The 288,358-nt window shown below is 37.3% G+C and overlaps 2 protein-coding genes across 13 annotated transcripts; both read left to right on the forward strand.

Moving 5' to 3' along the window:
* The first annotated feature begins 43,317 nt into the window (after nucleotides 1-43,317).
* On the forward strand, nucleotides 43,318-196,202 carry ABCC9 (ATP binding cassette subfamily C member 9). Of its 12 annotated transcripts, none has more exons than XM_072798735.1 (42): nucleotides 43,318-43,557; nucleotides 44,708-44,822; nucleotides 47,412-47,472; nucleotides 48,784-48,945; nucleotides 51,735-51,876; nucleotides 57,749-57,870; nucleotides 66,684-66,850; nucleotides 67,863-68,105; nucleotides 69,962-70,156; nucleotides 72,483-72,635; nucleotides 73,268-73,423; nucleotides 76,974-77,108; nucleotides 78,900-79,062; nucleotides 83,046-83,086; nucleotides 83,969-84,111; nucleotides 99,827-99,935; nucleotides 104,558-104,665; nucleotides 111,155-111,227; nucleotides 112,126-112,231; nucleotides 120,918-120,956; nucleotides 122,226-122,327; nucleotides 124,121-124,205; nucleotides 125,829-125,909; nucleotides 139,873-140,010; nucleotides 140,155-140,280; nucleotides 143,679-143,775; nucleotides 146,080-146,309; nucleotides 146,954-147,102; nucleotides 147,319-147,388; nucleotides 149,835-149,992; nucleotides 161,810-161,902; nucleotides 166,529-166,631; nucleotides 176,577-176,678; nucleotides 177,270-177,390; nucleotides 178,936-179,066; nucleotides 179,782-179,860; nucleotides 182,545-182,653; nucleotides 184,223-184,326; nucleotides 187,038-187,171; nucleotides 188,713-188,775; nucleotides 189,475-189,650; nucleotides 193,329-196,202. In XM_072798735.1, the coding sequence occupies exons 4-41, from the start codon at nucleotides 48,804-48,806 to the stop codon at nucleotides 189,610-189,612; spliced, it is 4,650 nt and encodes a 1,549-aa protein (XP_072654836.1). In that variant the 5' UTR covers nucleotides 43,318-43,557; nucleotides 44,708-44,822; nucleotides 47,412-47,472; nucleotides 48,784-48,803; the 3' UTR covers nucleotides 189,613-189,650; nucleotides 193,329-196,202. The 12 variants fall into 12 exon arrangements, with proteins under 12 accessions (XP_072654836.1, XP_072654829.1, XP_072654839.1 ...); XM_072798739.1 differs by lacking the exon at nucleotides 189,475-189,650 and adding an exon at nucleotides 56,842-57,109 and having other exon boundaries at nucleotides 43,324-43,557; XM_072798728.1 differs by lacking the exon at nucleotides 189,475-189,650.
* Nucleotides 196,203-212,148: 15,946 nt separating this feature from the next.
* Nucleotides 212,149-219,301, forward strand: KCNJ8 (potassium inwardly rectifying channel subfamily J member 8). The gene is made up of 3 exons (XM_072798740.1): nucleotides 212,149-212,501; nucleotides 213,345-213,786; nucleotides 217,655-219,301. The coding sequence occupies exons 2-3, from the start codon at nucleotides 213,413-213,415 to the stop codon at nucleotides 218,553-218,555; spliced, it is 1,275 nt and encodes a 424-aa protein (XP_072654841.1). The 5' UTR covers nucleotides 212,149-212,501; nucleotides 213,345-213,412; the 3' UTR covers nucleotides 218,556-219,301.
* Nucleotides 219,302-288,358: the final 69,057 nt, after the last annotated feature.

Genomic DNA, 288,358 nt, shown 5'->3' on the forward strand with positions numbered 1-288,358 from the left:
AGGAAAAAAAGAAAATTCTTCTAAATCTATTTCTACCACATGTAGTGTGGGCCATCGCTTTTCATATGCTTCTAAGGAGCCATCTTAGGTGTTTGCACCATCTCCTTCACTCTTGGGCAGGCTTTTAAGTCATGTGTCTCAGGGATGTATTCTCTCTTATTCAAATGTTTATGCCACCCCTTTCAATCCACTCTCAGATTTCAGCTCCATGTGGATTCATCCAGATTCTGCTAGTACATGTCGGCTGGATCCCACAGCTCTTTGGGGTAGAGTCCCCTTTCTCCATTATCAAGCCAATATATCCTGGCAGAGTTATTGCTGTCCTAGAAGCTGGAAGGGCAAGTGGGGGTAGATCCTGATTGTAGCTCATACTGTGCTGCAGGAGGACCTCTGTATAATCTTCAAGGAAGGGGGCAGTTCAGACCCTTAGTGTAGGAAGTAGTACTAGAGGAGGAAGCTACTTCGGAGGCTCACAAGGCAGAGGAATCTGAGGACTCGTGGATTTCAGATGGCCCCATCCATATGTCAGGATCTCATTCTTTCGTCTACAAATGATAAGATGACTAACTTCAAAAAAGTTCAAGGATTCAACAGCGAAACTACTAGAACAACAACAAAAGCTCAGTAAGTTCTCCAGTTTCATTACAAACAAACAAAGCCATTGGTTTCCCAAATTTAAAAATCAGAAGTTATAAAATACAACTTTAAGATGTTCTATTCATACCAGTATATTAATTGTGTATTGCATTTTGTTGCTAACAATGGAGCTTGTTAAGATGTCTAGTTTTTAAATAATAAACGAATTTTCCTATGGACAAATTACGAGCTATTAAAATACAACTTTAAAGCCTTCCATTTACAATAGTGTATCAGTTATGAGATGCATTTTGCTACTAGTAACAGAGACTGAAAATAGAAGCTGCATCAATAAGCCAAGAGTCTCTTTATCTTTCACTAAAAAGAAGCCTAGAGATAGGCAGCCCAGAGCTGCTATGGTTCTATAATTGTTAGGCTTATCTCTTTCTGCTCTGTCATTCTTAGAGAATGGCTTTTCTCTTCCATTTCTCAGCATCAAGTTTATTCCATGGTTCTATAGCTGCTGGGGCTCCAGCCATCACATCTGTAGTCCCAAAAGCAGAAAAGTGAAGGTCAAGTGGTTGCATGTACCCTAGCTGTATGTCCCCACTTTAACAAACATTTTCAGAGGTGTCATCTAACAACTCTTAATTATGTCCCACTAGCCAGAAATTAGCCACTGGCCATACCTCATGAGATGGGAGACTAGGAAATGTGGTCTTTTAACTGAGGACTTTGCCACCTTGAATCAAACTAATATTATTTTATTTAAGGACAAAAGGAGAATGAACATTAGTGTTGGCAACTAGCAATTGCTGCTATAAATAGCATTTAGAACTGCATAATATGATAACTACTGATTGTTTGTTCATGGGCACATAAAATTAGATTTGCATGAAGGTGAAAAATATCTCTAAATGTAATTAGAAGTGCAATTAGAACTCAAAGTGGCTTTGAGTGGGAAAAATCTAAGGAGGGAATGGATTGTGGTCAAGGTACTAGCTTTTGTTTGGGTGATAGTTTGCAAGTGCTAACTTCATTGTTAAAAATTAGTTAAAGCTAACTAAATGCACAGAAGCAGATCACGCACAAACAATAAGAGTGTGTCATGAGCCAAGATTTGTTATTAATCCATTTCAAAAAAGAAAGTGCAATTTTGAAATCCTACTTTTAAATTTAAAAATGACTCGAAGATGCAGATGGAAGTATAAATGGGTGGGAAAGCCAAAAAAGAAAACAAAGAGAGAGGAGAGGAGAATAAAAAAAAAAAAAAAAAAGTGCACTGTCAGATTTTTAAAATTCCTGACACATCATTCTATTTTTTAAAAATATTTTTTTAAATTTTTATTTATGATAGTCACACAGATTGAGAGAGAGAGAGGCAGAGACACAGGCAGAGGGAGAAGCAGGCTCCATGCTCTGGGAGCCCGACGTGGGATTCGATCCCGGGTCTCCAGGATCGCGCCCTGGGCCAAAGGCAGGCGCCAAACCGCTGTGCCACCCAGGGATCCCCCTGACACATCATTCTAATTAAACACTTTGCCTCTTGCAAGGAGGAACCAGATCCTGGTCACTAACCCATGCTGTCATTGATTCATGGGTGACATCCTTTGCATATTTTATCAGGAGCAATGGAAAGGGATTCATTGTTCACCCTTCTACACTAAAGAGATGTGATTATTGCTGTGCTTATTTTACTATATTTTCCCGTGACCCATCAGTGGATTTTGAGGTGCCTTTTTTACCACTGTGCCATTACTGCTTTCTGCTGCAGAGACTGCTGGTTGCTTAGTCCGATACCTATTCTCTTTGTTCCTACCTTGATCTCATTCAGAACCATCAATAATGTGAAAGTGGAAATGTGCAACTACCAGACAATTTTCTTAAAAGACAGATGGTGTGCACCCTTTGACCTTTCTGCCATTTCTCCTTCCTGCTGCCTAGGAGGCAGAGGTAATGCATTTGAGAGCATGAAGGATGGGAGAGCTCAGTGCTGCTCTGGGGTGCCCGTGACTCCATGGAGCCACTGTTTCACGTCTGGGTTGTGCTCTCTGATCTTCATTAAACATAGAGGAGCACAAACTTGTGCTTTTCAGCTTCTCTAATAGGGTCTCGGTTATATACAACACTGACACACTTTCCTTCTCTTGGTTATATGCCAAACTATTTTAAGAATCAGAAGCCACGGGAAGCCAGCCCACATTCTGGAGCGGGATCTTGAAGATGGTGAAGATTCTTTCTACTGTGCATTGGAACAGATTCTCTCATACACATATTCACCATATTTTACTGTTGTGTCTTACAAGTAGGAAAATTACCTCTTCCAAAGCAGTCTCCTCCATCCTGAAAAAGTGTGGGAGCTTGTTATTCTAGCACTACATAAAAAATTGTATTTAAAATATGAAGTGAAGCATTAGTACAACAAAATTATCTGGGGCTGTTTAATTTGATAGTTGCAGAAAGCATGTTTGATGAAGTGTAAACTGTCTATATAATATCCAGACACAGAGAAGTATGCCATTCCTTTTTTTTTTTTTTTTTTTTTTTTTATTTATTTATGATAGTCACAGAGAGAGAGAGAGAGAGGCAGAGACATAGACAGAGGGAGAAGCAGGCTCTATGCACCGGGAGCCCGACGTGGGATTCGATCCCGGATCTCCAGGATCGCGCCCTGGGCCAAAGGCAGGCGCCAAACCGCTGCGCCACCCAGGGATCCCCAGACACAGAGAAGTATGCCATTCCTAAATGTTTGCACCTCAGTAATATTTTTGAAATGTTGTATTATTCAACACAAGAAATAAGGTTGACCTTTGAACAACATGGGTTTGAACTGTGTAGATCCACTTGCGTGTGGCTTTTCTTGCATAAACACATTACAGTACTGTAAATGTGTTTTCTCTTCCTTACACTCTCTTAATAACATTATCTTTTCTCTAGCTTACTTTACTGTAAGAATGCATGCAATGTAAGAAGCATGCAATACATATACAAAATATGTATTAATCAACTGTATTTGCTATCAGTAAGGCTTCCAGTCAACAATAGGCTACTAGTGGTTATGCTTTGGGGGGGTCAAAGTTATAAACTAATTTTTGACTTAGGGGGGTAATTAGCGCTCCTACCCCCTGAGTTGTTCATGGGCCAACTGTATATCTTTTACCTCAAATGGAAAGTCCTTGCTCCAAACCTGAAGTGGGAGTTGTGATCTCAGCTATCAACCTGCAAGTCAAAGACTGAAGTTTGGTCAACCAGAGGATGAAGCCACATAGATTTAGGGAAGTTGGGGGGGAAAGTTGAAAAGTAAAGACTGGAAACAAATGGCAGACTGTTGAGAGAGCTCAGGAGAGCTCTTTGTTGAGTAGGTCTCTGGGTAAAGTAAGCTTTGCTAGAAGCTATCACCAGTCCTAAAGCATCATGAGATTCACGACCACTCAGTAGCTCTAGGCTGGGACATGTATATGAATTCCTCAAAAGTCTACAGACACAAGGTCCAACCATCAGAGTCCTTTCACTGCTAAGTTGGAAGCTGCTAAGTTGTTCTTTCCAAGTATATTTTAATCATGTACCTCATTCTTTAAAAAGTGTGGAGAAAAAAATGGAAAGAATTAATTACTCAATGTTTTCATAGCTAGTGAAATGCTGTCTTATGATAAGACGCTTCCAAAAATTTAGGTGCCACTATACAAGGCACATTTTAAATTTAGAAATTGAAGATAGAGCCAGTTTTAATTTATTTCCCCCATGCTATGTATTCTCTTGGCAGTTTGGCTCAAAGGACATTTGTTAGGTGTCAATGCTGCACTTGCTGCTGGATATGTGGTGATGATGAGGACCCCAGTCCTGACTTGCTGCTAAAGTACTTTTACTGTGCCCATGCTATAATTCTCTCTGCAGTTACCTTTTCCATTAAATTCGCAAAATGCTTACATTATCTCCCGAATACTCAGTCTCTTGACTGGACGCTAGGGGGAGCGACACTGCAGAAGAAAAGCTGAGAAAATTTGAGCTTCCGGATCAATACAGGAATAGTCAAAATTACAAAATTTCAGAAATGAATGGCTGAGAAGTGGTAGGATGTTCTAACAGTCTGTGATAGTGAGCAACTTCCATGACCTTTCAAGAAAGCACTTTCTAAGTGAGGTCAGACAGTGGAAGCTGGGGATGCTGCTCTGGACCACTGAACTCTTTTTAGGAGTTTTTCCAAGACTGGAACTTTTTGAGTTTGTACATTAAACAGTATCCAGGAAACTAAAACACATAACTTTTAAAGACTTTGCTGCCACTTTCTGCTAATTAGCAGGAATAAGGCAAGGATAAGTAGGTAGAACAGTTTTTGGCCAAGAACAATACAATTCTGACCTGCTTTTATTAAGGAGACCCCTGAAAACAAAGGGCTTTTAGAATTGGATAATTTTATAACGCAGAGAACATGCTATGTTATGTCCTGGTAAGAACATTTTTTTTTAAATCAAGAAATTTTTAAAATTTAAAAAAAAAATTTATTTAACTGGTTGTGGAACCCAGTGTGGGACTTGAACTATGACCCTGAGTTCAAGACCTGGGCTGAGATCAGGAGTCAGATGCTTAACGGATTGAGCCACCCAGACACTCCATTAAAAAAACATTTTAGAAAGAAATTTTGAATCAAAGACAAAGAATTATGAGGAAAAAAAGATTGCTGTACTAAGAATAGAAAAATAGTGAACATGTATGAGGTGTCTGTCCTTATGCTTTATATATATTGTCATTTAGGCCTCCCTAGGATGGTAATGAGATTGATGATGCCAACCATATTTTCAAATTAGAAAATAGGCTCACTACAAGCCAAGCATTATGCTAATAATTATTTGTTCTTCACACTATATTTTATAATAAATGTGATCAGAATCTATACAAAACATGGTTAACTTTATTTTATTTTTTGCCTTAACAAATAGCTTTAGAAGATGAAGACTTCATTAAAATATAATAGAAAGACATGGTTAACTTTATTTTAAAATTGAATGCAAACAATGAAAGCACATATGTCTGAGAAACCCTTGTAATATTTGGCATTTGACACTTGAGAGAAAAATGAATTCTTGAAAAGTAAACTATGTATCTTATTACCAAAACAGAAAGCTCAGCTTGTATTGCTCTTGACATTTATTTATTTTATTATTTATTTATTTATTTATTATTTATTTATTTTTAAATATTTTATTTATTTATTCATGAGAGACACAGAATGAGAGAGAGAGAGAGGCAGAGACACAGACAGAGGGAGAAGCAGGCTCTTCGCCGGGGGAGCCTGATGTGGGACTTGACCCCGGATTCTGGGATCACCACCTGAGTCCAAGGCAGCCGCCCAACCGCTGAGCCACCCAGGTGTCCCTACTCTTGACTTTTAAAAGTGCTGGTTTGGGGGCACCTGGATGGCTCAGTCAGTTAACCATCTGCCTTTGGCTTAGGTCATGATCTTAGTGTCCTGGGATCAACCCCTGGTGGGTTCCCTGTTCTGCGAGGAGTCTGCTTCTCTCCCCTTCTGCTGCTCCCACTGCTTGTGCTCTCTTTCTCCCAAATAAATAAATAAAATCTTAAAAAAAGAGAAAAATAATTATTACTTATTTGAGCTAAGTATATAAACAGAATATGTTTACTATCAGGAGTCACTAATACCCTATAAAGTCCTTCTAATTCCTTATGCTGATTCACTGTCAGCATAAGGTGGTATTGATGTCACTGTCTCTGGTGGGTTCATAACATGAATGTGTTGATGTGGACATGAGAATTTGGTGTACCAACTCAGAGCTTTTCTAGTAATCCCCTGGTGTTAGAGACTGGTGAGTAGGACTTGTTAAACTCCTAGCTGAGAAAAAAGACACTGAGTTTACCTCTTAAATACAAAGAATGTCCCTTGCTCCCTACTCCTAAATTATTAAACCCAATAGGACAGCCTCCTGTTGGGTTTGAAAAGCGGTGGGTTCCCACAAAACCTTGGGGGGAAAGCGAAAAATAGTCATCTTCTTGCAAGAATAGTCACTGAAATGTTTAACTAGCCCTTAATCCTTAAATTGGAGGAGGCACTAGACTTGCATATACTGAAATTTGGGTTCTAAAAATTGGGGAATGCCATTGGTTTTTCATTTGGAGATTTCTGAAGACAGGAAGCCCTCTGGTGAGTGGGTTCACAGAAACAGGAGACTAGCAGGGCATGAGTATCGTAGGGTGCCTCTGAAGAGGAGGCTTTGAGGGCCACCATCCATAGCCCCACTCCTAGAGGGCTTGGGAGGTAGCGTTCAAGATTCTGCCTGAGAGAACCAAATTTGAGCAGGAAGATAGGAGGCACTTTAGATTGTTGTTCAGCAGATGTATACCCAGGAGGGTGTATGCACCACTGGTCAAGGTTTGGGGGAGATGTACGTTGGCTAAGAAAAGCCCAGATGCCATCTACATGGAGATTCCCACATCTCCGGAATCAATTGACATCACACCAAATCTGATAGTGGATGGGACCTCCTCTCATGACTGTGACTTTGTCTTTGACCAGTGCCAGACCAGAGGGTGACATTGGTGGCAGAAACTTCTGAAGAGGAACGGATAGGAGATGGGCAGAGAAAATCAGGGAGGTGGAGAAGGATGTCATGAGAAGACTTAAAACTGGACAGAATATGTTTTCAAGAAAAGATTAAGGGACAAATTTCAGTGGGCAGGATTGAATTCATCAGGAAGGCCTGAATCAGCATGAGTAGTGGTTTACAGGCTTTGAGCCAAACTACCACATTTGAATCCTGGCTCTTCTGTTCACTAGCTGTGTGATCCAGAGCAATTAATTGTCCCTGTAACAAAATTTTTTAAAAAAATCAAATGGACTAGAACAGTGTCTTTGACATAAGAAACACTCACTGAATGTTAGATACAGTAACAATGATGATGATGACAAATTCACCACCAGGCACCAGTGGGCTCATAAACCTGACACCAGTTAGGGAAAAACACATCCTAATTTTGTACATAACTAAGTTCCAATGCTCGACTTACACATAAATTATACACGGTTTATGTTTATATGAAGCATGATACAAAGTTAATTATTAATAAAATATCCTTTTGCCAATTATATAGTGTCTACAGTTAAAATTGAGTACATAAAAATAAATAATTATATGGAAATTGATTGTTTTATTCAAACAAAATAAAAATATTCTTGACTTTTTTATTTTTCCTTTCCCATTTTTATTTTTTATTCTTATATATTTTTATTTTTGTATATTTTTTATTGGAGTTTTATATGCCAACATATAGCATAACACCAAGTGCTCATCCCGTCAAGTGCCCCCCTCAGTGCCCATCACCCGGTCACCCAGGCCCCTGCCCACCTCCCCTTCCACTACCGCTTGTTCGTTTCCCAGAGTTAGGAGTTTCTCATGTTTTGTCAACCTTTCTGATTTTTCTCACTCATTTTCTCTCCTTTCCCCTTTATTCCCTTTCACTAATTTTTATATTCCCCAAATGAATGAGACCATATAATGTTTGTCCTTCTCCAATTGACTTACTTCACTCAGCATAATACCCCCCCCAGTTCCATCCATGTTGAAGCAAATGGTGGGTATTCATGGTTTCTAATGGCTGAGTAATATTCCATTGTATATACAGATCGCATCTTCTTTATCTTCTTTATCCATTCATCCTTTGATACACACTGAGGATCCTTCCACAGTTTGGCTATTGTGGCCATTGCTGCTATAGACATTGGGGTGCAGGTGTCTTGGTTTTTCACTGCATCTGTATCTTTTGGGTAAATCCCCAGCAGTGCAATTGCTGGGTCGTAGGGCAGGTCTATTTCTAACTCTTTGAGGAACCTCCACACAGTTTTCCAGAGTGGCTGCACCAGTTCACATTCCCACCAACAGTGCAAGAGGGTTCCCCTTTCTCCGCATCCTCTCCAACATTTGTGGCTTCCTGCCTTGTTAATTTGCCCCATTCTCACTGGTGTGAGGTGCTATCTCATTGTGGTTTTGATTTGTATTTCCCTGATGGCAAGTGATGCGGAGCATTTTCTCATGTGCATGTTGGCCATGTCTATGTCTTCCTCTGTGAGATTTCTCTTCATGTCTTTTGCCCATTTCATGATTGGATTGTTTGTTTCTTGGGTGTTGAGTTTAATAAGTTCTTTACAGATCTTGGATACTAGACCTTTATCTGATACGTCATTTGCAAATATCTTCTCCCATTCTGTAGGTTGTGTTTTAGTTTTGTTGACTGTTTATTTTGCTGTGCAGAAGCTTTTGATCTTGATGAAGTCCCAATAGCTCATTTTGCTTTTGTTTCCCTTGCCTTTATAGATGTATCTTGCAAGAGGTTGCTGTGGCCAAGTTCAAAAAGGGTGTTGCCTGTGTTCTCCTCTAGGATTTTGATAGATTCTTGTCTCACATTTAGATCTTTCATCCATTTTGAGTTTATCTCTGTGTATGGTGTAAGAGAGTGGTCTAGTTTCATTCTTCTGCACGTAGCTGTCAAATTTTCTCAGCAGCATTTATTGAAGAGACTGTCCTTTTTCCATTGGATAGTCTTTCCTACTTTGTCAAATATTAGTTGACCATAGAGTTGAGGGCCCATTTCTGGGTTCTCTATTCTGTTATTGATCTATGTGTCTGTTTTTGTGCCAGTACCACACTATCTTAATGATCACAGTTTTGTAGTACAACCTGAAATCCGGCATTGTGATGCCCCCGGCTCTGGTTTTCTTTTTTAGTATTCCCCTGGCTATTCGGGATCTTTTCTGATTCCATACAAATCTTAAGATTATTTATTCCAACTCTCTGAAGAAAGTCCAAGGTATTTTGATAGGGATTGCATTAAATGTGTAAATTTCCCTGGGGAGCATTGACATTTTCACAATATTAATTCTTCCAATCCATGAGCATGGAATATTTTTTCCATCTCTTTGTGTCTTCCTCAATTTCTTTCGGAAGTGCTCTATGGTTTTTAGGGTATAGACCCTTTACATCTTTGGTTAGGTTTATTCCTAGGTATCTTATGCTTTTGGGTGCAATTGTAAATGGGATTGACTCCTTAATTTCTCTCTCTCTTTTTTTTTAATTTATGATAGTCACAGAGAGAGAGAGAGAGAGAGAGAGGTAGAGACACAGGCAGAGGGAAAAGCAGGCTCCATGCACCGGGAGCCCGATGTGGGATTCGATCCCGGGTCTCCAGGATCGCGCCCTGGGCCAAAGGCAGGCGCCAAACCGCTGCGCCACCCAGGGATCCCTGACTCCTTAATTTCTCTTTCTACAGTCTCATTGTTAGAGTATAGAAATGCCACTGACTTCTGGGCATTGATTTTGTATCCTGCCACACTGCCAAATTGCTGTATGAGTTCTAGCAATCTTGGGGTGGAATCTTTTGGATTTTCTATGTACAGTATCATGTCATCTGCAAAGAGGGAGAGTTTGACTTCCTTTTTGCCAATTTGAATGCCTTTTATTTCTTTTAGTTGTCTGATTGCTGACTATGTTGAATAGCAGTGGTGAGAGTGGACATCCCTGTCTTGTTCCTGATCTTAGGGGAAAGGCTCCCAGTGCTTCCCCATTGAGAATGATATTTGCTGTGGGCTTTTCCTAGATGGCTTTTAAGATGTTGAGGAATGTTCCCTCTATCCCTACACTCTGAAGAGTTTTGATCAGGAATGGATGCTGTAATTTGTCAAATGCTTTCTCTGCATCTATTGAGAGGATCATATGGTTCTTGTTTTTTCTCTTGTTGATATGATCTATGACATTGATTGCTTTATGAGTGTTGAACCAGCTTTGCATCCCAAGGATAAATCCCACTTGGTCATGATGAAGAATCATCTTAATGTATTGTTGGATCCTATTGCCTAGTATCTTGTTGAGAATTTTTGCATCTGTGTTCATCAGGGATATTGGTCTGTAATTCTCCTTTTTGGTGGGGTCTTTTTCTGCTTTTGGAATTAAGGTGATGCTGGCCTCATAGAACAAGTTTGGAAGTATTCCATTCCTTTCTATATTTTGGAACAGGTTTAGTAGAATAGGTATTTTTTCTTCTTTAAACGTTTGATAGAATTCCCCTGGGAAGCCAGCTGGCCTGGACTTTTGTGTCTTGGGAGGTTTTTGATGACTGCTTCAATTTCCTCCCTGGTTATCGGCCTGTTCAGGTTTTCTACTTCTTCCTCTTCCAGTTTTGGTAGTTTGTGGTTTTCCAGAAATGCGTCCATTTCTTCCAGATTGCCTAATTTATTGGCGTATAGCTGCTCATAATATGTTTTTAAAATCGTTTGTATTCCTTTGGTATTGGTTGTGATCTCTCCTTTTTCATTTGTGATTTTATTAATTAGAGTCTTTTCTCTTTTGTTTTTAATAAGGCTGGCTAATGATTTATCTATCTTATTAATTCTTTCAAAGAACCAACTTCTGGTTTTGTTGACCTGTTCTACAATTCTTTTAGTCTCTATTTCATTGAGTTCTGCTCGAATCTTTATTAACTCTCTTCTTTGGCTTGGTGTAGCTATTTTTTTTAAAGATTTTATTTATTTATTCATGACAGACACAGAAAGAGAGAGAGGTAGAGACACAGGCAGAGGGAGAAGCAGGCTCCACGCAGGGAGCCAAATGTGGGACTCAATCCCATGTTTCCAGGATCATACCCCAGGCTGAAGATGGCACTAAACCGCTGGGCTACCGGGGCTGCCCTTGGTGTAGGTTTTTTTTTTTTTTTTTTTTTTTGTGTGTGTGTGTGTGTGTGTAGGTTTTATTTGCTGTTCTTTCTCCAATTCATTTAGGTGCAAGGTTAGCTTGTATATTTGAGTTTTTTTCCAATTTTTTGAGGGATGCTTGTATTGTGATGTATTTCCCTCTCAGGACTGCTTTTGCTGTATCCCAAAGATTTTGAACAGTTGTATCTTCGTTCTCCTTAATTCCTATGAATCTTTTTAATTCTTCTCTAATTTCCTTGTTGACTCTTTTATCTTTTAGCAGGATGGTCCTTAACCTCCACGTGTTTGAGTTTCTTCCAAATTTCTGCTTGTGATTGAGTTCAACTTTAAAGCATTATGGTCTGTAAATATGCAGGGGACAATCCCAATCTTTTGGTATCGGTTGAGACCTGATTTGTGACCCAGAATGTGGTCTATTCTGGAGAAAGTTCTATGTGCAGTTGAGAAGAATGTGTATTCTGTTGCATTTGGATGTAAAACTCTGTAAATATCTGTGAAATCCATCTGGTCCAGTATATCCTTTAAAGAAAGCGTTGTGTTGAAATCTCCCAGTATTAGTGTATTATTATCTAAGTATGTCTTTACTTTGGTTATTAATTGATTGATATGCTGGGAAGCTCCCACATTAGGGGCATAAATATTTATGATTGTTAGGTCCTCTTGTTGGATAGATTCTTTAAGTATGATATAGTGTCCCTCTTCATCTCTCACTACAGTCTTTGGGGTAAACTTTAATTTATCTGATATGAGGATGGCTACCCCAGCTTTCTTTTGAGGACCATTTGAATGATAAATGGTTCTCCAACCTTTCATTTTTAGGCTGGAGGTGTCCTGAGGTCTATAATGAGTCTCTTGTAGACAGCAAATAGATGGGTCCTGCTTTTATCCAGTCTGAAACCCTGCATCTTTTGATGGGATCATTAAGCCCATTCAAGTTCAGAGTTACTATTGAGAGATATGAGTTTAGTATCATCATAATACCTATTCAGTCCCTGTTTTTGTGGATTATTTCTTTGGGCTTCCTCTTTCTTTTACAGAGTTCCCCTTAACATTTCTTGCAGATTTGGTTTGGTGGTCACATATTCTTTCAGTTTCTGCCTATCTTGGAAGCTCTTTATCTCACCTTCTATTCTGAATGAGAGCCTTGCTGGATAGAGTATTCTTGGCTGCATGTTCTTCTCATTTAGACCCTGAACATATCCTGCCAGCCCTTTCTGGCCTGCCAGGTCTCTGTGGAGAGGTCTGCTGTTACCCTAATACTTCTCCCCATAAAGTTTAGGGATTTCATCTCTTGCTACTTTAAGGATCTTCTCTTTATCTTTGGAATTTGCAAGTTTCACTATTAGATGTGAAGTGTTGAATGGTTTTTATTGATTTTAGGGGGGATCTCTCTATCTCCTGGATCTGAATGGCTGTTTCCCTCCAGAAAATTAGGGAAAGTTCTCAGCTATGCTTTGTTCAAATATGCTTTCTGTCCTCTGTCCCTTTTGGTGCCCTCTGGAACCCTAATTAAAAGTAGAGTTTTCCTTCTGAGGCTGTCATTTATTTCCCTTAACCTTTACTCATGGTCTTTCATTGTTTTTCTCTTTTTTCCTCAGCTTCCTTCCTTGCCATGAACTTGTCTTCTATGTCACTCTTTCTTCTACCTCATTAACCCTTGTTGTTAGGACATCCAGTTTGGATTGCATCTCATTTAATTGATTTTTAATTTCGGCCTGATTAGATCTAAATTTTGCAGTCATGCAGTCTCTTGAATCCTTTATGCTTTTATCCAGAGCCTCCAGTAGCTTTATAATAGTGCTTCTGAATTGGCTTTCTGACATCGAATCGTAATCCAAATTCTGTAACTCTGGCAGAGAGTACTGTTTCTGAGTCTTTCTTTTGTGTTGAGTTCTTCTTTCTAGTCTTTTTGCTCAGTGCAGAGTGGCTAAAAATGAGTTGTACTAGAAAAAAGGAAGAAAAAGGAAAAAAAAGAAAAAACAAAAACAAAAACAAGGAGGGGTACCCTCTGGTTCTATATACTGTAAATCCCTCGACTTCCCCTGGAGTTTTCCAGTGCTGCTGGGTCTAGAACTTGCTCTTCCCCTGTCCTTCCAGCTGGTCTTCTGAGATGAGGGGCCTGCTGTGTTGATTCTCAGGTGTGTGTACCTGGGGGCATTGCCTCGCCCCCTGCCAGGTGCACAGCTCAGTGGGAGCTGTTTATCCTGTGAGGCCCCTGTTCTCTGGCGGCCTGCTCTGTCCCAGGCACAGGGTGACACAAGGAGGAACAGCCACACTGGCGGCGGCCAGCTCTCCAGCCCTGGAGTCATCTCCAGCAGTAACTACCACAGTCTCCCAGTCTGCACTGGCCTCGATGCTCCAGGGGTGGGGGGCGCTGACCTGCACAGCTTGGGGGTGCCCGGCGACAGGAGCATCCTCACTGTCCTGGGCTCTCCCTGCCTCTGCCTGTTCCGGGGGGAGCGCAGGATCCTGGGCTGTGTCCCCCAGCGCCCTGGGCTCCAGGGCCTGCGCTGCTGGAATCGCGCTCCCTGGGCTGCAGCTCCCGAAGGCAGCAGGGCGCAGCCCCCTCCGCGGAGCCCCAGCCTGACCTACCGGCTTCTCCCCAGGCCCCACCGGGTGAGCTCCAGCCCTTTACCGCGCTGGGCCCACAGTCTGTGGTGCACTCTCCCCCGGGACGCACTTCCCTATTAGTGACCCCAGGAGACTGGAGGCTCCACGGCCCCTCCTGCGGTTCTGCCGGATTCCCTGCTGAGCGCCTTTCAGTCCAAGAAGATTGGTGAAGCTCCTGCTTCTCCCGGCCTGGGCTTTGCTGTCCTGGAGACTCCCCCGCCCCTGCCCCCGCCCCCGCCTTAGCCCGGCTCCTCGTGGGGCCCCTCCCCCACTGGATTCTCCCCCCCCCCCCCACACCGCCTTCCTTCCTTGTTAGAAGTGAAAACCCTTCTCTCTGTAGCGTTCCAGCTGTTCTCTTTAAATCTCAGGTCAAATTCGTAGGTTTTCAGGATGTTTTGAGAGTTATCCAGGTAAATTGGTGGGGCCAGGTGACTTGGGGACCCTATTCCTCTGCCATCTTACCCGGTCCCTATTCTTTACTTTTTAAATCAAAACTCAAAACAAAACAAAACAAAACAAAAAAAACCTCAAAACATGGATTTGGGGAACATAAATTCCTACCTTGTGTTGAGATAAATGGCCATCATACACACAGTTTTTTGTAGGACTAAATGTTAATTCCTTTGTTCAGCACAAAGACTTCAGATCTGGTCCCTGTCTGCCCATCTAACCTCTTATTCTTCAGTCATGATATTCATTCTCTTGCCTTTATACAGGGTCTTTTTTCTGCTTGTAGACACACACACACACACACACACACACACGCTTCTGCTGTAGGCAGCTTCTTTTGTTTTCCTCAAATATAACTGCAACCCTTTTCTCTTCTGAAACACCTTCCATGAATTCATTCTTTCAACATTCACTTGCATTCATTTTAATCTTCATTCCTTCAACAAATATTTCCTGAACATGTAATTTTTTTAGGCATCATTCCATGCTCTTGGAGTACAGTGCTGAGCATAGATTAACAAGGTCCCTCATCTCAAAGAAGTAGCATGCTAGTGGGAAGAGACAGATAAATAGGAAGATAAAAAAAATGAATAGCAGTGACATTTTAGGTCAGAAAGAAGACCTTCTAAATGATAAAACTGCTAGGACATAAACTCGATAGTAGCAGAGACTTTCATATCCAGGGCCTAGGACAGTGCTGGGAATATAACTGATCTCAACATTTTTTTTTTTTTTGATACAACTGTGAATGCATACTTTTGGAATGCAAGGGCAGACTGTTCCAGGCAGAGGAAAGAGCAAGTGCAAAGGTCTTACAAGAAGAAGGAGTTTGGCATGTTTGAGGAGTGCAAAGTAGGCCAAGGAGCCAAAGGAAGAGCAGTAGGAAGTAGGGTCAGACAGGAAGACAGGACTTTGTAGATTCTGGTCTAGGATACAGTAGGAAGCCATTGAAGGCAGGTGGAAACTTGCACATACTTCCATGATATATTATCATCATGTTTTTTAAATTTCTTGATCCACCCTATTAGGCATATTTTTTTCACTTTGTCATTGCTTTCTACTCCTTTCTTTATTATTCCCTTTATTTTATTTACTTTGGGTTTATTCTTTTTTTTTCTTTTTTTTACTTTTTTTTACTTCTTGATTTTGATGCTTAGTTTACTCATTTTTTTTTTTTTTACAAATTTTACTAGTTTAACTAATACATGAGTATAACACTATAAAATTTATCTGAGTATTGCTTTAACTTTATTCTATAAGTTTTGATAAGCAGTGTTTTTTTATAACACATAACCTCTTCTAACTCCATTTGGATTTTTTTCTTTGACAATTTAATTATTAAGAAGTTGTGTTTTTAAATTCCCGTATGTATGGGCTGTTGTTATCTTATTTTTAATTTTGTTATGTTAAGAAAACATGGGCCAATATAGACATGGGTCACAGGAGAGATTCACTTTGTAGCCTAATATGAGGTCAAATTTTGTAAATGTTCCATGTGCGTTTCAAAATAGTTTTTTTGGTAATTATTAGGTGCAAGTCTCACTATATGTATATTAATCATGCATGTTAATTGTGTTGTTCAAATCACCTATATTTTCAGTAAATTTCCATCTCTTTATCCCATCATTTACTGAAAGAGCAGTTCTAAAGTTTACGATCACATTTGTAAGCCTGTCACCTCCTGGTAATTTTGTCAGTTTTTGTTTTTCATATAATCATGATTCATATATGTTGTTAGGTGCATGTACAGGTTCAAAATAGATATGTATTTTTAATGAATTGCTTCTTTTATACAACCCTTTAAAAATATAACAATGCTTTTGTCCCACTCAAATCTCTATTTCATCTGATAGCGATATGGCCATATTAGCTGGCCATATTACCACCATTTCTTTCTACTTCCCACATTTCACTTTGTGTCCTTCTTTCTCTCCTATTGGATACATCATGGTTTTTCAAAATTTCCTTATATTCTCCTTTTATTATTGTATGGCAAAAATGTATTCACTTTCTATCCCTTAAGTAGATAAATTCACAGTGTTCATATATGGCAGAGAAAGTGTAAAGATGACCAGTATTTTACTCTCCTCTCTGATTATATAAATTGGTAGAATGCATTAACTTTAATCTCCTCTGAACTCTACTCACATATTATTGTTTCTGAAATTCATCTTGCTTCTAAGCCCTCACCTTCCCAAAGTGAGAAGTTTTGTTTTGGGGATGGTAGCTTTCAAACTCTATGCCAATTTAGTTGAACCCATATCCTGTTACCTACTTCCTTTTTCTGTTCTGCATTGTTTTGTGCATCTCAGACCTTTCTCCTAGGGTCAGTCACTTTCTTTAGTGAAAATCTATTAATTAAATTATAAAATCTCCCATTGTCTGAAGGTTGTGTTGTTGTTGTTTTTTATGTAATCTTTACACCCAGGGTGGGGTTCAAACTCACAACCTTGAGGTCAAGAGTCACATGCTCTATCAACTGAGCCAGCCAGGCACCCATCACAGTTACTCTCTGAAAATGGTTTTATTTTCACCATCATTAGTGATATGTTAGTTTGGTTTAGTTTATATTGACAGTCATTTTCCACTTTGAAGATAATATTTTGTTGTCTTCTGGACTCTTTTCTTGCTGTCCTGGTAGTCTAACTATTGTTATTCCTGGTTAGCCCAGTTATTGTTTCTTCATGGTTAATCTGCCTTTCCTATCTGGTTGCTTTTAAGATGTTCTCTCTGCTTTTGTGTTGTGCAAGGTCTCTTTCAGATGAATTTACCCCTCTTTTTTTTTTTTTTTTTGTCCTCTATAGGAATTGTGTTGTATCCTCTCTTTCATGACTCCTGTAAATGGCTCAGACATTATTACTTTAGATGTTTCCTCTGCATGTTCTTTTTATTCTCTTCTTGGGAATTATTATTAGACTTATGGCTAACCTTCTGATTGTTTCCCTGTCTCTCTTCAACTCTCTGTCATACTTTCCATTTTTAGTTCTCTTTATCTGTATATTGGATAATTTATATATTCTGTCAAATGGTTTCTCTATTATGCTAAATCCTTAGTACTGCTAAATACTTCTGTTGTTGTTTCTGAAGATTCTGTCTCAGATGGATTTTTTTCCCTTGTATTTTGTCTTTTTTTTTTTCTAGACAATTTAGTTTGTTTTTAGAGGTGCTTGTTTATTTGCCTGAGAGAATCCCATGGGAGTATGTTGGGTCACATTCCTTAGAATCAGACACTTGACATGAGGGTTCAGTGGCAATGCTTATTAAGGGAGTATTCCAGGCAAACTGACAAGGACTGGAGGAAAAAAAGAGAAGAGGAAAAATTGGAACAAGGGTGTGATTTCAGACAAAGCCCCACAGAAAATGATCTCAGGCTAATTCTGGAGTGTAAGTGATGCCACAGAGTTGTTGCAACTGAGACTAGAAAGCTATGAAAAATGGATGGGGGCAGCTCAGGTAGCTCAGCAGTTTAGCACCTGCCTTCAGCCCAGGTCCTGGTCCTGGAGACCCAGGATCGAGTCCCATGTCAGGCTCCCTGCATGGAGCCTGCTTCTCCCTCTGCCTGTGTCTTTGCCTCTCTCTCTCTTTCTCTCTCTGTGTGTCTCTCATGAATAAATAAAATAAAAAATCTTTTTTAAAAAATGGATGGGAGTGTGTCTTGGCGGTTAAGAGTCTCCAGTGGTGCTGGATAGGAAAGCACCTAAGAGGGAGTCTCTGTCTCAAGAAACAGTAAAAATGGGTCCAGGGGATCTGAAGCACAGATATTGATATTATCCACTAAGATGTTTCTGCAGGAAGATTTTATATTTGATTCTGCTGAGCACTTAAGAATGTGATTGGCTGAGGACCAATATTTATGTTTGCTTCTCAGTTTGAGGATTCTCTGATACCATGTGGGTTTCTATTCTGAAAAGTACAGGCCAAAGGAACTGATTTCTCATTTAAGACTTGTTTTCTCCTAAAGTGCAAGCCAAGACAAGCTGGCATGTCAGTTGCTTGGCTGCTAAGCCACTTTTTTCCTTCCCAGATTCTCTACGTTAAGGGCACAGCTTCTCCAGGAAAGACTTTTCAGCAAGGTTTCAACCTTAATCATGCTCTATATAGGCATTAAAATCCAATCCAGGTATTAGCTGGTCTAATTAGCCTTCCACATCTCCCCTATCACTTCTGAGGGCTGCATACATGTTTGCACGCTGGTCTGCTTAGAGATTTGGGACTGTGTTTGTAAAGGGTCTTACTCTTCTTTCATTTTTTTCCTAAATTTTTTCTTTTTTCTTTTTCTTTTTCTTTTTTTTTGCTTAATCAACATGCATCTTCATCTTCTATCTCTTCTCTCTTGCAGATGAGTTTTGTGTAGGAACAACTTCAAATTCAAACTGTAAGTAAGATTCTTGTCCTTCCCGTCTTGGTTTGGACCCCAGTAGTCTTAGGTCCTCCCAGTAGGGGTCCTAAGCTGTCTTTAATTGTTAAGATCAGTGATGGAAAAAAGTTGAAGAGAGGATACCGAGAAAGCTGTGAGATCAAAGAGTTCCAGAAGCGAAAGTGTGGAAAACTTGATATCCTCAAGAAGGATAAACAGGAAGGACATGTCACCACTATAACCAGAAGAGGAGGTAAACACAGTTGTGTGATCTATGGCCTGCAGATGTATTTTATTTCTGTAGCCTGAAAAGAATTGGTAGGAAATTCTCTCTTTTACAGTATTTTTCCTAGAAAATAATACAAGGTTTCTGACATAGCTGGAGAAACAACTGAAATGCTACTTTCCTTAGTTTTCCTTTTATCCCAAGGAAACTGAAAAATCTTCATATGCTGAGTGTATGACAAGAAATGAGCTTAATGTCTTGAACTCTGGTAGTTTTCTTCAGTACTTTCCCAAAACTACTGACACAATATTGCAGTATTACTTACAAGGTAGCAATCCTTAAACAGTAGCAATCCAAGTAAAGGTGTACAAGAAGCACTTAGGCTTCCAGAAAGGAAAACTTTTAACAAATGGTTCAAATGTAGATTGTAGGACTGATACTGAACTTCAAGTTTAGTTCCAAAGTGTTAAGCATTATCTTGACTTCCTTAAATGCGAATAGCTGGACTGAAAACATTCTAGGTTGGTATCAGTGTAACGCATGGAAAAATCAAATAGAAGATTTAAGACTATGAGGAGTGTCAATCTGCCCAATGTGGCCAACAGACTTGTAGTGATTATGGTCATATGGGGTCTGCTATTCTGTTAGGAAGAATTTTTTAACCCTCTCTCTTTTTTAAAGATTTTATTTATTTGAGAGAGAGCATGAGTGGGGGGAGGGGTAGAGGGAGAGGGAGAAGACTCCTCGCTGAGCAGGGAGCCTGATGTGCATGTGCGACTTGATCCCAGGACCCTGGGATCATGACCTGAACCAAAGGTAGACACTTGGCCGACAGCCACCCAGGTGCCATCTTTAACTTTTTATAAAGACAGGAAAAAGATTTGTTGAGAAAAACTATGTTTACACTGTAGATGATAATTATATTGTTTCTTACATAGATCATGCTGTAAAAATTATCAGCTACTCTGTTCCTTTCTAATATTGGCTTCCTATTGCCTAAGAACTAGAGAAAACTCTTAAGCAAATATAGCAGTTATCTCAGCCTGTGTTCTTGGATATAAAAATATCTACTAAGTCTGGAAGACTGGGAGTGGGCAACACGCAAGAGTCTGTTTTCCTACCAAGAAAAACTCCTCAGGTAAGAGAAAGTAGAAGTATAGAAGTTTGGTCAAGTCCAATATATTATTGTTAGAAGGGGTTAGATTTACATTAGTTACTTAGATTATCAATCAGCCCAGTCATCCTCAGCCTGAGAGCGAGGGAAAAAGCATGTAATATCTCAAAAAGCTGTTGCTCTACAGCCTTCTTGAGACATCGACTTTTCTGGAGATGGTGGCATTGGAGACAGAAGGACAGAATATTAGCTGCATTGGTGGTGTGGATAATAATAAAATACTGGTTTCAACACCTTTTATTCTCTGGAGTGGAACCCCTGACTAGATATCAAGTCTTGGGCTACAATAGCATCACCAGTGGTACTTCCTTTGGGAGTGTCCAGACAGTGATACTGTCGATGAGTAACAGTAGCATAGCTGCTATTTTTAACTTCGGCACAGTTAGATACATTATCTCAGTGATCTGGACCAGAATATAAGAAAAACAGTAGGTTCCCCCCAGGTTGTGAACAGATGCCATTAAGATTCACGTGAGATGCCCACTGGATACTCTTAAATTTATGTGGAAAGTTCTGGAGGTTATATTTTTTGAGGAGTAAGATTATAGATAGCTTTTTAATTTTTTTAATTTTTATTTATTTTTTATTTATTTTTAATTTTTTTATTGGAGTTCAATTCGCTAAGTATAGCATAACATCTAGTGCTCATCCCGCCAAGTGCCCCCTTCAGTGCCCATCACCCAGTCACCCCAATGCCCCCGCCCACCTCCCCTTCCACTACCCCTTGTTCATTTCCCAGTTAGGTGTCTCTTATGTTTTGTCACCATTACTGATATTTTCACTCATTTTCTCTCCTTTCCCTTTATTCCCTTTCACTAATATTTATATTCCCCAAATGAATGAGACCATATAATGTTTGTCCTTTTCCGATTGACTTACTTCACTCAGCATAATACCCTCCAGGTCCCTCCAGGTCGAAGCAAATGGTGGGTATTTGTCGTCTCTAATGGCTGAGGAATATTCCATTGTATACATAAACCACATCTTCTTTATCCATTCATCTTTCTTTTTTATTTTTATTTTTATTTATTTATTTTTTTTAATTTTTATTTATTTATGATAGGCACACAGTGAGAGAGAGAGAGGCAGAGACACAGGCAGAGGGAGAAGCAGGCTCCATGCACCGGGAGCCTGACGTGGGATTCGATCCCGGATCTCCAGGATCGCGCCCTGGGCCAAAGGCAGGCACTAAACCGCTGCGCCACCCAGGGATCCCTCCATTCATCTTTCGATGGACACCGAGGCTCCTTCCACAGTTTGGCTATCGTGGCCATTGCTGCTATAAACATCGGGGTGCAGGTGTCCCGGAGTTTCACTGCATCTGTATCTTTGGGGTAATCCCTAACAGTGCAATTGCTGGGTCATAGGGCAGGTCTATTTGTAACTCTTTGAGGAACCTCCACACAGTTTTCCTCCACCAGTTCACATTCCCACCAACAGTGCAAGAGGGTTCCCCTTTCTCCACATCCTCTCCAACATTTGTGGTTTCCTGTCTTGGTAATTTTCACCATTGTCACTGGTGTGAGGTGGTATAGATGGCTTTTTTTTTTTAAAAAAAACAGTTCTTTTGTCGTCTTGTTCTTATTCTTTTTTAAGAGATTTTATTTATTTACTTGACAGAGAGAGAGCACAAACAGGGAGAGGGGCAGGCAGAGGAGAGGGAGAAGCAGGCTCCCCGCTGAGCAGGGAGCCTGATGTGGGCTCTATCCCAGGACTCTGGGATCATGACCTGAGCCAAAGACAGAGGCTTAACCAACTGAGCCACCCAGGCGCCCCTTTCATCTTGTTCTTAAATTCAAGTTATTATGACTCAGAAAACATAGGTGACATATGTACGGTCAGAAGAATGATCTCCATTCTGCCTTCTCTTTCTGAATCGTCCAAACTCTGATCATCTTCTGTGTATCTGTGGCAGACACTGAGGTGTGCCATTCAGATCCCCTCCTGCTACCCAGCCACCAGGAGAGGAGGGTGGGAGCTGATAGTCTCCGCAATTGGCTTTCCTAGCATCTGCCTCAGCTCTCCAGCAGAGGTCAAGTTCTTCTCAGGGTGCTCTCCAGCCAGTGACTGAGCTGACCGAGCAAAGTGGTGCTACAAGGGGCTACAAGGGCTTGGCTTGGCTCAGACGAGTCCCGATTCCCACCAGGTGGGCAGAGCTTTCGTCAGGTGTGTGGCATGGTCTGACAGCTCCCCTTGTCCAATCCTACTTCTTTCCCTTTTCTTTCAAGTTGTTATATTTTCCAATCACTCCTAACTCATCTTGGTATTTGCTTTCTAGAGAGTCCAAAAAGAAGGGTATCCCACACTGTCCTCATTCCACATAGCTCTATGTTAGGATATTCTGTGCAGCACACAAAAAAAATCCTTCTGTTCAAAAAAAAAATCCTTCTGTTCGAGTGCCTTCATTCTTGATTTTTCCTTATACAGACAGTTAAGTTGGTACTGTTACAAGAGACCCGATTTTGGATTCAGACTTGTTTTGGGTTTGAATCTCACCTTTGCCTTATACATAGCAATATGAATTCAATCAAGTTGTTAGTTTCTATAGCTCTTCTTTCTTTCATCCTTCCAGCCTGGGACTTAGCTGGAAGCAGATCCTACATTGGATGGAAACATGAATGAATATAACTGATGTGCAAAACAATTAGGCATCTTACTAACAGTTCCAAAGATAGAGATCTCATTTCATTCTCACTGTGGACAGCATGGATTTAGTTATATTTATGTTAAAATTTTGTTTTCTTTTATAAGAATTTACCACTAACATGTATAAAATGGATGGAACGTTATTTTTTCTTCTTGCTATTAAAAAGAAATCCTGCACTGTAAAATTTGCTTGTTGGGGTGCCTGGGTGGCCCAGTCAGTTAAGCGCCTGCCCTGGGCTCAGGTCATGATCCCGCTGTTCTTGGATGAGTCCCAAGTTGGGCTCCCTGCTCAGCGAGGAGCCTACCTCTACTTCTCCCCTTCCCTCTGCTCCTCCCCTGCCCTGTGCTTTCTCTCAAATAAATAAAATCTTTAAAAAAATAAATAAAATTTGCTTGCTTTCCACCTTTCTCCTCAGAATTTCTGGTTTTAATCATATCTTATCTTTTGCCTCTCTTGAAGTAAGTCTTTTCTTCCTCAAAGTTTGGTATATTTTCCTATCCATTAACTAAGTTCTATTATTATTTTCCTATGGCAAGAGATATTAGCTCTTGGTTTTTACAATTATTAATTCAGTGTTTGGATAAGAATTATGTCCATTGTGTTATTTACTGTATTTTGAAAGAGAAGTTTCACTGCATTTAACTTCCTCTTTGTTTTTTTTTTTTTAATAACTACTTAAAATATTTCCCTTGTGTTTTTCCATAGAAACAAAAATATTGGGAGAAGGATGGAAAGAGAAGGGGAGTTATGGAAAATGTTTTAAGTTAGTTTTAATTTTTTCTTCTTTTCACTTTCCTAGCCAAGTTTAAACCCACGAAGTCTTGACTAGGTACTAAATACAGAAAGGACCCAAACAAGCTGAACTTGCTTTAAGTATGGTTATATATCCCTAAATTATATTTTGATAAGGGATCTTTTTAGTGTAGCAAGTATTTATAATAAATAGGCACTAAATAATACTAACATCTTAATCATTTTATGGTATTTTGCAGTTTGCCAAGGGCTTTCACTTTATCTTATTTTAATCGTATATAAAAATACCCCAAAAGCTCAACTGTTCCTTTTGGACTTTTCAAAATCCTGTTTATATGGTACTAAGGAGACTGAGACAATGTGTAATAGAATGTTAAAATGGAAGTCTTGTTTGAGATCTAAATACAACAAAGCCCAGAGACTCCAGATACACGTGGGACGGTCCTCCCCCACTTTCTGGGAAGCCAAGAGAATTGAGAGCAGTCACAAATCACAGCCGAGCAAGCATAACTGATAGGAGTGTAGTTCTACAATGTCTCAAACTTTACCTCTCTCTTCAGCCTTTCCCCTTTTAGAATTACAGGGGATGATGCAGATTCTGTTCACTTTATCCCTCAAAACACAGGAGGCACATGTTAAGTTCATCAACTGGTCTCCTTAAATCCTCTCTCCCTTGACTTAGGGTTAGGAGGAAGCTTCTGACTCTTTCTCCTTAGGGGGGCTCTTTTAAAAGACCTTTCTCAAAGTCCCCTTAAGAAATCACCTTCTATGTGCTAACTCCTGACTCCTGTGGGCAAGGAGCCTTTAAGAATTATCTAACTGGTTTTGGCCAGCTAGTTTTTGCAAGTCCTGCAGGGTGTTCTTCCTTATTTTGGTATCTGAAATCTGTTGGCTGCAGCCCAAACTTCTATTTTGAGAGCTAACTACAAATAAAATTTTGAAAAATAGTAAATATACATGTGCAGCTTGCACAGAGAAACGTAGGCCATGAGAGCTTGTCCTCTATCAAAACCAATGACTCTGACTTCAGAATTCATTTCCGATAGTAAATAAATGGGTTCATATCTCATGAGATCATCACTAAAGATTTTTGCGTATCTACTTAAAAATCAATGAATACAATAAAACTCAGCAAATATTCACTTATGATTTTCTAGATGCCAAACCCAGAAAAAAAAAAAAAAAAACCGAAAAGTATTTGAAATTATTTCAGATATGTGGGAGTGGGGGATGAAAATCAAATTCGACCGTAATTTAAAAAATGGGACTTAATGCAATAGCAACACTTGAGTGTGGGGTACTCAGATCAGATGGGGGGAGGGCACTGAATGTCAGGGGTCCCAATTTGGTGGGAACTGGCAGCATGGGTGGTGAAATTCATCCATGGCAGAACAGAAGAGATAGAAGTTTATTGAATGAACTCAAAGGAGCATTGGCAGGACAGCAAAGGAGAGACTGTGAGGAGGTGGTGGTGAAGGGCCACAGTTACGGGGCAGAGAGTATGGGGATATTTGGATTTTCCTTTTTTGCTGACCTTAGGAACTATGCCTGGCTATAATTGGTCATTAGGGCCTATGGCTATTTTGAGGTGGGTCACTTAATAAGCCTGTTTGCATTCAGCTTGGTGGTCCCTGTGGGCCCTTAGGCCTTGCTCAAGTTTCCATTTCTCAAGCCTGTTGCCTAAAAGCAGCCTCTACAATGAGGTATTTTTTATACTCATTCTGTAACAAAGACTATGGACTGTTGCTTTCTCAGGCACATAGGGAGATTGTTTTTCCCATCCTTATTTATGTTAATGCACGACTGTGTGCCTTGCTTTAACCAACGGAATATGTATCACTTCTGACATGACACTTTTAGGGAGCATGGGTGCCTTTTCCATACTTTCTTTTTCCATCACTAGTTGAATGCCTTGCCCTCCAGATGTTCTGATTTGATTTATATGGGGAAAGATTAGAGAGGAAGACACACCATGACAGATTCCTAATTCTGGGAAACAAACAAAGGGTTGCAGAAGGGGAGGGGGGGTGAGGAGTTAGGGTGACTGGGTGATGGGCATTGAGGAGGGCATGTGATGGGATGAACATTGGGTGTTATACTATATGTTGGCAAATTGATTTTAAATAAAATATCAAAAAATAATTTATATGGGGTACAACCTTGGCATCAGGATTCAGAAAAGCTCTCAGGTAATTCTAATGTGCAGCAAAGCTTGGAAACCATTATCCTAGGGGACAGCACAGCAAGCAGTTGGAAGAAACTGAGATCTGGAGTCACCACATGGAGGAAAGCCATCTATTCCTCAGGAACATAAGGTTTGAACTATCATATAAATAAGGAAGAAGATTTTGGGGTCTCTTTGATAGAGCAGCTAGCATAACCTTAGTTAATATAGTAAATAAATTAACAAAATGTACAAAAGAAAAATCATAATGCTGAAGGTTTGCAGTGGTAGTAATTTGCTCATGGGTATATTGCTTTTGCAAAGATATATATATATATACATACATACATATATAATATTAATATATAATATGAGAAATGAGGATATTTCTATCACTCAAACCATTAAGTCGATTCTTAGAAGTATATTAAAAATCATTCAGCCAGTGCCATATTTGTGCTTCAAAGGCATACAGCCCCTTCTACTGCAGGGCCTTTGCACACATTCTCTTGTCTTCCCTAACTTCTCTTTATCTTTCACCTGGCTTACTCTTTCTTACCCTCCAAGCTACAGCTTAAATGTCATTTCCATAGGGAAACTTCCTGGATGAGGTGTGGTCTGGCAATAGCACACTGTGTACTTTCCCCTTGCAATACCACAATTTTATTTTTTTAAGATTTTATTTACTTATTCATGAGAGACACAGAGAGTGAGGCAGAGACATAGGCAGAAGGAGAAACAGGCTCCCTGCAGGGGAAGCCCGATGCAGGACTCGATCCCAGGACCCCAGGAACACAACCTGAGCCAAAGGCAAATGCTCAAACACTGAGGCACCCAGGCAACCACCACAATTTTATTTTAAAAAGTGTTTCTTATTTATTTAATAGTTTCCTTCCTTGCTAGACTTAGTTCTAGAAAGACAGAAGGTATGTCTATTTGTATAGTGTTACTTTCTCCAACCATGTATAACCAGACACATAGTAGACACTCAATAAATATTTGTCGGAAGGACATGTTAATCTAAGTCTTAATACCCTTCGTTACAAGAAACAAGTGCTGGGTGGGGCTGGTGGAAGCAAGAACATCAAGCTGTCGGTTTTCAGGACTCCATTTTCACCAATGACTAAGAATTGTACTTTCTCTGGCTTCAGACATATACCTCCTTTTCCCAAATGAATCATTAAAAAAGGAAATGCACTCTTCAAAAGGCTCACGTTTGCAAGAGGATAAACAATTGTTATTACGTGACTGGGCCAATGTAATGGTTAGGGCTTATCTCAGTTTATTAAATGCCCTCAGGATCTGTTTCCCAGATTAGCCTCTGTGATCTGCTGTTCCAGGAACAACATCATATGTTGTTGATTTTTTTTTTAATTTTGACTCTAACCTTATATCCTTTTATAGCATTTCCTAAGGAAGTTTGTCTGTATTCACATCCTCAATAAGAGCTATCAAATATTCTGCATCAAATGCAAGTGTATGAGTCTGTGCTTCCAGATTTATAGGATGCATAGTAATATAAATCTAGATCTTACTTATGCTTTTTGTTTTGTATAACCTTATGAGTATCCTTCACTCCTATAAACCATCCTCAGAGAAACTGCTCTCTGGTTTCTCCTGCTTGACTCACGTAACTATAGCATGATTTGAAACAAAATTCATTGCTTTAAAAACAAAATACTTGACTCAAAATCTATTTGGCTCACACCTACAAGTGTTCTCACTGAAGTCTCTCCAAGAACACAGCTTATTGCTCTTAACTTCTGCAATTATCTCCACATGAATCTCTGCTCTCATTTTCAAAAGACCTAAGGTAGAAAAATACCCAGGTGTCTGTGTAGGTTGCTATGAACTAGTGGGAGCAAAGGCATGATTTAAAAAATCGAAGACTACTTGCTTGACTAGAGTTCACTGACCTTTTCTTTGTCCTCTGGGTAATCTATGTTTTGTACTTGATGGGTGAAGAGAAGGAATAGCAGCCACTGAGACTGTTGCCTTCTAGGTTACCTTGATTTAGGGAGGCAGTGGCTGGCTGGAACTGGAGTGTGGGCCACATGGGGAAATCAATGCAAATGCCACCCTGAAGGGGAGCGCTATGACTGCAATTACAGAAAGAAATGGCTGTAGCAATCAGTTTTGGATCTTCCATGTGGCAAAAACATTACTAGATCCACAGTTGGGTGATGACTATTTGGGGAGGGTATTGAAGCAGGACAGGATTCAGAGAGGGAAAAGCATTTAAGAGATCATTTGGGCAACTGGATGAGCAAAAGCAAGGGTATTGAGATGGTTTATAGTTAGCAGAGTGGGTGTACCAGAGTTATAAGTAGCACAGTGTGGTTGAAATCTAAGGGGTCAGTGAGGATGAGGCAAACTTTATAAGTACCTTATATGACAAAGGATTCATGGAAGATGCGTGAGTGTGATGGTGATGTCTTTGGAGATGAATTTGAAGAAGATGAATATATTCTGTGTGAATAGAATGGTTTAGGTGGAGAGAAACCAATTAAGAGGTTGATACAATAACTAATGGGACTCTAAGAGATACAGGAAGCAGAGAGAAAGGAAAAAGGTGGATGGAAGTCATTGCTTAGTCATTGCTAAGTGTAACATAAATGATTTAATGACTGTGAGGATGGAGAAGGACGAATAAAAGAAAGTGGGCAGTGAATTCATGATTACTCCAAGGCTTTAAATCTAAGTTACCAGTGCAATTAAAAGAGAATTGTAGGTGGGGCTAGGTTGAGGAGGAGGGAAAGAGACACAGGGAAAGAGAAGTATACTATATTGTACTAATATGATATCCTAAATTACTATAGATGTTTCAATTTTTATTTGTGTACAGGGTTCTAATGATATATAATTTTTTTCAGAAGAGCAAGTTTAGATTTTACTGAAGACCTGAAGAGATGAAAAATGTTTCCTGACTAATATTGATATTCTGAGTTTTCTCCACTGTTCTCCAAAACTATGTCTAACCCTAGTGTAATTGTGAAGCAAACATATTGCAATTGCTTGTTTACTTATCTCTACTCTGCAGTGTTCACCAGGTTGATGGTGACAGTGGTAAGAAATGCAATTATTAAAAAAAAAAAAAGAAATGCAATTATTATTTTTTCCATTAGTTTCTTTACCAACATAAAAGGATCATCAAATACTTAACTGAAAGAATAATAGTGAGATTAAGTAAGATGCTTAGCCAAGTGCCTGGCACATGGAAATGGCTCAAATTGTCTCTCATGATTGTTGCTTTTCACGAATAGAGAAGTGCATTCCAAGAAGGCTCATAATGATAAGATAAGATAAGAAGGTTTTCCACTTTCCCATTCTGGCTCCTTCTCTAGCCAAATCACCTTTGTAATTGTGCTATTTCCCAATACTTTGTTATCACTTAAGTTATGAGGATGACTGCTTCAGCTTTCTACTTCACAGTCTGGACAAAGAGCAAGCTGACACAATCTGCAGAAAGAAGAGAGGCCCTAACCTCCTATGCGACAGACAGTTTGGGTTTGACTGTCTAACGTGGTAATTTAATTAGCCCATGGCTAACTGAATGAGGAAATAAAAAAACTGTGATTACCTTAGACCATATCTGTATTTGACACTATGACTCAGCATCATTATCTGTATGTAAAAATATTTCTGAAGTTATCCTGGTAAACAATCACTTGTGAAGCCACTATCATGTTTCTCAAACTGGAATATGTGCATTGGACTCTTGATACAACAGAGTAATCATGGAGCATATTCCTAGTATATTGATTTTACTTCAAGTTTTGGGAAGATACACTTTTTTTCATTGAAGTTAACTTGCATATATTCTTTGGTCATTCAACAAGTATTTATTGCATTCAGTCAGAATATCAGATGTTGGAAAATACTCATAGAAAATGGATTTGGGGGCTATGTGGCTGGGTTATTTGGTTAAGCATCTGCCTTTGGCTCAGGCCATGATCCCAGAAGCCTGAGATTAAGCTCCATGTCTGGCTTCCTGCTTAGTGGGGAGTCTGCTTGTCCCTCTTCCTCTGCCCCTCCCCCACTAGTGCTCATGCACTCTATCTCAAATAAATAAATAAATAAATAAATAAATAAATAAATAAATATTTTTTTAAAAAAGAAAGAGGAACACTTGGGTGGCTTGTGGTTGGGTGGCTCAGTGGTGGAGCATCTGCCTTTGGCTCAGGTTGTGATCCCGGGGTCCTGGGATCAAGACCTGCATCTCCCTCTGCCTGTGTCTCTGCCTTTCTCTGTGTTTCTCATGAATAAATAAATAAAATCTTTTAAAAAACAGGGATTTGGTAGTAGTATTGGATTCATAAGGTGAAGTGCAAAATTCACGTTCATTTTTAAGTTGAAACATAAGACAACAAGAAATTTTGATGTTGACTTAGATTCCTTTGGGTTAAACTGCCATGAAGGAACACACGTTTACACTTCTCAAGTGCTTAGGGTGACTCTTGGGAAGGGCTGGTGAGGTAAGTGTGGAAAGCTGTAGACTTGTAAGAGCAACATGCCCTGAAGTGCTTCATTGAGCAAACTCAGCAATCTAGCATTACTACTGTGCCTGTGGGCTGCCATACTTGTGAAAGATTGGTAGCCTTTAGGAGGTAGGTATTGTATTCATTGAAACTAGATTCAGTTCCTGGCCCAAAGAACCCTCTTTGCTTGTGGCCTTTGAATACTAACGGTATTCAAAAATGATTTCTCTTTGTCACGAGTTCAAGTACAAAGTCAGAAAGGGCTGGAGAAACATCTTTTTACACTTTTGCACCCTATACCCTGAAAAGAATGCCTTGTAAGGTATACTGAAGAATACCAATAGTTTTAAAACACCGTTTATTTGACTTTGGAAACTCCATGTAATATATATGGAATAGATAGGCACATGTACACAAAATACACATCTGGGGTTTTATGGCTACCCAAATTAATCCAGAAAAGTATTCCGATTAGACATATTTAAATATGCTCCTTAAGATTTAATCAGACATACCATACAACATCAATGAGAAATTACTTCTAGAATTCTGCCTACTAAATTCTTAAACATTTAAACATATTAAAGAGGTCAGTTTTAATAAAAAAAAAACCAATTACAGAATTCACAAAGGGAAAGCAATGACGTGAGTTTTAATATGAATTAATTTAGTATAACATCTCTGGTTGTCTATTTAAAGGATTATACAGGAAATGCATATAACTAGCATATCAGATATTAATAGATTTCTTTTAAAATATGTAATTAATATCCTTGAGATATTTATAATATTAATCTGATGAGCTATTTACATTTACTCCAAATGTAAATAATACAATTAAAATTGTTATAATATTCAAATTAGCAAGATCTAAATTTATTTATTTTTATTATGTGTTAGAAGCAAAAATAGTTTTACTATTTTCAGTTTGAGTAAATAAAAATGTATGGTTTCCTTAAGTATTTAACTAATGGCAAAAGTATGAATCACTAATTGTGGAGAGACTTAGATTTATTAGCAGGTCTGTCTTCACTACATTTGAACAATGTTGGAGCCAGCCTAGTCCCTTTTATGTTATAAATAAAGACTTGAAGTCCTGTCTCATTCTCTATCTACATTATTTTTATTTTAATTATTTTTTAAAATTTTATTTATTTATTCATGACAGACACACAGAGAGAGAGGCAGAGACACAGGCAGAGGGAGAAGCAGGCTCCATGCAGGGAGCCTGACGTGGGACTCAATCCAGGATCACACCCCAGGCCGAAGGTGGCACTAAACCACTGGGCCACTGGGCTGCCCTCTATCTACGTTATTTTTAATACTTGATATCATTTACATAATTTTTGTTTGTTTGTTTCACCAAGTCAATGTTGAATTTGCAGCAAGACATAAGCAGTATATTTAGATTTTCTTCCCCAAACCAAAAAACCCAATGCTATGAGGTTAATATTACTGAGCTTCACTACCAAGTCAATGAAAAGACAGTGCATGGATATGCTCTAGATAAGAATCCTAGTAAGGGGCAGCCCCGGTGGCGCAGAGGTTTGGCTCCGCCTGCAGCCTGGGGTGTGATCCCGGAGACCCGGGATCGAGTCCCACATCGGGCTCCCTGCGTGGAGCCTGCTTCTCCCTCTCCTTCTGCCTGTGTCTCTGCCTCTCTCTGTGTCTATGAATAAATAAATAAAATCTTTAAAAAAAAAAAAAGAATCCTAGTAAGAAAGTAGATGCTCCTGCTTCCTGATGCCTCTTTGATTATTTATAGACATGTACCTGAACTTTGATGGTCACTATGACCCACCTAGAATGAGGAACCCTCCAATCTAGAGGAGTCTTAGACTCTAAGATTTATAGGCTATTGGGCCCAGCAAGGCAGTTCCTTGTTGTTCCTCAGGGACATACATTCTATTCTCTTCCACTGCACTTGTTCTATAGTAGCACCTAGTACAATGAAGAGTAAAAAAAATTCAGATTTCATTCAACACATAGTCATTGATTGTTTGCTGGATAATACAATAGATATTGAAGCTGCAGGGCTGAAGAAGACACAGTTCAAACTTAGAAAAATTTAAGAATCTCATGGGAGGAGAGACACATAAGTATAATGTGAATGTAGCTCAATAAAAGATATCAGCATACCAGATATACTAGCAATCATGGAGCATAAAGACTATAATTAATAAATCATGTTCAATAGCTGGACAAAGAAGAGAAGAGAATTTAAGACAAGTAGAGCTAAAGCATGGGGAAAAATTCAGAAGACATTAAAAAATAATTTATTTGTGGATAGTGGGTATATAGTGTTCCTAGACCATGAGGGGTTTGGATGATATTGAAAATGTAACTGGAAAAATTATTAGAGTGAAAACTAAAGCATTGGGCTTTAATTGAGTGGGTCCTTCTTTCTTAAAAATGTATAGTGCAAATAATCACTTATAATGCTTGTAAAAACATATTGATTTCTTGCTGAAGTTCTCTTTCTTCTGATTCAGCAGGTCTGGACAAAGTTGGGCCCAGGAATCTTCACTTTTAAGAAACTGTTAAGAAACAGCAGATTCTGGTGCAAGTCATTGGCAGACTGCACTCTGAGGGATGGAGAAGGAGCAGAGGGTTGGATCTGTGTCTACAAAGAAAAGTATGCAAATCGTGGAAGGTAAATGGAGGAAGGTAGTTTAGCCACAGAAACACCAGTTTGGAAGTGTCATAATAGTCTTAGGGAGAGACAACAAAAGCATGAATTAAGGTTGTCCCAGTGGGATAGGAGTGGAGAAGAGAGAAGTGATAGGTAACTTACAAGGTAAGTCTGATAGACATTCATGATCGATAGAGTATGTGTATTGGAAAGCTAATTCAGGAGTGTCCAAGTTGTAAGAGTATAGGGCAAGTGCTAGTGTGGGCAGAGATAAGAAATCAGAGGAATGTGGGTGGTGGGAACAGTAAGTTCAATTATAGACAGAGGGAGTTTGAGGTGCATTGTTAGGACTTTTTTTCTCCCATCACAGACAGCAGAATCCCTCTCTAGTTAGCTTACACAAAATGAAGAATTCACAGGGACCGTGGGACAATTTAAGGAATCTGAAAAAAGATATGCCGTTGACTTAGATTAAGTGACCCAAATGCTGTCCAGACTCTTTTCTGTTTCTAGTCTTTGCTCTGTGAAGATCTTTTCCCCTTCTTTCTTTATTTATATCAGAGTCAGTCACCCAGGGAAAAACTGAGCTCTTTTTTCTTTTTCTTTTCAGTTCTACTTTCAAAATATTTGGGAAAGATGCTGATTGGTCTAGTATTGGCCACATAGTGATTACATGTCAAATGAGCTGTGGTTAGGAGGCTGGGGTCTCTTAACATTGCAACTCCTACAGTAACCAGGTAGACCAAGAGAGGGCAAATTACTAGGACAAAGATGCTGGACGTATAGTATTCACCAAGGTGCCTGTAGGAATCTATTTAGAGAAGTCAAACTTGAAAGACTAATAGAATTTGTTGAATGCCTTCTACATTGCCTACATTTTGCTCAGTACATATCTCATGAAATCATCCCAATAATCTGCAGTGCTAGAAATGACATCATCATGCCCATTTTCTGCCAAAGAAATTGAGTTTCAGAGAAGTAGGTTATCTTTGCCTGAGGTTACCCAGCAGGTGACAAAACTTTCAGGGACTATATTTTTAACTGCTACAACCATATTAGTTAAAGCCATGAGCTAAAGCTAAGATCTCTCCTGGGGAGCATAGAAAATGATAAGCAATGGGAGCTAAGAGTGGAACCCACATTTAAGAAGTAAGCAATGAATGAAGAGTCATTGAAGGAGACCAAGGAAAGGCAAATTATTAAGAGGAAGAAGAGTTTGATGTCTTAAATGTATTAAAACTAAAGCTTTCCAAAAAAAAAAAAAAATACTTAGTGAAGCCAAACAGGAAAAAGGTAAAAAACATTAAAAAAAAAAAAAAAAAGGCCTGCAGTATTTAGCAATTAAGAAACTTCCAGGTACAGTTAAACTTTGTGAGAATATTCTGTTGCATTGTGACTGGGATAGGCCCTCACCATCCATCAGCTGGACTGTAAAATCCTCCTGTTTTCCATCCCTGTGTCCATGCTCATCCCCACCAATGTATCTTTGACATTGCCTACAGAGAAATCTTTTAAAAGCAAGGATTATCAGGAGCATCTGGCTGGCTCAGTCGGTGGCATGTGCAACTGTTGATCTTGGCATTGTGAGTTTGAGCCCCATATTGAGCGTAGAGATTACTTAAAAATGAAATCATAAATAATATATACATTATATATACACATACATACATATGCATGTATGTATGTGTGTGTGGGGGTATATATATGTATATATATATGTATATACACACATGGATCCTAGCATCTTATGCTTACTTAGAAAACCTGGGAAGAAGCTCCATACTGTTTACTTTGAAATATATCCCAATCATGAACCAGTTTCTAGCAATCCTTCCAGGTCACTGTATTTTTATTTATGCTACATTAAGTTACTTAGAATTCAAGCATGCAAGATTTTATTAGCTTCTGGGGTGCCTGGGTGCTTCAGCTGGTTAAGAGTCTGGCTCTTAATTTCAGCTCAGCTTATGATCTCAGGATCTTGAGATCAAGCTCCATGTCAGGTTCCCTGTTCAGTGGGGAGTCTTCTGGAGATTCTCTCTCTCCCTCTGCCCCTCCACCTGCTCTCTGTCTCTCTCTCTAAAATAAATAAATAAATCTTTCTTAAAAAAAAGATTTTATCAGCTTCTATTAGTCCACACATACTTCTTGGAAGACTTTCTGAGTCTTCTCTGTCCCCATCTCCAGCTGGTGATGGAAAGATTCTATATCTTGGCTGCCGCTAGTCACATGGCAGTATACATATTGTCAAAATTCATAGAACTGTAAGCCAAAAAAGGTTACATTTTACTGTATTTAAATTTTACCTAACTAAACCTTACTTTAAAAAGTCTGAATAACCTCCATATGCTTGGCAATTAGGACATTTTTCTTTTTTTTTTTTTTAGATTTTATTTTTTTATTTGATATATAGAGAGACAGGCAGAGAGTACAAGCAGGGGCAGGCAGCAGGCAGACAGAGGGAGAGAAGCAGGCCCCCCACAAAACAGGGAGCCTAATGCTGGCACAACCCCAAGGACTGTGACCTGAGCAGAAGGCAGACACTTAATCAACTGAGCCACCCAGGTGCCCAAGCAACTAAGACATTTATTTTTTTTTCTTTAAAGATTTTATTTATTTATTCTTGAGAGAGAGAGAGAGAAAGAAAGAGAGAGAGAGAGATAGAGTCAGAGACACAGGCAGAGGGAGAAGCAGGCTTCATGCAGGGAGCTCAACGTGGGACTCGATCCCGGGTCTCCAGGATCACACCCTGGGCTGAAGGTGGCACTAAACCGCTGAGCCACCCAGGCTGACCCCAACTAAGACATATCTAAACAACTAATGAGTCAAAGAAGAGGTTTCAAGAAAATTAGAAAATACAAAGTCAATGTCACCAAAATTATTTTTAAACTAAATAAAATAGACAAATATCTGGCTAAACTGATCAATGAGAAGTAAGAGAGAAAATGTAAAAGACCATTATTAGGAATGAATAGAGAGGATATCAGTAAAGATCCTATTGGCATCAAGAAGATACTAAGGAAATATTATGAACAACTATTCTATTGTGTAAACTGACACAATAGAATATCTGAGTACCACCATATCTAGTAAAGAAATTAAGTTCTTAAATAAAAGTCATTCTACAAGGAAAACTACAGGCTAATGTGGCTTTTACTTTAAATCTATCAAAAATTTGAGAAACAAGTAATGATCTTACAAAATCCTTTCAGAAAACAGAAGGAAATACTTCCAAATTCATTTTATGAGACCAGTAAAATCTTGATATCAAAATATTGCCAAAACAGACAAATAAAACTCCCCCAAGACTCAAAAAGCAAAATCAAAGAAAGGAAAACTATAGACTAATGTCCCTCATTGAAATATATGTAAAATTTCTAAGTAAGATATCACTGCATTGAATTCAGGAATATATAAAAAAGTAGGGACACTGGGTGGCTTAGCGAGGGAGCCTACCTTTCCCTCTACCTGTGTCTCTGCCTCTCACTCTGTATTTTTCATGAATAAATAAATAAAATATTTTTGAAAAAGTAATATATAAAAAGGAAATTATATCATAACCAGGAAGAATTTATCACTGGATGCAAGGTTGGTTTAATACTCAAAAATCAATTCATTTTGGTGTGTTAACAGAATAAAGGGGGGAAAGCATACGATTAGAACAGTAGATACACAAGAAACACCTGACAAACTTCAACATCTATTCATGATTAAACTCCTTCAAGAAATTGTGAATAGCAGGAAATGTCCCTGACCTAATAAAGAGGATCTATAGAAAACTTGCAGGTAAAAAAAAAAAAAAAGAAAAAAAGAAAAAAAAGAAAACTTGCAGGTAACATCATACTTAATAGTGAAAAATTGAATCCTTTTTCAGATTAAGAACAAGCCGAATATATCCATTCTCATTATTTCTATTCAACATCATACAGGAACTGGTGCAATAAGTTAAGAAAAAAGAAACAGGAGACTGATGGGAAAAAGGTTAAACTTTATCAGTAGATGATATGATCATGAATGTAGAAAATTTTGAGGAATCTACAGAAACACTAGAATTCATAAGTGAATTTAGCAATGTTGCAGGGTACAAAGTCATTTCTATATTCTAGTAATGAACAATTAAAACATGATATTTAAATAATGTCATTTATTTTTTAATTTTTAATTTTTTAAATATTTATTTATTTGAGAGAGCAAGAGAGAGAGTGTGAAAGAGTGCAGGGGTAGGAGCAGAGGGAGAGGGACAAGCAGACTGTTTGCTGAGTGCAAAGCCTGATGCAGGGCTTGATCTCAGGACCCTGAGATCATGACCTGAGCTGACACCAAGAGTTGGAAGCCCAATCAACTGCACCACCCTGATGCCCTTAAATAATGTCATTTAGAATAGCATTAAAATGATAAAATAAAATTTTGGGGTAGATTCAATGAACCATGTGCAAGACATACACAGTAAAGCTAAAAATATGTCTGAGAAGTAGAAGACTTAGATAAATAGATATATTGTGTTCCTGGGTTGAAAGACTCACTGTTGTTAAGACACAAATTCTCTCCAAACCTATCTATAGGTTCAACACAACTAAAATAAAATTCTCATCAGAATTTTATAGAGATTTTCAAGCTAATTTTAAAATTCATATAGAAAGAAAAATAAAAAGAAACAAAAATTAACAAAAATAATCAAACTTGAAAATGAAGAACAAATTTAGAGAACTTATCATGCCTGATTTCAAGATGTTCTATAAAGCTACAGTATAAAACAGAGTAGTAATGGCAAAAGGATACACATATGGGGCAATGGAACAGAACAGAAAGTCTGAGAGGAAATGTCTATTTGTTCAAATGATTTTAGACAAAGGTGACAAAGTAATTCAGTGGAAGAAAAGAACTATTTTTTTTTAGCAACTTACTTTATACATAAAAAAATGAACTTCAACTTCTATCTCAAACCATACACAAAAAGAAACCCCAAATAGACCATAGACCCAAACACAAAAGCTAATTCTATTTTGTATTTCTAGAAGAGGATGTAAGAGAAAATATTTATGACTTCAAAGTAGATAAAGATTTCTTAGAGAAGAAAGTCAAAGCACTATTAAATAAATAAAAATTGATAACTAGACTTGATCAAAATTAAAACATTTAAAAAATACCATTAAGAAAATGCAAAGGTAAAAAAAAAAAAAAGAAAATGCAAAGGTAAGCCAAAAAATATTGACACATATAGCTGACAAATGACATATTTAGAATATACAGGTAGTCCCTGACTTACAATGCTTTGACTTATGATTTTTTAATTTTATGATGGTGCAAAAGGGATATGCATTCAGTAGAAACTGAACTTTGAATTTTAAATTTTGATCTCCTGGGTTAGCAATATGCTGTATGATACTCTCTTGGGATGCTGGGCATTGGGAACAAGGCATAGTTCCCAGTCAGCCATAAACCATGAACATAAACAACCAATCCAGTTAAAACCATTCTGTACCCATCCAACCATTCTGTTTTTCACTTTCAGTACAATATTCAATAAATTACATAAGATATTCAACACTTTATTATAAAAGGGGTTTTTGTGCTAGATGACTTGCCCAGTTGTAGGCTAACGTAAGGGTTCTGATCATGTTTAAAGCAGGATAGGCTGGCTATGATGCTTGGTAGGTTAGGCGTAATAAATACATTTTTAACTTATGATATTTTCAGTTTACAATGGGCTTATCAGGCCATAATTCCAGTGTAAGCTAAGGCAGGTCTGTAGGTGAATTGTAACTACAATTCAATAAGAAGTTAAACAATCTAATTAAAAGTTTGAACACACTTCATAAAAGAAGTGCACTGGTTTTCTATGTGGCATAACATATTTCTACAAATGTAAGAGGCTTATAACAATACCTATTTATTGTCTCATATTTCTATAGAGCAGAAGTCCAGGTGGGCTCAATAGGGAGCTTTGCTTTGGTTCTCTCAAGCCAGATAAAAATGTTGGCCTAACTGGGCACTTATTTGGAGACTCAGGAGGAATTCACTTCTGAGCTCAGTCAGGCTGTTTGGCAGAATTTAGTTTCTCATGGTTGTAGAAATGAAATCCCTGTTTTCTTGCTGTTTGTTGGCTGGGAGACTGTGCTCATTTTCTAGAGGCCACTCTCAGGTTCTCGCCTTATGGTTATTTTACCTGACCAAGGAGAACCTCCAACACACCAATCCTTCTCATTCTTCAGATCTATCTAACTTTCTCTTCTACCACTAGCCTGAGAAAACTTTCTGCTTTAAAGAGCTCAGGTGATTAAATTAGGGTCTCCTGTATTATCTGTCTACTTTAAAGTCAACTGATTATTGACCCTAATTACATCTGCAAAATCCCTCTTGCCAAGTAACATAACATAATCACGAGTGTAACACCAGGAGCAAAGGTCATCAAAGCTATTTTAGAATTATGTCCACCACATAAAGATGTGTGAATCAACAGGCCCATGAAGATATATGCCCCAAATCATTAGTCACAAGAGAGAGACAAATTAAAACCACAATCAGGAAACTGTCCGTACCCAGTAGAAGAATTAAAATTAAGTACTGGCAAGACAGTGGAAGAACTGAAACTCTCATACTTTTCTGAAAGGCATGAAGGTTTCAATTTCTTTGGAGAACATTTTGGCAATTTCTGTAAAGTTATACATGTAATTACCATATGACCCAGCAAATTCACCACTTGTTACAGGTATGAAAACCATATTTATAAAACTTTCATTGAAGATTTATACATCATTATCAAAAACTGGAAATAACGCAAATATATATATAATCCAATATATATACATACATCCAACATGGATAAATCTCAAAAATATTATGCTTAACCAAAAAAGTCAGACACAAGAGAATATATACTGTATGACATTTATATGACATTTCTGAATAGGCAAAATGAATCTGTAGTGATGGACCTCAGATCAGTGATTACGGTAGGTGAGTGATGGTAAGATTGGTCATAGGCACAAGAAAACTTCCTGGGAGATACAAATATCCTATTATCTTTTAGAGGTCATGGTTATATCAAAATATTTAAAAGGTTACATGTATAGTGGATTGTTTTTATTTTATGAAAATTATACGTAAAGTTGATTTAAAAATATAATGACCTATTTCTAATGAAAACAATGATGTTGACTTCTTTTATTATTTAATATCATTCTGGATTTGGAGTTGATAAAGTTAGAATACAAATAAGCTAGAAGTATTTGCAAGCGGGAAGTAAGTTGTCTTAGTTTGGTTTGCTGTAACAAATTATCTGGGCAGTAATTTGTTGACTGAGTGGCTTTAACAACAAGCATTTATCTGTCACAGTTCTGGAGGCTGGGAAGTCTAACATCAAGGTACCAACGAATTTGGATGTTGGTGAGGGCCTCTGTCTGGTTTACAGATATCTATCTTCTCCCTGTCCTCACTGCAGAGAACAGAGAGAGCAAACTCTAGTCTCTTTCCCTTCATATAAGGACACTAATCCCATCATGACCTCATCTAACTATAATTACCTCCCAAAGGCCCTACCATTGCACTTGTGGTTAGTTTTAACATGTGAGGTTTGAGGGGAACACAAACATGCACTCTATAATATAAATGTAACACTATTTGCAGATAAAATTATATTTTTTGGACAGTCAGGGTAACATGGTAAAACAATTTTGAAATTGTTGAGAAAGCTTAGGAAAATGGCTATATATAAGGTAAATACATAATCAGAAAATGTAAATACCTAGTATATTCTTAACAGTAGTACAAAATACGAAAACAAAAATATAGAATTTGTATGATTGATCACAATAAGAAATGTACAGACCTATATAAATTTGATAGTAAGATAAAAAGAAGGCTTAAGTAAATGGGAAACCATGTTTCAGGGCAGAAAGAACACTAAAAATATTACTTCTTTGTAAATTACTTCTAAATTTAATGAGATGCCAATAAAATGCCCAACAGAGAATAGCTAAGAGAATTCTGAAAAGAGTAAAAAGGAGACTAGCCTTCCTAGAGTTAAAATATACTTTAAAGCTATAATAATCAAATTTAACTGATTATAGTAATATAGTAAAAAAAAATAACTGTACAAAAGATCCATTAAATGGGGTGCCTGAAAAGCTCAGTTGGTTAAGCATCCAACTCTTGATTTTAGCTCAGGTCATGATCTCAGGGTCCTGAGATGGACCATGAGATGGACCCCACAATGGGCTCTGCACTGAGCATAAAGCCTGCCTAAGATTCTCTCTTCCTCTCTCTCTACCCCCCTCCCTTCACTTCCCCCCACTCTCTCTTCCTCTCTCTCCTCTTAAAAAAAAAAAAAATCCATTAAACAGAATAGGTAGTCCAGAAACAAATCTTATTATAAAATAATAAGTATACCACATAGATTGTATTACACATGAGGGCAGAAGAAAAAGATTATTCAGTACATGGTGTTGGTGTAACAAAATATTAACTTCTCATCCCGTAGCATATGCCAAAATAAATTCTAGAACAGAATAAAAAATAAAAAACCCTATAAACAAATACACATAAAGGTTAGTATTTATTAACCAAAGCGTTAGAATACAATGCTCTAGTCAAAGACACCAAATTTGCCTAAGTAAATTTTCTTTTGGAAGAAAGCACTAGGAGGGCAGAGACCCTAGAGGTGTGACTCATCACTAACCTCTGTGACCTAGAAGATCTAGCACTATGTGTGGTCTAATTATTCTTTATAGGATGTTTTTATTTTTATTTTTTTGTAAAAGCAGCACCACTGTCGTTTTCTTAAATGACAAACTAGAAAAATATTTGTCATGTATATGTAAAGATTCATATCCTCTTATTAAAAGTTCATGCAAACTACAAGAAACTTCGTTAAGACCCATTAGGTGGATGCAGATATGGACAAAATATTCACAAAAAGATAAATGAACATATGAAAAAATAATATGAATAACAAAGGATTGCTTGTTATCTGTCAAATTATAGGATTTTTAAAAAATAAATATGAATATTCAATGCTGGTTTGGGTGTAAGTGTAATAGGTCATCTCATTCAGTTTGGGAGAAGTTAACAGAAACTTTTTAGAGAAGTAATTTTGCATTCTATATCCACAGCCCTAAAGATACTACTTTTGACCCTGTACTTATTTTTTCAGAAAATGTACCTTAAGTAAGTTATCTGCTGCAAAGAAAGAAGAAACTTTATTTTAAAAGTTCATCATAGGATTAAATATGGTAGTGAAAAATCAGCAGCTATAGATCCAACAGTAGGAAAATGGATTTTAAATGATGATGGCCACACAATGCATTATGTAGCCAATTAAATGACTTCTATAAAGATCTTAAAATCCCATCAGAAGATAATTGTTTTTAAAAGATACTGTGAGGAGACAAATTATTTTGTGATTGCCAACAGTATTAAATATACATAGAAAAAATAGTAATGATGGCATACATACTAGCTTTTATGGAAAGGGTAGGCATTCAGCATTTTAAAGGGATTATTTCATTAGCCCTCACATCAAGACTATGAAGCCATATCTATCTATCTATCATCATATTATTTTTCCCACTGAACAGGTGAGGAAATTAATACATGGAGAGATTAAGTAAATCTGCCCAAGTGTTTGAGCTAAGTGAGGTAGCAGAGCTTGATAGCCGGTTAGCTCTTGCATCCTTGCTTTTTTACTACCGTTAAAACGTAACGAAATGTTTCCAGTTCTGCAAGTGTGGAGGCCCACTGGTCTCCCTCATACTTTTCAATAATTTCCAAAGTTTCTACAGTAAGCATGACTTTTAATCACTATAAAAATCATCTAAATAATAGGAATATATATATATATATATTTTGTAATTTTAACTTTTTATTTTTTTAAGATTTATTTATTTATGATATATATAGAGAGAAACAGAGAGTGGAGGAGGGAGTAGCAGGCTCCATGCCGGGAGCCCAACGCGGAGCCCAACGCGGAGCCCAACGCGGAGCCCAACGCAGAGCCCAACGCAGAGCCCAACGCGGGACTCGATCCCGGGACTCCAGGATCCCGCCCTGGGCCAAAGGCAGGCGCTAAACCGCTGGGCCACCCAGGGATCCCCTATTTTTTTTTTTTTTTTCAATGCTAAAGTCAACCTGATTTTCTGTCGCGACACTCAGGTGTGTGTCCGGGGATTGCCTGCACCCCCTGCGTCCAGGTGTCTCTCCGCGGCCCCGCGGGGGAGCCCAGGACCCCCTTCCGGGGGATCACGGGGTCTCCCCGGGTTCCACCCCGGTACCCGGACCCGGTTCTCGAAGCCCGCTTTCTGTGTGCGCCTGCGTCGTGACAAACAGCTCCGGGGGGCAGCTGGCGAGCTTTGAAGCGCCGCGGGACGGGAGGCTCCGGGACCCTCCCAGACGTCGCCCCGCCAGGCCCCGCCGACCTCTAGCGGCCGCGGGTCCCAGCTTCGGTCGCGGGCGGAGGCCCGGCGCTCCCGCGGGAAATCCCCGGGGCGCGCGGGGCGGGGCGGGGCGGGGCGGGGGGGTCGGCCTCAGCCCCCCCAGGTCGCCGAGGCCGGGAGGCCGCGGGGCCCCGGGGCGCAGGTCCGGGGACCGGCTCCGCGTCCCCGCCCTGGGCGGTCGCGCGGACCCGGGAGGCAGCAGCCCGCCTGCCCACCTTCCTGGAGCCGAGCGGGACCGATGCTGAAAGCCAGGATCGTTCCAAGCTGAGCGAGCCCGGCCCCTGAGAAAATCGAGTGTTAATTCAAGAAAGGGTTGCCTGGGGCCAAAGTTTACGGCTTGGGTGCTGGGGTGAGTGTGCTTTAAACACGTTATGCCCTTGAGAAAGAATTCTCTCCGGTGGGGAGCGAGCGTGGGTGGGGGTGGGGTGGGGGCCGGAGCCCCACTCCCCACTCTCGGGGAGCGAGGGCAAGCGCGGCCACCGGCCGGAGGAGCCCCCGAGGTTTCGGGGCTGCTGGGGCGAGTGCTCGACGGGAGCCCGCCTCGCGCCCCGTGCAGCCTGCCCGCGGGGTGCTCTGCCTGGAGGCAGCCCTATACATTTCCCAGGTCCGCTTGGTGGGGTGGGGTGGGGGTAGGGGTGGGGGTGGGGGTGGGGGTGGGGGGGCGACGACCTCCCCAGGTCCGCTTCCTTTTGTGGTTGGTAAAAGGGCGCCTATAGACCCTGGGGGGGGGGGAGTTTTTACAAGTGCAAGTGAGTGGGTACCTTGCGTGTTTTGACGTCTGAAAACCTGACTCCAGAGCAGCATTATATGCATTGCAAGTTTCGGTGTCGGATGAAGTTTGGGGGACGCGTATTCCCTCGGGTTTGCAAAAGCTTTGCATCGCGCGCCCCAGGACGGAGAGCGGGGCCGAGCGGGGGTGGGGAGGGTCCGGGTCCCGGTCCCAGTCCCAGGCGCTGCGGCGCTCGGGGCTCGTGCCCAGTTTCCTGCCTCGGAGTTCTCGGGTCCGCCCCGGCTCACAGCAGCTTGTGCAATTTAGAAACCCGATAGGAGGCAGCAGCTGATCTCCCACCACCCTAAAAATAATCCGCTCCGGCGCCCTGCGTGCTTCGGCTAGGGGAGGAAAACTGCCTTCGGAGTAAGTGAGTCCGTCTTTTTTTTTTTTTTTTTTTTTTAACATAAATAGGATTTAAACATCACTAAGAGTTCCTGTAAAGTGTGCATTTCGGTAACCAAGAGGCGCCCGCGCAGTCTCGCAGCGCTGCCTTCGGGGTCGCTATTTCTAGGATGAAGGCTCCGGGGCCCCAGCCCGAGGAGAGAGGGCGTGGGGATCAGGTTTCCAGCTTTACTTAGCGGAACTCAGCCGGCTCTTGCTTTTAAAACCGGCCGGGAATCGTGCAAGGAGTGAAATTACTGATTTTTTTTTTCTCTTAAACGGGCTCCTGTACTGTTCATGAAGTCGTTTTCTATCTGCTTGATTTTTGTGACTCTTGACTTTTTAGGAGTTCTGCGTCTGAGTTGGAAATTTACACTTAAGACAGTGTAGTAAGCCGGTGTTTTGAAGGTAGTGCAAGTGCACGAGTAGGGGTCTGAAGCAGCATCATACGACCGCCCAAGGTATTTATTTTTTGCTTGTTTGTTCAATTTACGATTAAAAACAATATCCCACTGTCGTGTCTGAATCTTATCTGTTGAGTGCCTTGTCCTTGAGTGTGCGATAGAACTTCAACCGGTGCTTTGAGATCAGGCGCTAAATCAGAAGTCAGTGGTCAGTTTTGCTAGTGACTTTCCTACTTGGATCTGTCATTCAGAGAGAGACAGACAGACAGGTAGACAGACATCTTTTGTTTCATATTTTGGGAGTCATAGGCTGAATGAAAGATTTCAAAGAAGTTACTCCATTTGTTTCTTAAGTGACCGATTCCTGAAAATGCCCTAGATCATGGTAATGCCCTAAATTCTTTACAATGTCATGTTTCCCTCTCACATGTAGTTAATCTGCAAATAACTAAAGAGTGAGTTACTTTGTCTGGAAGCATGAAAGGTTTTTTCTTTTTTTATTGCTTTTAGCATGTTTTCCTCAGGTGCTTCCAGCATGTTAAAGTTCTCTGTGGTAGCTACTCTGTTAGAACTGACACTTTCTTCTGGATGAGCAGGAAAGAGTGTTCGTTTTTAACTTTAGTCATCAACTAAATCTAAATTTTATGATGCCTAAGGGTGTGGAACTTCACATCATGCATTTCGAAGAGTGAGAATACTGAGGATGCGATTCTTGCCAGGAAATCATAGGTCTGGTCATCAAGGAGTTTTTTCCTTCTATGTTTTCTGCTTTGCAGACCATCCCTGTAATCAGAGTTTCGCTTTTGACATTTGTCTTTAAGTTTCATTCAGTCAAGTTCTTCAACTCTGTCTGCTGTTATAAACACTTGAACATCTTTCAGTAGGTTTATGTTTGTGGGGAGAAAAATGTCATGTCTTCCCATCTGGCCTCTTTTCTCTCTCCTCCGTCTTCCTGGATACTCAGGGCCTCTGTCAGTGCTTAGATGAACTAGACAGCTCCAGAAGAGGCAGGGGTGTCACGTGACAGAGTGACGTGACAGAGTTTAGCCAGCAAGAGCAGTGAGCAGTACTGTTCCCAAAACGTCCCTAACTTAATCATAGTTCAGAGAGGGAAACCCTGAATGACAACAGATTTAAAAATTAATTCAAGGTCCTGATTGAATAAAATGCCTTTCGTTAACATGATAACCATCAACATATCTACAAGTTCACTCCTTCCCTCTTTTTGCCCACTGTTGTAAGATGGGCTGACTGTTAGAATGTGCCACATGTGTACTGGATGTTGGAGAAAGAAGCTAAGGGTCAGAGGGAAAAGGATGGAGGTTGGGGAGACAGAGACAAAAATAGAAGGAGAGAGGTGGTGAGAGGTAGTGAATAGGTTGGGAGCCCCAGGGCATATCTTAGAGATAGTGGTAGAAGGAAGAAATTCTGAAGCTTTCACTTTATTCATCTGAAGTGTATACCTTAGTGTGATTATATCATTTATATTTCCCTGTCTAGTAGATCATAACCTTTACATTATACCAAAACTATTGGAATTAGTGTAGTCCGATTTATGCGGCCTAAGACCACAGCTACTATTGGTCACGTACATTCTTAGATTCCTAGTGCCTAGCACATGGTCAGCATCAACAAGTATTTTTAGAGTTAACGAATGGCCTAGAATCCCAGATATCAGGTACATGGCTAGAAATGTTCTTTGACTTTCTCAGGTTGCTGTAGTCCTCTGCTATTTTCTTTCCACCACTATATGCGTTTATCCAACATTTACTTGATTGGTAGGTTTGAGGATTGCTTAAATATACCAGGTAGGCAATGCTTATTATAGCTAATGAAGTATATGTTTTACAAATTCAGATATTACTTTAGTATTTGGCTCAATGACAGTGACTAAATATCAGTATTTATAAATGTGGCCAATTGAAATATTATAATTTTGGATAAAATTATAAAACTGGCAAAAGTAAAAATTATTTTCTGGTCCATTCTAGGAAACGGTTTACACATGTCTTTCAATAAGTGTGGACTCAAGTTTCTTTTAGTCATTTCTTCTTAATAAAAGAGATAGTCTAAAAAAGTAAAAGAAAAGAAATAGTCTTCGAAGTTTCATTACTAGCTATTATTTTTCAGCTTCTGGGGTTCCCCCCCATTTGTTTTCCTGATGTACATTTCTGTACAAGATTAAGGTGTACAGCATGATGGTTTAATTTAGTATTGTGAAATGATTACCACTGTAGGTTTAGTTAAGATCTATCACTGTAGCTACAGTATATAATACAAAATTCCACTTTACTGTTATTTTAAAAATCTCAAGCCCTTTTAAATTATTTTATGAGGCTGGGAGGCTTAATAGCTGCTAAGAATTTGCCAAGCATATACCCTCATCTTGAGTTTTTTTAATATAATTTTTTAAATTAGAAAAGGTCTCAACTAGAGATCATATCAATGATGTTCAATAAAAGGGCTTACCAGAAACAATATGTGAAAGGAATTCAAAATAAGAATTTATATACTGTAAACACAGGCTTTTAAACTAGTTCTATTCATAGAATGCTTTATAAAACTTCTGCTTGAAATTTGGTTTCTCCGATAGCTTACCTACTGTTGCCAATCTTTTCTGTGTAACACTCTTTGGTTTCTTCCTAGGGAACAATATTGTTCATGACCATTGCTAAATCATTTCTCAATGAAAGGGAAGAGAGAAAAGGTACTACTTTACTTATTTATACCTTTGCCAACCTTTCATAATCCAATTCAGAATCCAGTGTGACATAAATGTGGAAAAGAAACAAAGTCCAATGAGGTTAAAAATCTTAACCTGCTACTTCTTTTAATGACAATAGATGAGATGTTATTTAAAAATAGGTTGGAGGCTGCATGATGCAGTGGGAGAAACAGTTTAAGTCAGACACATGCGTGTAGATCACCGCTACTCTACTGGTTGGCAAGTTACTGAGGCTCTTCTGTAAAACACAAATAACTAACATTGCATGGTTGTCCTAAAGACAAAGTGCCCAGAATTTGGGAGGTGGTAAATAAATAGGAGGAATTATAAAAGAATTTTTCAGAAGGCTTAAAACTCTTCAGAATTTCACAGTGGTATTTTGATGGAGCAGATTCCTTGCTCCTGTATCACCTGTTTTGGTGCAGCAACAGGAGGAATTCATTTAAAATGTGAGTAGCAGTGTGTCATTCCTCTGATCAAATCACCCCTCAAAGAGTCCACTTCATTGAGTAGAAGCCCAAGTCACAACAATGGCTAGCAAAACCCTGGGATACCTTGTCCTCAGTTTCCTCTCTAAATTTGTCTACTTCTCCTCTACTATAATATTGGTTTCCAGTTAAAAGACTTTTTTCTTGCTTCAAAACTTGATTAGAGTACATTTCATGTAAGAATGTTCTCTGATTGTGGGACGTGATTTCATTAATTGAGTTATTTTTCTCAAGCACTTGATTTTATATCTGAAGCACTTGATTTTAATATTCTTCAGAGAAAGGCTGACTTCTGTTTGCTGCCACATTGGTTTCATATATTAGTATTCCTTTGTATAGTTAATGAAAAGTGGTGGTAAATTTTGTCCAGTTTAAGCAGTTTACTAATTCATTTTCAGTGAGAAAAGATGAGCAAGGATTTGATATTACACTATTTTGTGGTATCAGTTAGTGGTTTCACTTATTCTTTCTTTTTCTTGATATATCACCGTTTTTGTTCTGTGAAATCATTTGAGTCACACACACACTTCTTTAAGGTACCATCATTGGTAGATATTAATAATTATATATTTTCCAAATTAAAATAAAATATTTTTCTCTGAAAAAAAAAGATTGAAAGGAAGTGATTTATAGAATGTATAAGGGCTTTATAAGAAACTCTCAAATGACTTTGGCATACAGTTTCCCATTTCCTCAATTGCAGAAATAAAAGGGGTTAATTTTATAATAACACCTCCTTCTTAGGGCTATGATTTTATGAAAGGGAATTTAATGAGAGGCTCTTTCTTTTTTCTCTTCCTTTTAGAGTAAGCCATATAAGAAGAAATGAGCCTTTCATTCTGTGGTAACAACATTTCTTCATATGATATCTTTGATGGTGTGTTACAAAATCCCTGCTTTGTGGATGCCCTCAACCTGGTCCCTCATGTCTTCCTGTTGTTTATTACTTTTCCAATATTGTTTATTGGTAAGTAATCTATTCTCCTATATATCCTCACCTAATATTTCTTTTAATATTCTTATTAAAAGAATAGTTCCTTTAATATTCTTATTATTTCTTAAGAAATAATGTTCTTTTACCAATTACATGAAAACTGATATGTAAATCTGTGAGAAAAGAACAAGCCAGTTTTCTGTGCTTCTCAATTATTTATGTTCTTGGCATATGACATTCTGTAGATAAAATAGAAGTCATATGTCTTCTTAGAAGTGGACTCCAAGTAGCAGCAGCAGTTTTTTGGAAGGAGGGAAAGAGAGTTATGTGGGATAGACTGAAGTCTTTGTTGAGATTGCTTTGTGTTAGTGAAGAGAATGAAAAATGAGTAAAACACAGTATTGCCTGGGATATTCACGGGAACTATCCAGTGAAACAGATGTATCAAACTCAAGAGAAAAATGACTATCCCGCATTGTAAGCTCATTTGCAGGTACATCTTGAGCATTAACTTGCTAGAACAACTAATTCTTCGGGCCAGTGGGAAAGATTGCATGGAAAGTGACATTTTGGGGGAGCTGAGGACATAGAGCGTGTGAGTAGAAGTAGGAGTAGTAAGGGTGCATTCCAGTTTGAAAGAATACTTATGCAAACTATTTGGAAAAGAGCTAAAAAAATACAATTTTCCTTATTATTTTACAGTTTACAAATCCAGTTATTTAGATTATTGATATATAACTTATTAGCTTCCCTGAAACAATCAAAATAGACCTCTTAACTTAGAAATTTTTTAAAAATAGAAGTGCCTGGGTGGCTCAGTCGGTTAAACAACTGCCTTTGGCTCAAGTCATGATCTCAGGGGCCTGGAATAGAGTACCTTCTCAGGCTCCCTGCTCAGCAAGGGAGTCTCCTTCTTCCTCTCCCCCTGCTCCTCCTCTTGTTCATGTGTGCATGCTTTCTCTCTCAAATAAATAAAATCTTTAAAAAATTTTAAAAATACGTTTCACATGTGAAAATGACAGACTAATCTAAACATCTATTGAGCCTATCACCACTCATCTTAAGGAATCTAATGGTAAGAATATGAGTGAATCCCTCTGTGTACTATTTCCTGAGCCCGTTACTCTTCCAATATCCTGTTACTATCTCTTCAAAAAAAGGTAACCATCATATGAATTTGGTGTTTAATTTTGCTTATAAAAATAAATTTGCTCATAAAAGTGAATGAGAAAGCTATCAGATTAATTTTCTTAAGAAAACTAGCATATTTTAATGATCTGCTTTGAAAGAAGGTTTGAAGTTTTTAAAAATTATTTGAGAGAGAGAGAAAGAGTGAGAGAGAGAGAGAGAGAGAGAGAGAGCATAAGCAGGGAGGAGGGGTACAGAGAGAAGTAGACTCCCTCCTGAGCAGAGAGCCCAATGTGGGACTCGATTCCAGGATCCTGGGATCATGACTCAAGCTGAAGTCAGACGCTTAATGGTCTGAGCCACCGAGGTGCCCTGAAAGGTTTAAAAATAATTTGTATGCTTTTATTTCTTCATGTAATAAATATTAATCGAGAGACTGCTATGTACCTGGCATTATAACAGTCAAAAATTTTCTGTTATATGATATATCATATCATGTAGAGGCCAATGAAACTCTTAGCACATAGTTTTTCATTTTAAATATATAGACGTTAAATATAACTGTACCAGAGTGGCCATGTATAGAAACATGAGTTGTTGTTTATGTGGTTGATATTATTTGTAGGATATTAACAATGCCCTTTGGCCAAAAGGAGACCATACTTTTTTATTGCAGTTTGACAGTTAATAATTCATTTTGACATTCATCTAACTTCTTGAGGGCAATTACTGTGATAGTTTGTTTGTATCACTAGCATCGAACACAGGCTGACAAAAGGGTATTTGAATCAAGTGGAATTGGTGTGAACATTGCAAAGGGGAATGGTGGAGAAAAATGCAGACTGTTATCTATAACATTGGCTACTTAAATTAGCGAGATTGTGATTAAATCTCAAAGAAGTATCAGGTATAAGGAAAGTTTGCCTGAAAGAGTTTACAGCATAAATTCTAGTACAATAGGTTAAATGTAGCTATTCTTTCCACAATGAAATTCATTTTGGAACAACTGAGACATGAATCAATTTTCTTTTCAAAAAATGCTTCAGGGTCCCATCAGTCCTTACAGAAATTCCTTCCTGTGATATTTCCAGCACAAACCCAGATTCGTTCTTGAAGTATGTGAGGCTTCTCTACAATTAAAAAAAAACAAAAACATTTCTTTGAGAAAATATCATTACCACTATTGAATAGTGTTGGCCTCATCATAAGTTCAAATTTTTCTCATATGATATGCATATGATTGAGTTGACTCAACTGATGAGTTCTACATTTCATTACAAAATATGTTTTTTTTTGTTAGTCCCCCCCCACAGATCCCATGTTTTGAAAGATTTTAGACACCAAATTGCTTTTATTAACATCATTTAATTTCCTCTTAATGAATCAGGGACCTATCAGTAAGAGCTGTGATCAGCATGAGAAAATCATGTTGTCACCCAGTGTTGGCGTTGTTCTTGAGCAGTGCAACAAATGTCAGTGTGTTAACCTAGGCAGTCTTGTAAAAATTCATTGAAATTGAATGGTTACTTTTTTAACACAATGAAAATAGACTGGGATTTTCATTGCTACCGTAGAAAGCACCTCTCGATCCTGTTTCAGGAATTTCTCATCCCCCAAATGATATTACAGTGTGAATTAGTTCCATGATTATAATTAATCCTTTTATTTCTTCTCTCTCTCTTTTTTTTTTCCAGGGTGGGGAAGTCAAAGCTCAAAGGTACAAATTCATCACAACACATGGCTTCATTTTCCTGGACATAACCTGAGATGGATTCTTACATTTGCTCTTCTATTTGTGCATGTTTGTGAAATAGCAGAAGGCATTGTTTCTGATTCGTAAGTGATTCGACATAGTTATAATGATTAAATTATGCTAGTGGGTATATTGATGTGGATGGTAGTGAAGAGCATACCAAGTCAGGCTTAACTTTTTAGTTATAATTTATTAGGAACAGCATTTGTCACGCATTTAATAGCAGTCCTGCTAATCTGTGATTTCATTTACCCACGATCAACTGACGTCTGGAAATAGATGATCCTCTTTCTGATGATGAGTAGTCAGAAGGTCAGTAGTAGACTAACACTGCATCACAATGCTTATGCCATTCACCTCCCTTCATCTCATCATGCAGATATCATATCATCTAGACATCATCACAAGAAGAAAGGTGAATACGGTACAATAAATATCTTGAGAGAGAGGGAGACCACATTCACATAACTTTCACAACAGTATATTGTTATAATTATTCTATTTTATAATTATTAATTGTTGATCTCTTACAATGCCTACTCTATACATTAATCTGTATCATAGGTGTATGTATGTGTAAGAAGAACATGGTATAGATAGGACTCAGTACTATCTGTGATTTCAGGCATCCACTGAGGTCTTGGAACATATCCCCCACAGGTAAAAGGGGGACTGCTGCATTTGATAATAATGTGTTTTGTCTGTATTCTTGTGTTGATACATAATTTCTCTGATAACAGAAATTCAGGTCTCTGTGACTTGTACTTATTCATGTGCTATTTATTCCTTCATCTATGTAGCTCTTAAAGAAAGTTCTCTTTTTAAACACTTTGATGTTTACCTTATCTATCAACATAGGTGTACAGAGAAAGATTATCTATATGGACATAAAGCTCTAATAGCTATATATTTACATATAAATATATAACCAGTCCTCAGATATTTCCATTTTTTAATAAAGAAGCAGAGATAGATGAATGGGCATTAAAGAAGTGTGAGAACCATTGGGGATATAGCCACAAATTGAAGCAAAACACAAAACTATTTTAAAAATCAAGATTTGTCATAAAACCCATATTTTTGAAGGAATTTTGCCATTCTTATAAAGGAAGTTTGCATTAGGCAGTTAGAATATAGTGAATTCTACTTATAAACTGGAACATAATGTGGGGAAATATTTTTATCACATACTAACAAAAAACAGGAAAAATTTTGATAAGCCACATCAAATAGGATAATTTTGATTATGAAATTTTGCTAAATGGTACACCATTAATTAAATAATTGATATGAAAGTTCTTAAAGGTTTTTAAAAAGAGGGGCGCCTGAGTAGCTCAGTGGTTGAGCATCTGCCTTTGGCTTAGGGTGTGATCCTGGGTCCTGGGATTGAGTCTGACATCAGGTCCCCTGCAGGGAGCCTGGTTCTCCCTCTGCCTATGTTTCTGCCTCTTTCTTTGTGTCTTTCATGAATAAATAAATAAAATCTCTAAAAAAAAAGTTTTTAAAAAGAAAGCTCAAAAATCATTTTCTTTTTATCTAATAAGGACCTTCCCTGACATCTGTTTATGTTTTTCTATCGCAATTAACAAGGAATGAAACTTCTCAGCTTTTGTTACAGAGCCAACTATTTTGTAATGTTTTATGACAGTTCTTTGCATGGATGTGCATGTCTTAGTTTCTGATAAAAGGAAAAATCAAAGACTCTGAAGATACTGCATGCCTTCAAGCATTTGGACACTTACTTGACTATTATCTTACTGATTATTGTTTAAAACCTGTCAGTGTATTTGTATCCTATTGTATTAGCATAACCAATTTTAGTCTTCATTTTTTAACATATTGGCTGACTCTCTGTGTTTCTGTGTGTATGTATAAAGTGGAAGATAGAGCAGTCCAATATTTCCTAAAAACTTGACACCATGTAGGCAAGGATGCCTCCTTTTTTCTAGCCTTGTGATTAGTGTAGAAATTCAGTTAGAGAGTTAGAGGCTGTGCTAACAATGGTGAAGACACATGCTTATGGCAGAAACTTGTGTTGTGGCAGTAGTGATTTAAAAGGGCCATCCTGAAATCAAGCAGAAATGCAGTCTTGATTCTTTAGCTGTGGACTGCTTCCTCTTAACCTTTTTATTCAAGCTTCTCAAAAATCATTTTCCAGTGATTCCTGAACTCCAAAATTTAGTTTGCTTTCTTGCTTGCCTTATTTTGTTCTGGAAACTGCTTGCACAAGAATGCCAGTGAACATTAAAGACACCTTTATGTACACTTTTCTTCCTTATCATACCCAGTACATTGGACATTGCTGATCATTATTTCCTTACTTCTTTTTCTGTAACAAAATATTATGAACTATTCTTTACTTAAAATGTAACAGATGCTCATTATAATTAGTGAAATAATGCAAAGATTTTCCTAATTGACCATTTGATTTTTTTAATAATATAAATATTAAAGCTATTCATTTTTCTTTCAAAACTTCCTTATCTGTTTTGCACATATTTTTGTAAGAAATGTCCCCTTTTTTATTTCTATCCAACTAGTTTATGGTTCTGATTTAGATACTCGCCTAGGTCTAGGAATTATTTTTAGTTGCTTTTTAGCCTAATATGATTGATTTATTAGTAGAGCATGTAATTTGTTAAACAAATATCTTTTGGGACTTTGTAACATTTCCATTATAGTTAAATATTTGATTACTTTATACATTTTCTTTTACTTTTTTTTTTAATTTATACATTTTTAGTGAGAATTAGAAAATAATGTATTTTCTTTGTTGGAGACAAAATTTTCTTTATTGATTAGATTACTCAAGTCCTGTGTGTTGATTATTTTTATACTATTTAAAAAAATATTTTATTTATTTACTTGAGAGAGAGAGCATGAGAGGGAGAGAGAGGCAGAGGGAAAGGGAGAAGCAGACTCCCTGCTGAACAGGGATCCCAACTCAGGGCTGGATCCCAGGACTTCAGAATCATGACCCAAGTCAGAGGCATATGCTTAACGGACTGAGCCACCAGGTGCCCCCTATTTTTATACTATTTAATTCATCAAATTCTAAAAATGTTTATTAAAGTCTTCACTATTATTGTGTTTTCATTTAAGCTTTTATTTTTATTATTTTGTCTTTTTTGAAAATATCTTTGTCCTCCATGATGAATGCATTTTGATTTTCTTCTTTACTTTCTGAGTAAAGATTTTCTGCTATAATGGGATGTGTGTGCTTCTACCAGAACCTTGAAGTCTGCAAGTCATACTCTAAAAATAACAGAGCTTAAGGGAAAGAATAGGGTTGAGACACCACTCAAAACTTGTGCAGCTTTGTAAGTAGACAATTAACAGTATAATAGCAATTCCAATAAAAAGGTTAGCATGGTTAAAAGACACATTGAATCCCTAACAAAGAAATTCCGCAATAAATATAAAACCTTATTGTAGTCGTTGCTTTTTTCATCTACTATATTGTCTTCCTTATTTATTGTCTTCCTTGACGAAGAATGTTATGTCATTCTTTTTCTAACTTCTTGAATTGACCACATAATTTATTTTTTATAATGTTTTCTTTGAATGTGTGTAAGGTTATAAACTTTCTTCTGGGTTTGGTTTTGACCACGTTTGTTTATAAACCTTGATAGGTAGTATGTTTGTTTTAAAATGTCCTGAATATTAACTCAGTGATTTTTAAATTCTTTCCTTGTTTTAATAGTAAAATAATATTGGAAGGATTTCTTAATTTCCATACTGATGAAATATTTATTTCCTGCTTTTTCTTTTTGACTATTTTGAACTGTTTTTTGGGGGGCAAGTGGGTCCTTTTAAGACCAGCTTTTATGCTATCTTGGTACTTACACATTTTCGTTCCCATGTCCATATTAACATTCCAAGTATATCACTGGTCATGTTCCAAATCTCTACATGCAGTTGGCTTATTAGACAACTCCCTTTGCATACTTAACAGACACCTTCATGGTTTGCATGGCCTTGCTGGAACTTACTAGCTTTCTTTTTCCAATCTGCTTGTCCTCTTAATGTCTTATGTGGTTACCCAACATCCACCCAGGCCCCTTGGGAATTATTCTCTATCATTAACTATCACCCTAAGACCCTAGCACTATTAAAGTCCTGTCCATTTTAACAATCAATATTTTCCAGATGTTATATTTTGTCTATGTTTCTGCTGCGAAAGCTTAATTCAGGGTCTGTCATCTCCTGCCTGGCCTATACTCATAGTTGGCCAATTGCTTTTCTTCCTTCTGTCTCTTTCCTCTCCTCAGAGGCACACACTACCTATCAACTCCATCATCCATGCTATTACCAGACTGATTTGCCTAAAGACCCCCAAAATCTGACCATACCACTTACCTATTAAAGTAAGATTAGATTCCAGCTCCTTACCATGACATACAGAGCCTTTCACCATATATCCTATCTCAAACTTTCCATTTGGGACTATTAAACTACTTGAAATTTTGAACATATTACACAGTTTTGTGCTTCTATGTATTTACACATATTATTCTCTTTTTTTAAAGTGCTCTTTTACCATGTTGCTGACTCATGAATTCCCTTTCATATTTCAGTTTCCACTGTCAACCATACCTCTTGTGAAGTGTCTTTTCCAAATGCTCCTCTTTTCCCCACTAGCAAACTAGTTACTTTCCTTTTTTTTTTAAAAGATTGTATTTATTCATTTGATACACAGAGCAAGAGCTCAAGCAGGGGCAGCAGCAGGCAGAGGAATAGGGAGAAGCAGATTCCCCACTGAGCAGGGAGCCTGATCCTAGGACCCTGGGATCATGACCTGAACTTAAGGCAGACACTTAACCAACTGAACCACCCAGGGACCCCAAACTAGTTATATTCTATACCATTTATGTATGAATGTATTTAAGTAATTTGAGAAATTTAAATGTTTTGTTAGGTGACATTATTAATGTAAATGGAGTTGAGGGTTATCTACTATGTAAATCTGGTTCTGTCATATTTCCAACCCACGTGAAGCTCTCTGTTGCTCTCAGAGTGAAATCTAGTCTCTTTTCAATCATACTCAGTTGCTTGTGTTACCCGGAAACATGTCTGGATCCTCTGCTTGGAACAGTTTTCCACCTTCCTCTTCTGAGCAGCAGTTCTTCATTCTTGGGGCCTCACTTCAGAAGTCGGTTCCTGGGGCACCTGGGTGGCTCAGTGGTTGAGCGTCTGCCTTTGGCTCAGGTCATGATCCCGGAGTCCTGGGATCTAGTCCCCCACTGAGCTTCCTACGAGGAGTCTGCTTCTCCCTCTGCCTATGTCTCTGCCTCTCTCTCTGTGTGTCTCTAATGAGTAAGTAAGTAAATAAATAAAAGAAATTGGCTCCTTCACAAAACCTTCTCTTCTCAGACACTGGCTCCGCATGCACCCACAGTCCCTTCCCCTGAGTGATAATTTCCTATTTCCTATTGCTATCCCAATTGGCTTTGTGACCACAGATGCTGTATCTTCTGTTCACTTTTGCATCCCAACATCTACTAGTGCCTGGACACTGCAAAAACACGTGTATTGAATGAATCAGTGCCAATGGAGAAATCACTTAGGGCCATAAAACTTAGGAAAACTATGAAACTAATAAATGTAGTTTTCATATACATTAGAGTTCACTCATCCATTTGGTTGTTTTTACTTACTTTAGGTGTTATTTTAGCAGTTCTGCCCTTTAGTATAGGAGTGGTTACATGTGTGCTCTTGTGAGTATTTAAGATCTTGTTTAGCTGTGGTGCTTGCTCCTCTGTGTTGGGATAAATCCTTTTGGCAGAATCATGTATCCCAACGTAGTCTTCCTTTGCATGTTAGCAACTATTACTGCATTCTGTATTTTAAATATTTTATTACTGATAGAAAGTTTTAAAACAAATTAGAAACAAAATGAGAAACTATCTGGACCTCCCAGCTCTAGACACTGATACTCTCTACCGCTCTCCACAGACGGCGGGAGTCGCGGCATCTCCACCTCTTCATGCCAGCTGTGATGGGATTTGTCGCCACTACAACATCAATAGTATATTATCATAATATTGAAACATCAAATTTTCCTAAATTACTTTTAGGTAAGTATGATCAAATGTCTCCTCCTTCCCCAGAACTGTTTTTCTTTCTCCTTCTAGTAAACCCTCACTGGGGGTTGGGACTGGGAAGCATGGGAAAACTGCAATAGTTAATTCTTCTCCTGGTGAATGGAGAGATGAAGATAAATTGAGTTCTCTGGGCTGTGAGCACTCTCTTCCCCCAGGATATCTGTTCTCCACTAAATGCCCCTTATGATATATCGGTGTGTGGCAGGAGGACTGTGGAGGGTGTGCTAGCCCTCTGGCTGACAGAGGGTGTTGTTCTCTTAAAAATCGAGCCCTTACCCTGTTCTGTGGAACCCTAGGTCCATGTGTTTCTGCCTTTGGCTTGGGATCCTGAGGCATTTTTTGAAGGCCCCAGCTTTTCACTGATGGGGTGGCAATGTCAGATTCTTCATAGCATTGCTGCCAACGTTTGAGGGGACTCATGCAGCAGAGTATGCTTCACAGCATGCTGGAAACTGTACTGTCCTGAGAAGCAGTTGTCTTCAAAGCACAACCCCTCACATTTGCTTCATGCTTAACCTTTTCTTTTTCAGCCTCTCTTGCCAATAAGAGGCTATCTCAAATGTTCTAACTTTATTTTTGCCTTATGCTGAAATAATGTCGCTTATCCCAGTTAGTTATATTTAATACTCTGACCAATCCTTGCATTCCTTGGTGTATACCTTCATAAAGGAAGCTAAAATGAAAGTGTAGAAAATGAATCATGGCTGGGGTTCAAGGGCCTGTAAATATCCTAAAATTGCAGGTAGAGTGGTGGTGTTTGTATGAATGAACAGCTTACAATTTTACAAGGTTCAGAGAGTTCACTTGATTGTTTTTTTTTAATAAATTTATTTTTTATTGGTGTTCAATTTACCAACATACAGAATAACACCCAGTGCTCATCCCGTCAAGTGCCCCCCTCAGTGCCCGTCAGCCATTCACCCCCACCCCCCGCCCTCCTCCCCTTCCACCACCCCTAGTTTGTTTCCCAGAGTTAAGAGTCTTTATGTTCTGTCTCCCTTTCTGATATTTCCCACACATTTCTTCTCCCTTCCCTTATATTTCCTTTCACTATTATTTATATTCCCCAAATAAATGAGACCATATAATGTTTGTCCTTCTCCGATTGACTTACTTCACTCAGCATAATACCCTCCAGTTCCATCCAGGTCGAAGCAAATGGTGGGTATTTGTCGTTTCTAATGGCTGAGGAATATTCCATTGTATACATAGACCACATCTTCTTTATCCATTCATCTTTCGATGGACACCGAGGCTCCTTCCACAGTTTGGCTATTGTGGACATTGCTGCTATAAACATCGGGGTGCAGGTGTCCCGGCTTTTCATTGCATCTGTATCTTTGGGGTAAATCCCCAACTCACTTGATTGTTAAATGATGAGAGTGATGTTGATTACTGATACAGAAATTTGGAAAAGTAATAATTAAATCACACAAATATTTTATTTGCTCATCCAGAAGACATTGAAATTTCAAATGAATTAGTGGAAAATACTGATTATTTAATTCTTTGTTGCACTGCATTATATGATTGGGCAAAGGCAATCCAATACAAACAAGTAGACTGGGTGAAATATTAATTTAAAAGGCTTATCAAAGTCTGAATTATCTTAATAGCTGTTTAGTACAACATGAAAGGCAGGCAGATGTTATCACAAAAATCTTTTTCTGAAGATGCCAAGAAAAAAGAGTGAAATTTTTAGCAGGCAACAGCAAAAAAATATATACCATCAGGAATCCAATATGTTAGACATTTAAGTTTCTGAAAAACTGATGATGAATAAGATACAAGAGTTGTAGGGTGAAAATGGAAGGGAAATGTGCATTTTGATAATATTTTGAAGGAGACATGATCAGAGTCTGGCTGGCTAATATTTAGATTCTTCAATTTACATTTTATTCTATTTGATCACATTTCTGCCTCTTTCCATCCTTCTATCTGTCCATCGGACTGTCTTATTTTTTGATACATCTTAAAGTAAATTTTAGACATTAATATGCTTCACCTCCTAATTATTTCAGCATGCATATCATTAATCGGAGTTAAATTTTTCTACAGTTCTTTTTGTGAGATAAAATTTACATGCTGTTGGCAAATTGAATTTAAATAAAATATTTTTAAAAATCTACATGCTGAAGTACAGAAATCTTCATTTGCTTAATGTACACACCTTTATAACCCTATCATTTCATAGAACAGTACCATAACCCATGAAAGTTTTCTTGTGTCAACCCTCATTTTATTTTCATCTCCACAGAAAGCAAAAATCTAATCTGATTTTTTCCTCACCATAGATAAGATTTGCCTGTTCTAGAACTTCACATAAATTGAATCATACAGTATAAATTCTTTGTGTAACACTTCTTTCTCTCCGCATGATTTTTTTGGAGGCTCATCCATAATGTAGTATAAATCAGTATTTTGTTCTTCTAATTGTTGGGTATTATTCCACTGTATAAAGATCCCACAGTTTCCCATTCTCTTGACAATGAGTACCTGGACTGTTTCCAGGTTTTGGTTATTATGAAGAGAAAGCTGGTATAAACATTCATGTGCAGGTCTTTCTGTGGATATATGTTTTTTGTTTGCCTTGAGTAAAATATGTAGAAGTGGAATTGCTGGGTCATAAGGTATGTAGGTAAATGTTAATGTTTTGTTTAAGAACCCACAAAATCTTTTCCCAAAGTGGTTTGCTTTACATTCCCAAAGTGATTTAATTTACATACTCACTAATAATGTGCTGGGAGCTCCAGTTTTTCCACATGCTCACCAGCATTTGATGATTTGATCTTTCTAATTTAGCCATGCTGGTGAGTGTGTACTGATAATTCATTGTGGTTTTAATTTGCATTTCCCTGACTGATGATGTTGAACACTTTTTCATAAGTTTATTTAGCCATTTGTTATCTTTGTAAAGTGGCTATATTATATCCTTTGCCCATTTTTTATTGGGTTGTATATTCATTATTCGGTTGCAGGAGTACTTTTTTGTGTATAGTAGATACTAGTATGGCATCAGATATATGCTTTGGGAATATTTTCCTTCCAGTCAAGGGCATGCATATTCATTTACATGAATGATGTATTTACCTTCATCACATGAATAATATATTTACCTTCATTAACAAGGTCTTTTGGTGAGCAGAAGAGTTTAATTTTGATGTAGCATAATTTATCATTTTTCATGTATAATTATTGTTTTCTGTGCCTTAAGAAGTTTTGCCTCTTCTCAAATTATGTTTCCCTCATATTTTCCTGTTTTTTGTTTTTTTTTTTTTTAGCAACTTTATAGTTTTAGTTTTTATTTTCAGGACTGTGACCCGTTTAAAATTAATTGCGTATATGATGTGAGGTTAGTGCCAAGGCTTTTTCCCGAATGGATGTCCATGTGTTTCAGCACCATTTGCGGAATAAACTTTACATTTCTCGTTAGATTGCTTTAGGACCTTTGTAAAATATTTGAATCAAATTACCATTTAAGTATGATCTATTTCTACAGTTTCTATTCCGCTGATCTATTTGTGAGTTTTATGAGATTACCATTCTGTTTTGATTACTATTGTTTTGGAGTTCTTGAAATCATATAGTGTACCCACACAACTTGTTTTCTTTGCTTTTCTCCCAAAATTGCCTTCAATATTCTAGTTCTTTTGTTGTATATAGTTAGAATCAGGTTGTTAATTTCTTCCAAAAAAATCTAGTAGGATTATGATAGGGATTGCACTGAATATCTAGAACAATTTGGAGGAGAATTGACCTCTTAATACTATTGAAATCCACAATCTGTTTGTTCTTCATCTTTTTTAGGTATTCTTTCATTTCCCCAAGCAATGTTTTATAATTTCAGTGTAGAGGTCTTCTATGTCTTGTTAAATTTATTACTAGCTTTTTTTGTTTTCCCACTGCTATTATAAATAGACTTGTATTTTGAATTTCATTTTCCAGCTGCTTCTGTCATATATATAAAATACAGTTGATTTTGCCTATTGACTTTATATTTTAAAACCTTGGAAATTTATTTATTACTTCTAATTATTGCTTTGTATATTTCTTGGGATTTTTCTATATATATACAAACATATCTGAAAATAGAGACAGTTATATTTATTTTTTTAACCTTTATGCTTTTTTTCCACCATATTGCAAATAACTAGGGCTCCAGTAAAATGCAGAATAGATGTAGGGAGAGTGAAATCTTTGTCTAATGCCTGATTTTAGGGGAAATAGTCAATATTTCATAATTAATTTTAAAGTTAATTATAGGCTTTTCATAGACATCTTTTATCAAGTAAGTAAATTTTCTTCTATTCAAAGCTTTCTCAGAGTATTTTTTTAAAATTTAAAATAATTTTTTTGTGTGTTTTGTGTTTTTAAAATCACGAATACATGTTGAATTCTATTAAAGGTTTTTTTCTGCATCCACTAGGATGGCTATATTTTCATTAATGTGCTAAATTAATTGATTGATTTTTCAAATGATAAAGTAACCATGAATTCCTGGGCTATGTTACACGTGATCATTATATATTATCCATGCTATATATTGCTAGATTTTGTTTGCTAAATCTTTTTTAGATCTGTGTTGTGAAGGATATTGGTATGTTATTTTCTTATATATATATTTTTAAAGATTTTATTTATTTAGTCATGAGAGACACACACACAGAGACAGAGATGTAGGCAGAGGGAGAAGCAGGCTCCCTGCAGGGAACCTGATACAGGACTCATCCCAGGATTCCGGGACACACCCTGAGCTGAAGGCAGATGCTCAACCACTGAGCCACCCAGACGTCCCTTCTTATAATATCTTTGTCACGTTTTCATATGCTGGCTTATACTGGCTTCTTAAAATGAGTTGGAAAGTGTTCTCTATCTCTCTGTTTTCTGAAAGACATTGTGTATGACTAATATTATTTCTTCCTTAAATGTTGAATTCATCAGTAAAGTCATCTAGGCCTGGAGTTTTAACTTAGGATTTTAAATTATAAACATATTTCATTATTAAATATAGACTCTTCAGGGACGCCTGGGTGGCTCAGGGGTTTAGCGCCGCCTTCGGCCCAGGACGTGATCCCAGGGTCCTGGGATCGAGTCCCACGTCGGGCTCCCTGCATGGAGCCTGCTTCTCCCTCTGCCTGTGTCTCTGCCTCTCTCTCTCTCTCTCTGTCTCTCATGAATAAATAAATAAAATCTTTATTTAAAAAAAAAAGATATAGACTCTTCAGAGTATTTATTATTATGTCAGTTTTGATATACAGGTCCCTTTCATCTAAGTTTTTAAATTTATTGTCATAAAGTTATTCAAGGTATTAGCCAATTATCTTTTTTAAGGATGCAGGATATGCTTGGATAATTCTTTCATTCCTGATACTGGTAATTTATGATTTCCTTCTTTTCTTGATTTGTTTAGCTGAAGACTTGACAATTTCCTTAATCTTTTTTTTTTAAACCAACTTTTTTGTTAGGTTTGTTAATTTTCAATTATTCTTTTCTGTTTCACTGCTTTCTTCTTTTATCGCTATCATTTAAAAATTTTTGTTCATTGTTCTTACCCTCACTTTTAAGATAGAAACTTAAATCATTGATTTTGGATCTTTTTTCCTAAAATAGATATTTAAAGCCATAAAATTTCTTTTAAGTATTGTTTTAGTTGCAATCCTTAAATTTTTAACATATAGTATTTTTATTGTAATTTAGTTCAAATACTTTCTAATTTCCCTAGTGATATCTTTTTTAACATGAGATTAATTAGAACTGTGTTATTTAACTTCCAAATATTTGGAGACTTCTAGATATCTAATTGTATGGAAAGTCTCAAAGTTTACTTTCACAGTCTCTGCCCCTGGTGTTCACACCCTGTATAATCCTCTACTCTTGAATGTGAGTGGGTCATGGGACTTGTTTCTAGCCAATAGAGTATGACAAAAATGAAGACACCAAATCAGTTGAGCTTGCAGCCTGGTGAGACCCTGAAGCAGAGAACCTAAGTGACCCACACCCAGACTCTTGACTTACGGAAACTGTGAGATAATAAACGTGTGTTGGTAGAAGCTGCTAAACCTTCTATTGCTGCTAATTTGTTTAGCAGCAATAGAAAATCAATAAACTTACTGTTCTTGATTTTTAATTTACTTTCGTTGTGAACAGAGAACATACTTCATGTGATTTCTGTTATTTTAAATTTATATTTTCTTGTTTTCTAAGGATATAGCCTATGCCAGGACCATGTGCACTTAACAAGAGTATATATTCTGAAGGCGTTTGGATGTATTCTTACAGTATTAAATATTATATGGCCTAATAAATATCAAACAGTTCAAAGTGGTTATAGCATTCAGATCTTCTAAATATTTATTAAGTACATGTGTATTTTTAAAATTGTTATGTCTATAAAAAATGACTTTCTGTCATTATTAAAAGTTTTCAAAGTTTCTGATAATACTCTGTCATTTTTTTCAAGTTTTTATTTGAATTCCCGTTGGTTAACATGCAGTGTAATATTAATTTCAGGTGTACAATTTAGTGATTCAACACTTATATCCATACCTGCTACACATCACAAGCACACTCCTTAATCTCCATCACCCTCCTCCCCTCTGGTAACTATCAGTTTGTTCTCTATAGTTAAAAGTCTGTTTCTTGGTTTCTCTCTCTCTCTCTCTCTCTCTCTCTCTCTCTCCCCCTCTCCCCACCGCTCTCTCCCTCTCCCTTTTCCCTTTGCTCATTTGTTTTGTTTCTTAAATTCCACGTATGAATGAAATCATATGGTATTTGTCTTTCTCTGACTGACCTATTTCACGTAGCATAATACTCTCTAGCTCTGTCCATGTCATTGCAAATGGCAAGATTTCATTCTTTTTTGTAACTAATAGTCCATTATATATATTATTATATGTATAATATAATAATATGTTATAATATAAAGTTATAATATCTTAATATAATATATAATATATTAAATATAATATATATTCCATTATATATATAATATATATAATACATAATTGTATATATATACATATACATACCACATATTCTTTATCCATTCATCAGTTGGTGGACACTTGGGTTGTTTCCATAATTTGGCTGCTGTAGATAATGCTACTATAAACATCGGGCTCAGTGTGTCCCTTTGGATTAGTATTTTTGATGATAAAACTCTTTGTTTTGAAGTCTATTTTATCTTATACTAATATAGCCACTCTAGATTTCTTGTTTTTACTGTTTTCATTGTGTATCTTTCTCCATCTACTAACTTTCAATCTGTTTCTTTATATTTGAGACAAATCTCTTTTTTTAAAGATTTTATTTATTTACTTGAGATAGATAGATAGAGAGAGAGAGAGAGAGAGAGAGAGAGAGAATGTGAGCAGGATGAGGAGCAGAGGGGAAAGGGAGAGAGAGAGAATCCCAAGCAGACTCTGTGCTGAGCAAAACGCCTGATGCGGGGTTCAGTCACAGGACCCAGAGATCACGATGTGAGCTAAAATCAATAGTCAGATGCTTACCAGCTAAGCCACCCAGGCACCCCAAGACAAATCTCTTTAGGTAGCATGTAGTTGCATGTAGTTTGCTCTTTTTTTCCCCTCTAAATCTATTCTGACATTTCCTGTTTTATGCTAGAACAAGATAGATGATGAGCTTATACGTCAGTGTTCAGTTCTTTTTCACTAAGGAAGCTGTGACCACCTTTAAACTTCAGTAACTGTGATGTCTTGTACAATGGATTGTCTGATATATGTTCCAGGTTTCTTCTTTCTCATCCCATATTCATTTGTACTACCTTTATTTAAAGTTTGAAGTATATTGGACCTTTGATTTCTAGGAAAGTGCCTTTCTCATAACTCCTGTAAAACGCTGGCTGTAGTTATGAAATGGTATAGATGCTTACCTTTCTCATCCCACTACTTAAGGTCTGGCTTTATTCTTTTTTTTTTTAATTTTTATTTATTTATGATAGTCACAGAGAGAGAGAGAGGCAGAGACATAGGCAGAGGGAGAAGCAGGCTCCATGCACCGGGAGCCCGACGTGGGATTCGATCCCGGGTCTCCAGGATCGCGCCCTGGGCCAAAGGCAGGCGCCAAACCACTGCGCCACCCAGGGATCCCGGTCTGGCTTTATTCTGTAGGATCATTGTTCTTCACTTTGTGGAGGCATGTAGTATTTTAAACCATTTGGGTGAGAAGAGTTACTTACTACATGAATGCTGATCTGTATAGCAGAAACCCCATTATATAGCTAATATGCACTCCATAATAATTCGAGGGTAATACCATTAGACATATCCCTGGAACCTGCAGCACACTAACCCATTGGATAGGTGATGCAGATAACAACTTGTGAATTCTTCATATAATATAATCACGACTTCTTCTTCTTCTTCTTCTTCTTCTTCTTCTTCTTCTTCTTCTTTTCTTCTTCTTCTTTTATTTTTTAAATAATCGGGGCTTCTTAAAGAAAAATACCAGGAGACAGAGTCTACAGAATTATATATGAGTCCTGGAGTGTAGGTTATTCCTATTTAGATGTCTTTTTACATCTGTCGATCTATTACAGAGTGGAAGCACTAGCATTTTAAAGTCATTACCACATCTTCAGTTTAAAACTCCAAAAGTGCATGAAGCATATATGTTGTTTTCTTAAAAAATAAAATAATGTGGAAATAAAATATTTAAAATTAACTTTGTTTTTAAAAAGCATTATATTTATGTTGAAATTTCAGTGAAGTTAGAAGAAATATGAGGAAAAGATTGCATCTTTTTCCTTTTCCTTTTTATTTTTCCAGCCCTATTTCTGTATTGGGTAATGGCCTTTATTACAAAAACCATAAAATTGGTCAAGTACTGGCAGTCCGGTTGGGGAGTATCAGACTTGCGTTTCTGCATTACTGGCATGATGGTCATCTTGAATGGACTCCTCATGGCTGTGGAGATCAATGTAATTCGGGTCAGAGTAGGTATCTAATCATTTTTATTTAATTAATGGAATTCAAAACCCCAATAATTCAAGATTATAGTCATCCAGAAATCAGTATTCAAGAGGATGAGCAAATATATATCATCTATGTGTATAAAAGTTGAACTAATCACTAAGTTTCAGGCCATTAGTGTTCCAGAAATCTTGATATAACCCTAGAATCTATTTATTCATCTGTAAATATTGACTGATTGTTATGTGCCAAATATTATGCTCAGTTCATATTATAGATGTAATTGTTTTTATCAGGAAATTCCATCATCCATGATTTGTACCAAGCACACCTATATTAGGCAAACTACTGTATTCCTAGAAATTTCAAAATGAAAAGAAGATAATACCTTTGCTCCTTTCACTTATGAAGAAACTTCTAGAGATAACTAGCTATATCCAGAGTCACATGGTCAAGACTCGTGCCTGGTCTGTGATTATAAACCTGTTGTGTTTTGCATCACATAATGCTGTTATGTTGTATGACATATTTGTGAATGATTTTTCAGTATTAATTTTCTAATAGAGCACTTTGTTTGCTCTTAATGGCAAGTTACAAGCTGCAAGGAATAGTGGAGAACAGTTAGTGAACATTAGCCAAACCACAAATTATCAGGGAGTGACTCAATAATAGAGTCAACACATTTAAAAAATCTAAATAGTGTAAAAATCTTTATTTAGTTGATCCTATCACAGGATACCATGAAAGACTGGTTCCTAGTAATAACTGTCTTTTAAAGACATAATCTGTTTTTTAGAATTGTCCCTACGTGGATTAAACATGAAATTCTGGCATTTACTAATTAACATTCAGACACAACTGAAGGGAAATATTTCAAAAAAATTTTTGAATATAATAAATTAAAAATTTAAAATAAATGTAAAATAAACATTCTGTCCTCCTGAAATGAAAATGTAGAAAAAGTTAAAATTTTATTTTAATATGTGGAAAAAGAATTGGGTTAATTATTATTCTGTGGAATTTTTCTTGCCACAGAGATATGTATTCTTCATGAATCCTCAGAAAGTAAAGCCTCCTGAAGACCTCCAGGATCTGGGTGTGAGATTTCTCCAGCCATTTGTGAATTTATTGTCAAAAGCAACATACTGGTGGATGAACACACTTATCATATCTGCTCATAAAAAGCCTATTGATTTGAAAGCAATTGGAAAATTACCAATAGCAATGAGGGCAGTAACAAATTATGTTTGCCTGAAAGATGCATATGAAGAGCAAAAGGTAATTTAGTATCAGTTTTTCATGTCCATAATTGTAGAAAATGGGTCGATTAAATATAAAGACAGTAAGCTTAAGTATCTTTGGTTAAGGAAGAGCAGATTTTCTTCGTATGACTTTCCCAGTAATTTTGAGTCATATGAATTGTTCCACTGTACATGTATCAGAAGAGCCAATGAAATAAAGTTATATTGTGTTAATTGCCCAATTCATACATGAGGAGGGATAGGAGGAACACTAATTTTTTTCTGGAACCTACTAGAAAGTAAAAATTAAACTCAATGATCAAGTATATCTAATCCTTGTTACCATATAATGTTAACAGCTCATGAAATTGTTTTTTTCAAGTATCTTTTCAATCATTTTGTTATATAAAAGTAAAATAGATATCATTAATAACCACATTTAAGAAACTAAAATCCTTAAATTAGTTATTGATGAAAATTTGGAGTCCATATTCCAAACTTGAGAAACTGAATTAAATAAAGCTATGTATCATATATCATATATCATCCTATATGTCTGCCAAAATTGATTTCTTCTGGTATTTTGAGCATTTATAATTGATCTTAAAACTCTTAAATATGAGAGTCTTTGGATATTTTGAATTTGTCTTGTTATCATTCTGTATAGTCCTAAGTGCTATCCACAGTGGTAGATATAATTTATATGGCAGTCATCTACATATATTGTAATTGAAATTATTAGTATTAACAACTTTGGAAAAGGGTAGGGTATGGTGAATCAGAGTTTTTGTCTGTTCTAAATCAAGACAACAATGCATTTATGGTAAATGATGAAAATGAGCTCTGTTTTGTGTCAAAATAATGTGTGTTATGAAATTAATATTGCAGGAAATGTTACTGCAAATGAACCTGAGTCATCTCTTTGGTTTCACCTCTGGGAAAAGTATTGCATAATATTTTTAAAACATCTTTGCTAAAGTAAAGATTAACAGTATAGACTAAACATTGTTCAAGTGCTCTGAGTACTCTTTATAACACAATTCAGCTTGAACTTAGTGCATTAATATCTTGTATTAATATACTTTTTAAAATAATCAAATTATTCATCTAATAGGGAATCAAATATGAAACACAAATTCTATTCCATTGAGTTGGCTTCTTTGCCACAATGAAAAACTTTATCCACCTCTCTAGACTTAATTATGATTATTTGTTCAGGTCTTAAAATCCTTTCAAACACAACTACAGATGTGTGAAAGCATGAGTTGGCTTAAGCGCATATGCCATTCTTCATTTTTGCATTTCTTTATCAAATAACTAGAAAACATAAGTCTAAAAAAAAAAGAAAACATAAGTCTAACACAACTTTAAAATGTGCTGATTACTACTATTGAGATGGGAAATACTTGGAAGAGAAACAATTTGAAGTTGGGGTTATCTGTTTTGTTTAGCTCGTAGTAAATATCTTATGATCTAGTAACTCCAGAAATCTTGACTAGTCTTTCACATACGACTGTAACCTTGAATTTTGTACTTTACTATCTTTTCCATCCAATGGTATTTGGTAATATTAATGACGTATACACATTTTCCAAACTAAAAATAATTAAAATTAATTTTAATTTGATCTTAAGAATTTTGGGTTATCCTTTGGCAGCTAAAAATAATGCAAAGTGCTTGAAAATCTGGCCTATTTACTCCTCATTCTATTCTATTAAAAGACATTCAGTAGCTACTCTTTGCATGGAATGCAAGGATATAGTTTATGCATACTGTACTTAACACTTAGAAACTTAAAATATCATCAGAAATATCAGAATAATTGCCATAGTTGCTGAGATTAATTGCTGTGCTAGTAGTTTTATTTTGGTTCATTTGTTTTTCTTCTTTCAGAAAAAAGTAGCAGATCATCCAAACCGGACTCCATCTATCTGGCTAGCAATGTATAGAGCTTTTGGGCGACCAATTCTACTTAGTAGCACATTCCGATATCTTGCAGACTTACTGGGTTTTGCTGGACCTCTCTGTATTTCTGGAATAGTTCAGCGTGTGAATGAAACTCAGAATGGGACAAATAACACAACAGGAGTAAGTTTGTGGTTGTTTTTGAAAGGAAATACATTATTGGCAGATTTCATGTAATTGTTACTTTCTATTACTATTAATGTGGTTCTTTGAAGAGTTCAAACAGGCTTATTTACAGAGAATTGAATGTATTTAAAGCAAAGAAAACAATAATTTTCCTTGTAGAGAAAATCATGTGTTTAGGTATTCATTGAATGGATCTGTTCAACAAAATTATTTCTCAGATTCAGAGCCTATAAATATTTAATAATTACTATGCGCCAGAAGCCAGGTTCAGAAATTTCACATTGATTTTCTTTGATCTTTTTAGCAACCCTTCGAAGAATCTTCATGCATAAGTACATGAGGGTTGGCTGAGTCACGTTTTTTTTTAGAAGCCTGTGACCAGTTACATTAGCAATGTGACTTGTAACATGTACATTTTTCTTTTCTTGTATGATAAAAGCCATCACTTTGTTTCATATATATATATATATATTCCTTCTCAGAATATATATATATTCTGATTCTGAGGCTCAGGTTACACAGACCTCTGCCACAGAGAGGCACAGCTAGAAAGAGATAACCAAGTTCCAGATACAGGTCTTTTAATTGCTCTTGCTGCACTGGCTGAGTGTACCTTTTCAGATCCCAGCCATCCCTCTCTGTAACCACTGCTTTCAGGCAGAAGTCATGCCATTTCAGTTCCATTTCATCTAGCTACAGCTAGCTGTCATTTCCTTTTTAAAGAACTTCAAGCTCTTTTCTAGAATATGTCTAATGGAGATTAAATAGATGACATTTAAGCTAAAGTTTGGGCTTGTTTAGAATGTAATGCTTTCGTCTATATGCTAACCCATGATCCCTTCTTGTCAAGGAGGTATCTTAGAATAAAGTGCATGCCTTTGAAAGTGTGTATATATATATATACATATATATATATGTATATATATATATAATCTATTTGCTGTTATTAAGAAAGTCTCAAGTCTTATCATGAACCTCCTAGTTTCTAAGAGCTGATTTCCTTAGGTTCACAGATAGAAACTCTAATCTAGAAGCATCAGTTTTCCTTTCTATTCTCTCAATCTGATTTCCTATCCTTTTTTCCTCCACCTATTACAATTTCATGCATTCTCAAGGCCTACATTAAATGCCACCTCCTCAGTGAAGCTTTTCTGATTGCTCTGGCTGGAATTTGACTCTCCTTTGTACTCTCCAACATGTTGTTTATTTCACCTTGGCACTAGCTATAAATGTTCCTTATAATGAAGCATGTTATTTATGGCCATGCTTATCTTTCTAGGTGGTAAGCTCTTTCAACAGAAGAACTGTGAACTGTTCATATCTGTGTTCACAATGTATAGCTCAGTCACTTGCACATATTGGTGCTCAATTATTATTGAAGTGAACCAGATATTTTCACCATTGAATGCATTTTTGTGATGTTTTGTCCCTACTAGCCTGATTACATTCCATTAATTCCACATAGAATTTTTCTGTCATCCCTCTCCCTTTCACATATTAACCACACGCTTTTCTGAGAAGGAGCAGAACTTACACATTTCTGTGTATCCCCATGAAAGAAGAGGAAGGGACCTGAAATAGAATTTAATGGATCTAAACCTTAAAAATGAAGATTGTCCAGATTGACACAATATACTTATTTAAGTGTTACTTTTCCCTCACTTCTAACCAAGATACCACATACTATTGGTACAAACAAAAAGCAATCAGTTTTGTATTTCCCTATGATGACTTCACTCATATTCCTGCTGAAATGATTTCATAAGTTATGTTTTGTTACTGGAAGTGTCAACGTGGGTGAAATTAATAGCCACATTACATATTTTATAATTTATTTTGTTAATATAAATTAAGATACATGAGAATTAGAGTAAGTCAACTATGTAGAATTATTTTAAATTTGTAAAGCTATAGAAATTGTATTTTTGTTTCATTGGTCTTGCTGACCATCAATGTTGTGGTTTCTACTTCTAAATTACAGTCTAAATTAACTTTAATCTTCAGTTACTGCTTCTCAATTTATCTTTGCAGAAAATATACTCAAATTTTTAAAAATTAAAATGTACCTTTTTTCCCTAATCAGGCATTTCCAGCAATCTAAATGATCAGTTTGGGATTTTATGCATTAAACTAGTTTGAATTTGTATCTGTGGACATAATGAAGAAAAGCCAAAATTGCCTTGCTATGGCTCATTCCACTGCTGTATTATAAAGACATTGAGTTTTTATATTTAAAAATCATATGTCATTTAATAAATGTGAACTGTACACCTGGCATATGAAAAGACCAGGTATAATTTATGTCTTTTTCTTTTGGGACAAGATTTCAGAAACCCTTTCATCAAAGGAATTTCTTGAAAATGCTTATGTACTAGCAGTTCTTCTTTTCCTGGCCCTTATCCTGCAAAGGACATTTTTACAGGCTTCCTACTATGTAACCATAGAGACTGGCATTAACCTCCGTGGAGCTCTGCTGGTATGTAAAAGCTTTGAATGATCTTTGTTTTTTGAAAATACAATATGCCATCCAATGAGAGGAGGATAGTGGAGTCAATTTTGTTTTTCATTCTGTTTTTACTTTCGTACTTCAACACTTCTAGAAGCTACTTAATAAAATAAACAGAGCTAATTAGTAAACCCACTGAATTTTTAAAAGCTTTTGTAGTAATTAGAAAACTTTTGGGGCACCTAGGTGGCTCAGTCGGTTAAGCTTCTGACTCTGCATCTCAGCTCAAGTCTTGATATAAGGGTTGTGTGTTCAAACCTTGGGTTGAGCTCCACACTGGGTGTGTAGCCTACTTAAAAAAAAAAGAAAGAAAACTTTTGAGAATTTACATTATTTATCTTTGTTTCAGTTTGTTCTAGAGGTTATGTTTAAAACTGAATATTCATTTTGATTGTATCACCAGAAAATTAAATTTGTATATAGTTGAGGACTGAAAGTAACTATGCTAAAATGAAGATAGTGGTTGACTTAAGGAGATAGTATTCTGGTTTTTTTTCCTTTGTTCTCCAGAAAAATTTAAAGTGTCATCTTTTCAATAAAAGTGAATAGAGTGTTGATTAAGTTTAGAGCTTCAAGTACTTTTTTGTTTGTTTGTTTTGCAGGCCATGATATACAATAAAATCCTTAGGCTGTCTACATCTAATTTATCCATGGGAGAGATGACCCTGGGACAGATTAATAACTTGGTTGCCATTGAAACCAATCAGCTTATGTGGTTCTTGTTCCTGTGTCCCAATCTATGGGCAATGCCTGTTCAGGTAAATCAATATATAAAATATTCTCATTTGCAGAGGAAACAAAACAAAAGGAGTATGAGATATTTAGCTCAATAAAGGGTAAACTTTTTGAATATGCTAGCTTATTATACCCTTTTTAAAGAAGAGAAAGCTGAAACTCAGAAATACTCTGATATAGGTTAAGAAAGGGGTTTGGAATTCTACCTCTTAGGTTCAAGTATTTGCTCTACCGGTTTGTGTTGTGCCCCAGATTGCGAATCTGAGAAAACCACCAAGGAGCCGACACCGATGCAAACACTCGAGGGTTTATTTACAAGCTCGAGCTTGAGTCCAAGTATACCCGACACAGTGGAGCAGGGACTTGGACCCTGAAGGGGGTTACAGCTGGGTTTTTATGGGCTGTTTTAGGGAATTTTCAGAAGGGGTGGAGGAATTTCTTAAGCTCTGTTTTCATTCCAATATGGGACTTTCTGTCTCTGTCAAGGGCATTCTGAGCTCTGTTTTCATTCTGATATGGGACTCTCTGTCAAGGGTGTTCTGCAGTTTTTCCTGTAAAGTTCAGCTCTTATTCACAGGGGCCTGAGATGGCTATACTTGTGCTAACGCTAAACTTGAGGTGGAATGGCCTTAATTTTCTCGGCCTCCACATTTCCCCCTCTCAGAGGAACCTAAGGAAGGACCCAATCATGGGTCCATGCTGGTCTCAGTAACAAGGTCCACTGGTTGGTATTGCTGTCTGAGTACCATGACCTGAACTGCATTGACTCTGTCTTTGACAGAAGCAACTAATTTAGCAGGGTACATGAGAACGACGCAGTCTTAGCTTTAGGGGATTGTCCATGTCTGGTTGGCCTTTCCATTCTGGAACAAAGTCCTTGAGAATGGCGTGTGGGTCAGCTGGCTGGACATGGGTGTAGTGGACCCAGGGAGTAATCCCATTGACCTTGAGAGCGTGGGAGTGGTCAGGATCACAATGTAGGGTCCCTTCCAGCGAGGTTGAAGTGTCTGGTATTGGTATCTCCGGACCCACCCAGTCACCTGGTCGATATCGATGGGGGTCAGGGGTGGCCCGGTTTTGTAGAGGGCTTTCAGCTTAGGCCATACCTGTTCATGGGCTCTTTGTAACATTTGGAGGGAGAAAAGAAATTGGTTATCATCAAACTCAGCAAGCACCTCAGGTTTTAAATTGGGGATAATAGGTGGAGGAAGACTGAACATGATTTTGTAGGGGATAAGTCCCATCTTATATGGGGAGTTCCGCACCCTATATAGGGCAAAGGGGAGGAAAGTCACCCAGTCAGTCTCCAGGGCTAATTTAGTTAAGGTCTCTTTTAATGTTCCGTTTATCTTCTCTACCTGTCCTGAGCTTTGGGGCCTATAAGCACAATGTAATTTCCAATCTGCCCCAAATACTAGTGCCACTCCCTGTTTTATCTTAGAGATGAATCCTGGTCTGTTGTCTGATCCAATTCTAACAGGAAAACCATACCTTGGTAAGATGTCTTCCAGCAGTTTCTTGGTCATGATCTGTGCTGTTTCATGTTTGGTGGGAAATGCCTCTGTTCATCCTGAAAAAGTATCTATAAACACTAGTAAATACCGGTATCTGAATTTTCCAGGTTTTCCCTCAGTGAAGTCCACTTCCCAGTAGGCTCCTGGGCAGTCCCCCCAGAACCAGGTGCCTGGGTTAGATCCATGGGTGGTGGCATTAGTTAACTAGTTAACAAGTCCCTGCTTCGCTGTGTTGGGTATACTTGGACCCAAGCTCGAGCTTGTAAATAAACCCTCGTGTGTTTGCATTGGTGTCGGCTCCTTGGTGGTTTTCTCAGATTTGCAATCTTGGGCACAACAGTTTGCACATGTGTTTAAATCCTCAAAGCATCAGCTTCCTTAACTTTAAAATGGGAGTGATAATAGTATCTGCCTTGTAGAATTGTTGGAATTGGCAGGACTAAATAAGTTAATATGTGTAGCACGTTCAGTGTAGTGCCTGGCATTTCACGGGCATTCAGTAGTTGTTAGTTTTTATCATTATTGACCAAATTCAGGCAAGTCACAGAGCCAAGGCTTGCCCCCTTTCATTTTGACAGACTCTCTTATGGCATTTCTGAAGTAGAGCAATTTTTGTATTCCATCCCATAATTTCAATAGCTGACGTATTCTAAAATGTCACACTTTATTAGGTGATAGGAACACTAACAAGCTGGAGGGCAGTTTCGCTATTTTTTATGGAAAATAGTATTTTAGAAAAGATGTGGGTTTTCCCCCCTAATTGGGTAAAATCACAAAAGAAGTATTTTCAGCCCTTTTCTCTATGTGATGCTGAATATTTTTAGTTATCTCAAGTTTTGCATCCTGTAGAGTTTAAACTGTAGATCTTACTAAATCCACTTGATCACCTATGTCCCTCTGTACCAAGTGGTATTGAAATGCATACAATAGTAAATAAGATATAGTAGTTTGAAAATTTATTTGTCTTTTTAGTTTTAAATGGAAATCCAAGTCAAATAAAAGTGTATATCATGCACAGTGCATGACACAAAGTAAAACTTAAAATATGCTTGGTTTCTTTTTATCAATATGTACTTATATACAGGTCAAGGCTGCCTACATGATATAATTTAAAATGCACCAAAAATCCCAGGCTGCTTCTGGTTGACTGTATCATGAGTGTCGTTAAAGAAGCTTTCATTTTAATTGGAATCCCTAAAAAGCCCAATTGGTCAGGCAGTAAATATGTGCACTTGCCTCTAAAAGGCCACTGTTAGTTGTTATCATTGGCATACACACAAGGGTTAAATGCTTTTACTGCATGGGTGTAGTTAATTAGTTGTCATTTTTAGCCATGATAAACTGAGCTACTGGAGGAAAAAAGTGGGGAAAGAAGATTGCAGGTCAAATCTTTTAAGTTTTTAAAGGAAGAAGAAGAAAGTGACAAACCAGAGATGGTTGGTTTACATGATTCAGCTCTAGATTTTGGGAAATAAATTTAAAAAAGAAAGTGAGGTATGAAATACCACCAACTTTAGCTTCTTCACAATTTTAATGAAGCTTAGCCTCTTGTCATCAAGTGACTTCTGGGGACATTGAGGACGTGAGGAGCTCGGATTATGCCTTTAACCTACAACAACCATCCAGTGCTCACTTACATTATGATGCTGCCTCCTGCTTTCTATCCTTCCTGCCTGGAAAAGCTAGTACAATTCCATGACAATATGGAATGTCAGTTACAGCGGGTGATAACATTGTCAAGAAAAATTTCCTGTCTTTTTAAAAATGTGAAGACTATGTTAGAAGGTCAGAAGCATCAGGGGACCAGTCTGAAGCATCATGCAGTAAATTGGTTTGACACCAGTTGTACAGATCATCAGACTAAAAATAAATTCCTACTACTTAGCATTCCTCAAATAAAACATAGTAAAATCCAACAGTTCTTAGTTGAGTTGACTTCCAAATAAATATACTTATTAATTAATAATTAAGAACTACTACATTTTCACCATATTTCCTTTCATGCAGTGGTCCCCACACTCCTATTCATTTTCCCTTTTCCATATGTTTTCCTTTATAGATCATAATGGGAGTGATTCTGCTCTATAATTTACTTGGATCGAGCGCATTGGTTGGCGCAGCTGTCATTGTGCTCCTCGCGCCAATTCAGTACTTCATCGCTACAAAGTTGGCAGAGGCTCAGAAAAGCACTCTTGTAAGTTAACATCCTTCGGAAACTTGATTAGGAAAATCTAGTAAGCTTTTTTATTTTTAAAATAATAGGAAATTAATACATGCCACTCAGAATCATTTGGAAATTATCATATTTCCTTTCAACTCTTAGGTAGCAAATGTGTATTTTCTGTGTTGCAAAAACACTTTTTAAAAGTGGACTTGAAATGAATGACTTGATGATCTTAGACTCAAAACACCAGAGTCACAAATCCTAATGTTTTTAAGTGCCATGAGGGATGAGATGTTGGATCTTCTTGTAGATCACTTGTCTAGAGAATACACCTAAGTGTGTTTTGAGCCCATTGGATGCTAATTATTGACATAGGATAAATGTATCAAAGAACAAATAAAGCATTGGGTTTGCTGCTTCTGAAGTTAAATTTCCCTAAAATTGAATCAAACCATGTGATGATCTATGAAATTACACAGAAATATTTCAGTGGCAGCTGCTCTGGCTATGTTTATGGTCCACTTGGCAAACAAGAAAAAGCCCAATTATTGATCCTTTCTGGCTTCAGTGTGCCATGAAATCATTTTATTGGACCCAAGAATTAGCTTCTTTTAAGGAAATATTGACAAATAATAAAATTGTTGGCAGCATGTTTAGAAATACAGTTTGATTAAATATGAGCAAGGCTGTCTGTAAATCAGGCGTGACATGTAGGGATGCTGCCCCTGACAGAATTGTTTTCCAAGTTGGTTTCTTCTGTGAAAAGCAAGTTGCATGTGCAGGTGGTTTTTATCACTTGTTTTTCTGCTGCTCCCGGTGAGGTTACTCATTATTTCTGTCTGAGCCATCTCCCTATCTTTACTTCAGGACGTGAATAGAGAGGTGAGGAAGAGGGCCACAGAGTGCAGACATGACAATCCTCAGACATCTGTCTCTCATTTAGCTCGTCATACAGTATTCATTGACTCATGTAACAATCATCTGATAGGCACTCAAGACCCTGTAGAGACCAAAAGATGAACAAAAACTGAGCCATTTGCTACTTTTGCTTCCTCCTACCTGTCTTTTGGCCAGTTGTGCTGCTCCTTTTGATAGTTCATGGGTCATAATGTACCTTACTGATAATTCTTATACGTGGTAGTAGTGGAAGTTGCAACAGTTGAGTAAAATCTCTTTTCAGTTGATCCAAATTCTTAGCAATTAGTACATCTAATTTAGGTCTTAGACCAGAGCTTATGAAGAAGTATGTAGAAATCTCTTGAAGTTAAAGGTAATAGCCTTGGTTTCAATAAGTATATTATGAAGATGCAATGTGAACACATACAGTGGGAACATACACAACCCTAACTTTTTTTTTACATTCATTGTTTTCTAAGTGTGAGTGATAGTGCTGAGGAGAGAATAAAATGAGTTAGATGTTAGAAGGAGCCACTGGAAGTTTCTGTATCATTTCCCTAAATGTCTGTATATACAGTCTGTAGACATTATTCAAGGAAATCATGTGAAACTTTAAGAAACTGCTTTTATTTAACCCAAAGTGACAGAAACGTAAGAATTTTTAGGTGGAAAGAGATCTGAGGCCATTTCATTCAACTCTTCATTTTAGAGTTGGAAGGAGAAAACACAGAAAGTTTGCCTCCTTCCTTCCACGGGATCTCACAGCCACAACCAGTGGCAGAGCCAGGCAGAAATCAAGATCTGTTTCATTCCTGTGTGATATACGTATATGTGTATATATGTATATACATTTATATATATAGTCCAGCCTCTTTGATTCACTTGTATGTGGCGTGCACTTTAAAAAAATTCTTTGTTTTATAGGATTATTCTACTGAGAGACTGAAGAAAACAAATGAAATATTGAAAGGCATCAAACTTCTAAAGTTGTATGCCTGGGAGCACATCTTTTGCAAAAGTGTAGAAGAAACAAGAATGAAAGAACTATCCAGTCTCAAAACCTTTGCACTTTATACATCACTCTCCAGTAAGTTGCCATTGCTCTAAGGACCACCAAAAACCATGTGATGTGGCCTATTCAGTTTAGGTTGTGCCCCCTGAGACATTCTACTTATCCTAGGAAGCCCATTTGCTTTCTACATAGGTGAGGTGTTATCCAATAGCCATTAGCCACATGAGCCTATATTTAAATTTAAAGTGCAGGGTTGGCATAGGCTTAGAGTCAGGTAAATCCGAATTTGTTTCCTTATAAAATGAGTGCTTTTGAAGAAAAAAAAAAGATGTGTACTTTTGTCATGTTACTTTGCATCTGAAATCCTTGGTTTCTTCATCTGTAAAATGGGGATGGAGATGAGCATAGTACCTGTAATTGAGACTGTCACATCAGTTACCATTGGGATGAATAGTGGGTTTTCAGTAAAAATTTGTTAAGTTGATTTAGCTATATTACTATTGAGTTCTTATCCTCAAAGATCTTCCAAAATAATCTGTAGTTGTCTTACCTATCTATCTGGGAGTTTATAATATTACATTTTCTTGAAGATTATACTTAAAATGCTAATTTTGAAAATTGAGAAGAAATGTCAATAATTCCAAGTGAAAGAAGTTTCAAGAACTTTTAAATACGGAGCACTTTTATCTTCAGCTATAATTTTTATAAAGTAATTGTTTTAAAAACTGTTTTTTCCCCTCAGAGTGACACTGAGTACTCTCAAGAATAATTAAGTTTATGTTAGTACAATTCTTACAAACTTAGCCAAACTACTCCCACTAACATTTGATTTGGTTTGTGTGTCAGTTTTACTTATCTTTATTGTTCCCAAGACTTTGAACAAACTAAAATTTTGGAGGTTTATATATTGTTTCCTCTCGAATTCTAAACTACTTTAGTTCTTAGAGATTATAAATACTTCTTTTGTAAAATAGATTTGGAGAAAGTATTTCGTTTGTATAGCTCATTTATTCTAGTCCTAAGGTCTGATGCATTAGAAATGAAATGGGAGGAAGATTTTTCTTCCATCTCGGCACCACTGCTAATATGGTATCCAAATGCTAGAAGATGGAAAGATTGGTATCCATTTGTTTATATAGTAGTACAGTAAGCTGGTGACCCTGACAGAGGAATGCATATTTCTCTGTGCAGTGGGCTAAAATACTCATAAGAAGGATGGGTGCAGCCAGAAATAATGACAATAAAAATATATTGAGATACTCAGCCAATTATTGCCATAAGTGGCTTTACACATACCATCTCATTTAACCCTCCCAACATCCAATGATTTAGATTCTACTATTAATTCCATTTTAGATATTAAAAGACTGAGGTGGAGAGAGCTTAAGGAACTTGAATTTCCCTTAAATCATTCCTAATAAATCACAGAAATGGATTGTGAATCCAGTTTGTCTGTCTCCAGACGTGAGATTTAGTTGGTTTTTGAAAGTTGGATATAAAATGAGAGAAAACAGAGGAGGCCATAATGGGGGAGAAAAACAAATCATGAAGGTAAAAATACAGAGTACATGTATTTATGATAGGCAGCAAGAATTCTTGAGTCAATTGTGTAAAACTCCAGTTGGACCACTTGTAAGATTTATGATCTGATTAAGTACAGTGTTCTTGGTGATTCAGAGCATGAACTATGGGAGTTGCATAGATCTGGCTATAAATCCCAGCTCTGCCTCTTCTTGGCACTGTGGCCTTGACCAAGTCATTTATATCCTCCAAACCTCCATATCTTAGTCTGTAACATGAGGTGATAATAATGTCTACCATGTAGGACTATAGGGAAGATTAAAATAATAAATGATACAAATGCTGATAAAGTTGTTGATTCTATTCTATCCACTATGTCAAATGCTTCAGAACCCATTATCTCATATAAAGCACCTGGCAAATGGTCTAGTGCTCACTAACCTCTGTCAGTTTCCTCATCTAAAATTGGTGTAATAATAATAAATCATTACCACAGGTGTATTGTGAGAATCAAATGAGGCAATGAATGTGACACTGTTTAGTAACTGTTAAAAGTATTCTATAAATAGAAGTGCTTGGATGGCTCAGTCAGTTAAGCATCTGACCCTTGATCTCAGCTCAGGTCTTGATCTCAGGATCCTGAGTTCAAGTCCTGCACTGGGCTCCACACTGGGCTCCACACTGGGCATGGAGCCTACCTAAAAACAAACAAACAAACAAATAAATAAATAAATCATATATATATACATATATATTATAAACATATATGCATCTTATAAATGGTATTTGTAGAGCACCACAAGAAGATAAAAATAATGAAAGAAAAAAATCAACATTTATAACAATAACAGAGTGGTTACTGTTGAGGCTTAGAGGGCAAGCTGACCTGAAATGAAGTCCTGCCTCAGTAACTTGTCAGCTCTCCAGCCTTGGTCAGTATTTGCGGGGAGTCTCCATTTTCTCATCAGGAAGCTGGGAAGTATTAAGAGTATCTTGGGGAATTAAATAAGATAATGTGTGCAAAGTGTTTAGAAAAGTACCTGAAACATAAAAGTGCTCAATAAGTGATAATCTGAAAATATTGTAAAACAAAGTTAAACAGGACACTTACTAGTAGAATTGAAGATCCATCTTTACATTTATGAATCAGTGTTCTTGCCAGTTGAGATAATATCTGGGTGGGGGCAGGGGGAAGAGAAATTCTGTAATTTCCTAGCTTCCATTGCCAAATCGTCATGTACTATTTATGGATTTAATCCACTGGTAAGAGGCAAAAAGACAGTATCATATTTTTTTTGTCTTCACTTTGATGGAATTTTATATGGAGAAGTGAAAAGAACATACAGCTTTGAGACCAGAAAGTTCTGGGTTTAAATCCAAGCTCTATCACCTCTTAGTTTGGAATCTTGCATGCTACTCACCCTTCATAAGCTGCTTCCTCATTATTGTGTAGAATAGTTGTGGTCATTAAATATGAGAATGTATGGAAAGTATTCTTATTATATCTCAATTATTGTGGTGTGTTAGTGCAGAGCAAGGTGGTGGTGAGCAGTCCGAGAGGCCTGACTACATTGGTTTGAATCCCAGCTGTGTGAACGGAAGCTTCTTGTTCGCACCTTTATAATGGGATTAGGAAGAGTACCCGCTATAATACTTGGTGCAGATTGCTATATAAATGGTTTTCAGCCAAATAGCAGTTGCTCTTGTTCCTCTTCATCAAGGGGAGATTACCTATTCAAAGACGTTGATTATAAAATTAAGTATAAATAATAATGAGGGGAAAAGAAAGAAATACACTTAAAGAATGGAGTAACAATAGCCACAGAAAAGAGGTGGCAGCAGAAACATAGCTCCTCATCTGTGCTGTTAGGAAGCTCAGGGCAGTGTTCGGATTCCCAGTATTGTATAAGAATTCGGATTTGATAACCAAGCCATACCTGGACCTGCAAAGGCACAATCTGATTCTGCATATAATGGTCAGGGTAATTCATGAGAATAGATCATGAGGACTGATGATGATTTTTGGATGGATTCTCTCCTGCATGTCAAGTAAACAAGGTTCCAGCTTCCACTCTGTTAACAATTCACTTAGTCGTTTACTCCTCAGTCCCTAGAATTCTATGGTTTATGAAAAATTTAACTACAAATCATGAACTTCGCTTTTTAATTTTACTGTGACCTCTAAATGCTAGTGTTTTCCTTGCTTCTCCTTCTGCCCCTCACCCTGCTTGTGTTCTCTCTTTCTCTCTCTCTCTCTCAAATAAATAAATAAAATCTTTAAAAAAATCTGTTTAAAAAAAAGAAAAAATATTTTCTGATTCAGACTAATATGGGGGAACTCATAAGACTGTGAACAAGGAAATACCAACTGGGCAATGTATGTGGACTCCAGACAAAATGTTATTTAATGCACTTGTTCCTCTCTATCTTCAAGGGAAGATAGAGATTATTATTAAAGTAATAATCGATGATTAACTAAAGTTACTTAAAATGTTTCACAGTTCAATGAACCTAATGTATTTGATTTCTTTCCACAGTCTTCATGAACGCAGCAATTCCCATAGCAGCTGTTCTCGCTGTAAGAAACTTTCTCTTGCTTTTAGAAATGGAACTAAGTCAGTGTTTAGAAATAATTTATGATCAAGAACGTGTGGTTGGTAATATATATTACTTTACCTCTGCCAGTTTTCTCTTGCAATCCCCATTGTAATCATTCTAATCCAGGGTTTCTCAAAGGTGACACCATAGACTTTTTGGCCTAGATAATTCTGTGTTGGGAGGGGCCATTCCTCTGCACGAGGATGTGTAGCAGCATCCCTGGCTTCTTCCTATTGGATGCTGTTAGCGCTCCCCAGACATTGCCAAGTGTGCCCTGGGGTGCAAAAATTAATAGTAGTTGGGGACTAACTGTTGTAATCTTCATGACCTGTTTCCCAGACATTCTTGTATCAGGATAGTGGTAAATCAACAACCAGAAAATTACATTATAATTCAGGCTAAAATGACAAACTAGGACTACATTTAGAAACATAAATAACTCTACATTGAACACTAATGTTGGCAAATTTAGTAAAGATCCATAATAGGGACCCTAAAACAATGGAATACCTTCTTTTTCTCTTAGAAAATTTAGTATTATTTGAAAAGGACCCACCTGGTTGTTAAGAATTCTAGGTTCACTTCTCTGTTACCCTCCCCTACTCAGCAATTTGACAGAAATCGATTTCCTAATCTAAATAGAATCTGTTCTGCTCTTCTCACAAGTTTACTGCGGGGATGCCATGTAAACCATTAAGTACTCTACCAATGACAAGTATTTTGTTAGGGATGTAATTTGGATGAAGTAATTGTTCTCAGAGTCAGGATTGGTGTAGCAGAATATGATAGGTTTATAAAATTGAATGTAAGCATTTGTGAAAGTTTCTCCAGCTTTCTCTAAAGAACTTCTCTCTTTGCACAGACATTCGTGACCCATGCCTATGCTAGTGGGAACAATCTAAAACCTGCAGAGGCCTTTGCTTCCCTGTCTCTCTTTCATATCCTGGTCACGCCGCTGTTCCTGCTTTCTACAGTGGTCAGATTTGCAGTCAAAGCCATCATAAGGTATGCCCTGGAATGTCTGAAATTCTTTGCTTGATTATAGAAATGAATATATGCTCGTGGTAGTCAATTTGAAAAAGTATAAAAAAGAACATTAAAATCACTGCCCAGAGATAACCATGTTAAAATTTGAATATGCTACTTTTCAGGCTTTTACAATTGTTTTTAATTAATTAATTAATTAATTAATCAATTAATTTTAAAAGACAACACTTGTTTGTCACCACTGGGAGCACCTGGCCTCCCTACAATTGTTTTTAAATGAAAATAATTATTCCGAAATAAAAAATTTGAGTTTATATAGCTTTTTTTGAAAACGATTTTATTTATTTATTCATGACACACACACACACACACACACACACACACACACAGAGGGGCAGAGACACAGGCAGAGGGAGAAGCAGGCTCCATGCAGGGACTAACTTGGGACTCGATCCCGGGTCTCCAGGATCAGGCCCTGGGCTGAAGGCAATGCTAAACTGCTGAGCAACCCGGGCTGCCTAAGTTTATGTAGCTTTTGACTCCTTATTTCACATATTGTTTATTTTTCCCCTCATTAAGATCATGATATTTATTCGATATGCTATAGTCCATTATTTCAAAGTACTGTTCTCTAACTTATTTGCTGATTACCTCCTTATTGGGCTTTAGAGTGTTTCTGCTTTCTACCTAACATAAGTAACATCGAAATCAACATCTTTTTATATATTTAAACTTTTCTCTGATTATTTTCTTTACACAGATTTCTAGAAGTAGGGATGGGATACTTCTAACAGTATCTGTATTTTTAAAAATTTTATTAATTTTTTTATTTTAAACTCCAGTATAGTTAACATACAGTGTTATGTTAGTTTCAGGTGTACAATATAGTGACTCAGCGCTTCCATGTATTACTCAGTGCTCATCAAGATAATTGTACTCTTAACCCCCTTCACTATTTCACCCATCCCCGCATCCACCTCCCTTCTGGTAACCATCAGTTAGTTTTCTATAGTTTTTTTTTTCATTTGTTTTTATTGAAGTTCGATTTACAACATATAGTATAACACCCAGTGCTCATCGCATCAAGTGCCCCCCTCAGTGCCCGTCACACAGTTATGCCATTCCCCACCCACCTCCCCTTCTGCAACCCTTTGTTTCCCAGAGTTAGGAGTCTTTTATGGTTTGTCTCCCTTTCTAATTTTTCCCACTCAGTTCCCCTCCTTTCCCTTATAATACCTTTCATTATGTCTTATATTCCTCATATGAGTGAAACCATAGGATGATTGTCTTTCTCCGATTCACTTTCTTCACTCAGCATAATACCCTCCAGTTCCATCTATGTGGAATGCAAATGGTGGGCATTCGTCCTTTCTGATGGCTGAGCAATATTCCATTGTGTGTGTGTGTGTGTGTGTGTGTGTGTGTATATAATATCTTCTTTATTCATCTGTCAAAGGACATTGTGGCTCCTTCCACAATTGGCTATTGTGGACTTTGCTGCTATGAACATTGTGGTGCAGGTGTCTCGGTCTTTCACTACATCTGTATCTTTGGGGTAAATACCCAGTAGTGCAATTGCTGGGTCGTAGGGTGGCTCTCTTTTTAACTTTTTTTAAAAAGATTTTATTTACTTATTCATGAGAGACACACAGAGAGAGAGAGAGGCACAGACACAGGCAGAGGGAGAAGCAGGCTCCATGCAGGGAGCCTGACATGGGACTCGATCCCGGGTCTCCAGGATCAGGCCCTGGGCCAAAGGCGGTGCTAAACCACTGAGCCACCCAGGATGCCCTATTTTTAACTTTTTGAGGAGCCTCCATACAGTTTTCCAGAGTGGCTGCACCGGTTTGCATTCCCATCAACAGTGCAAGAGGGTTCCCCTTTCACCACATCCTCTCCCATTTGTTGTTTCCTGTCTTATTAATTTCACACATTCTCACTGGTGTGAGGTGGTCTCTCATTGTGGTTTTGATTTGTATTTCCCTGATGGCAAGTGATGTGGAGCACTTTCTCATGTGCTTGTTGGCCATGTGTATGTCTTCTATGGTGAAATTTCTGTCCATTTTATCTGCCCATTTCATGATTGGATTGTTTGTTTCTTGGGTGTTGAGCTTAATAAGTTCTTTACAGATCTTGGAAACTAGATATCTGATATATCATTTGCAAATATCTTCTCCAATTCTGTAGGTTGTATTTTAGTTTTGTTGACTGTTTCTTTTGCTGTGCAGAAGCTTTTTATCCTGATGAAGTCCCAGTAATCCATTTTTGCTTTTGTTTCTCTTGCCCTCATGGATGTATCTTGCAAGAAGTTACTGTGGCCAAGTTCAAAAAGGGTGCTGCCTGTGTTCTCCTCTAGGATTTTGATAGATTCTTGTCTCACATTTAGATCTTTCATCCATTTTGAGTTTTATCTTTGTATCTGGTGTAAGGGAATGGTCTAGTTTCATTCTTCTGCATGTGGCTTTCCAATTTTCCCAACACTATTTATTGAAAAGACTCTCCTTTTTCCGGTGGATATTCTTTCCTGCTTTGTACAATATTAGTTAACCATAGAGTTGAGGGCCTATTTCTGGGTTTTCTATTCCGTTATTGATCTATGTGTCTGGTTTTGTGCCAGTATCATAAGGTCTTGATGATCATGGCTTTGTAATACAGCTTGAAATCTGGCATTGTGATGCCCCCGGCTCTGGTTTTCTTTTTCAGTATTCCCCTGGCTATTCGGGGTCTTTTCTGATTCCATACAAATCTTAAGATGATTTCATCCAACTCTGTGAAGAAAGTCCATGGTATTTTGATAAAGATTGCATTGAACGTGTAGATTGCCCTGGGTAACATAGCCATTTTCACAATATTAATTCTTCCGATCCGTGAGCATGGAACATTTTTCCATCTCTTTGTGTCTTCCTCAATTTCTATCAGAAGTGTTCTGTAGTTTTTAGGGTATAGATCCTTTACCTCTTTGGTTAGGTTTATTCCTGGGTATCTTATGGTTTTGGATGCAATTGTAAGTGGGATTTATTCCTTAATTTCTCTTTCTTCAGTCTCATTGTTAGTGTATAGAAATGCCACTGATATTGGGGCATTGATTTTGTATCCTCCACATTGCCGAATTGCTGTATGAGTTCTAGCAATCTTGGGGTGGAGTCTTTTGGGTTTTCTATATATAGTATCATCTTACCTGCGAAGAAGGAGAGTTTGACTTCTTTGCCAATTTGAATGCCTTTTATTTCTTTTTGTTGCCTGATTGCTGAGGCTAGGACTTCTAGTACTATGTTGAATAGCAGTGGTGAGAGTGGACATCCCTGTCATGTTCCTGATCTTAGGGGAAAGGCTCCCAGTGTTTCCCTATTGAGAATTATATTTGCTGTGGGTTTTTCATACATGGCTTTTAAGATGCTGAGGAATGTTCCTTCTATCCCTACACTTTGAAGAGTTTTGATCGGGAATGGATGCTATATTTTGTCAAATGTTGTCTCTGCATCTATTGAGAGGATCATATGGTTCCTGGTTTTTCTCTTGTTGATACGATCTATCCCGCTGATTGTTTTACGAGTGTTGAACCACACTTACTTCCCGGGGGCGGAGGGGTAAATCCCACTTGGTCATGGTGAATAATCTTAATGTACTGTTGGATCCTATTGGCTAGTACCTTGTTGAGAATTTTTGCATCTGTGTTCATCAGGGATATTGCTCTATAATTCTCTTTTTTGGTGGGGTCTTTTCCTGGTTTTGGAATCAAGGTAATGCTAGCCTCATAAAACTACTTTGAAAGAATTCCCTCCCTTTCTATCCATTGAAACAGCTTTAGTAGAATAGGTATTATTTCTTCTTTAAACATTTGATAGAATTCCCCTGAGAAGCCATCTGGTCCTGGACTTTTGTGTCTTGGGAGGTTTTTGATGACTGCTTCAATTTCCTGCCTTGTTATTGGCCTGTTCTGGCTTTCTGTTTCTTCCTGTTCTAGCTTTGGTAATCTTGGTTTTCCAGAAATGCATCCATTTCTTCTAGATTGCCTAATTTGTTGGCATATAGCTGTTCATAATACGTTTTTAAAATCGTTTGTGTTTCCTTGGTATTGGTTGTGATCGCTCCTCTTTCATTTGTGATTTTATTGGAGTCTTTTCCCTTTTCTTTTTAATAAGGCTGGCTAGGGATTTATCTATCTTATTAATTCTTTCAAAGAACCAACTACTGATTTTGTTGATCTGTTCTACAGTTCTTCTAGTCTCTATTTCATTGACTTGTACTCAAATCTTTATTATCTCTCTTCTTCTTGGTGTAGGTTTTACTTGCCATTCTTTCTCCAGTTCCTTTAGGTGCGAGGTTAGCTTGTGTATTCGAGTTTTTTCCAGTTTTTTTGAGGGAGGCTTGTATTGTGATGTATTTCTCTCTTAGGACCATTTTTGCTGTATCCCAGAGATTTTGAATGGTTCTATCTTCATTTTCATTAGTTTCCATGAATTTTTTTTAATTCTTCTCTAATTTCCTGGTTGACTCATTCATCTGTTAGTTGGATGCTATTTAACCCTCATGTGTTTGAGTTTCTTCCAAATTTTTTCTTGTGATTGAGTTCTAGTTTCAAAGCATTGTGGTCTGAAAATAAGCAGGGGACAATCCCAATATTTTGGTATTGTCCTGATTTGTGACCCAGTATGTAGTCTATTCTGGAGAAAGTTCCGTATGCACCTGAGAAGAATGTGTATTGAGTTGTGTTCAGATGTAAAGTTCTGTATATATCTGTGAGATCCATCTGGTCCAGTGTATCATTTAAAGCTCCTGTTTCTTTGGAGATGTTGTGCTTAGAAAATCTGTCATTTGCTGAAAGTGCCGTGTTGAAGTTTCCTATTATTAGTGTATTATTATCTAAATATCTCTTTGGTTATTAATTGATTGATAAGCTTTGCAGCTCCCACATTAGGGGCATAAATATTCATGATTTTTAGGTCTTTTTGTTGGATAGACCCTTTAAGTATGATATAGTGTCCCTCTTTATCTCTTACTGCAGTCTTTGGTATAAACTTTAATTTATCTGATATGAGTATTGCTACCCCAGCTTTCTTTTAAGGACCATTTGAATGGTAAATGGTTCTCCATCCCTTCATTTTTAAGCTGGAGGTGTCCTTAGGTCTAAAATGAGTCTCTTGTCGACAGCATATAGATGGGTCTTGCTTTTTTATCCAGTCCGATGCCTTGCGTCTTTTGATGGATTCATTTAGCCCACTCATGTTCAGAGTAACAATAGAAAGAGATGAATATATTGTCATCATATTACCTACTCAGTCCCTGTTTTTGTGGATTGTTTCTTTGGGTTCCCTCTTTCTTTTACAAGGTCCCCCTTCATATTTTTTGCAGAGCTTGTTTGGTGGTCACATATTCTTTCAGTTTCTGCCTATCCTAGAAGCTCTTTATCTCTCCTATTCTGAATGAGAGCCTTGCTGGATAAAGTATTCTTGGCTGCCTGTTCTTCTCATTTAGGACCCTGTATATATCCTGCCAGCCCATTTCTGACCTGCCAGGTCTCTGCGGAGAGGTCTGCTGTTAATCTGATATTTCTCCCCATATAAGTTAAGAATCTCTTGTCTAGTGCTGCTTTAAGAATTTTCTCTTTATCTTTGAGATTTGCAAGTTTCACTTAAATGTCGAGGTATTGAATGGTTTTTTATTGATTTTTTGGGGTGTCCTCTCTATCTCTTGGATCTGAATGCCTGTTTCCTTACCCAGATTTGGGGAGTTCTCAGCTATGATTTGTTCAAATATATTTTGTGGTCCTCTGTCTCTCTCAGCCTCTTCTGGAATCCCAATTAGATGTATATTCTTCCTTTTCAAGCTGATTTATTTCCCTGAGCCTTTCCTCATGGACTGTTAATTGTTTTCCTCTTTTTCCCTCAGCTTCCTTCCTTACCATCAAGTTGTCTTCTCTGTCACTCACTCTCTCTTCCACCTCATTAACCTTAGCAGTTAGAACATCCAGTTTGGATTGCATCTCATTTAATATATTTTTAATTTTGGCCTGATTAGATCTCAATTCTGCAGTAACAAAGTCTCTAGAGTCCTTTATGCTTTTTTTTCCCAGAGCCACCAGTAGCTTTATAATTGTACCTCTGAATTCAATTTCAACATTGTATTGAAATCCAAATTCTGTAACTCTGTGGCAGAGAATACTGTTTCCAGTTCTTTCTTTTGTGGTGAATTTTTCCTTGTAGTCATTTTGTCCAGTGCAGAGTGGCTGTATAAGCGGGCTGAGTCAAAAATATCAACTACGACCTGAGTAAAATACACTGTAGATAATTCCAAAGAGGTCAGAGACCAGAAAATAAAAGAAAAAGAAGAACAGAACAAAATAAAACAAAAGGACCACTAAAGTGAAAAACAAAATTTAACACAAAATAAAAAGCCAAAAAATAAAAGCAAAGAAGAAGAAAAAAGAAAAATGAAAGAAAGTAAAGAGGAAAAAGAGAAAAAAAAGGGGGGGGGATGATGGTGGTGAGGAAGTGATAGTGGAGAGAAAATATAGTCTACCTGAGGGATCCTAGAGGGTGATCCTCTTGTTTCTGAGAGTATTTTGTTATTTTGTTCCTTATGTTATAAGATGCTCAATCCCAAATTTATATAAACCAGTAATACTTCTAGAAAGCCCCAACATTGACCACCAAAACATAAACAAGATAAAAAAAAGGGGGCAGAATGGGAAGGAAGAGAGAATATCATCTTCCAGAATGAACCAACATGGTGTTCCACTTGGTTCTGGGTGTATGTTAGTCATGTTTCAGAAGGTATAACTTCCACCATTGTAAAACAAAATGAGGCAGAAGAAAACAAAAACAAAAAACAAAATCCATATCTCGTATATTTACCAAAATTAAATGAAATATGCTGAAGGGAATCCAGAAGTGAAAAATATATCTAAGACATGTAATTGTAGAAATATGAGTCAAAAAGGAAAAAACTTAAAAATGAGGAGCTGGTAAAATATTGTAGTTAAGGTGGGAAAAAAGAAAAAGCATTGGAAGTTTTTAGTGTCTTATAAAAACAAGTCATAATGGGGGAGAAAAAAAGGAGCCTCTAGTTCTATACACTATTTTCCCTCAGTCCTGGAACTTTCCAGTACTGCTTGGTCAGTAAACTTGCTCTTCCCTTGTTCTTCCAGCTGGTCTTCTGGGGGAGAGGCCTGCTGTGCTGATTCTCAGGTGTGTGTACCTGGGAGAGATACCCCACCCCCTGCCAGGTGCTGGGCTCAGTGTGAGCTGTTTATCCTGTGAAGCCTTTGTTCTCTGGAGGCCCTGCCTCTCCCAGCACAAGATGAAACAAAGAGGAAAAACAACAATGGTGGCAGCCAGATTTCCAGCTTTGGAGTCAGCTCCCTGCAGTAACTAACTGCAGTCTCCCAGTCAGCCTAGATGCTCCTGGGGGCAGACATGGGTGCACTGATCTGCATAGCTTGTGGGGCGCCCAGCTATAGGTGTGTTCTTGCTTTCCTGTGTGCTCCCCTCTTCTGCCTGTCCCAGGGGGAACACAGGATCACCAGCTTTGTCCACTTGGGCACCCTGGAATCTGGGGCCCTGTGCTGCTGGACCCGTGCTCCCGGGAACTACCTCTCCCAAAAGGAGCTGGTCCGCCTAACCAACTGGCTTCTCCCAAATACCCCGGAGGGCTGTGGTGCTCCAGCTCTTTAGCACAGTTTGTGGTGAGCTTTCCCCCAGGCGCCCCTTCTCTTATAATGACTCCAGGAATCTTGAGGCTTCACTGCCTCTCTTATGATTCTGCCCAATTTCCCTGCTAAGCATTTTTCCATCAGGGAAAACTCCAGCACAGATTTTTAAAGTTCCTGCTTCTCCAAGGCTGGGCTTTCTTGCCCCAGAGGCTTTCTTGACTCTGCTTTAGCCTGGCTTCTCATGGTTCCCCTCCCCCACTTTATTCTTTTTTTTTTTCACCTTCCTACCTTGTTAGAAGTGAAAACTTTTCTCTCTGTAGCATTCCAGCTGTTCTCTCTTTAAATCTCAGTTCAAATTCATAGGTGTTCAGTATGTTTTGAAAGTTATCTAGGTAAGTTGGTGGAACCAGGTGAGTTGAGGACCCCTACTCTTCTGCCATCTTGCCCCTTGTTCTCTATATTTAAGAGTCTGTCTCTTGGTTTGTCTCTTTTTTTCCCTTTGTTCATTTGTTTTGTTTCTCAAATTCCACATATGAATGAAATTATATAGGATTCATCTTTCTCTGACTGACTTATTTCATTTAGCATTATATTCTCTAGCTCCAACCATGTTGTTGCAGATGGCAAGATTTCATTCTTTTCTGTGACTGAGTACTACTCTATTGTGTGTATATGTATATATGTTTATATATGTATATACATATATATGGCACATATTTTTAATCCATTCATCTATTGTTGAATACTTGGGCTGTTTCCATCATTTTGTTATTGTAAATAATGCCGCAGTAAACATAGGGGCTCATATATCCTTTTGAATAAGTGTTTTTGCATTCTATGCATAAATACCCAGTAGTGGTATTACTGGATTGTAGGGTAGTTCTATTTTTAATTTTTTGGGGGAACCTCCATACTGTCTTCCACAGTTGCTACATCAGATTGCATTCCCACTAGCCATGTATAAAGATTCCTTTTTCTCCACTTCCTTGCCAATGCTTGTTGTTTCTTGTGTTTTTGATTTTAGCCATTTTGATAGTGTGAGGTGATATTGCATTATAGTTTTGATTTGCATTTCCTTGATGATGAATGATGTTGAGCATCTTTTCATGTGTTTGTTAGCCATCTGTAGGTCCTCTTTGGTGAAATGTCTATTCATGTCTTCTTCCTATTTGTAATTAGATTATTTGGGGGTTTTTGGTGTTCAGTGGTGTGAACAGTATGCACATTTTTAAGGTCCTTAATGAATATTGCTGTGTTGCTTTTCATGAGTGGTAGGTCAAAAAGTGTAGACATTTGTAAGATGTTTAAAAATTTCTTATTTATTTGAGAGAGAGAGAAAGTAAGCAGGAAGGAGAGGGAGAGAGAATCTGAAACAGACTCTGCACTGAGCACAGAGCTGTATGCAGAGCTCAATCCCATGATGGCAAGATCACAGCCTGAGCCAAAACCAAAAGTTGGACACTTAACTGACTGAGCCAACAGGCACCGCCATTTTTAAGATCTTTAAAGTGAAAATGGCCATAGTATCTTCCAGTAAAATTGTGTCCATTTATATTTGCAGTTACAGTGATGGACAGTGTTCCCATCAACAAATTTTCACTGTTTTAATTTTAATTTAATCTGGAAAAAACCTAAGTAAGTCTCATGGTTTCTTCTAATTGGAAAGGCTGTGCAAAACCCCTCCACACTTTGCTCATTTTAAATATGCTTCTCTCATTTTTTTAAACCAGTGTATACTTTGTCTCAAACTTAGTTTCCTACAATGCACAATAATAAAAATAGATATATAATAATGACCATTTTCCCACCATTTTCTTGTGCTATATAAATAAGTAGGCTACCAAACTTGGTTATACTATATTATATAATGCTGTACACACCACAGTCTACTGTGTCTGATACTTGGTTATAAACAAGGAAGTCTTCAAGTAGTATTTTGCTTATGGTAGAAGATCTGATAAACTTCATAAGATCTCAGCATGTTTCATAAACAGTCATTATCACACTTGGCCTTTGAAAGAAATGTCAAGATGTTAACAATACTAAGGAAAATTGGAAAACAGAGGCCTTAAGTATATGAAGCCTGGCATTGCCACTGATAGCAATATTTCCCATTTCTTGTAAAGGCTTTTTTTTTTTAAACTAATTGATTTTTTTTTCTTGTAAAGTCTTTTAAAATGAGACAATTTTCCCAATGGTGACATATTACAAAGAAAGCTAGTATGTGGCAGTTAAAATACCAGAATCTTCAGTTCGGGAGAGTAATTTATATTGGTTTAATGATGGTTCAAACCCAGATGACAGTAAGATGCACATGCATTGTCTTATTATAAACTGAAGTTCTGATGGGTCACAATAGTATCATAAAATTATTTCAGTGCCGTTTTGCCTCTGAAACAGTTGTACAGAACACTGACTGATTTTCGTAGCACCATTTCCAAATTAGGCAGTGCTCTGGAAGGGAAGCTATTTCAAACAATAAAATTGATGAATGGCCAAAGTTTGCTATTTTGGTCCTTAGTTTCATTTTCTCCATTTAATAGCTGTATCTTCCATGGTTTCATTTTTAATTGGAATTTGACTTTGTACCACAAGAGGGGATAAAAAAGTTGTTAAGTTATAACAGGTAACTTCTCTGAAATCAGGAGGTTACCAAGCATCAAAAGGACTTAAAGAGTTTATTTGGGGGGGAAAAATAAAAAAAAACACCAAAAAACCTAGGAGTGCCCTCCCACTCCATAGTATACACTCCTGCTGCAGTAAATGCCGGTAAAATTGAGAGTGGGCAGTATTCACTGTATATTTATGCATAGCACTCCTTCTTCCTTATGTCCCAGGGAAAGGCGTTTGCCAGTTTGATAAAGACCAGTCTGTTTTCAGGGCTCAGTTCCAGATTTCCCAAGCCATATGCCTAATACAATTAGCTTATAAAAACTTACTTCTCTAAAATGAGTCTCAGTAGTTGATTTGTGGGTCCTACAGAGATGGCCAATCAACAGAGGAGCCAGGCCTTTCTCCCACTGTGTGCTGGTTCTGGGAACCCAAATGAGCTTTTTCCCAGTATTGACTGGGTTTGGCATTCTTTTCTGTGCCTGGGAACCCGTGACCAGTCTTTGATGCCAATTGGCCCATGACAAGCTGAGCAGCCTGTTTATAATCGGAGACTTTGGTGAGCTGATTTTGAAACCTTTTCTTCAGGACCGTGGAAGTATAAATTCTTTGCCTCACTCTCCAATGCATCAGAGATTTGGTGGGTTAGAAGGCGGTGCAACATACTCCCAAACCTATGTTATACATACCTGGAAGAACTTACAAACTCCTCTACTGTAGTAAAATTCCGTGCTGTGTAAAATTCTTTCCTATGTGAAAATTCTCTACGTTCTTTTAAAAATGTTTAGTTTGCTAGCCAAAGTGGTCTTCAGGGTGCTCAATGGGCAGGACCTCATGAAAAAGTAATAAAATAGAAGAAGGGGGCAGATACAATTCAGGTTTTCTCTTTACAACCTCACACCCTACTCTGGTTGAGTTTTCTGGACACTTTATGATATTGTATTCTAGTCTATATTCGCAAAAACAGAGTCACGAAATGAAGAAAAGCAGGAAAAGTCACTAGTTTGTAAAATATTAAAATTCTTAAAAAAGAGTGATTTTGGGGGGATGCTTGCCTCCCTTTTCCACTTCGCTTTATTTGGAAGGAAATAATTTATGCATTTTTGCTTTTCTGGAGGAGAATATAATTTGATATGCTGTGTCCTTTATAAATAATTTCAGCTAAGGTTGCTGGGATTTGATGTATAATACAATATCTATGTCCAAAGATATTACTTGCCAAGAGAAAAATGTGTAAAACCAATCCCTTGCTTTATTGGAAAATAACTTTGTATCCTTTTCTCATGTACCTCCCAAAGGAATGTATGCTTGGCTAGTCCACTACAGTTACCTTTGATCAAATAAATTGTTACTGATATTTATCATAGAGCCTGCATACTTCAGCCTGGTCCCTGATTACAAAGATGTTATAGTTCCTACAAGAAAAGAACATAATTGCCAGCAACAAAGTCACTTATTCCTGATTAATGTAATAGCACCTGTCCAAGGTACTCAAACTTTATCTAAATACCCAAAGTGAAACTTGAAAGGTGAAAAAATAACGTGTGTAGCTAAAACCTTAAATACTGGTATGAATTATTTAAACACATGAGAAATTGGTAAAATACTGACCTAGAAGTATGGTGGAGGCAGGCTTAGGAGTTGGTATTCAATGCACCTGCTGTCAAATCCTAGTACCGCCACAGAGTACTCATTGTTCAACCTCAAGCACTTCATTTTGTGTCTCTATAGCTTGGGTTCTTCACTTAAGTGAGCACAGTAGTCCCTGCTTATGGCGATTGAGACAATTAAATGAGATAGTATAGAACAGTGCCTAGCACATTGCCTAAATGTTTTAGGTACTTTACCAATTTCCATTTTATTATTGTACCTCCATTTTATTAATCTACCTTCTGTGCTTCAGAGAGATATCTTCTGTGGGTCTGCATGCACTTGTTAATACTTTAGGTACATTACTAGGTATTAGGAATTGCAGAGATGAAAGATAGAGTGAAGTATGCAGGGAACCTACAATCTAGTTGGCGAGACCAGGAAGGGAAACTAAGTACAATATGGTGTGTTATGCTATTTAAGCTCTACACAGAATGCCAGGGCCCATCTATGAGGGTCACTGAAGTTCACCGAGTGAGAAGGCAGACAGTCTGGTCAGTGAAGATTTAAAAGACTTAGTGGCTCCTTCATAAGATCTTAAGAAATGGTAGGACTCAGTTGAAGAAAAAGGGAAAACATGTTCAAGCTGAGAGAGCAATGTTTTCGGGGTGGGGGGAATGAGTAAGTAGGTGAGAGATCTTGGTATTTTTAGGGGACTCAACGTAGTTGAGTGTAATTGGTGACAGGTTCTGATGTGGAAAGTGGAAGAGGATGAAGCTAGAGAGTAAAATCCTGAGCAGTCTGGAAATGATGCTAAGGATGCCGGAGGCAAAGGGGTGCCATTTGTTATTTTAAGGAGAGGAATGCTGCATAAACAGATTTGGATTTTAAATATATAACCCTGGCAGCATGGTAGAAATTACTTCACCCTTGGTCAGGATTCATGCATTTTCCATAATTGCTTTGCCTCAGTGATTTCTGAAAGGACCTCATATGCATAGGAAATGCTTTTTGTATTACCCATTTATTCATTCACCAGACATTTCTTGAGAAATTACTATGTTGTATTTTTGGCATTGGGCTAGATTCTGAAGATGAAAATCTTTGCTCTTAAGGAATTCATTGTGTAATGGGAGAGATGGAGGTATCAAAAATGACAAGATAGCAGTTCCAGGGACCCTCAGTCAGAAAGCCTAGAATGATGAGGACAGGGGAGGGGAAAGGAGGAGGAGGTTCAGAGAAGTCTTCATCTTAGGGTCCTCCGATATTTCTTGTAATTAGAGAGTTCCAGAGTGGAATGTTATAGAGAGGAAAGAAAGTTCTCTCTATGCCCCAGTTACACTCAGAGACCGTTACTTCCTGATGCTTAGTAAGAATGGGACTCATTAATTCCATAAAAGCTTCAGTAAGATTTGTGTGTGTACTAGAAAAGTGAAATGGAGAATTGAATCAACTGACTTTACTTAAATGTCTGAGTCATTGGTTTATTCCTTCTTTGATTTATTCAGCAAACATTCATTGAGTAATATGTGCCAGGAGCAGCTAGACATAGAGTTACAAGGGCAAATGAGTCTGACCCCTGGATTTCCCTTTGTGTGCAAAGACCTAGTATGAGATTGTTTAAAAGGTATTTTTTGGAACGGCAAAGCTGTGCTCCTTAAAATCCACTCTTCAAAATAATAAGAACAGAATGACAACTAAAATTTATAAAGGTAAAAAAGATCTTTTACTACTACTTTTGAGGTAGATCTTATACATTCTTAACACAAGAAAAAAACGGTAGCTATGTATGACGACAATGTTAACTAGACTTATTGTGCCAATCAGATTGCAATTTATACAAATATTGAATCATTATGTTGTACACCTGAAACAAATACATGTCAATTATACCTCAATTTACAAAGCAAAGAAGAGATAACTGTCATTTAAGAGAAATAAACTCGCATTTCATAAGGCATTTCTAATACTGGCTTTCCAATTCATATGGCCAATATTTGCTGACCAAGACTCAAAAAGAGTACACAAACTGAAGCTCATCTTTTTGTTTTTGTTGAGGTATCTGAAATTCTTTTTTAAATAGTAAAATATACATAACATAAAATTTACCATTTAAACCATTTTATGTGTATAGTTTGGTCACGTTAAGTACGTACACATTGCTTTGCAGCCATCACCACAATCCATTCTGGAACTTCTTCATCTCCCCAAATTAGAATCTGTTTTCATGAAACAGTAACAATACTTGCCTCTTCTCCCAGCCCCTGGAAACCACCAATGACTTTCAAATTTTTATGAATTTGACTATTCTAGGTACCTCATATAGGTAGAATCAGACACTATTTGTAGGGATTTATTTTATTTTATTGTGCCTGGCTTATTAGCATTATGTATAATAATGCCGTGAAGAATTTATTCACCTTTATGTTTCCAGTGAAAAGAAGCAGTTTCTATGGCATGTGAGGCCACCGGCCTTAAAGATGGTAGGCAAAAGACAGTTAAATTTACTTTTCTCTATTTTATTAGTCTGCCACATACATATACACAGAGACAACAAGCTTTGCAGACCTATTTGGAAGCACTTAACTTGACTGCAAGCTCAAGTGAAAAAATATAATAATTTTTTTGTTTCAAATCTTTATTTTCCAGTTTCCTACCAAAGGCAATATTTCCCCTGTGGTTGATACTGCATATGCCAAATTAGTTTGTTCACTTTCAGCATCCTAGCACACTAAAAGGAGCATTTCTTTTACAACTTCGCAGAACTTTCTTTAGCATATTATTTTATTTATAGGAGCATGTTTTCAAATCATGTTGTTGTTTCTTTGGTTCTTTCTTTTTGCTCCTGATTCTATAACACTAGCTTGAAAAAGTAAGAAGGGGAGGCGTAGTTAGAACAAGGAGTCTTGTACCCTGCCCAAGGAGACCATAATAAAGAATGTTTGTAAACCACTGTTCTAGAGCCGGGCTTCTCAAACTGTGATGTGCTTATGAAGCATTTCTGGATCTTGTGAAAATCAGTATTTTGATTTAGTAGCTTTTGGGTGGGGCCTGAGAGTCTCTGGTAAGCTCTTAGAGATGCTGATGCTATTGGTCCTTGGCCAACACTGAGCAGAGGCCTGTCTTCTTTCTAGGTTCAGAAAATATGTGTAGTGTATAGTGCTTAAGCAAGATAACAGAATGGTCATGGGCCCCAGATCTGTGTTATATGCTAAATGCTTTTTTTTTAAGTTTGACTTTTCTTTTTTTTTTTTTAGAGAGAGATTTTATTTATTTATTCATGAGAGACACAGAGAGAGGCAGAAACATAGGCAGAGGGAAAAGCAGGCTCCCTAGCGGGACTCTATCCCAGAACCCCGGGATCACGCCTTGAGCCAAAGGCAGACGCTCAACCACTGAACCACCCAGAAGCCTCTATATGCTAAATGATTTTAAGCAGGCTATTAGGTTCTCTATAACTTGTTTCCCCTTGTTTGTAAAATTAGAATAATTGGCATTATTATTTTAGACCATTCTGTTTTAAGTTCCTCAACTCTGTCTTTGACAAGAAACATATCTGTTAAAAAAAATAAGTGCAAAAAAAATTTGGCTGCATTCAAAGGGTGACAAATTGTTTCTGGTTTTCATGAGACTTTTCTACTTTTAGAACTGAAGGTCCCAGGTCCTGGGAGCCCATAATTTTTGGGCAATTTAGTTAGGATGCTTGTTACTCCGAACTGAAGCTGAATTCCCAGTTGGTCTTCAGAAAGGAAGGCCACTTGGAGGTGGCTTGCTCAACATGGTAATGAGTGAGGGAAATGCTTGTTTATTTTGGTAGAGCTTCATTGTTGGTGGTTTTATTTTTAACCCCTTTTTTTGTGTTTGTTTGGCTGGTTTTTTCAGTGTACAAAAGTTAAATGAGTTTCTCTTGAGTGATGAGATTGGTGAGGATAGCTGGCGAACTGGTGAAGGTTCTCTTCCTTTTGAGTCCTGTAAGAAACACACTGGAGTGGTAAGTGCTTTTTCTTATTATTGAAGCTGTGATTAGGCAACAGTCCCAAAATTGGATGATTTTATATGAGGGCCATTAGAAGAAATTATAAGCTTTACTTTTAACCTATATCAAGAAAAATTGCCACCTGTTTCTACAACAAACTTCAATAGTCTAAAATTTATCAACAAATGTATAAGGCTTGTCATTAGAAATCATCAAAGAATTATCCCAATTCTTTGAGCACATGTTCAATTGAAAAAATAATTAAAAGATTGTCTTCCCCAAACTTTATATAAAAATACTACTAAATAAAAGCTTAATAATTCCCACATCATATTCTTTCAATACTTTTTAGCTATATTATACTTTTTAGTTTAAAAAGTGCTTTTAAAGCATTACATCTTTTGACTCACTTAGTATTACCTTATCTTTATCTTCCAACTGAATATTGAGTTTCTGTATTGTGTGGCTTGAATAAAGTCAAAATTAGTAAGCAGCAGAGCCAGAATTAAAACCCGAGTCTTGTTAACTCCTGAACCAATTTATTCATCCATTACATAAATATTTACTCAGTATCTACATACAGCCTGGAAACATGTTCAATATTACTTGGTCTTATGTGTAATATGACATGTACCATATATTTGCCTATGTTTCTAGACTTATTGGCTACCCTGTACCTTAGAGACATAGCTATAAAGAAGGAAAATAAGCTCCTTTTGTCACAGTTAGCTTTCTTAAAGGAAGAAGTCAGATGATAAAAAAGTTTAAAAAGTGAGATAATTTAACTTTGGGAAAAAAATAATATAGGGTCTGAGAGAGTGACTGAGATGCTGGAAGCCAGGTGATCATTTCTCAGAAAGGCCCCCTCTGAAGAGCTGTCATTTGGGCTGAGACCTGAATGAAGAGTACATACTTGCTTGGTATATTTAGCAAAGATCTGGGGAAGAAAACATTTCAGGCAGAGAGCCAGTTGATGCAAAGACTTTGAGGTGGGAATGAATTTGGTGTGTTCAAGGAACAGAGAGACACTTTGGTTGAAGCCTGGTGAGAAATGGAGAGATAAGATAAGAACAAGGATGGAGGGTCTGGATTGTATTCACATGCAATAGAAAACCATAGGAGGGCTTTAAACCCTGATATATATGTATACATACATATATATAATATATATATATAAAAACCTTTATATATATAAATGGTTTATATATATATATTTATGGTTTTTATATATTTATGGTTTACTTATATAAATATATATTTAATATATATTAATATATATAAAGGTTATATATATATATATATATATATATATATATATATATAAAGGTTTTAAAAGGTCAGTGATTGGGGCATATGGGTGGCTCAGTCGGTTGAGCCTCTGCCTTTGCCTCAGGTTGTGATCCTGGGGCCTGGATTGAACCTCGAGTTGGGCTTCCTGCTTAGTGGGAAGTCTGCTTCTCCCTCTCCCTTTACCCCTCCCCGCCCTGCTCATGCTCTCTCTGTCCTCTATTCTTTCTGTCTCTCTCAAATGGATGAATAAAATCTTTTGAAAAAATAAAAGATCAGTGAATTAAAATATGTATCAGTGATTTAAAAGATCACTTTGTCTACTGGGTTGCCAGTAATCAGTGGGAACAAGAGTAGAACAGATAGATCTGTAAGAAAATTATTACAATAACATAGGCAAGAAATGATGATGGTTAGAATTAGGGTTTTTTTTGTGGCAGTTGCAGTGGACATTGTGAGAAAGTGATCAAATTCAGCGTATTTTTTTTTAAGGTTGAGTTGATAAAGACCTGATAGGATGGATAGGGAGGCTGAGAAGTGAGTAGATTGGTGTTGAGGTGGGATCAAGAGGATTATCTGCACATGATAATTTTGAGATATTCATTGACATCTAAGAGAAGTCAGCATTGGAGATGTAAATTGTAAGAGTCATTAGCCATTAGATATTTAAATCAATGAGACTGGTTCACATCACTTTCTTGAAAGATGTGTCTGAAAAATTCTGAAGAAAGTCTTTAAAATTAATATGTACATTTCATAACAATAAAATAGAAAGATGTTATTCTAAAATGAGTCATGTTAAAATTGATATTAGTGATTCATGTTACTATTAGACAAAAATATGAATATATTTACTATTTTTGTAACCAAACAAAATTACACATGCAATCTTCTGGCTGGAATTAATTGAGGCTTGGAAAGTCTTTTTACCAGAAAGTCAATCTATATTAAATTTTTCTTTACATCATGTTTAAAACTGCTAAAAATAGTTGAGATGAGCACTCATCTATATTTAGACTTGCTGTCTTCTACTGCTTTTCTGGAGTTTTACTTTACTCTCTGTTATTTTATTGAGCAAGTGTGATTTTGTCTGAGAATGAACTACCACCTAGTCCTGTATACACTGGGGTAACCATGCCTCAGAATGCTTGTTTGCTATTGTGTGGACATAGACAGCAAGACAGAACACATTATAGAGTGTCTACACTTTGAGGCAGCAGGAAAGTCAAGTTGCTTAGAACCACTGTTGTCATCCTTTGGATTATAGGAGATTACCAAAGAACTTATTAGATCATCTTTCAGAGATGTGGGGATGAGCAGAGTGGATGACCTCATGAATGAGGATGTAGGAGGTCAAGTTTATGGAGTTAGGGAAATTTAAATAACTTTTTGTATGAGATGAGGGATAGAAGAAAAATTGAACTGAGAAAAGGTTTTTGGAAGGAAAAAAGAATCCCCTTCAAATGTATTCAATATCTTCAGGGTTATTGAAACCAGACTGGACTTCTGATGTCTTTCAGGGTCATTCATCACTGCTGATGGGCCAAACCACAAACGACAAACTTTTTAAAATGGAGTGAAAAAAGCTGTGTGTTTGAAAATAACACTAATGGAAACTTCTTCTTGAGAGCTTAAGATGCTATGTATTCTGTAAAAGCTTAGAGTTAAGTGGTTTTGGCTGTAGAATCTCCATGGAGAATTAGTGACATTCTAGAGCCAAAGTCTCTTCAAATTACATCTGTGGAACTCCGACTCAAATCTCTGTCAACACATCTCCTCCTCCCACCCTCTCCTTAGTTTTGTGAAGAACATGACGTCATTCCTTTTGGACCTCTGGGGCAATACTACTATAGAACTAAAGACTCTAGAAGAAGTCGATTTACGTAAAGGCATAGACCTGTCTCCTGAGAAAGATACTGGCTTTTTACATCTCACGCAACATACTTCCGGGGTCATCTGTGAGATTGTGAAAAGAATAACAGAACTAAAATAAAATTTCAAGAACAATCTATTTTTTTTAAGTTAGAATGAATTTGGTATTTTCTACGTGACAGAAGCACTGTTAGTTTTTCTCAGTACCTTTTTAATCTGTATTTATTTGCACGTAGCCTAGCAATGTACTATTTGATCATTTGATGTTCTGTTGATATGACAGTTGATGGAAATTGGAAAAGCCAGTATCTTGTTTGGATTAAGTTACGCATTATTTGAGGACATCTCTAATTCCCATAGTAGAATTCAGTGGATTTTTCAAAAAGCTAAACCTGCAATTCCAGGCCAAAAAAGAAAGTTTCACAATTCTAGAATACTTTGCTTTTATAGGTAATTTAACAGTTTTAAAGTATATTATTATTTAGCCTTCATAAAACTTTTAAGGTATTTAGTAAGATAGATAATTATTTTTGTTGAAATACGTGTTCACTAGACTCCTGGCACAAATTTTGAGCTTATAAGTTTTTCTAAGTTAGAGGTTTCCAGAGCTGAATTTTCTACCTTCTCTTTAGTCATTTGTCTCTATCTACATGACATTGAAGTTAAATTTAGATAATAACAAATTTCTATTTCTTTTCTTTCTATTTCTAAGTTCCTTTTAAGATGGGAAAACTGTCTAACCTCAGCTGGCATCCTCTTTATAATGAATGCTTTAGTCCTTTGACCAGGAACAATGCTATAACATTTGAGAAAGACTGGATCATTCTATTATACTTACTTACATCAGCATTATATAATGTTTATATACTTATGAAACAATATACAAACATATTTGGGCCAAAAAAATCTGAGATAATTATGCCTTTTTTTTTTCACTCCGCAGTGGATGCTTGGGTGATGTGTATGTAGCTCGATGTGAATTATGAGTGTATGAGATTCAAAATCCTCATGATTCAAAGGGTGATCAAAAATGTACTGTTGGAGCATTTACAAGCCCAGATGGCCTCACAAGTAGATTCTAGTTTCACCTGAGTCCGTCTGCTTGCCTTTTGACACATGCAGTATTTTACTGCCTGAGTGTATTCATCTGTAGAGCTGGAGAAGGAGTATCCAAAACCCAGTTTGGGACTCGCACTTTAAATTCCATCTGTTGCAAGTATCACATCTTTGTATTTTCATTTTTATGAAAAACCTTGTGAATTAGGTTTAAAACGATAGCTTAATGCTTTTTGTTATTGTTTGCCCTTTTTTTTTGGAGAGGCCATTGAAAGAATTAAAATATCACATTCACTTTACTTCTTTCTTTTTCTTGGAATTCAAAAGGAGAAGTAGCAATATGAGTTAATGTTCAGTAAAATGTCCTTTTTTTTTTTTAAATATAAAGTTTCAACTTGTGTTTTTTTCCATTTGGAATGCAGCAGCCGAAAACTATAAACAGGAAGCAGCCTGGAAGATATCACCTGGACAGCTATGAGCAATCAACACGGCGTCTACGTCCCATAGAGACAGAGGACATTGCAATAAAGGTTATTTTACTTCCTGGATTGTTGCCTGAATAGAAACATTTATGTTACTCTTTTATGGTAAAGTTCTGTAAAAGTGTCCTAAAATTGAGTCTTTAGAGTCTCCTTACAGTGTTCACCAGTCCTCATAGCATTTCCAAAAGTGTTCCGATGAGTTTAATTGCCAGTTCTGCGTGGCCTCCCGACCACGTTTCTTGCTCCAGCAGCTCTGCTTTAATAACTGGAGTATGAGACTTTCTTCTGAATCTGCGTTAGCAGCTAGTCTCCAGCGTATTTCCGTTCATACTCTTATGTTCCTCTACCCAGCAAATTGATTTATAGAGAACACTGATATTATAAATCCAGGTTTTAAGGAAATAAATTAGGTAGTAGTTGTCTTTGACCAAGGGATGCTTAGGCCAGTGTTGCACGCGTTCCCCTCGCTTCCCAGGAGTGCCTTTGATCTCATTTCAAACAGCTTTTTGTGCTCTCCCAAGGCAAGTGTGCTTAGGTAGAACAGGCCACCAGGGGATAACCAGCTGACGATTGATCGTGGGTCCAAAGAGGGGTCAGTGCTATGCAGGAACAGATGCCTTGAGCAGTCAAGGGCTTTTGGACATTGGTGTGGCCAGAGTCCTGGAAATTAGCCCTTTTAGAAAAGTGTGTTGCCTGCTGGGCTTGTCCAACTCCCTGTGCTGCCTAGGCCCGTCAGAGAGTGAGGGAGCCTCATCTCTCAGAGTAGAATATTGCCGAGGGCTACATTTAAATCTCTGTCTGTACTGCTTGACACAGTTCTTGTCTTATGATAGGCACTTAGCAGTTGGAACAAATGTTGTGTTATTGGATGGGATAAGCAAATGCTAGCCCAACCTCTACCATCGATTTGATATGTGACTTTTGGGCAAATTACTTTGCCTCTCTGAGCTGTGGTTTGCCCAGCTTGTGGTGGGGATGCCATTTTAGTATGGTTATTTCAAAGCTAATATATGTCACCTGTGAATGAAAAGAAAAAATATATATAGAGAGAGCGACGGAGTGGGTGGACGAAGAGAGAGAGACCTGGGCATCATTGAAAAAAAAAATAGTTCTAGTAGTTCCTTAACAATGTGTGGGTAGGGTGTGAGGACTAGGCTATGACAAAGTACGAGACAAAAGACTAGGAAGGGCCCTCTGTGCTTCTTATTTTTATGCCCAGGTAATAAGTAATATATGCATGACTAAAGAAACAGGATCAGTTTCTTTATTGACATTTTCTATTCAATATAGTAAGAGTCTAAAAATACATCTTTTCCATGTGCCTTACTAAATTTGTTTTTATTTTGAATGTAAAAAAAAAAATGGAGCTATCATTTGTTTTTCTAAAGTTGACCTTTCATGCACCAAAAAAAACTCCGCCAAAAACAAAAAAAAAAACAAAACAAAAAAACCCCCCAAAAATCCCACAAAACTGCTTAGCAATGGGCACTTAGCAATTGAGCACAGTGTCACGCCCACCATCAAGTTTTTAAGTTTTTATTTGTGGTGGAAATTTTCAAGTTGGTAATAACTCATTTGTCTTTTTTAAATCTTTCTTTTTATTGTGAAATAGAACATGCCTCCAGAGAAGTACATAAAATGTATATGCACCAGTTAATGAAAAAGTGAACCCCTGTGCAACCAGCAAGAAAAAAAAATCACTGGTTCCTTCTTTTTTTTTTTCACTAGTTCCTTCTGAAGGCCTTCCCAACACGCATATTTTCTGTTCTCTCTCATAGCTCTCCAAGAACCAGTTGCCACCCTGACTTTTATAGTCATCATTTCCTCTTGACCCCTGCTATGCTTTCTTCCCTTAAAACATATTTGAGTTGTTTGAAGTTTAAATATGTGTGTGTGTGTGTGTGTGCATTTGCTTCTTTTGCTCATTACGTATGTATAGTTCATTCCAGATTGTCACGTGAAGCCACACTGCCTTCATCCTCATTGCTGTGTAGCATTTCAATGTATGAATGTGCCGAAATTTCTTTGTCTGGTCTACTCTTGATGGGCTTTTGATTATTTTTCAATCTGGGGCTATTGTGAATAATTGCCAAGTCACAGGGTCTGTGGATCATCAACTTTCCAAGTTCATGGAGAACTGTTTCCCAAGGCAGTTGTGCCAGTTTACACTTCCACCAACAGAGGTTGAGAGTTCCAGTTGCTCCGCATTTTCACCAGTGCTTCCAGTATTTTGCCAAAGTGTATAATGTGAGGAGGTGCAATTGTATTTTGTGGTTTTTATTTGCACTTTTCTGATTCCTAATGAGGTTGTGGATCTTTTCATGTATACCTTGGCCATGTGGGTTTTGGTTTCCCCTTTTGTGACTTGCCAGCTTATTCCCTCCCCCTTTAAAAAACTGTGGGTGCTACTTCTTTATACTTTAACTGTTTGGGCAGTTATATGTTACAGAACTCTTCTTCCATTTACAGCTTGGCTTTATCTTATCAAAAGTTGTTAATTTAGGGTAGTCTGGTTTATACAACTTTTCCTTATGGCTGATGCTTTTTTTGTCTCCTTTAAGAAAACTTTTCCTACCAGAGGTCATGAAGATGATTTATATCAGCTCCTAAAATCTTTGAAGCTACATCTTTCACTTTTAGTTCTTGAATCGAACTCTGATCCATTTTTGTGTCTGGTACGAAGTAGGGATATGATGTAGCATGGAAATCAGTAACAAATAGTTTTGGTTGAAATTTACCAGTAGTAAATTTAGTGGTAGTAATTTTATTACATTTAGTTGTGAGTCAGTAAGGTCTGATTTAATTTTTTATGTGACATTTGGTTGTCCTCATCCCACATACCAAATTACCGTCCCCTCTGACATTCGGTGTAGCTTTATAAACACATCAGGGATCTTTATATGTCTGAACTGATTGCTGGCCTTTATTTATTTTTCTGTTTCTGTGTCCCAAATCCCATTGTTATGATCATTATAACTTTCTAATAAGCATTAATATATTTTAGGACAAGTTTTTGTATGTTATTGGTTTTTTTTTTTTCCTAAAATATCTTAGCTATTCTTATCCCCTTTGTGAGAAAGAGGCTTAGGTACTTCAGGGCTTACAGCTTTGAATTTGTCTTTTTCTTTATACTTGGACTGGTATTTCCTTACTCCTTGCTTTAATGAACTTCTTTACAAACTACATTTTATTCAGCATTTTTACTTTTTTTTTTTTTTTTTTTTTTTTGCTTATTTTCAGCAGGAGGAAATGGACAATGGTCTGTGTAAGTTCCTTCCTCTAAATTTTCAAAAATTATTTAATTGGGGTAAAATTGACATAGCATAAAATTCACTATTTTAAAGTGAACAATTCAGCGGCATTTAGTACATTCACAATATTGTGCAACAATTGCCTCTCTCCCATTCCAAAATATTTTCATTACCCCAAAAGGAAATCCCATACCCATAAAGCAGTCACTCCCCATTTACCCTTCTGCCTTGCCTCTGGCAACCACTGATCTGCTTTCTGTCTTTATGGATTTATCTGTTCTGGATATTTTATATAAATGGATCATGCAGTAGGTTAACTTGCATCTGTCCATTTCCTTCCTTTACTTTTAATACATTCTTCATTCTTTCCTCCTATCCCCAATCCTCACTCTTGTGCCGCTCCCCACCACCTCCTCCCCCACCATTATAGTACCAGCTCTAATGTGTTCAAGATATGTGCCTAAGCATACTCATATTCTTATAAAATAGATAATAAGAATCTACGTGCTCTCAGTCTCCTGAAATGTTTTTAGGATGGTTTGCTCTTTCTTACAACATTCTTGTATTCTGTAGTATGCATCACTGCATTTTCCTTATCCCCTAGAGATGGACGCTGGCTTTGCCTCCATCATCCCTCTATCACAGACCATGCCATGAGGATCATTTTTGTACTCACACTTTTATGAATCTTTGCAAAGAATTGTATGTTAACTGATTTTCCAAGGTCAAACAACTAGTTAGGAAAGCCTAAGATTTTAACCCTGGAGGAGACATGAGATTGTTTTGTAAAAGGCAGGAGAGAGTGGAAGTGCAGACTGCAGCAGGAGAGATTAACTTTAACCCTCTTCTATCATCCCCCTTGAGTGGAGATTATTCCCTCTTTTGTTTCTCTGTAGGGACACTGCACTCTTCTGGCTCCTCCCTGCCGCTCTCAGACCATATCTTTTCCACTCTCATGCCCTGTGAGGTTTTGGCTTTGTCGACCTTTCTCACATCTCTTGTCAAAGGACCTCACGATCACTCTGCACCATTGCTGAAGATTTTGGGTGCCCATTTCCCTGTCCATCTCTCTAGCTTACTTGTTGCCATGCACGGATGTGGTTTAAACTTCCAAGTGCACAGCTCTCTAGTATCCCAGCCCAGAAACTTCTTACTCTGCTCTCACTCCATTTCTACAACCTGGCCTGTGTCACACCTGGCACCACCTGACACTGCTGCTCCTCCAAAATCTTAAACACTACCTATTTGGTCAGTCACTGACCCCAAAGCCTTAGCTCCAGCTTTCTTGGGCCTCACCTTTGCTAACATTGCTTTACTTTGTTTTTTTAAATTTATTTATGCATGAGAGACACACACAGAGAGAGAAAGGCAGAAACAGGCAGGGGGAGAAGCAGACTCCATGCAGGAAGCCTGACATGGGACTCGATCCCAGGTCTCCAGGATCATGCCCTGGGCTGAAGGCGGCACTAAACCATTGAGCCACCCGGGCTGCCCACTAACATTGCTTTTTAACCTTATGGAGATGTCCAGCAACTTGAGCCCCTTCCTTTTCCTTCGGTCCGTCAACACCTTCCGTAAGCAGTCCAACCTCATGCCTTCGACACTTCTAGAACAGGCTGCTAGCACTGTAGAGGAAGTGACACAAGGTACTGGTTGGCTGAGCCACACATTTATGGTCTCCCTGCCCTGCTGCCCCTTCGTAGTTCCTGGTGACCCTTTATATACCTCCCATCAGCATTAGTTTCTTCAGCTTCCCACAGCTTGTCAGCTGTCAGCACTGTCTTCTCACCTCCTTCCAGGTCCCCTTTGGCTTCCTCTCTGTGCAGATAAGCTCCGCTCCCAGTTCGCTGAAAACACGAGATTGTTGGGGAGGGCCTTTCTCAGTTCCATGCTGGCCTACTTCCAAATCTGGTTATATTTGCAGCTCTTGGAGCCTCAGAGAAACAGAGATCCTCAGGCTGTTTACTTTCTCGGTGCATCATTTGTCAGTTAGCCACAGTATCTTAAACCTCTGACCCAGCCAGCTCTATTTATTATTTCCCGCAACATATTTCATAGTTCTCTGATCTTGTGCCTGTTTGTAACGTAGTTCTTTATGCCCCAAATGCCTTTACTGAAATTCAGTATAACTTCCAAAACTAGCTAAAGACCTCCTCTTCCAAAAAAATTTTAAACTCCATCTCAGACATGAAAGGTTTTCTTTTTGAACCATGATGGTTTTCTTTCTGTTACACTTACTGTCTGCCTGTCCTTTCTATTTGTTAGTTATCCTGTACTGTCTTGTATTGTACTTGCTTCTGGTTTATTTACTCAGATGGTTGCAACTTCCAAGCAAGAGGGAGGAGATGTTATACCTTCTTTGTAGTCTACATCAATACGAACACAGCACCTCACACAAAGTGGGTGCTCAGCAAATATTTGTAACTCAATCAGTAATGCAGCCCTTCCATGCCACCCTCCTTCCAGGGCTAATTTCATGGACATCTATATGATGGATATTACTTAATGTCTTACGTCTTACAAGCTAGAGAAAACCTACATGGAAAATTGCAGCCTGATCTTTTCAAGCAACTTTTATCCTTTAGTTCTGTTGTACCTCTTTCATTTCCCATTTTTGTAACTATTAAAACTATCAAGTCCACTTCATGCCTGGTAAATAGATTACTGGATGACTGCAAGTCTTGGAATCTTTGTTGAGATTTGTTGTTGGTTGTTGAGGTTTATCCTACCAAGATATGTTATCTCATTTCTGTTATTCCTATCTTCCTTTTTATTCTTTCTTTTAACTTCACTGAATAGAGATAAATCCACACAGTTCAGGGAACTCCTTTATTACAAAACCTTCCTCATTGGTAAGAGTCATTTTGTTGGAATAATTTGTCATTATTTTTGCGCTATACCTAGTATCACCAGGATTCTGGGAATTGCCCAGCAGTGAGAAAGTAATCAAAGTTGGGGTTAGTTTGAAAAATATTTGGGATGATTGCTTTTTAAGAATGCTCACATGAAAATGGTCTAGTAATCCCAAATTTTCAGATAAAATTATAATTTTTAGCCTTTTTATAATATCACTAATTCCAAGAACCTCCTTTCACTTACACTCTTTTTTCTTTATTTATTTATCAGTAGCTACAACTCTAAATTAGAATTTCACCACTGTGTGTTCTACCTTGTACTGAACGTCTTCAGTGTTCTAAAGAGAAAATGTATTTTAATTGGAATTATTCTTCTAACACCAAATATAGGCATAATTTTATAACTTAATTTATATGTTCTTCTTATCTAGGTCACAAATGGTTACTTTTCATGGGGCAGTGGTTTAGCTACATTATCCAATATAGATATTCGAATTCCAACAGGTAAGAGTTCTTTGTTACTCATTTTTTAAATTGTTAATTATTAAATGCATTGATTTCCAAGATAATTGATCTTAGTTTTAAAAATACTTTTTAAACATTATAAATGTTATTTTTAGTTGCTTACTTGCACCATGCAGCTCACAAGCCACTGTATCATTGTAAGAAATGATTGGAAATGCTAAGACTTGCCTTTTGCTACAGAGTGCTTAGACATTTGGACTAGCTATTTACTGTCCAAATAAGCTATTATCAGTTCATTTGCTGATTTGTCCTTTTAAATAATGGGGTAGTTGATTTTTTGTTTTGCTTGAGAAAGGATTTAAAAATTATATAAAATTTATTTTCTATTCCTGAAGACAACTAAAGTTTTCAAGATATTTAAGGCTCAAATTCCCAATAATTTTTATTTGAGATGTCTAGATAATTGAATAAAAATACATTTTTGATCTGGCCTGATAGCCAATAGGTTGGGATTTTTCTATTTAAATGCATATAAAGGTAAGAAACTGGAGAAGATGTCTTAATACCAGCTCAAATCCCTTTAATCCCAATTATCAATTTTAGTCAAAACTGCCTTCTTCTCCTGAATGACTTGAGTAATAAAATTAAAACTAATTGAGATTATGTTGGAAATTTTTTCATTGTTCTTTTCATTAATGTTAGATATTTTCATAGTTGGAAACAGTAAAGAAAGACCTATATCTTTTAATTTTTCTCTCCTTTCTCAAAAAAACTTGTGTATCAGAGAAAGAAGTTATGCCAAATATATACGTTATTGTTAGAGACCGAATGTGGGCCATTGATTTTGAAACATCAGCCTTTCTAAGTATATTTTGCTTTTATCTTACTAAAAGGATTCCATGTGCTCCTGCTATTTTCCTTTGTTTAATTTCTCTAGGTCAACTGACCATGATTGTAGGCCAGGTGGGATGTGGGAAGTCTTCTCTTCTCCTTGCTATCCTTGGGGAGATGCAGACACTAGAAGGCAAAGTTTACTGGAGCAAGTATGTATATTTTTAATTGGTTTCTATTGCTCTGTCATACATCTGATGATCTTCCAAGGGAAAAAATTAGAACAATAGATTCCTAGGTTAGGAATCTGAGGATCCCCTCTGAAATTGGTACAGTTTTTTAGTGGAAACCTTAAATGTCATAAATTTAAAATTACAAAACAGTTTCTCACAGATGTTTAAAATAGTATAAACTAGTATGATTAGGATTGTAAAGATAAAATTTCAAAGTTAAATGAGTAACATTCAAAGAAATAATTTAAAAGTTCATCCTGTATTAAAAGAAGTTATGGAAAACTGACATATTCAGAAAGCTTAAATGCAAACAACTGTAATGGTTCAGTGCTCAGCAAAGAAATACCAAATAATTTTTTCCAAAATTTTCACAGGGGGCTGAGAAATAAGTCATTTCTTTTCACACCTAATTTAAAGTAGACACTAGAAGTATCTATTAAGAGGGATATGGGTAGGTCAGAGTAGTATGTTGCTGTCACCATAAGGCATGAAAAAAGAGATATCTAGCATGGGGCTTCTTCTGAATATTTGAATGATTGGCTTGCGGTCTTCAAAGGACATTGCAGTAATAAAGTGACTTAGAATATTATATAATTGTGCAATAAAGAGTTTATCTTGTTTATTTAGGACCTACTTAGTAGATTCCCCATAAACAGTATGTGAAGAAATTTGCTACAGCTTATCTAAGAATTGGATTGTAGACCGGTGGTTCCAAACCATGTGTGGTTTTGCTCCCAGGGAAGATATTTTTGGTTGTCACACTGGGAAAATAGGCTGCTTCTGATCTGATTGGTAGAGGCTAGGAATGTTGCTAAACATCCTGCAATGCACAAGACTCTCCCCACCACACACAACAAGGAATCACTGGCCCCAAATGTCATTTGTGCAGAGGTTAGGAAATCTTGCTCTAGATCTATAGATGTTTGCTAATATTTTGTACCTACCATTATGAGCTCTACTGTTGCTTACTCTGCTGTTTATATGGACAGTTATGTCTCAAGAATGAATAAAGACTATTTAAGGGCATTTTTAGAATAGTTTCGATGTTAAACTCCAATTAAGAGAAGGAAATATGTGGATGTGAAATTAGAATTGGAAAATCCTATATTTAGTATCATGGGTGAAAGAAGAAAACTGAGAATTTTTGAGTGCACATTTTATTCCTGGTGGGCCAACCTAAAAGAACGTAGTCATAAAACTGTCTAGTAAATATCCAGAAGAGAGCTTGGTAAATAATTGCTACCTGCAGTTGGCTTCATGACAAGTTCTTACTGATCACAAAGGTCAGGTACCAAGCATCTGCCCTGCCACTATCTCCTTCCATCTTGGATCACTCAGGGTTTTGAAAAACAGATTTACTTGATTAAATTATACTTTGTGACATGTATGACCATAATCAAGTTGTTTGGATTTTATTTTTACTTTTGTTTCACTGTCATTAAAACAGAGAGGAAGAATGGGAAACAGTGGCAGGAGAAACTTGAGATTTTATTTTCAGACCTCTGGGATGTTCTTCTAATCTAGTCTTCTCTAGCATTATTTAAGATTCCACTTGAGCCAGATCGACCTCTAATCTTATCATTAATAATCTTTATTATTTTGTTAGTGGATAGATAAATGATATGAGACATAGTAAGGTATTTTACATAATCTAGTATTTACATTTTTTTGTATTCTTGAACAAGATATCCTATCTCGTTTCATAAAGATAGTGAATTATTTTACCTAAAATACCAGAGCATGGGGCACCTGGGTGGCTCAGTTGGTTGGGCATCTGACTCTTGATTTCGGTTCAGGTCATTATCTTGACCTGGTATGAGCTCCACATCAGGCTCCATGATCAGTGGGGAGTCTGCTTGTCCATCTCCCTCTTCCCATTTGCTCTCTCTGTCTGTCTCATAAATAAATAAAGAAATACTTAAAAAAATAGCATAATATAACAGAGCTTGAAAAATAAAGGTAAAGCTATCCATAAAAAATAAGATTTAAATAATCTGAGAAATGACTAGGTAGCAATGCAAACACTGGGGTCCTTCATATTTATAAAATGTAGAGCACAGATTCCACTCTGAGCTTCATGAAAACTAGGCAAAGATGAAACTAGAGATAAAAACATACACATAAAAAAAAAGAACATACACATACTCAACAGAGGTAAGAAATCTTTGTACGGCACACCTGGGTAGCTCAGTGGTTGAGCGTCTGCCTTTGGCTCAGGGCATGATCCCAGAGTCCTGGGATAGAGGCCTGCGTCGGGCATCCTGCATGGAGCCTGCTTCTCCCTCTGCCTGTGTCTCTGCCTCTCTCTGTGTGTCTCTCATGAATAAATAAAGTTTTTTTTTTTAAAAAGAAATATTTTTTATGAACCCTATCAAGAAAAGCTAATAAAGATTGTATCTTAGAGATGGAGCCAATAAGAGGAAGGTATAAGAAAGGATTTAAGATAATTCTAAGGATTAATAAAATCCTCATAATTTAAAAATAATCTTTGTATGAACACTTGCCTTCATAGACAATAATCCCATTTCTTAATGGCAAAAGGACTGAGATTTTCTCCAAATAATGTTTGTGTAGGCTTAGAGACACAACTTAAAACTAAGCCTCTAAGAGATTGAATAAGCTAACACAAATTCTTTTTTCTTTTAACTACAAAGATTACTGAATTTTCTACCGTGGTATCTTTAATATCTGATAAAATATATTTTTAGATCAGAAATATTCAGAAAATACTGACCTTCTTTTAAAGAGTTATTTGTAATTACTCTTCATTTCATGAGAGGCTGTTGTGCCTAATCCAATAAGGAAAGGCATAGAAATGTTATTAGAGAAAAGCTAACTTAGAAATGATCAATATTGATAGGCTGATGATGTCCCAATGCTAAGAAGTACATTACTTCAGCAGACTGAATTGGTTGATATATTAAAAAGCTCAAAAAACCCCACAACACCCCAATAAACTAAATGTTAGCATAAGGCATCAAGTGCCTTGCTGTCATTATTTCCCCATTGCATGTATTCCTGGTTGCACGAATTTTATTTTTAAATATGTCTTTATTAGACTGGCATGAGTGAAGTCCAATAAAGTACTTTGCCCTATTAGAGCAATACATATTTAATTTAGGTGGGAAAGAAGGTACTGCTGCTCATCCAGGACACATCTACATGGGTAGAACCAGGTACACAAAGACATCTATAGATGTTTCTTTGGAAATTGTTACCTTTGACCTAGTCTGCCATGTTGTAGTCCCAAAAGAGAAAGGTGAGAAAGATGAGGAAAGGACTAAAAAATTATCCAAAATTGTCAGAATGCCAGGGTTTTTACTCCTGCATCTGGGTGTGTTCGATTTTGTTGAAAAGCAAATGTTTTGGGGTGCCTAGGTGTTAACAGTTGGTTAAGCATCTGACTCTTGGTTTTGACTCAAGTGATGATCTCAGAGTTGTGGGATTCAGCCTTGCATCCAGCTCTGTGCTCAGTGTGGAGTCTGCTTCAAGAGTCTGTAGCCCTCTGCCCCTCCCCTCCTCTCTAAAATAAAGAAATACATCTTAAAGAAAAGAAAGAAGAAAAGAAAAAAAGAAAAGAAAAGAAAAGAAAAGAAAAAAGAAAAGAAAGGAAGGGAAGGGAAGGGAAGGGAAAGGGAAGGAAGAGAAGAGAAAAAGAAAGGAAAGGAAGAGAAGAGAAAAAGAAAGGAAGGAAGGGAGGAAGGAAGGGAGGAAGGAAGGAAGGAAGGAAGGAAGGAAGGAAGGAAGGAAGGAAGGAAGGAAAGAAAATGTTCTGCCTGAGTTAATTTGTCCTTTATCATTGTCTTGATAAACAATAGTTCCTACTGACATCTTAGGAGCCAGAACCAAACTGCTCTATCTAGTGGGTGGTTCCAGTGAGAGAGTCTAGAATATGTAATAAACTGTGGTAATCATGCAAAACATAGACATCATTTATTTTTGGTTTCCCTTTCTTTTTCTTTCCCCTTTACCCAGGCCATCAACCATCCTCCTATTGGGCCCCATATCTTCTAATGTCTTGGTATAATCAGTTTTGTAACAGTGGTTTACATATTCTAAGACAGGTGCACTGAGAAGTTCCTTTTCATGTGACCCTGCCTGAAGGAATAATAACGCATTGAGTCAGTTTTCCTGGGTTAGATATAATACAGCATGTTTATGTCCACATCTAGCTCCCATTATTCTAAATTTTAGCTTGCAAAAGTCACTTTTTCCCATTGTATACTTGAAGTTGTGAGCTACCAAGTATAATTTTTACTCTTGAAGGAAAAAACACACAAATTCTGCATGCAGAAGGGAAATCTTATGCCATTTTCCAGAAAAGGATTTTCCATCTGACCTTTTTGTTTTCTCTTGTTTTCCATTGCTGTTCCCTGCCACAGCGAATGGTGGAGGATGGGTCTGGACATGGATCTGGTGATTTTATGTAATCAAATAAGATCTGATGTTAGAAGGCAGGGACAATTCTGTTTATTTTGGAAGAGAAAAATAGTCCTCCACAATTGAATTTTATTAAACATATTGCTGTGAGAAGGTTGTAGAGGTGGTCTCTAGAAGTTAAAGACTATAATAATACTCATGGGAAATGAGAATCGTTTTTTTTTTAATTTGTTCATGAAGATATCTACCTACAAATGGAACCCTATCTACTTTATCTTTCTGACTCTAGTACTAGTATATCTTTGACATGCAAACCACTGTGTCAGTTGCTGGGGGAAAATAACTGAGCAAAAGAAGTCAGGCTCTGTTATCATGAAGCTTACGCTTAGCAGGGAAGGACACAAAGCAGTAAGAAAATATTTTCATATGTAATTCTTTGGTTAAGTTTTTATAAATACCAGGAAGAAGAAGTACAGGGCTTTATAAGAACAAATAATAGGTAACCTAACTGGGTTGAGTCTGTGGGGGTCAACAAGACTTTTTTAGGGCAATGCATAAATGAATGATACTTGAATTTATATTTTAAGGATAAACCAAAATTGAGTCAAAAAAGTAAGGAGCTGCAATATAAGTGGAGCTAGAAGGTGGGGAAGGATTCTCCTTCAGTCTTTCTGAGGTCTGCTATGAGATCCTCTTCCTTTACATGGCCCTTAATTTATACCTTTGACTTCAGTTCTTCTCTATTAAAAAAACACCAATGTACATTTTTGGCCAAGATCTTTCTTCTGAAGACCTCATAGCTCCTCCAAAAACTCCTATATAAGCTGCATATTGAACACATTCAAACTGAGCTTATATCCTTCATGTCTCCAATACCTACTTCTCTGTGTCTTGGCAAGGGTGTGTCCCTATCTACTGAAATCAGTTGGTGTGTGCCCAAGTCAGAGCTCAGAGGTTCAGCTTAGATTCTTCTCTCTCCATTGCCCATACAATCCAACCAATCACTTTTCTTATGTCTGTCCTTAACATTTCTACACCTCTTTTAATTTGCCTAGTTCAGAAGAATTGCATGTGTGAACGGAACTACTCACTGTCATAACTCCCTCACCTTTCTTCCTACTGTTATGACATGAAAATCTAATTACCTCTTGCTGATAATTTTTTTAATTGACTGGCCAAAGCATACAAGAAATTTTCCAAAGACCTTTGTATATTATACCAGGAACTTTCATGATCTGCTCCCTGTCTAACTTTTTAAGTGTGTATCCTGCCATAGCCTGACCCTTACTATTGTGCTCCAGTAACTCTGAACTGCAGGTATTTCTCAAATGCAACCACTTCCTCTGTAATGCCCTTCTTCAGATTGTTAGCTTCACTCTTTTTCCAGTGTCAACTTAGAGATCATCTCTTTGACAAAGCCGCCTCTTATTCTCCCAGGTAGTTTGAAATGTGCTTCTCTTCTAGTCCCTCTGAATTCTGTTTAAGTGGATGGTCTCCTTAATAGACTGAGGTACCCTATATCCAAAGCATGTTGTCTTTTTCTCTTTATCTGCTTTACATCTAGTCCAGCCCCTGGCTCTTTTCTATTTTTTATTTGTGGAAAAACATCACTCTCCCATTTCTGTCTGTCTCTATCTCTGTGTCTCTCTCTTGTCTCTATCTTTCTAATCTAAACCCAGAGCCCCTTCCAGCTACTACTCTAGCCTTTTACTTCTGTAGATTAAAAAAAAAAAAAAACTTCACTCATTCTTTCCAGTTCCTCTTATTCTCCTCTTGCCGTAGCTCACTGTACCCTGATTTTTACTTCTGCCACTCTACTGAAACTATTTTTATTAAGTCACATCAGTGACATCCTAGTTTTTAAATTCATTGGGTACTTTTTGATCATTATGTTACTTAATCTCCTGGCCACTTGACATTGTTGTTCATACTTTTTTCCTTCAAAAGATCACCTTGCTTAGTTTCCACTCACAGTTGAGTTGACCTCAGTACACTTGTCTGCTTCTCGTGGTACTTTTTTGTAGATTTCTCTTCCTTAGCCGTTCATTAAATAGTGATGTTTTCCAGGTTCTGACTCTGTCCGCTTCTTCTCTGTCTCTGTATTTACTCGCCAGGCAATCAGATAGCTTTTTATGACTTTAGGTCTGTCTGGTTTTTACCTGTGTTCTATTATGAGGTCATTTTTTGACTTTTCACTAATAAAGTATGGATTCCAAAGCCCTTGGTATCTAAGGGATATATCAGGAGGGAAAATCACCGCAAAGTCTTCATTTATTTACCAGATTTCTTTCGTGAGTTTCAAATTCTCCAATCATTCAGATATCCCTTGACACCTCAAACTGCATGTGTCTGCTGTTGAATTTGCTATCTTCCCCTAACATATGCACTTCCTCATCTGTGTTCTCCATCCACAACTTCTTCTTCTCCTCCATCCCCTCCCATCTTGTCCATCACACAATTCTAGGTATCTCTGAAGGTATCCACTTCTCTTCATTATTCACTGTTACCTGAATTCAAAGCACTGCCTTCAGATCTCCACAACCACTGTGGTCTTTCAGTCTAGTCTTGCTCCCTCCAATTCTTTTGTTACATTCTGCGAGTGTATTTCTGAACTGAACCTCTCTCTCTGTCTCATTTAAACCTTTTCACTGTTTTTACGTAGTTCTGAAGACAAGTTCAAACTACATAAAAATGGTTTATGAACCCTTTCACTATCTGGCTGTGCATGTTTTTTAAGTTCACTACATACCTTTCTTCATTTGCCATTTACACCCACATTTTAGCCATGCCGAATTTACATCAGTTCTCGTAAGGCTACCATAACTCAGGGCCGTCCAGTATGTGTTTTACGCGGTCTTGAAATGCTCTTCATCTTTACTTCATCTAGACCACTCTTACTTACTCCTCTGGCAGCAACTCTGCTGTGTACACTGGCTTGCCAAACATGGATTGGGTGTTCTTTACTGAGGGAGGTAATCAATAAATACTTTAAAATTGATATTGGATAAATATAGTTGGAATCTAACCAATAGTAATTGAAAAAAATTGATGGTGTCCAGTTTGGGTTGACATCTTCAAATGTTTGATGAGCATTTCCACACATCTAATTTGCACTTCCAGCTGGATGGCCAGTAGGCAAATTAATTTCTGCCATATTCCTGCTTCTCTTCTTCTGTTTTCCATTTTCCTCAAATTAACTAAAACCATTGAGGTCATTCATTGGCTTTTTACTATTAAAACCTCAAATTTCTTGATATCTAAAGCATATTTATGGAACTATCACTTGGGAAATTGTATATTTCATTATTTTTTTGTGAGCAACCTAAGTCAGGGAATAATCATTATTGAGAGGGAATTTTTAGTCCGAGATTGTTTTTTCCTGCTGCCATTAACCATATCAAGATGTCATTAGCAATGTGCATGCTGAAAATTGTATCATTAATAGCTCAAAGCTAAATATCACCAGGCAGCATACTTAGGTATATTTTCTCCATAAAAGTATATGATGCTTTCCAAAACCAAATTGGGTCTATTTTTTGGAGTTCCACTGGACTTTAATTTTGTGTGTGGTTTTTGAATTTAGGTCTTTCAGAATGATGGAATTCAACTACATTGTTAAAATTCAGAACAGTAAATGAATAAGTCTACAGATGTTTTTTTCCCATAACATAGATATACCTAAATGTTTTTAGACAAACATCTGTTTATACGTAAATCAGATCAAACAATAATTAATTACTCCCAAATGTTGCAGTTTGGCCTTTTGTACATGTCTGTCTTTTTCACCAATTCCTTAACGGCCAGGCTGTGTCTAAACTTTTTAAGTTTAGAGCCCCTAATAGGTTCTTCCTTTCATGTTGTAGGGTAGTTAATTAGGAATTTAAGTCGATTTAATTTGAATTTTAAAGGTAGGGAGACCTTGGAGGTACCAAATCCTTATACAGACTAGGAAACTATTCTAGGAAGATTACCTAAACTGATACAGCTAGTTGGAACAGAGTTGGGGTAGAACCCAGGTCACTGTATGAACCTAGATTTTGTATGTAAATAGAACAGTGCTATCTGTCTTTTGAAAGCTTACTAAGTAATTCTTTCCTAGCTGATAAAGACGTAAAAGAAAATTATTATCTGTCTAGTTTGTCTTTGAAATTAATATCAAAAATCATTTGGGAAATATAGCTATTTAATGTGTTCAATGTTTATTTTATTTCTTACCTGATGTATGCACACATTCATTCTATATTTATATTTCATAATTAATGAACATTGTTTGCCATACTTGCAGTGTAAATGAATCTGAACCTTCTTTTGAAGCAACCAGAAGGTATTATTTCTATTTTAATCTGCATTTAATAAGAATAACTTTCTTCCTCAGACTTTACTTAATACTCAATCTCTTACTCCTGGTCATTTTATTCATTCTGATGATGTACGAAGTTATTTATTAAAATGTACAACATATTTCTAATAGCAGTGGTTCCCAACATTTATAGGCTGTTTGAGTTGAAACTCAAACTGTTCTTAGCCAATTGGTTTTGGGATTTCATAGAATAAAAATGCAAGAATATGTATATTATTTATAAGTTAAACAGTGATGGGGTCTTTCCATGAGGTAGAGATGGGAAGACCATGGAGGAGGGGAAGTAGACATGTCAAAAGTTGGGAACCACTGTTTTGCTGCACATATGTTATTTAAGAAACTACTAGCATATTGTGTATTATCATGTCTTTTAAACTTCTAAGACATAATGTTTCAGGATGATCACTGAGCATTTCTAATTATCCTTTTCCTTAACCTTACTATCTTTTAACCTTAATTCCTTAATTAGTACTTACAGATCATGAACTAACAGTGAAAGTGTGACTTTTAAACTGACTCCTTTGCTACCCCAATCCCATCATCTTCTTTATCTTCAGCTCACATCCATTTTCCTGGTTATTGCAAATTAAAGTCTGATGCATAGACATCTGGTAGAATTTGCAAGCCAAAAAAAAAAAAATGGGGAGAAGGAAGAGGTTATAATTCCTAAAAAATAAATGGTTTCAATATGGTTTGAAATATGTAGTTTTTAAATGTATAGTTATTTCAGTATTGAAATGGACTCCTCAATATATTATTCTATTTTGAAATAATTATTACCTTAAAGTATGTTAATGTGATTAAATCACAGACACAGTACCAATTCATGTCTATTTCTAAGGTCTGCATATAAATTAATAGTTATATAAAATACTTTTAATATGAAGTAAAATATATGTGTCTATCAAAGAGAATGTGTTGCTATTAATCTTTTAATTATTTTAAAATTATAGTCATTTTAGAAAATAAATGTTCAGTTTATTTAAACACTTCTTTGGCATAGCAAAATCAAATTGCACATTGGAAAACATTTTGATTAAATTCTAATCCTTTTAATTTAGGTGAAATACTTAACCAACAAATAATAAGGTTGGAGGTTATTAAAATGTTCTTTTTTAGAAGCTTTCCATTTCTGTTTATCAACTTTTATTTTCCTCAGTTTTACTAAAATACACATACAACACAACACCATTGTATGATTTTGGTATTTTGTTTTTCTTTTCCATTTTCCAGTAGGAACAGATATTCTGTGGCTTATGCAGCTCAAAAGCCTTGGCTATTAAATGCTACAGTAGAAGAAAATATTACCTTTGGAAGTCCTTTCAACAAGCAGAGGTAATTTGGAATGTATAAAAATTAGATCTAAAATGAGCAACTATTTCTAATCCTTATGTCAGCCCATCCTATACATTTATTGAGAACAATGTGGACACCAAAACTAAAAGCCAAAATAGAATTGGGAGGAGGGTGCAGAGGGTTACTGAGGTTGTTGGTGAGTAGAAGGAAAATCCAAGGAGCAGAAGGAAAGTGGTCTGTGGAAAGAAGAGGAAGAATGTGGGATCTGAGAGCTCTAGTTACTGAGAATAACCAGAATTGGCCATCTTTCAACCATCTTTAAATACCACCAGAGTAGACAGGCCATAAAAGACTCTCACTCTAGGAAACAAACTGAGGGTTGCTGGAGGGGAGGGAGTGGGGTCATAGGGTAGCTGGGCGATGGGCATTAAGGAGGGCACTTGATGTAATGAGCACTGGGTGTTATATACAACTGATGAATCACTAAACTCTACCTCTGAAACTAGTAATACACCATATGTTAATTAATTGAATTTAAATAAATAAATAAATAAATAAATAACACCCTGGTGATAGTCATGTACAAAGGAATGACCCTTTCCTGAAGCCATTCTTTCAAGGCTGGGTCTTAAAACCCTAACCCAAGACTTGAAAGTTAAGGAGAGTTAGGTCAGAGGAGAGGCATGAGGAGGGGAAGGAAGTATGGGAGGAAAAACCTGAGTTACATGGGATCATTCCCATGGGAACTGGGGAACAAACCAGTCAAAAAAGGATTTATGTGTATTGACAGTGATGAACTAGATTATAAATAAAAGCTGAGATGATGTAGTGGAGTGCCTTAAACACTGACTGGATAGAATTCAGTGCATTCTGGGGAAGCACAGAAAGTTTTAGAAAGAGAAATAACAAAGGAAATGTGATGTGGAATCTGGAACTGTAATGGCAGATACATACAGGATGATTCTCAATTCAGAGCAAGGAGACATTTTAGATGTTTGTTGAAATAATGGTCTAGGCCATGCAATGTCCATTGCCATGCTTGGAAGGGCAGAAATAGAAAAGAAGAAATAGAAATAGAAAAAAAAGAAAAGGTTGACAAAAAGCCATTTAGGATAAGAATGGAAAAATAAGAGCAAGAAGAAGCAGAGGGATTACTCAAGAATGACTTTTGAATATTTTAAGACTAGGTGATTGAGAAAATGAAACTATGGATATTTTCCCCAGCATTCCCTATCCCCATGCTTCCCTATACCTCCAATTTATCATTTCCAGTCCCAGCCTTAGATCTATTTGAGTATTGTCAATCCTCAACACCTTCCATATCCTCCCTTCAGCATGCACAGACACCCACCCACAACCAGTGTTTCAGCTCTAGTGAGCCTTCTGTTGTCCCTGAGATCCACCATGACCTTTTCATCTTCATGCAGTTCCTGAAGCTTTCTTTCCCTCATTTTCTTCCCAGCAAATTATAGCTTATCCTCTGGATACAGCTTATGTGTCATCTCCTTTGCAGAGTCATCACTAATTTCTCAGAGTGGTCAGCCATTTCTTTCTATGTATCCTAGGAGCATTTGTTACCTCTGCTGTAGCACTTAAGGAGATCCATTTTATGATATATTTCTGTATCAGTCTTCTGCTCCATTTAGTAGTTTTATAAGAGTGGGAATCAATATCTAATTGTCTTTGTATCCACAAACCTACTGTAGAGGCTAGTATGTATTAAATTGTTCAGTAAATGTTGTATTTCGGCTTCCAAGATATTGAACTTGGGACTTAATTTATGAGCAGTATATTAATAGTGATCTAAAAATTCAAAATAATTTCTCCCAAAGGTACAAAGCTGTTACAGATGCCTGTTCTCTTCAACCAGATATTGACTTACTACCTTTTGGAGACCAAACTGAAATTGGAGAGAGGGTGAGCTATGTATATAGTTTAATTAAACAATAAAAATCTAGAAAAGTTTCCTGAGTGTCTTTAACCTTTAATGGAGCATAATGAAATCTGAGAGCTTAGGGGCTGTGCATGGTCCTAGCGATGGGTTCCAGAAATGGGAGCATAGGAACTTTAAACCACTCTTAAGTGTTTGTTGGGTGACCACCTTATATGTAACATTGTGCTAGCTACTAGAGAGTTCTTAAGGAATATAAAGCAGTTCCTGCCTTTGATCAAATGTATTTTTATCTACTTGGAGTTGAAACTGAGATTGCTTCCAACTTCTTCCACTCTTGTCAACATCTACTTATTGTTAGAGTGTCCTTATTTTTTTCTTTGTGAAAACATATTTTATGGTGATGTCTACTATTCTGAGCAGCTAAAATATATTTATGCCTGTATATAACCTTTATAACAATTTTGCCTAAAATATTTTGACCATTATAGATTTTAAGTACTGGGAAAAAATTTTATGCATTATCTATTTTTACAGCAATTTTTTTAATATAGGTGTCATCATTATCTGCATATTGCAACTGAGGAAACTAAGTTGAGAAAGGTTGAAGAACTTGCCCAGTTATTGATACAGCTAGGATTTGTCTAACTCTGTAGTCTGTGTTCTTAATGGCTATTCTTGATTGCAGCACAGTATAGTACTTATGAGCATGGACTTAACTTCTCTGAGCTTTAGTTTCCTTGTCTGTAAAGGGAATGATACCTATATCATTGGTGTTGGATCAACTGCTATAAGGAATAAAAGAATTAAGGGGTTTAAAGGCATTTACACAAGCCTAGCACATACTACACACTCCATATAGTTTAAAAATTTTTGTAATTAGTACTCAATTATATAGAAGTATTTTGCTATATAATTTTGTTGAACATAATTGGTAATATCAAATTTAAGAGGTATATGTTAAATAAACTACAGTCATAATTCACAAAACTGGTAAAAATTTTGGAGTTACTTTCAGTGTTTAGTACTTGCCACATGTTTGGTAATTATGCCTTTGTACAGCAGAGCTGTCTATCAGAATAAAAAAAGGATTAGTGTTACAATAAAAAATTATCTCAATATTATAATTGTGAAGTATTGACCACTAGACAGTTTCATTTTATCTTAACAATGTTATCACAATTTAATTGCTGAGTGAAATGAGTAAATCTGAGAAAGACAGTTTTCATATGATTTCACTCATATGTGGAATATAAGAAACAGCACAGAGGATCATAGGGAAAAGGAGGAAAAACTGGATGGGAAGTCATCAGAGCAGGAGAAAAACCAAAAGAGACTCTTAACTACAGGAAACAAACTGAAGGTTGCTGGAGGGAAGGTGGGTAAGGGATTGGGGTAATTGAGTGATGGACATTCAGGAGGGCACTTGATTTGATGAGCACTGAGTGTTACATGCAACTGATAAATTATTGAACACTATATCTGAAACTAACGGTATGCTATACGTTAGCTAATTGAATTTAAATAAAAAATAAATTACCATTAATTTAAGATTTTTTTTAAAAAAGTTCATATTTTAAAGAGAATTTTTAACCAGTAGATTAGTTACTATTGGAAAGAGTGGATGTTTACAGCTATTTCTCCTCTAGGGCATCAACCTGAGTGGGGGTCAGAGGCAAAGAATCTGTGTGGCACGAGCTCTCTATCAAAATACCAACATTGTCTTTTTGGTGAGAATATGACCTTTATTTCTACCTCATTTTTCCCTCTGGGCAAATGAGCCTTTAAAGAGACAAGTCAAGTAACTGAAGGAAAGACAGTTTAATTTCTGAAATCATTAGGAAACAAAATCCCATAGTGCAAACACCAGAGGATCATATACAGTTGAGAGTTGGGGTATCTGGATTGGTGTCCAAAAGACTTAGGCGCCCTAAAGTGTTGCATATATGAGTTTTATAACCATGAGATTCATTAACAAATGTCTGTATGGTGTTGGGTCAACTGGACAGGATCATATATCTTCTTTTTTCTATTTGTTGATAAAGAAAGAAGGACTAAAAAATGTACTCCTGGTGGATGTAGGAGTAAGTAAGCATAGTACTCCATTCCAATGGTGTGCAATTCAGGCTGTGCATAAGCTTTGACTGTAAACCTTTTAAAACTATAGAAATTTTGGTACCACCCTCAACCTACCAAATTTATAAGAGCAGAGTCTAGAATCTGAGTTGTAAAGAAGCTCCATGGATGATTCTCATATATATCCTGGGGAAAAAAAAACAAAAAAACTTTGTTCTTCCTATGTATCCACAAACAGAATTTGATGATTATGTTGATTATGAGTTTTGCTCCAAGTTGGATCTTCCAGCAGGAGATAGCCAAAATAACTTAACTTACAAGTATGTATATTAGAGACTAGCAGACTATGTAAATGCATCTTTCCTCTGCCTTCTCCTATGTGCAGTTATTAACCATTTATAAATCTAGTTTCTAGACTTTCTTTAGAGTTTTCACTCTATCTAATATCTAGAAACTCTTCAAAAAGTAGGTTGGTTTTGGAGTTTCCCACTAAATTCGGATCTATTCCTGGGGATAGGAGCAGAATTTGGACATACTGGAAATTCACTTCAGGTTAATCTCCCTAAGAATACTTGTCCCCAAAATTTTCCAGGAAAATACACCATTAAAACCATAGCAGGATCTAGCAGTCACTTATGTAGTTGTAAATCCCTTTCATAGTGGATAGACCCACAACTGAATTTTGGGATCAGTTAATGGCTGAACCACCTGAAGAAATCTGAAAGACACCAAGGTTCTCTGGGTTTAGTATTCCATCCCTGCTCATTCCGTTCATTGCTTTCAATTCAATAACCCTGTCTTATTTCACTTGTAGAGTCATAGAATTCAAAGAAGTCATAGGGTTAACTTATTGTAGATTTTCATCCATTCATTATAGGATTATTTTTACATCACCTCTAACAGCTTTTTGATGACTCTCTCTGAAGACAAACTGCTTAACTTTCAAAGTGCTCTTTTCCTTGTTGGTTAGTGTATAAGTTTCTTTTTTTTAAGTGTGTAAGTTTCTTATTGCTCCCATAACAAATTACCATAATTGGTGATTTAAATAATATGTACAATGTGATGGTTCTGAAGGTTAGAAGTCCAAAGTGGATCTCATAGAGTGAAAAATCCATGTCAGTAGGGTTGTGTTCTCTTCTGGAGGCTTGAGGGGAAGTCCATTTCCTTGCCTTTTCCAACTTCTAGAGGCAGCACACAATCTTTGGCTCATGGCTGCCTTCTTTCATCCTCAAAGCCAGCAACTTTCTATCTGACCATTTTTACTAGTCACATCTTCCTCTCTTCACAGCTGGGAAAGTTCTCTGCTCTTAAGGATTCATGTAATTAGCTTGGAACCATCTAGATTATCCAGAATAATTTTCCAATCTCAAGGTCTTTAATCTTAATCATATGTGTAAAGTCCCATTTACTATGTAAGGTGGTAACATATTTACAGGTTCTGGAAATTAGGACTTGGACAGCTTTGGGAGCCATTATTCTGCTTCCCATGGATAGCTCTTATTGGAAAGTTATTATGTGATTACAATTTGCTTCTGTGGATTTTTCATTAATTGGGTTTCCTTCTACTTCTACAGCAGCATATATTTCCTTTATGCAGCCATATTCAACATTAACATTATTTCCACAACTTCCCTTGATTTACTTTTCTCTAAGCCAAGCAAGCTTAATATTTTAATTCTTCCACAAAATATAATTTCTATAACTTTTCTTAGTCTTGGATGTAATAGTGTACATCAGAGTCCCTTTGAAAAAGCGTGTCCTGGATGCATTCTGATCAGCTCAGATAACCTTGAAATTATTGAATCTTATGATCTAAATATTAAATGTACTTCATTGCAACCTGAGATTGAATATTTTAGCAGCAAAAAAATACTTTTGATGTGTTTTAATAGTTATCTCAAAATGAAATCTTACACTTCCATTGTTTCAAATTAACAAAGCACTCTGAACCACAATATTACCCCAATTGATTCTTATGAGTATGCTGTGAGGGTAGATGGTATCCTTATGTTAGATGAAGAAACGTATGTATAGAGTGCTTTACCCAGGGACTAATGGCTAGTGAGTGAGTGGCAAAATCTGGGATAGGACAGCATGTCTGTTGAGTATTGTTTTTCTGATCAGCTAAGATTCTCTAAAATATATAATACTGTCAAATCACTACCTATAATGTCCTGTTTTCCCCTTCCTTTTGCCTTTCCCCCCTTATGTTCTTTCCTTCCTACCTTCCTCTTCCCATTCCTCCATCTCTCTCTTTCCTTTCCCTTCCTTCCCCCCTACTTTTCCATCCATTAATATATAGTGAATATCCTCAGTGCTATCTTCTGTGCTGGGTAGGGCAAACAAAGGAGAAAAGAACATTACTCCAATTTTTAAGGATCTTGCACAAATAATTACTTGGGTGTTACGTTTTGTTTTAATTAAGCTTTATCACATCAGCTTTTATACAATATCAAAGACAAATGGAAACATCTTAATAATGTATCAAGTATATTACTTATTTTTGAAGCCTTATGTCATCTAAAAATGTGCTGTGTGTACCAGTGAATATATTTATAAGTTATTTCCAAAAGTATATCCATGCAAAGCATATACTACTTACACATATTCACTGAATATAGGAAGAATATATTATAGTTAGAACTGTATGTATATAAAAATAAATAATATGCTCTTGAAAATGAAGAATTGTTTATTCACTGAATTGATCTTTTGACTTGCTTTCTTTAAAAGAAGTATCTCCCCAAAATGTTCATATACAAACTGAATCTTAAAGAATGAATGATTCCCAAACCATTAAACCTAGATATTTATTAAGTTGTATAAAAGGGAGACAGAACATAAAGACTCCTAACTCTGGGAAACGAACTAGGGGTGGTGGAAGGGGAGGAGGGCGGGGGGTGGGGGTGAAGGGGTGATGGGCACTGAGGGGGGCACTTGACGGGATGAGCACTGGGTGTTATTCTGTATTTTGGTAAATTGAACACCAATAAAAAATAAATTTATTAAAAAAAGGAAAAAAAAAGATTACATTTGATTATAACACCAAAAGGCTCCATAATGAAGCTATGGCATATAAATGATAGTAAACATCCTTTTTTTTTTTATCCAAGATTTTTTAAAAATTTATTTGAGACAGAGAGAGAGCATAAGCAGAGGGAGGGGCAGGAGGAGAAGCAGACTCCCCACTGAGCAGGGAGGACAATGCTGGACCCAGCGGGATCATGACCTAAGCCAAAGGCAGACACTTAACCAACTGAGCCACCCAGGCATCCCAATACCAACCATTCATAAAAGCTTTTTATGATAGGCATGATTCTAATTTTATGATAGTCTTTGGGATCAAAGATTTTATGATTTTATGATAGACATGATTTATACACATAGTTCACTTAATTCTCAGAACGATCCTGTTAAGTTTTGCATTATTATTATTATTATTATTATTATTATTATTATTATTACTGCTATTTATGGATGAAGATACTGAGGCTTTGGAGGATAATGTATCCAAAGTAACACAGATAGTAATAGGGAAGCAAGCATACAAACCCAGAAGGCCCAATTTCATAGTCTGTATTCTTAGCCACTGCACTCTTCCTTATTAAGAGATTCCTGGAAGTCACTAACCTCTCACTGTGATGCTTAAAAGGGATTAGCAAAATATTAATCTACCATGACTTTATTTATAAGAAAATAATAATATAACACTTCTAAAACACTTTACAGAGACTTTTAGAACACGGTTTTATTTGATCTTTGCAGTAATTTTATGTGCTGACAAGTTGCTTTATTATCCCCATTTTGCAAATGAAATAACCGAGTTTGAAAAACTATTCAGCATCAGAGAGGTAGAGTCATGACTAAAATTTGAGCCCCTTAATTTAGAGACTATGGACTTTCCATTATGCCTTACTATCTGACAAATTTAAAGTCAGGCTTTTCTAGAAAACCAAACTGAATGATCAAAAACCCATTTCCAATTCATGTCCTATTTCTGTGTGAAAAATTTTCAGAATTATTTGGAATAGTTTTGTCTGTATCACAAGGGATTCTTAGGGTTTTTTTGGAATCAGAGGCAGTGAATTATTTCAGAAACAATCAGGTTACCTCTACAATAATTACCTGAATTTTGAAAATCAGTGATCTGCTGGTAGCTTTGGTCATTATATCTTGCTGCTTTATTGGAAATGGAGAGAGAGAAAAACCTTTGTTAGTATAACCCTAATACTGGTGATATTTTTCCACTTCTGTGGAACCATTGCTTTATCCCACATCACTTTCTATTGATACCTGAACTCTCCCTTTTTAAGAATTCTTAAATTCCATTATAACTTCTCTGTTGAAAGAAATTCCATATATTGGCAGTTGGTCTCTCTATTACTCATCCAAAATCTAACAATTAGAAAATTCAAATAGGAGTTTCTTCTTGTTATAAAAAGAAGCTAAATGACAAGTAGAAGCTGATATCCATGATCATTCAAAAAAAGAAATTCACTGGATGGTAGAAGAAAGGTAATTCAGTGTCCTATAAATACTTCCTCTTGGAACATTTCAGAAATAATTAATGTTCATTAAGATGCTCTAGAGGTTCTGAAAGATTTTGAAATATCTCCTTATGTCATCCAAAAGAATTTCAGGACAATCAAGATAATTATGTCATTAAGCCTATTTTGTTTAATTATCATGTTTAAAGTATATATACATGAACATTAAGATATGTATGTGTAAAAAAAAGATATGTATGTGTATATATGTGTGTGTATAATGATAATATTACATTGTCCAAAAATGATGCATGATTTAAATAAATGAGATTACAGTAGACATGTCTCTGTTGTTAAATTTATTCCCATAAAAGCTGTTTGAAGATATTAATTATATTGCTTCTTTATTCATCACTATGAAATCTAGACTGGTTTTATTAAAGCTATTGTAATTTTAAATCATGCTTTAACTATTCTAAATGCCTTGCTATATTTATTTTTCATAAGGCTTCTTCTAAATACTTTAATAAAATCATCTTGCTTATAGGTTCTGTTGATGCAGGCAGAGTGATGGAGACTTTTGTGAAATTATTGAGTTAATTGTATCACTAGCATAATGACCACATAGATGCATTTATTCTAACTTTGAGATATTAATGTGTCTCAATAAAAATTGCTTTTATTTTTCAGTGTCCAGATAATTAGCCAATGCAATTTATCTGTGTATACACACTGTGATTGTGCTTACTCAATTGTTTAGAAATCCTTCCCCCAGTTATAATTTATAAATATGTCAATTATGTAACCTAAGTGTAGTAGAATGAGTAGACTTTGTTTTTGATCCCATAAGACAAAGTAAAAATTTGTTTCATATTGCATGTATGGTGAAACAACAAAGAACTAGGTATGATGAAGGAAACACTTATGAATTCCTTTTTCACTGTTCCACTCTTCCCAATTCTCTACCAGAAACCCCTATTATTTTCTACTTCTTTGCTCCTGAGTTTCTCTCATTCCCATTATGATGTTGTGTTATAATAATTCTAATTGGTGATTATGTATCTGTTCACCATCCTCTCTGCATGTCAATTGCTTTTTTAATTCATTGTTTTCTGGAAACATTCCAGTTTTCTTTAGTAGTTTCTAGTTTTCTTCTTCTCAGGATTCCAAACCATCAAGCATCTACTATGATGCTGTATATAAAAATAAAATATGTGTTGAAATAATGAACAGGAATATCATCACCAATTAATATAATTTTTGTATTTTTAAAATTTTTTTTCAATTAATACAATTTGCTAAATTATTTTCTAAATGTCTTAATCACTTGGTACATAAAAATTTCCTTTCTTCCCAAGACAGTTGTTGCCAGTTCAGTGGTAGGTATGATATTTTTGCAGTTACTACTATTAATACTGATAATATAATAATAGCTGTTATTTATTTAGTGTCTATTATTTATCTGGTACTATACTAAGTACTTTATTTATATTATCTCATTTAATCTAATATTTTTATGCCTCTTTACCTTGAAAAATATATTTTCAAGTCCTTGAGTATATCTACAATAACTGTTTAAAAGGCTATTAATTCTTATATCTGAGTCATCTTGAGTCATAGTTTCTACTGACTGCTTTTTCTCTTGACTATGGCCCAGACTTTCCCATTACTTTATGTATTTGTTAATTTTTTTCTGTATCCCGAATATTGTAGATAATATATTGTAGAGCCTCTAAATACTTATATTTTCCTATGATGATTGTTGATTTGTTCTACCAAAGGTAGTTAACTTGGCTAGAGTTAGATTCCCCCTTAAATTTCTTTTTTTAATTGAAGTATATTTGACAAAGAAAATATATTTGAAATGTACATGATAATTTGATAAATATATACATATGAGAGGATTCCCAGCCTTGAGTTAATTAATACATCCATTACCTCACATATTTACATTTTTGAGGGGAATGAGAACACATGAATTCTGCTCTCTTAGCAAATTCTAGTTTTATAATACACTATTACCTACTGTAGTCACCATGTTATACCTTAGATCCTTAGACCTTATTCATCTCATAACTGAAAGTTTGTATTCTTTTACCAACTTCTCCCTATTGCCCCCAGACCCTGTCAACTATCATTCTATTCTGTGTTTCTAGAGTTTGGCTTTTTAAATTTAGATTCCACATAGAAGTGATAGCATGCAGTATTTATCTTTCTCTGTCTTACTTCACATAGTGTAATGTCCTACAAGTGCATACATAGTTATTGCAAATGTCAGAGTATTCTTTCTCATGGCTGAATAATACTCGGGTGTGTCTGTATGTGAGAGAGAAAGAAAGAACAAGAGAAGCACATTTTCTTTATCTATTCATCCATCTTTGATAGAAACATACGTTGTTCCCATACTTTGGCTATTGTGAATAATGCTGTAGTCAACATGGGAGTATTTCTTTGAGATAATGGATTTCATTTCCTTTGGATATATATGAAGAAGTGGGATGATATTGTAGTTCTAGTTTTAATTTTTTGAGGGACCTACACTGTTCTCCATAGTGACTTATGTAAACATAAGTTTACATTCCCATCAGAAGTATACAAATGTTCCCTTTTGTTTCACATCCTCACTAGCTTGTATTTTTATTAATAGACTTTCTAAGAGGTATGAGGGGATACTTTATTGTGGTTTTGATTTGATCTTACCTAATGACTAGTGATGTTGAACATGTACCTGTTGGTCAATTTTATGGCTTTGGAAATTGTCTGTTTAGGTTCTTTGCTCATTTTTAAACTGGGTCATTTGGGCTTTTTAGCTATTGAATTGTAAAAGTTCTTTGTATGTTTGTAATATTAACTCCTTATGGATATATAGTTTCAAATATTTTACTTCATTCTATAGTTGCGCTGCAGAGCTTTTTAGTTTGATGTAATCCCACTTGTTTATTTTTGCTTTTGTTGCCTTTGCTTTTGATGTCAAATCCAAAAAAATCATTGCCAAGACCAATGTCAGAGTGCTTACTACTTATGTTTTTTCTGTTATGGTTTCAGATTTTGCTTTAAGTCCTTCATCCCTTTTGAGTTGATTTCTGTGTATGGTGTCAAGGTGGTAGGCCAGTTTCATTCAAATTTTTGCTTATGATTTTCCCAACACAACTTATTGAAGAAACTGTCCTTTTGTCATGGTATATTCTTGGCTCCTTTGTCAAAAATGAATTGACTATATATGCACGGATTTATTTCTGGACTTTCTGTTCTGTACCATTAATTTGTGTGTCAGTTTTTATGCCAATATCATACTGTTTTGATTACTATAGCTTTGTAATATAGTTTATAATCAAGAAATGTGATGTCTTCAGCTTTGTTGTTTCTCAGGATTTTTTTTTCTTTTTCTTTTTTTTTTTTTTTTTGTTATTTGGGGTCTTTTGTAATTCCATACAAATTTTAGGATTTTTTTCTTTTCTTAAAAGATTTTATTTATTTACTCATGGGATACAGAGAGAGAGAGAGAGAGAGGCATAGACACAGGCAGAGGGAGAAGCAGGCCCCATGTAGGGATACTGACACAGGATTCGATCCCAGGTCTCCAGGATCAGGCTCTGGGCCAAAGGCAGCGCTAAACTGCTGAGCCACCCGGGCTGCCCAAGGATTTTTTTTTTCTATTCTGTGAAAAATACTATTGGAATTTTGCTAAGGATTACACTGAATCTATAGATAACTTTAGATAGTTGGACATATTAACAATATTAATTCTTACAGTTTATGAACACAAGAATATCTTTCCATCTGTTCCTCTTTAATTTTTTCACCAATTTCCTCAGTGCAAAGATATTCACCTCCTTGATTAAATTCATTTTAGGTACTTTAATCTTTTTGAGTAATTGTAAATGGTATCGTTTTCTTAATTTCCCTTCTATAGTTCATTCTTAGTGTACAGAAATGCAAATGATTTTCATGTATCAACTTCATATCCTATAATTCACTTATTCTAACAGTTTTTGGTGGATTTGTACATGTAATATTTTTCATCTGCAAACAGAGGTTTTACTTCTTCCTTTTTTGGTTTGAATGACTTTTATTTCTTTTACTTGCCTCTTTGTTCTGGCTAAGACTTCTAGTACTGTGCTGCATAAAAGTGGTGAGAGTGGATATCTTTGTCTCCTTCCTGATCTTACTAGAAAAGTTTTCAACTGCTCACCATTGAAAATGACTTTAGTTGTGGGGTTGTCATATGTGGTTTTCGTTATGTTGTGATGCATATCTTCTATATCCAAATTTTTGAAGTTTTTATCATGAAAGGATGTTGATTTTTGTCAAGTGTGTTTTCTACACCTATTGAGATGATTTATGATTTTAATTCCTCATTTAATTCCTCATTTTGTTAATGTGATATATCACATTGATTGATTTGCATATGATGAACCATCCTTGTATCCCAGGAATAAATCCCACTTAATCATGATGTGTATTCTTTTGTGTGTGTGTGTGTGTGTGTGTGTGTATTCTTTTTAATGTACTGTTGAATTCGGTTTGTTAATGTTTTGTTGAGGATTTTTACGTCTACATTCATCAAGGATATTGGTCTGTACTTTTCTAACATCTTTGCTTTTGGTATCAGGGTAATGCTGGTATTTTCTGTATTTTATTTTATTTCTGTCTAAATGATCTGTCCATTGTTGAAGGTAGAGTATTGAAGTCCTATTATTATTGTGTTGCTATTTTTCCCTTCGGATCTATCAACTTTTGCTTTACATATTTAAATATAAATATGTAAATATGATGTAAATATGTAAATACGATGCCAGGTACGTATTTAAATTTTTTGTGATCTTTTGATAAATGGATCCCCTCATTATAAAATGAACTTTGTTTCTTGTTACAGTCTTTGGTTTAAAACCTATGTATCTCATATAAGTATAGCTTACCTTCTGGCCTGCAAAGTTTCTGCTGAAAAATCTTATATACTTATGGGGATTTCCTTATAAGTAGCAAGTTGTTTTTCTCTTGTTGTTTTTAAGATTCTTTTTTTGTCTAACTTTTGACAATTCAATTTTAATGTGCCTAGTTTGGCTGTCTTTCAGTTCGTCATTTTTTTTTTTTGGTACTTTTGGGGTTTTCTGGAACTGGATGTATGTTTCTTTCCCCAGGTAGGGGAAATTTCCAGCCATTATTTCTTTGAATAAGCTTTTTGCCCCTTTCTTTCACTTCTCCTTCTGGGACCCCTATAATATATTGCTCCTCTCAATTGTGTCCTATGAGTCTGTTAAGATATCTTCAGTCTTTTTCATTCTTTTTTCTTTTTGTTCTTCTGACTGGATTAATTTCACTGTCCTGTCTTTCAATTCACTGATCCTTTATTCTTCCTGATCTAGGTATTTCTTTAAGTCCTCTATTGAAATTGTCAGTTCAACTATTCTATTCTTAGCTCTATGATTTCTCTTTGCTACTTTTTAATATTTTATGCTTTAAATTACTATTATTATAGTATTAATAATATTAATATTGATGTTAATATTATATATTATGTTAAAATTCTCACTTTATTCATGCATGTGCCTGTTAACAGCTGCTTTTTTGTTTCTTATATTTCTGTGGGACTTACCAATGTAAGCCCCACTGGCTTTCAAAGCAAAGCAATTTGGAGGGCTTGTCCCTTAGGTAGCAGCCATAAAAGTTGGGGCACTAGATGTATGGTCCCAATCCTTCACTCCTCAGAGAGAAGATGGGAGTTAGGATTCCCTCCAATTGTATGGTGTTGTGCAGAGGGTGAGGTTTGTGGTAAGAGTGCATCTCACCCTTTCCTATCTTTTTTTTGTGTGTGTGTGTGTGTGTTTGTGTTTTTTTTTTATTATTGGTGTTCAATTTACTAACATACAGAATAATACCCAGTGCCTGTCACCCATTCACTCCCACCCCCCGCCCTCCTCCCCTTCTACCACCCCTAGTTCGTTTCCCAGAGTTAGCAGTCTTTACGTTCTGTCTCCCTTTCTGATATTTCCCACACATTTCTTCTCCCTTCCCTTATTTTCCCTTTCACTATTATTTATATTCCCCAAATGAATGAGAACATATAATGTTTGTCCTTCTCCGACTGACTTACTTCACTCAGCATAATACCCTCCAGTTCCATCCACGTTGAAGCAAATGGTGGGTATTTGTCATTTCTAATAGCTGAGTAATATTCCATTGTATACATAAACCACATCTTCTTTATCCATTCATCTTTCGTTGGACACCGAGGCTCCTTCCACAGTTTGGCTATAGTGGCCATTGCTGCTAGAAACATCGGGGTGCAGGTGTCCCGGCGTTTCATTGCATTTGTATCTTTGGGGTAAATCCCCAACAGTGCAATTGCTGGGTCGTAGGGCAAGTATATTTTTAACTGTTTGAGGAACCTCCACACAGTTTTCCAGAGTGGCTGCACCAGTTCACATTCCCACCAACAGTGTAAGAGGGTTCCCTTTTCTCCGCATCCTCTCCAACATTTGTTGTTTCCTGCCTTGTTAATTTTCCCCATTCTCACTGGTGTGAGGTGGTATCTCATTGTAGTTTTGATTTGTATTTCCCTGATGGCAAGTGATGCAGAGCATTTTCTCATATGCATGTTGGCCATGTCTATGTCTTCCTCTGTGAGATTTCTGTTCATGTCTTTTGCCCATTTCATGATTGGATTGTTTGTTTCTTTGGTGTTGAGTTTAATAAGTTCTTTATAGATCTTGGAAACTAGCCCTTTATCTGATATGTCATTTGCAAATATCTTCTCCCATTCTGTAGGTTGTCTTTGAGTTTTGTTGACTGTATCCTTTGCTGTGCAAAAGCTTCTTATCTTGATGAAGTCCCAATAGTTCATTTTTGCTTTTGTTTCTTTTGCCTTTGTGGATGTATCTTGCAAGAAGTTACTATGGCCGAGTTCAAAAAGGGTGTTGCCTGTGTTCTTCTCTAGGATTTTGATGGAATCTTGTCTCACATTTAGATCTTTCATCCATTTTGAGTTTATCTTTGTGTATGGTGAAAGAGAGTGGTCTAGTTTCATTCTTCTGCATGTGGATGTCCAATTTTTCCAGCACCATTTATTGAAGAGACTGTCTTTCTTCCAATGGATAGTCTTTCCTCCTTTATCGAATATTAGTTGCCCATAAAGTTCAGGGTCCACTTCTGGATTCTCTATTCTGTTCCACTGATCTATGTGTCTGTTTTTGTGCCAGTACCACACTGTCTTGATGACCACAGCTTTGTAGTACAACCTGAAATCTGGCATTGTGATGCCCCCAGATATTGTTTTCTTTTTTAAAATTCCCCTGGCTATTCGGGGTCTTTTCTGATTCCACACAAATCTTAAAATAATTTGTTCTAACTCTCTGAAGAAAGTCCATGGTATTTTGATAGGGATTGCATTAAACGTGTATATTGCCCTGGGTAACATTGACATTTTCACAATATTAATTCTGCCAATCCATGAGCATGGAATATTTTTCCATCTCTTTGTGTCTTCCTCAATTTCTTTCAGAAGTGTTCTATAGTTTTGAGGGTATAGATCCTTTACATCTTTGGTGAGGTTTATTCCTAGGTATCTTATGCTTTTGGGTGCAATTGTAAATGGGATTGACTCCTTAATTTCTCTTTCTTCAGTCTCATTGTTAGTGTATAGAAATGCCACTGACTTCTGGGCATTGATTTTGTATCCTGCCACGCTACCGAATTGCTGTATACGTTTAAAGAAGAAATCATACCTATTCTCCTAAAGCTGTTTGGAAAGATAGAAAGAGATGGAGTACTTCCAAATTCGTTCTATGAAGCCAGCATCACCTTAATTCCAAAGCCAGACAAAGACCCCGCCAAAAAGGAGAATTACAGACCAATATCCCTGATGAACATGGATGCAAAAATTCTCAACAAGATACTGGCCAATAGGATCCAACAGTACATTAAGAAAATTATTCACCATGACCAAGTAGGATTTATCCCTGGGACACAAGGCTGGTTCAACACCCATAAAACAATCAATGTGATTCATCATATCAGCAAGAGAAAAACCAAGAACCATATGATCCTCTCATTGGATGCAGAGAAAGCATTTGACAAAATACAGCATCCATTCCTGATTAAAACTCTTCAGAGTGTAGGGATAGAGGGAACATTCCTCGACATCTTAAAAGCCATCTATGAAAAGCCCACAGCAAATATCATTCTCAATGGGGAAGCACTGGGAGCCTTTCCCCTAAGATCAGGAACAAGACAGGGATGTCCACTCTCACCACTGCTATTCAACATAGTACTGGAAGTCCTAGCCTCAGCAATCAGACAACAAAAAGACATTAAAGGCATTCAAATTGGCAAAGAAGAAGTCAAACTCTGTCTCTTCGCCGATGACATGATACTCTACATAGAAAACCCAAAAGTCTCCACCCCAAGATTGCTAGAACTTTCCTATCTTTTAGATGGGGTATTTTCTTAGTTTCTCAATGTGTAGAAGTCACTCAACTAGTTTCTGGATTTGTCTCGGAGAGAATTGCTCTGTGTATAGCTGCATAGGCAAAGCACCCATGGGGGAGGGAAATTTAGGAGCCTCCTATGTTGCCATCTTGGCCTGGAGTCTGTCTGTTTATATTATCTAAGTTTCAACTACTGGAATTATTTTTTATTCTTTCTTTGGTCTGTTGTTAAAGCTTGTCAAGAGGTGTTGTTTTTTGAGCTTGAATGTTCTGTATAATAATCCAAACCACTTGGGATATTGTTATTTACTTTTTAAATAATTTTAAAGTGAAAGAGAAAAATAAAAGCTTCACTTTTAATTTTCTTCCTTTTCTCAACAATTTAAACATATACAGAGTCTGTTTTTTAAATTATTTATTTGTTCATGAGAGACACACAGAGAGAGGCAGAGATATAGGCAAAGGAGAAGCAGGCTCCTTGAGGGGATCCCAATGTGAGACTCGATCCCGGGACCACACCCTGAGCTGAAAGTAGACGCTCAATCACTGAGCCACCCAGGTGTCCCTGCAGAGTGTGGTTTTTAACAAATTGGATGTTAGGGATAATTTACTCTTAGTTACTTATGTTTTTAGTTTCTAGAAAATTTTAATTATATCAAGAATATAGAAATTGTTTCCTCTTCTCTCCATTTTACTGGTTGTAGGATGATCCATTCTCAGCCCTGGACATTCACTTGAGTGATCACTTAATGCAAGAAGGGATTTTGAAATTTCTCCAAGATGACAAAAGAACACTTGTTCTTGTGACTCACAAATTACAGTATCTAACACATGCTGACTGGGTAAGAGTTTAAAAGAAATTTCATTAATTTTAATATTACAGTCATATAAATAAGGACATTAAGAAATGCTCTCTGAGATAAAAGTAATTCATTTGGTCAGTTAAGGCTTTTTGTCATAGTTCTGCTAATATGTGCTTTCCTTAGATCATAGCCATGAAAGATGGAAGTGTACTAAGAGAAGGAACTTTGAAGGACATCCAAACCAAAGATGTTGAGCTTTATGAACACTGGAAAACACTTATGAATCGGCAAGATCAAGAATTAGAAAAGGTAATTGCTCATAGTCTAGAAGAGTTCAGAGTCTATTTTAAAAGAGTTATGAATATACCATATAATTATTAAAAATTTGTTTAAAGGAATACTACCATTTATTATTTGATGATATAATGGTCCTCATTTGAAACCCAAAGTAATTGTATATTTATATATCATTAACAAATAGGCTACTTTGAAACTATAAAATTCTAATGATATCTTTTGGATGAAGTGCTCTCAGGTTTTTAGAAGATTTTGATTTGGGTTTGAACCATATTATAATTATATGTGTATTTAAAACTTAAACTGCTGAAGTATGGTATATCATTATTTTATCTTATTTTTCTTCTGTGTATCTTTTCTTCATCTGTAATGTGAGGATATTATCACTCACCACCTGCAAATGGAGAGTCATGGGCAAAATAAAATCTAAGATGATTTTGAAAGAAGGAAGAGCTGTGAGCTATGAGTAAAGTTGTTATGCATGCCTGGAATAGGGCTGGGGAGTGAAGGAAGGTGATCAGGAGATAATAACTAATTTTTACATTGATATAGTTTTTAAAGTCCACAAAGGCTTTTTTACTCATTTAATTTAAGCTCATTTAATTTTCACAAACCCCTAGGAAAAAAAGCAAGGAAAATACAGAAAATAAGTAAAGAAAATAGGGTCTCACTTTTGCAGATGAGAAAATTGAAGCCCAGAGAGGTTAAGTTACTTCTAAGTTGTATAGTACATATACTAAGTGGTACTCATTGGACTTAAACCAAGGTCTGTATTCAGTGTAATTCCTATAATGTTATGTGTGATGTAAATATAACATTGAATGAGGTGATAACAGAATTGGAAACCAGACTGAGTGCAATGAAAGAACAACTTGTGGTTGTGTTGGTTTTTTTTACAGGGACCTAGATGCCAGGGACAAAAGAATATGACGTAAGCTTAAGGAGTAGGGCCACTTATGGTTTACTTTGGAAAGAAGATCTGGAAAAAAAAAAGAGAGAGAAAGAGTTGTTGGCTTGATTTTATAGTAATACTGACTGTTAAGCCAGGAAGAAAGTCCATTAAGTTGTATTTAGAAATGAAGTGATCACTTGAGATAGCATAGCTCTATAATTAAAGACACATTACAGGATTATAAATCAGCTGGCAGAGATATGGAGCAAGTTAGGGTGTGGACAGAGTGAATGCAGTTGTGAGGTTGAACAGTGGCCAGTAGAAACCAGAATGAACCATGCACCTGTCCAGAATCCTCACCTGGGGAAGGAAGGAGATTTACTGCCACCTTGGGAAGGGCAGGTACCAGAAATTCATCTGAAGGCAGGGAGAATCACACTAGGGGAGAATCAGTTTCTTGTTTACTTTGTTAGGTGGCAGGATCCCATGTTTGCCAAGAGCACTGGTTCTCAACCAGGGTCCAGTTTGCTTTCTAGGGGACATTTGGCAACATTTAGAGACATTTTTGGTTGTCACAGCTGGGGGGAGGGCAGAGGGCAGGTGCCACTAGTGTCTCCTGGGTAGAAGACAGGGATGTTACTAAACATCCTACAGTGCATCGCTGACAACAACAAAGTTATCTGGCCAAAATGTCAATAGTGCCAAGTTGAGAAAGGCTGACCTACAACCAAAGCAGATCAAGCAAGCACAGAAGGACAGCAAAACAAAATATCCTATCACTGGGCTTTAGACACAACTGTCAGTTTAAGGGTTAAGGGGCCAACAAAAGAATATGTTACAAGGATAGCAGTGAAAACTACAATAAGGAAGAGATAACACTTTGAGCTAATTTAAATATTATAAAAAATTCTATCTTGGATGGCACCATTATCTTCATATTGTTATAAGCAAAATAATCTAGTATTATCTGGTGCCTCCTCCCCCAGCCTCCAGCCCTCACCTTGATCCAATCGGTAACAGGCATCCAAGAAATATTTACAAGAGAAACGAAATTAAAATCACATTTACTTAAGCCAAATGTCAATGTAATTTAAAATATTTAACCTGTAATGAACCTAATATGAGCATTTACTTATAAGGAAAATAAATACAGATTTTTTTAAGCATCTAAGATGTTCAATCTTTTGCTCACATAGCAGGGAGAGTTGAACAAGAACCAAATACGCTGTTTTCCAATGTGCGGGGTCATTTCATTTTATTACACTAGACACAAAGAATCGAATAATTTTTAATTTTGTGTTTAATCCCATGTAGCAGCACTAGTTTTCATATCATTAGGCAAATTAAAAGCTGATATGAAATTGTCTCTGAAAAAATGCTATTCAGGAGACATTTTAGCTTTTATTCTTTTTTAACCAAGAATCTGGAAGCAATAGAGCTTCTAGCAAGTAACCTAAATCACACATGTTGTATAAGGCCAAAACAAAAACAACAACAACCATGATCACTACCTAGAGACTGATCACTAAGGGTTTGTTTGTTTATTGATGTAATGGCCAAACTGTGATTGTGTGTGTGTGTGTGTGAGAGAGAGAGAGAGAGAGAGAATACAGAAAGCCCTCAATTTACCATAGATTCCAAAAGTTTGTGTGTCAGTCGTTTGGAACTCAGAATGCATTTCCTCATAGACACAAAGCTATGGTTAGTTTCCCAAACTGTCCGCAGCAGCTGATTTAACCCACAGTGTATCAAAACTGGTATTACCACTCCAGTTCTGAAGCCCAGGGGACAAGAGTGTTGGAAGCAGAGGAGTGGAGAAAATGAAATGCTTCTCCCTGTCTTGAGCACACAACAAATCTGAAGCAACCCTGAAAAATTCACCAAGTTTGTTTGGGGAATGTTTTCCTTCTCCTTCTGCATATCCCTCCCCGCCCAGGGCTTTCTCCTAAACTGCTCGCACCTAACAACCCTTTTCATTTGCTTACTTCAATGCCTATTGAAGTCCATTTCTTTTATGCAGCCTGCCTTAGTGAGAACCTAAAGAAACTCACTCTGATTTAATAATTTATAATAAGAGGGGGTGAGTGACAGTGTTTTAACCAGTCTAGAATTGCAAGCATTTTTAAAGGAAGATACTTATTAACATGAATAAATCTTTAGAGAATTGCAGGGAGTAACCGAAAATGAGGTAAAGATAAAACAAATAGCAGTGATGGAATTATGCCTTAAGGCTGGAGGAGGTGTCCCTGTTCCTGGGGTCAGTTCTATTGTATAGTTGGTACTTTTCCTGGCTTCTTATTGGCATCATCTCTGAGCTCTGAAACCCTACAAACCTCAGACATTGCCTCACAACTACTCCTATGACAGGAGTTGTGGATCTCTAGAGAGAGCAAACAGCCCAAGATTGGCAAAGATAACTAACAAATTGTGGGTCAGTCACAATTTGATTGGTAAGTCAAAAACCTTCCTGCAGCTGTGAGCTCCTTGAATGAATGAATGAATATGGTGTTTACTGTAGGATATGGAAGCTGACCAAACAACTCTAGAGAGGAAAACCCTCCGAAGAGCCATGTATTCAAGAGAGGCCAAAGCCCAAATGGAGGATGAAGATGAAGGTAGATCTTTTTCTTACATCTGAAACATTCAAGTGTGACTGTTTTACCTTGGCAACTGATGCATGAGTGTGCCCGTGAAGAATAAGAAGCCACTTTGCAGGGGGAAAAGAGCTAAGCAAAATACATAATACTAAAAATAGTGCAAATGAAAAGAATAGGAGCAAAGGAAAGGTGTGTGCAATTCATCAAAAGACATCGTGAGTGGTTTCTGAGTGTGTCTTAGTGCTGTGTGAGATAGGGCTGAAAAGAAAAGGCCCTGTTTGTAAATATTCATATAAATTGGAAAGGTCTAGTAGAATGACCAAAGCAAGTTATTAATAAAATGTCACTCCTTCAGAAATAAACAATAAATGGGAAATATGAAGGAAATATTGGTTTGAAATATTTATACTTGAATCATTCAGTAAATCCTCATGGAGTTTTCATGCCAATATAGCAATGAAGAATAAGAGAATTCGATGAAAGCCATTTGTTATGTTTCAGTTTTCTGGATCTAATAAGGTAGAGAAAAAAAGATTTCCTGGAAAATCGAGGAATGAGATGAAATAATTGATATTTGTTGCCAAGAACTTTGTAAGCTAAATCCCATTTAAGTCCATAGGGTAAATGCACTATACTTCATGTTTGCTATACAGTTTTTGCTGAAGACTGCATTTCTACAAGCCAATTAAGAAAGAGAAGAAATTGTAATTTCAAGCCAAAGAACACCAAAATGTGATACCTTTATATTCCAGCTGATAACTATTCAGTATTTCAACAAATACTCATTGAGAGAATGAATGAATGAACAGACAAATGAATGGATTTTGCACTTCCATTCCTTAGATTTAAAAATATTTTTAAAGAAAGTCTGGTGCTGTAAACATCAGTCTCTAGAATTTTAAGCTGGTTACTTCTAAGGCACTCTAAAAGTGGAATCATGCCCAGTTACTCTATCCAGAGTTCCAGTGGTGAGTATACAGCTGGACACTCTATCCTAGGCTTGTTGTGTTAATCCATTCTCTCAGGCATAAAATTAGATAGTACTACTTTCTTACAGAATAAAATGAGGTAATGCATATTAAAGAGCCCAATATGCTACGTATTTCTCACTGGGTTGCTATTTCTGGTCCTGGTCAGTATGTCTGTTCCAGCCACCAGGAGGGGAAGAGGAGAAGTAGTTGCATATATTGTTCCTACTCCTTACCATTGGCCAGTTCATTTCATGGACAGATTATGTACTGGGAAAGGAACGAATCTTGTCTTTAGCTGAGCAGCCGTTGGCAAGTTGAAATTTCAGTTAATATGGAAACAGAAAATGGATGTTGGGGAGACAGGTAGTAAGTAGTCTGTAAGTGTCTGGCACTTTCATTATGCAGATTTCTAATCCTGTCCTCACATATTTAATCGACTCTTACCAAAGGACACATTATCTGAGACCTGTTCATTTACTGGATCCAGCTCAAAATATTAGGGACGTTTGGTGATGCTCAGCCTTCCCATAGTATCCATATTTAGATCTCTGTGGTCTGATAACCTGTAAACCAAAGCTATCTATCTTTCCTGCTCACAACCTCTCAATAAACAGTAATGGAATATCTAAAAGGATAACTGCAATGAAAATGGTCTTTGGAATAGGAAAGGATGGAATATGCACAACAATCACCAGACCACACAAATAATCAGATCTTGCCAGTGAGGAGGTGCCGAAATTCCCTGTCTTCGTAATGGAGTATGTTCTTAGGATAGCCATCTTGGAATTTCCAGATGGCTTAAACATGAGAAAGGAACTCCCTGACTATTGTCGTCTGTCCTCCACCTTTCCTCTCTAGAAGGTTTCTTCTTACTTTGCTCCTGCATGACCACATCTAAAATGGACCATTGAGAGCATTGATTATGACCTTTTGGACTATCCACAGATTTCAAGTCTGTTCCCTTCTGGTGAAGTTTTACAAATTCAGAAATTTAGAGTTCAAAACTTTATGTGTTTAAGGGTCAGGCCTGTGGTTTTATTGGCAACACAGTTCTTTCAATAACTTCATAAACTTCTAGTCTACACTTCCTGTCAATTTGATGTGTAATAAATTGGCAAATTATCTCATTCAGATAAAGATGTTGTTTATCATTTTGCTCATTCATTCATTTTCACCAGCTTTTTAAATGAGTTTTTTTTTCTCTGCTAGAAGCATTTAAAATATCTAAGACCAGCACTTGTATTTCTATAAATCTGAGGGAGATTTTTATATGTTTTTTTTTTTTGTGAAATGATACAAATTTTATCTACCTGTTTACTGAGTGAAGGTTAAACTAACATTTTACATGCAGAGGAAGAAGAGGAGGAAGATGAGGATGATAATATGTCCACTGTCATGAGGCTCAGAACTAAAATGCCATGGAAAACCTGCTGGAGATACCTTACTTCTGGAGGATTTTTCTTGCTCTTCCTGATGATTTTCTCTAAGCTTTTGAAACATTCAGTCATTGTGGCTATAGACTACTGGCTAGCCACATGGACTTCAGAGTACAGTATAAACAATACTGGAAAAGCTGATCAGGTATAGTGAATTCTGTTTTTAACCCATCAAGAAAATAAATATTGGTATTAACAGTTATACCCATTTATTCAGTTTGATATTAATAGCCCAAATGTCATAGGATTTTTGTAATGATTCAGTTAGTTAATTAGAACAGGACCTGAAATAGAATAACTTGTCAAAAAGGAATCTATGTGATCGCTTTTGTGTTTTAAAGCTTATTATAAGAAACACTTAAAGATAATGTTTTGATTTGGATTCAAGGTATATGCCCAATGTGTGTGTGTGTGTGTGTGTGTGTGTGTGTGTGTAACATATACACAGGACTTTTATTGTTTTTGTTTTGATAGTATTGATTTTAACTACTGATGCCAATGTATTAGTTGGTCATTCTGAGATTAAGGATAGGAATGATGAACTCTACAGTGTAGAGAGCCAAAAATATTTCAAACCTGAAAACAGACTCTACTGCTTCATTTACCCTTACACAAACCTTGGAAAAGAGTGAAGGAAAACTGCACTCCTTCAACTGTCTAAATTGATGCAAGATAATGAAGTTGAAAAATATTGTCTGACTTTGATATTTAGTGTTCTAATGAGAAAAAACTGATAATTTCATTTGTGGGTTTTTTTTTTTTTTTTTTTTGGTGCTGGTTGCTTTTTAGACCTACTATGTGGCTGGATTTAGCATACTTTGTGGAGCAGGTATTTTCCTCTGCCTTGTCACATCACTCACTGTAGAATGGATGGGTCTCACAGCTGCCAAAAACCTTCACCAAAATCTCCTCAATAAGATAATTCTTGGACCAATAAGGTAAAAATGTAATTATTTCTTACCCTCTCACACAGAAAATCATAAAAACATGCATCTTTAAATTTAAGTGAATTATGAAGCATTAGAGTATGTATTTGGCCTTTGAGCAAATGCATAGGAACCTTCTCATTTTCCTGAGTCCAAGATGTTCATTAGCAGTGCGCAGAGTCCTGATAGTTTAGTATTATCATACATTCCAATCTGTTTATTGCCTAGATTCTTTGATACCACCCCCCTGGGATTGATTCTCAATCGCTTCTCAGCTGATACAAATATCATTGATCAGGTGAGTGCCTGAGTTACTTCCAAGTTCAAAAACAATTTTTTCGGTAGAACCTAAGTAACATTTAAGATAAACTATGATCCCTATTAACAATAGAGGATTTCTAAAATTTCAATTGGAGCCTATATGCACACTTATCAAAATTATATACATATGGATTTCTAGAATAAAAACTTAAAGGAAGGGGCAGCCCAGGTGGCTCAGCGGTTTAGCGCCACCTTCGGCCCAGGGCCTGATCCTGGAGACCCAGGATTGAGTCCCACGTCAGGCTCCCTGCACGGAGCCTGCTTCTCCCTCTGCCTGTGTCTCTGCCTCTCTCTCTCTCTCTCTCTCTCTGTGTGTCTCTCATGAATAAATAAATAAAATCTTAAAAAAAAAAAACTTAAAGGAAAACTTTAATTTGAAATAATTTATACATGTAGAAGAGGATACTTCGAGAATCAGCTTTTTTTTTTTTTTTAAGATTTTATTTATTCATGAGAGACACAGAGAGAGAGAAAGATAGAGACAAAGGCAGAGGAAGAAGCAGGCTCCGTGCAGGGAGCCTGACGTGGGACTCGATCCCAGGATTCCAGGATCACACCCTGGGCCAAAGGCAGATGCTCAGCCGCTAAGCCACCCAGGGATCCCTGAAAATCAGCTTAAAATAAAGGGAAATAGCAAAGAACTAACATTTAATTTTTTATTATAAAGGGAATCATTTTGATCAATGTTGTATCTCCATTCATAGCAAAATTCTTAACAGTTTACTATTGTTGCAGAATGTCTCCCAGAAGCAAAGGATAGAATGCCAGGCTGTCTTAGATGTCCTTTACTTCAATTAGATTGGCTCTTCAATGAGAAAAGCTTTAAATGGTGTGATATTTTAGAGACTATTCTAGGGATGCCCAGTTTAGTTTTAGATCCTTATCCCTCTAGAAGTTTGTCCTGAAGTTAAAGTCCTCAAACTCTTAAAATAGATCACTCCAAGAACAGACTCCTCAGGATAACTGACAAAAGAATCCTTCAAATCCAGAACTGGTCTTTTCTGACTTTTCATAGTTGCCTTTAGAATACTTAAATTACCCTCAGCTTAGGAAAAGAATGCTTGATGCATGCAGCTGACTAAAAAGTATACTGAATGTTTTCATTGGTGTTGGTCACACTGCATCCAAAACACTTCATAAGGAATACATATGGGAAAAGAAGAGACGAATCAGCCCTTATTTGGAAGATGATATGATAGCCACCTAGAGAGTCCAAGACAAGTAGTACAAGAAGAAAACAAAAGAAAGTTCATAAGAGTGTCTGCATAAGGTGTATGATACAAAATTCAGTAACTTTTTCTACACCAATTAAAAAATTAAGTGAGAAATGAATTCTATTCATAATAACAAAAACAAAAAGAAACCTAATAAGAAGTGAAGAGATCCAACAATACTGGAAATCCTAAAATTCCTACATAAAGAGAGAGTTTCCCTATCAGATACTCAGAAAGCACTATAAAGATGAAATACTCTGGTGATCACAGAAAATAAGTAGATCAAAAGAACAAAATGGAGAACTCAGAAACACCAGCATATGGAGAGATTTAACACAGGGTAAGTGTGGTATCTGGAATCAGTAAGAAAAGGATTATTTTTTTCAATAAAGAATGTTGGGACAATTAGCTATCCATAAAATACAAAGCAAATACATATGGAATAAAGATAGCCATATAAAACATAAGACTATAAAATAAAATGTGGGAAAGTAGTTTTAAAACTTCTGGGTGGGAATTAAGTAAGACACAAAACTCTGAATAAGGAAAAAGACCAACGGAAATAACTATATAAAATTTTAAATTTCTCTCAAGCTAAAAGCATCAAAGCCAGATTTAAAACATAATAGATTAACTGGAAGAAAAGCTGGCAACACATGTAAAGCAAGAGGAAAACATCTATAATCTATAAAGAGCATCTAAAAATTGATTAGGCAGTAAATAATCCAATCAAAAATATGCAAGGGATAGGAGAAAGCAAAATACAGAAAATTAATGTAAATATCTTACAGAAGAGGAATAGCTAACTATGTTAATAGTATGCAGCCATTCAAGAGAGAGAGAGAGAGAGATGTCTATGGTATCATGGGAAGCTTTATAGTCTGTCTTGCTCAGTAAAGTAAAATAAGAACACATGGACACATGAGATTTATAGTATAGTGTCATTTACATAAAATACCCAAGATAAATGGATGGGTAGACTGACTGATGATAAGTAGATAGATAGGTAGATAGATGGGTAAATAAACTGAACTATGGGAAGTGAGTGAAGTTAAAGGAATGAAGACTTGCTTATAACGAAAATGTTGATATACTACTTTTGTAACTAATTATGTAACTTAACATTAATATAAATGAATATTTTATTGCATTGTAACCAATATTTTCTTTGGACTAAAACATTTTCCTTTCAAACGACCTTCTTAATAGCATATCCCTCCAACTTTGGAATCTCTAACTCGCTCAACACTGCTCTGCCTGTCTGCCATTGGCATGATTTCATATGCTACTCCTGTGTTCCTGGTTGCTCTTGTGCCTCTTGGGGTCGCCTTTTATTTTATCCAGAAATACTTCCGAGTGGCCTCTAAGTAAGTAAAACAAAGTTCTATTCATTTTCAAAAGCCTATATGTTTGATTTACTGTGATCTAGATTTGCTGTCGTGTTTTTCAAGATTTGGTATGGAACTTGGAAATGCAACCTATTTTTACCATGATAAAACCTACACTATGTTTCATTTGGAGATCTATTAAAATTGTTTCTATAAGTGGTTGTCTATGCCTTACATAGCCATGGGCATATATTAACATGTGGATTTTCCTGTTGAGTTTTGTGTCCACAAACTATGTTAAATTTTTCATTCTATGATCCTTTTTCTGAACATAATAGTGACAGAAAACTTGTAAAAGCAAACTCAGTTCTAAAGGGTAAGTGATTTCGTGTTGTTCTATTCCATGGGTGGGGAAAAAAGGTAACATATTGTAAAATGCTAAAATACATTATGTGTAAAAGTCTAGAATTTAAAAAAGTTAAAGTGATAAGTCAGAGTGATGACTAGAAAAGTAGATAATCTTGAATGTCTGATAGAAGAGCCATAACTCCAAGAGATTTAAACTTTTCAGATTAGATCATTTAGCACGTACTTCAGTACCCAGCCAAAGATAAATAAAAGCAGCCTTGAAGCTTAGACTCTTCTATTAATATAAGATTTATCATTTGCTAAAATGAACCAAAGTTAACTGAAATGTACCAGTTTAGCTTTGAAGGCTTGCTATAAATAGTACAGTGAATTTTCTATCATTGTGATAATCACTTTATTGCAACAAACACTCAGTAAGCAATCACTGTGTTGCAAAGAATTGTGTAAGTCATGTGGCCGATGAAGACATCCACCTGACAAGATACAATTCTCAAGAAACTTTCTCTCTGGGGAAAATAAAACAGAGATAAAGTAATCTTTTTTTGTGGATTAAGTGCTGGAATAAGAAGGTAGATAGTGAGTTGATTTAGTAAAATGATAATATTTAATAGGACTTGAGTGCAAGGAAGATGCTGAAAAATTGAGGACAGTAACAAGAAAAGCCAAGATTATAGTTGGGAACCTCTCAATATATGATATCACATTTTTTAATTGAAAAAAACATGGTGGTTTCTCCCTTGGGATTATGAATTAGCATCCATCAATGTTAGAGATCTGTATTAAATCTAGAGTGCTTTCTCATTCCAAGCCTCATCCACTTTTCTTGTAGCGAATTCAGATCAAAAGGGAAAAATTAGTCATGAGTTCACTTTCATTCCTTTTAGTACTATTGCTGATGTTGCTTGCTAGAGGGGCAAGAAGTTCAGTTCATTTCTGCTGGTTCCAAACCTCTCCTTGTGTTCTTACCACTAAATATTACAGTCGTGTCTTACATCGGTCGCATACTCATTTAGGCCTATTTTTTGCCCCTTTGTAATAAAAATTCAGTGCAAAGGCCAGGCAAACATTCCTAGTTTGTTATAAATTGGAATTGCAAATCAGTCAATCAATTAATAAATATACTTGTGAATTCTGTTCATTTTAAGAATAATCTGTTATAACCATTGTTAGCAACTAAAATATGGAGGAGATGGTCATTTTTTCCATTTTTACCAATTTTATTTAAATTAAAATAATTTAAAAAAAAATAAATAAATTAAAATAATTAGGGATGCCTGGGTGGCCAGGGGATGAGCGTCTGCTTTCGGCTCAGGGCGTGATCCAGTGGTCCCGGGATTGAGTCCCACATCGGACTTCTTGCATGGAGCCTGCTTCTCCCTCTGCCTATGTCTTTGCCCCCCTCTCTCTCTGTCTCTCACGAATAAATAAAATCTTAAAAAAAATAAATAGATAAAATAATTAACACATATGTATTCTTTGTTTCAGGGGTAGGGGTCAGTGATTCATCAGTCATATATAACACCCAGTGCTCATTACATCACATGCCCTCCTTAATGTCCATCATCCAGTTTCCCCATTCCCCACCCATCTCCCGTCCAGTGACCTTCACTTTGTTTCCTATGATTAAAAGTCTCTTACAGTTGGTTTGTCTCCCTCTGATTTCATCTTGTTTTATTTTTCCCTCCCTTCCCCTATGATCCTCTCTTTTGTTTCTTTCACAAATTCTATAGATGAGTGAGGTCATATGATAATTCTTTCTCTGATTGACTTATTTCACTTAGCACAATACCCTCTAGTTCCATCCACGTAATTGTAAATGGCAAGATTTCCTTTCTTTTGATGTCTGAGTAGTATTCCACTGTGTATATATCTTCCTTCTCCATTCATCTGTTGATGGACATCTGGGGTCTTTCCATAGTTGGGCTATTGTGGACATTGCTGCTGTAAACACTGGGGTGCAGGTGCTCCTTAGGATCACTACCTTTGTATCTTTGGGGTAAATCCCTAGTAGTACAATTGCTGGGCTATCGGGCAGCTCAATTTTCAACTTTTTGAGGAACCTTCATGCTGTTTTCCAGAGTGGCCACACCAGCTTGCATTCCCTTTAACAGTGTCAGAGGGTTTCCCTTTCTCTGCATCCTTGCCAACATCTGTCGTTTCCTGTCTTGTTAATTTTAGCCATTCTGGCTGGTGTGAGGTGCTAGCTCATTGTAGTTTTGAGTTGTATTTCCCTGATGCCCAGTGAAGTTGAGCATTTTTTCATGTGTCTATTGGCGATTTGTATGTCTTCTTTGGAGAAATGTGTGTTCATTTGTTCTTTGGGTGTTGAGTTTGCTAAGTTCTCTATAGAATTTGGATACTAGCCCTTTATCTGATAAGACATTTGCAAATATCTTCTCCCATTCTGTTAACTGTCTTTTGGTTTTGTTGACTGTTTCCTTTACTATACAAAAGCTTTTTATCTTGATGAAGTCCCAATAGTTCATGTTTGCCTTTGGAGACATATCTAGTGCTGTGGCTGAGGTCACAAACGTTGCTTCCTGTGTTTTCCTCTAGGATTTTGATGGATTCTATCTCCCATTTATGTCTTTCATCCATTTTGAGTCTATTTTTGTGTGTAGTGTGAGGAAAGGGTCCAGTGTCATTCTTCTGCATGTGGCTGTCGAATTTTCTGCATGTGGCTTCTGCATGTGGCTGTCCAATTTTCTCAACCCCATTTGTTGAAAATATTGTCTTTTTTACCATTGGGTATTCTTTCCTGCTTTGTCAAAGATCAGTTGACCATAGAGTTGAGGGTGCATTTTCAGAATCTCTATTCTGTTCCATTGATCTATGTGTTTTTGTGCTCGTACCATACTGTTTTGATGCTTACAGGTTTGTAATAGACCTTGAAGTCCAGAATTGTGATGCCACCAGTTTTGGTTGTCTTTTTCAACATTCTTTTGGCTACTCAGGGTCTTTTCTGGTTCCATACAAATTCTAGGATTATTTATTCCAGCTGTGTGAAATATTTTGATAGGGATTGCACTGAATGTACAGATTGCTCTAGACAGCATAGACATTTTAACACTTGTTCTTCCAATCCATGAGCATGGAATGTTTTTCCATTTCTTTGTGTCTTCTTCAATCACTTTCATGAGTGCTCTGTAGTTTTCTGAGATCAAATCTGTTGCCTCTTTGATTAGGTTTACTCCAAGGTATCTTATGGTTTTGGGTGCAATTGTAAATGGGATCAACTCCTTAATTTCTCCTCTGTCTCATGTTAGTGTATAGAAACACACCTGATTTCTGTGCATTGGTTTTATATCCTGCCGCTTTGCTGAATTCTTGTGTGAGTTCTAGCCATTTTGGGGTGGAGTCTTTTGGGTTTTCCACAGAGTATCATGTCATCTGCAAAGAGTGAGAGTTTGACTTCTTCTATGCCAATTTGGGTGCCTTTTCTTTCTTTTTGTTGTCTGATGGCTGAGGCTAGGATTGCTAGTACTCTGTTGAACAACAGTGGTGAGAATGGACATCCCTGCTGTGTTTCTGACCTTAGGAGAAAAGCTCTTAGTTTTTCCCCATTGAGAATGATATTCACTGTGGGCTTTTCATAGATGGCTTTTATGATATTGAGGTATGTTCCTTCTATCCCTACACTGTGATGAATTTTAATTAAGAAAGAATGCTGTACTTTGTCAAATGCTTTTTCTGCATCTGTTGAGAGGATCATATGGTCCTTGTTCTTCCTTTTATTAATGTAGTGTATCACATTGATTGATCTGCGGATGTTGAACCACCCTTGCAGCCCAGGAAAAAAATTACATTTGGTTGTGATGAATAATCCTCTTAATGTACTGTTGGATCCTATTGGCTAGTGTCTTAGGGAGAATTTTTCCATCCATGTTCATCAGGGATATTGGTTTGTAATTCACCTTTTTGGTAGGATCTTTGTCAAGGTCATGCTGGCCTCACAGAATGAGTTTGGAAGTTTTCCTTCCATTTCTATTTTTTGAAACAGCTTCAGAAAAATAGGTATTAATTCTTCTTTAAACAATTGGTAGAATTCCCCCTGGTAAGGCATCTAGTCCTGGACTCTTGTTTTTTGGGAGATTTTTGATTACTGCTTCAATTTCTTTGCTGGTTATGGGTCTGTTTAGGTTTTCTATTTTTTCCTCTTTCAGTTCTGATAGTTTATAAGTTTCCAGAAATGCATCTATTTCTTCCAGATTGCCTAATTTGCTGACATATAGTTGCTCATAATACGTTCTTATAATTGTTTGTCTTTCTTTGGTGTTGGTTGTGATCTCTCCTCTTTCATTCATAATTTTAGTTATTTGGGTCCTTTCTCTTTTCTTTTTGATAAGTGTGTCTAGGGGTTTATCAATCTTATTAATTCTTTCAAAGAACCAGCTCTTAGTTTGGTTGATCTGTTCTATTCTTTTTGGTTTCTATTTTATTGATTTTTGCTCTAATCTTTATTATTTCTCTTCTCCTGCTGGGTTTAGGCTTTATTTGCTTTCTTTCCCCAGCTCCTTTAGGTGTAAGGTTAGGTTGTGTTATTTGAGACCTTCCTCATTTTTTGAGAAAGGCTTGTAGTGTACTATATTTCCCTCTTAGGACCACCATTGTTGCATCTCAAAGGTTCGAACAGTTGTGTTTCCACTTTCATTTGTTTCCATGAATTTTAAATTCTTCTTTAATTTCCTGGTTGACCTATTCATTCTTTAGTAGGATGCTCTTTAGCCTCCATGTATTTGAGTTCTTTCCAAGTTTCCTCTTGTGATTGAGTTCCAGTTTCAAAGCATTGTGGTCCGAAAATATGCAAGGAATGATCCCAGTCTTTTGGTATTGATTGAGCCTGATTTGTGACACAGTCTGTGGTCTATTCTGGAGAAGTGCCAGATCCACTCGAGAATAATGTGTATTCTGCTGCTGTAGGATGGATTGTTCAGAATATAGCTGTGAAGTCCATCTAGTCGAATGTGTCATTCAAATCCCTGTTTCCTTGTTGATCTTCTGCTTAAATGATCTGTCCATTTCAGTGAGTGGGTTACTAAGGTCTCCTACTATTATTGTACTATTATTGATGTGTTTCTTTAATTTTGTTATTAATTGGCTTATATAAGCTGCTCCCATGTTAGGGGCATAAATATTTGTCATTGTTAGATCTTCTTGTTGGATAGATCCTTTAATTATAATGTCCTTCCTCATCTCTTATTACGGTCTTTGTTTCAAAATCTAATTTGTCTGATATAATGATTGTCACTCTAGATTTCTTTTGATGCCCATTAGCATGATTAAATGGTTTTCCATCCCCTCACTTTAAATCTGAAGGTGTCTTTGGGTCTAAAATGAGTCTCTTGCAGATAGCAAATTGATGGGTCTTGCTCTTTTTATCCAATCTAATACCCTGTGTCTTTTGATTGGGGAATTTAGCCCATTTACATTCAGAGTAACTATTGAAAGATACGAATTTAGTGTCTTTGTACTACTTGAAAGTCATTGTGTCTATATATTGTCTCTGTTCCTTTCTGGTCTCTGCTTCTTTGGCTCTCTCTTCCCTTGAAGGATCCCTTTTAGTATTTATTGTAGGGCTGGTTTGGTTATCATAAATTCTTTTAGTTTCTCTTTGTCCTGGAAGCTTTTTATCTCTCTTTCTATTTTGAATGACATCCTAGCTGGATAAAGTACTCTTGGCTGCATGTTTTTCTCATTCAGCCCCCTGAATATATCATGCCAGTCCTTTGTGGCCTGCCAAGTCTCTGTGGATAAGTTTGCTGCCAGTGTAATGCTTCTACCCTTGTAGGTTATGGACCTCCTGTCCTGCATTGCCTTCAGGATTTTCTCTTTGTCTCTGAGATTTGCAAGGTTCACTTTAATATATCAAGGTATTGACCTATTCTTATTGATTTTGAGGAGAGTTCTCTGTGCCTCCTGGACTTGGAGGCCTGTTTCCTTCCCCAGATTAGGGAAGTTATCCTTATAATGTGCTCCAATATACCTTCTGCCCCTCTCTCTCTTTCCTCTTCTTCTGAGATCCCAATTACTCTGATGCTGTTTGACTTAATTTTATGACTTATGTCTCAGATTCTCCCCTTGTGATCCAGTAGTTGTTTTTCTCTCTTTTACTTAGTTTCTTTATTCTCCACCATTTTGTCTGCTATATCACTAATTCTCTCTTTTGCCTCACTTATCCTAGAAGATATAACCTCCATTTTTTATTGCATATCATTAATAGCCTTTTTTATTTCAACTTGATTAGATTTTGGGTCTTTTATTTATATAGAAGGGGATTCTCTGGTGTCTTCTTTTTTTTAAGCCCCACTAGTATCTTTATAATTATTATTCTGAACTCTAGTTCCAACATCTTACTTATGTCCATACTGATTAGATCCCTGACAGTCAGTTCTGCCTCCTGTTCTCTTTTTTGAGATGAGTTTTCCTGTCTTGTCATTCTATACAGAGGAGAATAGATGAACGAGAAAACAAAATACTAAAATGGCAACAATGACCCCAGAGAAATATACACTAAACAAATTAGAAGAGACTCAAAACTGAAAAAAAAAATTTTTAAAGAATATAATAAGACAAGTGAACAAATAGAGCAATGCACTGGATCCTGCGTGTATTTTTGTCCATTTGTTAGAAAATTGTAACAAAAGAAAAACTTATTTGTGTACAAAAAGAATTAAATTTAATGAAAGGATAGAATGCAACTGTAAAAATGTAAATTAAAAGAAAAAATAAGAAGGAATATAAGCAGACAGGTGAACAGAACAGAGCAATACACTGTATTCTGAGTATATTTTGGTCAGCTATAAGAAACCATATATCAAAATTGTAAAGAAAAAAATATATATACAAAAATAAAATTAAATACATTGAAAGAATAGGCTGTAACTGTAAGGATGAAAATTTAAAAAGACTTTAACAAAACAGAAAAAAAAACAAAAGAAAAAAGTGAATATGATCAAACAGGCAAAGAGAACAGAGCCATAGGCTAGATTCTAGGTGTATTTTGGTCTGTTTGTTAGAAGAAACTGCATTCCCAAGTTGTAAAGAAAGAGAAACTTACATATATACAAAAATAAAACTAAATACAATTGAAGGATAGAATGTAACTGTAAAAGTGAAAATTAAACAAGATTTTTAAAAAGTTGATAAAATAAGAAATTGGTTAAAAAAAGAAAGAAAAATTAAAATTGAAAGACTAAAGAATCATGGGAATAAAACTCATGAATTCTATATGCCTTTTCCCCTAGTGCTGGAGTTTTGCAATTCTGTCTGATAGGTAAACTTGGTCTTAGCCAGATGTTCTTAACGATTTTCTGGGGGAGGAGCCTGTTGTACTGATTCTCAGGTGTCTTTGCCCTGGGTGGCGTTGTACCACCCTTGCCAAGGGGCCAGGCTAAGTAATCTGTTCCAGATTGCTCTAGATGGCTTTTGTTCCCTGAAGGTTTTAGCACAGCTCTCCAGAGCTGAGGAGCTGAGCGCCTACTCCTGGACTCTCTGATTGCAGCAGGTTTCTTGCTCCGATGCCTGGGAACTCTGCTGCACTCAGGCACCCTCAGTCTTCCTGTGACCCCGGGGATCATTTAGGCCACAATGTCCCACCTAGGGTTCCATGCCTGCTTAGTCATCTGAGCACCTTTCAGTCAGGGACATACCTCACCAGAGCAGACTTCTAAAAGTTCTAATTTTGGGTTCTGCTGTTATATCCCTTTCCGGTAGCCCACTGATGGTGGCTCCCTCCCCATAATGGTTTATCTTCCCAGATTCACTTCTCTGCCCCTCCTACCTTGCTTAAAGTGACCACTTTCCTATTTGTAGAGTTGCAGCTATTCTTTTCTTAGATTTCTGGTTGAGTTCTGAGGTGTTCAGAATGATTTAATACCTATCTAGCTGAATTCCTGGGACCAGATGAAACTAAGGTCTCCTACTTCTCTCCATCTTGGACTTTCTCCAGTTGATCATTATTTTAAAAGATTTATTTATTTTAGAGAGAGTGAGCACACAAGAAGAAGGGGCAAAAGGAAAGAGAATCTCAAATAGACTACCCTGAGATTGGCCTGAGCCAAAACCAAGAGTCAGACTCTTAAACCAACTATGCCACCCAGGCACCCCATGGAGGAGATGACCACTTTTAAAGAATCAACATTGGAAATGGATTACCAGTCTTATCTGAAATTCTTTGAAAGTTAGCAGTTAATGACCACATGACATTAAATTTCACAGAAAAAAAAAAAACCTTTCTAGGTGTTGAGGCTCTGCAGGACTCACTCGTGTTGAAAAGCTCAGGCAACCTAACAGAGTGTTTTGTAAACACCAAAAGGAATTAAAGTGGGAGACAGGAAATGTCATGGAATTTGGAATATCTGAAATCAAAGCTCTAATGTGTGGTTAGCTCTGTAAGGAAATGTTTCCTACTTACAAGAATATAAGGTCAAGCCGTACCCTCACCTTTTTTGGTTTCACAAAATATAGTCCTATAAACAAAGTTTCTCCTTCCTAATTTTTTCCCTTCATTACAAACCTCAAATGAAGTGACCACCTGTTACTTGCATAAAATTTATAAATAGCCACTTAGTTTTATGTTTAAAAGTAACAAACTACTCACATTCCTTCATATTCGTTTTCCTCCTCCCCTCTTTCTTTCTGTCCCCTCATCTGTAGTTTCTAAAGTGGCCAAATCCATTGTAGAAACTCAGAAGAGATTTTCATTTATTTGTGGGACTGCCCAGGCAGTCCAGAATGACCCACGTTAATTGTTGAAGATTATGTAACAGTATATCCAGTTGACTCTGAAAGGTGAATGATGATGCTGCTACTCTAAATCCTCAACTCCAAAAACCTAAAAAATGGCAGAGAAAAAAAAGACTCAAAAGAAAAAAGAGGGATGTTTTGAAACATATAGTTATAACTTTAGCCTATCTTCTAGAAATGCTAGCTTATGTGGATTAAAGAAATGTTTTCATGAGTAGTGTGCATCTTTATGAAAAGATTCAGATATTTGTCCACTAAACATTCATGGGATATATATATATATAAAAGTTCCATGATGCGTGAAGGCAAAGATTCAAACTCGTTGTGGCCAAGGGCAAACTCATTGTCTTTTTTTAATAGTTTTTTTTGTTTTGTTTTTTTAAAGATTTTATTTATTTACTCATGAGAGACACAGAGGGAGAGAGAGAGAGAGAGAGAGAGAGAGGCAGAGACACAGGCAGAGGGAGAAGCAGGCTCCATGCAAGGAGCCCGACGTGGGACTCGATCCCGGGTCTCCAGGATCATACCCGGGCTGAAGGCAGCGCTAAAGCACTGAGCCACCCAGGCTGCCCTCATTGTCATTTTCTTCAAATTCTTTTTTAGTGTGTTCCCCACACCAGTAAATAATACTGCTATTTGCCAATTCTACTGAGCTAGATAGAAATGGCCAAGTCATATGTGCCTCTTCTCTCTTACTCTGCTACAATTCATTGATCATTGCAGTTTAGAAGCCTACATCTAGAAGACTGTCTCACAGTCCTTCCTCAGTCAGAATTTATTTATTTATTTATTTATTTATTTAGAAGGGAAAGGAGAAGAAATGCGTAGGAAATATCAGGAAGGGAGACAGAACATGAAGACTCCTATTTCAAATTGGTTTTATTTTTGAAACATTTCATTCAGGCAATGTAAAATTATGCTGCTGGTGGTGGTAATGATTTTTTTTAATTAAATTAATATATAATGTATTGTTGGTTTCAGAGGTAGAGGTCAGTGATTCATCAGTCTTTTGTAAGACCCAGTGCTCATTACATCACATGCCCTCCTTCATGTCCATCACCCAGTTTCCCCATTCCCCACCTACCTCCCATCCAGCGACCTTCACTTTGTTTCCTATGATTAAAAGTCTCTTACAGTTGGTTTGTCTCCCTCTGATTTCATCTTGTTTTATTTTTCCCTCCCTACCCCTATGATCCTCTCTTTTGTTTCTTAAATTCTACAGATGAGTGAGGTCATATGATAATTCTTTCTCTGATTGACTTATTTCACTTAGCACAATACCCTCTAGTTCCATCCATGTAATTGTAAATGGCAAGATTTCCTTTCTTTTGATGCCTGAGTAGTATTCCACTGTGTATATATCTTCCTTCTCCATTCATCTGTTGATGGACAGATGGTAAGACAACAGACAAAACAGACCAAAAATAAATGGGGTCTTTCCATAGTTGGGCTATTGTGGACATTGCTGCTGTAAACACTGGGGTGCAGGTGCTCCTTAGGATCACTACCTTTGTATCTTTGGGGTAAATCCCTAGTAGTACAATTGCTGGGCTATCGGGCAGCTCAATTTTCAACTTTTTGAGGAACCTTCATGCTGTTTTCCAGAGTGGCCACACCAGCTTGCATTCCCATTAATAGTGTCAGAGGGTTTCCCTTTCTCTGCATCCTTGCCAACATCTGTCGTTTCCTGTCTTGTTAATTTTAGCCATTCTGGCTGGTGTGAGGTGCTAGCTCATTGTAGTTTTGAGTTGTATTTCCCTGATGCCCAGTGAAGTTGAGCATTTTTTCACGTGTCTGCTGGCGATTTGTATGTCTTCTTTGGAGAAATGTGTGTTCATGTCTTATGTCCATTTCTTGATTGGATTATTTGTTCTTTGGGTGTTGAGTTTGCGGGTTCTCTATAGAATTTGTATACTAGCCCTTTATCTGATAAGACATTTGCAAAATTTTCTCCCATTCTGTCAATTGTCTTTTGGTTTTGTTGACTGTTTCCTTTACTATACAAAAGCTTTTTATCTTGATGAAGTCCCAATAGTTCATTCTTCCCATTTTAAATCTCACTAGCATCATAGTAATTGAGAACTTTTAAAAAGTCTCTGTGGTAGACTATCCTAACTCACTTATTCTTTTTCATCCTTTACAGTCTCCCAAGTCATGTTGTTTAAGCACAGCCTGTTCATTTTATTTCTAGTGATTTTGTCCAGGCCACTCAGAATCCTCTGCCACCTAGTCCCACCTCTCCATTATACAACCTTTCCCCACGTCAGCACTTGCAAAGGATTCTGGGCACCAGCCAGATTGAACCTGCCAGGGTCTTTAGTCTACTGTGTTTGCTCTTCTTCTCATAGCTGGAATGCATTTATTTTTGGTCTGTTTTGTCTGTTGTTGAAGCTTTCCTCAAAGCTTAAGATTTGTCTTAAAGTCCACCTGCTCAAAAAAAAATGTTACCCATCTCCTAGGTATGAGTTAATCATCCATTCCTCTGTGTCCCAATAGCAGTTAACTATAGTTGCTATACAAAGCAAGTAATTTTTTTACATCACAGTGTATATTTGGCCTGAATCAAAATTCATTATGTACTCATGTTTCTCTTCCTTTTTAGGTCATAAACTGTTAAAGTTTTTGTTAACTGGGTTCTAGAAGAAATTACTTGCAGTGACAAAAACCCTAATTTAGGTTGAACATAGTAGCCTCTGAGCCTGAATGCACATGAAGTTAATTTTGTACTTCTCTCTGTTCTAGGGATCTCCAGGAACTTGATGATAGTACCCAGCTCCCTCTGCTTTGCCACTTCTCAGAAACAGCTGAAGGGCTCACCACCATTCGGGCATTTAGGTGAGCAAACATATTTTCATTTTGCTGATTAGGCAATTACATCATCAACAAATATCTATCTGCAAATAACTGATAATGGCTACCATTCTTTGGATGCCCACTGTATGTGCATGCCAGTGTTCTAAATTAAAAGAAAGAAAAATATGGCAATAAATATTCAGAGTTAGTCTAATCCTCTAAAATCTTAACAAGAATAAAGAAGATTGAAACACCATATTGGGAATATACTAACTGTGTAATGAAGACCAAGCTTGTCAATTCCCTAGCCTCAGTTTCCTTATTTGTGAAATGGGGAAATCAACTTTGGTTCTTAGGGTCATTGGGCTAATTGACAAATGTATGGAAAGCACTAACCACAGTGATTAGCAAAGAAGCACCCAATAAGTTAAAATAAATATATTAATAGTAATAATAAGATAAATACTACTAAGCCAAAGTTATTTTAGTTTTAATCAATGCTCTTCAGTTATTACTGGTAATCAATAAGAACCCAAGATTTTTTATCAAGAGTGTTTACTTACCACTCAGAAAATTATCTGCCCTTATTTTTCCTGTTCAAGTAAACTCAGAATAGAAGGTGGCACCATTGAATATTTCATTTAATCTTGGAAATTCACATCTTAAAAATTATGTCTTTTTGGAGCTTTAACTGCAAATATGTTGTGATTTCAATTAGAGATTTTTCTGACCTAAGAAATATTTATATTATTGTATATATCAACTTAAGTCAAAAAGTAGAATATAGAGACACAACCATCCACAATATGTATCACAGAATTTCTACATAAATCTACATAGACAAAAAAAAATCTACATAGACTTCATCATGAAGAGTCACACTTTCTGCAGTGCTGTGTTTTCCCATCAGAGAGCCTTTTATTAGAGATGGTAAGGCTATTTATTGACATCGAACATTAATATTAAGACCAAATTTGTATCCTGATAGAAGCCAGCAATGACCAGTGGTACTCATAAGTTCATCATATTAAAGATCACATTTTTCACTGAATAAGTCCTTTCAAGTTAATCTATTTGAGTATTGAACGTATGCTAGGTACTGCTCTTGATGTGGGTATTGAAAGACTACAAAGACATGGCCTTCCATCCCAGATAAATACCACAAAAAATAGATAGGATAACGTAGCAGGTGGGGGGCAAGAGGTGGCTGGATTCAGGCGAGCTGGTTGATGGAACAGCAGGAAGTTGATGGGTTCAATATATAATAGTCTCTGCTCTGTTTTCTCCCTGAACAAGGTGAGGTTATTTTCTAAGAGTGATGAGGACTAGAATCAGGCAAATGAACTTGAAGGAAATAACAGTTTAGAATGACAGAGGAACTTGACCAAAGTCAAGGTTTAGGCTTTTCATTTACCTTCTTTGCTAGACATATGAACAGAAATTAGCATGATTATTCCTAATTTTACATGAGGAAAAGTCTAAGTAGTTGTAAAAAGAACAAAATACTATGTGGTAAACTGCTTCAAGGCTTGAATTATGATTGGAAGAAACAAAACAACCCAACTTTTATGTAGAAGTATTTATATCATATTTATCCAGATATACATCTTCCAGGTATCATTTCTAAAGTAAATATTAAGTACCACAAATATCAGCATTTTTAAACTAAAGGAGGTTTTAAAACGTGGGGATACTCCTGTTGCTATAAATAAAATTCTAGAGTCTTTACATTTGGTGCTCTTGGTCAAAAATCAAACATGTTCTTTTCTATCCATGTCTTCCTTTCTTCCAGGCTACCCAGAGTCCCCAGAGTCTTCAGCTCTTTTGGAAAGTTAGTATTTACTGATTAGGCTGCTTTTCCTCCCCTGCATTCAGGGTTCGTGGTGTACTCACATGCAGCCGTGAACTCCCTCAAGTAGTTTACCATGAAAGTATCACAGTTAAATTAGACTGAGATTTCAGTGACCTTTCCTATTTTTTTTTTTTTTTGGTCCAACAGAATAAAGGTCTAAGAATGTTCAGAAGATGAGCTGGATATGGATGAAAAGATACAGACTGAGTGTGTCAAAGTTTCCATTAGGAAAACAGAAGGTTTCTTGCCAAATAGAAACACACAGAAAGAATGTTCACTGCATTTCCACCCCTCCCCTCTCGCTGCTGCTTCAGACTGTTGCCAGTTCCATTTACAAACTCTTTAAGAGTGTATCTGAAACAATATCCCAAAACTAAATGAAGAGTAAGAAGAGTCCGGGACAAAGCACTTTGTCAGATTAAAGTGTTTGATGTTTATCTCAAATATAGCCCAGTGGCTTCGATCCAGTGAGCCCCACCTCCAATCTCCCCATTACCACTGTCCTCTAGGGAGAGAACCCTCTCTTGAGCCCCTGAACAATGAGTTTACTCATTTCTGTGCCTTTGCTCATGTTGTTGCTACTGCTTCGGTGCTCTGCCCCCTCTTGTTCACCTGATGAACTCAGCTCATCCTTTAAAACCTCACTCAGATCATCCTCCCAGTCCTCTGTGAAACTTTGCTTAATCCTCCTTCTCTCTCCCTCCTCCCCTCATTCCCGTCATCTTGACCCTCTGGTCAGTGCAAATCACTCCCATCTTTTATATTCAAGTAGCATTTTGCACATAAGGCCATTATATCCAGCTGATGTTTTGCAAAGTCCTTGCTTGTTAATACCGTGCTTACCTCCTTCACTAAAGAGTGGGCTCCTCAAAGGGAAGGGGATATGTCTTGTTTGTACATATATATTCTGATGTCTCACATAGAGTTGATGCTTGCTAAATGTTTCTGAATGAACAGATGAGAATCTCCCTAACACTGCAAATACAGAAAGAGTGGTCCTTACATGGATATATCTCTTTGCAGTTCATATCCATGATTTCTGTAAATCCTGTAATCCTGTGAGCCAGCCTACCTTTTCATTTTTCACTTGTCCCATCTCTAAAAGGGTCGTCACCTAACAAGGTGGCCATGTTGCCAGGAGTGCCCAGCCCCACTCTAGTGAGTTGCTCTTTAGTGCAGGTCCTCCTGTACATGGCATTTAGGTCAAGGCTGCAAACTCATAACTCAAAATGAGGTAATTATTTGGCTCTGATTGCCAGATCCTTTGATTATTGAAGATCAGATGTTGTTGTCTGACTCAGTTATCTGATTTATCTAGTTTGGCATATTGGAATGATCAGATCAATTGGACAGACATCAAGTATCTGCTTTATATTGGCCTGTATGGATGGCTTCGTGGGCCAAGTGAACACCCCACCCAGAACTTCTTCATTTCATTTGACATAGTTATGGTTTAATATAAAGTTTTGCAAATTGATTTGAAGATTCGAGGAAACTTGAGGCAGTCTTTTATCAAACAGGAATCCTTGCTGGGCTGTCAAATGAAACTTGGCTATTCCTTATGAACATAATGCGTAGACAAGTGGTCCATATAAGAATAGTCACAGCCGGGATGCCTGGGTGGCTCAGCAGTTGAGCGTCTCCCTTTGGCTCAAGGCATGATCCCAGTTTGGGGATCGAGTCCCAATATCAGGATCCCTTGAGGAATCTGCTCCTCCCTCTGCCTATGTCTCTGCCTCTCTCTGTGTCTCTCATGAATAAAAAATAATTATCTTTTTTTAAAAAAGTCACAGCCACAGAGAATGAATAGACCACATTTTGACGTGGCATTTCTTCCAACCTTCAAACCAGTTATTTTGATTATATTATCCAGCTTTCCATTGTTTCTCTTATTCAGGGAAAATAACTGAAAAATGAAAAGAGACTATTTTTGCTATTTAGAAAGATTTATTACTGTGTAGCATGCGTTCTATGGGAAAGCAACTCACATGTTCAAATGGACAAGATTTTTATTAGAAGTTTCATTTATAACATAGATTACACACAATTTGGTCTGACGATTTTGATTTCCAAGAATGAACTGAATTTGGTCAGGGATCAATATCTAAACTGTTTTTGTTATAAAAACCCTGTAAATACCATAGACTTGAGAGTTGCTTTCGTGCAATGACCATCCTTACAAATATTTTAGAACCTTGAGGATAAGATATCTCATCTAACAAGAACATCCGCCACCTCAAAGGACTATCATCCTCTACTTCTTTCCATTCACTTTCCTCCTTTGGTTCCTAGAAACACCAGGCAGAAGAAGAAATTTAAAAGTATATATTTGCCTGTTTCACATGCATAGTTTCCTGTCTTCCCTGGTCCCCATCCAGTACCTCCCACCCACCTCTAACTGTGTTATTCGGTAAAATAAAAAGTGCAATAAAAAGTAGGCAGAGCATATTGCATTTCTGGACAACTTACTCTACTTTTTGTAAGCCCTTGCAACATAGGTCATCCCTTGTTTTTGTGGCTACAAAATTATGTGGAAATTTATGAAGTGATCTTTAATAGGATTTGTCATCTGAAAGCTTCCTATTCATAGCAGGGGTCTGAGAAAGGATGAAACACCGGACCACACCCTCTCCAGTAAGCGCGCACCAAAGCAGTAGTAGCTGGGCTTTATTTTGAAGTAGGAGTCCATTTCCTATTCATTCCATCCCATCTGTGTGTGTCACTGTGTTGAGTAAATAGTGTAGTAGTAAGTGTGACTGTTTCTTATTATTTCCCCTGTTGTGTGGCTAACATGGTAATATTTTTGTTTTCTGCAGGCATGAAACCAGATTTAAGCAACGTATGCTGGAACTGACGGACACAAACAACATTGCCTACTTATTTCTTTCAGCAGCCAACAGATGGCTAGAGGTCAGAACGGTACGTTCATTTCATGATTTCGAAATGGAAACCAAACAAAAAAGGGGGCTGATGCAAAGAGGGAGACAGTTGTAAAAATTAGTCTTGTACTGAGATTCACACTAACTTCATTTTTTCCGGACATTAAAATAGCTCAGGTTGTTTATGTTACAGATGAAATTTGTCATAATGTTTTAGTTAATGGCAAGACAAATAGCCCAAAAAGCAAAAATTCATTTTGTGTTCATTAGTCTCTAGATTACATAAGTTAATGGAATGGCAAATGTTTGTATAACTTCAATTTTTTTTTTCAAAAGAGCAAATTTGACAAGTGAACAGATGTGTACTTGTTTCCTTCACTGAGCAGGAGAGGCCTGGAAAGATGGTGACTTTCTATGTTTTAAGCCAGTGGAGGATCATGTTAGCACAAAACATAAAAAGCTGCAGTTAATCACCTCTTGCCTTCTTCTGTCCCTAAAGATAGAGGAGGACAGGCACATGCTTTGGCATCATACAGACTTGATCTAGCAAGTTAATTAATTTGAGTCCATTCCTCATCTGTAAAATAGAAATAAGAATATATACTACATGGGGATATTAGGATGAAAAATAATAATATAAATCCCCTAGTTAACTGACTAACAAGTGCATTCAGCAAATGTCTTTTGAATGAATGGATGAATAAATAAGTGAATGGAAACAGCACCTGCTGTGGTAAGTGGTTCATAAGCTAGCCAGCTGGAGTATGGACCAGGAGATGGATGGAACACAAGTTCCAGAAAGGAAGGAAATGTAATTTGCAGACTGGTCTGCATAAACCACACTAAAAATAAGCTACTTTGGTGGTAATGATGAGTTGTCTGTAATTTTTTAAAAATAATTGTATATCCATTTGTCAAAAAGAAAAGGAAGTTTATCTGTACTATTATAAGGACATCATGTCTACTAATTAAGCATCCTACTATATTCAGACTTTCGAAACTCAACAGACCAGAGAAGATAGATAGTAAAAGGAATTTGATGAGGCAGAAATGAAGGATCCCAAGTTATAATCTGAGTTGATGGATGGATACAGGTTGATATGGATTCTTGGACCCCCTTTGAGCTTAAGTTGTCATGATTTCCCACTGATTTTACAGAGATTCTCTTCTACTATATTAGTTATAATGTAGAAATTACTCAGTGACATAATACAATTATATTTTACAAATTTTAGAGAGAACCATTGATTGTTGATGAGAAATTCCTTCCAAGCTGTGGGGACAAGGAAAAGGGTCTCCTGAATTACCTATAGATAGCATAAAGACAGATGAAGTGTTGCTTAGGATTTATAACAAAGCCAAGAAATCCTATTCAGACCCTAGTTCTTTGTTTTAAGCTTCTATTTGTTTTTTAAATTTGTTTTCTTTAAGGAAGAAAAAAACCCCAATCGTATCTGAATAACAGAATTAATCATGAAATAGCTTAATGAAAGAATGTCCCCAGATCATAAGAGAAAATGTCAGTAGTTATCTTTGTTATTTGATTTTTCTTAGGTTGGAGATTGAGCATGTTTTTTAGGGGGTGAGTGTGTTTGCTTTGGACTTGAGGTGAATGTCTGACTTGACTCCTGTTTCTGCTCTTTAGCAGCTCCTACTGTCAGGTTAATGGACAAGTGTTTAACAGAAATCCTCAAGCAAACCATATGTTCTGCTCTCATAGCCAAAAGACAAGATATTAGAGCCGTCAGACTGCCAAGAAAGGGGAGGTCAGGAAAAACTAGAGAGAGTGGCCAGATTGAGAATGGCTTCCTTTAGTTTGACTCACAGCTCATTACTCTAACCCCCATGTGAAAAGGCAGCAGACCAACCTGAGTGTAAAAGAGTTCTATTTCCAGCTCTAGAAATGTAAGGAAAATACTGATGTTTGAACCACGAAACACAGTGTTCTATCCCTTCTGTTACTTGATAATTCATTTGCTAGTGTGTCTTGTCTTTGTTTTCTATGTATTCTGATCCTGCCAAGATTTCCCATCTAGTCTTCTTACCAGAGCTCTCCCTTAAAAACCATTTTTTTTAAAAAAGAATCTTTTGCTTCTATTTCTGATGAGTAAAGGTAAGTTTTGGTAAGGAACTTGTTGATTTATTGCAAAATTCCCGGTGTTTCTGCTGACAGAAATCAAGGTCCAAAGTCTTTGGTGTATGATTTGTCTCCTTTACCTAACCGTATGTGTCAATAAGTTTCTGTAGGTGTGCATACACACACACACACACACACACACATACACACACAGTGATCCAATTTAAAACTAGTCAGATTCACTCTCTCTTCTAAGTACATCGAGAGTGTTCATTAGAACCAGGATATGATTTAGAATATGTGAATATCAGAATATTTATTTGAATATAAATGCTATAATTCAAGCACATATGTTACAGTAGGAGTATTGAATAAGCTAACTAGATAACTCCAATTAGGAAGTAACCGTTCTCTCAATCGTACACATATGAATGACCTCATTACTACTGTGCTCCTGCGGGCATGTCCACATCACTGGAGACAAAATTGCAGTGTGAAATAAATGGATCTTGTGCCAGAAACACGAATGTTGAGATACAGGACCTTGGAGAGTAGGGTGTGAACTGTTCTCTGACCCCCACAATTGGAGATACTCTACCTTGTAAGTCATTAGAAGAATAAGTAATGAAAATTTCTATTTGGCCCAGTGATTCTGCACTGATCTTACTTACCCACAATATCAACACAGCCCCTCCTTTCTCCATTCTTTGTCATGTTACTCAGTAAATTAGCAAAAATATCTGCTTATAGCAAGTGTCCTTGGAGTTCCCAGAGCAGAAACACAACTGAAATGGTACAAGGAAGGTTGAGGCATTGGGCATAAATCAGAAGAAGCAAGAAAAATTTCCTGATGCAGATCTGGGGATTTCACCAACTCTAATTCATGGACTCATCACCTTCGTGAATTGAAAGAGGAGAAAACTTATCACAGTTTTCTGTGGCAATTTTTCACTTCCTTTCCTCTTAATTCTTAGTTCGAGCTTTCGGAAGCAATGGTACTGAATTCCCTGGACAGAAAATCTCAAGGAGAAGAAAGGAAGAGAAACCAGGGGAAAACACTTTCAACTGGATTCTGGAAGATCCATGAGCCCTATCCAATTTTTGTTTATTCCCTGATTTATTTTAAATACATGGCTCCTGTTTCTTTTCCCGATCAAGTTAAGCAAGAGTTAAAACAATCACAAGTTACTCCATTTCTGTGAGCAAACAGCTTTCCCTATACAAGATATAGCCCTGCACACCATATTCACTTCATATTCATTCTGAATTAGGAAAAATTAAAGATCACCGTACACTCACATCAAAAAAGGGACAAGAGAATAAAAGAATAAAATAATTTGGCTGGTGGTTGAGGAGCTAGACTGTGACCACCCAGGTTGCTTTGGCAGAGGGGGGAGTGTTTCTCCTCTGGGTGCCAAGTGAAGTGGGCCACAATCGTGTGCAACGTGTCACTACAGCCTAACCTTTGAATGCTGCTTACGTTCTCTTGTTCAGCACGGCATTTGCTCTTCAGCCCTCTGCACTAAACAGTTCCAGTTCTTTGGCATCGGTGTTTCCATTTGCGAAAATTGTGTAACTGTATCTAAAGCCTTTCTTTCCAAGGCTTTGTCTTGCTGTGTGGTGAAAGGATAAAAGAAAAGTCACATCAGGAAGCCAAAAAAGAAAAAAGAAAGTCTTTAGAATCAACAGGCTGAAGTGAAAATAGTCTTCAGGATGAGCCTGCATGAGCATCGATTTTATGAAACAGCACGGAGCTTTCTTGTGTGTTCTTTTCTTGTGTGCACCTATCTTGTCATTTGGAGGCCCTGATATATTTTCGCAGATCCTCAGTGGTACCAATGACTGGTACTTCTGAGGGCTATATATGGAAAGGGATTGTGTTGCTGTTAACTATTTGCCAGTCTATTCTATAGGAAATTACAGTTTTCACTGTTGTCTGACAGATGGATCCACAGTATTGAATCACTAGAAATCTGAGAAAAGGCCTTTCTTTTGACTTGGAAATCAAAAGCTTTTCCCTGGAGGAGGGTGTGGAATTCACAAACTCGATGGAAGTTCTAATTTCTCCCTATACAGATAAAATGTTCTGTGGTGGGGCCTCCTTTCAGAACTGGCAGTTCCCATATGCTGCATAGCTTCTTCTTCCTAACCTGAATCCCTCAGTCCATTGTATCATTTTGACCACAGGTGTTTTTTCTGCTGAACTGATTGGTGAGGATGTGTGGGGGACTAAGCAGTAGAATCAATGCTGCTAGTGGCCCCTAAGTATTTGCTCTCCTCGTGTAAGTTCTTCTCCTCGTATAAGTTCTTCAGACCTAAGTTCTTCAGACCGGCTGCATCTCCTTTCTTAATTTATTGCCTTGAAACCATTTTGTTGTTCATGTTTGCAGAGAAAGAAGATGTAACTGTAGAATCACTTTGTAATTCATTAAACTTCTTCTGTGGAGTGGTAAAGGAAGTGGAAAAGTAGGAGGCTAACACAAGCTCTTGCTATCTGACGATTTCACCTGTCTGTACTCTTGTACAATTTGAAGGAAGTTAATGGAATTTAGCGATTTTGCTATGAGTTTTCTGGATAAACATAGTGCACAAAGGAGCTTCCTTTCTTATGCTAATCAAGGTAAAATTCTGATCAAATGCCTCCAAAACTTTCCAGATTCATTGCAAAAAAGGTTTTGGTTTTGATTTCATTTTTGTTTTTTTAGAAAAAAGATTTTTGAGTAGTGGTAATAATCCAGGAGAGAGCTGAAAATATCTAGTTGGTATAACTAGAATGATGAATATTTTTATAACAAAATAACTTTGTTATAGCTACTAAACTGCAGACATACTGACTTTTAAGCTCTCATATCTATTTGAATTTAGTAGATTTTGAAAATGGGGGATCCCTGGGTGGCACAGCGCTTTGGCGCCTGCCTTTGGCCCAGGGCGCGATCCTGGAGACCCGGGATCGAATCCCACATCGGGCTCCCGGTGCATGGAGCCTGCTTCTCCCTCTGCCTATATCTCTGCCTCTCTCTCTCTCTCTCTGTGACTATCATAAATAAATAAAAATTAAAAAAAATAAAAAAAAATGGGTTCATCCCCTGAAAATGTATGTGTGTGTGTATATATATATATATACACACACACACACACACACACACACACACTATAGGAAACTATACCTTATTGCTGAGATGTCAAAAACGTTATCTTTCTACATTATTGTTAATAAAAAAATGAAACAAAAATAAAAATAAGAAAAACAGGGAGGCAAACCATAAGAGACTCAAATATAGAGAACAAAACGAGAGTTGCTGGAGGTGAGGTGGGTGGTGAGGGGATGGGTGAAGTGGGTGGTGGACATTAAGGAGGGCACTTGTTGGGATGAGCATTGAGTATTGTATGTGGTGATGAATCACTCTATTCTGCTCCTGAAACCAGTGCTGCACTGTATATTAGCTAATTTGAAGTTAAGTAAAAATATATACATTATATTTATATATAAATTTTGACATATTTTATATACTGGACTAATAATTAAAATAATAGTTTCAATCATACTGGGAACCTTACAAGTAGTTTTAAAAACATTAGCCATGTGAAAGAGACCAGAAAATATATATTAGCTCACATTTACTGATCAGCCTCCTCCCTTCCCTCCCTTCATCGGTTTTAACTTCTCCTGCTGGCTTTATGGCAGGATAAGGCTATCCATCTATTGCCAGAATTACCACTTTAATTCAATAGAAAATAATTTAAATTATCATCTAACTGTATCTACCATTTAGTTCTATATAATGAGAGAATCCAGGCCTTGATATAAAATATAAAGATTCCATAGTCAATTTAATTGGTGGGAGGTTTGAGAGAAAGAGAAAGAGGAGAGAGAGACAGACTTGAGTGCATAATGTTTTGCATTTCCTTTATAATATTTATATTAGGCCAACACTCTAATTTCTGTTTGTTGAAGCTCAGTGATTATTTTGTTATCCTTTTAGAAGAATGTATGCAATTTTGAAAAAGAAAAGCAAGGTGGAGGCATCACAATTCTGGACTTCAAGTTATGTTACAGAGCTGTAGTGATCAAGGCAGTAAGGTACTGGCACAAAAACAAAAACATAGATCAGTGAAAGTCCAGAAAATGGGCCCACAGCTATATGGTCATTTAATCTTTGACAAAGCAAGAAACAACATCCAATGGAAAAAAGTCTTTTCAACAAATAGTCTTGGGATAACTGGACAGCAGCATTCAGAAGAATGAAACTGGACCACTTTCTTTACATCATACACAAAAGTAAATTCAAAATAGATGAAAGACCTGAATGTAAGAGAGGAAACCATCAAACTCCTAGAGGAGAACCCAGGCAGCAACCTCTTTGATCTCAGGCATAGCAATTTCTTACTAGACACTAAGTTTCTGGAGGCAAGGGAAACAAAAGCACAAATGAACTATTGGGACTTCATCGAGATAAAAAGCTTCTGCACAGCAAAGAAAATAATCAACAAAACTAAAAGACAGTCTTCAGAATGGGAGAAGATATTTGCAAATGACGTATCAGATAAAGGGTTAGTAAACGATATCTAAAAAGAACTTATCAAACACAACACCCTAAAAAATAATCTAATTAAGAAATGGGTAGAAGATATGAATAGAAATTTGTCCAAAGAAGACATCCAGATGGCTAAGGACACATGAAAAGATGCTTAATATCACTCATCATCAGGGAAATACAAATCAAAACTGTAGTGAGATATCACCTCAGACCTGTCAGAATGGCTAAGATTAACAACGCAGGAAACAACAGGTGTTGGTGAGGAGTGGAGGAAGGGAAATCTTTGTGAGGTTCCTCATAAAGTTAAAAATAGAACTAGCTTATAATTCAGCAATTGCACTACCAGGTATTTATCCAAAGAATACTGATTTGAAGGGACACATGCACACCAATGTTTATAGCAGCATTATCTACGATAGCCAAATTGTAGAAAGAGCCCAAATGTCCATTGACTGATGAATAGATAAAGAAGTGGTATACACACACACACACACACACACACACACATATGCAGAGTGGAATATTACTCAGCCATAAAAATGAATGAAATCTTGCCATTTGCAACGATGTGGATGGAATTAGAATGTATTATGCCAAGGTAAATAAGTCAGTCAGAGAAAAATAAATATCATATGATTTTACTCATACATAGAATTTAAGAAATGGAACAGATGAATGTGGGGAGATAAAAAAGAAAAAGAGAGAGAGGCAAACCATTAAATAGACTCTTAACTATAGAGAACAAACTGAAGGTTGATGGAGGGGAGAATGTGGGGGGATGGGCTAAATGGTTGATGGGCATTAAGGAGGGTACTTGTGAGGAGCACTGGGTGTTATATGTAAGTTGATGGGTCACTAAATTCTCCTGAAACTAATATTACATTATATGTTAACTAAATGGAATTTAAATAAAATATATGTATAATTATATATATATATATAAAATGAATGAATCAGGCTCTTCTTCCCAGTTAAGTTCAGCTGGGAGGAAGTGGAGAATAGAAATTAATAAATGCCTTATTTCAAATCCTTAATGTGTACATTACCCACAGAAATTTCTCAGAGGCTGAATGGCATATTTCTTTATATCAAGCTCAGAAGAGGGCCTTGTTCAAAGTATCCTCTAACACAAACTTACTCTCTCAGACTCATCACAGAAACTTCCTATGAGTCTTTTTAAAAAGATATAGAAATTATAAATATACAGTGTAACTTCAGAAGTATTAACTTTACACAGAGGGCTGGAAGGAAAAATTCATATTGCTATAAATATTTTAGAAGTATTTTGGGAGCATGTTGGCATTTGTCAGATGTTAAGAGTGGCCCAAACTGGTTAGATTATGCATCCATGTAGTTGTTGCTTCAAATAAAGTGAAAAAGAAAAATAACTGTCTAATTGGGTTGTGACAAGTTGTTAACACATGATCCCATTGGAAGAAGCAATCAAAGGAGTATTTACTACCTCTTAGGAACTTACTGCCTCAAGAAAGTAACTCTGCACAATTTCTTTCTTTATTCTTTGTAAAGATCATGGAAATCATTATGGAATTAAATTTTAGTGCCTCTTTTAACCTTTGATGTTTTACAATGCACATAAACTTTTAAGCTTGCTTCAAACATTTGAAAATCATCCAGAGGAAAAAAGACATCCTGGTACATAGAGGTGGTAAAACATAATGGGTATTTATTATTATTTTTTTTTTTAGTCTTTTGGAAGTCTTTGAATTAGGTATCGTTTCTATATTCCAAAGAAACTGAGTTTCAAAGGGATTTAAATTATTTGTCTGGTAATTGGCAAAGTCAGCATCTGAGCCCAGATCTCTGAATTCAAGGTTGGGATTATTGATTGCTCCTCCAGAGTCAATCTTTGGAGCTGTTTAAAAAGAGGCAGGAATGCACACATGTGAGCTGATTTGAGTAACTTCATTTGTTAACTCCAGTATGTTAAACACTCTGTTACTATCATTAAAGTCTTATCACCTAATTATTAGTTGTTGTTTTTTTTGAGAGATCAGAGACATATCTAGCTAGAAAGATCACACATGAGATGAGACTTGAAATAGTTCTAGAAGTACTAATGCCTGAAATGCCTCCAGTTTCTTGGACATAGGACTTAGCAGCATGAAAAGTTTTTAAGATTTCTTTTTCAAATGATAAGACATAATAATGGCTAAGAGTGCCAGGAAATGGAGAAGGAAGTAGAATTCGAAAATGGACATATGTGGGGCACCTCTGGGTGGCTCAGTGGGTTAAGCATCTGACTTTTGATTTCAGCTCAGGTTATGATCTCAGGGTCATGAGATCAAACCCTGTGTTGGGCTCTGCACTGGGCATGGAGCTTGCTTAAGATTCTCTGTCTCTCCCTCTGATTCTCCAGCACCCCTACTTCCAACCCCATCCCTGTGCTCTTTCTTTCTCTCTAAAATAAATAAATAAAATCTTAAAAAAAAATAAAGATAGACAGATGTGCCCTGTTTCTTATTTGAGTTAAAGACTGGCCCTCAGTGAATTTTTGAAATTTCACAAAAGAGTTTATCACTGAGCCATAGACAATTCAAATGCTCTAAGAGAGGCCCACATTTCCCATTTATGAGCACATGTAACCCTTATTCTTATTTATATGGAATCTGGAGATTTAATGTCCCAGACTCTGAGCCCAGATATTTGACAGTTTAGATATGAATCTCAACAAGTTAACCAGATGCAAATTTTTGCAGAGCCCTTACTATATCACATAAGGGAGCTAGATCACAACCCAGACATAAGCATACATGAAATTTAAGGTAGTAAATCAAGTTCCTAAATAATTACTTGTCTGGCAACCTATTGTGATAGGAAGGAGGGCACAGGGGAGGGGAGGAGAAAAAGAAATCCTACTTCTGACACTGGTTGGGCCACAAATTGCAGCTGAATTTCTGGCAAGTTATTTAACTTCCCTGAATCCATTTCTGTGTAGATATAATGAGATCATTATATCACTGAATTACCCCCACTCCAGCCCTAATATGGTGAGTTAGGATTCACCCATATCTTAGGTAGTCTTCCTCAGAAACTTAAGAGGACACACAAGAAATAACGTACTGTTTCAGTGATCACCTCTCTAAATTGATTGGGCTCTTTTGTTTAAGAACTCAAGTAAAATTGGGGAGCCTGGGTGGCTCAGTGGTTGAGTGCCTGCCTTTGGCTCAGGTCATGATCCTGGGGTCCTGGGATTGAGTTCCACATCAGGCTCCCTACAGGGAGGCTACTTCTCCCTCTGCCTGTGTCTCTGCCTCTCTCTCTGTCTCTCATGAATAAATAAATAAACTCTTAAAAAAAAAAAAAAGAACTCAAGGAAAATCCTTTAACATTTTTTCTTGCTTGTTTCTAGGATTATCTGGGAGCTTGCATTGTCCTCACTGCATCTATTGCATCCATCAGTGGCTCTTCCAATTCTGGATTGGTGGGTTTGGGTCTTCTGTATGCACTTACGGTAGGTATGGAAGAAAACATTTCTTTTCATGTAGTGGTGAAGGTACTATAGTTATCATCAACTCTTATTCATGGATATAAAAGGAACAGATTAACACTCATAACTACATGACATCTTGCAAATAATAGGAGATGGGGGCCCAAAGCCAATTGGCTGCATTTTAGGGCAGAGTGGATTCAGTTCTGATAATGCAAATTGATTTTTAGAAACTCCTCAAAATCAACAGGGAGCACACTCCCAAGGCTGAGATCCCTGTCCTAAGTTGTTTACAACCTATTTGGGGACACTAAAATGAATACAAATATAAACAAGATAGATGCAAGCAGAGGTACATACAACTTGTACGGGGAAATCAGAGGACAGTTTAAAAACACTGACATGTGAGGACCCTTGAAGAAGAGTGGGCACCTCCTTTGCCCGCTTGAGCCCATGACACTCTCCCTGGTCTCTAATATCTTGCAGCACTTATGAATTGTACCATATGATGTACACTAAGTGTCCAAGTCATCCTATCCTAAAATATCCAGTGATTACAAAGATCGTTACTTCATTTAAAATGTGTTAATTTTTTTTTTTGGTCACCTGACACAGATAACCAATTATTTGAATTGGGTTGTGAGGAACTTGGCTGACCTGGAGGTCCAGATGGGGGCAGTGAAGAAAGTGAACAGTTTCTTGACCATGGAGTCTGAGAACTATGAAGGCACTATGGGTATTGTTCTGAATATTATATTGTTTCACTTAAATATTTGTTTTATACAAATAATAGTTGTGTGTCAGACACATTGTTATTTTTGCTTTTGTTTTCCACTTTAATATCCAGAGAATCTCTTCTCATCTTGACTTTGCTTTATGAGTTACACCTGAAACGATATGACTAGGCCTGAAAAGTTTGTGATACAACCAGACTCCAAGTAGCTATTATTTAGTAATATTAAAAAAAATTTAAAAGTATTTGGACTTTATTACACTCATTACCAACCTATACTATGAACTATTGTGTTCTCTTTCTCAAGATCATATTAAATTAGCTATGAAGAAACTTGGATCTTACTCACTGAGATTCTTAGCTTTGCTTAAAATAAGATTGGCAGGGCAATGCCTGGGTGGCTGAGCAGTTGAGTGTTTGCCTTCAGCTCAGGGCATGATCCCAGAATCCTGGGATCCACAGTCCCACATCAGGCTCCCTGCATGGAGCCTGCTTCTCCCTCTGCCTATGTCTCTGCCTCTCTCTCTCTCTCTCTCTCCATGTCTCTCATGAATAAGTTCAAAAAAATCTTTTAAAAAAAAGATAAGATTGGCAGGAAATTCAATACTGAAGACAGAATGATCTTTCTTAAATTCAGATTTCATGCTTAAAATGCATTATTTTGCCTAAATACTTCAGTAGCTATCCAGGTCTTCAAGGACAAAATCCAGATAAGTTAGCTAAGATTATTAGACTCTTTATTAGTCGATCCTTGTCAACCTACCTGGTATCCTCTCTCATCATCTGTCCACACGCCTTTTACTCTGGGCCATACCAACATGCTATGGTTTCTTTATTCTCTCCATATACTTTTGAAACAAATCTCCCCATCCCTTATCCTTTGAGACTCATCTCAGGCACCATCTTCTCTTGAAACCTTCCTGGAACACTCAGGTTACCACCATCTATGCTCCCAGAGCACCTTGGGTTGGACTCCACCATGTACTATGCAGTATTATAGATCCTGATGCTTCCCCCAGGACACAAGGAACACCTTGAGACATGTCTTTCATCTCCATATCCCAGCATCTTGCACAACACCTCTCACATCTTTGATCAAAAGTTTGATGACTGACTGACTGAACAAATGAATCAATTCAGAGATGAACTATCTTCAATAGAATCAAGTGATGGAATGCAGAAAACACATGATAGTTCATTCTTCAAAAAACACTTTGAAAGTTCATGATCAATAGGCCTTTATTCTGAATGTAATTTTAATTTTAAAAAGATACAGAATTTGGTTCAGTATTACTTTAAATTTATAAAAATGTATATGTTTGTATGTATAAATGTATATAAGTATTTGTATGTTTCTTCCTGCCTCTTTTTCCTTCCTTCCCTCTCCATCCTTCTCCCTCCCTCTCTCCCCTTTTCTCTCCCTCTCTTTTCTTTCCCTCTCCTCTCCCTTTCTCTCTCCCCTCCCTCTTTCTCCCTCTGTCTTCCTCTCTCTTTCTCTCCCTCTCTCCTTTTCTCTCTGACTTGCCTTACTCCACCCTCACCCCTTAGACCCTTCTCAAGTTCCAGAACATTGGCCACAGGAAGGAGAGATCAAGATTCATGACCTGTGTGTCAGATATGAAAATAATCTGAAACCTGTTCTTAAACACGTCAAGGCTTACATCAAACCTGGGCAAAAGGTATGGAATTCACTGCCATTTGTTTCATACAAATCAGTGGATGGAGCCACTGGGTCACTACCTAAGCTCTTGAGACATTAAGCCAAGTATAATCTCACTGGGCTCGCATAATACTCCCTATACTTTAGAGGTCAAATTATCTACATAAAAGAGAAAAGAGGAGGATAAAATACATGTTCTCTAAGATGTATTGCTGTTCATTAGTCTCCCATAAAGATCAAGAAAATCAACTATATGTGTATTTTTCCAAATTTCTGGCTTCTGGCTCATAGCCATATCAGACATCCCCTTCAGAACTTTAGCATTTGTCCTAGTTTTAGTCCCAACATGATTTTTTTAGCTACTTTAAAAAGAGAAAATGTGCATAAAAATTGGAGTCAGTCTTTTTGTTATAAAATCATCACTTCTAAGATAAAATCAAATACTTATTTATTAGGCTCATTATATACTAAATGCAAAAATTAAGCCATTAAGGGAAAACAACACAACCACATAAAAAAGAGTTAGAATGAAATCATTAAACATTTGGTGAGGACTCTGTTTTTATCTTAATGATGATACAGAAAGGAGACCTAAGAAAAGAATGAGGATTTATTATAATTATTTAAATAGAGGTGCAGTCTCACCATGGTATCTTGTCTAAATTAAAAAAATTTTTGACCATTTTATGTCTTTTTTCTGAGTCCTTTTCTCTCTGGGTGACATTTATTTATAGGTGGGCATATGCGGTCGTACTGGCAGTGGGAAGTCATCATTATCTCTGGCTTTCTTCAGAATGGTTGATATATTTGATGGTAAGTCACTAAATTTTTTTCATTGGCTATATGGTGCTTTTCGTTTAAAAAATGCAACACCTGTTGCAGTGGTTGAGCATCTGCCTTTGGCTCAGGGCATGATCCAGGGTTCCAGGATTGAGTTCCACATCAGGCTCCCTGTAGGGGAGCTTCTCCCTTTGCCTGTGTCTCTGCCTCTCTCTCTCTCTCTCTGTGTCTCTCGTGAATAAATAAATAAAATCTTAAAAAAAAAAAAAAGGAAAGAAAAAATGCAACATCTGGAGCGTGTGGGTGGCTCAGTCAGTTAAGCACCTGCCTTCTGCCCAGGTCAGGAGCCCAGAGTAATGGGATGGAGCCTGCATCTGACTCCCTGCTCAGTGGGGAGCCTGCTTCTCCCTCTCCCTCTTCTGCTCCCTCTGGTTGTGCTCTCTCACTTTCTCTCTGTCAAATAAATAAATAAAATATTTGTTAAAAAATGCAACATCGATTTACCTAATCCCGCAGAAATAAAAAGCAAATATTTATAAGGATTTTGTGTCCTACAACCCATGGATTGAAGCAGGTGTCCCAGATAAATAGTCTAGAAGAATCAACATAGAATTGCTAATAAAATTATTAGCTCTAGGGGATCCCTGGGTGACTCAGCGGTTTAGCGCCTGCCTTTGGCTCTGGGCGTGATCCTGGAGTCCTGGGATAGAGTCCTGCATGGAGCCTGCTTCTCCCTCTGCCTGTGTCTCTGCCTCTGTGTGTGTGTGTGTCTCTCATGAGCAAATAAATAAAATTTTAAAAAAATTATTAGCTCCAAACTCCCCTCTAGAGATTGTTGTTTTTTTTTTTTTTTGTTAAAGATTTTATTTATTTATTCATGAGAGATACACAGAGACAGAGAGGCAGAGACACAGGCAGAGGGAGAAGCAAGCTCCATGCAGGGAGCCCGACATGGGACTCGATCCCAGACTCGATCCCAGACTCGATCCCAGACTCGATCCCTGGGCTGCAGGCAGGCGCTAAACCACTGAGCCACCCAGGATCCCCTAAAGACTGTTGTTAAAGAATTCTAACAAACTGATAAAATGAAAACAAAGCCATCCGTTTTGAATAACGGTAGATGAAGGTGGCATTTCAAGGGGAAGGGAGAGAAAGGAAGACTGTCTTGCTTTGCTCAAACTAAAAACATCCATTTCCATCAAAGGAAAAAAATGCAAGGAGGTAAGTGATCTGCATTATTAATTTAGGCGCATGACTCTTACCGTCATCTTAATAACATGGTTTAATGATGTTGAACATTTTGTGGGGTGGTAACCTGCAAAGTGCCAAGCACATGTTGACAGTATACAAAAATATTTACTCATCCACAAAATTATTAATAATATGATACATGGAAATAATTTAATCATTGCTGTAGAAGAAATATGACGCATTATTTAGTCTAGCAAGTGGACTATAAATAGGCCAGCACATAAACCATCTTGAGTAAAAGGGGCTCCAGCAATGTGCCTGATCATTAGCTCAAGAAAGTGCTTCATATTATTGTCTGAAATGATTGCGATGATTATTGTACCTCACATTTTTATTGTACTTGACAGTTTGTATTATTTAATTTAATCTATACAACAGCTCTGCGAGATGAAGAGGTCAGTTAATGAACAACAGAGATGATCTACAGTAATTGCAGTCTCTTTGGGGTTTAGATTCAGGAGCAGAGTAGGCATCAGGCGCTGAGTTAGCAGCTTGCTCTTCCACGGCTAGTAGTAATACACAGATGCTTTACAGACTTTCAGTGGATCTGCATTAGAAGTCAGTTACATGATCCAAAGGCAATTTGATTGACACTTTTCATTAAAAAAACCAAATCTATAGTTATAACTGAATGTATTAGATTAGCCATTTCCTCATGAATCCAGAAATGTGATGTCAGGCCCCATGTGACTATCAATGACTGATTCTCTTGTTTAGCGTTAAGCTATTCAGGTTTTAATAGATAATGTGTGTTGTTCCTGAATGAAAATTTGAGCTGATCACCTTGCCTCCTCTTGCATCTAAATCTAGCTGGAAAAGAGACTCCACTTGGCATTCTTTGCCTGGCTCATTTCATATGCCAGTACTATCTTTGCACAAAATGGTATGATAAAATAACCTATCAACTTGAGGGAAAGACATCAAGATTGCACAGGTTTCTAATAAGCCTAAATACACTATGGAGAAATTCATTAAAAGTTGGTATCTATGTCATAGAATTTCATTTCTTATTTGCAATACTCTGTACTGTTCAATCAATAAAAGTGAATAATTTAGACAAAAGTCACTGTCTTCAAGGAGTTTTTATTCTAGTTGGGAGAAAGAGACAATAACAAAAGATAGGTAAAGGCATATAAAATATCTTGCGAAGGAAAATAAAGCAGGGAACTAGGAAATGTTGGAAGGAAGAGGACCTGTTAAAGAGAAAAGGTACTTTTGGTTTATATGAACCATGGAAACTGAATAAGAACTAAGAATCTATTTAAGAGAAAATATATAAGAAAGAGACAATATCACCAAAATGTATATTTTTCTTAGAGATGCATAATGATGTTTGTAACCTAAATGGAAAGCTTCATCTTCTGAGTTACAACCCTGAAGTAGGAAAGTACTTTCAACTTGTAAACGAATATTATTTTACTTTTGATTTTACTACATGCCTGTAATTTTTTGTTTCTGTTTCACAGGAAAGATCGTCATTGATGGAATAGACATTTCAAAACTACCACTGCACACACTACGTTCTAGACTTTCAATCATTTTGCAGGATCCAATACTATTCAGTGGCTCTATTAGGTGGGTGATGTATTCAACAGAAACCCGTATGTCGCAGGGTTTACCTTTTGGCTCTTAGAAGGGTTTTACTCAGAACAATTTTTCAGGTGGGTGTGAATGACATTATCAGGATGATAAAATGAAATATTCTGGCCAACAATTTGGTTTGGGAAACCCTAGAGTTGCTAAAATAACCTACAGAAGCCAGTCCTTTATGTTTTTCCAGGAGGTCTGCTCTTTCAGTTTGACTCCACAAAAGTTACTTTTTCCTCTGTACTTGGGGCAGTGATTCTTGGCAGACATTTCTAAGGTGTTCTGTCCTACAGATATCCTGCCTATCACTTATGCATCTGGCTTGGGCTCAGCAGATACTGAGTTCGGTTAATCCCTTGATTCCCTCATCTCTCACAATTTTTCTTTCAGCCAAAATTGCTTTTAAGAAGCTGCTACAGGGATCCCTGGGTGGCGCAGCGGTTTAGCGCCTGCCTTTGGCCCAGGGCGCTCGATCCTGGAGACCCGGGATCGAATCCCACGTCGGGCTCCCGGTGCATGGAGCCTGCTTCTCCCTCTGCCTGTCTCTCTCTCTCTCTCTCTCTGTGTGACTATCATAAATAAATAAAAATTTTTAAAAAATTTTTTAAAAATTAAAAAAAAAGAAGCTGCTACAATCTTCTCTGTGTCTAGTTTATGATTTCCCACAGAGAAAAAAAAAGAATGGCGGTATCGGTATCTACTACCTGCTAAGTGCTTTAAATATATTGTCTCTATATTTAAATATATTGCTTTAAATATAAGTCCTCAAAGCACTGCTCTAGGGTACATATTATTATCCTCATTTTACAGATGAGAATTTTGAACCTAAGAGCAGCTCTAACTTGTCCAAGTTTATACACTTAGTAAGTGGTAGAACCACAATTCTAAATAAAGTTTGACTCCAAAGTCCACTATGGCATTATCCACCAGGTCATGTCTCTCATTGCATCAATCCTTTGTTCTCTCTTGCTCCCCTCCTCTACCTTAATTACAAAGAAGTACTCCCACTTCCTTTTGTCTTGAAGAGAAAATAGATGTAAGATCACTCAATATTCAGCTGTAAAACCACTTTAATTAAAAGTTGCAGATGTATCCAGTTATTTAGCAATGCCATAGTGAATTTATATGTCTGATTAGATTTATTATGAAGACCAGTATTGTGGTTGGTGCAGCATGGTTCTTCTAAGGTTACATTACATGTTCCCATATAACCGTCGGTTCTGTAAAACACTTTGCTAGATACTATTCAGGTTACATTAAATGTAATATGAAAGTGGATAAATCCACATAATGAATTTTATTATGTCATATCTTGCATATAATCTTACTAATTATATATCAGAAAAAATTTTTCATAACATTAAGGTCATTCATTTATTCACTCAACATGAACTGAATGCCTGCTCTATCCTGAGCACTGTTCTAGGTACAAGGGATATAGCAATAATCAAAATAAATATGACTTATATTTTAAGGAAAGAACAGCAATAAGCAAACATGTAAAAATTCCTTTATTTTTATTTATTGACTAAACAACTTATTTTTTTTCCCCTACAGATTTAATTTAGATCCAGAGTGTAAATGCACTGACGACAGACTCTGGGAAGCTCTAGAAATTGCTCAGCTGAAGAATATGGTCAAATCCCTACCTGGAGGTCTAGGTATATTTTCTAGACAATACATTTATTTTTACGTATTCAATTAATTCTATATATCTCTGCCTATATTTTATGCTAGAATCACATAATGCATGTTAAATTCCCTTATATTTAAAATAACCTCCAAAAGATCATTAGGACACTTCAAAATCTAATGATTTTGCATTGAATGAAACTTCTAACAAATTCTGTTCTATATGAACATTCCATAATATCCCAGTTAGTACATTTAACTCTTTAGTCTTTTCATCTTCAGTGGTACAGGTAAATTTGTTTTATTTTTTTTTAGAGAGAGTGAGTGCACATTCCCGTGAGAATGCAAGTAAGGGGGAAGAGGGGCAGAAGGAGAGGGAGAGATAGAATCTCAAATGGGCTCCACGCAGAGTGCAGAGCGTAATCTCAAGATCCTAAGATCATGACCTGAGCTGAAATCAGGAGTCAGTCGTTTAACCGACTGAGCCACCCAGATGCTCCAGTAATACAGGTCATTTGAATCAGAATATTTCCTTGTGGTCATTCTACTCATGTGATTTACATGACCCCTGGCCCCCAGTAAGTGCGTAAGAGGATTGAAGAGGCTACTAGGTTCAGACTAATCAATACCATGTAGGAGTAGGCAGTTTCTCCACATTGGCAGCCATTTTCTTTGTTGACAGGAGGGCCTACCTATTCCTTATATTTATGTGACATAATTTTGTGAAGATATTATGTTCTATGACCTTGCTGCAATCTCACTTTTAGCTACCCTTGTAAGGGATAAGACATACTCAAACAATCATTGATATAAATTTAGTCCCAGAGAGAGACAATTTCTGGCAAATAACTCGTGACAGAATAAAATAACAACATGAATAATGAAAGAACATGATTAAGAAAACAACAAAAAGTATACAATGCAGGCTTTAATTCATAAAAATGATGAATATCCCTAATTTTGGGCTTTTGCTCTCTTAAAATCTGAACTCATTTAAGAAAGCAGTCAGAAAGATAAGAGTTGGCTGATATTCTAATTTTAATACATAACATGTAGTTGCCATATTGATCGTGTTGTTTTGGTATTTAAAAAAAAAAAAAACCTCACAAAATAGCACCAAGTTTATTTGGGAAGGAGGGCCTGCTCAGAAACAATACCTTTTGTGATTTTAATTAAGTCCTAAGGGAAAGGCATCCCACAAACAGAAATGAGATACCATGTCTTAAAGGATAGCTTTATTAACCTTGCCAGTGTCAAACTGTGAGAGAAATTCCAGGGATCTGGATGAACTTTCCCATTATAATTTTGATGTCTTGCATGGAAAGCCCAGCAAGTCTACTTGAGAAATTGATAATGCATACCGACCCTTCTCCTGTGGTGTTTAGTAATTGGGAATACAGGCAATTATGATTTTTTAGTCCTCTTCACTCAACACAAAAGACGTATGAACCTGTTTTGAATTATGAGCACCGTGTTCAAGGGTTATAGTACAGCGTATGCAACAGGTGATTATACTTACACTATGTAATTGAATGTTGTTTATGCTCATTCTCTACATAAAGATTACATCAATTGTTTGATAAAGATCTGGTTCAGGGACACCTGGGTGACTCAGTGGTTGAGTATCTGCCTTTGGCTCAGATCATGATTCCGAGATCCTGAGATAGAGTCCTACATCGGGCTCCCAGAAGGGAGCCTGCTTCTCCCTCTGCCTGTGTATTTGCCCCTCTCTTTGTGTCTCTCATGAATAAATAAATAAAATATTTAAGAAAAAAATATCTGTGGATCCCTGGGTGGCTCAGCGGTTTAGAGCCTGCCTTCACACCCAGGGTGTGATCCTGGGGTTCCGGGATCGAGTTCCGCATCGGGCTCCCTGCATGGAGCCTGCTTCTCCCTCTGCCTGTGTCTCTGCCTCTCTCTCTGTGTCTCTCGTGAATAAATAAATAAAATCTAAAAAAAAAGAAAAAAGAAAAAAGATCTGGTTCAGGCCAACTCTGGTGAAGAACATTCATCATTTCTAGCACCCTCCTTATTTATTATGTAAATGAAAAATTAGAAAATAAAGGCATAGCACCCAACCATTAAAAAATCATTAAGAATTCAATGCAATGAGAATATAATCAATAGAAATTTACCCCCAGGACCTTACTACAAACTGTTTGAATTCTAATAAAAGGGTATTTTGGAAACAGAATTTATCTTAAACTCACAGTAGGACAGTTTATGAAATGTGGATGGAATCCAAAAAAAAAAAAAAAAGTGAAAATGACAGTGAGGATGTGACATTCATTTATCTATACAACAATGTTTTATTCAGCTGTTATGTCAGATACCAAGTGCTGAGGATACACTGATGAACAAAAACAAACCCGGTCCTTAACCACATGGAGCTTACAGTTCAGTGGGATAGTATATGATGAAAAGAGAACGAATATGGGAGTCAAGAATGTCATTTCTGATCTGAGAAACCTCTGAGGTTTTCCAGTCTTCAAAATGCTTACCAGTATTTTATATCCTACTATAAGGAGGTAATTTACAACCTTTTGTCAAAATTAGGATGGCTCAGGATCATCTTCATTTTTCCAAAGTAAAATTCCTCTTCACGTTTCTAATATGAAATCTCTGCAGCAGTACAGTGAGATCCAGCACGCTCTTGTAGGACATTCCTACTTTCCCCTACTTTGCTCAAGGAAAATGTTAGTATCATTTTAATGAAATCTTGCTTCTCTCTCTGATGTAGATGCAATTGTCACCGAAGGTGGGGAGAACTTCAGTGTTGGACAGAGACAGCTGTTTTGCCTTGCTAGAGCTTTTGTCCGCAAGAGCAGCATTCTCATCATGGATGAAGCAACAGCTTCCATTGACATGGCCACAGTGAGTGCATTATCTGCACTTTTTAAATTGAAGAGTTAGAGAAATGCACATGAAAATTACAACGTATTTTCTCTCCACTGGGTGCAAAGTCCTCAGTACCGTTGTTTTGAGTATCTTCTCATTTATCTCTTTAATCAACTGATGGTAGCACATTCAGAATCACAATAAAGGAGACATGACAGCTTTAAAGGAGTTCCTACTGCCAGTACATAAAATTAATTTGCCATCACTTTTTAATAAATGCTTAAAACAATCAAATTCCACTGCTCAGTTGATGAGAGTACTGTACTGTATTCAAATGTTCAAGGCTTATGCCATGGAAGTTATAAAATGAAGTATTTAAATCTCTATTTAATAGAAATTCCTAACCAAAAATCAATCATTATTTTCTAAAGCAATTTGAAGAAGAAGGATTCACTAGAATTAATAATGATCTTCTCAGTGTGTTCATGGTAGCAAGCCAGAAACTGTCTTTTGAAGGAAGTTATTTAAAACTGTTAAATATGCCAAGAAGGATCTGTCTAGAAGGCTGTGATTGAGTGGAGAAAATGTCACATTAAACCACAAACTGTATGCACTAGCAATCAATGTTGTTCTTATACAAGTTAACTTGATATTAAAAGTTTGGCATCAGAAAGGATAAAAATTTTTAAAAATCCACAAACATGATACTCTCTTGCTGAACACTCTACATTCGGTAAAAAAAATATCCAAAAAAGGTGAAACAGTTTGTGTATTAACAGCCTATTATATATGGAGATGCTAATTTGACATCATTTCTTTTTATTAAGACTAATCAGTTATACAAAGCTATATATCCTTCTCAAAGTTAACAGAATTTAAAGCAATAAAATAGTTTCTAATTAAGCCAATTCACTAAATAAGCATAACTAATCAAAATTAGTATTAATTGCTAAGGACTTAGAATATTGGGCTTATTATAATATAGCCTCAGTAGAGATGAGAGAGAAAGGGAGAATGAATTAATTGGCAATGGGCCATTTGACAGGAATTCAGACTTAGGAATCAAGTTTTTCTCTAGGAGAGAGAGAAAATCTTTACCCAGAATATCTTTCAAAATATAATGGTAACATTTTGTGGTGGAAATAAAAATGGTTTTTGCCTGGATGGTTCTTTTATGAGTCAAAATCCAAAGTTGGAGCATGTATTTTATTTTTTTCCTTTTCTGACCCAAAAGTTAACACCATCTTAGGGTTTTATTCATTACTATTTGTGACATAACTCAAGTGAGCATTTCCATGCCCATTTAATTTCATTTTCCCCTTTCAGTTCCCTGGTACCAAATCTATCAGTCATTATTATCACTGAGTTTTATTTGCCTTTTGAAGATGTGTACAGAACCCAGCAGAAGCTTTCTTCAGGGACTACTCCCTGTTGCACCTACACAGAAGGCAGGAGCTGGGAGTTCTCTGAAGGGATTGGGCCTGGGGATGGGGTACTTTACTCTCAAGGACAAAATAGTATGGCGAGAGAATGGAGTCCAGAGAAAATTCAGACTTAATTAATTTATTTTTCGGCAGGAAAACATTTTGCAGAAAGTGGTAATGACGGCTTTTGCAGACCGCACCGTTGTTACAATAGCTGTAAGTATTGGAGATGGGGCTGATTTATTCCTCTTTGGTTTTTGTTCCAAGATTAAATAATCTTTATTTTGGAGCAATTCAGATATCCATATGTTGAATTATATATTTCTCTGCCAGTGCTTCTTTATCTGTACAAAACAACACAGCTATGCTCTGAAAGCCTTTATATTATCTTTTCTTCCCCCAAACTGTTTTTTTCCCCAAACTATCCCCAAACTAGCTCTCCTAATTTACAATGATGGGTTATCCTAGCTCTAAGGATTCCAGCAGGAATGCCTGTGTTTTTTCACTAGATACAGATGGTAGTTCATATAGGATAATTCGCGTTTCAATAATCAAATCATCTGATGAGCAGTTTCAGAAGCAAAATTCTTCAACAGGACTGCCAGTTCTGCTACTGCGTACACTGAATTTCGGTTTCTATTCACTTAACTATCTAAAAAAGGAAGGCTTTATGAGATAAATCACAGCTGAGGCAGATGCTGTCTCCGAGCACCAATCAAATTGAAGAATTGCCCAAATCTTTGTATTTGTAATAGCTGACTTAAAGTAGGCCATGATTTTCTTCTTCCTCTTTGCAGATGGATGGATTCTTGCTCACAGTTAGGCTTAATGTTTCACAAGAACTTTTTTAAATGAATCACCTGGACATTTTCCCTCTTGCTGATTCTTGTCTTTCCATTTCTCTTTTCTCTCCAGCACCGTGTCTCTTCTATTTTGGATGCAGGTCTTGTTTTAGTCTTCTCTGAGGGTATTTTAGTGGAGTGTGACACTGTTCCAAACTTGCTCGCCCACAAGAATGGCCTCTTTTCCACTTTGGTGATGACCAACAAGTAGACCGTCATCAGCTACTCTGCCAACTATCCCATTCTCTGGTAGTTATCTTAGGGGAATCCCCTCAGTCAGGCAGGGCTAACACAGTGATTAAAGTGGGGATGGTGTGTGGTGAGGGAACTACCTACAGAGCATTCTCACATCAATCGGCTCAACCACCTGCTTCAGTTATGTTCGATACTGAATGAGGCACACGTATAATTTTCTAATATGTAAATGCAAGAGAATCAGATTTACCTCTGTCCTAAGGACCAATTTCACTATTCCTCGGGAATAGGTTGTAAGTGTCCTTAAAAATACTGTGCATGTTCCTTACCTGCCCTGAAGATCGCAGTTTTTAACTTACAGAATTATTTAGGCCTAACTGTTGAATACTAGAAGCTATGTATGGAGTGTTTGCTGATGCTTCCATTTTTGTGGAATGATGCATGGAGAAAGAGCACTCCTTGAAGTGCACTTGTTTAAAGTGGCAGAAAATGACTCCCATCAGGGCCCACCTTCCATACACTAGGCCTAAGGAAAGAAAAAGCCACTTTTCTCTCACTTTCCCAATGAACTCTGTCCTGGAGGAGAGTTACCTGATTGAGTCATTCATACTAGAGTGTGAATGGTTTAATAGATGAGAGAATTGGCTATCTTGAAAAACAGTTCTCTAAAATTTCCAGAATTTTCTCACTGGAGAAAGTAGGGAGATATTTGGGTAGGGGCAGCGGGGGGAGGAGAAGTTCCTATTGTCCTTAAACGAGCAAGTAAAAGGAGGGAAGCAGACCCTTGCCTACTCAAAAGACTAGTTTTCTCTCTTCTGCATGAAGCATGGTATTGTTGACTGGCCCCATTTAGGTTTTTTTTTTTTTTTTTTTGGCCCCATTTAGTTTATGGAAGATGATTTGAGCATAATTTGTATCTTTAATCAAACAATTAGGTTCTCTTTCTTGTCTGCCTACATTGACTGAATACTTTTCTATAGACTTCTGTATCTTTCACTCATTCTTCAAGACCACTAATGAGGAGGTGGCCCCTAAGATACCTCCCCATTGGAACACAGAAGGCCATGGGTAGGATGAATTACCATGGGACCAACTCCTCTTCCCAGGCTTTGCACAGAGAAAACACCAGCAACCTGTGATAGAACTCTAGTAGAATGATTTTTACCTCTGTTAAACAGTAACTAATTTTTCTTCCCTGCTTAAAGTTGTTATGTTAATTTTGTTAATTACAACTGAAAATTGTGAAAGAACTTCAAAAGATAACTTTCTCTGGCTTCTAAAAGTAAGAAGCCTTCATGCACCAAAATAGCACACGGCATTTATTTATGGAAGTGATTTATTCATCACTCTTGATTAGATTAATTTCTCTAGAGCATTTTGAAAATTGCATCATTGCTCTTATAATTGAAACCACACTTTCTCAAGCAAAAAAGAATTTGGATTAATGAAATGAGCATCACATATATTTATTTCTATTGGCCAATATTTTTCCATGTTTTTATTTTTATTTCTTGAATAACCATTATTTTAGCATAATAAGGCAATGTTTATATCATTCTATTTATGTATTTAGAGCCAGATTCTTTTTTTAGCATCTGTGATATGGTTTTTGAAGGCTTAATCTTTTTTGGAAGGAAAATACCCAGTTCATTAACCTTAAGTTTATTTTTTTCTAAATGCATGGGTATACTAGTGACTCCGGCCTTCTCTCAAAGATAAATAAACAGTATCCTGCAAATTTTAGTAATTCCTAAATATATATTCTTAATTACTAATATTCAGTGAATGATAGGTTTGTCTATGGATGTTGGAAATAGTGGTACATGTTCTGATTTGGCATCTTTATTATCCTCCCTATCTATCTTTCTTTTCTCCTCTAGTTGTCCAAACCGTGACTTTTTGCTTCTCTGAAAGCATAAGCACTGAGATTACCCCATTTAAGGGCCCAGGGCAGAAGATAGGTCTTTGCCCTGGGGATGGCTTTAGGTTGGACTCAGAGTTGTTAGGAGAAGGATTTTGGAAAACTGTGTATCTGATAAGCAGATGATATTTCTGAGTTTGGCATCAGCATGCTCATGTTTTGACCTGCATAGTCCAGGTTCAGTATGGTAACCCAGAACCACATGTGGCTACTGAGCACTTGAAATATGGGTAGTCCAGCTTAAGACATGTTGTAAGTGTGAAATACACACTGGCCTTCAAAGACTTAGTACTAATAGAAACATGTAAAAGATACCATTAATAGTTTTTATTTTGGTTATCCAATAAAATGTCTTGAATATATTGGCTTAAAATATATTATTAAAATGGAGTTCATGGGATGCCTGGCTGGCTCAGTTGTTAGAACATGCGACTCTTGATCCTCAGGGTCATGAGTTTAAGCCCCACATGAAATATGGAGCTTCCTTCAAAAAAAATCAACTGGATTTCATACAACTTCACATAGATTTCTAGATTTCACCTGTTTATTTGTGCCTTGAAAAATGTGTCTTTTAACAAATTTTAAAATACATGTGTCTCACATTTGTGGTTCACATAATATTTCTACTGCATAGCATGTATCTTACCAAGAGAAGTAAAAAGACCCATGGCACAGATTTTTCCCTTATAAATTTTAAAAATAAAAAATAATAGTAGCTGACATTTAGTATGTGCTTGTATGTGTCAGACAAGCTGCTGAATTTTTTTAATGGATTATCTCATTTGATCCTCACCACCATTCTGTGAGGCAGGTACTGTTATTACCATCATTTTATACATGTGGAACTTGAGGCATATAAAAGTTATGTTTGTTGATCAGGATTGTACAGCCAAACAGGTGCGGAAAGCAAAAAACAAGCCCAGTCTAACCTCAAAGCCTACGTTCTAAGTCATAACGCTAAAAATAGCTGGTGAAAAAGTCCTCAAAGATAGCAGATACTCCCTATGAAACAATTTGCAAGGCAGAAATGTCTCATGCTTTGAAGTCAATAAGTCTGATTTTGATTCTGGTTTTGCTGCTTTTATTATCTATGTGATCTCTTGATTTTGCTTTATCTCTATGAGCCACAATGATCTCACACATTGAAAAGACTCATATTTGAGGAATGTTTTGATGATTAACAAGTATGTGTGTGAAGCACTTAATGTATAGTTTAAACTCAGTAAGTGCTAGCTTTTATTATTATTAATTACTAATCCCAAAGCTTCTCTCCAAAGGGTACTAGGTGAAAAGAGAGGACAAGTGTGTGGCAATGATCTCGAAAGACAGCATGTGTAAAGTCCTGGATAATCCATTCTAATACTGCATGCCAGAATGGACTTTCCCATATTGTGTTTCCAGAATTGAACCACCTTCCAGGGCTCTTCAAATTGTGTGTTAGCCCACAAATGAGTTGACTCTACACAAGAGATGATTTTAGTCTAAACTATAACGCAACTGGTTCACAATTGTTCTTATCATTTAATTATTTGACAAACAAAATTAGCCTCCTTACACTTCCATGAATGTGTTGAAACTACTATATTAGCTACACTGAATTTAACACAGCCCATCCAAGACCCAGTCACACACACTCACCAGTATTTAAAAGTATGTAAATAATGGTGTGTTAAATAAGACAGAAAAAGAGGCTGTGCTTCTAGTACCCCCTAGTACCCCAAGATAAATAATTGGTGAGATATGCATATTCCATTGCTTTGGTTCAAGCCCTGAAATTTGTAATAAATATGTGTATTTTTTTTCACTCACAGCATCGGGTCCACACTATTCTGACGGCAGACCTGGTTATTGTGATGAAGCGAGGAAATATTTTAGAATATGACACTCCAGAAAGCCTCTTGGCTAGGGAAGATGGAGTTTTCGCTTCTTTTGTTCGTGCAGACATGTGAAGGGATCTCTTTAAACAATACAGGGATTTAAAATAATGCAGTTATAACCTACTTAATGGATCATCAGCTTGACCTTCAGAAAGTGGCATCTTAATTTTTACACTTTTGTGTAAAATTTTTGTTTTATTTACAATGTCACTTTACCAATGAATATTGTATTTCCTATGTTGATATTTCTTTTTTATTTTGTTTTCCAAGATTTTACTGCTTCATATGTTCATTACTGATGATTTTCTAATGATTAAGCCACTTTACCTTTAAGAATAGCAGGCTGTCTTAAGATATGTAAGCTACTTTAAGTGGTAAGTCAACAGCTATAATTTCTCATAATTTTAAGTCTGGTAAATATCTCTCAGGCATAGATGTCACCATGAGTATTCATGGTTATACTCTTATATGTAAGAACATGTTTCCCTTTTTGTCGGTGTCCCCAGATGTTATTGGAAGAGGATTAAGAGGACACGTTCTCTAATCACTGAGAAAACAAAACACTCAAATCTATTATCTATTGGAGGAGAATAATGGTTCATTACCATTAGAATACTGATGCTGCCTTAACCAGTCTCTTTTCCTCATCTAAATTGTTTCCTGTTACCAAGAAACCATTTATGGTAGCTTTGTAAAGCCAAAGCCTTAACCAGAAAGATCATGGAAAAGAGTTTGGATGTTTGAAAAATTATACTCAAGGTTCCATTTTTCCCTCTCTAGTAAGGGAATCGGGAATAATGTGTTTTTTCCAGACTAAACTTCAAAGTGTAAATACATTCAGTCTTTCAGTAGCAGGCCAGCTGAAGCTCTCTATTTATCGCTGGATATGGTTATGATCCTGAGCCCTAAAATTCCACATTATTCAAGATTCAGGAGCATAGGCAAGTGGTCTCATTTGCCTATTTAAATATATATTTAAAAAGTGTCTATTTCAAAGTGGAAGAGTATACTTTTTTTGACATAAATGCCCAGTGGTGTCACATGTGTATCCATTTGGTACTGCTCTAATTTTAATGCACATGTAAAAAGTGAATCAAAATGTTATTGATTTTTAATGTTGCAATTTTTAATGTACATGTTAAGAGTGAATCAAATGTGGATGGAATATTAGTGATATGTTTTGCATAAATATAAATTAATAAATTTTAAAATACTAAAAGTTACCTGCACTGTCATGCTAAGCAGCCAAAGCTTTCTACTACAATTCTGTGCCCTACTAGTATAAATATCATGGATTTTCATATGGGGACCTGCAGACATTGTTAGATTTTAAAGAATTATGATTGATAAAAAAGAGAATTTATGCTTCCTCCCTATAGTTCTTGTGTTCAGTTTATTGTATTGTGTACTCACTCTTGGGAAATCTGTAATACTTGTTTATCTGGCATACATGATTGGACCTTCACCTAAATATAGAATTCTGATGTTTACCTAAAATAGGTTCCATAAGGATGGACAAACATGTTCTGTGTCACTTAGCTTGAATTGTTACCCTTTGTTGTATATATAAAACTTCATTAAGAAAAATCCTCCTAATGTTTCCTGAAAGCTAAGCAAAACAGAATCAGTAACTATTAAGTCAATCCTGAAAATATTTTCTAAATATTCTAAATCTCCTGAGCATGTTTCTGGCATGGAAGTATTTTGTAAGGCTGCATTTACATAAAGCTGGTTATCAACTTACATGTCATTATCACAGAGAAATGGGGATTTACCCATAAAAGTAACCTCTCACAATACTTGTAAATTATACCACTATACAGGCAATGTCAAGAGAAGCATAGCTAATTACACTAAACAGAATCACATTTATCATTTTGATACCCACGTGATCACTAGTTCCCTCATATCTTTTAGCCACTTTAGTGTTAACAAAACTAAGCTGATTGAATAAAGTCAAGAATGACTTTTTAAAATTATTTAATATGCTATATATATGATCTGTTGAATATAGAGATGACTCATCTCAAGATAACATTTTACTTTTAAATAGGTACATATCTATAAAAGAAGAGCCTAAACCAAATCAAATTTTACACTCACAGATTTGACATTTAATTAACCAAAATCAATTTTATAAATTTTAATTCCTTAATATTTGTTAAAATGCATAAAGATTTATATGAAAAATAACAAGGTTACTAATATCACTGAGAGATTTTTTAAAAATTTCTCTTAAAGGATTGTGCATCATCTGTTTTTGTGCTACTACTCATGAGCTACTTAAAAATCAGCTTAGCTCTAGATTAGATACCAAAAGACTGGTATTTGAGATCACATAACTGATATTTGAGATCTGGGACCATGTCTGTCTGTCTTTATGTCCTCTGCATTTAATAGAAGTGTCTAGCCCATAGCAGGCCCTAATAAGTATAGTTGATTGATCCATTGATTAGTCTCGCTACTAGCCATGTGCCTAAAACAATGAGTTATTTTCTTCACTTCCCGGATTGTGTTTATTCTACTGTGAAAATATACTGGTTTGATATTATATAATAAATTACTCTTTCTCTTTGCTTGATTAAATAGGGTTATTAGTCTTTCACTTATAATAATATTGGGTGTCAGCCAAGATAATCAATAGATGTAAATCAACACCAACTGCTGAGATAATACCCTACTTTGACAATTTTATTTCGTATTTGCCACTTGTCATGCACTTCATTACTTTTATATATAGATTCTATGTGGAAGTTTCCATTAAGTGAAACAGCTATATCAATAAATTTTATAACATCTTTAATTAAATAGCTGGATGTCCGGACTTTTCCCTAAGGTTTATTGATCAATTTTTATAGTTATCTTCCAATGTATCTTTCATCACTTATTCTGTACTGCATTCTTTGGAGTTCTGTGACAATTCCCTTATTGACCTATTATCTACAGTTAAATGCAACCCCAAAAAAAGGAGAATTACAAACCAATATCCCTGATGAACATGGATGGAAAAATTCTCCCTAAGACACTAGCCAATAGGATCCAACAGTACATTAAGAGGATTATTCATCACAACCAAATGTAATTTTTTCCTGGGCTAAAAGGGTGGTTCAACATCTGCAGATCAATCAATGTGATACACTACATTAATAAAAGGAAGAACAAGGACCATATGATCCTCTCAACAGATGCAGAAAAAGCATTTGACAAAGTACATTATCCTTTCTTGATTACAATCCCTCACAGATAGAGAGAACACACTTCAATATGATAAAAGCCATTTATGAAATTCTGACCATGAATATCATTCTCAATGAGGAAAAACTGAGAGCTTTTCTCCTAAGGTCAGGAACACATGAGGGATGTCCACTCTCACCACTGTTGTTCAACAGAGTACTAGCAATCCTAGCCTCAGTCATCAGACAACAAAAAGAAAGAAAAGGCACCCAAATTGGCATAAAGAAGTCAAACTCTTACTCTTGGCAGATGACATGATACTCTGTGGAAAACCCAAAAGATTCCACCCCAAAATGGCTAGAACTCACACAAGAATTCAGCAAAGCGGCAGGATATAAAACCAATGCACAGAAATCAGGTGTATTTCTATACACAAACATGAGACAGAGGAGAAATTAAGGAGTTGATCCCGTTTACAATTGCACCCAAAACCATAAGATAACCTTGGAATAAACCTAATCAAAGAGGCAACAGATCTGATCTCAGAAAACTACAGAGCACTCATGAAAGTGATTGAAGAAGACACAAAGAAATGGAAAAACATTCCATGCTCATGGATTGGAAGAACAAGTGTTGTTAAAATGTCTATGCTGTCTAGAGCAATCTGTACATTCAGTGCAATCCCTATCAAAATACCATCAATTTATTTCACACAGCTGGAATAAATAATCCTAGAATTTGTATGGAACCAGAAAAGACCCTGAGTAGCCAAAAGAATGTTGAAAAAGACAACCAAAACTGGAGGCATCACAATTCTGGACTTCAAGCTCTATTACAAACCTGTAAGCATCAAAACAGTACGGTATGAGCACAAAAACATAGATCAATGGAACAGAATAGAGATTCTGAAAATGCACCCTCAGCTCTATGGTCAACCGATCTTTGACAATGCAGGAAAGAATACCCAATGGTAAAAAAGACAATATTTTCAACAAATGGGGTTGAGAAAATTGGACAGCCACATGCAGAAGAATGAAACTGGACCCTTTCCTCACATGACACACAAAAAATAGACTCAAAATGGATTAAAGGCATAAATGGGAGATGGAATCCATCAATATCCTGAAGGAGAAGACAGGCAGCAACGTTTGTGACCTTAGCCACAGCAGCTTATTACTAGACAGGTCTCCAAAGACAAGGGAAACAAAGGCAAAAATGAACTATTGGGACGTCGTCAAAATAAAAAGTTTTCGAATAGCAAACAAAACAGTCAACAAAACCAAAAGACAACTGACAGAATGGAAGAAGATATTTGCAAATGTCTTATCAGATAAAGGGCTAGGATCCAAAATCTATAGAGAACTTAGCAAACTCAACAGCCAAAGAACAAATAATCCAATCAAGAAATGGGCAGAAAACATGAACACCCATTTCTTCAAAGAAGACATGCAAATTGCCAACAGACACATGAAAAAATGTTCAACATCACTGGGCATCAGGGAAATACAAATGAAAATTACAATGAGCTAGCACCTCACACCAGCCAGAATGGCTAAAATTAACAAGACAGGAAACAACGAATGTTGGGGAGGATGCAAAGAAAGGGGAACCCTCTGACACTGTTGGTGGGAATGCAAGCTGGTGTGGCCACTCTGGAAAACAGTATGAAGTTTCCTCAAAAAGCTGAAAACTGAGCTACCCTACAACTCAGCAATTGCACTACTAGGGATTTACCCCAAAGATAGTAGGTAGGTACTGTAGGTAGTAATACGAAGGGGCACCCCCGTGTTTACAGCAGCAATGACCACAATAGCCCAGCTATGGAAAGTGCCCAGATGTCCATTGGCAGATGAACGGATAAGGAAGATATATATACACAGTGGAATACTACTCAGGCATCAAAAGAAATGAAATCTTAACCATTTACAATTACGTGGATGGAACTAGAGGGTATTATGCTAAGTGAAATAAGTCAATCAGAGAAAGAGAATTATATGATTTAATTCATGTGGAATTTAAGAAACAAAACAGAGGATCATAGGGGAAGAGAGGAAAAAATAAAACAAGATGAAATCAGAGAGGGAGACAAACCATAGGAGACTCTTAACCAGGAAGCAAACTAAGAAAAAAAAAAAAAAAAAGGAAGCAAACTAAGGGTCACTGGAGGGGACACAGGATGAGGGGTTGGGGGATGGGGTAACTGGGTGATGGACATTAAGAAGGGCACACAATAAAATGAGCACTGGGTATTATATAAAACTGATGAATCACTGACCTCTACTTCTAAAACGAATAATAAATCACATTTTAATTAATTGAATTTAAATTTAAAAAGTGAAAGAATAAAAAATGCAGTCTTTTCATTTTAGCATTTTAGCATAAGTAACAGTAGTCAAAAGGATGTGTTCTGGAACTCAGGTTTATTTTTTTCTTGAGCAACTACACATCATTCCCAACGGTTTTTCTCCAGCACTAGTAAGGTTCACCTCGCTCAAACTTTCCAATAAGGGGCTTGTATATGTATTTCTAGCAAATTTCTCCAGATAAGAGTCATAACTAGCCAAGTTTGGGAATCACTTGTTTACCTCAGTCATCACATAGTCTCTTTTGTTATGATAACATGGAGCCAGAGAAGATGAAGGTGATTTTCACATGCTCCCTCTCTTTCCTGACGTTACCGTCTTCCAGATGACCGAAATGAGCCTCTTGGTGTCACTGAGTGAACCCCTTAGTTCCATCATGAAAGAAACGTTGAGTTAAATGAACTGAATCTTACCTGAGAAGAATCTTTACCTGAGAAGATATCAACTGGGGTTCTGAATGCTATTTTCTTTTATTTAATCAGCAATGTAGAATCTAAGGGGAAAATGTCTTCACAAAGATGCAAAGCCTTTTTCCCCCACATCTGAATTTGCTATTGAATCATCTGTACATTATTCTGCTGAATTTAGAGTCATATTTCCAAATGTTCACGGTCCATAAGTGTGAAAACTTTGGGTAGACTTCATTATTGATGCCTCACAATATGGAAAGCAAGTAAGTTATCTGTCATAGTTATTCCCCTTTCCACCTTTATCTTTTTTTCTACAGGTGTTGTCATCATCACTGATATGTGAAGGTCAATATATTCATTCTATATATCTACTACATAGGAATTTTTTCTCTTTGAGGTGCCTAGGTGGTTCAACCGTCTGACTTCTGATTTCACCCCGGGTTGTGAGATCGAGCCTTATGTCAGGCTCCCTGGTCCGCTTGGAGTCTGCATGTTCCTCTTCCTCTCCCTCTGCCCCTCCCTCAGCTTATGCTCTCCTTCCCTCTTTCTCAAATAAATAAAATCTTTTTTAAATAAATAATATTTTTTTCTATGGGTAGTAACAAATTGCCCTTAGCCATTCACACTATGGTGACCAATGCCCTCTTTCTAAATTGATCAAGAAAGTCTTACCTGCCAGTTAATTGGCTCTAAGAAGAATGCCCTCTGTGACCTTCGTGCCACTAACCATCACACATCATCTGCAATTATACACTTCATACTAGAGACAAAGAGCTTCTTTTTCTATTATTTTTATCATTTAATCTGCCCACTGCATAAAATAAGTAATGTGTTCATAAATAACAACAGCACAATACTGCTTAATGCCACTTCATTCCCATTTTTCTTTTAGAGCTACAATATGCACTATTTATACACATTATCAGTAATTGTTAAGTGAAAGACTATTGACCTTTAATATTATCAGAGTCAAGTGGATTTAGACCAGCTCTTCCATATCTAGGTATTTGCTCTTTGACTCACAGTAGTTGGGGTTTTGTTCCAACACTAGTTAAGTAGAGCGAATTAAAAAAAATTAATCTCTTTCAGATACCCTAAATGTTCATCATGCCTTCGAATGTAGACATAAACAGAATTCTCCACTGTTTAAATCCCTTAAAGTGTACTGTTAACCATCTTTCACAGGTTACAATGTATCCTCCAACACCTCACAACCTGTGCATGCCACCCCCCTACATGCACATATCTGTTCACATTTTATCTTGTTGTCTTATAGAAGAATAAACCTACATGAATCTTTTCATCACATATTAATACAATGCATAGTTAAGTCAAATACAGATGCCTACAATGGATGGCATAAAGAGAAATTCTTATAATCATAATTATAAGTGTATCTTCTAGCTCTAATGCCACTTTAGGAAGACATTTCACTTCTAGATATATCATAGAATGTGTTTCCAGTAATAAGAGAATCAAAGGGTTTTTTCTATTATTTTTTAAGATAACCATGGTAACATATTGCTGGGCAGACTCTTTTTAGTTCAACAGGAAGAGGATAATGGTTGTCATAAAGGTAATGAACCCGGGCTGCATATCTGTGAAAGAAAAGTGGTTGTCTCCTTACTAAGGGATGCTATCGGAAAATGAACTTGGGTTTTTCATCTTGATTAATAATTCTATGAATATCTTCGATGTGTTCACCTTTGAGTAAATCAGGTGTGATTTGAGGAGATTATCCATCAAGGTAGTACAGAGCTTACTAGTGTATTAAAAATAGTATGATATCTTTTGAAATAACCATCTTTATTGTACTTCTTTTATAGGGAAAGAACTGAGATTAGAATTTATATTAATTACCTCTGTATCACTGATCTGTCTCCAGAGATGGCACTTTAGCCCCCAGGGGATGGGAGTGTGGATATGGGGGTGCTATTGAAAGGACACATCTGCCTTGGAATCTAGGGAAAGCAGAATTATCCAGTCTGAGGACAAATGTGGCTGGGCCAGGTCTAACCTGACTAGGGACAATCCACTCCTCCATTCCATCTTTCTGTCTCAAGCTTCTGAGCTTCCTTTTACCCTTCTGCGCCATTCTATCCTTCCATCCACCTTGCATGTGACCTTTATCAATCACTCCTATATCAGGTGAAATTTTTTAGCACCAGGGCCCACAACTATCTCCACTTCTCAGATTGTCCATTTCAAGGTTTTAAACAAAGAATCTACTTTGTGCAGCTCATCTTTGTATCTTATGCATGACTGAACAACTTTTCACTACTTCACTTTGGGTCAGGGATTGACCTCTGGCGTAAAAAGCTGTGGCCTGATAGTATATGCCAATTGGAAGCAATATCCTATGCTGTGGAAAACTTAACATAGCCTGGAGAGTGACATGAAAGCAAGAATACAAACCAAAATTACAACCAGTAGTTTCAGAAAAAGAGTGATGATACCAAGCTGGCTACTGATTATTTTCCTTTGGAAAAAAAAAAAAAAAGAAGAAGGGAGGGAGAACCATTCTTCTATCACATGAGCATTAGAGTGAGCTGGTTGACTAAACCCTTTGGACATTCTTTACATGGTCCCATACCCTAACTTTGCTCCAGAAAGAGGGAAAGTCCAAAGAAGGATGTAATTTTCTTTTAAACAAGAAAACAAATCAAAATCTCCTGCCATAAGTAGTCACCTCCAAATATTGACTTTTTAAGCCCAAGTTTTATTTCCCTGTGGGAATGACTGCATAACTCACAGCCTACGAGACACTCTCACAACCACCCGTTCAAAACAAGCAGCAACACCCCTCTAGAATTGCACTCTCTCACCCATTTTAAGATCCCCAACACATAGGACAATTACAGGCATACTTCAGATAAAGGCACCAGTTTCTCCCAAGAACCTGTCACTCTCAGACACTTACATGTGCCAAGCTCTTGGCCAAGGCACTGAATTTGCTGTGTCATTGGCAGAATGGAAAAGAGAAGTGGCAAAAGGCTGTGATTTGGGGTACAAGATTTCACCTGAAAAAAAAAGTTTCTTTCTTTGTTCCCATTTGTCTGAACTTCTAGCATATATTAAATTCAGTAAAATATTATATTGGAAACACAAGGCATCTAGGCTTTTGGCCAAAAAACTTAGGGAAAAAATTAGCAAGCCTAATATTTCATGAGAAATTCTTGGCTTAAACAATATTTTAATAAAGCTTAGCTATGTGTGCCAGTAAAGCAGAGAGATGACATAATGACTTATGATTTAAATATCATATAATCTCTGTAATGTCTAGTACCATCTTGTATCAAACAACATGAGAGGAGCAAAACCCCTGGGGGAAAGAAGAGAAGAACAATGTGAAATCAATTGAGATACCAGTAGAAGGCATATTGTATAAACCGTCTCATTAACAAATTTGATGAAAGAATAATTACAACTAACATATATTGAGGAGATATGATATGAGCCTTATAAGTATAATCTCATTTAATCTTGACAAAAATTCTATGAAGTGAACATTATCACCATTTTATAATTGGAATTCAGATTGGCTAATTTGCCCAAGGTTTCATGGAGCAGAGATTCAGGCAGTCTGAACTGAAAGCCCATATGCCTGACCATGTGCTATACTAGACTGATGATTCAATTCATGAATCCATTAAGTTCTCTTGGAAATAACTGATTTACACTATCTATGATATTTAATAAAGAATAATTATGCCTGTGGAGAATATTTTGAAAAAGGAACTGGACCAGGAATTAGAAGTTCTAGTCTTGGCTCTATCACATATTGGATGTGTAGCCTTGGATTAATCATTTAACACCTGAATTTCCATTTCCTCATTTGCAAAAAGGAAAACAAAAAGGCATGATAACTACTCTGTCAGCTTCATTGAGTTTTTGTGATTCTCTAATTAAATGGTGATGAAAGGATTTTATTATTTGAAAAGCACATTCTGACATGAAATATTGATATTGAGAATCCACTACATATACCACATCTTAATAGTATTATATGGGATTATTTCTTAAGTCACAGAATAAGCTTTTTCGTCTCTTAAAAATTGACATGATTCCAACGTTACAATGGTGAGATGATATATTCAAGCTGAGATATTATATAAAAATGGCTTTAAAATATTGAAATCCTTGGGGTTCTAGAAAGGGCAAATGCAAAATTAGTCTGTTAGGGTATAACCTAGGTCTCCTGGAAAGGAGAAAAAAAAAACCAACAGAATTAATTCACATTCAAAATTAGAACCACATGAGAAAATGAACCACCATGATGAGAAACAAAAGACACAACAAATAGGAAGATTAGTACAAGAACTAGAAACATTAAAACAATCTATAAGAGGTTTAAAAATATGTCTGTTTGCCAATAAGGGTGTAAAAATGTGCTCAACATCATTCCTTACCAGGAATGCAAATAAAAATAGCTGAAACTATAAAGACTGATGACAAATAAAACTACAAAGATTGACCATAGCAAGCTCTGGTGAAACTGGAACTCCCATGTATCACTGAAGGGAATGAAAAAGGCACAACCCATATGGAAAATAGGCAGTTTCTCTAAGGCTAAATATGTGCCTATACCAGTACTCAACAGTTTCCCTCTTGAGCGTGTATCCAAGGGAAATGAGTGCTTATGTCCACAAAAAGACTTGTACAGCAATGTTCATAGCAGCTTTATTCATAATAGTCAAAAAGCCCCCAAAAGAGCCCAAATGCCCATCAGCGAGAGAATGGATAAATAACTACCATTTGGTGGTTTCTTCACACAATGAAATACCTGAAAAAACAACATAGCCAAATCTCACAAATATGTGGAGTACAGGAAGTCAGGTACTGAAGAGTACCTACTATAGGAGCCCATACACACACAATTCATTGACAAGTAAAATGAATGGATGATGAAACAAGTCCTTATAGAGTTAGCTCTGGGAGGGCGCAGTTGCAGTCTGCAAAGGGGCAGGAGGAAATCTAGGGTGATAGTCATATTTTATGACCACATAACTGTGATCCACGTGCCAGTCATGTGGTTGTGTAGAGGTTTTTAAAAGGTGAGGAAAAGTAGATTACTTTAGAACAGACAAATAGAACTAGTAAAGTAAAAAAAAAAAAAAAAGCCATTAAAATAAAAAACTCAATGGACAATTTAAAACATCAATTAAGCTTAGATGATGAGAGACTTCTTTCCATTGGAAACATCTAGAATGTACCCAGCAGCACAGAACAAGCTGATAGAAAATAGGAAGCATAATGAGAAGATATGAAGGACAGCATTATAAGGTCTGAAACAGAGGTGTCAGGGGGAAAAAAAAAAAAAAAACAAACAGCCAAGAACTACTCCTAAAAAAATTTCAGACTCAGATGATTTCAAAATTATTGCATTTTCGAGGAGGAGCTAATCGGTATCTTATTTAAACTATTCAAATCCATAGAGAAAGAATCTGCATCAATTCTTTTTATAAAGATTCATAACCTGGGGTGCCTGGGTGACTCAGTTGGTTTAGCCTCTGACTCCTGATTTCAGCTCAGGTCAGGATCTCAGGATCATAGGACGGAGCCCCACACTGGGCTCCACACTGATGTGGATCCTGCTTAAGATTCTCTGTCTCCCTCTCCCTCTGCTCCTGTACCGCCGCCCCCCCACCCAATCCTGCTCCGGCCCTGCACACTGGTTTTTTCTTCAAAAAAAAAAAAAAAAAAGGAAGTGGGGGGGACACCTGGGTGGCTCAATCAGTTAAGCTGTTGGCTCTAGATTTGGGCTCAGGTCATGATCTCAGGGTCCTTGAATGGAGCCCAGGACTCTACACTCAGCAGGGAGTCTGCTTGAGGATTCTCTCTCCCTCTGCATCTCCCATCCCCTCACCCCCACCGCATGCTTGCTCTCACTATCTCTCTTTCTCCCTCAAATAAATCTTTTTAAAAAATAAATATATAATTAAAATTTAAAAGATTCATAACCTTCATCCAAAACCAGGCAGAGAAAACACAGACAGACTAATACAGACCAATCTAACTAATAAATATTGATGCAAAAATCCTAAATAAAAGCAATTCAGGGCAGCCCGGGGGCTCGGCGGTTTAGCGCCACCTTCAGCCTGGGGCCTGATCCTGGAGACCTGGGAGGGAGTCCCATGTCGGGCTCCCTGCAAGGAGCTTGCTTCTCCCTCTGCCTGTGTCTCTGCCTCTCTCTCTCTCTCTCTCTCTTTGTGTGTCTCTCATGAATAAATAAATAAAATCTTTAAAAAAATTCAGCTTTATATTAAAATAATAATTCACCATGACCACATACAATCTATCTCAGGAATGTAAAAATAATTCAATGTTTTTTTTAATCCAGTGCTTTAATTTACCATATTATTTGGCCAAAGAAGCAACAAAAAGATAACTTTGATATATGGTAAAAGTATTTTATGTAATTCACCATCCATTATTAATTTTAAAAAACCTAGAAAAGTAGAAAGAGCACACTACGTTAAAATGATAACTATGTAAATTACATATTCTGGAAGCATTTTCTCAAAATCACTAAGGAGAAAAACATGCCTGCTATCACCATCATTATGGACTACTGGCCCGAAAATACTTACAAATGCAGGAAAGGAAAATATTGAAATAGTAAGTGATAAGTTAATTAAATACTAATTCAGGAGGTTGTAGCAAAGTTCTAATTTTTAAAGAAGATACTATGTTTTAAGTGCATTGGCCTGTGCTACATCCTTTACATACCCACGTCATTTAATCTATACAACTCTGAGAGGTAGATGTTAATGTGTCCATTTTACAGAAGAGGAAACAGGCTCAGAGTGATGAAGTATGTTGCTCAAAGCCACCAACTAAGATAAGGGGCAGAACTGGCAACCGATCCCACATCTTTCAGACTCCAAACTCTGTGAACTTAAACAAAGGGTTAAGCATATTTCATACATCTTCCCCAGTTCCTCAATTTTTAAAAAAAATGATTGACCCAGCTGCATAATAAACTTCTGTAGGTTTACAGAAAGATCATATTATTACCCTATTTATTCTAACAATAAGTGAGGTAATTTGGCATTTTAAATTAGTAACAAATATCAAATATTTAATTCTAATATGAACCTGTTTAGAAAAAAATGACTTTGTGAAAGCTTTTCTGGCACAGATAATTTTTACCTAAAGGAGAATCCAGGTCACTTAATAGTGGGGGAAGAAAATCCTGGCAAATGATCATGGAGTCTAAATATCACTTTAAAACTTTCAACCTCTATAATCCCTTCTGCAACTGGCATTTTTAAAGGTGGCAAGAAGGAATCACCCTACAGGGAGTTCTGGAAAATGTCAGATTTCTCTTTCCAAGCACCATATGAGTCACTGATTCTTTAAAACATTGTGACGTGAAAGCTTAGCAATAGATCAGGACATTGTTGGGAATTGCTCTTTCACTAAGAGCTTCAGAAAAACCTGTGAAGAATTCCTATGGCAAGACAGATCCCAGGCTCATGTGAACTTGTCTTTCTTTGGCACAAGAATATAAAAGCATAATTTCAAGGCCTAGAAAAACGAACAGTTCCAGCCACTCTTCCTCATCTTCTCTTGGAAGAGACCTCACCAGCTTTATTTAGTACCAGCATTTTTTGCCCTGCCGGCCGAAAATAATTGCCACAGGTACTTTCTACTTGATTGAAGGAACCACTTTGCCCTTGGAGACGCTATTAAAGTAAAACAGACAGGTTGACTTCCTGGGTCCTTATTGTATTATCAGGGTCTTGGCTGGCTTCTTTTCAGCCCTCAGTGTCTTGATTAAATTCAAAAGTTGAAGAGATACCAGTACAAGTGTTTGGATAGTTAGCAATCTGAAGGTCAGTGAGGTCTCAAAAATAATCCTCAAGTCTATAAAATGAAAATGGTATTGTCATTTCTTCTTAGTCTGAGGTTAGGAAAGATAGTTAACTAAGAGTCAAAGGAATCTGTGGGTTTGTACCTTCTCCCTTCCCACCTCCAAACCCAGCTCCGAGTTATTTTTGACCATCACCCAACCGAAACCAGCCCACTATATTAATAAGAACTGACAACTGATGAAACACTGAATTCTACCTCTGAAGCTAGTAACACACTGTGTTATTTAAATCGACTTTAAGTAATAATAAAAAGAACCAACATTTATTAAGTACTTACTACAGGCCAGTCAGTCTCCTGAGCACTTTAGAGGGACTGTGGCACCTTGTCCTCATGACAATTCTATGAGTTTCTTATACCTGAGTGGGCAAGAGAATCTCCAGGGGAGTTTTTAAGTGGGCTTTATTTTATTAGAAGTATTTAAACCTTCTCATTTAAAGATATTTTCACTTTGAGGCCAAGGATTTTATATCTTATTCTATCCTTGCTCAATAAAAGTCTGGAGGGGCATAAAATCATGTTACCAGGTGTTTCTCATGTAGCTGAATGATGGAATAACAACCATCCCTTTGAGATGCTGTCCAGGGAGAAAAGCACAGGATTTGGGATCAGATGTTTTGAGTTTGTTGTAACATTTCATCTACTAAGTATTTGATTTTGGCTAATTCATTTAGCTGTACTTTAACAGACTCATGTATAGAAGGAAGGAAACAACCCAGCATAGCTGTATCAAGGATTAGGTCAATGTTTTTCAAAGCCTAGTATAGGCAGATTCTCTCTATCTATATTCTTTGGGTAAATGGAGAGATGAATAGATCAGTGAATACCCTTGTCACTTTTCCCAACTTGTCTGCTTTTTCTCTTCTCCATTCAATATATTGATCTTGTTCCTGTTCGTTGAACACACCAAATCATTTCCTTTATACTTGTTCTTGAGCTTCCTGAAGCCCTGTTGATTACCTGATTAATCCTTTGTTCAAATCCCACCTTCTTAAAGAGGACTTTTCTGAACTGTATGTAAAATGGCCAATTTCTGGCTCCAGTTACTTTCAAAACTTACCGCTGCTTTATTCTCCTTCTAACTCTTGACACCATTGATAACTACATAATGTATTACTCAGTTTACTTGTTTGCTAACAGCTTCCTCCCTCAGAATGCCTGGTGCAGGGGCTTTGTTTTGTTCACCTAGGTGTGTATGAAAAGGTAGCGATTGTTATTAATGCTTCCCTTCCTGACCTGCTGATCCACACCTGTGAGATGGCATATGTTCAAGGAGTTGAGCATGCAAACTGAATAGATTCTTTTCCACAAATGATGCTGATGGATACCCTTAAAGAAATGGGGTGACCTAATTTCATGGACAGTGAGGTTTTTTGGTACATAAATAGAAATATGTATCAAAAAGAAATGTTCTCTAAACTCACTGGAACAGATAAGCAAGAAGAGTTATATTGTCATTTCCATTTCATGATAACTCAAAAAAAGTGAGTTTATAACATGCTGTTTTGATTACTAGTTTATGTAACAGTTTTATTAAGCTGATTCCCAAGCAATATGTTCCAAAGTGGTTTATATGAGGACACTAATAAAGCAGCATACCAAGCAAATAGACCAACCATTATTTGGGCTCCTAACATGAATCGTTTCCATTGTCATTTTGAAGACTTTCCAAATTCTTACATCTAATATGGCTCATCAAGTCCAAGAGTTCGAAATTCACAAGTCTAGTCAAAGGCAAGGTCATTAAATGCAAGGACTTAACCCTTTATCTGGAGAGTACTTTCAAGAACTTCACTGATTGGTATTTGATAATTAAAGCAGCAGACAACTGGGCAAAGCATCACCCTAATACTTCCTCCACTTGTCTGAAGGCACTGACAAACTTTGTTTCTAGGAGAATAGGAATTGTAGAAACTTCTTTATTCACAAATAAAATGCCTATAGGGTCCAAAAGGAACCTAACCGATGTTTACTTAAAAGTGAACAGATATCCTTGAATTGCTTCCCAGTTGCATAAATTTCTCTGGTATGCAACATGAACAGATTCTAACAGAATTCTTCATCTTAAAGTCAAGAAAATCATAAGATTTTAAAAGCTAGCTTTGTTCTAAACTTATTACTGACCTCCTCAAGAGGGGTGCACAAATTGGTCTTCACTCTTGAAAGAAGAAAGAGGAAAATTATGGAACAGTCAAGAAAATACGTGTAACTTTTAGTGGATGGCAGCAAAATAGTGATTAAATAAGTAGTCCAATAAAATAAGCCTTAAGTAGTAAACGTGCTCTTAAAAAATTAATTGCTTTCCTTAACAAATTTCTCAAGGGAAATTTAGATGTTCATACTTGGGCCATAATATGAGAAGATCAGAAGGGAGAGAAGCTAGATATCAATCAATAATAAATACCATTAACCCTTGAATGACTTGAGGATTAGGAGTGCCGACCCCACATGCAGTTGAAAATTCGTGTATAACTTTTGACTATCCCCCCCAAAAAAATACTTACTAATCACTTAACTTTGACTGGAAACCTCATGGATAACATAAACAAGTCCACTGACACATATGTTATATATGCATTACATACTGTACTCTTACAATATGGTAAACTAGATAAAAGAAAACATTATTACAAAAATCACAAGGAAGAGAAAATACATTTACAGGACTATACTGTATTTGTCAAAAAGACTCCTCCTAGAAGTGGACCAGCACAGTTGAAACCCATGTTGTTCAAGGGTCAATTGTTATTTCTCTGTCACCACAATAAATACCACAGTCAGCTCTGATTTTTCCCTCTCTCACTACTGATTTTGTATAACATTCCTTTTGTATATATTTGCTTATTAGGCCCAGACCTCATTCCTTCTCTAATTGATATAATAGTTTCCAGTATCCTTTTCTGCCAATCACAGTTTTGGAGCTCAAGGGACTCTACTCAGAAATGCAACTCCCAAAGTCATCATAGCCCCTGCTTCCTGATCAATTCTACTAAATCAGGCTCACTGGGTTGTTTTCTAATCAAAAATATTTCCATGGCTTATCCCTACCTACTGAAAATTGCCCCGACTCCTTTGTTGAGCATTTAAGGCCATCCATGCATGTATTTTCAAATCCCTGATGTGGTATGCAGCCTTATCTTTACTGTGCATGGATTCCAAAGTATTTTTTCAATACCTCTGTCAATTAAGCTGTGATAGGCCAGAGGCTTAGGACACAAGATAGAGAAGCCCCAGCCCTGCCCTCCAGGAGCCTTCAGTCTCATAAGGGACAAGTACATGAAAAACCCATATTGTTGAGTAGAGTGGTGACAGAGGCTCCCCAGGCAACCTCGGACTCAAGCGTCCAATCCTGCTATCTTGTTGATCTCACTTCGTCGATGCTAATTTATTTAGTTCTGTTACTAAAACATGGTCTACTCTTGTCAGTCACTCTACAATTTTGTTCCTGATGATTCCTCTCTGCAGAATCTCCTTTCTGTGCTTTTTTGCACCCCAAATATATCTGGTCTGAAGACTGGGTCAGATGTCAATTAATCCATGAAGCTTTCCTTAATTGTCTATGTCTTAATATCTCTCATCTGAATTCCTATGGCAATGGTTGTATTTCCTTTTCTCATTCTAATCACATCCTTGCTTGTATTGGAGTTTATTATCAAAGTCTTGTTTCTCTTACTATATCTGTCTGCCTCTTCAGAACAGCAACTGTGGTTTTATACACACAAGCCTAAAAAAACCCCAAACCCTTCAGAAAAGGGTGAGAAAGTGCTTGGTGAATGTTCTCTGGGTTAAAATAATAGGGAATACGTTGTACACCAAACTCCATTGTAAAATACAACAATGAGGGGATTAACACACATACATAAATGCTACATAAATTACTGTAAAAATTAACATCAGGAGAGATGAGAGCTGCCACTGATGGACTAGCAACCCCGGGCTGAAAGGGGTTAAGCAGACCTACCCACAATGGGAAAAAGCTCTTCATTGCCTTTATTAAAGACTAATTTTAGGTCTTTTGGTAATTAAATGAGCACAATGTTTATGCTCCATAGCTTTCTGCCCTGAGTCTTGGAAAATACGTGAAATTTCCAAGAATTAAAGTTTCCATTAACACAAGTGCCAAATCAGGAGGCCTGACCTGTGGGAGAAAGTACATTTGTCTTTGCTGGCTCCTATTCCAAAAGCTATAGAAAGATATTTACTATATAATCTTGTGCGCAACTGCTCTGTTTTATCCTTGAGACCATCTAGACGAGACCAAGAAGCTGCAACATTTCAGAAAGTAACCAAGTACTGAAGCACAGCCATTTGGGTTCTAAAGTGTTGACAGCGATCCCTTTTTTGGGGGGTAAACTTTTTCATTGGGGGAGACCTCAACTGGTGTTTTTCTTCTGTGGGGGGGGGTGGGGAGGGCAGGCAGAGGGGTGTGTGTGTGTGTGTGTGTGTGCACACGCGCGTTTGATTCCCTGAGAACCAGCTTTGGCCGGTGAAAAACGCTTGACCGTAGTGGGTTCCAAAACCTCTTCCACCTGCATCATCCCCGCTAGATGCAAATTTAATGTGACGTGAATGTGTGCGCACAGCTTGCACACCTCGGAAAACTGTTTTTCTGATCTCTGCATCCGGTTTTATTCGCTCTTAAGTGGCCCAGTTATCTACCCAGATTACAAAATAAGAATAAAAAATAATAATAATAAATTCCCTTTACGTCAGTGAACTTGGCCTCGCGAGTGCTCTCCTCGGAGCGCGGAGCCTTTTAAAGGCGAGGGGGTCAAGCTGGCGGCCGGGGGTCGCGGCTACTGGGGCAGAGCCGCTCCCCGGGTCCCGCCCCCCCGCCCGCCCTCTGCCCCTCCCTCGGGCCGGCTCCCCACCTCGGCGGGACGCGCCTCCCCCGCCCCTCCCGCCTCCACCTCGCCGGCTCCCGCGGCCTCCGAGGTCTGGCGCGCGTCGAAGCGGGAACTGGGAGGCCGGTTTGTGGAGCATCACCCCCAAGGTCCTCTCCCCCCAGCCCCTCCTGCGCCCGGAGCCACGGCCGGGGGAGTAGAGCGGGGCAGGGGGAGGGGAAGATCCACACCCATCCCCCTTCCTCGAGCCCTCCCGCGTCCAGATCCAGTTGCACCTTTTATTATTTTAACTCCTCTCCTAGGACGCGCGGCCCCCGGATCCGGCCCTGCGGCGTTCGCGGTCCCTGCACCCGCGCGCCGGGATGGGAGAGCGCGGGACCCGCCCGCGGTCGGCCGGCGGGTGGAGGGAGGTGCAGCCGCCGCGCCCGCGGCCCGGACTCTGTAAGTTCCAGCGCTCCTCCCGGGGAGGGGAGGGGGGGGCTGTTCGCATCCCCGCAAATGATTTAAAATGCCCAGCACAGCAGAGGTTTACAGTGCTGGATGCGCTTTTCGGGGCACGCTCTCTCCACTCGATCTGCAGCCCGCGGGCGGTCGTCCGGGTTTTTCCTGCAGCCTCTACGTTTGATCCCTTCGCTGTAAAGTTTTCCATTTATGTTATGCGTTCCGATGGGATTTTTTTTTCTTTTTTTTAAATGCAATCCGAACTTCTTGAAAACCTTAAATACTTCCTCATTTTCAAGTTACGTAGCACACCGCTCATTATTATTCTGTCACATTGCACTAAACATGTTATTTATACTGCGCAAGAGGCCACGGCCTTTTCTTTGCCTCCTTCTAAAAATAACGGAGGAAGGATTTCCTCTCTTTACTTTTAATACTGCTATAACGTCTAGGCAATAACTGGATCGTGATACCCAGCTGGCTTTCACTTTCATCATAGACGCCGCGTGTTTGTATCCTTGCCCTCCCTGATCTACAGACGCGGCTAATCTCAGAATTATCGTTGAGCCTTCTGTTTGCAGGAAGGCTCCCGGTTCTGTTTAAGGCTGTGCCCATATGTGTTCAGAACGATAAGGAAAATTGAAGCAGTCCCGATCCAGACCAAATAATTTCTCCGCGGTCCCAGAACTCAAGCACAAAACTAGATTCGTGTTGGGATCCCTAAAATCACACCTTAGCTTTGCATGGCACCTGGGACGTATAGACATGTCCCCGAATGCAAGAAGTGAAGAGGGGAGGACATGGGGGAGGAGAAAGTTGTCAAACGTCGTTTCCCTTGTGCAGGAGGACGTCCCGAGGGAAGGAGAGGCAGGTCCGAGACAGGTGAATAGGCTGGCTATGGTGACAGGACGATGTTGGCCAGAAAGAGCATCATCCCCGAGGAGTATGTGCTGGCGCGCATCGCGGCGGAGAACCTGCGCAAGCCGCGCGTCCGGGACCGCCTCCCCAAAGCCCGCTTCATCGCCAAGAGCGGGGCGTGCAACCTGGCGCACAAGAACATCCGTGAGCAAGGACGATTCCTGCAGGACATCTTCACCACCTTGGTGGACCTGAAATGGCGCCACACGCTGGTCATCTTTACCATGTCGTTCCTCTGCAGCTGGCTGCTCTTCGCCATCATGTGGTGGCTGGTGGCCTTTGCCCACGGGGACATCTACGCCTACATGGAGAAAAGTGGAATGGAGAAAAGTGGTTTGGAGTCCACTGTTTGTGTGACTAATGTCAGGTAAGAATGCAGTGGGATGAGGCAGGGATTGACAACAGTGTAGAAAAAAGAATTAAACTGCCTTGCTCTCCTATCACGGTTAATTTGTTGAAAGTGAAATAAAGCATTTGCTTTAGTGCCTTCGGGCACAAAGGAGTGGGAAAAACCCTAATCTAACACATTAAGAATCTTTTTAAATGCAGCTTTATGGATGAGGAGACCCTGAAAACGCCAGCGTTGATCCCTCCGGTGAGCTTTAAAAATACTGTATTGGTTATTTAAAGAATGGTTGTGGTTCAAAGGAGTCCACAGAGTGCCTTACTCAGAAAAAGCACACATTCAGTTTTCAGTATGAAAAAGCTGATGTCCGTCGTTCCCCCATCCTCAAGGAAATATCTCTTGAGCGACAAAAAATACTGTGCAAATGCTAGTAATATTTTTCCCTGACTTCTCCTACTCATGACATTTTCAGAAATTGCAAGGGAAATGGGAAAACACTGGTGGAGAGGTATCCGAGATTCAAGATCCACTAAAAATGAAATAAGTAGATATAAGTAAGCCCTTCTCTATCAAGATTATCTTAAATATCTGGCTGCTTGCATTGGATTCCAAAAGTAAAAGTTATATTGAGACGCAGAACTAGAAAAAAGTAGTTTTTAATGGAAATTGCGCCAAGTTTTGCCTGGAAGAGATTATAGAGAATTGACTAAATGTTGGAGTTTTCTTTACAAGCTTTAATAGAATAGGGACAAGATAATCCTCAGGTAGCCTAATGTTTGCTCTTTCTCTTACATTGTGTTTCAAAAGTAAGTAAAATGAATTTGATTTCAGCGATTCTCCTCATATTTTCACATGGCCTAAGAACACTTAGTTGGGATGATCTGTCTTTTAATTTGTTTTGTTGGAAGACAGAAAGAAATCATTTATATCAATTGCAAAAATATTCACTCTGAAGCGAAACAATGGTAATAATGCTGGAAACTTTGCCAAGACATTTTCTGAGTAATATTCCAAATCTACATAGTGTACAAAGCAGAACAACTTGAACAAGCACCAATCTGTCAGGCAACTGTAAAGAATGAGATCTTTACCGACCCTGAAATCTTCTGAAATTAGCATACCACTGCAAGAAGCAGAAGCCCAGCCCGTGACCTTGTCCGTCCTCGCACATTTCCTAAGTGACAGCAATGCCAACATATCAGGGAGGGATGTAGCATTTGTGTGCAGAAATCACACGTCACTGATTTCAGCTCGGATTTTGAGGAGAGAAAAATATATTGGATTGATCCTTCGTCAACAAGTAGATATTATTTTCTTGTCTTGAACTTTTCATAGACTTTTGTCACAAAGAAAATAAAGATGAAAAATGTGGGTGATCACCAGCATAGCAGATCCAAAGGAAACAATTAAAACACTGTAACAGGCATCTGTAGGGTCAAATATCATTATTTGTAATATTTCTCTTTAAGAAATTTACGGGCATGGATGTTGGTAAGTCACTTTCATATCGAGATAAATTTTTAATAAACATGCAGTAGACAGTCATAAAAAGAGATAAACAAAAATGATAAGCCTCGAAAACAAATGATGGATTTTAATTATAAGACAAGTATATTGGCTTTTCCTGTGAAAAAGAAGTCACAAGGCAGTTTGTTAAAGATGTATCATCAAAAGTGACATCCTTTCAATGCTTTTTTTTTTTTAAAGAATTTACGGAGTGCACTGGTTGTTAAAAGCTGTTTTAGTGCTAGCTCTTATTTTCCACCAAGATGTGTTCCGAAGCAGGTTCACTCCCCCGATGCTGGTGGGAACAATCAGTTTATTGTGAGAAATGGTGTCGCAAATACATTGAGACAGAGCTGATTTTATCAGAATGACAATTTTTAATTGCACTTCTTACCTAAAAAAAAAAAGTTACTTGACATATTTTAAGGTTAAAATCCTACTAATTATATTTCAATGTTATGGTACTATTTATAGTTTAATCTCAGCATGCAGCTTACTCATAACCAATTGTACATAATACAATCTTTTTCACCAAAAATATAGAAACAGTAAATCTCTATTCTCTCTCAAAGGGGATTTAAAAGATGCCTAATGATGTTCTCATTCTTTATATTTCCTTTCAGAAGTTCAGTGTCCCAGCATTTCATCGAAATTAAAAACAACTTATTGTGATGGTTACTCACCAATATGTCCAAATAAATTTTACCATTCTCATTTTAGAGTGGCTTACTTTCCCTTTCATGTGGATGACTTTCCAATATGAGTCAGAAAATAAACCAGCATTTTTCTTCTTATTCAGCCTAACTCCCTCTGTAGCAGAACAAATGAACAACTGCACATTTTCATCTTTTAAGGGTGTTTAGCATGATAGGTGTCCATAAAAGGCTGGGTCTTGCACTATATAATGTTTAGAATTAAAATTGTTCATAAAATAAACAATATGTAAAATATGACACATGAATAATCCCTCAATTGGTTAAAGCGAGACATTTGGGAATATTCATCGTCAGGCTGATCCATGAGGTATATAGATGTTATTAGAAAGCAGCGTTGGGTCCAAGCCTTTCGTCTGGGGTCCATGCTTATTCTTCGCCGAGTTTTTGGATCATACGACATCTGTATAGCTAGTGCAAAAAGTAATTATTGTGGTTTTCCATGAATCTTTTTGGCAACAAAAGGGCTTAAAAAATAAATTTTCACATTCCACTTAAAGGCTAATCAAAAGAATTATTTCTGCTTCCCCCTCACTGTGTTGCACAAAAGCACATGGATAGGTAACACGGATAGCCTGTATGTAGTTAACTGTCTGTAAAATTAAAGAAGTTTGAAATTGGCACTGGGGGCAAACACAGAACTAACCCTGTTTTTGTTAAGAAGTCACAGCAGTATAGGATATGTAGTTAAGTGAATACATTAATCTTCAGAATAACCAAATGTGGTGCATCTTAAGCAAAAGGATAAATCAGACTTACCTGAGAGCTTTTCCAGGTAAGTCTTACCTAGTTCGACCTTGGACCTACCAAATCAGTGTTTGCATTGAAATATGGAAGAGATGTGCAATTTGAAAAAGCTTCCCAAGAAAATACTGACACTTATTCTCTTTCCCTTTCCCTCTTTCAGAGCACCAAGCCAGAACTGAGAAGATTCAAGTTCTCATTAATTATTTGATCTTGAGACAGTCACTTACTAGTCTCTGCCTCAATTTTTTCCTTTAATATCCCAAGTTATTCTCGAGAATTCTAGAACAAAATGATACAAGAAAACAAAAGTTTTCTTTCCAAATGGCAAAACATTCTTTTTTATGAAAAATACTAGTACTTTTACATGATGTGTTTTATACCACCTTTTAGCACTATGCTTTCTTTGTATAAGATACACAATAAGTGTTAGCCAATGAATATGACTTTCAGGGTTGTAAATAATAAAAAGTTCACTTATTATTCAGGACCTTCCCATATGACTCCAGTCACTTACACTCAGATATGCAATGACTAATAAATATCTACCTGGTAGGAAGTTTCACCAAGTAAACTACGCCTTTGTGAAAGTATTTCACAAAATATGCCTATAAATACAAGTATGGGTTTATTATTTTAACTTATTATTTTAATGCTTTCCTATAAGTAGGTCCATCGTTACATGACATAGAAAACAATAGAACCGTTTCCCAGAAGTCTGGAAGTAGACGCATTCCAATGAGAGAGAGATAGAGAGAGAAAGTGCTTGTGTTTAGAATCAGACATTTGACAAGTTAAGTGGCCAAGTCTTTCCAAAAGCATTTAATAGCCTTTGGAGGGAGAAAATGGAAAATTCAGCTTGGCATGTTATTTCATTGTTCAAAATTTGATCTGATGGCACTATTTTTTGATGTCCTTCCTTGCAGATCGTTCACCTCTGCTTTTCTCTTCTCCATTGAAGTTCAAGTGACCATCGGATTTGGAGGGAGAATGATGACAGAGGAATGTCCTCTGGCCATCACAGTTTTGATTCTCCAGAACATTGTGGGTTTGATAATCAATGCAGTCATGTTGGGCTGCATTTTCATGAAAACAGCTCAGGCTCACAGAAGGGCAGAGACCTTGATTTTCAGCCGCCATGCAGTGATTGCTGTCCGAAATGGCAAACTGTGCTTCATGTTCCGTGTGGGGGACCTAAGGAAGAGCATGATCATCAGTGCCTCAGTGCGCATCCAGGTGGTCAAGAAGACAACTACCCCCGAAGGGGAGGTGGTGCCCATTCACCAGCTGGACATTCCTGTTGATAACCCAATTGAGAGTAACAACATTTTTCTGGTGGCCCCTCTGATCATTTGCCATGTGATTGACAAGCGCAGCCCCTTGTACGACATCTCAGCAACTGACCTCGCCAACCAAGACCTAGAGGTCATAGTGATTCTGGAAGGAGTGGTCGAAACTACTGGCATCACCACACAAGCGAGAACCTCCTATATCGCTGAAGAGATCCAATGGGGCCATCGCTTTGTGTCTATTGTAACTGAGGAGGAGGGAGTGTATTCTGTGGATTACTCTAAATTTGGCAACACTGTGAAAGTAGCTGCTCCCAGGTGCAGTGCCCGAGAGCTGGATGAGAAGCCTTCCATCCTGATTCAGACCCTCCAGAAGAGTGAGCTGTCCCATCAAAATTCTCTGAGGAAGCGCAATTCCATGAGGAGAAACAATTCTATGAGGAGAAACAACTCCATCCGAAGGAACAACTCATCCCTCATGGTGCCAAAGGTGCAATTTATGACTCCAGAAGGAAATCAGAACACATCAGAATCATGACAGCAAGACACACCTGGTGGTTTATGCAAAGCACTGTCAGACTGTACTAGAGCGGGAACACAGTAATTTATCCTTCTATCACCAGATGCTCATATTCAAGCAACAGCACTTTCTGTGTCAATAAACAGTAACACACAACATGGAGGATTCATGGCTGACACTTGTTTCATATGTGCAGTATTTGCAGTGATATGCTTCTATTGTGTATAGGAAATAGTATGCTCTTGTTTCTCTCAATTTGAAACCCAAGGATTACAGTAATAGGAATAGACCTTGAGTACAAAAGCTGGCCAAGGAATGACTCTGTGTGAAATGCTTAGTGGTTGAAACCACAGATCTCTCTGTTTCCGTTGGCCCTCTAGAAATGCAGGTAGGATGAGGGGGAACCCTAAAAGTGTGCTGTTAACACCTTTTGTATCAGCTAGTATGTAGCCCTCTCTTTTTTTTCCAGATACTACATCTGGTAAGAAGCCAGAGGTAAAAACTGCTTATCTCTGGCTGCTTCTAAACAGATTGTGTTCAGTCACTTACTTCTTCACAGTGACCTTTGCAGGTTTCCTCGTCCTCCTAATGGCAGCCTGTTGGCGGAACTGGGCAAAGAGCTTTGGAGAAAGGCTAAGAACATTCCTGTCTCATTTAGGACTGGATTCCCAAAAGTGGCAATTATTTCCTTTGGCTTCTCACTTCTTAAAAGCCCCTACAGGGAAATACTGTATTGAGTATTTTATTAAAATATTTTCTTCGTACTCACTGTAGTTTTGTGATTTCTCTTTCACGAAATTATCCCTATTCAAAGCTCAAGAAAAGAAAAAAAAATTTTAGAGGCATGTGAAAGAGATATACAGTGATAACACCTCTCAGACATTCCTGTCCTTGAAATTGGTTATTCCAAGGGAACTACATTTTTTTTGTTTCATTTTGATTGTATTTCCTTCCAAGATTTGAAATGTTTTCCTAGCTCTTCTATCTGAGCCTGATGTATCATGGAAATCACATAACCTTTTTTCTTTAAATCTCCAACCTCCTATCTTAAAACTATATGCTCTTCCTGAATTCAGGCCTGGCATATATAGCTTTAGCATGATAGCACTTGCTAAAGTGAGATTTTTCTATCAAAACTTGGTTTAATCATCCTTAGCTCTTCTTTCTTCAAAGAAGGGAAGAAGACGCAAAAAGAAGCACTAAGTTGAGAGACTGGGTTTATTCTTCTGTTTCACATAGTTGAACATCAGAAAACTGAGCTCTTATATGGCCTTTTACACAGGTTTGGGGGGTTGTATTCATTTTACTTCATTTATGAACATTTGAAATAGGCAGGTAATCATTAATATATTCAAATCTTATCTTAAACAAATGACTCATGATTCTACCCAGATGAATGGAAATTGTTTCTCGGGTTACTAAGTTAATCATTTCTGAACAATTCTAACCACTCCTTTGAACTCCAGACTCATGTATCAAGCAGGTACTTGAAGCTCCACCTAGATACCCAATATGCATTTAAAACCTGCCTAAAACCAAATACTCCGTTTCCACTAACAAAACCTACCCTCTACCCCCCGTCTTTCTTCCAATCAAGCCAAAACCTTGGAGTCATACTTGACACCTCTCTTCTATATCTCACATGCCATCTATCCACAAAAATCTATTAGGTCTGGTGTCAAACTATATCCAGAGTACGACCAATTCTCTCTACCTCTACCACTTCCCCAGAGTCCAAGCTGGGTACTCATTACCCAGTGTGTATGGATGTACCTACACCAATTTTCAGAATATTACATTTTTTAATAGGATGCCAAAAAGAATCTATCTTCAATAAGACTTAGCTCAACAGAGACTTTGGGAGGGATATCAGACTTCCTAGCAGTTCTGACACAGATGCAGGTCCCCCACTCTCACTCCAGGACAGCTGAGCAGAGCCAGAAGGCAGCTTCCACTCCAACAATAAGGATATGTATAATGCCTGCCTGCTGCCCACTGACAAGTCAATGTCAGTGGGATGGACAGAGGCTGCAGGGCAGGTAATGCTGGGGCGTGGTCAGTGGGATTAAAATACAGGATTTCCGAGTCTGATACAGAATGCCCTTGCACCCAGGGGCAAATCTAGATATGAAGCATGACCAAGTCCCTCAGCCCCCTTCCAGCTGCAACTGAATGCTAGGCACCAACAACCTAATGACCATCAAGTCAATGAGGAAGTCAATCAATGCGTTTGATGGAGCCGCCTATGTCAAGTCATGGCTCAGGCAGGGACATCATTCAGCTGGTGTCAGCCACATTGAAGAGAAGATCACATCAATAATTCTTTAAAATACAAATGTTTTAGAGTATTAAAATGATTTGAAAACCTATTTTTGCTAAAATACATTACGCTGGCCAAAAATTTTCAGGAACCTTTTAATTTAGTTTTAGGAAACAAGAAGATTCTGTGTGTGTTATTTTGATTTATGTATTGAATTTAAGTATTATATTAAATATTTAGAGTCTGCTTCCACCCTAGTCTTCATACATGCAATATTCTTTTTTTTTAAGATCCTATTTATTTATTTGAGAAAAAGAGAGAGTATGAAGCAGGGGCGGGGAGCAGAGAGAGAACCAGACTTCCAGCTGAGCAGGGATCCAGATGAGGGGCTTGATTCCCCAGGACCCTGAGATCATGACCTGAGCTGAAAGCTGATACTTAACCAACTAAGCCACCCGGGTACCCTGACAATATTCTTTTAAATAATGCTACATCACACTTCCACTTAACACCCTCCTATGGTTTTCTGTTTTTCTAAAAATGAGGACCAAAATCTTTCCCAAGGTTCATAAGCCACTATATTTCATTACTATCACTTGTGTCCTCAACCATTTCCACTTTATACCACACAGGCTTTGTTGCTCTTTGGAAAGGAGCCATACATACTTTCATATTATAGGTTTGCTTCTACATGGAACATTTTCCCCCAAAAGCCTCCTGGGTCTCTGCTATCATTATTTAGTGACTAGAGTACCATCACATGAGACAATATAGTATTATGGCTGAGGAAACAGACTCTGCAGCCAAAGTCTCTTGGTTTAAACTCCAATACTTATCATCTGTGAGGTCTTGACAAATTAATTTCCTTTGCCTCACTTTCCCTATGTATAAAATCAGAATGATTATAGTATCTACTTCCTAAGTTGTTATAAGGAGTAAGTGAATTAACACTATGAAAGGCTTAAAAGAGTTTAATTCATTTGCCCAGAACAAAAGCTTGAAATGAAATACTGTCTTGAAATTAATTACATTCTTAATAGGGTGCATGGGTAACTCAGTCAGTTAAGTGTCTGCCTTCAGCTCAGGTCATGATCCCAGAGTCCTGGGATTGAGCCCTATGTCTGGCTCCCTGCTTAGTGGGGAATCTCCTTCTCCCCACTCGCACTCTCCTTCTCAAATAAATAAATAAATAATTTTAAAAGATTACATTCTTAGCAAATGACTAGTTCAATGCATTACATTTCTTCTCTAGGACAGAGACAAAAGATCTTTGCAATGTAAATCTGATCTCTTAAATCTACAGCAGAGACCTTACATCTCCCCACTCCCAGTGACTTTTCCTGATTCTTTGATACCTGCCAAGTGCATATTATTAAATACTATAACGTGTAAAATACTATAATGTGTAAAAGGAAACATTTTACATGCAGAGGATATTTCTGGTTTTACATGTCTATCATTTATTTATTCATCCAGTAATATATAGTGAATGTCTGATATTTACCATCTGGCAAAAATAACTAGATGTGTTTCTTTGTTTCTTTTTTTTTTTTAGAAGAACCAAAAATTTATAGACAAGGTAGGTGCTGATTCTGCTCTAAAGTAATCTGAGATGGAAAGTATGAGGAAAGAAACACTGACTGATGTACCAGAATTACAGAATAGACACGTCGATCTCAAAATCAAAAATTAAGACCTACGCCTAGTTACTGAGCAGGCAAGGGAAGACAATGGAAGATCCAGATCTGTTGCACAGATAGCTTTGCTGAGAGTGAGGGAAGAAACTAGAACACTGTTCATCCTTAAAAATTATTTTTCCCCATTTTACCTTACCCCAATATCACAGTTTTCTTCTACAACTCCTCATCATTTGTCACTTGGCTCAAGACTTTTTGTGAGTAAAAGTCCTGTTTCCCAGACCACAGACATTTCTAAATACCCTGGCCAAGTGTTTTGGCACATAAGTATCTCAGAACCAGCAGTGACTTAAAGAAATGACCTCAGTTCCCAAAATCTAACTCCCAGAGAAGTTGTTAGCCATGTAGTCAAATGGGGGAGTATTCTTTCCCCTCCATTGATAGGAATCATTTTTGTTGTTGTTGTTTAATAATTTGGCATTTAAGGAGCAAGAAGTTTCCTCTTTGAAAATGATTTAATTATAGATAAAGAAGAAAGAATGAAAAGATATCTACATCTCTTGGGGTTCCCACTCCCAGCTTTTGTCATTTTCAGGATGTTGAAGGTAGAGGCAGAACTGAAATTAGTGTCTCTGAGGACCAGTGCATTAAAATAACCATAACAAATCCTACAGGCTGTTCAAGAGGAAACCCAAGGGCCATGCTCTTCCCATGATCTTTATGCACAATTCTCATCAATGGTGATGGGAATTTCCCCACAGACCTAGGAAGGAAGTGACTCTAATTACACCCCTTGATAACTTGCTGCACTATTCAAGTTTAAGTTCATGAAAATCTTAATCAGTCTTTAATTTCAGATCAAAATGTCACATTAGAGCCTAATTTCATGCCAGATCATTCACATCTTCATTAGTACTCTTTTCTTTTATTGTTGTCCGAGTTCTCATGAAGATTTTCTTGGCAGTATTGTATGACACCCTTCCCCTGACTCTAATACTCTCTGGGGTCATTTAAATGAAACTATTACTTTGCACAATGTTTACTTTAATCACTTGAGAAAACAAAAATATTAAGGCTGGATCTCTCCGTACTATGGGATTACTTTGGTTTGTATTGAATAAATATTGAAACAGTGGAGGATAAAATAGTTATCTGTAAAAGTGAAGTTAAAATAGATTTTTTTTTGAAAAGGGGGCTTCAATTATTTATCACGGACTGTTGAAAAAAAGCCCACATTCTTTAAGCATGATATTCAAGGCTCTCTGCGGTCTCATTCCAACACATGTTTCCAGCCTCATCTCCCAGCCTTCCTCCTCAATCCTGCCCCTGTCCTCTGTCCTCAACACCTTAGACTGCTTCAAGTTCACTGAATGCTTCATTCAATCTCTCACACAAACTGCAAATCTCTGGTGTAGAAATTTGTGCTTTTTCTGTCTACCAAAACTATAGCTTTTACAAAGCCTTTTCAAATCTTCCATCTACTTCACTTGTTCCATTCCATCATGTGTACCTCTGTATATTCATAATTTCATAATAATTGGTATTATATAATGTTTTGATATCATATTCACCTCTCCTCATTAGATTAAAAGTCTGTTCCCAAACTACTTACCACAGTCCTTTCTTTCACAGTAACAGAGTTGTTCAACTGTGATACTACCTTCTCCAGACTGTGACAGTTAGTTGTGGCCACGTGCTTAATCTAGGATCAACAGCCCATGGACAGAAACCAAATGGACCTCTTTCTGTTCTTGATTTTTAAAATCCTGAGCTTATATTTCTCCATCTTCATTTTTCTTCCCATGGGCCAGGCACATGTGTGGTGGACCCCAGCTTTCACCAGGCTAATAATGACAAAACTGTAAAAGCAAAAATATGGAAAAAGTCTGTGACACTAAATGATTTTGTGGAATAGAATCACACTAGCCTGGACTATCTACCTTTACACGGTTACATGAGAAAGAAAGAAATACGTATTTTATTTTAGTGATTTTTTTCTTTTTAGTTTTTCAAAATTTGTTTGTATATTTTGTTACTACACTCAAACTTAGCCTTTATCCTAAACAATACATGCAAAATTATATCAAATGGACTTGTAATCCACAGAATGGCAGAAAATATTTGCCATCCTCATATGCTACAAAAAACTCATAAATAATTTACATAAAACTCTTATAAATCAATAAGAAAAATACACACAGCCAAATACAGATAATTGGAAAACAAAATGAAAAAGCCTATTACAAAAGAAAGAATGCAAAATTCCTGTATATATATATAATATACTATATACTATATATATAGTATCCAAAAATGCAAATTATGACCACAATGCAACACCATTTCATACCACCAGAATGATTAATCTGAAAAAGATAAAAGTAAGTGTTAGAGACAAAAATGGTCATAATACAATGACAAAGGAGTCAAAACATCAAGAAGATAGAACAATTATAAAAATGCATGTGCTTATCATTGGTTATGTAAGTTTATGATATATAAAAATAATATTAATATATAATATATAAAGCAGGGGCACCTGAGTAGCTCAGTGGGTTGAGCATCTGCCTTCAGCTCAGGTCATGATCCCAGGGTCCCGGGATCAAGCCCCACATCAGGCTCCCTGCTCAAAGGATAGTTTGCTTCTCTCTCTCCTCCCTACTCATGTTCTCTGTCACTATCTCTGTCTCTCTCTCTCTCAAATAAATAAAATATATAACAACAACTAACAAGAGCTAAAAGGATAAATACACAGTAATGCAATAATAGTTAGAAACTTTTTTTAAAAAGATTTATTTATTTGAGAGAGAGAGAGAGAGTTGTGGGGGGGAGGGCACTGGGAAAAGGAGAGAGAGAATCCCAAGCAGGCTCCATGCTCAGTGCATAGCCCTACACAGGGCTTGATCCCATGACCCTGATATCATGACCTGGGCCAAAATCAAAAGTCAGACATTTAACTGACTGAACTACCCAGGTGCCCCAATAGTTGGAAATTTTAATAGCCCACTCTCAACAATGGATAGATCATCCAGGAAGAGAACTAATAAGGAAACAGCAGATTTGGACACAATGACCTAAGACATATACAGAACATTCAGTTCAACCACAGGAGAATACACATTCTTCACAAGCATACATCAAACATTTTCTAGAATAGGCTGTATAACAGGCCACAAAAACAAGTCTTAGCAAATTTAAGAAGATTGAAATTATATCAACTACCTTTTCTGTTCACCGTAGCATGAAAATAGAAATAACAAGAGGATCACTGGAAAATTCACACACACATGGAAATTAAACAACACACCCCTAAACAACCAATGGATCAAATAAGAAACTAAATAAGAAATAAAAATTTCTTAGGACACCTGGGTGGCTCAGCAGTTGAATGTCTCTCATGGGATCCAGGATCGAGTCTTGCATCAGGTTCCCCTCTGCCTGTGTCTCTGCCTCTGTGTGTGTGTGTGTCTCTCATGAATAAATAAATCTTAAAAAAATAAATAAATAAAAATTTCTTAAGACAAATGAATATGGAAACACACAGACCAGAGATTATGGGATACAACAAAAGCGGTTGTAAGAAAGAAGTTCATAGCAATAAACACCTACATTAAGAAGCAAGAAAATCCCAAATAAACAACTTAACTATACCCCTTAAAGAACTAGAAAAAGAACAAATTGAGCCCAAAGTAAGCAGAAGAAAAAAAAATAATAAAAACTAGAGGTGAAATACATAAAAATGGAGAGTAGAAAAGCAATAGAAAAGATTAATCAAACTAAGAGTTGGTTCTTTGAAATGATGAACAAAATTGACAAACCCATAGTCAGACTAACCAAGGAAAAAAGAGAAAGGACAGAAATTATAAATTTAAAAAAGACATATACAACTAATACTACAGAAATTCAAAGGATCAGAAGAAGCCACTATGAACAATTATATGCCAACAAATTGAAGAACCTGGAAGTAATAGGAAAAGTCTTAGAAATATACCATTTATTAAGACTAAATTGGGAAGTAATAAAGAATATGAATACAAATTGCTAGTAAATAGATCGAATCAGGAATCAAAAATCTCTCAACAACAACAACAAAAAAAAAACCAGGACCAAATGGTTTCACTGAATTTTAGCAAATACTAAAAAAATTAACATCACCCCTTCTCAAACTTTTCCAGAGAATTAAAGAGGAGGGAACACTCTCAAATTCATTTTCCAAGGCCAGAATTATCCTGACACTAAAAGCAGAAAAGGACATTACTAGAAGAGACAACCACAGGCCAATATCCTTGCTAAAGTTATCAATAAAATATAAGCAAACTGAATTCAGCAGCACGTTATAAAGATCATTCACCATGATAAAGTAGGACTTTTCCACTGGAATGCAAGAATGGTTCAACATACACAAATCAATCAATGTGATATGTCAAATTAATAGAATGAAAGAAAAGAATCATATGACCATCTCAATAAACAGAGAAAAAGCATTTGAAAAAAATCAACATCCATTCATGATAAAAACTCAACAAATTAGGCATATAAGGAATATATCTCAACATAATAAAGGCCATATGTGACAAGCCCAAAGCTAACACCATACTCAACAGTGAAAAAATGAAAGCTTTTCTTCTAAGATCAGGGACAAGATGAGGGTACCCAGTCTTACCATTCCTACTCAACATAGTACTGGAAGTCCTACCTAGGTCAATCAGGCAAGAAAAAGAAATAAAATGGGTCAAAATTGGAAAAGAAGTAAAATTGTCACTATTAGAAGGGGAAATGATTTTATATACAGAAAATCTTAAAATATTTTTACATATAAGTAAAATCTTTATACATAAAAAATTTTAAATCTCAACCCAAAAAAACCCTGTTAGATATAGCCATGAATTCAATAAAGTTGTAGGATTCAAAATTAACATACAAAAATTAGTGGCATTTCTATACACTAACAACAAAATTTCTGAAAAAGAAATAAAGAACTTGAATCAATTTACAATAGCATCAGAAACAATAAAATAGGGATCCCTGGGTGGCTCAGTGGTTTGGCGCCTGCCTTCGGCCCAGGGCGTGATCCTGGAGTTCTGGGATCGAGTCCCACATTGGGCCCCTCACATGGAGCTTGCTTCTCCCTCTGCCTGTCTCTGCCTTTCTCTCTCTCTCTCTCTCTCTCTCTCGAATAAATAAACAAAATCTTAAAAAAAAAAAAAGAAACAAAATACTTAGGAACAAACTTAACTAAGGCAGTGAGAATTTATGCTGAAAACTACAAGATATTGATGAAAAAAATCAAAGAAGTACAAATAAAGGAAAAGATATCCTGTGTTCATGGATCAGAAGAATTAATATTGGGATACCTGGTTTGCTCAGCAGTTGAGCTTCTGCCTTTGGCTCAGGGCATGATCCCGAACTTCTTGGATCAAGTCCTGCATCAGGCTTCCTCTGGGGAGCCTGTTTCTCCCTCTGCCTGTGTCTCTGCCTCCTTCTTTTTGTGGTTCATGAATAAATAAATAACATCTTTTAAAAATATATTGTTCAAATGTCAATATTACAGAAAGTCATATACAGATTCAATGCATTCTGTATCAAGATTCCAATAGAAGGGATCCCTGGGTGGCGCAGCAGTTTGGCGCCTGCCTTTGGCCCAGGGCGTGATCCTGGAGACCTGGGATCGAATCCCACATCGGGCTCCCGGTGCATGGAGCCTACTTCTCCCTCTGCCTATGTCTCTGCCCCTCTCTCTCTCTCTCTGTGACTATCATAAATAAATAAAAATTAAAAAAAAAATTTAAAAAAGATTCCAATAGAATTTTTTACAGAAGTAGAAAAAAATGTCCTAAAATTACTATGGAACCACAAAAGATCCTGAATAGCCAAAGAAATCCTAAAAGAAAAAAAAAAAAAAAAGAACAAAGCAGGAGGTATCAGACTTCCTGATTTCAAGCTATACTATAAAGTTATAGTCATCAAAACAGTTGTACTGGCCTAACAACAGACAAATAGAACAGAATCAAGAACCCAGAAGTAAACCCAATAATAAACTCAGTCAACTAATATTTGACAAGGACGCAAAAATCCTCCATGGAGAAAGGACAGTCTCTTTAATAAATGATTCTGAGATGATTGGAGAGTCACATGAAAAAGAATGAAACTGGGCTCATATCTTACATAACACACAAAAATTAATGCAAAATATGTTAAAGACTTGAATTTAAGACCTAAAATCATGAAACTCATAGAACATAGGAACAAAGTTCCTTGACGTGGGTTTTTGTAATGATTATTTTGGATATGACACCTAAACCACAAGCAACAAAATAAAAAATAAGCAAGTAGGGCTACATCAAACTAAAAAGCCTTTGCACAGGAAAAGAAACTATCAACAAAGTGAGAAGACAACCTACAAAATATATGTAAATCGAATATCTGATAAGGGGTTATATTCAAAATATATGAAGAACCCATTTCAACTTAATTAAAAAGAAACAAGTAACCCAATAAAAAATTGAACAAAAGACCTGAAGAGACGTTTCTCCAAAGAAGATATACAAAAAATCAACAGGTACATGAAAAGATGCTCAACATCACTAGTCATTACAGAAATACAAATTAAAATCACAATGAAATACCTGTTAGAATGGCCATCATCAAAAAGACAAGAGATAACAAGTGCTGGAATAGACATAGAGCAAGGGAACCCTTGTGTACTGTCAGTAGGATTGTAAATTGGTACATTTATGGAAGACATAAGAAGGATCCTCAAATAGAACTACCATGTGATCCAGGAATTCCACTTCTGGAAGTGTATCCATAGATGATGAAAATACTAACTCAAAAAGATCTCTGCACCTCTGTGTTCAGAGAGCATTATTTACAATAGCCAAGACATGCAAAAAGCCTAAATGTCAATTGAGGAATGGATAAAGAAGTTGTGGTATATGTAGTCCATAGAACAGTATTCAGCCATAAGAAAGAAAATGCTACCATTTGTGACAACACAGATGGACCCTGAAGGCATTATGCTAAGTGAAGAAGTCAGACAGAGAAAGATAGACACTGTATGATCTTTTTATATATGGAATCTTAAAAAAAAAAAAAAAAAAAACAAGACCAAAGACAAACAAATTTATAGAAAGAGATCAGACTTGTGCTTACCAGAGGTGGGGGTGGGGGGCAGAGGGAGGGGAAATTGAAGGAAGGTGGTCAAAAGGTACAAACTTCCAATTTTAGGATAAATATTAGGGATGTCATGTATAGCATAATGACTGTAGTTAATACTGCTGTATGATATACAGGAAAGTTATTAAGAGAGTAAATCCTAGGAGTTCCCATCACAAAGAGAAATTTCTTCTTTTCATTGTATCTATATGAAAAGATGTTTAGCTAAACCTATTGTGATAATTATGTCACAATACATGTAAATCAAACCATCATGCTATATGCCTTAAATGTAGATGGTAATTTATGTCAATTCTTTCTGGAAGAAGTATTTAAATGAGTGATATATGACATTCCAAAAAATATTCTAATAGAATGGGGCTCAGGGCTGGAGAGTTTACAAGTTGATGAACGCATCCACTGCTGGGAGAGATGTATACCCCAACTCCACAGGGACAGAAGCTCCTATGTGCAGGATCCTTAGGTCCTCATCCTATGTATCCCTTCCCCTAGCTGTTTGTCTATATCCTTTGTCATATCCTTTATTATATAAAAACTAGTAAATATATATTAAAACAAAAAACAAGTATTGAAGAAGATGAAGAATTTGAATATGCTATTAGTGGAAGGGTATTTTGTCATTAGCACCTTAAAGGACTGTTTGATAGGATCTTCGAAAACTAAATATGACAAACTATGATTCAGCAACTCCACTTTGGGTATAGACTTAAAAGGCTTCTGTAAGAACGTTTCTAGTATCATTATCAGAGCCCCAAACTGGAAACAACCCAAATGTTCATCTATAATAAGATGGATATATAAATTGTAGTACAGTTATAAGATAACATTCTATAGCGCAATGAGAATAAATAATTTACAACTACTCACATTGATAGCTATGTCATAAACACACTGTTGAGCAAATCACAAGAGATAAAACAGCCAACACAACTCTGTGGTGTTTACAGGTCAGGATGTCATTTACCTTTGGAGGGCAAAAGATAGTGCCTGGAAGATAGCATGATGGGGCTTCTGGGTTCTGTTTTGTTTTTTGAACTGTGTGCTAATTATTTAGGTGTATTAATCTTGGGAAGTCATTCACTGAGTTGTACATCATAACTTGTGCACTTTTTAATACCCACAGTTTCAATCAATAAAATTTTTAAAAAATTTTAGCACTCAAAATTCATTAAAGAGAAAAGTAATGAAAGATAAAACAAAAAAAAAATCTCTTAAAACTAATCAATATGGATAGAATTCTACTTTTCTCATTATGTGGTAAATGCACTGAATATTTTTAGATTAATTGACTATCAAAAGACCCTATAGGGACACCTGGGTGGTTCAGCAGTTGAGCATCTGCCTTCGGCCCACGGACTGATGTTGGGAGTCCCAGGATTAAGTCCCACATTGGGTTCCCTGCATGGAGCCTGCTTCTCCCTCTGCCTGTGTCTCTGCCTCTCTCTCTGTGTCTCTCATGAATAAATAAATAAAATCTTAAAAAAAAAAAAAGCACTTATCTGAAGTGCCCTGGGCCTCAGTCGATTTGAGCAGCCACCTCTTGATTTCAGCTCTAGTCGTGATCTAGTCGGGATCCATTGGATGGAGCCCCAGGCCGGGCTCCACAGGCAGGGAGTCTGAGATTCTTGACCTCGGCCCCTCCCCTCCACTTGTGCTGGCTCTCATGCTCTCTCATTCTTTCTCAAATAAATAAATAAATCTTAAAAAAAGAAAAACAACTTATCTTTATTAGTTTCACAATCTATTAGATTTACAGCTCATGCTGGAGCCTGAATACAATCATTCATTTAACTATTATTCATTAACTATTATTCAATCATTCATTAACTATTATTTATTTACCAACTACTCTGTGCCAGACACTGTATTAAATTGTGGGAAATGATAACCAAGTCATTGCAAGGTGCCTGTAGTCTAACAGATTATGTTTAATTATATTATTGCTATATTATTGTGTGCGTATATATATACACACACATATACTCTACACATATTACATATATAATACATAGATTATATGTATACATAATATATAATTATATTGAACATATAGAATACATATGACAACATATGAGACCTATAATGTATATGTCTTATATGTTATATAGGATATATAGTAACATATAGTATATATATATCATAGATACAATTATATATAATTACAATATATCAATTGTTTATTTTCTACAGCATATTTTTCACATAGGGTTATATTGAGGATTTAGAAAGAATCTGTGTTCAGCCCAGTTAACATCTGCAGTGAACCTTAAGCATATCATTATAATTACTATTATTTTGGCAGCAGCAGGACTAGCCCAGTGGTGTTCCCAGAGGAGTATTAACCAAAGGGCAGAAGAGAAAGAGAATCTCTAGCAGAAAAAGGACTAAGAAACCATGAAAAGGGAAAAACACAGGATTTATTCTAGATCATCCCCAAGTCTCCTAAGGTGTGCTCCATCTTCTACCAAAGACACTGGAAGTGGTTACTAGGCCATCAACATCTAACATCCCTCTTCCTCCCCAAGTTGTGTATCTAATTTCACAAAAATACATATCTTAGACCTGAGTGTTTAAAGCCAAAGAAGGAAATAAAAAGAGAGTCTATCAGAATTCTTTTCATATTAATCTCCTTTGTATCAGAGGTAACAGGCAAATGCAGAGGTTACATGGCTTAGGATTAGAGAGAATCATTAAAAAATTGAGTATGAGTAGGGTTTTTAGCTCAAAGTATAAGCTATGCTTTTAGCTGGTCTTGTCACAGACATTAAAAAAAAATAAATCAGAAGTAATTTGTTACGGTCCCATAAATAAGAAATATTTTCATCGGTGGGAAAAAAAAAAAAACCCTGAGGAATCTCTGGAAAACGTAAAGAAGATGAAAAGGAGCTGCCAGGAAAACCAATCAGGAGCTGAGCCATATTACCCAGATTCACCCAAGAGAAGGTGAAGACTAGCTAAAAAAGTAGTTTTACAACAAAGGTGGGGAAATAGCCAAAGTTCAGAGAGAGCTGGGTCTGGGAAGAGAAGCAGGAGTGAGGAAATAGCCAAAGTTCAGAGAGAGCTGGGTCTGGGAAGAGAAGAGACAGTGATCTGGGGATGGTGCAGGGCTGTGTGGATGTGTGCTTCTCTGCAGACAATAACTGGGACCGTAAGTTACCAGGGATCTGCTACGTGAGGTTTCTAGTGAAGCCACTGGGACTTTGGGCTGCAGATAACTTGGGCCGTCACAAGTGATACAGAGAGAAAGAAGATCTTTTTAATCCAAGGATTAAAAGGCTTATTCAATGCCTTTTGAAGTTTCCTAACATTTGATCACAGTTTATGTTTAAAGATTATGTATGTTGATACACTTTTTGACAGATTACAATGTTGGCATTCTCTAAGGGGCCTAAATTTGACATAGACATTAAATCTTTTTAAACAATCACCCAGGAACATAATTCAACTTAACTATATTTCCATTTTAGGTGGAACTACATTAGGCAGAAAGGATTTCTGGTGTATCTTTGCTCTTTGCAGTTGATTGGTGTTACCCTGCATTCTGGAGACAGAGTGAGATGATTTCAAGACTAGTACTAGGTTGTCCAGGACGTTGCAGTAGCCATGGAAATGTGCATCACTGTAGAAGCAATGTACAGAGAAACACATATAGAGAGCTTAATCTGGAATGCTGGAATGGCACATATCATAAATATAACAAGGAACAAGTGTTCAGTTAACACCGAATTTATCAAATTTAAATAAGCTTTCTGGTATTTGAATAAAATATTTGCTGTGTGCTTATTCAAAATAAAATTATTCTGTCCCAGATTTCCTTTTGCGAATCACCACTGAAGTCAATTGTATTTCATTAGGGGGAAAATGTGACTCTTTACTCTTTTAACCTTTCATTAGAGAAAATTTCAAACATACACAAAAGTGGAGAGAACAATATAATGAATTCCCCATATCCATCAGCCACCACAACAATGATCAACTTATGACCAATATTTTTTCCTTTGTTATCTCCTTAGGGTTCCTCCTCTCCTTCTCTCATTGAAGAGTAGGGGGAGTATATGACTCTCAGCATCATATATTTTTATCTCTAAATATTTTACTACATATCTAAAAAGATACAGAATCTCTACAATTATCAAAACAAATGACAAACCAATGACAAATGACAAACCAATGACAATCTCTTCATGTCATCAGCATGCTCCAAAATTAGTATCACCACAGAGATAAGGTAATGCTTATCTGCAGTGGCAATCAGAAATAAAAACTGACGGGGAGCCTGAGTGGCTCAGTTGGTTCAGTAGGCAACCCTTGAGTTTGGCTTAGGTCAAGATCTCAGAGTCCTGGGATGAACCTGAGTTGGGCTCCCTGCTCAGCAGGAAGTCCGCTCTCTCTCCCCTGGCCCCTCCCCCGTTCACTCTCAAATAAATAAATAAATAAATAAACAAACAAATAAATAAATAAACAAATAAATTTGACAGAGAAGTTTTTATATATTTGATAACACTACAAGGTAGCAACATGGAGATTAGAATATTAAACAGGTATAGAATGTCAGTCCACCAAGAGACTATAAGCGGTTAAGACTCATCAGGGCAGCCGGGGTGGCTCAGCAGTTTAGCGTCGCCTTCAGCCCAGGGCAGGATCCTGGAGACCTGGGATCCAGTCCCACATCGGGCTCCTTGCATGGAGCCTGCTTCTCCCTCTGCCTGTGTCTCTGCCTCTCTCTTTCTATGGTCTCTCATGAATAAATAAATAAAATCCAAAATAAAATAAAATTAAATTAAAATAAATAAATAAGAAATAAAACCGACAGGACTATGAAATCAGTTGTGAAACCTTACCATTGTTTCTTCTAGTATTTCTTGCCTTTTAATTCAAGATATCAACTATGTATATAACTATAATTGTTTTGGCACAATAATTAAATGTAAAGAAGAATATAACAAAATGTCATTGCTAAAGAAAATCGTAATCTAATGATCAGATGATGGATTTAAAATAACAATCAGAACCTGAGAAGGGCCATAAAAGTTGTGAAAAAAATAAAAGACTAAAAATTTGAGGATGGGAATAACATTGATATACCAAGATCAAAGGAGAGGAAGACTTCAAAATAGGTCCTCAATAATGGGCACTATTTCAACAGGTAGAGATGGCAAGGAGTATAATCAATTCAGAATAAATGACATTGATTCATTAATTCATTTAACATATATTTATTAAACAAGGAATGACATTGTGTTAAACATGGAAGGAACACAGCCATGAGCAAGAGAGACAAAATCCCTGACTGCACGGAGTTTATAATGTTGTGAAGGGGACAAGCAACAAAAAAGGGTAAAATGTATATATACATATTTGTGTTATATAATATTACACGAATATGTATATTTTTTAAAACATAAGATAATTTCAGTGGTATATAAAACAGGATGAAGGAGGGGCACCTAAGTAGCTCAGTGGGTTAAGCACCCGACTCTTGGCTTCGGCTTAGGTCATGATCTCAGGGTCCTGGGATCAAGCCCTGTGCTGGGCTCTATGCTCAGCAAGGAATCTCTCTCCCTCTGCTCCTCCCCCTACTCATGCTCATACTATCTCTCTAAAAAAATAAATAAATCTTTAAAAACAAACCAAAAAAGTGATGAAACAAACAAACAGGGTGGTATAATTGATTGGGTGGGGCAAGGGCAATCTCCTTTAGGTGGGACCATGTAGGAAAGACACTAAAAAAAGTTCAATTTCTTCTGAGGCCTGGACAAGAAGTTGCCAGGGGAAGCCAATGAGAAGTACAAAAGCCAGAGGCAGATCTTGTTCAGAAGATAGAACAAAAGCCATGTGCCTGAGGGGAAGAGCTTTGGGAGAGTCGGAACACAAAAGGCTTCCACAATACTCTAGAAGCAATGGGGAGGCATTGAAAACATTTAGTCAATGATTATCACAATCTCACACAGACTCCTACACCCATACGCATACATACATAAAGCTTATTCTGGTGGCTGTGAGCAAAGTGGTATATAAAGGGGCTTTCCAGGGAACAGTAAGAAGGGGTAAGATGGAGTGTTGTAAGAGAAATAAATGAGAGGAAGAAGGATGAATTCAGAAAGTAGAGTAAGGCTATATTATAGAAGGCTTTGAGTGCTAGGGTGGGGAGGTATGAAATTCATTTTAAAGGAAAGAGAAAGTCTCTGAGCTTTTTAAACAAAGGACAGGATTGTGGTTCACACTTTAGGAAAACCATGTCCTTAACAATTTATTGGATGGTTCAGAGAAAAGAGAATCAGGAAGGTCAGAGTGAAAGTAATTGCAGTAGCCTAGACAACAGATAATAAGGGTCTGAACTAGAATGAGAGTAGGAAGAGAATAAAAAGAGTCAGACACACAGGACATTGTGGGGGAGGAAAACTATGAAATGTTGAAATTGATTTATTGAGGAGAAGACAAGGGGCAAGGAATCAAAGAAGAGTAAGTATGATTTATGTTGGGGTTTTTCATCATTCAGAGGATCCAGGGTGAGGAGCAGCACGTGTGTGTGTGTGTGTGTGTGTGTGTGTGTGTGTGTGTGTGTATTTGGAAGACATCTGCATAGTCAACTCAGATGAGACCACAGAAGTGGATATTCCTGCCAGGGAAGAGAAGAGAGAAAATGCTAACTTGAGCCAGGAAAAAAATATGCCAAACTTTAGAGAGATAGGAAGAGGGAAACGTCTGTAAAGAAGATAGAGAAGTATAAGAAAGGCAAGAGAAAAACCTGGGAAATGTGTCACCAAAGCCCTAAAATAGGAGAACTCCCCAAAAGATGAGAATAAGTAATAATATTGAAGCGACAGAGAAAGTTAGAAAATAAATCTCTTTGAGTCCTTATGGTCATTTACAAATCATATTTCAAGGTGATTCAATATCCTGATTTGACTCAGATCTATATGACTCAGGGGGTTCGTCAGAAGCTACACACAGGCATTGGCGAACTGCTGTCAAACTCTTGGGAATTTCCATGAGAAGTCAATTAGTTCCATATTAGTAGACAAAGATATCTTGGTGCTCTCAAATGTTGAAGCGTTTTTTTTCACAGTTCAGAGCCTACAACCCCTTTCTTCCAGTCCTCAGAGCTTCAGATGGCTTCTTGGCTGTACTAAAGGGTTCCCCATTTCATGGAGTCTATACAAGAAACAGATTACATTTTCTCCAAACACTGTCTTATGTATACCACGTCAAGCTTCCCTTTCTGGTTGGGTAGAAAATCTCGTAATAAATTTTTGTATGACTTCCAAAACTTTGTCTACTTAAAAATTCCAATCGTGTATTAGAAGAATAACTTTGACTCTCCTGTTACTGGAATGGCTTGTGGCCCAGGAGACTTGAAATAAATGAGTGGATGTGGTCTGCTCTTTTAATTCTCCTCCCTCTCCCCTACTTTGGAGAAATGGCCTATCACTAGGGCATGTCCTCCTTCTTTTCTTTTTGGCATCATGGATATTGGGGAGACAAGAGGGAGTAAGAGATATAGTAGAAAAATATGTAACTGGTGTCACTATGTTTTGCTAGTGGCCTCCACCAATGCCATGGTCTCTATCAACATGATGTGTGTGTATTTTTCTTTGGGTGATTTTAGCTTCACAATTACATAACTGAGTACCCCCTTCAGTGAGGGGTTTCCCACTCTTCATTTGTCCTATGCCTTCACTGTCTCCATATTAGTGATCTATTGTTGTCTAACTTAATAGTTTAAAACAACATACATGTATTATCTCACAGTTTCTGAGGCTCAGAAATCCAGGGAGGGATTCATTAGGTTCTCTGCTTCCAGGTTGCTAATTAGGCTCAAGCAGGTCTCATTTGAACCACTTGACTGGAAAGGGATTTGCTTCTGAGCTCACAATGTTGTGGGTAGTATTCAGATCCTTGTGACTTATTGGATTGAGGGCCTCAATTGCTAGCTAATCGCTGGCCAGTAGCCACTCTCAGTTCCTTTCATGTGATTGTGTGCTTCCTCAAAGCATGCAAGCCAAGAAAGCTATGGAGAGAGTCAGTTAGCAAAACATAAATTACAACCTTAGTAACAAAATCATGAAAGTGACATTCCATCACCTTTGCCATGTTCTGTTGGTTAGAAGACAGTCACAGGGTGTGAATGTTAGGAGGCTGAGATCATTGGGGGCCATTTTAGAGTCAACTTGCCACGGACATTTTTGTCTATGAAGCAGGGTAGGAGGTGAAGAGGCTTAGGGCTTCCCATCACTCAGTAGGACATGGAGGTACATAGCACTCTGTGACTCCACTGTTGAGCCTCAGTTGCCAATTCTGGGAAAAGAGAAAGTCTCTCTAATCATCATCTTACACATGCAAGACCCAGAAGAGCTTTAGGTGGGCATTTCCTGTGGCCTTGCCCACATCATCAACCTATAATCTAGGACCCTTATAGCTGTCTAAGTACTGGTTCCATTTCATCTGTACCCTACCACACTCTGTCTTTAGTTCACATTTTCTAAAAGATTTATTTATTTATTCATGAGAGACAGAGAGAGAGAGAGAGAGAGAGGCAGAGACATAGACAGAGGGAGAAGCAGGCTCCCTGCAGGGAGCCCTATGTGGGACTTGATCCCAGGATCCCAGGATCACGACCTGAGTCAAAGGCAGACACTCAACCACTGAACCACCCAGGTATCCCAGTTCAGTTTTTTTTGTTTTTTTTTTTAAGTGGTCACTTTGCTATTGTTTTAATTCAGGCTTTGCATCCCCAGTCATTCTCTCTCTGTCTTATGTCTATTTGTTCCCCTAAGATGAGATAATGACACTATGCTCTGAGCCTGGATCACATCTCTATTTTTGCATTCTTATATTTAAGTGCCTGCTAGCAGGGCAGGCACAGGAGGCATCCTTAGAAATGCTAAGTTCTTTCTCACTTTCCAGAGAAGAATGAGGAATTCTAGATTCTTTGAATGTTAAGATTAAATGGAAACTCTGAGGTTATGTAAGGCAACTCTCTTCATTCTGTAGATGAACATCCTAAAGGTCAAGTCATTTAGAAAAGGGTCAAACCAACTTGCCTGGCTTTCAGTATTCATTCTGCCTTTTCCACGGTATAAAATCGTTGTAGGGGGAAAAAGCAGAAATACTAAAATTGCACCATAGTTATCAAAATGATATGTATCACATAGATTGCACTATTTAAGGTACACCTTATATATGACATGATTTTAACTGAATTGCTATTTTTTAAGCCTACTTGAAAAATGGTCCTAATTTTGCATATTATAAGTGAATTGTGCTACTTTGTTTTATGAGCATTGAAATCCGACCACTAATTAGAATGCTTACCAAAAGTACTTGCTTCTTCTGTTGCGATGTTTAGTGACCCATGTTGGGGGTCGAAGGGCAATTGAATCTTCCAGAATCTGGGAAAAGGAACTTTTCTATTGCATCTGCCAAAAAGGAGACTCCATTTTAGTTAATAAGAAGTTTGTATTAATTCAGCTTATGGACGAGGTCCAAAGTCAGTTGCAATAAATCTTGATAACTACAGCTCATTTCAAGCCAGAGCCAGGCAGTTTGTTTATTTTAAACGCTTGCTCGATGGGTTACTCCCCTGGGAAAATGACCTTGTTTTCATCTCAGGCCCAAGGGAAGCTTCTTACACTGTGGAATCTTATTCTAGAACATTTCTGGAAAGACAACAGTGACAGCCTATACTCAGCATCATATCATTCACTGAAGTAGATGTATTTTATTTTTTAAAATAAAAGTAGGAAGATCAAAACATTTTAACCCGTCCTCCCCCCATTCCTCCCCCCCCCCCCCCCAATCACCTGCCACCAGTCTAAAATCTCAGTTGGGAACCGCTGACCTACATTACTGCCTTCCCTTTTACTTTCAGGGCACCACAGATGATCGAGGTCACAACCCTCTTAGAGCAAAAAGAAGCTCAGGTGAGTCTATGGATCCTGGGCGAGTGTGAAACAACGTGAGAGGTAAACCTACTGCAAACATTGTGGGCATCTGGGATGAGCAGAAGGCAAGTATGGATTGCTCTTCTGTAAATGTGGACCCTGTTATCCCTCTGGGACATCCTTCTTGTCTCCCTGCTCGGCACACTAACAACCAAGCAGGCATTTGCAATGCAGGCCTTTGGTTAGAAGCAGGCTTCTCCTGCACACTTTTCTCATTTGTAAGTACATCTTCGGTGGTAAACATCTTATACTATTTTAGTCATTGACACAAATATCTGGATCAGTTAATTTTTTTGCTTTTTCTTAGACTCTGAGTTGAGGAAAGAAATAAAGCTGCAGAAAAGGAGCTTTGTAGCTTTCTAGGGATAATTTTGGAGCATCTGACTTAATCTTCTCAAAAGGCTTTGGAGGAGAGTTATAAAAATATGGATGTAGCCATGATCTCACCATCCCCAGAAATCCTGTGTCTGGAGAGTGGGGAAGGGAAAAGGAAAAACAAGATGAGAAAACAGGGAGAAGGATAAATAAGAAAATAGTGAAAACAAAATTAGATTAGGTAGCTGTCTTACCTGGGGCACACTCACCAAGCTATTGAATTCATGCATTGTAAATAATCATCACTCCTTTTCTGGAGCAAACCTTCCACTGCTAACTAGAAAATGGTCCTGTCTGCCATCTGAGGTTATGCAAAATTCATGCTGACCAGCACGCTTACCAGAGATACATTAAGAATGCAACAGTTTGAGGATGCCCGATGGCTCAGTCCGTTAAACGTCCAACTCTTGATCTTAGGGTCATGAGTTTGAGCCCCATGTTGGGCTCCATCCTGGACATGGAGCCTAGTTAAAAAAAAAAAAAAGACTGCAGAATCTTGTCTGGGAGCATGGGAACAGGCACCCTGGTGAAAAACCCTAGACACTCAGCATGGGCACCTGTAAAGCAGCCTCAGCTGAGAGATGACACCCTGGGCAAGAATCTGTCAGGGATGCCAGGGCAGCCCTGCTGCTTCTGCTGGTGTCACCTCTAGGCAGAAGTAGAAAAGGGAGAATAGAGGATGAAAAGGCAACCACCTAAAGCTCCATGCCCAGATTCCTAGATTGGCCTCTCTAATCACTCTTCAAACATTCCAGAAACAGACTCTGAACAAAGAAATAGAAACCCCAGATCTAAATGGGAAAGGAATCTTCCAGTGCTCAATTGTCTCGGAAAATTTGCTCAAGACACTCTGTCTAGAATAATAAGGTGGGGAAGGAATAAGTATAAGTCCCATCTTCTAATAATAATTTTTAAAATGGAGAGATTTACCCATACAAAAAGTAAGCACCTGTCCAACTACATTGGGTAAGCTGACAAGCAGGTGGAGTTTTCTTGCTAAAACAGATTTTCAAAAGTAAGTATTGTCCTATTTCATGTTCTATATTCACAGCATTCAATGTTTATTAATGTTAAGGCATAAATAAGCAATATTTTATATAAAAAATAGCGTCTTTGGTGATCTACCCAAATTCTTTCAGGGTCTGGCAATGCATTGAATGCCTTATGATTCAATGACTGATACGATAGCTGAGATGTCATATAAGTTTTGGCAAAGACTGAACCAGGCATCTACTGCATCAGCCAGGATTGTATCCACTTATAAAGGAATAGCAGAAGACAACAGACCGTCTTTATTTCAAGTTTCATAACCCTGAAAAACCAAAAGCTCAATAAAAAAAGAGTTTGCAATTGAGCAGTTTTTAAAGACATATTTTGCAGTTGTGGCTTTAACACGGAAAAAGCTCTTCCAAATGCTTAGACTGTGTAGCTTGACACGGAAGACATTGGCTAGCAGCTTCACTTGTAGTTTACAATATATAAAGAGAGCAGATAACTGCCCTGGGGAGATTCTATGCTAAGTTAATACTATTAGGATGGGTGTAGGTTCCTCAGAGAGACACAAAGAACAGGAGGCAATGACTCTCATGGTGGTATACTCAAGCTTAAGAAAAATTAACTCATGAAAATAAGGATTTATGAAACAAATGAATTTGGGGTGATCAATCATGTTATGAAAGACAATCCAACATAGTGACATCAGCAAAATGGCAGATGAGGAAGAGCCAGGCTCTCCTTCCTTCACAGAGAAACTGAGTTAACAAATACATGCAGACAATAATTCTTCTGTGAGAACTCCGGAGACCCATTGAGAAGGTACAGCACCCAGGCCAATGTAAAACCAAGAAGAGATACCAGGAAAATGAGTAGGTAATTTTAGAAGTTTTGCATGGCAGCCCATACCTTCCTCTCTATGTGGCCGAATGCTAGTGCAGGGCAACTGGGAAGGAATTCCCCATAACAGTGCTTTTCCATCTGGACAAAACAAAGGAGTAGATCATGCATCCAAAGTCCTATAGTTTGGGGTCTGCCTAACAGACTGATTTCTGTCTATCCTGACTCCAAATGCTGACTGGGCTGGTGGTATAATTTGGAAGCTGCTGGAAACAGGCTTATATCTGCCACATTATATCACAGTTCCACATACATATGTCATGGGAAACAGGAGCTCAAAAAATGTTTGAAAAGTCCTGGAACCCCTAGCCAGGCTTTCTGTCTTCTGCAGGAAGACAACATGCAAAAACTAGGAGAGGAAGTTTTTTCAAATGCCTGAATCTCAGCAAAAGATTAGGCAGTATACCAAAAATGTCATGTGAGGAAGCAACAGATAGAGGTAAGAAAAGCAGAAAAGGCAATCAAGGGGGTTGGGGGGTATAATAATAGAAGGTAACTAAGTAATTAGAAAGTCTAAGAATAGTTCTCATTCTCTAGCTCTTCACTAGCACCCGAAATTTATTGCTATCTGGCCCCATAAAGATTCTCACCTTTCTATTATCTTCCTTCCAGGACACTCTGTGCCAGGATACTGGAGCCACCATCATGGCTTGTAGTTTAAAGAATCCTCATTTATTTATTTGGAAGTTGGGAAGTGTGGAGAAAGTTGTTCAAGCCCCAGCAGAGAGAGAAAAGTCTGGCAGATATTCAAAATTAAAAATCTAAATGCATATTCTCAAACACTATTATTCTTAGAAATTAAACTCCATAACATTGAAAATATTCCCTTATACTTCAGGTAGCTTATGAGATGTAGAAGATGGCTATTGATCCTGCCCAGATCTTTGGAAGAGGGTATCCATCTTTCATCTGTTGTGAGCTGGCTGCTAAGAGCTCACCACTACACCTTCCTCCCACAATCGCCATGGTCTGACAGGAACTACGCTATATGGAAATACCTGGAAAGTTATAACCTCCCTCTTTAGGGGTAGCCTGTGGCCAATAACTGACTAATTTAGGAGTGTAAAATCCCAGACCCTTACCTCAATTTGGCACAATATTGTGGCACATTTTAAAGTCTAGAGCTCTCCGTGGAATTGGTGAAGTAAGGCTTTAGCTGAAGATCTTTGCTTAGCTTTGTCCCTGCCCAATCCTGATTTTCTCAGTTTTTTATAGGTTTTCCATCTGAGAGAACTTCCTCAATAACCTGCAAAAGAATCTCAGGATTAGCTCTGCTTTTTAGGGAACCAAATCCAAGATGTAGGGGAAATAGATTTTTTTATGAATAGGCCTAAGAACCTAATTAGCATATAGGTTTTTAATAGAAAAAAATGCATTTCAATTCAAATAGCCAACTCACAAATATTTTCTGAAGTAAGCCTGATCTGTGCACCTAAGACTAACTGTATATTAAAAAACATATTCTTTCCCAAATTGTCCTATAAATTAAATATGGCAAACATATGTAAAGAAATGACTAAAGTATTTTTCTTCTTTTTAAAAATTTTTTATTTATTTATTTATTTATTTATTTATTTATTTTTATTTATTTATTAATGAGAGAAGCAGAGACGCAGGCAGAGGTTGAGAAGCAGGCTCCATGTAGGAAGCCTGATGTGGGACTCGATCCCGGGGTCTCCAGGAGCAGACCCTGGGCTGAAGGCGGCACTAAACCACTGAGCCACCCAGGGATCCCCAAGTATTCTGCTTCTGAGTAATCACAGACTGAATAATTAAAACTATTCTCTGAGGACAATAAAAAATTGGCAAAATATTTTTTTAAATTCTGCTTAAAAGCATCAGAGAGCTAATAAATTAGTTAAAAAAATTATGAGATGAAATCCATGAAAAGATGGATTGGAAGCTTGGAAGATGAGCTAGAATTTAAGGCTACTTTTCTCCTGGACGAATTCACTAATTCTAAGCAGGTGAAGATAAAATGATGACACGCAAGGAGACAAGATGACATGAATAAACCAGGAGCAACAGACAATTGAAGTAGACCCAAAAAGCTCTAGTATTGGAGTTACTAGAAAAGTCCTTTAAAACAAAAGTACTCATTAGGTTCAAGGAAATGATGAGACTAAACATTTTTGCAGTGAATTGGAAATCGACATATATAATAGCAGATTAGAAGAACTCAGTATCACAATTGAACAGTATGGCAGCAGGTAAGAAAGAGGAGAGAATTACTGAACTGAAAAGGAGATCAGAAGATAACCACCATAAATCCATAATGAAACCGGAGGAGGCAAATGAGTGGAAACCCTAAAAGAGAAGGTTAAAGACATAAAGGATAGAGTGAGAGTCTCACAATAACAATACTTGTATTTGGAATCCCAGAAAGAGGAGAAAGAGAACAGCAAGGGTCAAAAGCAATATCTGAAGAGAGAATGGCTGAAAAGGTCTTAAAATCAATAAAACCAGATTGTGGAATCCCTTACAAATTCAGCCAGAGAATTAATTAACCAAATTTCCAAGGATGAATTTGCATACTTCTAGGAGTGCCTGGGTGGCTCAGTCAGTTAAGCATCTGACTCTTGATTTCAGCTCAGGTCATAATCTCAGGGTCCTGGGATTTAGCTCCTATCAATAGGCTCTGGGCTCTCTCTGCTTGAGATTCTCTCTTTCTTCTCTCTGCCCCTCCCTCACTTGCACACTCTTTCCCTAAAATAAATAAATAAATCTTAAAAAAAATGAAACAATAAACATTCTTTAAAAAATATTATCTATCTATATACACTATCTGTAGAATTGAAATCATATCACTTCATGGGAATGTTGTAAGATCAAATGTGGTAATATATAGACATGCTCTAGAAATTATGATCTCAAGTGTTTTATTTTAGTGATAAGTCTAACTTCTTTTATTCACTAGAAGCTAAAAATCCCCAAAATGCCTTTATTTTATACAATAATCAGTCTTTAAAATGTTAAGTTAAAAAAACATAACTCCCTTCAACTAATAGCTTTTACTCATATAGCACTCTTAATAATGAGTTATAATTTATTAATTATTCTCCCTCTTAGCCTTTATAGTTTTTGAGTATAATATTTATCAATCTTAAGAAGTTGCTGGAATAATTTGGAATTCCTGGAGCCAAGTGGGGTTTTTGGCATCAAGAAAGGAATGTGGGAGGAAACCAGCAAGCCAAACGTATGACTGAAATTCAATAGTCTTTAAATGACTGTGGTATGGGATCAATATTTGTTTATATGCATGTGAAGATAAAGATCATGAAAGTTCCAGGGTTTATGTGGTGCCCAAATAAGTCTTTTTTTTTTTTTAAATCCGTATCGGATTAAAAAAAACACTATTAAATAATTACTGAACATTTACAATGCCAGGAAATTGGGAAAACAGAAAACTTGAAACTAGCTCATAAACATTTTAATGACCTAATAAGAGTTATTTTCACCTACAGATATTGATCAGACTCCAGAAGAGAAGAGAGTATTTAGCCAAGTTTACTATCCTCACATGACCTATCTTGGCTGTTTATCTTTTTTGCCCTCTGCTGAAGTTCAAGTCAAGACTTTCATGTTCAAATAGGAGGATAATTTACTAAGCGCATTAAAGGAATTAGCTTCCAGAGCCAAATGAGCACGGAGCATCACAAAATTTTGGTTTCTTCTGGGATATTTTCTGGATCTGTAAGTGTTTGGCAACATACGCTATATGTTATTTTTATTTTTTATTTTTTTTTATTTTTATTTATGTATTTATTTATGATAGACATAGAGAGATAGAGAGAGAGAGAGAGAGGCAGAGATGCAGGCAGAGGGATAAGCAGGCTCCATGCAGGGAGCCCAACTTGGGACTCGATACCGGGACTCCAGGATCAGGCCCTGGGCCAAAGGCAGGCGTCAAACCGCTGAGCCACCCAGGGATCCCCTATATGTTATTTTAAAAGTCATTTTTATTTTTATTTATTTATTTATTTAAAAAACTTTATTTATTCATGAGAGACACAGAGAGAGAGAGGCAGAGACACAGGCAGAGGGAGAAACAGGCTCCAAGCAGGGAGCCCAACGCGGGACTCGATCCCGGGACTCCAGGATCACGCTCTGGGCTGAAGGCAGGCAGGCACTTAACCGCTGAGCCACCCAGGGATCCCCTAAAGTTATTTTGAAAGTTGACATGTCTTGTTTGACAGTCACAAATATAAAGTATAGTTGTGTTTTAATGAATGATATCTTTATAGTTCACTGTTCTTAAATATACTTCACCATATAGGAAGAATTAAGAAGCTATTAGGAGCAGAGATTTATGCCTTTAGAAATATGAATCAATAATTCTGAATTCCAAAGACTACATAAAATTAATGGGCCTGAGGGTGCCTGGGTGGCTTAGTGGGTTGGATGTCTGATTCTTGATTTCCACTGAGGTCATGATCTTAGAGCCCTGGAATAAGCCTGGGTCTATCTCCCTGCTCAATGGGGAGTCTGCTCCCTCTCCCCTTGCACCCCACCTCCTGCTCATGAGTATGCATTCTCTCTCTCAAATCAGGTTGAGATTCTCTCTCTCCTTCTCCTTCAGCCCCTCCCCCCATTCACTCTCTCTAAATAAATAAATAAAATCTTTAAAAAAAAAAAGCTAATTGACCTGACCTTTAATGAAACTCAACTCTTGTTTAAACAACAGAAGTTTCATTATGTGGAGGTGACCAAGGCATTAATCATTAAACAGAATCAATAGGGAAAGATAGCAACTACTTATCCCCAGATGTCTATATCATAAATACTTTATTTGTTAAAACCTACTTGATGCAAAAATGACTCTTGAAATCCTCCAAATTAAAGAGTTTTTCTAAAATGTTCCTTGTTATATAATATGATAAACCAGAATTGTTCACACTTGGTTATTTTGATAAGCTGTGATTTTTAAAAATCTGCATATAAATCTCAAAATTCATTTGACTATTATTGATGAAAATATGGAAATAAGAACAAGCATACCACATGGAAGACTGTCTAGACAAGAATATGAGGGGTTATGACTGAAATAATTTATTATTACTGAGAGCCAACATTATGCTTAGCATTAGGCAAGGCATCCAGAGAATAGGATCCCAGTCATTGAACTCACACTTTAGGCCAGACACACAAACAGCCAAATCATAAATCACAACAGCTAAGAAAATGGTATACATTTGACAAGTGTGAATTTTAACGATTTGCTTTCAAAGCAATAAAAAACTAAGAGATATCAGAAATAATCATCATAAAGATTGTCAATGCATATTATTAGTCGAATCCCAGAATTAGCCACCTGCCTGATTTGGAAAGCAGATTTTTGACATTTAACAATCATGGGAATGCATACTTTTAGCAGTAGTATTTATAGAACATTTTATCACATGATATTATGAAAAGCAAATTATGCTTAGCATAATTCTTAAGCATAATTCTTTGTGTGCATAAATTTACTAATTTCCACTTTCCATTCCTTTTTGCCTTCATGAGCACTGGCTTTGTCTGATGCACAGGAACAGTGAGCCAGTAAGATTAATTTTTCCTCGTCTTTTTCCTTTTAGAGTAAACTTGTATATGCAATCATATGGATATAAACGTCACCCCAGCTCAAGAAACCAGAAAACCAAAATCCTCAAATATTTTTCTTGTTAGTTTTCCAAAGGATGTTAAAAGCTTGGCAAATAGCTTTGTGATTAGAAACCTACACTCACATACAGTTCACAAATGTTCTTTCTCTCTTTGCCCTACTGTGGAAATTGGGTGGTATTTAGGCTTTGACCAACATAAAATATCTCTGGATCTTTGTCTCCTCCTCTCTTAAATGGGGGTAATGCCCAGTTCTCATGAGAATTAAATCAGTTAATATATGCAAAATGCAAAAATAGGAGATCTTCAGTATACAATAACAGTGAGTCTTATTATCTAATGCCATATTTATTTAAATAATATAATAATCATGGAGATTCCACATTGTCCAAGTTAATCATGCTAGAAAAATGTAATGAAAAATAGAGCTGACAGATATGTTTTTAAATTGCCTACAATGAAACCCCAAGGAAATTAAGGCATTTGTTTTATGTTTGGGAGGAAATAAAGCATGAGAATTAGAGGGAACTCCATGAGAGGTAATTATTTCATTTACAAGTCACTCAATAAAAAAGGGCATGACTATTAAATGGGAATGGATATAAATTTTGTGGGTCTTGAAACTTATACAGTTTGAGGTTCTCTTTAAGATGATATATATAATTATTATATATATTATAATAATATAATACATAAATATATGTTTAAAACACAGTTAAGTACTTCCATGTAGATGGGATCCATGTACATAAGGATCACAGAAACTTACTTTTTTTGTTCTCTCCATTTTATTTATTTTTTTAATTTAATTCAATTAATTAACATATAGTGTACTACTAATTTCAGATGTAGAGGTCAGTGATTCATCAGTCTTCTTTTTTTTAAGATTTTATTTATTTATGAGAGACACAGAGAGAGACACAGAGGTATAGGCAGTGGGTTCCTGTGGGGAACCCAATGTGGGACTCCAGCATCATGCCCTGAGCCCAAGGCAGACACTCAACCACTGGGCCACCCAGGAGTCCCCATCAGTCTTATACAATACCCATTGCTCATTACATCACATGCCCTCCTTAATGTACATCACCCAGTTACCCTATCTCCTCACCCCCGCCCCTCCAGCAACCTTCAGTTTGTTTCCTACGATTAAGAGTCTCTTATAGTTGATTTGTCTTCCTGTCTGATTTTGTCTTATTTTTCCCTCCCTTCCCCTATGATCTGCTGTTTTGTTTCTTAAATTCCACATATAAGTGAAGTTATATGATAGCTGTCTTTCTCTGATTGACTTATTTCACTTAGTGTAATACCCTCTAGTTCCATCCATGTCATTGCAAATGGCAAGATTTCATTTCTTGATGGGTGAGTAATACTCCATTGTGTGTATATACCACATCTTCTTTATCCATTCATCTGTTGATGGACATCTGGGCTCTTTCCATAGTTGGACTATTGTGGACATTGCTGCTATAAACATTGGGGTGCAGGTGCCCCTTCAGATCACAACATTTGTATCTTTGGGGTAAATCCCTAATAGTGCAATTGCTAGGTCATAGGGTAGGTCTATTTTCAACTTGTTGAGGAACATTCATACTGTTTTCCAGGGTAGCTACCAGCTTGCATTCCCACCAACGGTGTCAGAGGGTTCCCCTTTCTCTGCATCCTCACCAACATTCGTTGTTTCCCATCTTGTTAGTTTAAGCCATTCTGACTGGTGTGAGGTGCTAGCTCATTGTAGATTTGATTTGTATTTCCCTGATGCCAAGTGATGTTGAGCATTTTTTCATGTGTCTGTTGGCGATTCGTATGTCTTCTTCGAAGAAATGTGTGTTCATGTCTTCTGCCCATTTCTTGATTGGATTATTCTTTGGGTATTGAGTTTGTTAAGTTCTTTATAGATTTTGGATACTAGCCCTTTGATTGATAAGACATTTACAAATATCTTCTCCTATTCTTTGAGTTGTCTTTTAGTTTTGTTGACTGCTTCCTTTGCTGAGAATCACAGAAACTTAAACTTCATTAGCTTTGTTGTGGATCTGCCCCTGCTATGAGATAAGATGAACTTCAGATCCTTCCAACAGTGGAGAGTAGAAATAAGAAATAAGGGTAAAGGCTAATGCTTTGAAAAATTGTTGTGGAAGCCAATTAACAAAATCTCATTTATGTTGGAAACTGCAGGAATTAACAAGGCCCATCTGTATGTCCAGAGAATGTAGCATGGACATATACACACCATTAGAATAAAATCCTGTTAAGATCATCTTCTGGGGATCCCTGGGTGGCGCAGCGGTTTGGCGCCTGCCTTTGGCCCAGGGTGCGATCCTGGAGACCCTGGATCGAATCCCACGTCGGGCTCCCGGTGCATGGAGCCTGCTTCTCCCTCTGCCTATGTCTCTGCCTCTCTCTCTCTCCCTGTCTCTCTCTCGCTCTGTGTGACTATCATAAATAAATAAAAATTTAAAAAAAAGATAATCTTCTATAAAAGATGCCGCTTACCTGGTTCTATCCATCAAAGTACCCAGTATCAACACCAGGGTCAAGGGACACCTGGTTGGCTCAGCGGCTTAGCATCTGCCCTCAGCTCAGCATGATCCCGGATCTGGGGATCAGGTCCCACAGTGGGCACCCTGCAAGGAGCCTGCTTTTCTCTCTATGTCTCTGCCTCTCTCTGTGTGTCTCTCATGAATAAATAAAATCTTTAAAAAAGAGACCAGGCTCAAAGTAGAGCGTACACAATTGAAATATACAAAATAATATCTGCACAGACTGCTTAACACTGATTGCCAAAGGATTTGTCCTGAGTGTATTTCATTATCTCATTTGACAAGTACTTATTGGGAATTTACTACATGGCAAGCCTTGTTCTAGGCAATGGGATGCCACAATAGCAGAACCGATTTTAAACAAATAGGGCAAACAAAAACCTTTTTGATTCTTACCTTCTATTCAGAGAAACCCCCCCCCAAAAAAAAACAAACAACACAAATAAGCAAATCTCCTAGCACCTTTGCATGTGCCATGAAATATAAAATCGAGAAGGGAAGAGGGAGGAGTCCGATTTTAAAGATCTAGGCCCACGGAAGGCCTCCCTGCGAATGTATATTGGAATAAAAGACTTGAAGAGGGAAAGATTTAGAGTAGCAAGCCACGTGGATAGCTGAAGAGCAGGAATTCTAGAAAGAGGAAACATTGAGTTCAAATTGCCTAGAGCAGAGTCTGGCACACTGCGAGGGTTCAACAATATGGATTCAACAAAAAAGCAAAAGTGGGTTGGACTGATGCAGATGAGTTTGAGGAGGTGACACAGGAAGGAGAGCCATTTGTTTTTCCTTCTGGCAGTGTGGACCTGCAACAGAGGAGCAGATGCCTCTGCTGTGGGGCTTACGTGACTGGGTAGCACCTGGTGCCACTGTGCCATTTACCTGGGATGGATGCCCTGAACCATCAGGCTTGTCCTGCCCACTCGGCATGGCTTTAACTTCGTCCTCTTCAGTACCACACTCTTCCCCTCATGAGGAACTCCGGTGACTCCCCACATCAGCAGCTCTGAGGGCCGGGGCTGTGACACACTGCATTCGGGTCAGTCCTTAGTTCCAATCCCAGCCGCAGGGACCTCACCTTGTTTACTCACTCCACGTGACCGTTCTACAGAGTCCACACAAATGGCAATGCTATTTTATCATGGTAGTTGGCATAAAGCAGTCTTCTATACTACTGGGACAAATGCAGCACTTTTTTTTTTTTTCATAATACCGAGCAAAATTAGAAAGCAGATTCTATAGTCAGGTCAGTGAATTGAATCAGGAAGAGCAAGTTGTTTATGACAACCTAAAAACTCACCTTCTGTATTTCACAAGGAAGAGAGCACAATTCTCAGAAAAATCCAACAGCTTAACTGCGTGCACGTTGCAATGGTGTACTAAACTTCTTCTAGTTACATATCCTGAGTTACAGTTCATTTTCATAGGCTCACATAAACACTCAAGTCTGTAAAATTTAGTAGTGTGAACAGTGTCAGGCTAAAAGTAGACTGGAAAGAATTTGTTTATATATTACAGCTATAATAATTTGAGAGACTGTAATGAGCTATGGGTTAGCCTACCATTTATTCTTGCATCCTACCATGATCCTTTCTTGCAGCCATCCTGGAGACATTCATGCTTCACTTCTCTGAGACAGATCGTAGCAACTAAAACTCTTAAGTCTCTAATAACTGAGCACTCACTATGTGCCAGGCTCTAAAGGAAGGGTGCTATTTAAAATCACCAATACCCTGGGGAAGAAAGTACTAATATTAGTCTTCCTATTTTACAGCTATGACAATTTAAACTCAGATAAGGCAAGTAACTTGCCCAAGGTCACACAGCCTATTAGTGTCTAACCTGGGACTAAACCATAGAGCTATAGGATGCTAGAGCTGGAGATACTAACTATATTCTCCACATCCCAAAGTGTTAATCCTGATAGGAGAGCAGGATCAAGCAGGGGGCAGCTAGTATCAGCCTGACCCTTATACACAGCTTCCCAAGAAACCTCCCAGGGACAGACACTATTATTTGTCTCGCTTTCCCCTCATAATGGAAGCCTGGTTTTGTTTGTTTGGGTTGGGATATACCTAGTAAAATATTTTTTCATCTTTCTTTGCAGCCACATGACGCATGGCCCATGATATGTAAATTCAATTCTGTGGGGGGGTTCTGGGAAAGCTTGTGTTTCTAACCTTTCCCAGAAGGAAACAAGGGACAAGCTTGACCCGAATCTTCCTTCCTCCTTTCTTCCTGCCTCAAATGTGAATGAGAGGATAGTGGAACGTGCAGCTTCTACATTAAAGCCATGGGGGAAACTCCAAAACAAAACAAAACAAAACAAATCTTGGCAATGAAATTGAACTCCTGAACCCACGTCAGACTACCTATTCCCAGACAACTTGTTATGAAAAAGAAATAAATCCTTATTTATTTACACTACTGTTGCCCAAGTCCTGCATTACCTGTAGAGAGACACTGGTAGCTGACATAGGCCCCTGAAGCCCGGCTTCTTCCTGGGGCGTAGTCTATTCTTGTAGCCCAAACACTTAACCATCAAGCAAGGATTTAAATGTTCACAAGTTACAGAATCGAGGCCCAGCTAGTTACTTTGAGGTCAGCCATTTCCTTATTTTATGTAATGCAATGTGTTTCCTTTCTATCATTTGTTCATTCTCTTTTTGTTTTCTGCTTGTTTCCTCCACTCAATTTCATATTCCTTCCAGGACAGGGAAGCACCCTGCATATACCGGGAACTGATAAATCCTTGTTACATAAAATACAGTCAATCAAAGGGTAACTTGAACACTGAGACATGATTTTGCTCTCTATGCTCACCACTTACTTTCAAGTGGTCTATGTTTAACAATAACAGAATACTCAAGAGTTATATCGAATATTGGTATTATCAAGTGACAAACTAATGTTAAAATCATATGATGGGAGCTCAGTTGGTTAAGCATCTGCCTTCAGCTCAGGTCATGATCCTGGGATCGAGCCCCCAATATCGGGCTCCCTGCTCTGCTCTCCCTCTCCCGCGGCCCCTCCCCCTGCTTGTGCTCTCTCTCGTGCTCTCTTTCTCAAATAAATAAATAAAATCTAAAAAAAAAAAAAAAAATCACATGATGATCTCCAGCCCATCTCTATCTGCCCTTGATTCTCATGTAACTAACCAAATCAAGAAATGTGTTCTAATTTGGCTTTTGTGGAAGTCCCAACTAAAGAACCATAATCTAATGTGGTATTTTTAGGATAGCAAGGGTAGAAGACTCCGTTCATTTTAGTGAAAAGAGACATTGTTTCCCAAAGTTACCAGGGCTGTCTTTCTGAAACCATCAATGTATGCCTGTCCTTGTGACATCAATAGAGACATGAAATAATCTGAAGATTAAAATGGTTGTCAGAGGGATGCCTGGGTGGCTTAATGGTTGAGCATCTGTCTTTGGCTCAGGTTGTGATCCTGGAGTCCCAGAATCAAGTCCCATGTCGGGCTTCCTGCATGGAGCCTGCTTCTCCCTCTGCCTATGTCTCTGCCTCTCTCTGTGTGTCTCTCATGAATAAATAAATAAATAAATAAATAAATAAATAAATAAATAAATCTTTTAAAAATAAATAAAATGATTGTCAGAGATGTGTGGTGTTATAACTTAAAGCCAGGGTACCCAAAGTGTGGTCCCCAGATCAGCAGCATTACCTGGAACTTGGTAGAAATTAAAATTCTCAAATCCCAGAAATCTGTGTTTAAACAAGCCCTCTAGGTGACTGTGATAATGCTAAAGTCTGGGAACTACTGCTTTTTACTAGATTAATAATGATAGAAGGAAATAATCGAAGTGCCTGGGAAGCATCTGGAAGAAGAAAGACAAGAAATGAAGGAGAAGAAGGGAAAAGAAGGCAAGCATGATGTTCAATTGTGGGGTGCTTTTCATAATTATCCTGCAAAATCCTCTGTGTGTATAGAAACTGGTGAAGGCATTGAGTTCTGGGTACAGGTTAACACAGGAGGGAAAGAGACATCGTGCAATCAAACAGAAGGGTCAGGGGTGGTGCCTGGGTGGCTCAGTCATTGAAGCAACTGGCTTTTGGTTTTGGCTCAGGCTGTGATCCTGTGGATCCTGACATAGAGCCCAGCATCTGGCTCCAAACTCAGCAGGGAGTCTGCTGGAGATTCTCTCTCTCTGCCCCTTCCCCCACTCATCGTCAAGCTCTCTCTCTTTCTCTCTCTCTCTCAAATAAATAAATAAATCTTAAAAAAAAAAACACACACACAAGGGGGATAGGGAAGGGCCCACTGGTGTCTGAACTACATAAGGAATCTCCCTAAATTAGTTCTCCATGATGATATTTGACACAGAATCTAAGTTTCTTGTAAATACTTTGCTCCTGTCCTATCCTATCACCCCTGTACAAGTGCACCACCACCCCATACACATTTAGAAGAATATCCATATTGTTTCAGAACTTCTTTAATTGTACTTTTATCAACTTCACTCCTTGCTCTCGGGCCTTGATGTAATATCCTGATAATTGTTTTTTCTCTCAGATCACCCATGAGATTCAAGGTTCTTCCTGGCAGTGGATTTCCTGTTATCTTTACGGAATCTTTGGAGGAAAATATCCTTTCAAAAGGAATTGCTGCAATTCTTCCAAATGAGACTTTGACCTTCCACTTACATGTAATTTGTACTCTTACATTGATTTGCGATTCTCTCCACCAAACCTACAAGCTTTTTTATTCCAGGGTGTTATTAACCTTTGTGTCCCAATGACATGTAACAGTGCCCAGCACATAGTAAATACTCAGTACATGTGTGATGAACAAAATAATGATGTCATCAATAGATACTAACCTTTCCAAGGCCTTGGCTTCTCCCCCTTGTGCTGGAGACCTTCCTTTTGCCCGCCAAATCCACTCTCCATCACCTCTACCCCTTTGCACTCTGACTTCTCACTGGGTTTGTCTAGCCTAGAGCTGCAACAGGAGACTGGAAGCAGAGAAGACAGTGAGTTTAGAGTACCTATTCCCCTGCTACCTCCTTCCCTGTGGGGTCATCTTGAACAGACTGTGTTCCTTGACCTGAGGTCACTACTCCTTTCAAGATGGCCTCCTTCATGCTCTTCCCCATTCTAGTAACATCTTCCCACTCAATCCTTTGAGATAAAGAATAGTAGTAATTTTGCTGACCCTAGCCTGGCTGGCTGCACTTTACTCTGTGGTTCCTCCACACCCTGCCCACACCCATGTCAATGGGCCCATTTTTAAACCATCCTCAAATGATTCTGATCTGAATGTACCATCTGTCTACCACTGGGACATGATTCATATAACTGCCAAACATAAAAATATTGGAAAACCTTACATATCTTTAAATATTCACCAACAACTGGGTTGTTCTCGGTAGGTGGTATTTTTGCATAAATATGCTATTTTAAATATTTCCTAAGTATGATATTTTACATTGCTGGAGTTATAAAATTTTCACTGTCCCTCATCTCCTAAAGACACAGTGCAGAGAGCACTGAGCCAATCTGTATCTGTCTGTAAAATGCTTTGGTAGAGCCAGAATTGCTGCCAATAACTTCATGCAAGCAAAGGATTTCAGAGAATGCACAAATATACATATAAAACATATTCCACTTGGTTTTCACATACATAATACAATTTCTCCTGTGGGTGCAATATCTTTGATTTATTACTTTTGCTTTTTGGTTTGTTAGGATATTTATATTTTAAACCTTTCTTTGCAGGGACAAAACCAGTTGTAGAACTTAAAAATATATACTTTGAAATCTACATATTTTTAAAAGCCCATCAGATGGTTCTGATTGGAACCCAGAGTGGAGCTCCAGTATATATTATAATGGCATTAGTTAGTATGAAATATTTTTATCCACTTGATTTTTTAATATCCTTTTATAAATGTAGTACCACAGTCTGGAATTGTAGATAAGAAAGTCTCCTGGGAATCAGAGGCCCTCACTTGTACTACTCCACTACTGCAATGCACGAGTCATTAATTTTGTTGTACCTTGCTATTCTCACTTGTAAAATGGAAGAGCTGAAATAAATAATCTCTAGAGCTCTTTCCAAATCTGCAGTTTTTTATCCTGGTGTCATTAGGGAAAAAAGAATACATGTCTTCAAAACTCAATCTTCATAATGATATTCTAACTGAATATAACAAATGAATTGAAGCCTTGTGTACATAATTTTCCAAGTAAAAAAAAATTCAACTGTGCTTTAAATTATTCCTGCCTATAACTTCTGTTTCGTTCACTACTATTACCCCAACCCCAACTAATTTAATTATTTTATGTCATTATTGAAACAACCCCTTCTCCAAATCTCAACCTCCAGCACTTCCTACTTCATGTCGTGTATGTAGAGTGAACAAAACTGCCTATACCACCTTCTCTGTACCTTACTTGGTCTATAATGCCCAGATCCATGCCTTAAAATCTTATGATCAAAGTGCTTCACCAAGTATCTCTGTATTGCTTCCCTTCTTTTATGATTTAAATCTACAGAAGGTCATCCTCTAGCCAATCAACCTTGGTCCTCTTGTTTTGAACTATGCCAAATCTCCACTCAGGGAAGCTGTGACATCTCCTTCAGAACTTCCCATTATGTTGGTTGAGTCTTTTGCTGAGCCTTCCTTAAAGCTTGACTTTTTCCTTTACCCAGTCTTGCTTCCTCACCTTCTCTTTTACAAGCCTTGACCCTAACAGCATTCTGGAAAAGCCCTCCTCCATGCTGATCTCCATCTTAGAGTTTATTTCTCAGGCACATCAACCTACAACACACATAATGGATTAGAAAAGATTCCCACTATTAAGTGAGTAGGAATATAGAGGGAAAGCCCATCGGCAGTGAGACAAGATCTCAGCTTCCTAACTTTATTTTAGCTTTTTGAGAAGAGAAATGAGATGCAGAGACCATATGTTATATAAACAGAGCAAACTGATTCTAGAAGGTGCCTGTACTTTCCTAAGCATGGTAAATCCCATAAAGCCCACCTTAGTGAAGAGGAGTAAACATTTATTGAGCAACTATTAATTTGTAGGTATTTTATCCACATTATTTCATTCCACCATTATGGTTAGCCAGAAAGGCTAACATACTCAAGAGTTAAGGTAGTTTGCCAAATATCACAACATTAATAAGTTAGTTAGAAACGATAAGACTTGGATATGTGGATATAAGTTTTTAGCTCTTAAAAATAGAGACAAAAAATTAACTTAAATTTCTACTCTCTGCATGACTCTTTAATACAAGATTTAAAAAAGATTCATACTCTCTGATTAAAGTGGACACCAGAGTTGCCAAGTTTGCCTTTCAAAGCCATGTTGGAAGCTCCTACCAGCTCTCAGTTAGCTGCAGAGAAAAAAGAACCCCTTTTTGCTCTTTGTGATTTATATACTCAACAGAACAAGACCTTTGTAGTCAAGCATTATCACTTTCTGATCTACCAAAAGCTGCTACTATTGGTACATATCAAGTAATTTTGTGGAATACAAGGTTTGGGTAATTGAAGAAGAAAATAAAAGAAGACATTAAATCATATCCTTTTTTAGATCAGTATATCACTTCTTTTGCTCCTTTTGTCAAAGACCACCACCCACACCCCCCCAAGCTATTTAAATGCACATGAGGCCCTGTTTAATTTATGGCCCAGAGAAATGTGTTAAGTATTAGAGTTTTGTGCCAAGAGACTGCTTAACTGGGTTTTTGTTAACTGATCTGAATTTTTCTGGGCTTTTTACAAGATTTGAAAATTTCAAGCTGAATTTATACATGTTTATAAGAGCCAGAAAAATCAAAGTGAAAGGGACCAGAGAGACCTTTGGAGTGAAGGTCTCTTTCTCATGTAGACAGTTTAATAGCTTCATATGAAACAACACCATGCTATTAAAGATTCTTTTGGAGAGCCAGTTTCACCCATAAAGCAGTAGATTTCCTGCGAGTATTGCAGTATGTTGCCATTGGCTCTTCACCACTGGAAGGTTGCTGTTGGAACCCTGCAAAACTGGCTCTTGTGATTAACTTGAGCAAAGATCACATTCAGCAAATTGTAATAAGGGACAATAGGTCATTGCTCACAAAACAAAACAAAAAACAAAAATACCCCTCCCCCCATTTCCCTAGATAGGTGTCTATCCTGGTGGTGTTCATGTCTTAAGTAATGTCAAGCCCTTATGGAGAAATCCATCTGGTCAATTTTTTTCAACTTCCTGCCAGCCTCTGTATCAGAGGAAATTAAATACCTGTCCTTGCAATCTTGATCTTCTGTGTAAACAAAGTGTCTGGAAAATTGTCAAAACCCACACAATGCCAATTTTTCTAACGTCAGGAATTTTTGTATTTTTCACACATTGTATTATTCTAATAGTAACATTGAGTAAATCTGTAAATGGCCTTGATTAAAGTGGCTAAAAATTTTAAATAGTGATATAATCATTTATTAAACATATACTCACCTTCACTACAGGCCAGTTACTAATTTATGCAATTGGCATGTGCATTATCTCAACAGCCCTAAAAGAATATTCAGAGAGGTTAAGTAAAAAGTAATACAACCAAAATGTAGTCCCATACCTGACTCACTCTACACTGTGATTTTAACCATTGACAGTACAGCTTTATCTGAGTGAAGCTAGAAGACAAGTGATGACCTCTTTCCTCCCTCTCATTTCCAGAAACGCAATTTACAATCCTTCCTCAAAGCAAGAGAAGATGAGGAGCTTGATACACTCATATTTTATCATACAATGACTTACAGAGAACTGAACCTGGCTTCATGCAGGCAAAATTCTTGCACACACTGGGCATAGTGCTTTTGGTCTTGTGATCTTACTTGATAGGTAGATACATACATACACACATACACATGGATTACAAATTATATGTAACATATAAATTATATATACACCTTAAAAAGTACACAAAATTTTCTGTAACAAAGAAATATTACACAAGCATTTATGGAGAAGACACAAAAATGTTCTCAATGGAGGAATTTAATAAGGGAATTCTGCTAGGATATTCATGTTCTGTCAATAGTTGAAAGGCATATTTTTTTTATTCCACTGTACAAATGAGGGGGCTGAGTTGGAAGTTAAGTACCTGGCATATGGCCACATGGATATTAAAGCTAATTATCTAAATGAAAGCACCCCCTCCAATTCTCAAACTGTCAACTTTCTTATCGTAATAACCTCACCATTTCCGGCTGATTTCCAACAGCTGTTTTTGTTATTGTTCTTGAAGCTGTTTTCATTTCCTGCTCTCCATTTACATAGAGATATTTTCAGAAAAAATCTGCCTTTCAGCCAAGATCAATTTGTCCTACTTTGATTCTCACCAAATTATATAATATAGGGTCCACTCTAGCAATGGTCACCAAACTTGGCTGACATCAAAATCACCTAAGAATCTGGAAAGACATACTCATGGTATTCCTATCCCCAGACATTCTGATTTAATTAGTATGGGCTATGATGTAGGAATCCGGTGTCCTAAAGCTCCCCAGGTGATTCTAATATGCAGCAAAATTTGGGAACCTCATTCTATGCATTTTTTAGTCTTTTCTTGGGCTGATCCCTGAAAATCTCAGGTTATGCCATTGGACAATTTTATTCCCTCTTCATTCCAGTTATTTGTGGATCTCCAGGACCCTTCCCTTCTTCCTTGAAGATATTAGCAATGGCCAGTCCAAAAGGACTTTTGCCATAATTCTTGGTGGTTTTCCTATCCAGATATAATCCCTCCATTATTTGGTCCTTTCAGATTCTTGCCTCCTTTGAATTGTGGTTGTCCTTAACTCTGCCAGGCTCACCCTGGCACAGTCATACCCTCTATATGCTTTACCAATCACTGCACCGTTCCCCAAATTCAATTTCAAGTGCACCTCTCTCCAGTCACCACATCCTCTTTTAAGATCATTTACTTTTCCCCTTGAGTCCAACAATTAGGTACTCAACTTTGTTTGCACCTGTCTTTGGACCTCCAATTTTTCTACTACCTCTTCACTATCCCCTACCCATCTCATATTCTCACTTCCTTCCTATCCAGCTTAAATTCTAGAATTTAAGTATTATTACTCCTTTCCACACTCTATCTCACCCTTTTTTCTCTCCATAGTAGTCATGTGGCAAAACTCCAGATTGGTTAAACACCACCCTATATCTAGTTTTCATATGCACCAGAGGAGAACAGAGCTGGGGGCGGGGGTGGGGGTGGGGGATGACGGCAGGAAAGCATACAACCATGCTGACTGGTCTCACTTTAAAACAATGATCATTAACTTCAAGTAGGCCCTTAGTGCTGCCAGGCAATTCTACTCATTTCCCTAATTCATTCACTTACCATTTTCCTAACTCTTCACTCTGAAGTGATGACCTAGATTCTTATTCTGTTGAAAAGTATGAATCAGATTACAAGAGAACATCCACTTCAGTCTACAACAAAACCTATCATGTCATCTTTTATGGATGCTTCTGTACTTGATCTTCCCTCCCTTGCTTTAGAGAAGGATTATAAAATGTGTTTCTGGAAATGAGAGAGAGGAAAGAGGTCATCACTTGTCTTCTAGCTTCATTCAGACAAGGCTGAACCTTCTGTTCTCTTGTGTTAGGCCACTTCTTCCACTTGCACACTGAATTCTACTGCTCTCACTTAAAGATCTCATTCAGGCTACATTCAATTTTAGAGATCCTTTCCATAATATGCAGACATACTAGAATACTTCCTGGTTAAAGAAAAATAATCCTTTCTTGACTCCTTAACTCCCTTTCATAACTATTTCATAACATTTCAACTGTCTCTCCCCATTTGCTCCATAGACACATCATTTCCCTGGATATCCTCTTTTTCTCTTGAGCCCACTCCAACTGTGCTATACTGAATACTACCCTATACTGAAACAACTTTTTACATGGTCTTACATCACTCCCACACTTCCAAATGAGAAGGTCAATTCCTAGTCCTCTTGATCTCAGCAGCCTTTGAGACAATGCATCCATCACTCCTTCTGTCTTCAATCTCCCATCACTCCTTGCACCTTCAATCAAATTCTTCACTTTGCTCCTAGGACGCCACATTGTTTTAGCTCCCTCCTACCTGTCGAGTTGCATCTTCTCAGTCTCTTTATCAGTTCTTTCTCATCACCCTAAACACGAAACTTGGGAATCTTTGGATTTTTACATCTTTTTTTTCCCCTTTTACACTTACTCTCAGGGCATCTCAATCAGTCTCATGACTTGTGATCTCTATGCCCAAATGATTCCCCAATATTTTTCTTCAACCTGGACTACCTCTCTGAACTCATCTCAGACATTGACCTCCCTACTAGACATGATCACTTGGACACTAACCACCATCTCAAAATTTGTGTGTTCAAAAACAGACCCTTAGCAGCTGTGGGTATGTGTCCTATCTTGCTGCACCTGGACTCACAAAGAGAAGGGGCAGAAGAAAGAGATGCTTTAGGTTGAAATGAAAGAGAAGAAAGAGGAGGCAGGTAATGTGTCTTGAAGCTGATTAGAAGCCATAGAGTGAGATATGAGTTCATCATCACCTGCTGCTCCTAGGAACTGCTTCCAATGTCTTCACACTGTTTATTGAAAGAAGTTTCTTTTCTTTCTTTTGTTTTTGAAAACCTCTATTTCTGATTTGTTGACCTAAAAATAAAAGGTCTGAAAAGATAGAAACAAAGAAAGAAGGGAGAGATGAGGGAAAGAAAGAAAACAAAGAAAAGGGAAGGGATGGGAAGGGAATGGAAATGAAGGGGAGGAGGGGGAGGAGACAGAGGTGAGGAGAGGAGAGGAACAAAAAGGAAGGGAAAGAAAGGAAAAGGAAAGGAAAAAAAATTGATAACTCATTTTTTATTCCTTCCAACTCAACTTGCTATTTCTCTAGTGGATCCCATCTCAGTAAATTACACCTTATTTCTTTCACTCACTTGGACAAAAACCTTAGAGTCATTTGTGAATGTCTTTCACACATCATATCCAGTCTGTCAGCAAATCCTGTTGGCAACTCTAAATATGTGTCTTAAGTCCAAGTAATTTTTCCGGCCTTTACCACACTACCCTGGTCCAAGCCACCATTGTCACTCACCTGGGCTGTTGCAAATAGCATTCCAAATGAGCTTGCAGTTACTCAAACATGACCAGCACACTCCCGTTCATTTGTTCTTTCTGTTCTCTTCCTCTGGATTCTTTTCTGTCAAATCTGCAGGGCTTTCTCCCTTACCTTCTTCAAGTTTATTCATATGTTACCTTCTCAGAAAGCACTTCCTTGCTCACTCTACAAAAACTCACCCTACCTTTTAAAATCACGTATTGCCAGGGAACCTGAGTGGTACAGTTGGTTAAGAGTCCAACTCTTGGTTTCAGCTCAGGTCATGATCTCAGGGTAGTGGGATCCAGCCCCATGTCAGGCTCCATGCTCAGTAGGGAGTCTGTGATTCTCTCTCTCTCTGCCCCTTCCCATCCCCCTTCTCTAAAATAAATAAATAAATCTTAAATAAAGAAAATAAAATCACTTATTACCACCAACACATTATAGCAGAAGTCAACTAAATTTTTATGTGAAGGACCAGATAGTGAATATTTTAGGCTTTGGGAGCTGAAAGTCTCTGTCACAACTACTTATCTCTGCCATTGTAGTGCTAAAGTAGCCATAGCTAACATGCAAAGGGAGGGACATTTAATAAAACAACATTTACACAAATAGGTGGTGGGCCATATTTGGTCATTGATTGATAATCTCTCAACATCTGCACTCTACAGTACCTGTTTCTTTCTAAATTCACCCTCAAGAATGTAAATTCCTCGTTGGCAAAGATTTTTCTGTTTAATGTTCAATATTTAATTTTCATAGATGGTCAATTAACATTTTTAAATAAATATGGAATGTTATATAAATCTATATCTCTTTGTAGAACTGTTTCTGTTTCTGTGATACTCTGCCCATGGGTTGACCGATACCAAATGACAATATTGTTCATCATTCAAGAGGTACTTGTCCATGTTTGGGTAAGAATTTCAGCAGTTTTACCACAGAAGTATATTGTTGAAAAAAGGAAAATCCAGCTCATGGTCATTGGTAGAGTTTCTTTATAAAAATATAAAATCAATTCTCTGCATGTTTTGTGGTAAGGAGCATTATTATTACTGTTTGGCATCTTTGAATTGCATTTTCTTAAAAATCAAAAATTGAATTGAATCTCAATCAAATTGGATAACCTAATCTATCTTTAATGCTTTAAAATAAGGTAAAATTAGAATTAAATATTTCCAGGGGTGCCTAGGTGGCTCAGTCTGTTAAGTGTCTGACTCTTTGGTTTCAGCTCAGGTCATGATCTTGGGGTGGTGAGATTGAGCCCCGAGTTAGTCTCCTCACTCAGTGCAGAGTCTGCTTGGCACTGTCTCTCCCTGTCCCTCTGTCCCTCCTGCTACCCCACTCCACTAAAATAAATGAATCTTTTTAAAAATTAAATATTTACAATAGCAACCCTTTTTAAAAAATGTTTCCCTCTAAATAAAGAAAATGGTCATTCCTTCCAATTTCACAAACCACAAAAGATTGTGCATGGGCTCAGGCAAGACACACACATAACACCTGGCAATCTGCATGGATCTTTATAGAGATGTTTTCATGGCAGATTGCTCCAAATACCATCAGAGCCCCACTGCCATGAAACTCTCAAATAGTAGAGAAAAGCATATGATTCTCAGCAATCCATCTTACTGGCATGTGTCCGTGGTCACTGTTTGATGGTGGTGATTGCTTCTAAACACATGTTCAGACTAAAGTACCAGTGCCTATAATTTACTCAAAGTTTTGTTTTTCTCTCACACAAAATTTTTGATTTTATAGCTTGTCCTGAAACTAAAGTAAAAAGTTCTTTCCTGAAGTTATTTGATCTTTCATGTGTTCTAACTTCTGTCTTTAAAAGCATCCTCCTGGTATACCTAACAGCAGTTGTTCTAGAAAGATGTCAACATTTCTTATTTTCCTAATTGTCATAGAAAATGCAGGAGATTTTCAAAACACCAAATTCTTCTGCACTGCACACCCCCCAAGCACCACTCTGCTGCCACCACTGGTTAGAGATTTTTTATTTGCTACTAGATTATTGTTGTTCTGATAACATAAAGTAAGAATTAAGAAAAATCCTCCTCCATGATGATGGGCAGCCTTTGCTTCAAAATTGTTGATCAAAAGCCAAGTAACTAAACAGATAAAATTATCCAAACTAACTAAATAAATGTCTTTCTTATCTCAAGATGCTGTTCAGCACAGAAAGCTTTGGAAAATAAGACCACTCTTCTTGCCTTTACTCTTAACATAAAATTTCTCTGTCTATCTAGGCCTTGAATTATCACCTTGTACTTTCCTAAAAGCAAAAGTACACACAGTGTACAATGCATATTTCTAAAGGAAAATAAACACATTTTACTCAGATGTTTGTGAAACCAAACACAGACACCGTCATCCAAGGAGCAGAATTTATGGGAAAAAAAAAGAGAAAAGATGGTTTTGGGATAGTTCAAATCCCAAAGGAAGAGAAAGACACATATCACTTAGCAAGAATTCCCACCAGAAACAAGGACACATGCATTTGAGACAACGAAAAACTGAATGAAACCCAAAAACAATAGACAGATAAGAAGGTTTAGATGAGTGCAAACTATTTTTTGTTGTTTATATTATGGTGTCACAACCAGATTTTAGGGCAATTTTCCAGGGGCAAATTTTTAAACTTCATTCAAATGTGAAAGTTGTTCAAGGTATTTACCTCAATACTTTAATAAACCTAAGCTTGATAGGAAACCCTTGTGTGTCAAAAAGTCTCTGGATTAAAATTTCTTCTGGAGATGTATTGATGAGAGAAAATTCATGTTTGTGTTCTAAGGAAAAGTAGCAGATATGTAAAGTAGTTGTGAGATCTGCTTCAGAGTCTCATCATAAAATGTTCTTTGCGGACATAAGTTACCACAAGTTAACACTACTTCTTGCACACTTGGACTACGGGGCAGCCTGGCAGTTAATTCTCTTCCAACAAGAAAGGAGTGTTAGTCTGACTTGAAAGAAAGAACATACCAAATGTTATAATGTTTTCTGTGGGTGTATCTCAAATAATAAGGCTTTGTGCAATTCTATGCAAAAAATCCCAAATAGGACGCCTGGGTGGCTCAGTGGTTAAGCATCTGCCTTGGCTCAGGACATGATCCAGGGGTCCTGGAATCAAGTCCCACATCAAGGTCCCCGCAGGGAGCCTGCTTTTCCTTTTGCCTATGTCTCTGCCTCTCAGTCTGTGTCTCTCATGAATAAATAAATAAAATCTTTTTTAAAAATCCCAAATAGATACTTTTAACTTGGCAAATAATTTTAAATTTCTGTAAGAACAAACGGGCAAGAAAAAACATTGTATTTATAAAGATAAAAATAATAAAATAAGGGGGACGCCTGGGTGGCTCAATTGATTAAATGTCCAACTCTTGATTTTGACTCAAGTCATAATCTCAGGGTTGTGAAATTGAGCCTCAAGTCAGGCTGTGCACTGAGTGTGGAGCTTGCTTGGGATTCTCTCTCTCCCTCTGCCCCTCTCCTCTCTCTCTCTCTCTCTCTCTTCTTCTCCTCTAAAAAAAAAAAAAAAAAGAAAGAAAAAAAAGATAGTAACATGAGGAATTATTACCAGATGTTAAACTTTAGTATAAAGCTATAATAATCAACACTGTGGAGCTAGAACAAGAAAGAACAGATCAATGAAACAGAATAAAGAGCTCCAAAATACACAGCTATAAGAAACTGGTATATGCACATATGTGATCAGTAAGGAAATATATAATAGGGACACCTGGGTGGCTCAGTGGTTGGGCACCTGCCTTCAGCCCAGGGCGTGATCCTGGATCGAGTCCCGCATCAGGCTCCTGCATGGAGCCTGCTTCTCCCTCTGCCTGTGTCTCTGCCTCTCGCTCTCTGTGTCTCTCATGAATAAATAAATAAAATCTTTTTTTTAAAAAAGAAAATACATAATATGCATTATAATATACAGTAAATAAGAAAATGTATAATAAGTAGGAAAAAATATTCAATAAATGATTCTGGGAAACTGATCAACTATTTGAGGGAAAAAAACAAGTAATTCTAAGTATATTATAAAGTTAAACATTAAAACTTCAAGGCAGAAAATCTGTGTGGAAAAAATTTAAATAAATATTTTCAATGCTTTATATGAAAAAACAAAGAAAAATTGTTAAATTCAATTTTTTGCAAAAACTACCAAGAATTAAAAGGTAAACACTAGGGGGCTCAGTGGTTGAGCATCTGCCTTCTGCTCAGGGCATGACCTGGGGTCCTGGGATTAAGTCTTGCATCAGGTTCCATGCAGGAAGCCTGCTTCTCCCTCTGCCTATGTCTCTGCCTCTCTCTGTGTGTGTCTCATGAATAAATAAAATCTTTAAAAAAGAAAGGTAAACACTAAAATGGAAAAATAAATATGAATCCAACAAATATGGACATGCTGTTCTTTATAATGAGTTCTTATGAACCTAAGAGTAACACATCACATATAAAATTGAGAAAGAATCACAAATGGACAGTGCACAAAAGAAAACATTTGAATGTCTATCAAATATAGGAAATAGATAATGTCTCTAATAAGCAAAGAATATACTTCTTTTTTTTAAGATTTTATTTTTATTTACTCATGAGACACACAGAGAGAAAGAGAGAGGAAGAGACACAGGCAGAGGGAGAAGCAGGCTCCATTCAGGGAGCCCAATATGCGACTCGATCCTGGGTTTCCAGGATCACACCCTGGGCTGAAGGCAGTACTATACCACTGAGCCACCCGGGTTGCCCGAAGAATGTATTTCAAAGTAATAAAAATTTGTCTCTAAAATTAAAATATACCCTACAAAAATACTGACAGCTGCAAAAAGTGAAAGGGCATTATGATAGATTATTGGAATTATAAGTTGGTAAGTTTTCTGGAAGAAAGACACAGATATTTATCAAAATATTTTTTAAAATAAAATCAAAACAAAAACAATCTAAATGTCCAACAGTAAGTAAATAGTTGAGTAAATGATGGCTGACAAATGGTGCATTTGAATAAGATTTCATAGCAAAAATATCATGATGGGTTATTTTAAAAAACAAGCATCAAAACCGTATAAAATATGATCAGAATTTGTTCACACATGTGCGCACACACACAAGTTTTCAAAGGAAAAGATCCCAGGAGAAATAGAATACCTTTCTTGCAATTTTTTTGACTACTTCAGATTTGTTATCTCAGTATTGCCCAGAATATCCACAAGGGGTATGTATCGCCATTTAAAAAAATTATTAGCTGAAGTAACATGTATCTGCGGCCACCAGGCATATGATGTTAGGACTTTACCAGAATTCTTGGAGATAGTCTGTGTCTTCAAGGAACATATAGTTTCACTCCATACAGCTCATACGTAAAAGAAAATTCAAATACATATTTCAGGGTAAAATTAAATATGTATGACAGGATATATTCAAATATCAAAATAGGGAATAATTTGTCTTCTGAAATTCGGAGGCACTGGGCAGTAGAAAGGTAAAGAAGTACCTGAGGTGGGTCTCAGAGGAAGATAGGAATTTGTCTAATGAGAAAAGATAAGTGATTCATACTTGAAAAGGGACCGTCAGGACTAGCTGTGACAATATATTTCATATTCTCCATCCTTTCAATGGTTATTTTAAAGCTGTAAGGTATCTAGAAAACCAACATAAATATCCTACTAGCCTATCAAACACAGCATTTGAGAACTTTCATTTTCTAACAGAGATCCTATAATAGACTGACTCTTCGAGAAAGGGGCAAAGCTCACCTTCAGAACTGACGAATGAGTTATTTAAAAGTAGGAGCACTCAAATTTTTTCACAAATATAGATAGGCAACAAGTTTGGCATTGCGACTACATCAAATTCCTTAGGGACAAATGCAACTATCTGCTCCTAAAAAGTCGCTGTGGTGAGCAGGACTCATATATGTGCTATGCAGGAAAGACAGAACTTTCCCATGACCTAAAGAGACTCTGCAAAATGACCACAGATGGTTTATACCAGAAAAGCTGGAAAAATTATACCAAGTCCTGTGAAAAAAATCTTAGTTTGGAAAAAAAATAAGAGGAAACAAATAAATAAGAGGTCACTAGCAGCCTCCAAATTAAAAGAGGTCTCTCTGAATCAGCCTCTCTGAGATTTTAACATATGGACTTTCTAAATCACAAAGGTCTGGAAAGAAGATGAGAACCAAAGTGAGTTCCAAATCCCTGAGTTTTATTATCCCATTGTTACTCACTAAAGAGATTTATGGGAGCCTCTCCCATAAATGTTTCTAGTGTACTAAAGCAATGGCTTGTTCTCACTAGACCTTTTTATAAAGAAGTAATACAGTGTGCCAGGAAGAGTACTGAGTGAGTGGTTAGTAATCAGAACTATGACTACCTTGATAATTATCTTAGGGAAACGACATTTTATACTTAATCTCACAGGGTTTTTATTTTCATTAACTGCAATGTGAAGACCATGTTTAAAAGTGGAAGAATGACAGTCCTAATCCAGCCAGGAAGATTGCTGCTCGGTAGCACTATTCAGGAAATTCCAATCGAAGTCATAAAACGTCTAAAAAGAGTGGAATACCCTGTAGATGCCACCAGAGAAAAGCCTTATGGTCTCTGAGGCCACAAATCCTGCAACGTTAGAGCTAGAAACCTCCAGGCTTGGAGGTTCATTTTAACTGAAACATTATGACATTGAAGAATGAGATCTAATGACAGGCTTGAGATAACCAGTACTTTATAGTATAGTCTTTACACATAAGGCAAATAATAATCTGAGGTAAATGATATCTTCTTTTATGTATATGTAATCTTCTACAGATGAAAAAACTCAAAGCATCACAGAAATTAAGTCATTTGTCAAAGATGAGACAGCTAGCTAAATGCCAGAATTAGGAGTTGGACCTAGGGCTGCCCATCACAGCACATATTTTTAATTTTTTTGTAAGGGAGAGAATGTTCAATTCTTTAGTGCTTATGAAAATACGTAACTAGTCACATAATCAATGATTTGCTACTTCACACACAGGGAAGAAAACAGTATCTAGTATTTCTACTGTACAACTGGTTGTGAACAGGGCAGCACCATATTCTTAAGCAGTTGGTTCTACCTTCTCCAATAGGAAGCAGCTGACCCAGCTGGGGTTAAGAATGGCTAAGTACTTCCCCAATAAGTGCTAAGAAAGATATACCTAATACTGTAAAAATGAAAAATAAGTATATTGAGTTGCCCATCAGAAAGATAGTACGGGAACTGAAACACAACCAAAGAACAACATACTAGAAAAATTCACATTTTAACATTGTTTTAGAATTTCACTGAAATAGGGGCACCTGGGTGGCTCAGTAGTTGAGCATCTGCCTTCAGCTCAGGGTGTGATCTGGGGGTCCTGGGATGGAGTCCCACACAGGGCTCCCTACATGGAGCCTGCTTCTCCCTCTGCCTATGTCTCCACCCCTCTCTTTGTGTCTTTCATGAATAAATAAATAAAATCTTTAATTAAAAAAAAGAATTCATTGAGATGTTTTGTTGAACTTAAGATGCAACTTCAACATACCAATGCTTATTACTTTTATGCCAAATGTTGGTATGGAAAAAAAAAACAAAAAAAAAACAAATGTTGGTATGGAAGCAATGACACATTTTTTTTCACTCACTATTAATAAGAAAACAGTAAATCATGGTTTTGTGTAAATAAGATTTTTAAGAAGTAGTCATTAAGAGAGCTCATGATAGAGTTAGCTGAGCTGAGCGGAATCTTGTCCTGAACTTACTGACTATGTGACATGTTGTCTTAGTCACTGCTATATGGTGAATGCCTAGCATTATGCCTAGCATAATGCCTGCTATATGGTGAATGCCTAGCACTTAAACTAGTAATAAAAGTTTATTGAATTTTTAGCACTTCATTTATTTTTCCAGAAAATGGGACTTGGTCTCTCTCTCTTTCTCACTATATCTCTCTCTCTCTTTCTCTCTCTCTCTCTCTCTCTCATACACACACACACACACACACACACACACAATCAAGACTTTTTTCAGAAGACAATGCAGCACACCATTTCTTGTTTTTTTTCTCTTTCTCTTTCTTGGTCATTTTTGAGAACTGCTGCTTCGCCTTTGATGATAACATTCTTAGAACAAGATTAAAGATATGCTATCAATAGTTTAGCCATAAGTTCAATGGGCACAAATGAATTCATATTTTGAAGTCTAAAACAGCCAGCTTGTCTACTTTGATCACATTAGATAAAATATTTCAGTTCACTTTGTGCCCTATGGACTTATCTGATCAGAATGTCTTTGGCTAGTATGTATCTTTGCTGAAAGAAGCAAAAGAACCTGATGAACTATTTAGATGGTATCTCAGATGACCTAAGAAACACAGAGTTCCTTAAACAGGCTTTGATACCTATTCTTCTGAACACTAACAGTATTAATAAAAATTTAAAATTATACAAGAAGAAACTAAATATTTCAAAGCACCCCAAACACCAAAATGCATAACAAATATGATGCCCTGAGTAATAGAGAAAACAGGAAACAGAGAAAGTTCTATGTAATGGAACATGAATTACCCTTCAGGCTTTGACCTCCTACTTTTTTTTAAGGTAGATAGATAGATAGATTGATTGATTGATTGATTGATTTGACAGAGAGAGAGAGAGCATAAGCACGGGGAGCAGTAGGCAGAGGGAGAAGGAGAAGCAGGCTCCCCGCTGAGCAGGGAACCCAATGCGGGACTCAATCCCAGGATCTCAGGATCATGACCTGAGCTGAAGGCAGATGCTTAACCAATTGACCCACCCAGGCACCCCTGACTTCCTACTTTAAATTGTATTTTTATTTTAAGCCTAGTTATAATTAGACTATTCGATTCCCCTTACACAATACAGACTAAGAGAATTTGATAACATCCTAGCTTATTACTAGTGAGCTAGACGATTTAGCACAAATGATTTTGCCTTCCTCAATTTTACTTTCCTATGTTTAACTGAGATGGTTGGAATAGATAATTCCTGAAGCCCTTTTTAGTTGTAAAACACTGTGAATCATCAGGTTAATAACAAAAATGAGATCCAGAAGATGATTTGCGTTATGCTCATTTTATATTTTAGTTCATTTATTCAATAGTAATGATATTTATTGAACCAAGAACTTTTCTAACACTTCATGTATGTAAACACTTTTAATCTTTCCAGTATCCCCATGAGATAGGTACCATTACTATTCCAATTTCATAAATGAAAAAACAAAAGCACAGTGACCACAAAGCCAGTGGTCAAGCAGTGTCGCTGGGATTCAAACCCAGGCCATGTGGCTCAGACCCCACTTGTTGAAGCACTTTGTAATCCTGCTGGTACAGATTTCGACATTTCTCCTGATCCAGAGGGGAAAGCCTCCATCACTGGCTAACCTAGCAGGTGGTAATGATTCTATTAGTGCAGAATGTCATGTCTTCTTAGAAACACTTTTTTTGTAAAGTATTTTGAAGGTTAAAATTAATCCCTGCCCCCTATATGTACATAGAGAATTATGTACATAACCCCTAGCTCCTCTACCTTTATAATATTTTCTCTAGTGTTTAAATTACATGGTCTGATTTCTGGGATTTAAAAGTAATTCTGATGGAGTGCCTGGATAGCTCAGTTGGTAGCACATGTGATTCTTGGTCTCGTGATTGTAGGTTCTAGCCCCCATGTAGTGTGTAGAGATTACTAAAAATAAAATCTTAAAAAAATAATAAAAATAAAATAAATAAAAGTCATTCTGATATATCAATATTTTGTGTTTTGTGTCAAGATATATAGAAATGAATGCTGTATAATTACCCCAATCCCACAAAGAATCTTAAAGCTGGCAGATTCAGCTGTTAAAAAATATGAGTACTGGTTTCTTAAAATGTAATTACCAGTTGCTCTGACCAAGGCTATTATAAAATATGGAATAAGTGAAGGAAGAAAATTGTGTGAATGGTAAGCTAGATATGCCTTTAAGTATTAAAGATATGCTTGTCTATGTATGTGGGGTACAGAAATGTGAATTATTAAAGATAGTAGAAGTCAGCTAAAGCTGTGACCTCTTATTAACAATTCCTGAAGAAAACAATAGACAGTAAGGTTTTAGGTATCTATGTAGGCTGATAAGTTTGTATGTACTTAATAAGATAAGTTCCTAAGATCTATCTAATTTAGATTAAGTAAAAACATGTGACAAACTGACTATGTAACAGCAAACATGCGCTTCTGACATTATGGCAAAGGACCATAGTGATATGAAAGAATGAGAATGATTGTAGTCCCTTGAGGGAAAACTCTACAAGATAATTGAAGAGCTGCCTAATCTCTGTTTACCACCTCCATGGTGGGTAATGACTCCTCTGCTGATGATTGGAGACCATGAATGACAGAAGTAATGAAAATTCAGTTGGTGATGACAGAGGTTATGCATCTCCATTCCACCATTTCCAAAAGTGGAAAAACTTTTCTACTGGGAAAAGCATGTAAAAAGCACACAATCAACCAAATAAACTATGAAACATAAACCATGGTCACTGTTCATAACTGTGAAAATAAAATCATGATTAAAGGAATTAAGATAAAAAAGAAAACCTTAGCAATACTGAGTCCAAATAATCTGCTTTCTTTCTTGGCATTTCAGTAATACATCTATCATTATCTTTTTTTTAAAGATTTTATTTATTTATTCATGAGAGACACTTACACAGAGAGAGAAAGAGAGGCAGAAACACAGGCAGAGGGAGAAGCAGGCTCCATGCAGGGAGTCTGATGTGGGACTGATCCTGGGTCTCCAGGATCATGCCCTGGGCTGAAGGCGGCACTAAACCGCTGAGCCACCTGGGCTGCCCCATCTGTCATTATCTTAATGAACGTGTATAATATGCAAACAGTGTGTGTACTCAATTACTACTAATAAATGTTTTCAAAGAATATGCTATCAATTGTGATCTGTCATAATGTTTTCACTCTCCTGGGTTGTTTCCTTCTGTTTGATGTTCCAAAAAGGGTAAGAAAACATACCAGAGGGCTCAAGATCACATATGGTGAGATTCCGTTTACATGATGTACAAAAAGGCAAAATTAATCTACACTATTAGAAGTCAGAATCTGGTTCAGAAGGGTGGCAAAAAATGGAAGGGGCATAGAAGAGGATTCTGTTTCTTGTTCTTTTCTTGATCAGTAGTTGATGATTACTGGATGTGTTTAATTCATGAAGTTGTCATAATACATACATATTTGGTATATATGCTATACTTTAAAGGTTTTTAACAACATAAAATCTTTTGAAGAATCTTAAAAAATTATAAGGAGCAACTGCGTAGCTCAGTCAGGTAAGCATCCAACTCTTGGTTTCTTCTTAGGTCATGATCTCACAGTTGTGAGACTGAGCTCCACATCAGACTCCATGCTGAGGGTGGAGTCTGCTTGAGATTCTCTCTCTTCCTCTCTCCCTCTTCTCTGCTCTCTCTCTAAAATAAATGAATAAAATCCTTAAGAAATTTCTTTTTTTTTTTAATTATTTTTATTTTTATTTATTTATGATAGTCACAGAGAGAGAGAGATAGAGAGAGAGAGAGAGGCAGAGACACAGGCAGAGGGAGAAGCAGGCTCCATGCACCGGGAGCCCGACGTGGGATTCGATCCCGCGTCTCCAGGATCGCGCCCTGGGCCAAAGACAGGCGCTAAACCGCTGCGCCACCCAGGGATCCCCTTAAGAAATTTCTTAAATTAAAAAAAATTATGGGGATCCCTGGGTGACTCAACAGTTTAGCGCCTGCCTTTGGCCCAGGGCATGATCCTGGGGTGCTGGGATCGAGTCCCACATCGGGATCCTTGCATGGAGCCTGCTTCTCTACCTGTCTCTGCCTGTGTCTCTACCTGTCTCTCTTTCTCTGTGTGTCCCATGAATAAATAAATAAAATCTTAAAAAAAGTAACACATCACTCCCTTTAAAAAAATAAAATAAATAAATAATAAATAAATAAATAATTTAAAAATTGAATTCTATTCATATGCACCAGCAACTATAGAAAATATAGTTTTAAAAAGATATTATTCACATCTATTGTATTGGCTAATTTTTTAAAAAACCACCATACCATGTGTTGATGAGAATGTGAAGCACCTGACACTCATGCATTGCAGCTGGGAATACAAAATAGTACAGTTAGGCAACTTCTTATAAAGTAATACACACATTGTGATCCAACAATCTCACTTCTACATATGTATATATATATATATATATATATATATATATATATACACACTAATGAAATAAAAACTTATGTTTAGATTAAAACCTGTACGCAAATGCTTAGGGCATTTGGGGGTTATATCTCTCAAGGAATGAATGCATAAACAAACTGTGGTACATCTATACAATGAACTAATTCTTAGTAATAAAAAGGAACACACTATTGACACAGACAATGACACAGATATACCTCAAATGCATTATGCTGGTGAAAAGAGCCAGTCTCAAAAGGTTACATACTATAATTGCATTTATATGACATTCTGGGGAAGGCAAAATTATAGGGGTGGAAGACCAATTAGGACTCAGGAATACAAGAATAGTTTGACTATAAACGGCAGCATGAAGGAAGCTTTTAGGTGATGGATATAATTTTGCATCATGATTGTGGTGATGGTTAAACGAATCTATGCATATGTTAAAATTCATGTAACTATGCACCAAAAAAATTAAAATTTACTGTGTATAAGTTGAAAAATTAAAATTGGGAAAAAAGCTTACTAATTTCAACAAAGATATCAAGCACCTTGGAATAAATATAACAAAAAAGAAGCCAGCCCATTAGAGAAAAAAAAAAATAAATCTTTATTGAAATGCAGGAAATATCTAAATTAATGGAAAGATATACTAAATGATTCAGAAGACTCATTATGATAAAGATGGTAGATATTGCTAAATTGATCTGAAGAATTAATACCTTTCTAAAAATTACCAGTATTTGGGGGTTTTTTAGTTACTTGACAATATGATTCTAAAATTTATATGGCAGAGAAATGGGCCAAAAATAGCCAATTCACTTTTGAATAAGATGAACATGATAAATAGACCCATTCTACCTGAAAATAAAACTTATTATAAAGCTATGGTAACTAAGACTGACTTGGTGCATTGCTAAATAAACAGGCCAATGGAATAATAATAAGTCGCAAACAGATCTCACACATATAAACTTGAATTATCAGAAAATGGGATGCATGTTAGAGGAGAAAATACAGATATTCAATAAATTATATAAGGACCATGAAGAGTCATGACAACCAAAGGATCTAGAATGAACAAAACTATTCTGTGAAAGAACGAAATTAGAAGACATACACTACCAGACTGCAGATCTTATTTAAAGCTGCAATAATCAAGATAGTATTATATTAACACTAAGATAGACAAATAGATCATGGGCACCTGGAAGGCTCAGCTGGTTGGGCATGGGACCCTTGATTTTAGCCCAGATCACAAACTCAGGGTCAAGAGATGGAACCCCATGTTGGGCTCCATGCTGGATATGGAGCCTGCTTAAGATTCTCTCTCTCTCTCTCTTTCTACTTCTCCCTCTCCAGTCCACCCTCTCTTTCTATGAAAAAAAAAAAAAGGAAATAAATTTTTTTTCAAAAGATAGACAAATAGATCAATGGAACAAAATAGAGTCCAGAAATAGATGCACACACAAATTTGGTCAACTGATTTTTGACAAAGCTGAAAAAACAATTTAGTAAAGAAAGGACAGTCTTTTACCAAAGGGTACAAGAACAACTGGATATCCATATGCAAAAAAAGGAATAAACTTTAAATCTTATTTTTGCATCATACACAAAAATTAACTCAAAATGGATCACAGACCTAAATATAAAACCTAAAACTATAAATCTGTTAGAAAAAATGTAGGATAAAGCTTTTGTGACTTTAAGTTAGACAATAACTTATTAATATATGACACCAAATGTACAATACATAGAACAAATGTACAATACATAGAACAAATTATCAAAATTTAAAGCGTCTATTCTTTGAAAGATCCTCTTGATAGAATGAAAAGACATGCCACAGACTAGAAGAAAATATTTGCAAACCACATAAAGGATTTGTCTCCACATATTAACAACTCTAAAAACTCAATGATAAGAATATAAATAACCCAATTAAAATACAGACAAAGTATTTAGGGATCCCTGGGTGGCTCAGCGGTTTAGCACCTGCCTTGGGCCCAGGGCGCGATCCTGGAGACCTGGGATCGAATCCCACATGGGGCTCCCTGCATGGAGCCTGCTTCTCCCTCTGCCTGTGTCTCTGTCTCTCTGTCTCTCTCTCTCTCTCTCTGTGTCTCTCATGAATAAATAAAGCTTTTTTTAAAAAGTATTTAAACAGACCTTTCACCAAATAAGGTATACAGATAATATAAATAGATTCTCGACATTACTGTCCATTAGGGATGTGGAGATTAAAACCACAATGAGATAACAAGATACATCTATTAAAATATCTAATTTTTTTTAAACTGACCATGTCAAGTGTTGGCAAGGATGTGAAGCAACTGGAATGTTCATATACTGTTGCTATGGATGGAAAGTGGTACAACTACTTTGGAAAATAAGTTTAACAACTTTTTTAAGTTAAACACACATCTATCATGTGAAGAAGGTATCCGCTCTCAAGTATTTACCCAAAAGAAATAAAAGCTTATGTCCAAACAAAGCATATACACAAATGTTCATGGCATCTTTACATGCAATAGCAAAGAAATACCAACAACCAAAATGTGCATTGGCAGTTGAATGGATGAATAAATTGTGGTAAATGCATACAACTAAACACTACTCAGCCATAAAATGGTATGAGCTATTTTTATTAGAACATGACATGGAGGGCAGCCCAAGTGGCTCAGTGGTTTAATGCCACCTTCGGCCCAGGGCCTGATCCTGGAGACCCAGGATCGAGTCCCATGTCAGGCTCCCTACATGGAGCCTGCTTCTCCCTCTGCCTGTGTCTCTGCCTCTCTCTCTCTCTCTCTCTCTCTCTCTCTCTCTCTCATGAATAAATAAATAAAATTTTTAAAAAAAGAATGTATCTCTCACTTTATAAAAAAAAAAGAACATGACATGAATGAAATAGTCTCAAAATGATTATACTGAGTGAAACTGACCCAACAAAAAAGAGTATATACTGTATGATTCCCATTATTTAAAGCTTAGAAAATACAAACTAATCCACAGAGAAAGCAGATCAGTGTTTGCCTGAGCATAGGACGAGCTGAGACAGAGTTGGATCGATGAGTTACAAAAGTGCACAGGGAGTTTAAGGGAATGATAAATATGTTCTTACGTTTTATTTATTTATTTATTTATTTATTTATTTATTTATTTATTTATTCTAACATTCATGTATGTCAAATTTTATTATATTTTACTCTATATTAGTTTCCTATTGCTGCATAACAAATTGTCACACATCTAGTAATTTAAAACCACACGAATTAATTACCTTACCATTTCCTTGGGTCAGGAGTCCAAGTATTGGTTAAGTGGGTCAGGACTCCACCAGGCTGAGATCACGGTGTCAGCCAGGGTTGTCATCACCACAAGACTCCAGGTCACAGGACTCATGTCCTGCAGTTGTAGGATTAACATCACTATTTTCTTGCTGGCTGTTAACCAGGGGTTCTCTCAGGTCCTAGAGGCTGCCCTCAGGTTCCATCCATTTGTTGTGAATGTGACCCATTCACAACACAGAAGCTTACTTCACCAAACCAAACAAGAGAACCTCTCTCCAATCTGCTCTGAAAAAAAAAATCTTTTTAAAAAATTTCATGTATTTATTCACAAGAGACACCAAGAAAGGCAGAGAGACAGGCAAAGGGAGGAGAAGCAGGCTCCATGCAGACAGCCTGATGTGGGACTTGATCCCAGGACTCAGGGATCATGCCCCAAGCCAAAGGCAGATGCTCAACCACTGAGCCACCCAGGGATCCCTGCTCTGATAAAATTTTATTCAAGATAACCTAGTCACACGAGTGAAGATCCCACCATATTTACAGGTCCTGCCCTTAGTCAAATGAGGGTAAATGAAGGTATTCTAAGTCAGCTGGGCTACCATAACAAAATAACATAGAATAGGTGGCTTACACAACAGAAATGTATTTTCTCACAGTTCTAGAGTCAGGGAAGTTCAAGATCAAGATACAGACAGATTTGATTCTTGGTAAAAACTCTCTCCTGGACTTGCAGATGGCTATTTCTTGCTATGTCATCACTCAGTCTTTTCTCTCTTTTCTTCTTCTTATTGGGCTACTAATCTCATCATGGGGGCCCCATCCTTATGATCTAATTTATCCTAATTACTCTGAAAGGTCCCATCCCCAAATATCATCACATGAGCAGTTGGAACTTCAACACATGAATTTTGTGGGGACATAAGAGAGGACATACAAGTTGTGCATACCAAGAAGGGCAGGGAATCTTGGAGCTAGAAGAGTTCTGCCTAGAGGTTCCTGGGTGGCTAAGTGGGCAAAGCATCTGCCTTTGGCTCAGGTCATGATCCTGAGGCTCCTGGGATTGAGCCCAGCATGGGGCTCCCTGCTCAGTGGGGAACCTGTTTCTCTCTCTCCTGCCCCCCTGCTTGTACTCCATCTCTCTGTCAAATAAATAAATAAAATCTTTTTAAAAAGTAAAAAAGAAGAGTTCTGCTAGCATATATCCTTTAAACATGTGTAGTTTATTTTATTTCAACAAAAAACATCAATGTAAAAAGAGAGAGAAAGAAAATTAGATTATCAGATTTTTGAAATAATGCTTTATGATAGAAAAAAACTAGAGCAGCATTTAAGATACCAAACGAAAGGATACGTAAGCCATGGGTTTTATATTCACTTTCAGATATAAAGGGCTTAGGCAAACTTTTATCAACATGCAAGAACTCAGGGAATATTTTTCTCTTTTCTTCCTTAGGAATCTACTACAAAATGTATTTCACACAACCAAAGTTAAGTAGAGAATTATCAACATGAAGACTGATGACGAATACTGAACATATAGTTACTTGAAGAATTGACTCCAGAGATGCCTGGGTGGCTCAGTGATTGAGCATCTGCCTTTGGCTCAGAGCATGATCCTGGAGTCCCAGGATGGAGTCCCACACTGGACTCCCTGCATGGAGCCTGCTTCTCCCTCTGCCTATATCTCTGCCTCTCTGTGTGTCTCTCATGAATAAATAAATAAATAAATAAATAAATAAATAAATAAATAAATAAATAAATAAAATCTTTAAAAAGAAGAATTGACACTAAGTGAGGAATAAAGGATGAGAGTGTACTGTATCATGCCTCTATATTTAAGCTAGGTAGTGAAGTTATTAAAAAATCAAGTAATATGTGTAGAACATATTCAAAAATACTTCAACGGTTCCCAGTAATTTTAAATTATGGTACTTTTAGTATGATTGTTTTAAGACTAATGTTTGCAACATGGAATGAAATAATAGAACAAATATGGAAAATTTTAATACAAATATGGAAAATTTTAATTTTATTATCTGCTGTGTTCATGAGAACCAGGATTGTTAAAGAAGTAGGAGAAAGTGATTACATTTTAAGCATAAACAAACAAAACCTATGCTTATTTGTTCAATTAATTAATAACGAAGGAGCCAAGAATATACAATGGAGAAAAGACAGTCTTCAGTAAGTGCTGTTGGGAAAACTGGATGGCAACATGCAAAAAGGGGGGTGTGGCAGTGACTAGACCAATATCTTACATTATACACAAATATCAACTCAAAGTGGATTAAAGACTTGAACATAAGACCTGAAAATATAAAACTGGAAGGAAACATACGTGGTAAATCCCCTTAATATCAGTCCTGTGTAATTAAGTCCTTCCACCAAGCCCAGTTAGCTCCTTGAAACAAAGTGACATTCAGGCTTTGCATGGCTTGGTGACAACACAGTCTCAGCTTCCCGGCTCCTGGGGAAGAAATTCTTGTGTTGGGGAAGGAGAGGAAGCATCTGTACACCTCCCTGAAACAGCATTTTTCGGGCTTTAGGCAGTAAAAGCCTAAATTTAGGGAGAAAAGCGGCGCCTGGCTGGCTCAGTTGGTAGAGCATGTGACTCCTGATCTCAGGGTCATGAGTTCAAGCCCCACTCTGGGAGTAGAGATTACTTTAAAAATACATACATAAATACTTAAATAAATAAATAAATAAATAAATAAATAAATAAATAAATATCAAAAAATAAATAAATGTAGAGAGTAAAAAATCTCTAACTCTGCAAAGACAAAGTTTAACCAGTACATACAACTTATATGACTAAATAAAATGCTTATGCCTCAGTTTGAAGGTACTGCCCTTTGGTTCCTTCGCTGGATTTCAGTGCTTCTCTAAGAATAATGTGAAGGTTATCAATCATCCTGCCTCTGCCTTGGAAACTCCTGGGTGAAAGGGAAGATCTGCCACAAAGGCAAATTCCTATATTACCAATGAAGATAAAAAATAATCACTACTTCTCAAATAGAAAGTTTTCCAACTTCACCACATTAAGGTCCAGAAGCTATTAAGCACTCAGCATTTTTGAACAAAGCAACCCAGGGCTTTCATTGAACAAATGCAATTTGGTCACATAGGTTTGCCAAACTGCCGTGTGGTTTTTGAGTTCTTAATACCTCGCATGTCCCTAAGCAAAGTTTTAAAACAGAAGTTATTTCTTTGAAATGCCAAGATTCCATGGGAACATTATCCTCTATTTCAAAAATAAAGTTTCAAGCTATTCAGAAATAAAGAATCAGTTAGGGGCGCCTGGGTGGCTCAGTCGGTTGAGCTGCTGCCTTTGGCTCAGATCATGATCTCAGGATCCTGGGAATGAGCCTGGAGTCAGGCTCCCTGCTCAGTGGGGAGTCACGTCTCCTTCTCTCTGGGGTTTCCCCCAGCTTGTGCGTGCGCTCTCTCCCTCTCTTTCAAATAAATAAATAAGATCTTTTAAAAAATCAATTAGCCAGTGTCAGAACTATAGGAAGCAATGAAGTTCTTGCCGGCCTTCAGAAATCTGTGCCATTCTAGAATGTAAGAACTCTGAAACTAGATTCACAGCTCACAGAAATATGTGATAGAGTTTGAAGCTCTCTAGTGGAGACAACGACTCAAGGGTCCTTGAAGACATAAGCTTTTAGAAAATTTCCTAAAGCTTTAAAGTATGCTCATAAGTCCCTCTGACCCTCTAGCAGAAAAAAGAACATTTCAAAGCACTGATCTGTTAATTAACTTATTGAATCTTCACTAAATTATTCTAATCATTAGCATTCTTTTCTTGTTCAGTTAAGGAAAGAAACTTAACTTTTTTAGTCTCGTCTGCTTCTATTCCTCCCTTCTCCCATGTCACAAACTCTGTCCAGTACCAAGGGCGCTGACGGTGTGCTAAGTACATCAATGCCCATGAACGTTTTAAATACCGTGATGGGGATAAGAACAAAAAGTTCCTTTTCTCATTAGATTGCCATTAGGAAAATTCCAAACCAAAGGGAGACATGGAAGTGAATGTTTTACAGAGTGAACTTCTGGGAGTGACAAATGGGTAAGGGCTTGCCTCTTTGCAATGTAAGCTAGAATCAGTATACTCTTCTTATCCTGGGACTAGGTTGAGAAAGAGAGAAAGAGGACACTTCTTTGTTGAATATTGCATGCATAACAGCACTTCCTGGGCCCTATACCTCAGTGAATCCCCATGTGGGCATGATTATCTCCGTTTTATATATGAGGATAAAAAAAACATGCCCACATCCATGAATCTGGTATGTGAAAGTGCACATAGCAAAGCCAGAGCTATAGATTACAATTTTAAAGATAGTTGGATCTCACTAATAAAACTTCTGTTGCATGATCTGTACCCACATCCTGGGTCATTAAAGAAGCCCTGAAAATTATTCTTTTCTGCTGCAGCTAAAATCATATCAATTAATCATCCCAAGCTATTGAAAAAGTTCCAGGTAAATTTCACTAGCTAAAAATACAATGGACAAAAAAAAAAAATCCATTTCAAGCTATCTTCCTGTCTCTTCGATTTTGAGTATGTGCGTTGGTTTAAAAACAGTCTCATCAAGACAAATTTAAAGAAGTATGTCCAAGCAGCCTTTTGGTTCAACCCAATTATAAGGTTTCTTTCTTTCTTTCAATCTTTTTATAGTTATTTTTAAGAAATGGGGTGGAAAAGTGACACAACAAATTTTGCTTCCCAAATTGAAACATATACGTAGGAATCCAGGAGAGTTGAACAAGAAAATTTTCCTTGGAGAAAATATCTGAGAAAGAAAACATGCCATATTTAGACAAACGGAATTAGGAGGGTGAAGATTAAGTGGAGTAGAGACAAGGGTCATGTAAGGCCCCACATCACTCTGGATGACCCCACTCTCCCATCCTTAATGGAGCCATGCCTAGGCTGTGTCAGGCTTGTTATGACAGGTGATTCCTGAAGTCATTTCTATACAACTTACACCCAACTCCAAAAGATCTCTCTCTCTCTCTCTGTCTTTATCTCTCTCTCTCTCTCTCTCACATACACACACACACACACACACACACACACAGAGGCACGCACAGAGTTTTACATACATTTCTGATAAGTACAATCCAAGATAGTCCTTTGTTACTTACTAGGGGCACTTATTTTTTAAGGGCCTTTCAATTCCCACACAAGATCCTGTTATTTACTGTCAACGGACATTTACCCACCCTTTTTGCACTAGGGAACTATGACTTTAGCATGCTGATCTGTCAAAGGAAATACAGTGGGAGTTTTTAGCCATTGCTTTTAACTTAGAGCCACTGATTGATTCATTTCTAGAATAACATTAAGCAGAGAATGGTGATAAGGGGAAAGGAGGTGGAGGAGGGAAGACAGGAGAGAGAGGAAAAACAGGGAGAGGGAAAGGGGAAGATATTAATGAACGGGTTGTCACTGCCATCTGGTGGCAAAGATGCAAAAATACAGGAAAGAACATTCTGAGAGGTCAAAATACAGTTTGGAAAATGCATTGTTCTAGAAAATGTAAAAAAAAATGTTGAATTCCAAAATAATTCATAGATGTTACTTATTTAACTCAGACCAGTTGGAATTTTAACGGTTAGGACTCACAATATTTTGCTTAATATCTAGAAACACAAAAGTATTCTGAGTTTTCAGGCCTTAGAACCATAGAAAAGGTGTAATGATCATTGAGTTCCTTTCACCTTCTCATGAGACTCTGCCCCCAAAACTTTTAATGCAGAAGAACTAAGAAGATGACAGATATATGTAAGGGATATAAGGGGTGTAGCTTTCAAAGGGGGCACCTCAACACCTTTTCACATCTATCAGGTTCTTATAGTGTATTTCCCAGGAAGTTATCAAGGTGATAAAAGCATGCGAAATCCAGGATACCACAGTTTGACTGGAGTAGACCTCCAGAAGAATTCTCCCATCATGGTTATCCTAGCTAAACATCAAAAGCTTCTATCATACACCAAACAATGTGGTTTCCCACTACACGGTAGGCTAAACTCTACACGGGAAGTCAAACTTTTGTTAGATAAATGCACAGTTCGTTTGTTTCTGCCTTTAAGTCTTTATGCTTTTCTCTTCTTTCTACCCCATTCCAGGTACCAAGGCATCCTTGCCACACATCAAAATTGAAAAACTTAAAGACGTTTCAAAGATGATGCACATGTGGGTTCTGATCACTAAAATCTTCATTTTGCTTTTTAGGTGGCAGGCACTCTTTCAAACATGTTTTACATATATTATTACTTCCAAATCCTCAGAAAAACTTGAGGAATTATAACCCCTATTTAAGAGCTGACAAATCAGGGCAGCCGGGTGGCCAGCAGTTTGGCGCCAGCCTTCAGCCCCGGGGCCTGATCCTGGAGACCCAGGATCGAGTCCCACATTGGGCTCCCTGCATGGACCCCGCTTCTCCCTCTGCCTGTGTCTCTGCCTCTCTCTCTCTCTCTCTCACGAATAAATAAATAAAATCTTAAAAAAAAAAAAAAAAGAGCTGACAAATCTTGCTTAGAGCAGTAAGTAATTGAACCCAAGTCTACCCAGGGAGTAAATGTAGAAGCAGGTTTTGAAGCAAGCTCAGTCGAATGTAAAGATTCAACTCATGCTTTCCTTGTAAGTACTCTATCAGCCCTTTAGCAGACCTACACATACCCCCGTAGGTGCACACAGATGTGCATCCACATACACACTTTGTATAACTGATACAATTATAGATTTGCATTTAATAATAACAGTATATATGTATATTCGGTATATATATCTGTATATATCTATTCTTTTTTAAGATTTTATTTATTTACTCATGAGAGATACAGAGAGAAAGGCAGAGACATAGGCAGAGGGAGAAGCAGGCTCACTGTGGGGAGCCCAATATCCCAGGTCCCTGGGATCATGCCCTGAGCCAAAGGCAAATGCTCAACCACTGAGTCACCCAGGTGTCCATATACATATATATATATATATATATATATATATATATATATATTCTTCTTTAATTTTTGTTTATTTATTTATGAGAGACACAGAGAGAGAGGCAGAGACATAGGCAGAGAGAGAAGCAGGCTCCACACAGGGAGCCCGACGTGGGACTAGATCCCAGGACTCCAGAATCACACCCTGGGCCAAAGGTAGGAGCTTAACCGCTAAGCCACCCAGGCATCCCTATATATATATTCTTAAGTCTTATATCACTTTCCTGTGCAATAGGATTAATTTCCTTCAGCAGGTCATGAATGATTGAAATAATATCTGATATTTATTTTTAGTAGCTCCAGAGAGTCTACGTGGGTGAGCGATACGGTCTCTTGATGAAGACTGAATTCTTAAGTCATCTACCATATGCCAACTGTATGGTATTTTAAAAGATGCTTAATATTAGACCCTCAGTTTTGTAACTCTGAAATGTTGATAGGGCTTTTCAAAAACGAGGTGAAATATCCATGAAAAGAGCTTAACAAGCATTATGGTTATGCGTGTTAATCAATAAAGGTTGGTTTTTATTATTTTTGTTCCTTCTACATGCTGGTGATTCAAGTCAGATTGTTGATCAACTGTTTGCAGTGATAGTGATAGTCATGCTTTCATGAAAGGAAAGAAAAGAGCTCTTCTTTATTGGATAACTCTGAATGTCAACTCTAGAGTGACAGGACAAGGCTCTTTATAGGGTTATAAATCATGTAATATCTAGATAAAGTACCTTTAGGTATTGGAAAAAGCAGATGGCACCATCCTCCTAAGTTTTCCATCTTGGCAGTGACCACGTAGAAAATTCTAAATGTGAAAATAGCAGTTTTGTCAGTTTTCTCCTGGTGGCCCTCCAAAGACTCTCATGCTCCCATGCTCTCCTTAAGTCACAGTAATTAATTCAGCTCTGCTCAACTCCAGCTTTTCCTATGACATTTCCCTCACATACAAACATAAAAAGGAATTGCAGCACAAAAACTATCAAAACACATAAATCCCAGAAATTATATCCAGATTACACTTTATACTTTCTGCTTTCTAGTTTTTGTCAGAGTAGAATGGCAATCACCAAGAGAGAATTCTTATATTTCTAGGAAAATAATTTAAATGTTATTTTTTAGGGAAAAGAGCAATTATCCCTCATCTTAGGAAATGACAAAAATATTCCCGAATTACTGCTTAAAGGATAGTATTTTGTAGAATGTGTATATAGTGTGTGAGTGTGTGTGTGTGTGTGTGTGTACTTAAAGGTGGTATCATTTCTTAAGTTACTATCCCACTGCTATGGGCACTGATGCTTTGAGAATCCCATCCTTGCCATGAGCATGGCAAGGGTTACACACCTCAGGACTACCCATTGAGATTAGAAAAAAATACAAAATTCTTTAGCCTTTAATCCAGCAAGCTTATTTTTGGAAATGAATACAAAAGATACACTACCAAAAACCCTGAAACTAATAATATACTATATGTTACTTAAAGTAGATAAATAAACAAAAAATGCATTTGCCAAGATTATTCATTGCAACATTGTTTATAATACCAAAATACTAGAAACAACTGAAACGCCCATCAAAATGGGGACTAGTTGCTTAAATAATATATCTTTACACAATGCAGTAGTCTGCAGGGCAAAAAAAGGAGTGAAAAATATCTCCATGCATTTCTATGGATTATGCAGTTCATATTATTGAACAAGAACAATCAAAGTAGAGAAAAACTTGTATAGTGTGTTGTCATTTATCAAAAAACAAGATATACACCAGAGTGCATGTGTATTTTTATATATACACATATATATTTTAAAAGGTTTTTCTGAGTATAGTTGACATACAATGTTACATTCATTTCAAGCGTACGACGTAGTGGTTCAACTTTTCTATACATTATGCTATGGTCACCACAAGTGTAGCTACCATCTTACACATATATATTTATATTAAAACATCAATAGAAAAATAAGTCACAAAAATCTTTAAAAACTTACCACTGGGCTATATAATACAGTATGTAGAGTGGGGAGAAAAAAACAGGAATAGATGCTTAGTCTTCTTTAAATATAGCTTATTCGGGGGTACCTGGCTGGGTTGGTCTGGGATCATGAGACTATCTCAGGAGTTCAAGCCCCAAGATGGGCCTAGAGCTTACTTTTTAAAAAAAGAACAAATGTAGCTTATTCTATTAATATGAGTTGGGAACCATGAATTCTTTAACTCAAATATATTATACATACATATAATATTTCTATATTAGTCACATGAATATGTATAAGAAACTTTCAAACACAGAATCTTGAGGCATCTGGGTGGCTCAGTCAGTTAAGCATCTGCCTTAGGCTCAGGTCATGATCCCAGGGTCCTGGGAGGAATGCCACATAGGTCCGAGCTCCCAGTTCAGCGGGATAGTCTGCTGCTCCTTCTGCCTTTGCCCCTCCCACCTGCTCTTGCTCTCTCGCTCTCTCTCTCTTTTGCTCACACGTTCTCTCTCTCATTCTTAATAAATAAAATCTTTAAAAACAGCAACAACAAAAACCCACAGTATTCTTTCTGTATATTTTTAATGGTGTATAGTCTAATGATCAAAAAAACTTTGAAAAACTTTTGCTTCACTAATTTACATTATTGATGGTAGTGTTGATTTTGCCATTCTGAGACTGTTGAATGTGTCCCAGAAGATAAAGTAAATGAGTAAGTATGTTTGTGCCATTGACAAATAGAAATTTCAGCATGAAAGAGATTAAATACAATTTTGTTGTTGATGAAATGAAATTAATGCCAATCTCCTTGAATATTAATTGAAAATACTAGGGTGAACCCATGATGAATTTTATCTTTAGGAAAAGGATTTAGCCTTTCTTTTTTTCTTCATTTTTTAATTTTTAAAAAAGTTTTTATTTAAATTCAATTTGCCAACATACAACAATCAATGCTCATCCCATCAAGTGCACTCCTTAGTGCCCATCACCCAGTTATCCCATCCCCCAACCCACTTCCCCTTCTGCAACCCTTTGTTTGTTTCCCAGAGTTAGGAGTTTCTCATGGTTTGTCTTCCTCTCTAATTCTTCCCCACTCAGTTTCCCTCCTTTCTCTTATAATCCCTTTCACTACTTCTTATATTCCATGTATGAGTGAAACCATATGATGGTTGCTCTCTGATTGACTTTTTCACTCAGCATAATACCCTCCAGTTCCATCCATGTTGAAGCAAATGGTGGGTATTCGTCCTTTCTGATGGCTGAGTAATATTCCATTGTATACATACACCACAGCTTCTTTATCCATTCACCTGTCAAAGGACATCATGGCTCCTTTCCACAGTTTGGCTGTTACGGACAATGCTGCTATGAACATTGAGGTGCAAGTGTCCCAGCCTTTCTTCAGCTGTCGCTAAGGTGCTCGGTCCTTCTGAGAAAGCTAGGGCCGGCCAGGATGGGTGAGGCCCTCATTTTCTCCATGGACTTGTTGTGCCCAAGATTGTGAATCCAAGATACCACCAAGGAGCCGACACCGATGCAAGTCCGTGAGAGTTTATTAGCAAGCTCGAGCTTGGGTCCAAGTATACCCAACACAGTGGAGCAGGGACTTGGACCCCGAGATGGGTTACAGCTGGGTTTTTATGGGCTGGTCTAGGGGTAAGGTGGGGGTTTTCAGTAAGGGTAGGGGTGTGAGAATCTCCAGTAAAGAGGTCTCACAAGCTCTTGCTTCCTTATTCCAATAAGTGCTTTTTGTTTTTTTTCTGTAGCCAGGGTAAGGTAGAGTTCAGT

This window comes from Canis lupus, chromosome 25, assembly GCF_048164855.1.
Source record: "Canis lupus baileyi chromosome 25, mCanLup2.hap1, whole genome shotgun sequence".
Taxonomy (NCBI): Eukaryota; Metazoa; Chordata; class Mammalia; order Carnivora; family Canidae; genus Canis; species Canis lupus.

What these genes read in the sequence shown, in the direction of transcription:
- ABCC9 (XM_072798735.1), top strand. Translation starts at nt 48,804, where the DNA reads ATGAGCCTTTCATTCTGTGGTAACAACATTTCTTCATATGATATCTTT. An exon ending in AAACTGAAATTGGAGAGAGG is followed by an intron (nt 124,206 to 125,828) that starts GTGAGCTATGTA and finishes TTTCTCCTCTAG; the next exon opens with GGCATCAACCTGAGTGGGGG. An exon ending in GAACTATGAAGGCACTATGG is followed by an intron (nt 177,391 to 178,935) that starts GTATTGTTCTGA and finishes CTCACCCCTTAG; the next exon opens with ACCCTTCTCAAGTTCCAGAA.
- KCNJ8 (XM_072798740.1), top strand. Translation starts at nt 213,413, where the DNA reads ATGTTGGCCAGAAAGAGCATCATCCCCGAGGAGTATGTGCTGGCGCGC. An exon ending in GTTTGTGTGACTAATGTCAG is followed by an intron (nt 213,787 to 217,654) that starts GTAAGAATGCAG and finishes CCTTCCTTGCAG; the next exon opens with ATCGTTCACCTCTGCTTTTC.